This window comes from Podarcis vaucheri (assembly GCF_965113315.1).
Source record: "Podarcis vaucheri genome assembly, chromosome: 5".
NCBI lineage: Eukaryota > Metazoa > Chordata > Lepidosauria > Squamata > Lacertidae > Podarcis > Podarcis vaucheri.
The window spans coordinates 66,710,436-66,966,853 of record NC_138763.1 but is presented as its reverse complement, the minus strand read 5'-3'; the positions used below and the strand labels follow the sequence as shown (position 1 = coordinate 66,966,853).

Below are 256,418 nucleotides of genomic sequence, written 5' to 3'. Positions count from 1 at the left end.
TGAAGCATCTGTAACCCAAGGTATGACTGTAAGTGGATAGTAAAGAGAACCTACACAAACGACGCTGACGCAAAACCCCACACATACACTAAGTAGAATAGAACCATTGCCACCCGACCCCATCCCCACTCACCATGCCCCCCTCCACCTCTTTCCCCCCTTTCTTCCTAATGTAACACTAATGTCTCGAGAAATGAAACTGATCTGTAGAAAATGTAACTTGAAAAAAGAGACATTGCACATACTTTTGTAAACCAAGAAATCTTTAATAAAAATATGCTGTTGTTTTAAAAAAAACCTTTAAAAAGACCCTCAGTATGTGGGGAAGGTGATTTATTACATGTGTAACAGCTACATATGATAGCTTTCAGGTCAGACTTGAACCAGCCGCATTGTGAAACTTCTCCCATTTGAAGTACTGCATGCATATGTGGCAAAGAAACGAAATGTAGTCAGTTCTGAAAGATGTTCCATGACAAATGAGTATATGCTTGGATCTGTGGTTTTTTCAGCATATAAATGTGACTGTCTTTTTTCTCTTCCCTCATGGTCTGTAGTGAAATTTCCAAGGAATCTTTAAAACGGATCCTCTTGGAACTTGAATGCCATTTTACTTGGAGGTTGCTGAAAGAAGACATTGATCTTGACGAATTAGAGGAAAGAATAATTGAACAGATCAAGTTTTTACTGTCCAAAGTCAGAAATTATAACCTACTGGCCTATGTGAAGTACTTGAATGGCAAGGAGGAAGAGGCTCTGGAAAATCTGCAGAAGGCTGAAGAGAGTATAAAAACAGAGTACCCAGAAGAAGTCAAAAAGGCAAGCCTTATTACATGGGGCAACTTTGCCTGGGTGTATTACCGCATGGACAAACTTGCAGAAGTACAAAGCTACATAAACAAGGTGGAAACAACCTGCAAGGAACATGGAAGTGCATCTCCCTATAGAATGAAAATCCCACATATCGATGGTGAAAAGGGATGGGCACTCCTAAAATTTGGGGGAAAGTATCATGAAAAAGCCAAGGAGAGCTTTTTAAAGGCACTAGGAAAAGAACCTGAAAACCCAGAATATAATGCTGGCTATGCAATCACAGTATACCGCCTGGAAGATTATTATGGGAAAAAATCTGCTGCAGAAGGGTCATCTCTGGAACCCTTGAAGAAGGCAGCAAAACTGAATCCCGATAATGCCTTTCTCCTGCCTATCCTTGCACTGAAGCTGCAGGAAACTAATAAAGTGGAAGAAGGAAAAGAACTCATTGAAGAAGCGCTAGGCAAATTCCCTGGCATCCCTTATGTGCTGAGGTACGCTGCCATCTTTTACAGGAAAAAAGGTGATGTGGAAAGATCCCTGGAGCTTTTGAAGGAGGCGTTGAGCTTGACACCAAACTCAGGCTTCCTACATCACCAGATGGGGCTTTGCTACAGAGCACAGTATTTTAAAATCAAATTATCAAAAGACCCATATAAAGACAGAAGAAAGATGGCAGAACTGATCAGACTGTGTATCTTTCATTTCAAAGAAGTGGTGGAGCACAAAACCAAATTCGTCTATGCTCACTTGGATCTTGCAAACATGTATGCAGAAGGGAAAGAGCTCCATAAAGCGGAAGAGACGTTTCAGGAAGTGTTTGCAATGAGGAAACTTACTTGTGAAGAGAAACAGCAGCTCCACTTCAATTATGGGCGCTTTCTGGAATACCATAAGAAATCAGAATTGGAGGCTGTTGAACATTATCTGGCCGTGCTGAAGATTGAAAATGAATCATTTGAGAGAAATAAATGCAAATATAACCTGAAGAAGTTAATAGAAAGAAGAACCAAGATAGATCCGGCAGATGCTAAGAGTTTTGGCATCCGTGGATTCATTCACCAGCTTGATGGAGAAAAGCAGCGGGCAATTGAGTGCTATGAACGAGCCTTGAAATTGGATCCTGATAATGAAGAATATTTCAGTGCCCTTTTGGACTTAAGACTTTCCTTACAAAACTAACATGCATGCAATTGTATGTTCTTCACTTTTCCCTATCAGTTAATGTAAGGTAATGTAAAAAACAACACTAGTCACAAACTTCTTGTTTGGCAGTAGCTCCTTATGAGTTTTCTTTTAAGTAATTCAGCTGAGGAAGATAGCTTTCTAATAGTACGGCATTTTGCAAGTTTTAATGTTGTTGCTGTGACTACCATACATTGCCATACACATATATGCCTTAAGAGATCGTTGCATCAGATTTTTTTATTTGGAAATGTACAGGCCTATTTAGAAATGGGATATGTGGAAATTAGTATCTGGGGATCAATGATTGTATCTTAACTATACCAATTTAAGTGCATTGACTTTGCTTCAAACAGATTTGCAGAGCTCAAATTAATTCAAAGAAAGTGACTGGATTATATTTGGCAGCAGCATGCAATAATAACCATTTGTCATTCTAATCTGTGGATCTTAGAATCATATAATTCTAGAGTTGGAATGGACTCCAAGGGACATCTAGTCCAACCCCCTGCAATGGAGGAATGTCAATTAAAGCATCCATGGCAGATGGCCATCCAGCCTCTGCACAAAAACCTCCAATGAAGGAGAGTCCACTCATTTTTAAATAAGTGCTTAATTATCAGGAATTCAGTGTTGCTTATATTTAATAGCATATTTGAATTGCTGTTGTGAACTGCAACAATTAAAGGTATTAAACTAGTCACTGTCTGAGAAATCTTTGTGCAGGTAATTTCAGACCTATACTTAACAGCTAATATAAATGCGGTGTTTGTAACTATGTTGAGGTCCTTTTTTCAAATGGTTCACTTCTCAAGATTTCCTATCAACATATATGCTTGATCTTCTCGTGATGCCGCCGTAAGGTTTTTAAAGAAACACCGGGTTTACCAAAAGCCTGCCGATATTTTCCTGGAATGTGTGGGTAGTGCTGTTTTGGCATATAAGCCAAACATTCCACATCGTAAATAATCAGATTCCTAGCTCTGCTTCCACAGTTAGCCTGCCCAGGAAAATTAAGATGGGGAAGTGCCAGTGCTATTTCAAGCCCTATAAGAAACCCACAGATCAGTATACTATGCTTCATTTCTCTTCCAGCCATCCAGAAAAAATCTACCTCATGGGCAGCTGGTAAGGTTAAAAAGGAATGCTATTGAAGAAAATGATTATAGAAGAGCAGCAGGGCAACTAAATAAAGCCCTAACCAATAGTTAGTAACACTGTGCAGGAAGCGCTTAGACGCGCAAATGGTTTAGACCGGAATGATCTGCTTAAACCACGACTTAACTGTAGCAACACATATCAAACACACCTTACCATGGCATTGGACTATACACCCCTTGCCAGCTACATAAGAAAGATTATAAATAAACACTGGCATATAATCGAGGATATCCCCGGCTGCAAAGATCCTCCCCTTTTGGGTTTAAGGTAGAAAGGATCCCTACACAATCAATTTAGTCAGAGCTGACTGCCTCAAATTACCAACCACCACCACTAGGGGTTACTATAGGTGTGGGCATTGTAGCGTGCCCGTACAGTCCGCAAGTGAAAGAAATTAAGAGCGCACACATGCGCTTTGCATTTACAATTAATTCAACAATCACTTGTACAGTGGTACCTCTGGTTGTGAACGGGATCCATTCCGGAGGCCCGTTCGCAACATGAAAAGAGCGCAACCTGCAGTGGCGTGTCTGTGCATGCACAGGTTGCGATTCGCCGCTTCTGCGCATGATGTCATTTTGTGCTTCTGCGCATGCACGAGCGGCGAAACTCAGAAGTAACCCTTTCCGGTACTTCCGGGTCGCTGTCGGATGTAACCTGAAAGAACGTAACATGAAGTGGGCGTAACATGAGGTATGACTGTAACTCCAAAAATGTCCTCTATTGTATTTGTTGCCCATGTGACAAATTATACATAGGAAATATGACACGTTCCCCTTAAATTACGCATAGATGAGCATAGATCAAGAATCCGTAACAAGGTAGTCAAGACTCCTTTAACGCAGCACTATCTTGAAATGAAACATAGTGATATGGACTTACTGTTCTTTGGCATCTGACAATTCGTTCCTGGGAAATATAGTAAACAGGACATTAAAAAAAACACTAAAACAACAAGAAGCACGTTTAATATTTTTATTTAAAACATTACAGCTGGTAGGATTAAATTCCAAATTTGATCTTTCAGTTTTTATTTAATTACAGCAATGGGCACTGAGATGTTTATCTGTATGGGATGTAAGTATTGATACTATCATTTCCATCCTCTCCTCAATTTCTTCTCCATGTTAATGTAAAATACCTGCTAAAAAGCCCACAATGAGAGTATAAACACACACAAATACACACACACACACACACACATCAATAAGGTTAATTAAATATGAGAAACCACACTTTGCAATGTGGACACAGTGTGAGTATCGTAGTTTCGGTTTAGGTAGGGATATAGCCTCCTTGGTTTTATATATATATATATATATACACACACACACACACACATTCAACTGGGCTAGGGTTTCTTCAAGCAGTCATTCCAGAAGGCTATGTCCCGTATCTTCTGGTGTGGAGAATACACTTTGGGGGCTGGGGGAGCAGTTGCTTTCCTGTCTAGATACTTCCAAAAACTTACCTGCACCATGTATAACTCCTTTGAAAAGTAGACAGCTCCTCCAGAGTCACCAGCACAGGGCTCATAGACTTGTTGTTTTCAAAACCTATTCTAGGGGTAATATCATACAGGCATCCCCACACTTGGGCATGATTGACTCACACGTGACCGTGTGAGTCACGCAACCCCGGGAAATAATTAAATTATTTAATTCATACTTGGAAATGGAGAGAGCTGGAGAGTCCTTGTGGCTTGTGAGGGCACCCTTCCCCAGAACCCAAAGAGCGATTTCTGCGAGGGCAGAGAAGAGACTGGAGACATAGCGGGACTTTGTTAGGCTACTCAGCCTCCCAGCCTAACAGCTGGTGTGCACAGTAGCCGCCGCCACCACTACTTTTCCAGCCTCCTGCCAATCCCAGAGCTTCAATTCCAGTCGAAGTTGCATTTTTAGTACAATATTTTTGATCTGGATTGGAGAGAGAGTGGCAGAGAGGGCATTTAAAGGGTGTTTAGAGGGTGCGCCCAATTTACGTGACTGTCACATGTGCACGGGGCACCAGAACATTGCCTCCACGTAAGCAGAGAGTGGCCAGTATTGCTTCTCTGAATGTCAACTCTAGTAAGCCTCCTTTCCATTTGGTGTAGAAGCTTCTCAGTTTCAGCCCTTAAAGAGCAGCTTTCTGCTTGATTGAAGAGCCGCTGAACATGGTATTCTTTGAACGGTTCCTTTTATATTCCTGGCCATGCCACTGAGGGAGCGCCTTTGGGTCAACTGATTCATTTCGCAGAAGGCCGCCTTTCTGCTTCCAGCTTGGCCCAGGAAAAGTGAATTGGCACATGCAATGTTTTTAGTGTTGGCTAACCGTCTGGGGCCCCTTCATGGATCACTGCCTTGTCGTGGCGAATAATAATAATAATATAATAATATTTTTTTTATTATTTTTACCCCGCCCTCCCCAGCCAGAACCGGGCTCAGGGCAGCTAACACCAATAAAATTGCAATAAAACATAAAAGAAAGAGAAAAAACAGTTAATAAAAATATGGGTTAAAATGCAATTTAAAATGCAGCCTCATTTTAGTAGTAGCCCATAAATCAAAACCATATGGGGAGGGAAACATAAGGATCAGACTGTGTCCAAACCAAAGGCCAGGCAGAACAGCTCCATCTTGCAGGCCCTGCAAAAAGATGTCAAATCCCACAGGGCCCTGGTCTCTTGTGACAGAGCGTTCCACCAAGTTGGGGCCAGTACTGAAAAGGCCCTGGCCCAAGTTGAGCCCAATCTAACCACCTTGCTGCTCAGGACCTCCACAGTGTTGTTATCTGTGGACCTTAAGGTCCTCCATGGGGCATACCAGGAGAGGCGGTCCTGTAGGTATGAGGGTCCTAGGGGCTTGAAGAACTCCAAAAAGCTATGAGCTATGCCATGCAGGGCCACCCAAGACAGACAGGTCATAGCCGAGAGTTTAGACCAGGCTTCCTCAACCTCGGCCCTCCAGATGATTTTGACCTACAACTCCCATGATCCCTAGCTAGCAGGACCAATGGTCAGGGATGATGGGAATCGTAGTCTTAAAACATCTGGAGGTCCAAGGTTGAGGAAGCCTGATTTAGACTAAATGTGATCCACTTGGAGAAGGAACTGGCAAACCACTCCAGTATTTTGCCAAGAAAACACCATGGACAAAAAGGAGAAGCTTTGAGAAGAAAGTGAGAGTTTCCAAGGCATGCTCTGGTTCATGGGGTCACAGAGAGTCAAACACAACTAAGACGACTAAACAACAACAAAACTGTCTGGCGAGGTGTTTAGATTTCACAGAATTGTAGACCAAGATGTCATTTACTCAACAAGACCTAAGCCTGGTCTGAAACCATAACAAATTTCTATGGTTTAGGTCTATGGTTTCCTGCTTGGCAGGGGGTTGGACTCGATGGCCCTTGTGGTCTCTTCCAACTCTATGATTCTAGGTCTCATTAGTCTCAGTGTTTCCCTTGTAGAATTCAGCAGGAAGAGGAGGACAAAACAATCACTAGTTTGCTCTTCCTGACCCCTATTCCTCTGGCCCCTATTGATGTTGGTTCTCCCTATCTTCTGCCCTATGAACCCTAATAAGCACCAGCTGCCACTGTATACAAACACACTTATTATTACTGTACCTGATTTTCTATATCATGGAAAGAAATACCTTGGCAGTTTGCTAGGATATTTTAAGCACACCAGTTGTTTGATTTTATACCAATGTTATATATCTGATGTTAGCTGCCCTGAGCCCAGTTTCAGCCAGGGAGGATGAGATACAAATAAATAATGCTGATGCTGATTAAGTGATATGATAGAGAACCAACACCTTCACCTATTCTCATGCAAGAGGAAATGCTGAGCTTGTTTGTGATACTCGAAGTGTTACCATATCTACAACATCTGAAGGATCCTCCCTACCACATTAAAAGGTGATAAACATATGTTCTCCAAATTGCCACATAGTAATGTTATTTTTGTAGAACCACAGAGCAATATATATATGGAACGAGGAAGCTTTAAGTACTTGCTGATCCAATAACCTAATACCATGTGAAAAGTATGTCATCTTCCAAGTAAGCAAACAGAAATTGAAACCCTGGCCAGTTCCCTCCCTATCTTCTTCTTCTTTGATATGTTTAAGGATGATGCTGCATATCCTCTTTCTCAACATGGTGGTGCAAAAACATGTATTCATTCTGGGATGTTCCAAGGCAGTGCAAGCATGCATAGGGCTAAGAAGAGGTGTGTGTTTTTGCCACCACTATGTTTACATTTTAAAAGGCATGGATATTAGTAGAAAGTACCTGGTGTTATGTGGGAATTATAAGAAGCAAAAAAATAATACTGAGATTTGTAAATGCATAATGCAATCTGCTAGTCTCTGCTGGCAAAATAAGGCATGGCAGGCAGAGATCTATTTCTGAAGTTTGCCCAGACTGGACTGTTTGCAGAGTGTTATATGCAATGCCTATTCCTTTAGTTATGGAATATGACAGTGTCATGCAGTGGTTAGGTGCACAGTGGATCACACCTGGCAATAACACATGCACCTCCTACTGCAATATCCTGCCCCACTCACACCCAGAAACACCCATGCCCACACCATCCCACACTGATCTCCTCTACTAACACAATATGGCCCAGACTGAAATCTCCCCACATCCCAGTTTAAGCAGCCAAGGTCTCACAGGGTAGAACAATAAGTATCCCGAAATGGTAGGTATTCCTAAATGAATGGATATGGGAAAATAAAATGTAATAATTCAACTTAATGCAGTTAGAGATGCAATAAGCAGGAACTCAGCCGGAACTCACTGGGACTCAGTTCCAGCACCTCTCAGGTGGGTACCATTGCCATTGTAAGATAACAAGGGAGGCATTCATGGTGAGCTTTACCTGGTGTAAGATCAACGCTGGTGCCTTTTTTGTTTGTTTTGGAAGGAAGTATTTCAGTCAAGGTGCACGGATGCAAAAAGGATTAATAAAGAACTGTGATCTTTTTACAATAAATGAGCATGAAGGTTTAATCCAGTTAGGAACACATCTTTTGTAATTTGATTTCTTACCTATTAAAAGTTGCCCAACAAAAAATCAAAAACGCAGTGATAAATTCAGGGCACTTCCAAAATTCCAAAATGAATTAATTAACCAATCAAAACTCCCCAAAGGGTTTGTTGAAAAGACAAAAAAATGATGCCGGCAAAAGAATATAAACAGGTGAGCTGGCACAGAGCACTGCTGCATGGATATGGCATCGGCAGAACTACAATTATGGGGGCAGGGAGACTCACTGAAATGTTGGTATATATTTTACAGTATGTCCCATCCTAGTTGCAAAACTCAGCACAGTGGTACCTCGGGTTAAGAACTTAATTCGTTCTGGAGGTCCGTTCTTAACCTGAAACTTCTTAACCTGAGGTACAACTTTAGCTAATGGGGCCTCCCACTGCTGCTGTGCCGCCACTGCATGGTTTCTGTTCTCATCCTGAAGTACTATTTCTGGGTTAGCGGAGTCTGTAACCAGAAGCGTATGTAACCTGAAGCGTCTGTAACCCGAGGTACCACTGTATAACAATGCTGGGAACACAATACTGGAAGTAATATAGGAGCCAATAGTTAGTTACTTAGTTCGTTCGTTTGTTCGTTCGTTAGTTTAGTTAATAAAGGGCAGCAATACAGTGGTGCCTCGCAAGACGAAATTAATTCGTTCTGTGAGTTTTGTCGTCTTGCGATTCTTTTCGTCTTGCGAAGCACGGTGTCGGGAAAGTTTTGGAAAAAAAGTCTTCAAAAACCTCAAAAAAGCTACCACACTGCGTTCTATGAGTTGCTCCTCGAAGTCAAGTCGCAACTCTATTAACGGTGTTAAGAAAAAGGAAACAAACTTGCAAGACATTTCCGTCTTGCGAAGCAAGCTCATAGGGAAAATCGTCTTGCGAAGCAGCTCAAAAAACAAAAAAACCCTTTCGTCTAGCGAGTTTTTTGTCTTGCAAGGCATTCGTCTTGCCAGGTACCACTGTAATAGTAATCAAGGGCAAAGCAATTTGTCTCTTTACTGTATATATAGGAGTTAGAATTCAGCAATTCTATTTGAGTTCGTAAACCCAAGATGACTCCACACAGTTTGAATTAAACCTTTAAAGTGGTTTAGATGCTGGTCCTCAACAGAGGCTCAAGGGAATATCTTGACGTTAGTGTAGCTGAAAATAAGCAAACAAGAGAACAGATGAAAGTTAGGAAATGCACTTGGTTAAGATGGTGCTTAAACACTACCAGCCTCTACCACTTGGTGGCTCCTGTTTTTCTTTAAAGCTTTATATTAGTAAAGGCATTACTTTTCATTACCACAGTTTAGCCACTCCTAAATTAATATAATTTTCTAATTACAATTATTTCAGAAACACTTTCCTGCATAGGGCTGCACTCATAACAGCTCATGATAAGGCAGCAACCACAAACCATAGCAGCAAAACAATATAACACAAACCAGCAATAAAATCGTTGTTACAAAAGCATCTCCCTCTCTCTGCCGAGTGATAGCAAAATTCCAGGGGCATTCCAGACACTCAGCCAGGGTTTGTGTCCCTTTGAAGAATTAAGACACAGCGAGACTGTCGAAGCCAGGACTGTTGGGAGTCATTCTGCAAAGAAACAGTAAAGATGTTTGTACCTTTAAGAACAGCTTTGGGCAGATTGGGTACAGCTGGTCATGACTACAAAAGGAGGAAAGGCTGCAGTTTGAATTTGCCTGAAGGAAAAACACCCACAAGCTTTGCTGTTTGTTGTTTTGTAATAAAACCTTTATTTGATTTGGTTTTACACTGGTCTCGTGGTGTCATAGCTTCTGTCATCTGCCACCAGAGGGGGAAAAACCCTCTAACAAGGACTGTCTTAAGCATATCAGGCACTATAGTGCAAAGAGCCGTCCGGCGCCACCACCCTCCCATTTCCCACAGTTTTCAACCTTTTTTAAGGGGGGGGCAACCCCAAAGTTGTTGACCTTTTTTAGGAAAGGTTCCCCAGAGTTGTTGGCCTTTTTTTTTTTTTTTTTTTTTAGGGAGCTAACACCACACTTACACATTATCTCTAACAACCCCTTAGAACAAATGTAAAGAAAATGAAATAAAATGAAAAGGGCAGAAGAAAAATCTATTGAAGTCCTCAATTCCAAAGCAAGACTCATTCAAGATTCAGCAGTTCTTCTAATTCAGCCTCATGATTCAAATCACCACATATCAAAAAGTTAAAGCAACCACCAGTTTGTTGTTCTTTAAATAAATTAATAAAGACACAATGAAGTTCCAGGCCAATTTGTGTTTAAGTACAAAGCTGACTTTTTCAAATATTGGGGGGGGGGGATGTAAAGCAGTGACATCCTGAACCTAAAAAGGACCCAAAACTTGGGTCACAAAGGCTGCAGCCCTAACAGCACTTACCGGAAAGTAAGCTCTGCTGAATCTAATAGGACCTTACTTCTGAGTAGACAGTAGGACTGCAGCAAGAAACACAGTTGGGAATTAGGGCTTTCTGTTTTAAGTCTCAACCAGAGGAAAATGTAATATTGGAGAATAGATTGGGGGGGAGGGGCTGACAAGAGACCAAAAACCACATCTAGCAAGACAAGGCACACTTTCTGGGGAGCAAGTCTCTCACACAGTTGCTTGGGGCGAGGACTGCAGAGGGACCATAGTTTTGTTGTGCGTGTGTGTTGTTCAGAAAAACATAGAATTGGAAGGGACCCTGCAGGTCATCTAGCCCAACTCCCTGCAATGCTTTTTAGCTTTCATTGATCTCAAAAACCTTCAGTGTCTTTTTGGTTTTTTTTTAGTTGGATAGGCAATTAACAGGCTTGTTTCACAAATAAGGGAGAAGGTAGGTTGCTGGCTTGATTTGGTTTGCCTTTGTTCTAGTTTTTAGCATGTGCATAGTACCGTAGTTTCAGACTGTGAGCCGCCCTGATATCTATGGGTGGAGGACAGTACTAGTAGTAGTAGTAATAATAATAATGATGGTGATAGTAATAAAATAAAAATATAATATAAAATAATAAAAATGGTGAAGGAGCGTCTCCACCCCCATCGTTCTACCCGGACACTGAGGTCCAGCACCGAGGGCCTTCTGGCAGTTCCCTCACTGTGAGAAGCCAAGTTACAGGGAACCAGGCAGAGGGCCTTCTTGGTAGTGGCGCCTTCCCTGTGGAACACCCTCCCACAAGATGTCAAAGAGAACAACAACTACCAGGCTTTTAGAAGACATCTGAAGGCAGCCCTGTTTCGGGAAGCTTTTAATGTTTGATGTATTATAGTATTTTAATATTCTTTTGGAAGCCGCCCAGAGTGGCTGGGGAAGCCCAGCCAGATGGGCGGGGTATAAATAAATTATTATTATTATTATTATTATTATTATTATTATTATTATTATTATTATATTTTTCACAGGGCTTGGAGTGAGTGGGTGATGGCCAGCTGCTGGAATGAATGGGGTAGGTACTAAATGGCCTGGCTTGCTTTACAACCCCTAGGGACCTTCTTGGTGGGTTGGGGGGGCGGAGGAGAAAGAGGAGAAGGAGAAGAAGGAGAAGAAGAAGAAGAAGGAGAAGAAGAAGGAGGAGGAGAAGAAGAAGAAGAAGAAGAAGAAGAAGAAGAAGAACAACAACAACAACAACAACAACAACAACAACAACAACAACAACGGGAGGAGGCGTCCCTTCCCCGGGATAGAGTTGCCCATAACATTAAACACAGGGCACAATTCCAGGGAGAGAAAGAAACCAGGGCAGCAGCTGCTGCTACTAATGGTTCAGGCTAGATGTAGCTGAACAGGATGGGCAAGGGGACCCTGCAATCAGGGCTGCAAACCCAGTGTGGTGGCTCCGAGGCAGGATACAGGAGGAAGAAACAGAGCAAGTTGGGGGGGGTGTCGCCTCCTGCCAGCCATATGGTTGGCAAGGCGCAGCTGGCTGGCGTGCAGGGGAACGGGAGGCCGCCAGCAAAGCCACGCAGCTTCCCCACTTGCTGGGGCGCCCCTGAGAGGCCGGCGCCCTGGCGCAACACTCCAGTAACCCCAATGGGAAAGACGCCTCTGGTCGTAGCTTTAAGAAATAGGGTTTATTCGCCTATTTAGACCTTCAGTCTGCATGGAGGGAGTCCAGATCTTACAGCATGGTCCTTTCAAGAGCTGCTTATCCCCCACAGCAATGCAGCCTTGGAGTCCAAGGCATCTCTCCCAACCTGCCTTCAGCCAGCCTGCCCAAGATGGGTCCCAGTCTTTTTTCACTTTCTCCTTCTTTCTTCCCAGCACACCTTGCTAAAAGATTCCCTTTTTCTGTCACCTGATACCCAGTTACCCTAGCAATCCTTCCTGTCAACTGGCTTCTGTACTGTATCTAGCACACCTGACTCCTATCTCTGTTCAGGACTAGCACATGCTCCTGTTCCTCACTCTCCATTGTTTCCAAGCTCTTCTCTTCTTCTTCTGGGGTGTGTCTTGTTTGCCACCCCCCCCCACACACACACACCAAACCTGGGTCCATGCCATCTTCATCTGCCCCCACCTTGGAAGCCTCTTGGAGTGGCAGTCTTCACCACTCCGCCCCATCTGATCAGTCCCTGACAGGCTATAACTCTTGTCCTTCAAGTCTAGTTTTTTTTTTCTGGGGAGAGGGTTTTGAGGGCTAGTTACACTAGTGGTAGTTTTGGGATAGAGGAGTATTCTTTCATATGAGCCTTACCCTGTGCCCTAGTGGTAAAGCCCAGGTTTCCCATTTTAGAGACGCCTACTCAGTTGGGAAGCTAATGAGTCACTTGCTGGGAGGGTCAGAGTCCTCATAATAGCTACTTACATAGGTATATTTAAGACACAAAAGCAAGAGGCAGCTTACTGTGAGCACCCATCTCGTGGGATCATGCAGTAAGTGAGTATGCTGCATTCCAGTCTCTTCCTTTTAAGATTAAACTAGGTCAACCATATCAACCATAATCTTTTATGGGGGAGGAAAAAGAGGAGCAAGAGGATGGCCAAACAAATATTAGAAACTCAGATCACTAGCTTGCCACTTGCTGTGCTTGAGTAGGAAGAGAAGGGAAGGAGTGTGAGGCAACTTTCTTGAGAGTGGTTTTGTCTTGATGCTTCACAGCGATGTTTGGAAGATGTATAGATTAGATGTATGTTGTGACATAGATGTGTCCTGTGACTTTCAGAATTCCTTTGTTTCTCCATGAGCACCATGTTAGCCCTGTTTTGTTTTGTTGTTTTGATGTTGTGAGCTTTGAGTGAAGAACTTTCCCTCCTCTCCAGCAGAGTTACCTTCCACTGTAAGCTGAGCCCTGTGGGGGGCAGGAATATGTACTACACAGGTCTTGTAAGAGATCCAGCAGAGCTCCTATCCGATATCGCAGGTGCCTTATTTCCGTATTTACTCATTGATTGATTGTCTCCTGCGCAAATAGATAATAATCATGTTTACAGTCCTGTGCATTTCTTTGGAAGTAAATTTTATTGCAATCTGAGGGACTGAAAGTCCCTAGGACTGACCTGCTCAAGTGTGTCCCTTTTATTGTCAAAATCAATGCTGTTGTCATGTACAGTCCCCTCCGAGGGTGGCGACAAGGGAGAGGGGCTTTTCAGTTGTGGCTTCCTGTCCAAAACTATCCTTTTTAGCACCAGGTAAATATTTATCTTCTCCCCTTCCCTCCTCAGGCTTTCACTGGATTGAAAGTGATGCTCTTGTGTTGTTAGTGCACCGTCAAAGCTTTCTGCAGCTGTTATGGGGGGTTGTTTTTATTCTGCTTTATGGTGTAATTAATTATGCTTTTAATAGTGTTTTAAGTCGCTGGAAGACTGTGGGGTAAAAAGTGGTCACGAACCCCTGTTAGGGTGGAACTAGATTGTGAACTTTAAACAACAGCTTTGCTGTGCATGCCCAGGTTAATCAGGCCTGAGACACAGAGCGCAGGATCCTTTCTTTGCAAATGGGAAATGCAAGGATATTGGGATAAACAATCTGTAATAGGTATGAGTTACTCGTGCATAAGCTGGTGCCTTTCTCGGTTAATTTGCCTTGTTAAACCTTTCTGACTGCACAGCCCCTTCTCATCATGGCTGTCTCAGTCACTGGCAGAATCCGTCAGTGGGCGTTTCTTGAACCTCTTCCAACATAAAAGTTGTTTGACACCCAGTCTCCTCCTCCTCTCACTGCGCGGGAGTCTTCTGCGCAGGGAAGGCATGGGTAGCGGAGGACCTGGGCTCTCCTGACTGATGTCCTGTGAAGAGTCCTGGAGCCCTCTCTCCAATTCCCCCGTCTGCCCCCCTTTATCCCTGGTGTTGCGCTGATTGGCTTCCCCCTCTACTGAGCTGTTTCTCCCCCTGCTGCTGGGTCCTTCGCCAGCATCATCTGAGAGCCTCCCCTTCGCCTCTCCCTCCGATGTCAGTTCCCTGACATCCACCTCCCCCCCCAGGACCCCCTCCACCCCTGGACCAACCTGTGGAATCAACTTTGTCCTCTTCGTCGGCCGACGAGGCGGGGAACCCCCGGAAGGAACTGTCACCATCTTCTGTGGATTCGAAACCCGCTTCCCACCCGCTCTTATATCTGCCAACTGGGTGGTCCTCCCCGTCTGATTTTTCTTATTCGGAAAAAACCTCTCCCTCCTCATCGGAGTCAGAAAATCCCTCAAACCCCTCTTCATCGTCTGTGGGTCCAAATTGCTCCTCCCAGAACCTCTCTAGGGGTTTGGGTTTGTCCGGGAACCGGCGGTGGAATACCTCCACCAGATAGCTGTCATTGAAGGCTTCTGTGGGAACCCACGTGTTTTCGGACCCGGGTTCCCCCTCCCAAGCTACCAAATACTCCACCTGGCGCCCTCGCCACCTTGAGTCCAGTATTTCCGTGGCCCTGTGATGGTGTTCCCTTTCTTCTACCTGCGGGTGTGTGGTGGCTTCTCCCTCTTGCCCCTGGAATCTCCGCCCCTCCCTATGCGGTGAGAGCAGGGACCTGTGGAAAACCGGGTGTATCTTCATGCTATCTGGCAACCTGAGCTTAAATGCCACGGGATTTACTTGCTGTGTTACCTCAAAAGGTCCCAGCCGTCTGGGCTGCAACTTCTTGCACCCCCCTTTGAAAAGTAGTCCTTGGGTGGACAACCACACCGGGTCCCCCACCCGTATGGTTTCCCCTTCCTTGCGGTGCTTGTCTGCATGCCTCTTGTAAGTTTCCTTGGACCGCTCCAAGTTCATCTTAAGTTGCTGGTGCAGGGCCTCCATTTCTTTCACAAACTGCTCTGCTGCGGGTACGCTCCAGTTTTCCTCCCCACTCCCCGGGAAGGCCCTGGGATGACACCCATGGTTAGCCATGAATGGGCTCATTCCCGTGGACACGTGTTCCGCGTTATTGTACGCGAATTCAGCCAGCGCTAGTTTCTCTACCCAATCGTTCTGCCTCTCGCTGACGTAGCAGCGTAGGTATTGCTGGAGTATACTGTTCGCTCTTTCTGCTTGCCCGTTGGTCTCCGGGTGTCTCGCCGTCGAGAAACCCACTTCGACCTGCAGCAAGCTCATGAGCTTCCTCCAGAACCGGGGAGTAAATTGTTTTCCGCGGTCAGAGAGAACCCTCAAGGGGGCGCCATGCAGCCTGAAGATGTGCTCCACAAACAACCGGGCTGTTTCCTCTGCCGTTACAGCATGCGAGCAAGCTATAAAGTGGCACATTTTTGTCAGTAGGTCGACCACTACCATGACTGCTGTCTTTCCCTGTGACTTGGGCAAATCTGTCATGAAATCAATGGACACCACCTCCCAGGGTTTTCCCGGTGTGGGTAAGGGTTCCAGTAATCCTGCGGGGGCAGCCCTCTCCCCTTTTGCCCTTTGGCAGCGGTCGCACCCCCGTACATATTCCTGTACATCCTCCCTCACCCTGGGCCACCAGAACTGCCTGGTGACCAGCATCATGGTTTTGTGCTGTCCAAAGTGCCCCGCTGTGGGGTTGTCGTGGAGTTGTTTGAGTACCTTTCCCTTTAGGTTCTCCCCCGGTACGTACAGCGCTCCCCTATAGTACAGTACCCCTTCCTTCTCTTCAAACCCTTCTTGGGTCCCTCTTCCCTCTCGGAGCTCCCGGATTTTAGTTTGTGCGAACCCATCGTTTCTGGTCAGCCCAGCTAGTTCTCGTTTCCCACACACCCATCGGTCCTCAGGGATCATGTGTCGTTTCTCCGGCGGCCCCTCTCCTTCCAAATACTCCGGTTTACACGAGAGAGCATCTGCTCTTACGTTTTCCTCTCCGGGCACGTATCAGATTTAAAAGAAAAACTTGGAGAACTCCTGTGCCCATCGAATCTGTCTCTGGTTGAGTACTCGTGCGGTCCTCCAGTACTCCAAGTTCTTGTGATCTGTGCAAACCTGGATCTGTTGTTGCGCCCCTATCAGCAGATGACGCCAGCGACGAAAGGCCACGTAGATCGCCAGCAGTTCGCGGTCATACACGGTATAGTTTTGCTCCGACTTGCTCAGTTTTCTTGAGAAAAAGGCGCACGGTTTCCATTCCTTCTCGCTCCTCCCTGGCTGCAAAAGGACCGCCCCAATGGCTCTGTTGGACGCGTCAGTCTCTAGCCTCATGGGTTTCTCCAGATTTACGTGCAGGAGTTGCTCTTCCGATGCGAACGCCTTCTTCAGTCTTTCAAAGGATTGCTGGGCCTCTTCTGTCCACACAAACTTCTTTTTGCTACTGAGACAATCCGTGATGGGCGCTGTCAAGTGGGCGAAGTTCTTGATGAACTTCCTGTAGAAGTTGCTGAACCCTAGGAACCTCTGCACGTCCTTCCGTGTTTTGGGAGCCTTCCACTCCAGCACTGCCTGCACCTTGCTTGGGTCCATCGCTAGGCCCTTGTCAGACAACTTGTACCCCAGAAACTCGACTTCTCTGGCGTGAAACTGACATTTTTCCAGCTTGACCCACAACTGGTGCTTCTGCAGCCTTTGTAACACTTCCCTGACGTCTCTAACATGTTGCTCCTCGTTGTCCGAATAAATTAAGACGTCGTTCAAGAAGGCTACGCAGTTCTTGTACAGCAGAGACCCCAACACGTGGTGCATGAAAGCTTGAAAACAGGTGGAGCCTGACTGTAATCCAAAAGGCATAACTAGGTACTCAAAGGCCCCTAGGGGTGTGAACATTGTGGTCTTCCATTCATCCCCCTACCTCATCCTGATCAAATTGTATGCCCCCCTCAGGTCCAGCTTGGTAAAAAATTTCCCTTTCCTCACTCGCGTTAAAATGTCGTCAATCCTGGGCATTGGGAAGGTCACGGGTTCCGACACCAAATTGACGGCCCTATAGTCCACAACGAGCCTGGGTTTATTAGTGTTCTTTTTATCCACAAAGAACACCGGACTGCCCCCCACCGCTTTTGATTCTCTTATGAAGCCTCTTTTCAGGTTCTTGTCAATAAATTCCTGCAACTCCTTCATCTCCCTGTCCGACATGGCATACAGCTTACCCACTGGCAGCTGAGCCCCCGGGAGCAAGTTGATCTGGCAGTCAAAGGGCCTATGGGGTGGCAGTCTATCTGCTTCCTTCTCGCTGAAGACCTCCCGCAGATGTGCATATTGCGGCGGCACCTCTCCCTTCCGCTCCACAGCCATCCCAGCCACTCTGGCCATGCTCATCCTTGGGGTTTCTCCTCCTAGACAGTGTTCTAGGCAGTAAGCTGACCCAAAGGTGACTGTCCTCTGATGCAACGCCACCACTGGATCATGTTGTGCCAGCCAGCTCATCCCTAATATTATTGGGGGCCCTGCTAGTGAGGCGACGTGAAAGGCGATGGTCTCCGAGTGCCTGGACACCCTCATTCTCATTGGTGGGGTTTGGTGTGTCACTTCCCCTCCTAGAAGCTCCCTGCCATCAATGGTGGTTACTTGCAAGGGGAAATCCAAAGGTAGTAAGTGGAGTTGGTGCTCTAACGCAAAGTCTTTGCTGATAAAATTACAGGAGCTGCCTGAATCCAGCATCCCTTTCACCTTGACTGGGTGCCCGTTCAGGAGTTCTAGCACCACTTCGATGGCTATTGCTGCCTTTGGGGGGGGTCTGGTTGGGGCACTTTTACTGGTTGCTGGCCTGGCTGCTGTGCCCCTTGAGTGGCAGCCAAACGTTCCCGTTTCCCTGTTCCTTTACCACCTCCTCCTCAGCCCCTGCGGTTACCACCATTCCTTGCCAGGCCTTTCTTTGAGGGCAGGCTCTGGCAAAATGTCCTGGCCGCTGGCAAAGGAAACACTTCTTGGTGGTTTTCCAATCCTTTCCCTCCTTTTTGCGCCCTTCGCTGGCGTTTGAAACTTCCCGCGCGCGTGCCCCATATATTTCCATTGGCTCCGCTGGCGGGGAAGGCTGCTTTGGTATCTCAGGAATGCGGTAGTCATGGCAACGTTGCTCTCTCCCTTCCCCCCTGTCCTGGGCCCGCGCTTCCTGCTGTACGCCAATCACAAGCACAGCCTTGGTCAGCTGATCCATCCCCTGTGGGCGGGGTGTGCGGGAAAGCTCATCCTTCACCGTAGGGGATAACCCCTCCTCAAATAACATTTGTATGGGTTCAGAGTCCAGTTGCCACCCGAGGCGGTGAACTATCATGGCAAAGCACGAACAGTAGTCTCTAACTGACTGGTTCCCCTGTTTACAGTTCATCAGTTCACGCTTTGTCACACTTTGTTGTACATCACTGGAAAACATTGCGTCCATCGCCTGAAAGAATTTCCTCAGGTCCTGCATGGCAGCATTCTGCGTCGCCATAAGGGGCCTGATCCATTCCCTGGCCCCATCTTGCAGGTGGCCCACGACATATGCCACCCTCGCCCCCTCGTCTGCAAAATCGTCATCCTGCAGTTTCAAGGCGTACTCTATTTCCGTTCGGAACGCACTATATTCCTGCGGGTTCCCTCCAAATTTGTGCACCAGTCCGGGTACCTTCCTTGCTATGGGGGTGGGCCTGACCTGTGCATCTTGAGACCAACTTTCGTCCAGCCGTGCCGTCAGGATGGCTACATGCTGCTCCAACTCTCGGTTCCTCTCCACCAGAGTTTGCCCTCCAGCTGCTCCCTCCTGGGCATTCGCTCCTCTGGTCTTGCTCATGATGCTACCTGCCTGCTGCTGCGCACAAGCAACTTTCAGGGACTGACGGATTGCTGTAATAGGTATGAGTTACTCGTGCGTAAGCTGGTGCCTTTCTCGGTTAATTTGCCTTGTTAAACCTTTCTGACTGCACAGCCCCTTCTCATGGTGGCTGCCTCAGTCACTGGCAGAAACCGTCAGTGGGCGTTTCTTGAACCTCTTCCAACATAAAAGTTGTTTGACACCCAGTCTCCTCCTCCTCTCACTGCGTGGGAGCCTCCTGCGCAGGGAGGGCATGGGCAGCGGAGGACCTGGGCTCTCCTCACTGATGTCCAGTGAAGAGTCCTGGAGCCCTCTCTCCAATTCCCCCGTCTGCCCCCCTTTATCCCTGGTGTTGCGCTGATTGGCTTCCCCCTCTACTGAGCTGTTTCTCCCCCTGCTGCTGGGTCCTTCGCCAGCATCATCTGGGAGCCTCCCCTTCGCCTCTCCCTCCGATGTCAGTTCCCTGACACAATCTGAGCAAAAATTATTGTTCGCAGTTTTATTTGCTAAATGTTACAGCAAGGGTTGGACGCGGGTGGCGCTGTGGGCTAAAGCCTCAGCGCCTAGGGCTTGCCGATCGAAAGGTCGGCGGTTCGAATCCCCGCGGCGGGGTGCGCTCCCGCTGCTCGGTCCCAGCGCCTGCCCACCTAGCAGTTCGAAAGCACCCCCGGGGGCAAGTAGATAAATAGGTACCGCTTACCAGCGGGAAGGTAAACGGCGTTCCGTGTGCAGCTCTGGCTCGCCAGAGCAGCGTTGTCACGCTGGCCACGTGACCCGGAAGTGTCTTCGGACAGCCCTGGCCCCCGGCCAATAGATGTGAGATGGGCGCACAAACCCCAGAGTCTGTCAAGACTGGCCCGTTCGGGCAAGGGTACCTTTACAGCAAGGGTATTTTCTCCCTAGTGAAGAATAACCCTGGAAATGATGAATCAAAACTGAAGTGAAGGAATTATCTGATCTCGGTAGACAAACCCTTAATTCAGACACACCAAGGGTGGGGGATATGCACACACACACACACACACACACACACACACACACATACATAGACACACACTCAGGACCCGGGCTATGGATCCTGTAACAAGCAGAAGTAGAGGGGAAAGTGAATGGTGGTGACACATTTCTCTATATTAAGACTTCTCTGAATTGTAATCCTTTTTGTGAATTGCAATACCCGCCCCCCATTTATCTCCTCGGTCTTCTCAGTTCCATAGTCTAAGTTCTAAGCCTTTCTCACCCCAAATTGGCTTCTCTGCCTCGACTTCTCTGCCAAAATTGCAATTCTTCCGCAATTTTTCTTTCTTCCGCAATCTACTGCAATCTTTTGTCCGCAATTGCCTTCTCTGAGCTGGCTCTGAGATAGAAATGTCTTTGTGCACACCAGGGATGGTGAAGCCCTGTCTTACCCAATAGGATCCAGAAATCCAGTTGTGGAAACAACCTTCCTCTTTGCCAAGATCCAGGATTGAGTTGTCTCAATATTGTCCTCTTCACATGAACAGGAGCATCCTTTATTTGATTCGGACCAAAGATTGTAACATAAAGTAGGAAAAGTTCAAATTGCTCACATTGGTCATCTGCCAGACCAAACTTGCTTCTTTGATTTCTAGGCGTCCTGTAAGCAAAAACCACTCACAAACAAACATACTGAAAAATATAACAGTTCTGTTCTGATTGCTATCCATATCTTATCAAAGTTGATACATTCTGTTCTGCAAAGCTCACAAGTTTTCAATCCAGTTAAAAATAGTTTTCTTATCTTTTAAAAGGATAGAATAAAATAATAGAATAAAGATGTCCAAGACATGTTTTTTAAAGCTTTGTATATGAATACAGTGGTACCTCGATTTACAAACTTAATCTGTTCCCGAAGTCCGTTCTTAAACCAAATCCGTTCTTAAACCAAGGTCTCTTTCCCTAATGAGGCCTCCCACCACCAGTGCCCTTCCACCATTAGACTTCCATTTGTAGACCGAGGTAAAGTTCGCAAACCGAAACACTACTTCTGGTTTTGTGGAGTTCGTAAACCGAATCATGCGTAAACAGGACAGTTCGTAAACCGAGGTACCACTGTATATCACAAGTTTAATTGTCCCAAATAATATTAAATTACTAGGTTACCAAATCTTCTTCTTCTTCTTTGGTGATTGCTCGTAGCCAGGTAAGATTGTCTTCCATGAACACGGTTTTAACAGTGAGTCTGTAAGTGACTGTGGAGGCCAATTCTGGATCTGCATGTGCTTCGACAGTGCGGACGTAGGTTTCCGGGTGGGAGCTGATCATGGCAAAGGTTTGCCAAACATGCCTTCCTCTTAGCACGTTTTCCCCTTTCATCCTGAGTTCTTAAATCATCTTAAAGTCCATGGTAAAGTCTATTCTCTAATTGGAACACTCGCAGGCCAGTGTTTCCCAGTTGTCGGTGTTTATACTACATTTTTAAAAGTATTTTTTTAGTTCTATAGTATGTAATTTGTTTTTAGTATAATTTATAACTTTAACATGGATAAGTTGAAAAGGAACTTTTAAAAAACAGTAGTGGATATCACCTTTTTTCTGCTGTAATCTCCCCATTCTTATTCCATCTGCTCAATCCAACACAAAATTCTAGTTCAGAAATTATGCCCAAATTATTGTAAAATATTAGTCACAGTCCAGGAAGGCTCCACTCCAATGGCATGAGTATCACAACGACCAGTAGATTTTTATCTGCTGCAGCCTTCATCTGCCTTCACAGCCATTGTAACATACTGCTTGTTATCATCTGCCTGTTCTGCCATTGAGGACTTCTTGGAGCATTCATTGTCTAACTGCTCCCCTCTGACCTTACTGCCTTGGGTGACTCTGCTGGGAGTACCAGACTCCCGATGGCTTCACTCACACGGGTCATAGGAATGTGCAAACCCACTCACCACTCCAGTGAGTGAGACTAGGTTGCAAAAAGCACAAGTTGGGCAAGGTGCTTGTGCCAATTAGGGTTTCCAAATGTTGAACGATACGAGATGCTTTTTAATCATGACAAAGCGACCAACAAGTCTAATAACAATAACAATTAAAAAAATTATACCTGCCCATGATAGCCTTATCCTCCATGAATTTCTTTCATCCCTTTGTGAAGCTATGTAAATTAGTGACCATCACTACATATATTCTAGCAGTGAATTTCACAATTTAACGATTCACTGTTTGTGTGCCACTGTATACGGAATACAGATGAAAAAGAAAATACTCTTCCTTCAACATTTCAGAAAGGCATTGATGTTGAGCTTTTGATAATATGGAAGGCATATTAAAATGAAATTGATCAAGCAACTAAAAGACCTGTAATTTATCAAACATTAATTACAGGGTAGAAAGTTCTGCATTTCATCTCTGTGTGTCATCAAATTACAGACAAAAAGCTGACTATGCAAGCTTTACCTCCCCCATTGCACTCTTGTGCAGTTTTACACAGGACTGAAACATTTATAAGTCATAGTGAAATGAAGTCCGAGATAAAAGTTCAGCTGGATAACTTTTATCTCTTTGCAAGGTTCTGAATCACCTTCTCAAGATGATTGACTTTCTCCTCTAGATGATCTGTCTTTAACAGTGCAGATAAAGTTTACAACCTCTTGACCTGTTTCCATGCAAGATGAGACCCAAGCTGAAAAACCCTTAAAAATCAGCATTGTTTAATTTATTTATTTTTAAATCATTTTAAAGTATTATGAGATGATCTAAGGCAGTGGTTCCCAATTAGTTAAGTACTGCAGACCCTCTGTTTTTTTTTAAAAGCCAGGCCATGGACTCCCTACTTTTGAAAATTTTGATATCCCTATGGTTGTTTTTGTTATGCGAATGGTGCCAAGCAGTGCTATTTTTCTAGAGAAAGAGGTGCCAGAACTTGCAATGAATGCTTCATGGCAGTGGCACCCAGCTGAGAGGTGCCAGAACTGAGTTCCAGTGAGTTCCAGCTGGAAAAAAAAGCCCTAATGCCGCATGCCTCATGGCTGAGTTATGAAGATCCACTGGGGTCCATGAACCAATAGTTGGGAACCACTGATCCAAGGGATCTGTTTTAAGCTACTTGGAGCAGCTAGATAGTGTCATATGCATTGAATATACATCTGAAAATCTCCCCAGATGATTTCCCCAGAAGCTACATGTTGCAACATACAGTTCCTTCCTGAGAAAAGATATGTACCATGTACCTCCATATGGGACGCGGGTGGCGCTGTGGGTTAAACCACAGAGCCTAGGACTTGCTGACTGAAAGGTCGGCGGTTTGAATCCCCGCAGCGGGGTGAGCTCCCGTCGTTCGGTCCCAGCTCCTGCCCACCTAGCAGTTCGAAAGCACCCCTAAGTGCAAGTAGATAAATAGGGATCGCTTTCTAGCAGGAAGGTAAACGGTGTTTCCATGTGCGGCGCTGGTGCTGGCTCGCCAGATGCAGCTTCGTCATGCTGGCCACGTGACACTGAAGTGTCTTCGGACAGAGCCGGCTCCCGGCCTCTTGAGCAAGATGAGCGCGCTACCCTAGAGTCGGTCACGACTGGCCCTGACGGACAGGGGTACCTTTACCTTTACCTCCATATACCAATGAGGGTGGCCATCTTCCCCCCCCCAATATAATTTGTACAGTATATTGCTACCACAAAAATTAGATGGAAAAAATATGGCTGCCCCCATCCATACACAGGAGCTGCTATCTTCCCTGCCCCAACAGAGTTCCCCAGAAAGGAACTTCACATAATGATGTATGACTGCTTCCTGGAGCATGTTCAAAGTCAATTCTAGACCCATGAGATGCTTCCTAGCTTCTCTTAACCAGTGCTTTTTGTCTGGGGGGACGCAGGGGTACGCATACCCCTAAACCTTTTGCGAATCTAAGTTTGGCCTCACTGAGGGGCAGTATTTCAATATGAGTAGGAAAATGAGAGTACCCCTAAACATTTTTTTAAAGAGAAAAAGCACTGCTCTTAACTGCAAAATGAATGAGGGCCCTTATTTGGCTTCTGAGCAACATTCCTTCTTTTGCGGGCAAAGGTGAGTCTGGGCAGTGGCAGAAGTGAATGGATCACTTCTTGTGACTCTTACCTACATTCCAGTCAGGCAAAAGCCAGAGGTCTCTATATACACAATTCTATCCATCTTCTGCCGAGGTTAACAGGATGCATTACTCCTGGGGCCAAAAAGAGAGGCCTGGGTGACTATATTTGGCCTCTGAACCTGGGGTTCCCCATCCCTGCTCTAAAAGAAGAGAAAGACAGCCCTTGAACCGCCTCATAAACTGCAAGTAGTTGGGCAGTGTGCAGACTCATGCCCACACCATGCATTTAAAGCACATTTAAAGTTAATGACTTCCTGCAAAGAATCCCAAGAACTGTGGTTTGTTAAGGGTAGCTGGGAATGGTAGCTTTGAAGAAACTGAAGGTACTTTCTACCACCTTTGGTGGACGTGCCCGAAGATTAAGGCTTTCTGGGAAATGATATACAGTGGTGCCCCGCAAGACGAACGCCTCGCAAGACGGAAAACCCGCTAGACGAAAGGGTTTTCCGTTTTGCAGACGCTTCGCAAAACGAATTTCCCTATGGGGTTGCTTCGCAAGACGAAAAAATCTTGCGCGTCCCCGCGGGTTTTTTTCGCTCCCCTCCTTTTCCTAAGCCGCCTATCAGCTGTTCTGCTGAAAAACCCGCTTAACAGCTGATCACGGAAAGCCGCTAGACCGCTGTAGCGCTAATCAATGGGCTTGCTTCGCAAGACGAAAAAACCGCTAGACGACAAGAATCACGGAACGGATTCTTTTCGTCTTGCGAGGCACCACTGTACAATGAAATGAAAAAGGTACTAAAATGTACTTTCCCTAAGAAACCAGAGGCCTTTCTCTTGGGCATTAGTAACCAATTGGTGTCGAAGAAAGATAGAACTTTTTTTATGTACGCTACTACAGCAGCAAGAATACTTATCGCAAAGCATTGGAAGACCCAAGATCTACCCACTCTGGAAGAATGGCAGATGAAGGTGATAGACTATATGACATTGGCTGAAATGACCGACAGAATCCGTGAACAGGGGAAAGAGACGGCGGATGAAGATTGGAAGAAATTTAAAATTTATCTCAATAAATATTATAAAATTAATGAATGCTAAAATGTTGAGGTTCTTAGCAAGAAAAGGAGATTACAGCGACAAAAGATTAAGTAAAAGAAAAGAACAAATAAGGAACAAATATGACAAAATTTTGGAAACTGGGATGTAGAAAGGGGAGGTTTGGGGGAGTCAGAGAAGTGAGGTTTATGAAAAAAGGAGATGAAATTATACATGTTTGTTTTGTCTTTTTATTTGTTTGTATTGTTTATAAAAATTTTGTAAAATCAATAAAAAAAAATATTTTTTTAAAAAAGGGAATGGTAGCTTTGTGGCAGTTACACACTGCAGTTCCCAGGATTCTTCGGGGGAAAGCCTTGCACTTTTAATATATGGCGTGGATGTGACCAAAGATACATGGACACATATCTACTTCCAATCCGAGCACTGGTTCAGGAGCAGGGTGTATTAAATTGCCTCAAAATAAAGAGTGAATCAAGTTATCCTCATTCCTCTCACACTTTCTTTCGCTCCTTCCTCCCGGCCCAACATGCTGTTGCAGAAGGGACCTCTAGCCAGAGGTCTTAACTGATGGTTTTCAGATGGCTTTCTGGCCTCCCCCACTCCATCCATTTCAGATCTCCCTCTTCCTCTCCCACAGGGCTCCCTCAATGCAGCTTAATTTAGGCAGAGCAACCTGGGGCAGTGTCGGATTTACATATAAGCTAAACAAGCTATAGCTTGGGGGCCCACTCTCTTGGGGGCCCCCAAAAAATAAAAAGGGGGAAAAACTGGATGTACATTTCCAAAATAAAAAATAAAAAATAAATATAATAAAACCTACGTACAGCAACAGTGTTTTGTGTTGTGTAGGCTCCTATGATGTAAGTAATGGGCCCCGCTGCTAGCCTGCTCCCTAAAATATCACTGGTTTGCTCATTTCTATATATAGGGTGCCTACATCCTGCATGGACTGGTTGCATGACACCATGTAGAATGCAGCTGCAGACTGCAGTGTAGCACAGTTGAATGTAGGTCAAGCTGTTGTATCTGTTATATAATATTAAAGAGAGCTTGTAGACTGATGATCAGGCAGCATAGACTAAGGGTATGAGTCTTATGCCTACTGATTGATTTCATGTAATACATGATTTATTTATAATTATTTTACTATTAATATACTTCTTCTTAATTGTATTTCAGTTCAACAATTACTTTGATAAAATACATATTCTGTTATGTGCAAATGGCTTTAGATACCGATTAGGTCCATAAATTACCATATAGCATATGTTCAACACAAAAAACAGTGACAATGTGTTGTTGACAAAGGACAGCTTACCTTCAGTAGCTTAGGGCCTCATCAAACCTTCAGTAGCTTAGGGCCTCATCAAACCTAAATCCGGCCCTGCCCTTGGGTCACATTTCCACTCCCCTGTCCCAAAGCAAAGCTAATGATATAAAAAGGCTTGCTGAAACGAAGCTAATAATACAAAGACAGAGCCAGCGATCAGGCTGTGACCAGTAGCATAAAGGTTATTACTTAAGTAATGTGTATAGTTGCAAAGCAGTTCAGATTAAGACCTTAATGAACATAGTTTACCCTTAGAGATAGCAACGAGGCTGCTTAGCCTAATCTTATCTTTGCAATGATTTGTCCTTGGATCTTCTTTATAATTAACAAAGTGGCTGCTTGATGCAATATTCCAAACCTGTTTTCATTTGTGAGAAGGCTATAAACCATATGCATATCAGTCTCCTCCCGATTAGTTCTGCCTCCATTACCTGTGAAGTCTGTGAGATCAACTCCCCTTGTGGGCTTTCTATAGTTTCCCCACTTTGGCCTGGTCATTTCTTCTTGACTTTTCTTGTCCACAACTTCCCTGCATTTCTCCCCCCAGTCACTAGCACCTGCCTTTACCCCCTTCTTACATTCTCATACACTGCCTTAATGCTGCCACTTTAATCCACAACAAGGAAAAAGTTGTCTCTGGCTATTGGACATTTTAAGAAGCTGGGGCCAGGTGTAAGAAGCAAAGGTAGTGAAAAATCAGTGACCTGATAAAAATCAGTGCTGTGCCTGATTTGCTTTTGAAAAGGCCAAAGAATAATCTGTATCTGTTGATCGCTGAACTTCGCAACCTAAATGCAATAAATGCCAGAAAGTTCAAGGGCTAGATGAAAGCTGATCATGTGTTAGCGATCTCTTGCTTTTAGCTAATGCAGTGCACCTTATCAAGGAAACAGCGCCAAATATGTCATTTTTGATAGCTGGCCATATATATATAAATATGCGAGCATTGACATAATGTGCATGGTGGCGAGGTCCATAAGTAACTTGCACATACATTTCATACCCTTACAAAAGTCTCACAAAGTTGTCATTTTGTTTTAATATGTTTCTTTCACAGCTTGAGAAATTTTGAGGTGTCTGTAAAGGTGTGATCAGAAAAGAAGATCCAAAGGCTGCACTGTTTAGCAAGGAAGATCCAAATTTCCAGAATAATTCGTCTTTGATTTCAGTCAACTATTTACAATAAGGTAAGGATGTTTTGTTGTTGTTTTTTCAGTTTGAGAGAACTAGCTGTTTATTCAGGTTCTGTACACACAACGTAGGAAATAGCCAAAGTTGTGAAGTGATACATCATTCGGGATTTTTACTACTTCTATTTTACCAGTTTACCTCTACTTCTCTTTTTATAGGTGTTCTTTTCAGAATGAAAAAGCCTAAGACAACTCTCTCACGGCTGGCAATTGTCATCACTGTCTTTCTGGTGCTGGTGATAGCGGTTCTTGTGACACTGTTCGTTGTCCACTATTTCTTCAGTGAGAAAAATGGTAACAACAATTACTTAATGTCTTGTAATATCTATATTGTGGTACCTAAGAGATTTGCTGGTGAATGGCAGCATTCTGAAGAAAGATTCTGAGCAACATTGTGTGTACAAAGTTGCCTTAATCCATTCCGACAATCATTAACACTCTCTTCTAGTATTTTCTGTTCCATTGCAAATTGATTTATTTTGCACAAGCTTTTCTTCTACTTTGTGGTGTGCTGATATGGAAATAGAACTACTTTTATGTATTGTAGCACATAGCAGATGTGCAGCGGCTGATATTTATCCATCAGTTACCTTCCTTGTGTAAGGTAAAGGTAAAGGGACCCCTGACTATTAGGTCCAGTCATGGCCGACTCTGGGGTTGCGGGTCATGTGTATTCTCCCTCAAAGTTAAAGATTTTCCAGAAGTGTTGCTCTGTTAATATTTTGTAGCAAAAACAATGAAGGTCTTGTGGCCCCTTAAAGAAAAATTAATGAAATCTCTAATAATGTTCCAGATTGTGTGACAGCCTGTAAGCGTGAAAGTTTCCTTCAGATGTTTGCACTGTACGGAAAAAGACTGTTTGGCAAATACCCCATTGTGGCGATCACACAGGGTCCCTGGACGTTTGGTGGTCTATTGATCCCTGTGCCACCACTGTGATTGCTTTCCCGCTGACACCAACCTGGTTCTCTCGGGTACACACAGAGTCCAGACCGTTGTTAACATTAAATCAAATAAGCAAGTTTATTTTATAAGCCTTAACAAGTTTATGGTTTCAGATAATTTTTCTTGTCAGTTTCTTAATCTTAGTTTCTATACCGGCCTATGCCTTTCCTAATAACTGCTAACTGATTATCCCAACTGTCTATCTGATTCCTCCTATCAGTTTCTCTCACTCTCTCACAACACAACTCGACCAACCCACAGACTTATCCTCCCTCTTCCTTCTCCAACTCCCAGTTCTCAACTCCTCCTCTTGGGTTCCCACTGGCCAATCACTTCACACTCATTTAACCCTTTCCTTGTGACCCACCTAGGAGGGCAAATGCCACACCCATTCATGTGCTCTCCTTAGCCATGAGTAGAATGCCTCAATCAGGTAATATCCTTAAGTCTGGTCACAGTCAAGGAGTTATCCCAATGTGAACAGGGAACAATAGTAGCATTTTACAGTTGCCATTGCACCAAATAATACAGTCTGGGTTTGATCTGTTTTACCCTGATGTTCAGTTTTAATATGTTATACAGTGGTACCTCCGGATGTGAACGGGATCCATTCTGGAGCCCCGTTCGCATCCTGAACAGAACGTAAGACACGACAGTGTGTCTGCGCGTGCGCGGGTCGCGTTTTGCTGCCTCCACGCATGCGTGTGGCTTCATTTTGACCGTCTCTGTTACTTCCGGGTCGCCACAGAGCGCAACCCGAAAGCACTCAACCTGAAGCGTATTTATCCCGAGGTATGACTGTATATTGTTACTATATTTTTCTTGTGCTAATTATGAACATTTCTATTTTAATGTTTGTGTAACTAATTTTTACACTTGAGAAGGACTTACTGTAGCTCAGACTTGGTTGTAAACTGCTGCTTTAGCATCGAGAAGTATCTTAATTAATGAATTACTTCCATATAATGAGCTGCTTTGGAAGGGCCTTTCTGCCCTGAAAGGTGGTATCAGAATACCAAAATAAATAACTCATATCAGCCTGAAGGCAATGTGCCCCCCCAATAGCTGGGGGTGCCCAGATTACATTATATTCAGAAAACATTTTCACCTCATCTGGTGAGGTGAATTAAAGCAAAAGCAGCCACATACGTCTAACAGTTGACAATGGTAGTCCTTCCGACAGAAAAGTAGAACAAATATTCCTTCATATTTAGACCTTGTTTTCAACAAACTGGTAAATCCTGTCTGGACTGCACCTGTATCAGAGGTGCAAGATCACATGACTGAACATTCCACTGCATCAAACCAAACGAAAACGTCCCTCCACATAGAAAAAAAGGTGTCAGTGAGAAGGGTTCTAGCCTAGTTCAGATACAGGCATACTTCTTTTTATTGTATTTCACTTCAGATACTGCTCCTTATGAGGATGCAGGTGTAGCTGCAGGCAGCCCAGCTGCTTCTGGGACAAGGAAGCCCCACCCCTCCCCACTGCTGCTGCTGCTGCTGTCCTCTTCTGGCAGAGGAAGTGGAGCTGACTAGGGCTGGAGACAGGGCTTTCCCTCCCACCCCTGACATCAGTGGATGCTGGCTGAATCGATTGCAGTACAGTCTAAACATAACTTTTATATGCACTGGGAACCCCCCCCCCCCAAATTGTGTGACTCGCTTTATTGCAATATTCGCTTTATTGCAGTGGTCTGGAACTGAACCTGTACTTTCTCCAAGGTGTGCCTTAAAGGGAAGTCTTCTTTCTGCACTTAACTGTTAGTCTCTTTCTGCACAAAACTGCTCCATTTTGGGGAAGCCTTGCACCTCTTTTCTCTTGCTTTCTGAGAAGTCTTGCTCGTAGGTTTTTCCCTGCTTTGCACACACTGTACGAACCTGCTCTTCACGCCTAGCTGACCACATCCACAGAACTTGATTATTACATTGTCTCATGCTATGATCAATCATTAATAACAGACATCCCAAGCTCATGGAAAACAAACTGTACCTGCTCTCCATGCCTAGCTGACCGCATCTACAGAACTTGATCGTTATATTGTTTGTGCCATATTAATCTCTAGTTACAATTCAATTAGGAGGCTTCATGCCTGTCTAGTTCTAGCTCCGATTCCCAGCCTTTACTCCATCAATGATAAATGATCACATGTAATCCCCACCTTTCACATGTAATTCCCACCTTAGTACTTATGTTAACCAATTACAAGTTTCTGTGTGTATGTATCAACCAATGAGCCACAGGCCCACCTGTGGCAATGCTTGCAATATTCAATAAAATAGGCTCTCAGGGCCTGCCCTGACAGAGGCCTAGCTACACCTGCCTCTCTCGTCTCCCATGATTTTTCATTCCTACAGTGCCTGTATCTTTTTAAGTGGCAAGTGGCATCTGTCTTGTCCTGGGCCCCTGCATTGGAAGAAGTCTCCTGTTCTTTTCTGTTTCTAATTGCAGTATTATTCTCATACCTTCTCTAGCTGGCTACATGATTGGTGTTGGTCGAGCTGACTGTACCGGCCCTGTAGCAGAGATACCTTTTGTAAGTACCCAATCTGAGTTTTCTTTCTTCTTTTCACTGAAAGCACAAGCCCATTTCCACCCCCTTTCAGCTTTTTCCTTCTTCTTTTTTTGACACTCTACAAGGCCTTTATATAATAAATCCAGAAATGCCTTCTGGAATGGTTTTCCCCAAATGAGGCTGCCCAGGACCTGAGGCCATCTTTGGAGATTCTTTTATATGTGTTCCCTCTGGCATTAGCCCAGAGGAGGACTCAGAGAAGGCAGGCCTTTTCAGTAGTAATGCCCTGTCACTGGATTTTGTTTTTATTTTTTTGTAAGTTGCATCAAGACTTTTGTGGGAAGCAACTTATAATTTGAAATAACGATGACAGTAATGGGGTTTGTTTGCATCAGATTCCCATATACTTGTAGGAGTGAAATGTCTACGTTCCTCATCCAGGGGAGGGCGGGATACAAATAAAAAATATTATTATTATTATTAAAAGCATTATAATGATAATGATAATGATAATGATAATGATAATGATAAGAAGTATGTGTCAGGCTTCAGGGAATCGGCTTCCTCCCCCGTGGCCACAAATGAGCAGATCAAACGAAAGATAATTCTTACCAATTAGTTTCTTTAATAAACACAGTGAAGGATGGCGGTGCTCCCAATTAAGGTCTCTTCCTCCTCTGTCCCTATTAATCTACGTCACTCCTACATCTTGTAATCTGAACTTGGAGACGCTGTGTTTTCAGTTCTCACACTTTCTGAGCTTTCTGGGACTTTGGGGAAGAGGGGTGGATACTCTCCAGAGACTGTGAATCTGTTAACTCTCTCTCTCCTAGTGTTTCTTCTGTTAGCTGTTCCCCATCCAGTATTTCCCAGCTTCTGCCTTCTGAACTATGCCCCTCTGCAAACCACTGTTCCAAATCTATACTGTTTTCCTGCTCCTGAGAAGATTCAGGATCAGGAAGGGGAAGAGGAGGAGGAGGAGGGGGGGTGGCTCCCACCATTCTTCCTCAGTGCAGCCCTCCTCATCATGGTCCCTGACAGTATGTTACTATATGTATATGCACTATGAAAGAAACTGCTATGTTTCCTTTATTAACACGCTTTGCTTCAGAAGCCAGGGCAGGAGAAATGAGAAGAGCCTTCCCCAATGCGTCTCAAGGCATTACAAGTACACAAAAGCATTATGCACTCTTGCTCCAGAGTAAGCTCTGTTTAATTAAGGATGCTGGAGCAATTCATTTGTTGCAAATTCCTGAATGAAGTGACCTGAATGAAGTGACCTGAACTCTTAGCTATGCACTGGGTTTCACGCTTCTGCAAATGTTGCAGTGCAGTTCTTAGCATGCTGAAATATATCAAAATAAACATTTAAATTATATTTTGATAGAAAATATGATGTTGAAAAAGACTTTTTGTGGGGGTGGGGGGTGGGGTTAAAACAAACCCATAGCTCAGTGCCATAATGGAAAAGAAAGGAATTATGGGTAAATACAGTACAAAAGCGACATGGCCTGGATGCAGGGAGACTTGCTTCTGAATAAATTGAATGCAGGGAGACTTGCTTCTGAATAAATAAGTATGGGATTGCACATTGTGTGTGGCTAAGGAGATGTTGTGTCCCCCTGTAGATGGGCTATGTGAATCCAGATCAGCTTGGTGCTGGCCTGATCTCACGACTGTACTGTAGAGCATTCATCATAGCAGAGCCCGATGACTGGAGCAAACGAGTGTTGTATGTTACTGCTGAGATAGGAATGATGTCTCAAAGGCTTAGGCTGGAGGTAAGTGTGGGGCAGGGGTGAGATAGAGAGTAGCTCTTTTCTTTTTTTCTTTTAGGTTTTTATATCATCCAAAAATCATTGGCCTCAAATAATTGTCTCTCTCCCCTACTCCCTTATATATGGAATTGTGATGGGCATAAATATATGGTGTGTGTGTGTGCAGCACAACAATCGATTTGAACAATGTATGGTGTCTTAACCACCACAATCCCTGAGATGTCTATATATATTGTAGGTGCAAATATAACAGCTCATGCAAGCCAAGAGCTGAGAGATCTACAATGATCTTACATCCACTATAAAATATCCTAAATCAAAAGTATATTTGTGAAGTAAGAAAAAAAGAGAAAATGTGATGAGTGAGGAAGAAAATGCAACAGAAAATCATGACCTTATATAAAGAAAGGCATATATTTGGATTCACGCCTTGTCTATTGTCACAGAGTGTTTGAATGTTTGTGAAGGTATATATATTCATAACTCATAATATATAATATGATTCCAGCTCTTTTAATACAATATGTTTTACTCATCTATTTCAAGATTTCCATTTTATTCCAGTGTGTTTTGCTCAGCAGAAGAAACCCAGGTAGTCTTTCCATTTCTAGCTGTGCCTTCTGTTCCTGGAGTGCCTTTAACAACCTCTTGAAATGACTATTCTGAGGTTAATTTTGCTGAACAAGCTGAGGAAGTAGAATCTTGCCACAAAAAACCCATTCCATTGTAAATGTTTTAGCCTTTAGGATGCCACTGGATGAGGTTTGTGGAGTATTATTTTCCAACTTGCCAGGAATGGTACCTCAGTGGTAGAGCACATCCTTTGTAAGTCAAAGTTATAAGGTTCCATACCAGGTACATCATCTTCTTCTTTTCTTTTCTTTTCAACTAATCTAATAAACATACCAAATCAGAAAATGCAGTAATTGCACCATTGCTGTCCTTAGGTAATGAAACAGTTGAAGGAAAGATATGGCGATCTCTACCAGCATGACAACGTAATACTGTCTGCAGTTCATACCCATTCAGGGCCTGCAGGGTATTTTCAATACACTCTCTTCATGATAGCAGGGAAGGGGCTTATAAAGCCATCCTTGAATGCCATTGTCAATGGGATCCTAGAGGTAAGAACCACACCAGCCTCTCACTTTTAGTGCTTGACAAGTCTACTGCAGCATGCTGTAGGGAAATATTTATGGAGTTGGTGATAGTCTACGAAAAGGTTAAGATGAACTGGGAGACTTATTTTGAGAGCTAATAAAACTATCAAGCAGTTCCTTAATCTTCTATATACATTCATTGGCTAATTAAAAGAGATTATCAGACCAGTACAAATCTAAAGCACAATCGTACCTTAGATCCCAAACGCCTTGCGAGTCAAACGTTTTGGCTCCCAAACGCCGCAAACCCTGAAGTGAGTGTTCTGGTTTACAAACGTTCTTTGGAACCCGAATGTCTGACAGGGCTTCAGCGGCTTCCGATTGGCTGCAGGAGCATCAGAAGCTGTGCTTTGGTTTCTGAACGTTTTGGAAGTTGAACATTTAAGCAATGCATGTACTGCTACTTGTCTGTTTGTTGTGAAATGTGCAACTTGATTAGCATCCCTACTCATGCTCAACTGGAAGTAAGCGCATTGAACTCAGTGAGCTTTACTTCCACTGTCCATGTAAGCATGTGCAGAACTACAGTGTAGATTCCTAGCCTAGAAACTGCTGCCATTGGATGCGAATTCATGACTGCATCTGAGCTAGTGTTGCATAAACATGTTAAGTAGTCTGATGTGCATCATTGTCCATGTTCTCATGCTGCTGCCAGCAGTTGGCTGTGTTAATGTCCTGGTCCACTAGTCCAAAGGTGAGCTTGTGGGAGTAAGTGGGTACAGGGAGACCAAATAAGGATGTCAAAAACGCCCGAGTGTTAAGTTCTACTGCTTTATTAAAGAAGGGTATGGACTTACAGCAAATCAGCCTGCCGGGTGTCCCAGCCCTTTACAGACATAGGATGGACACCACAGCAAGGAGCTGGCTTCTCATAATATACATTATGCACAAAACAACATACATCAGTTTACCTAGAACCTCCCAGCACACCGGGCTGGTGAGGCCAGGGGTGTATGAAGGGGGGAAGGGCGTGGGCTGTCCCAGGCACCGCCCAGGGGGGTGACAAGATGGCCCGCTGCCTCCCCCCAGTTGTAGAGCAGCGGAGGGCGCGCCTGCATCACCGGGCGGTTTGCCCCCGCCCCTTGGCATTCCGACCCAGGTGTCAGAAAGGGTTCCTCCGCCACTGGGTGAGGCCCAGTGTCCAAAGTGTCTCCTGTCTCTGGGCCTACAGCCCAGCATCCCAAGGTCCACAGATAAGCACAGCATCAAAGTGAGCCAATGAGCATAAATTAAAGCAAGTGAATACATAGATATATATGAGCTTGCTCCCATAACAACTCCCAGTTAGTTTTGGTAGTCCACTTAGTTATCTGGACTACCAATAAGGTGTTTGCGGATCTTCCAGAACCATAGGAGTCAACTTCTAGGGGCCAAGGTCCCTTTGGCCTCCCCAATAAAATATTTGAGGAACGGGGCGGGGCAATGTTAATGGGCATAGCCATTCAAATGGTGTATGTGTGTGCCCCATCATGTGATTTATTGTGTGGGGCAGGACTTACCTTGGCCCACCCAATATTTCATTCAAGTTGGCACCCCTGTACAGAACAGTCTCACCTTTGGCTCGACAGTCTGTTACTGCAAAAGCAGGGATGGTACCTTTCATCGGCTAGAGTCCACTTCATCAGATGCATGAAGTATTATCATCATTTGTCACATATACATAGTATATGGTTACTGACGGAAAAGGGGGGAATGTAAAAAGGGGGGCTCTGAAATATCACTATGGGCCAAACAGTTATAAAATACGAAAAGGACAGTCTGTGATAATGTGAGAAATTATCAGTGTGACTGCAGTCTGAAATTGTTGAATTAGAACTTCTCAGCATGTTTGATTCTGTTTCTTTAGGCTTCAGTTGAGACAATGGTCTCCTGCTATGCTACAAGTCTAAATTAATCCAGCAAAGCTCAGAATGGTTGTGCCATTCACATTTACTGCAACTGAGGAATGATCACTCTGTTTATCTTTAGCTTTAAATGGAATTAACATAAAACTGCTTTTTGCACCTCAAAGCTATTTGGCCCCACTGTTTACAGTTTTCCTTGCCAGCTGAATGAAGACAAACCTCCGTGTATTCAGTGAAGTGAACTCTAGTCCATATGCCACAATAAATTTGTTAGTTCTTTAAGATACCACAGGGATCTTTGTTGATTCCCCCCCACCCAACCTTCTCATGTTAACATCTTGTTTGTGCTGTGATGGTTTTCCTATTTTCTAATCAACAGAGTGTTGATATGGCTCATCAAAATATGACAAAAGGACACGTTTTTATCAATAAAGGCTTGATAGAGAACTCTCAAATCAACAGAAGTCCCTTTTCTTATCTTCATAATCCCGAGTCTGAAAAGCTCAGGTAAAGTTTGGGAAGGAAACAGAATTGAGATACTAATATGTTTGTAGGGTTCTGTACTGAGCCATCACTTATTTCTTGTTTCATGAAAGAATATGAACTGAATTTTGTCATGTCTGTGATGGTTATGGCTAAAAAACCCCAGCTTAAATGTAGTGATCGTTTTCCACATTTCTCTCGCCGGTCAATTAGTCTTCCACATGTGTTTCCCTCAGCAAGTGGGTGGGGAATTAATCAGGGTCAGCTGATTAATTTCGATTGCTGCAGGGGGTGGAGATTGTAATTTTCATCTCACTTGTCTCATCAGCAGACACGACCCATTGAGTCCCTATCACTGGCTTGCCAGAGTAATCTTGTGCCCTCCTCCACCACCACTGCAACTTCCATACCTCCTTCTCTTCTCATCTCACCTGGCTTTTTAACTGTAGTTAAATGCTAGTGGTGGGAGCAATGGCACTGCCATTGCTTCCCCTGCCTTGCTGAGGAGTCCTTCTTCAGAGCAAGGCTTTCTGGGCAAGGTAGCTTTGGAGAGTGAGCATACTCCCATGGTTTGGCCAAAGCAACTGGAATTTATTCTTACAGTGGTAACTCAGGTTAAGAACTTAATTCATTCTGGAGGTCTGTTCTTAGCCTGAAACTGTTCTTAGCCTGAAGCACCACTTTAGCTAATGGGGCCTCCCGCTGCTGCTGCGCCACCGCCACAAGATTTCTGTTCTCATCCTGAAGTAAAGTTCTTAACCCGAGGTACTATTTCTGGGTTAGCGGAGTCTGTAACCTGAAGCGTTTGTAACTTGAAGCGTCTGTAACCCAAGGTACCACTGTATTAGATTTTTTTGAAGGTTTGCATTACTAAGTAACTTAGTAATTGAAAAGAGACTCTCTAGTAACTTAGACATTTAAAAGACACTCTCTAGCCATGACAGCACATGAACTTTGGGCCACTGAGTCTAGCATGCCTCAGTCTGAGGAAGGAACTTTTATTTTTAACTCCAGAAGAACAACATCCACATACAGCATACACAGAACTAGATATTTAGCATTTTCTTCACTGCAAAAATTATATATATTACTTGAGGTATGCAGCTCTTCTCCAAGATCTTTGCATAAGGTGTGGGAATGTTAGCCCTGGTGACATGCACAACAGGTGCGTCAAGGTGGGTGGAAGCAGGACCTTGCATAATCCTGGCACAAATTTCAGCTCCTACCCCAAACTGGGGCCAGCCACCTTCTGCTGTGACAAGATTATTCGTCTTCATAACACTGGATTCAATAGCTTCAATATCCATTGGCCTAATGGTGCAGAGGTTTATCACATCACCGCCGTAGCTGTTACCACTTTAACAGTGGCAAAGCAGAAGCTGGAGGGGCAGGACAAAGAAGACTGGGCTCGCAGCAATGAGGGAGCAAAATGGCAGAAAGGAGATGGGGTGGAAGAGCCAGAATAATGTGCCAGCTCAGTTGTCCATCAGCTGTTCTGGAAAGGACTCGATTTAGGTTTGATGGGGCCCTAAGCCACTGAAGGTAATGGAGCCCTTTATATGTCCAGCTGTCCTTTGTCAACAACACATTGTCACTGTTTTTTGTGTTGAACATATGCTATATGGTAATTTATAGACCTAATAGGTATCTAAAGCCATTTGCACATAACAAAATGTGTATTTTAGTATTAGGTAACAGGTACAACTGTTTGACCTACATTCAACTGTGCTGCACTGCAGTCTGCAGCTGCATGTTGCCATGAGCCAGTCCATGCAGAATGTAGGCACCCTATATATAGAAATGACCAAACCAGTAATATATTAGGGAGCAGGCTAGCAGCGGGGCCCATTACTTACATCATAGGAGCCTACACAACACAAAACACTCTTGCTGTATGTAGGTTTTATTTTATTTCTTTTTTATCTTATATTTTGGAAATGTACATCCAGGTGTTTTTTCCTTTAATTTTTTTGGGGGCCTAAGCTATAGCTTGTTTAGCTATACGTAACTCTGGCACTGGTTCTGGAGGGAAGACAGAGGTCTGGATCCAATTATACAAACTCTCTCCTCTGATCTGTTTATTAGCAGCATATGTACCACTTTACAGGACATGAATAAATGGTTTTCATAGTTCTAAAAAGTGGGGGCAGGGGGAAGCAATGGCCTGTTATGAAAGATGTGGTCTTAGCAAACAAGAGCAATAAGCAATATCATACTTAGATGGGAATCAAAGATAAGCTACGTAGCACTTTGGTCAGGAGACTAATGACAGTAAATAGTGCTGCGTATACAGTAGAAGATCAAGCTGGTCTGCACTTTGGACAAGGAACAAGGTGAACTTATTCTAGGATGCCAACTAAGAAGGAGGAGGAGTTTGGATTTGATATCCCGCTTTATCACTACCCTAAGGAGTCTGAAAGTGGCTAACAGTCTCCTTTCCCTTCCTCCCCCACAACACTCTCTGAGGTGAGTGGGGCTGAGAGACTTCAGAGAAGTGTGACTAGCCCAAGGTCACCCAGCAGCTGCACATGGAGGAGCCGGGAAGCGAACCTGGTTCATCAGATTATGAGTCCACTGCTGTTAACCACTACACCACACTGGCTCTCCAGAAATAAGGCTCTAACCAAACAGGAAATCTTAACCTTGTGAAAATTCCTTATCTACTTTTTCAGATGAATGTCTAAAAAATGCAAGTTCACTTTTTGATATGACAGAAATGACTGCCAAAATAAGAGGGGCAGCACCTGCCATCCCAGCTTATTATAGCGTTGAATATGACATGCTGTGTGTGCCAAGAAGATCCATTTTTATCCCAAGACTATTCATGTACTTTATGTATGCATGTGAAACTATGGGAATTGCTTAGAAATGAAATGGTCTCTGTTAACCATAACCTGACCTTACCAAAAAAACCAACAACAGGCATTAACAATGTGTATCAAACCTTTGTTTGTGAATCATCACATAGACAGACTAAGTGAGATTATCGTCCTGTAGTATTTTGATGTTCTTTAATATATGAAATAAGAACGATTTATCTGAAGGAGCGTCTCCACCTCCATCGTTCTACCCAGAAACTGAGGTCCAACACCGATGGCCTTCTGGCAGTTTCCTCACTGTGAGAAGCCAAGTTACAGGAAAGCAGGCGGAGGGCCTTTTTGGTAGTGGCACCCCCCCCCGGTGGAATGCCCTCCCACCAGATGTCAAAGAGAAAAATAACTACCAAACTTTTAGAAGACATCTGAAGGCAGCCCTGTTTAGGGAAGCTTTTAACGTTTAATAGGTTATTGTATTTTAGTGTTTTGTTGGAAGCCGCCCAGAGTGGGTGGGGAAACCAGCCAGATGGGCGAGGTATAAATAATAAATTATTATTATTATAGTGATCCTGTACATGTGTGCCAAGTGCTCCATTTATAACATATGCATCTCTTCCTGGTGCTGTTGCCACTGTTCATTCACATGCCTCTGCCTCTGTGCCCACTGTGAATGAACTCCCTGAGGGAAAGGCATGCAGCCTTCGACTGACAGCTCCCTTAGAGACGGCAGGTGAACAGGCAACAACAGCAGGAAGGAGAAATGTCAGGGACAGCAGGCTCCAGGGGGTGGTAGTTAGCATGTTACTGGAACATGGGTTCTGGCATGGATGATGCATATTTCTGGTGCCAGCCCTGTGCACTACAGCACAGTAGTGCTCTGGACAGTGGTGCAATCAGGGCAGAACTTTGGGGCAGAGGTCCACAGCCTCACTCAGCAGAAGAACTCCTTCAAAGCGAGACTGGTTAATCACTTTCCCCCTTAAAGATGGCACCTTCGTAAGACTATTCAGTCCAGAGTCTAAAATTACATTACAGCACCATTGGTTCTTGCAGATTTCCCATTAATTTAGAGAGAGAGAGAGAGAGAGAGAGCAGGAGAATTTCATTTCCCCAATTGTGACTTGCATCTGTTTCCAAGTCTGCATTGTGAAGAGTACAGTGGTACCTCTGGTTGCGAATGGGATCCGTTCCGGAGGCCCATTCACAACATGAAAAGAACGCAACCCGCAGCGGTGTGTCTGCACATGCACAGGTTGCGATTTGCCTCTTCTACACATGCACGTGATGTCATTTTTCCTCTCTGTGCATGCGCGAGTGGCGAAACCAGGAAGTAACCCTTTCCAGGTCGCTGCAGGACATATCCTGAAAGAATGTAACATGAAGCGGACGTAACACGAGGCACGACTGTATCTCTTTTCCTCACGTTATCCAGGTATTCATCAAATACAGACCAAGAAATGGTGGTGCTGAAGATGGTTGCTGACAGCGGCGAAGACATTGGACTGTTTATGTAAGAATTATGAATGTTCCATTTAAAAAAATCAAGGGGAGGTAAATACTATATCAGAATGATTTTTTTTCAGTCACTTTAATTTTTTAAAAGATTAGGATGATCTGGCAGGTGGGTGTGGTGGAACAGAGAGAAAAGAGAGACCACACAATGGAAATTTAAAGAAAGTTAGCAGAGAGGGGAGTTTAAAGAGACCTGTGATATTGAGTGGAATCCAGCTGGTGACCCTCACACTCACAGGAGGGCTTTTGATCCAGTGGATGTCTCTATTAATAAAGAGAGGAGGCAATCAGTTATGAGTTGCCGGTCTCTGCAGCCACAGCAGGCGCTGTGATTCTCCAGTGGTTTGACTTCACCCCTGGAGGTGCACTCCGTTGTCTCTTGAGATGGATGCCAACAACAGCCCCTTAGTATTTCCTAGGAAACAGAGCTCCAGAGCAGCACAAGAACAGGAAGGTGCTGGGCGTGGGTGGGCACTGCAGGGGACATGGAGAATTGGCAAGAGTCATCTTTTGATAGAAGCACCCACTTGATCAAATAGGTTCTGTGAGCACAAGGGCAACCATTTCAAATAGATAAAGAGAAAAATCAAGCTGTAGGCTTAGATGGAAAAGGGATGTTAAGAGAGACTGGGTTAAAAAGGAAATACAGATTTTGAGTCTCTTGAACTAAACATTCGGGGAAATATTCTGACAGCAAGAGCGGTTCAGCAGTGGAACAGACTCCCACAAGAGGTGGTGGACTCTCCTTCCTTGGAAGTTTTTAAACAGAAGTTGGGTCTGTCATGGATGCTTTAGCTGAGATTCCTACATTGCAGGGGGTTGGACTAGGTGACCTTTGGGGTCCCTTCCAACTCTAAGATTCTATGAATTAATAAAAATGTGAAGTAGCCCTTGGTCTATACATGTGGCAGAATGAGGTGACTTTTGAATGCTTCCTGCTTCGTGTAATATATATATATTATACATATACATATACATATACATATATATATATATATATATATATATATATATATATATATATATGCAGGTTTTGGTGTCTTCGGGTGTCTTCCCGTGTAAGAGTCGGGGTGTCTGTGCGACGTTTCGACGAGGTCTCACTCGTCATCTTCAGGCTGGAGCTTTCGGCTTCTTGTTACTGGAATATATATTTGCTTTCGTAGATTTTCACGGGTACAGGAATGCAGGTTTTGGTGTCTTCGGGTGTCTTCCCGTGTAAGAGTCGGGGTGTCTGTGCGACGTTTCGACGAGGTCTCACTCGTCATCTTCAGGCTGGTGCTTTCGGCTTCTTGTTACTGGAACAGAGCAGAGTCTGGTGTTTGAGTTCCTATAAATACTGTTGAGGGGTGTGGTGTATAGCCTCCAACGTTCTGGGCAGAGAGGAAGTTCTTAGATTAGTGTGCCTTTTCTTCTTTTGTTCCTTAATTACTTGAGGGATATCTTGGGTGATTTCATGAGTGATATTCTGAATACCACTGGGTGGGTCATTAAGTGTAGATTAGTTGCTAAAGCTTTCGTGTCTTGACCTCTTGAGCTTGTGAAGAGTTTTTCTGAGAAGATGGCTGTGCTGCATTTAGTTGTGCTCTGGCTTGGCTTCGTGTATAGGGGCGAGCTGTGGTTTTGTGCCTTGTGCCAGCCAGATCTGTGTAGGGATTGCAGGGGGGTGCAGCATCCGGAGGTGCCACTATAGTTTGGCTACTGGATGGAGTCTGTAATATGTCTGTGGAGAGGGTCTGGGTTTGGGTCTGGTGTGGTTGATTGGTGACGGCGTTCTGTGTGCCTCTGGTTCTGGTGTCGGTTTTTGTGGGGAGGGCTAATTTCCAGATGTCTGGCAGGCGGGACGTGTCGTCACGCTTGTTCATGTTGTGAGGGTGTTTCTCTATCTCGATGGCTTCCATGATTATTCTCTTGTGGTGATGTTCCATGTTAAAGAGCAATTTGGAATCTGCAAAATTAATTTCGTGTCCTGTTTCTTTCATGTGTTGGAAAAGAGAGGAAGTTTTTTCTTCTTTTTTGACGGCATTCTTGTGTTCTGCGATACGTGCATTTATTCGTCTGTTTGTTTGTCCAATGTACGTGGCTGGGCAGACTTTGCAGGGTATTTCATAGACCCCTTGGTTTTCCAGCTGGATTTTGTCTTTTGGGTTTCTGAGGATATTGGCTATTTTTTGGTTGGTGCAGAAGGCTGTTTTGATATTGTGTTTATGGAGGATTTTGCTGATTTTGTTTGTAGTGCCCTTGATATAAGGAAGGAGGGCCATGCCATTGTTTTCTTCTGTGTCTTGGTTTTTGGGGGGTGTTTCTTTTTGGATTAGCTTCGTAACCCTGTTTTTCTGGTATCCATTGGCGATTAACACATTTGAGAGATTCTGTAACTCAGTTGTCAAGTGGTCTTTGTCAGCCAGGCGTTTGGTTCTGGAGATGAGAGTCTTGGCTACGGAGTTTATTTGTGCAGGGTGGTGGTGTGATTGTGCATGTAAGTAGCGGTTGGTGTGTGTTTTTTTCCGGTAGATAGTGTGTCCTAGGGAGCCATCAGGTTTTTTGTAGATTAGGACGTCAAGAAAGGGGAGTTGGTTGTTGTCTTCTATTTCCATAGTGAATTGTATTTTGGGGTGTAGGCTGTTGAGATGTGTGAGGAAGCTATCTAGTTTTTCTTTCCCGTGTGGCCAAATTACAAAGGTGTCGTCAACATATCTGAGCCAAAGTTTGGGTTTGTGTTCTGACTTGTCTAAAGCATTGGTTTCAAAGTGTTCCATGTACAAATTTGCGATGACCGGTGAGAGGGGTGATCCCATAGGTGCTCCTTCTATCTGTTTGTATCTTTGTCCATTGTGGATGAAGTACGTGTTGGTTAGGCAGTGGTTGGTCAGGTCCAGGATGTATTTGGGGGGGTTGTATTTGTTTTGAATGGCTGTCAAGGCTTCATTAATGGGCACTTGAGTGAAGAGAGATACAACATCGAAGCTCACAAGTAGGTCATCGGGATGTAGGTATTGCTTCTTTATTGTTTCTATGAACTGGAAGGAGTTAGTAACGTGTGAAGCGATGGATTCTGCATAGGGCTGAAGTTGCTTAGCGAGAAATTTAGCGAGATTTTGTAGAGGTGAGCCTATGGAGCTGACTATTGGTCTGAGTGGTGTTCCTTCTTTGTGTATCTTGGGGAGACCGTAGAGTTTGGGGCATCTGGATGATTTTTCTCTGGGGATGATTCTTAGCTGGATTTCTTCACTGATAGGAGAGGCTTTTATTTTGGATTTGGTGGTTTTTTCCAGATAGGTGGTGGGATCTGTTTTTATAGGTTGGTAGGTAGGGTCTTGGAGTAGATTTGATAGTTTTGCTTGGTAGTCCGATGTGTTCATCACAACAGTGGCGTTGCCTTTGTCTGCTGGGAGAATGATTATGTTGTTGTCTTTCCTCAGGTTGGTGAGTGCTTTCTGTTCTTCTTTGTGTAAATTGCTTCTGGGTGGTTTGCTGGAGCAGAGGATGTTGGTGACTTCAAGTCTGATTTTATTGGCTTCATCTGGGTCGATTTTGGTCAGGCTAGCTTCGACTCCGCATATGATGTTTTCCGTGGGGATGCGTCTCGGGGCGACTGCAAAGTTGAAACCTTTGGAGAGTACTTTGGTTTCAGTTGGGGTGAGGATCCTGTCTGATATGTTATGTACTGTTTGTTTCATGGGTTGTTGTGGAGGGTGGCTGGGCTTCTGGCGTTTCTCTAGTTTGTAGAGTTTGTTGGTGTGTCTGTCTGTCTTATGTGAGGTCTCAGTTTCAGCTCTCCAGACGGCTAGTTGTTTGCATTTGTCCCAGAGTGCAGGGTGGATTTTGTTACATAGTTTGAGGTGAAGAGTGAGCAGATCTTTGTTGGTTTGGTTTAGTAGGTATCTTTTCTTATGTATTTCGTTTCTGATTAGGGATAGTTCAGTTCGTTTCAGGATCCTTTCGGTAGCTGGGGTTTTAGAGTGGAATTTAAGTTGGAAGCATGTGGGAGTTAAGTTGTTGTCTCGGCAGTTGCGTAGGAACAGGAGATCACATAAGATGGTGGCTCTTCGGATTTCTAGTTTCTCGTAGGTTCTTGTCAGCTGGAAGGTTTCCTCCCCGTAGAGGTGAGATATTTGCTTTCGTAGATTTTCACGGGTACAGGAATGCAGGTTTTGGTGTCTTCGGGTGTCTTCCCGTGTAAGAGTCGGGGTGTCTGTGCGACGTTTCGACGAGGTCTCACTCGTCATCTTCAGGCTGGTGCTTTCGGCTTCTTGTTACTGGAACAGAGCAGAGTCTGGTGTTTGAGTTCCTATAAATACTGTTGAGGGGTGTGGTGTATAGCCTCCAACGTTCTGGGCAGAGAGGAAGTTCCTAGATTAGTGTGCCTTTTCTTCTTTTGTTCCTTAATTACTTGAGGGATATCTTGGGTGATTTCATGAGTGATATTCTGAATACCACTGGGTGGGTCATTAAGTGTAGATTAGTTGCTAAAGCTTTCGTGTCTTGACCTCTTGAGCTTGTGAAGAGTTTTTCTGAGAAGATGGCTGTGCTGCATTCAGTTGTGCTCTGGCTTGGCTTCGTGTATAGGGGCGAGCTGTGGTTTTGTGCCTTGTGCCAGCCAGATCTGTGTAGGGATTGCAGGGGGGTGCAGCATCCGGAGGTGCCACTATAGTTTGGCTACTGGATGGAGTCTGTAATATGTCTGTGGAGAGGGTCTGGGTTTGGGTCTGGTGTGGTTGATTGGTGACGGCGTTCTGTGTGCCTCTGGTTCTGGTGTCGGTTTTTGTGGGGAGGGCTAATTTCCAGATGTCTGGCAGGCGGGACGTGTCGTCACGCTTGTTCATGTTGTGAGGGTGTTTCTCTATCTCGATGGCTTCCATGATTATTCTCTTGTGGTGATGTTCCATGTTAAAGAGCAATTTGGAATCTGCAAAATTAATTTCGTGTCCTGTTTCTTTCATGTGTTGGAAAAGAGAGGAAGTTTTTTCTTCTTTTTTGACGGCATTCTTGTGTTCTGCGATACGTGCATTTATTCGTCTGTTTGTTTGTCCAATGTACGTGGCTGGGCAGACTTTGCAGGGTATTTCATAGACCCCTTGGTTTTCCAGCTGGATTTTGTCTTTTGGGTTTCTGAGGATATTGGCTATTTTTTGGTTGGTGCAGAAGGCTGTTTTGATATTGTGTTTATGGAGGATTTTGCTAATTTTGTCTGTAGTGCCCTTGATATAAGGAAGGAGGGCCATACCATTGTTTTCTTCTGTGTCTTGGTTTTTGGGGGGTGTTTCTTTTTGGATTAGCTTCGTAACCCTGTTTTTCTGGTATCCATTGGCGATTAACACATTTGAGAGATTCTGTAACTCAGTTGTCAAGTGGTCTTTGTCAGCCAGGCGTTTGGTTCTGGAGATGAGAGTCTTGGCTACGGAGTTTATTTGTGCAGGGTGGTGGTGTGATTGTGCATGTAAGTAGCGGTTGGTGTGTGTTTTTTTCCGGTAGATAGTGTGTCCTAGGGAGCCATCAGGTTTTTTGTAGATTAGGACGTCAAGAAAGGGGAGTTGGTTGTTGTCTTCTATTTCCATAGTGAATTGTATTTTGGGGTGTAGGCTGTTGAGATGTGTGAGGAAGCTATCTAGTTTTTCTTTCCCGTGTGGCCAAATTACAAAGGTGTCGTCAACATATCTGAGCCAAAGTTTGGGTTTGTGTTCTGACTTGTCTAAAGCATTGGTTTCAAAGTGTTCCATGTACAAATTTGCGATGACCGGTGAGAGGGGTGATCCCATAGGTGCTCCTTCTATCTGTTTGTATCTTTGTCCATTGTGGATGAAGTACGTGTTGGTTAGGCAGTGGTTGGTCAGGTCCAGGATGTATTTGGGGGGGTTGTATTTGTTTTGAATGGCTGTCAAGGCTTCATTAATGGGCACTTGAGTGAAGAGAGATACAACATCGAAGCTCACAAGTAGGTCATCGGGATGTAGGTATTGCTTCTTTATTGTTTCTATGAACTGGAAGGAGTTAGTAACGTGTGAAGTGATGGATTCTGCATAGGGCTGAAGTTGCTTAGCGAGAAATTTAGCGAGATTTTGTAGAGGTGAGCCTATGGAGCTGACTATTGGTCTGAGTGGTGTTCCTTCTTTGTGTATCTTGGGGAGACCGTAGAGTTTGGGGCATCTGGATGATTTTTCTCTGGGGATGATTCTTAGCTGGATTTCTTCACTGATAGGAGAGGCTTTTATTTTGGATTTGGTGGTTTTTTCCAGATAGGTGGTGGGATCTGTTTTTATAGGTTGGTAGGTAGGGTCTTGGAGTAGATTTGATAGTTTTGCTTGGTAGTCCGATGTGTTCATCACAACAGTGGCGTTGCCTTTGTCTGCTGGGAGAATGATTATGTTGTTGTCTTTCCTCAGGTTGGTGAGTGCTTTCTGTTCTTCTTTGTGTAAATTGCTTCTGGGTGGTTTGCTGGAGCAGAGGATGTTGGTGACTTCAAGTCTGATTTTATTGGCTTCATCTGGGTCGATTTTGGTCAGGCTAGCTTCGACTCCGCATATGATGTTTTCCGTGGGGATGCGTCTCGGGGCGACTGCAAAGTTGAAACCTTTGGAGAGTACTTTGGTTTCAGTTGGGGTGAGGATCCTGTCTGATATGTTATGTACTGTTTGTTTCATGGGTTGTTGTGGAGGGTGGCTGGGCTTCTGGCGTTTCTCTAGTTTGTAGAGTTTGTTGGTGTGTCTGTCTGTCTTATGTGAGGTCTCAGTTTCAGCTCTCCAGACGGCTAGTTGTTTGCATTTGTCCCAGAGTGCAGGGTGGATTTTGTTACATAGTTTGAGGTGAAGAGTGAGCAGATCTTTGTTGGTTTGGTTTAGTAGGTATCTTTTCTTATGTATTTCGTTTCTGATTAGGGATAGTTCAGTTCGTTTCAGGATCCTTTCGGTAGCTGGGGTTTTAGAGTGGAATTTAAGTTGGAAGCATGTGGGAGTTAAGTTGTTGTCTCGGCAGTTGCGTAGGAACAGGAGATCACATAAGATGGTGGCTCTTCGGATTTCTAGTTTCTCGTAGGTTCTTGTCAGCTGGAAGGTTTCCTCCCCGTAGAGGTGAGATATTTGCTTTCGTAGATTTTCACGGGTACAGGAATGCAGGTTTTGGTGTCTTCGGGTGTCTTCCCGTGTAAGAGTCGGGGTGTCTGTGCGACGTTTCGACGAGGTCTCACTCATGAAATCACCCAAGATATCCCTCAAGTAATTAAGGAACAAAAGAAGAAAAGGCACACTAATCTAGGAACTTCCTCTCTGCCCAGAACGTTGGAGGCTATACACCACACCCCTCAACAGTATTTATAGGAACTCAAACACCAGACTCTGCTCTGTTCCAGTAACAAGAAGCCGAAAGCACCAGCCTGAAGATGATGAGTGAGACCTCGTCGAAACGTCGCACAGACACCCCGACTCTTACACGGGAAGACACCCGAAGACACCAAAACCTGCATTCCTGTACCCGTGAAAATCTACGAAAGCAAATATCTCACCTCTACGGGGAGGAAACCTTCCAGCTGACAAGAACCTACGAGAAACTAGAAATCCGAAGAGCCACCATCTTATGTGATCTCCTGTTCCTACGCAACTGCCGAGACAACAACTTAACTCCCACATGCTTCCAACTTAAATTCCACTCTAAAACCCCAGCTACCGAAAGGATCCTGAAACGAACTGAACTATCCCTAATCAGAAACGAAATACATAAGAAAAGATACCTACTAAACCAAACCAACAAAGATCTGCTCACTCTTCACCTCAAACTATGTAACAAAATCCACCCTGCACTCTGGGACAAATGCAAACAACTAGCCGTCTGGAGAGCTGAAACTGAGACCTCACATAAGACAGACAGACACACCAACAAACTCTACAAACTAGAGAAACGCCAGAAGCCCAGCCACCCTCCACAACAACCCATGAAACAAACAGTACATAACATATCAAACAGGATCCTCACCCCAACTGAAACCAAAGTACTCTCCAAAGGTTTCAACTTTGCAGTCGCCCCGAGACGCATCCCCACGGAAAACATCATATGCGGAGTCGAAGCTAGCCTGACCAAAATCGACCCAGATGAAGCCAATAAAATCAGACTTGAAGTCACCAACATCCTCTGCTCCAGCAAACCACCCAGAAGCAATTTACACAAAGAAGAACAGAAAGCACTCACCAACCTGAGGAAAGACAACAACATAATCATTCTCCCAGCAGACAAAGGCAACGCCACTGTTGTGATGAACACATCGGACTACCAAGCAAAACTATCAAATCTACTCCAAGACCCTACCTACCAACCTATAAAAACAGATCCCACCACCTATCTGGAAAAAACCACCAAATCCAAAATAAAAGCCTCTCCTATCAGTGAAGAAATCCAGCTAAGAATCATCCCCAGAGAAAAATCATCCAGATGCCCCAAACTCTACGGTCTCCCCAAGATACACAAAGAAGGAACACCACTCAGACCAATAGTCAGCTCCATAGGCTCACCTCTACAAAATCTCGCTAAATTTCTCGCTAAGCAACTTCAGCCCTATGCAGAATCCATCGCTTCACACGTTACTAACTCCTTCCAGTTCATAGAAACAATAAAGAAGCAATACCTACATCCCGATGACCTACTTGTGAGCTTCGATGTTGTATCTCTCTTCACTCAAGTGCCCATTAATGAAGCCTTGACAGCCATTCAAAACAAATACAACCCCCCCCCCAAATACATCCTGGACCTGACCAACCACTGCCTAACCAACACGTACTTCATCCACAATGGACAAAGATACAAACAGATAGAAGGAGCACCTATGGGATCACCCCTCTCACCGGTCATCGCAAATTTGTACATGGAACACTTTGAAACCAATGCTTTAGACAAGTCAGAACACAAACCCAAACTTTGGCTCAGATATGTTGACGACACCTTTGTAATTTGGCCACACGGGAAAGAAAAACTAGATAGCTTCCTCACACATCTCAACAGCCTACACCCCAAAATACAATTCACTATGGAAATAGAAGACAACAACCAACTCCCCTTTCTTGACGTCCTAATCTACAAAAAACCTGATGGCTCCCTAGGACACACTATCTACCGGAAAAAAACACACACCAACCGCTACTTACATGCACAATCACACCACCACCCTGCACAAATAAACTCCGTAGCCAAGACTCTCATCTCCAGAACCAAACGCCTGGCTGACAAAGACCACTTGACAACTGAGTTACAGAATCTCTCAAATGTGTTAATCGCCAATGGATACCAGAAAAACAGGGTTACGAAGCTAATCCAAAAAGAAACACCCCCCAAAAACCAAGACACAGAAGAAAACAATGGCATGGCCCTCCTTCCTTATATCAAGGGCACTACAAACAAAATCAGCATAATCCTCCATAAACACAATATCAAAACAGCCTTCTGCACCAACCAAAAAATAGCCAATATCCTCAGAAACCCAAAAGACAAAATCCAGCTGGAAAACCAAGGGGTCTATGAAATACCCTGCAAAGTCTGCCCAGCCACGTACATTGGACAAACAAACAGACGAATAAATGCACGTATCGCAGAACACAAGAATGCCGTCAAAAAAGAAGAAAAAACTTCCTCTCTTTTCCAACACATGAAAGAAACAGGACACGAAATTAATTTTGCAGATTCCAAATTGCTCTTTAACATGGAACATCACCACAAGAGAATAATCATGGAAGCCATCGAGATAGAGAAACACCCTCACAACATGAACAAGCGTGACGACACGTCCCGCCTGCCAGACATCTGGAAATTAGCCCTCCCCACAAAAACCGACACCAGAACCAGAGGCACACAGAACGCCGTCACCAATCAACCACACCAGACCCAAACCCAGACCCTCTCCACAGACATATTACAGACTCCATCCAGTAGCCAAACTATAGTGGCACCTCCGGATGCTGCACCCCCCTGCAATCCCTACACAGATCTGGCTGGCACAAGGCACAAAACCACAGCTCGCCCCTATACACGAAGCCAAGCCAGAGCACAACTAAATGCAGCACAGCCATCTTCTCAGAAAAACTCTTCACAAGCTCAAGAGGTCAAGACACGAAAGCTTTAGCAACTAATCTACACTTAATGACCCACCCAGTGGTATTCAGAATATCACTCATGAAATCACCCAAGATATCCCTCAAGTAATTAAGGAACAAAAGAAGAAAAGGCACACTAATCTAGGAACTTCCTCTCTGCCCAGAACGTTGGAGGCTATACACCACACCCCTCAACAGTATTTATAGGAACTCAAACACCAGACTCTGCTCTGTTCCAGTAACAAGAAGCCGAAAGCACCAGCCTGAAGATGACGAGTGAGACCTCGTCGAAACGTCGCACAGACACCCCGACTCTTACACGGGAAGACACCCGAAGACACCAAAACCTGCATATATATATATATATATATATATATATATATATATATATATATACACACACACACACACACATACATATATATGTGTGTGTGTGTGTGTGTGTGTGTGTGTGTGTGTGTGTGTATCTTTTATGTGATATACACAAATTATCTAAAAAGGCTGCATTAGTGAATATTTTTAAATTTTTTAAAAAATAATTTTTATTAAGTTCCATTTAACAAACCAATCATATCACATTAATTATGCCAAATTATACCAATACATATCATAAAGTCCAAATATTTTGCCAAATTATAATTTTTTGTTGGGGGTTCCCATGCTTCGAGTTCAGTAAGGGTCCAATCATCTCATATTTCTGCTGCTTTTAGTATTCACCCGTCCGATCTTTCAATCTTCTTGTTGTTATCCTTTTTCTTCTTAATAGCCTCTGAGTTATTTCCACAGGTGAGTTAAAGTAAGCAATATTATACTTCTGTGTGAACTTTGTAAGGCTCTCCCTTTTTTAAAAAGCTGGTAAGCCTTTTGTTTGCAATAAATCTTCACACGCTGATCCAAAAGTCCTCCTCGGGCGGCAAACACCATTTTTCTCAGTTCCGATGAAATACAATCTAGACCTTTGCTCATTAATTTTCCCACACAGGTTGCACCATAAATTAGTCTTTCCAGAGAAGATTTGCCAAGTCGAACTTAGAATACAAACATGATAACAGAGTAATGGCTCGCCTCCCCCTTTGACTATTAATCTCGCAACATAGTCTGTCTCATAATGGCGGATCCCGATTAAAAACTGCATCACAAGAGAGCCTTTTATTTTCTTTCCAGATATTTAAAAAAACAAAGGCTTTAGTTGATATTTTTATTTTCACACAGTTTATTTTCCAATCTCACTTGCTATAGGTTGTATGACGGTTCTTCGGGGGGGGGAGTTGTTAGGTAATATCATAATAAAAAAAGAAAAAGTCCCCCCCCCTTTCCGTTCCGTTTCAACATACTGGCATAGATGTTATTCTTTAATGTTATCTCCATTCCATCACTCTTAACTTCTCAGTGGCAGGCTTAATTAGCAGCTAACATGCCCTTTTTTCGCTCGAAGCATGTGCAATAATTCTTATTTCCAATTTTTCATCTTAAGAAATGCAACTAGAGTCACTCTCAGAGACAGCGTCCGGGAGATCCGAACTCACTCACTCCTTCTTTTGCACTCGGGGGTGATTTATGGGCAACCACGGACGAGGCTGCATCTTCCCTTCCACCGGGAAGAATTTGGGAGGCTTATTTACTCCCATCTCAGCCCCTTAATTACCTCGTGTGAGCTGGCGAGATGGTATTGTCGGCCATCTTCCAAGGCACCCCTAGCGCCCCCCCCCCCCCCGATTATTTTTCAAATTTTTAAAATTCTTATTAATTTTTCTTAGGTGGTTTCCAATTCACCCTGTCAGTATGAACAACACCAACCGTCTTACATGTAGTGACAACGTTGGTTATGCAGTTCATCTCCTTGAAGAAGAGAAAAACGTAGGATATTTTCAAGGAAAGGTAGGAACCGTTTACTGTGCTCCCAAAATAAATTAGGATTTTACCAATGCAATACCTTATCAAGACTTTCCAATGTTCAGGCTACTGTGATCAGTCAGCATCACTGGTTTATCAGCCAGTGATATCTTCTTTCTTCTTTGGCGATCACTTATAGCTGAGTAAGATTGTCTCCCATGATCACGATCTTAACAGTGAGTCTGTAAGTGACTGTGGAGGCCAATTTTGGATCCACATGTCCTTCTACAGTGAGGACATAGGTTTCCAGGTGGGAGCTGATCATGGTGAGGGTTTGCCAAATGTGACTTCCTCTTAGCACGTTTCTCCCTTTCATCCTGAGTTCGATCATCTTAAAGTCCATAACACCTTTGATAGAGGCTGTTCTCCAACTGGAACTCTCATAGACTGTTTCCCAATTGTCAGTTTTCATACTACTTTTGTTTTGTTTTTTAAGTATTTTTTTAGTTCTATAGTGTATAATTTATTTTTAGTATTTTATTTTTAATCTTAGCATGGAGAAGTTGAAAAGGAACTTTTAAAAAACAGTAGTGGATATCACCTTTTTCCAGCTGTAATCTCCCCTTTCTAATTCCACCTGCTCAATCCAGCACAGAATTCTAGTTCAGAAATTATGCCCAAATTCTTGTAAAATATTAGTCACAATCCAGCCAGTTTTAGATACCGCTTCTCTATATGGAAGGCAGGAAATTATTCACTCTCTAGCTGAAACCAATATGATGTACCAGCACTTAATTGGATGATGCCCTTAATTTTTACCTCCATGTTTTACAGTGGCTTTCAATAATTGTATACTTGGCAATAATTGGCAACCAGCAACAAGGTCTGGGTAACCATTATTATCTTCTTCAGTGGGGTTGTTCCGCAACAGATCACCACACCTTTACAACATCTGTATTACCGACTCTCAAACTTTGGGGTTGTTGAAATATATACAACAAAAAAGTAACCAACTGGAGTCATGTGACTCAAATTGGGTCTACTAGACCCACAATTTTTAAGCAGTGTGGACTAAAGTCGCTTCTGGAGTCCCTCAAGGATTAGAGGCCTTGAAGCTTAAGGTTCATTAGTTTCCCAGTAGATCTGCCCTGATTGGCTTGCTCCAGCAGGCTGTTGTTGTGTTATGTTATATATTGCAAAGATACTACAGTCTCTAGTGGCCTTCCTTTGAAGGAAAGCAAACCTGAAGTACACACTGCAAACCCTGTAACTTCTCAGTGCTTGGAGATTAGGGTGCTCATAAAAAAGAGCACAATCTGCTAAAAAGGGGGTCTAATGGGAAAGGCAGGTGGAGCTCCATAGCAGCTCCTCAGCACCAGTGGCGTAGCGTGGGTTGTCAGCACCCGGGGCAAGGCAAGTAATTTGCGCCCCCTAAACCGTGGATTTGCGCCCCCTAACCCTAACCCCCAGATGTTGCGCCCGGTGCGGCCGGGCCCCCCTGCACCCCCCCATGCTACGCCACTGCTCAGCACAGCGGAAAAGGACAGTCATACCACTTTCACACAACAGCATAAGAAGCCCGACTCCCCCTCCTGCCACATAGTTTCTCACCTTGTAAGGGAAATATCTACCTATACAGGTGCTCAGTGTATAAACATTACATCACACAAAGTTGAGGGGCATGAAATGAAGGGAAACAACAAAGATAGCAGAGATGTTGGGCTCCACTGTGATAAGGGACCATTTACTTCCATTATATCATGCCACATATGACTTAACTGAGGTGGATGGGAGAATCTAGGTGATGCATGCTATCTAGTGAGCATTAACTGGTTTCACATTCTTGCATCTACAAACATTTTCCCGTGAGGCACAAAAATGAATATGTGGCAGACGTTTTGCAGCAATATTTTGGATGGCATCACCAATGAGACCATTCCTCCCCTTGCAGGGGCCGTATGTAGCAGGTTTTGCATCATCTAACCTGGGAGATGTGTCTCCGAACACAAAAGGTCCACATTGCATTAACACGGGAGAGTCGTGTGAGAACTTCAACAATTACTGCCCAGGAGGTGGGGTAGGTATCATTTTATCTTGATTTATTTAACAAGGTTTAAATATTGCCTAATCAACAAAAACCTTTGAGTGGCTCACATAGCACAGGATAAAGTGCTCCTTAAAACCAATTGCTAAAATCAATCTATGTCTAGATTGGCTTTGTCTCCTCTCCAGTTTCAATTATAGGGTTCCCAGTGCTTCCCTCACACCCTGTAAAACCAATCTCAATAAGCAGGTTTAGCAAAACCACAACTCCTACATACTCAGCCATCTATAAATGTCTCGGTCTTTCTGTTTCAGCATACTTTGTACATAAATTATCCCAAGAGGTGTTTCAGATACTCATTAAATACAAAATTACACTACTGCTGCCCAAGTTAAATGCCACTGGCTAATTACATCTTTACCCACAGAAAGAGTTTAGAATTGTTTAGAAATGGTGCTTCATTCAGCACCATTCTAGCTGACATAATGAATTAGGCCAGTAGCAATCCTGATGGCACAACCAAATGGCTTGAGCTCAGCCTGCGAATTTGGCCAGAACCTAGGTGAAATGCAGCCAACGTTTATAGCAACCAATTTCATGAACTTGGGGAGTCATCCTGAGCATCTCTCAAACCAGGACAATGATCCACAATAACCCAGTCTTCTGTAGCTGCTGTTGAGGTTTTTGTTACAGTTCAGTTTAAAGGCATGGTGTGCGGCTGATGCAAATGCTATTTCCCCGTTCCCATTCAGTGCCAATCCTCCTTCTGTTATTTGCATGTGCCTTTCCTCGAAACTCACAATGAGATGCCAGACTGGCAAACAAGGAAAGGGACATATGAGATCAAATAGTGGGTTTGATCTCATTTTGGGGTGGGGGTGGGGGGTTGCAAAGACGACAAATGAAATCCATTCCACAGTAGTGGAGAAACAGCATCCTCCCTGGCGCCCCCAGAGTGGCCTGTGGCAGTGTTAGAATTCTATTCAGGACATCTTTCTATCTTCCCTACAAGATGAGTGAAAGGGAAATATTTATTTATTTACCATAAATAAATATGTGCGGTGCTTTACAGAGCACCAGAGGCCACGTTCCTGCCTCAGGGTGCTTACAATCCAAAAATCAACTGAGAGAAAATCAACAAGAGGAAGGGACTCTGGTTAAGATGGCGTCAGGTCAGAAAGCTGGCTCCGGAGCTCTGCTGATCACATGATTTTAATTGAGTTTTAATTGGTTTTAACTTGTGCCAAATCAATGGTTTTATCAACAAGAGGAAGGCGAGGAGAGGCAGAGAGTTACTAGAGAAGCAACTGGTGTGTTTGTCTCAATTGTGTGCACCTAGAGTAGAGCATAGGAACTGAGCTGCAGGAGCAAAGATCACAGGGAGGGATGTACTATTGGGATAAGAGATAAGTGGGGAGACAATTCCTTCTGATCACACTGGGGAGAAAAGAGATAAGCCTCCCCTCTTTCTGATAAGGAACCCTCCCCTTCAATGCCTGAATTTAAACAAGGAAAACTACATGCACAGGTGCCTGTTCTGTATCTAGCAAGCATTCATATATTTTCCTAGCTATGTAGGAGTCCCATAATAGCGGAGTAATATAAATAAGTTTTCTGACAGTGCAGGTTCATGGAATTACGATGGAAATACATATAAGAGCTGCCCTCTTTGATAAAACTGCTACAACGGTTTTTGCCTCTGTATACTATAGTATAAAACTATATACTAACAGTTTGTGCCTTTCCCCTTTTATTTTTCCTTTCCAATGGTAGGCCACAAAGTGCATAGCTTCAGGTCCTGGCAAAGATATGTTTGAGAGCGCCAAAATAATTGGCAGAAACATCTACTTGAAAGCGAAGGTAAGCTTCGATGGGTTGAAATTCTAGGATGCCTTTGTGTTTTAAAAACAAGCATTCTTCTGACAATTAAGTTTTCATCTGTAAGTCTTTGAAAATGCCTTTGACCATTTCTTCCAGCTGGAAATAGGTAGGTAAAGGTAAAGGACCCCTGGACGGTTAGGTCCAGTCAAAGGCAGCTATGGGGTGTGGCACCCATCTCGCTTCAGAGTTCTTTTTCCAGTCCATTCCAAGGACATAGGGAGAGTCACAATACATTCTTATCTTACTTCATATTGATAGGCACCTTATCTGACAGGTAAGGCTGATGGTATGTAACTAGTTCAAACCCAGGAAGCGCTACTGAATAGTGATGACTGAATAGTTTGCTGTGAATTTCTTCCTCTGAAATATTGTTGGTAATACCAGCCTGACTCCTATTCAATAGAGTACGAATAAATATCACTATTGTGCACAAAACTAGCTGTGCCATAAACAGTTCCTACCATTCTAGTAGGGGGTGGTGGTGTGTTGTTTTGTTGTTGTTTTTTTAAAAAAGGCAAATATCCATGACCTATTAAGACTCAGTTCAGATACCCAGGAAGGATATAGATCATTCTTGTCCTCAGAAGAAGCAGTTCTATTCCATAGAGTAGTTGATCGTTGTTCTGGCTTTCTTCTCTTCCAGTATTACCCCCTCCTAACTAGCAGAGAAGATTAAATCGGCTGCATGAGAGAGAACAATAGAACAGAAAAAGGACCGCCAGTAATGACAATTCACCCAAGGCTAATATAGCGTGCAGAGATGACTCTTGGGAGTGGGGCAGAGATGATGGCATCCTTCTGTACACGATAGCACTGCACTTGTCGGGACAGTGCTGGGTTGCAGTGAAATCAGCAAATGTCTGGGGCAGGTGCAGTGTTCCCAAAAGTGCACCCACTGCTGCCACCCCAGAGCTCACCCAACCTTGCCCCATCCCAAGTGCCCTGTCACTGCCTCTGGAAGGGCACCACTGCCTCCACTTCTCACCCCCTCAGGTACCAACTCTGTTGACATGGCTGAGACTCACTCCATCTCAGGAGCAAATAGCAAAGCAAGGAGGGGGAGGCTATGCGATAGGACCTCCAGCCTTCCTATGTGTAGGGAAAGTTGGTGGGACAGAGCCTCTGGAAATATAAGCATGCAGATTAGGGTGGGTTTTCCCATGACTGCCATTTGTATTTCAGGAACTGTCTATGAAGGCCTCCGAAGAGATAAGTGGCCCCATCAGATCGAGTCACGAGTGGGTGGACATGGCTAACTTCACTGTGCAGCTCAATGCTACTCACTCGGTAAAGTATCAGCAGCCACCTTGGAAGTCTGTTGCTAGATAGAAAGTCGGCAAATAAACAACAATACAGAGGCACTTACAAAGCGCATCTTAACTTTTTCATTATGCTTTTCTCAAGGGAAAAACATGTAAACCTGCTATGGGGTACAGCTTTGCTGCTGGTACTGTAGATGGACCAGGCATCCTGAATTTCACTCAAGGCAAGTGGAGATAAACCTTACAGTTGACTTGCAACTTGCACACTTTTAACTTGCGCGATTACAGCTTTGCATGCCTGGCATGTTGAGTTCCGGAGAGAGGGATGATCACACATGGTAAGTTCAGGCTATGCACTATTTTTCCCTTTGTGTACAGTCCCTGGAAACTAATACCCACGCAAGTTGTAAGTTGTTTGTATATGTTTGCTAATTATTGGGGGGCCACTAGGGGGCGCATTGGAAGATGGCCGACAATACCATCTCTCCGACCCACACGGGGTAATTATGAGGCTGTTATGGGAGTAGGCAGCCTCCCTTGTTGCCCCAAGGAAATGGGGAACACTGCCCTTGCTTGCTGTGCCCATAAATCACCCCCTAATTCGAAAGAAAGGGGTGAGGGCCCTAGGCAGAATGCCCCTGTGTGGACATCGGCTCTCCTGGACGCTGTCTCTGATCGTGCACTAGTTGCAGCAATTTGGAATAATTAATTACAAAAGAAGCAAATGCACATATTTCAAGTGAAGAAGGGGAGTGAAATCTGCTGATTTAAGTGACCTCTACGAAAGAAGACGACGGGCTGGAGAAACAGGAATATTTTACGATGAAGATACACTAAAGGCGGGGTATGTTGACAATGGGGCTGAATGGGGGGAAACCTTTTTACTTTCCTTCTATGTGATTTACAAGAACCCCTCCTCATTAGAATCGTCGGTTGAACTGACCCAAGCAGGATGATTAAGGTCTGTGTGGAGATAAACTATAATGGTATGGGGTTTCTTGTGCGTAAGTTGTCGCCTCTCCTGGCTATGTTGCCTTGTTAAACCTTTCTGCCTGGACAACCCTTCAATTCGTGGCTGCCTCAGTCACTAGCAGAATCCATCAGTGGGCGTTTCTTAAACCTTTTCCAACATAAAAGTTGTTTGACACCCAGTCTCCTCCTACTTTCTCTGCGCGGAAGTCTTCTGCGCAGGGAGGGCGTGGGTAGCGGAGGACCCGTGCTCTCCCGCTGGTGTCCGGTGAAGAGTCTGGGAGCCTTCTCGAAGATTCCCCCATCTGCCCCTCCTTATTCCTGGTGTTGCACTGAATTGCTTCCCCATCTGCTGAGCTGCCTCTCTCCCTGCTGGGTCCTTCTCCAGCATCATTAGAGAGCCTTCCCTCCACCTCTAGCTCCGATGTCAGTTCCCTGACATAAACTTTAACCAAAAGTATGCTTTATGGATACCGAGAAGCAATAAGAGCTTTTGGGAATGGCGCAGCAATTAATTCGGAGTCGCCATCTTGCCAAAGGATTTACAGCCGGGAGGAAGAATGGATTTGTTTTCAGACTGCATTCCTAGTGAATCTCCTCAGAGGTTTTGAGAAAGGAGGCAGATTGGTGAAGATTAATGACGCTAAGACTGTTTTGATGTATAGAAATGATGTTATGTGGAAAACGTCTGGATATGGCTACTGGATAAATAAATAAAAATATCCATGCAGGATTACAAACTGTTCTAACCAGCTTGCGGATACCATCAGAGGTCACAAAGAGAAAGGAAAAATATATGAAAATAACAACAAGATATGTGGAAAAATAATAAGAAAGGACTGGATAGTACTGTGAACATCATAAGGTTAGATTTGTGGACATTAAAACAGCAGTAAGAAGCAAGAAGTTGATTGGATCCCTTCGGAACTTGAAATATGGGTACCCCCAACAAAAATTTAAAATTCGGCTCTGTAATTTGGAATTTATGTAATTTGGTTTGATTTGATGTGATTGGTCGGTTAATACAAAATTATTCTTTAAAAAAATGTTTGCTAATTATTGTTATTGATTGTATAACATTTTGTGATCAGTATGGACCTTGAAATCAGCTAGTGTTGATTTGGAAGGGTCGGATATCTTCTAATCTGATCTGATTTCACCACTGGCCTAAAATTCACCCCTCAGGTGGCCCACCCCAAGATGGCTCCTAACTTCAGGTGTCCCTCTCTTGTGCACACCAGCTAGGCCTTAAACACCCTTAGTTTGATTTTACCCAAATGATTAAAAAGGTAATGGACCCCTGACAGTTAAGTCCAGTCACAGATGACTCTGGGGTTGCGGTGCTCATCTCGCTTTACAGGCCGAGGGAGTTTGTCCTCAGACAGTTTTTCCGGGTCATGTGGCCAGCATGACTAAGCTGTTTCTGGCAAAACCAGAGCAGCACATGGAAACACCATTTCCGCCAGAGCTGTACCTATTTATCTACTTGCATTTTTTGGCATGCTTTCGAAACTTCTAGGTTGGCAGGAGCTGGGACCAAGCAACAGGAGCTCACCCTATCGTGGGGATTCAAACGGCGACCTTCTGATCGGCAAGCCCAAGAGGCTCAGTGGTTTAGACCACAGCACCACCCGTGTCCCTACCCAAATGATTAATCAATATCAAAAAGTTGAATTGGCCTTCCTTAGCTTTAACTCCCTCTGTTGTGAACAATAAGAGATTTTGTGGGAGTTCATTCCCTGTATGTATGTTTATTGTATGTAAAGGCTGTTACCTTCTTAAACGATAGGCTCATGAGAGTGTACAGCCAATCCTCACACATGATTTGCATCCTCAGACCCTTATGTAGACTACTGTGAGATAAGCCATGTTGTGGACAGCAGTTCCCACTGCTGCAGGCAATGTTTGTTAGTCAGCTTAGCTCAAAGGGTTATGAAATCGCACAGCCTTCTGCAGTGAAAATCATGACCACTATTAAAAGTAGGGCAGCGGCCATTAAAATGTGGTAAGGAATCTTTCTTTGATCTCTCATTTCTACATAAATGTTTTTCTCTATATTAATGTTCAGTCGGTTGATTAATTATCTCAAACTCTTTAAATGATGGGTAGCTGTAATTAGCAGCTTTTTATAGGTTGGGGACGTGGGTGGCGCTGTGGGTTAAACCACAGAGCCTAGGACTTGCCAATCAGAAGGTTGGCGGTTCAAATCCCCGTGACGGGGTGAGCTCCTGTTGCTCGGTCCCTGCTCCTGCCAACCTAGCAGTTTGAAAGCATGTCAAAGTGCAAGTAGATAAATAGGTACCATTCCAGCGGGAAGGTAAATGGCGTTTCCGTGTGCTGCTCTGGTTCGCCAGAAGCGGCTTAGTCATGCTGGCCATATGACCCGGAAGCTGTATGCCGGCTCCCTCGGCCAATAAAGCAAGATGAGCGCCACAACCCCAGAGTCGGCCACGACTGGACCTAATGGTCAGGGGTCCCTTTACCTTTACCTTAAGTCATACTTGACAGCAATATGAATTAGTGATAATGTTTTGGGAGGAGCCTAAGCTATTTGTTTTTTTCAAGGTAATGGAATCGAAACTACATATCCATCAGGCTTCTTTTGAAAATACTGTGCGTGTATTTTTTAAATGCACATAATAGGTTTTTATATTAGAACTAAAGCTAGGCATTCATTCTCAACATATATATTATTTCAAAAATAAGTAAAATATTAACAGGTTACCTGCTGAAGAAAAATGTGTTCAGCAGCAGCATGAGACTAACATTTAATGAGCTTTTTATAACAAAATAGCATGAGCTTCCATGAGTAACAACATGAGAACATGGCAAGAACCCTCTGGCCCATTTAGTCCAAGACTGGTCTCACAGTGACCAGCCTTATACCCTTAGCTACCTACTTTTTGAGATGCTCGGTTGGAACCAGTGGAAAGGAAGGTGGAAATGTCAGGCAAAAACCAATCAACAGAAAACACTCTAATGCTCTTAAAATAGTATGGAAATAGTATGGCTCATGCAGAATATAATGTTCAAAGCAACATCCTCTCTCTTTAGCTCCAGCTTTTTGCCTTCAAAAATCTAATAAACACCTCTTAAGCTATCTTACATATTTGTTGGCAGGCACAACAGAAGGCAATTCATTGTGGGATGCACTTCGTGACGCATTACTTGTTGAGCCATCCAATGAAACGAAAGAATGCCACAGTCCGAAGCCCATCCTGCTTCCTACAGGAGAGGTATGAAACATGAGAATTTGCTGCCAGGAGTGAATCCATTTCAGCTCAGACTTGAGTAATCTAATTGATGTGGACCTAGATAGTCAACATAATGCTGTGCACACCAGTCTTCTCGGAGCAAAAAGGCACTTTCCCAGGCTGGTTTTCCTGGAAGAGGCTGATTGCCATTGTGCAATATTTGAGTTTATTTACAAATAAAATAGGTGGAGCATAGATGGAGGCGCATCTCCTCATACCTCCATTCACTTTTCTCTGATCAGTCACTAGTCCCCACAATTTTGGTGAGGATGAGGATGGGCTGTTTCAGAGGACTCAGCTATATTGGTAAAGAAAAAGTGATTGATATGCATTATATATGCGATATAACATTGTGCCACCAGATAGCACTATGAAGCCCTGTTTTTCTCTACACATTTTCCCTGTTTAAATTTAGAATGCTTTTAACTGAAACGCTTCTTTGATGTGTCTAGATTCAGCCAGAATGGCATCTTTCAGAATAAAAGCTAACATGAGATTCTCATTTACTTCCTGAATTTCTTAAGCTTTCAAAACCTTACCCATGGCACCCACATGTGATTGATGTTCAAATAGCAACCATTGGATCTGTGGCAATAGTGGCTCTTCCAGGAGAGTTTACGTATGTATTCACATTCTATGTTGATAGTAAAGTGCATTCATTAATGTGTGTTAAGGACCTTCACAGTGCGTTCAAAAGCAGGATAAATAGTTGAAGGGAAAGAGATAGTTCTGAAAGACCTGCAGCTGTGCATTTGGAAATGGAATGAAAAACAGCTGGGAAAGTGGAAAGGTCAAACAGACAATATGAGTGGCATATTAGTTCTGTCTTAAAGTACTGCAAACTTAAAAGGAGAAGGTCCAATGCTTTTTAAAAAAAAATAATAAAAAAGGTGCCAGTATTCACCATGAAGTTGTCCATTAAGTGCCACACTTTCAACATTTGCAAAAAAAAAAAAAAAAAAGGTGGGGGAAAGGTGGAGCTGGTACTAAGTAATAATAATAATTTATTATTTATACCCCGTCCATCCAGCTGGGTTTCCCCAGCCACTCTGGGCGGCTTCCAAAAGAATATTAAAATACAATAGTCCATTAATCATTAAAAGCTTCCCTAAACAGGGCTGTCTTCAGATGTCTTCTAAAAGTCTGGTAGTTGTTGTTCTCTTTGACATCTGGTGGGAGGGTGTTCCACAGGGCAGGTGCCACTACCGAGAAGGCCCTCTGCCTGGTTCCCTGTAACTTGGCTTCTTGGAACGAGGGAACTGCCAGAAGGCCCTCGGCGTTGGATTTCAGTGTCCGGGTAGAACGATGGGGGTGGAGACACTCCTTCAGGTATACTGGACCAAGGCCGTTTACCCTTGAATACTCCCAGAAAAAATAGCACTGGAAAAGATCCATTCCCGTTTGACTTTGTACACATTAGCATAGTAACTATGTTATATTTAATACACAGTGGACACAACTGAGCAAAAGGTAAGTCATGATTAAGGTTGCAATTCTGTGCCCAATTACCTGCAGTAATATAGGGCTGCAGTATCAGTCGTATTTAAAGCAATGGGACTTAATCTAGTCACTAGCTTGTTCTCTAAGTTTCAGCTTAACTTAAAGAGTAGCTCTGATCTAGATCTACAAGTCCTTTTCTATTCCCTTGTGCAATGTCAGAGATGCCAGTAATTGTTTTTGCCCTTCTCCTAAATCCCCTACAGATTTTGGAAGTACAAATCCCATCAATTCCAGTCAGCATGACCATGGAAGGGATAGCCCATAACATCTAGAGGGCACCAAATGGGGGGATGCTTAATAGTAGTAGTAGTAGTAGTAGTAGTAGTAGTAGTAATATCTGCGTTACATCCATAGATATCAGGGTGGTTCACAACATAAAAAATTGGTTCTGTACCAATCACCTACAAACCTTCAAGGTGCTTTGATAGTCTTGAAACCTGATTTACTTACAGCTCAGTGGAAGGGTATGGACACTAATGTATCTGTTTTCATGTTTCTCAGGACAATGGCTGGTAGAAGGGTGCGTGAAGCTGTTAAAAGTGTAAGTTCACAACTTTAAAAGTATATGGGATTGCCCATAAGACAATTCTCCCACTCTTGATTTATTCATTTCCCCTTTGAATCAATAAGGTAAAGGTAAAGGGACCCCTGACCATCAGGTCCAGTCGTGGCCAACTCTGGGGTTGCAGTGCTCATCTCACTTTACTGGCCGAGGGAGCCGGCGTACAGCTTCCGGGTCATGTGGCCAGCATGACTAAGCCGCTTCTGGCTGAATCAATAGACTATTATAAAAAGCTAGCTTGGGCAATAGTTTCTTTCTACTAGTCCCATCCCGTCCTGCTCACATGCCACTGCCACAGTCTTGCTAAACTGAGGAGGATTTAACACCCCCCCTACTTATCAGCTGATGAGCGGAGGGTCAAATTCTGCTGCTTTGGCTATGTACACTACAGGCCCATGCAGCTAATGCATGATTCAATCCCAAGGTCATTAGTTCTGAATAGTAATTAGTTCTTCTGCTTCATGCCGATTGACTCATTTGTGCACCTGTTTCTTAGGAATTTGAGAGTCAAGGGAAACCAGGAATGAACATTATACTTTCGGGACTGTGTAATATTTATACCCACTATATAACTACTTACGAAGAATACCAGGTAAATAAACTGGCACCACCCTCGTACAAAATTTCTTTTTCTTTCATATCTGACCATCTTTCATTACAGCTGCAAACTCATTAACACCCACACCAGCAAATGAATGACTCAAAATTACCTCCAGAAAAATTGTGGATAGATTGGAAGCCCCATGTGCATATAAAGGCACTTTTCCAAGGTGCCTGTCATCTAGTAATTTAGCAGGAGCATGAAACAACAATAAACCCCAGAGGGCCTGCTCCCTGTTTTTCTGTCGATGCCACTACACCTCATCACACTCCCACAGGGAGTGGAGGCTATTGTTCCTTGTCCTTGCGCACAGAAGCCAGATCAGAGCGGCCGGTCCTCCTTCACCACCTGAGGAAGATGGCACCCTGCCTCTGCCTAGTTTACAGGGGTCACATGGCAACTTTGGCACGTCTCCAGAAGAAGCCACCACCACCACCACACAAAAGCAGCAGGGGCAGGCAGGGCACTTTGGCAAGTTCTGAGGCCCTTGATGGCAGCCCAGAACTCAGGTGTTTTCCTATGTCACTTCACAGGTTCAACGATACGAAGGAGCATCCACCATTTTTGGACCACACACCCTTTCTGCTTACATCCAGTCATTCCGTGCTCTGGCCAGGGCTATTGCTAAGGTAATTGCTGAGCTGTACAGATGGGACTCTCTATATTTAATTGAAACAGAAGTGCGGTCTTTTCTTTTGTCTTCTTCAAGGGCTATTTCGTAATGCAGCTTGGACGCTCAGTATTTAGGACCGGCTCTACCATTAGGTAGATGGTGGCAGCGCTAAGCTCTTGCCTCTTCCCTTTTCCATGCCTGTACAGTGGTACCTCGGGTTAGGAACTTAATTCATTCTGGAGGTCCGTTCTTAACCTGAAACTGTTCTTAACCTGAAGCACCACTTTAACTAATGCGGCCTCTTGCTGCCACTGCGCCGCCAGAGCACGATTTCTGTTCTCATCCTGGGGCAAAGTTCTTAACCGGAGGTACTATTTCTGGATTAGCAGAGTCTGTAACCTGAAGCATCTGTAACCTAAAGTGTATGTAACCCGAGGTACCACTGTACATCATTAAGACGCAACAGACCATTGCCATTTCAAAGCAAATTTAACTCATTTCAGGATACTGTTCCGGACTTGCCCAAACTCCCAGAACCAGTCATTTTTAACATAAGCCTGAACTTGTTGCTTCCTGTTCTTGATGCAAAACCACTTGGTAGCAAATTTGGGGACATCGTACAAGATGCACGGTCAAAGTACAGGGTGGTATGTATACCATTTTAAAAAAAATAAAATACTACGGTGTTCTTCTTTGTACCATTTTGAACATGGAAATTATGCAGTTTCTTAACTTACATCAAATATACTAATTAAGGATATGCATTTGGGAAATAGAATTAGAAGTTAGAATGGTAGTAGCCCCATTAATATTCATCTTGGATTAAATAGATATGAACCAAAAGAACTCCAAATGAGATAACCCCAAACGCTTTTTTCATTAATTATTTTCAGGCTTCTTTTTCCACACACACCCTTTCCAGATTTATTTAGCTCTACACACACACACACACACACACACACACACACTATTCCAACACACACATGATGAAAGCCGGGGCAACTGAAGGGGTGCCCCCCCCGATGCTTTTATATCGGAAGTGGACTTTTTTGCCCTACTGTGCAGATTGGTGCAAAGTTAGCTTCTGAAATGCAATCTGAATTAACGAAATACAAATGAAAAACATACGAAATAAATTACGAAAATAATGTTTAATCCCCCCCAAAAGGTAAAAATATAGCCACTACCCTCCATTCCTCTGAGTTCTTCATTGAACCAAAACAGCACCGTTTGTGCAGCAGAGAAATAACCCCACCCTCTTTTCAAAGCCACTGTACAATACAGCACATTCCTTTATGTCTATTTAATGGCTCCTACTATTAGGAGCTGAACAAACACCACCCTAGTGCTCAGAGGGAAGGAGTGATAATCACATGACCTCCTTGCGCAGGAGCAGTGTTGTGTGCTGTGCACACACAACATAGCGTTCGTTTCCTCAAGAACAATTCTCTCTCTCTCACACCTCAGGGCGAAGTTGTCGATGTCCATTTTGTTGGTGCAAATCCAAGGAATTCTGCAGCAAATATGGTAAGAAACTTCAGGGACAGGTTTTTCCTGGGTTTGTTGGTGGTTTCCAGTCACACACCCACACCCACGTTTATGTGCAGAGATTGGAGGTGTGAGAAATATGGGAGCATAAGGGATACTGAGAGGAAACAAAGGAGAGGAAGGAATAGCACTGGGAGCTTTAAAAAGCACATTGTTTGAAAAAACCATTTATGCCAACGCGCCTCTGCAGAGGCAAGTCTCATCTCATGCTTCTCGTGATAATCTCTGGGTCACTGTTCTGTAAACTTTTTTTTCCAGACCAGTTTCACATTTCTCATAGTAGAGAAATTTGACAATGCTTCCAGAAGTTGGCAAGTAGTGCATGATGATGCCTCATGGGACACCAGGTGAGCCAATTAAAAAATAATAATACAGAGAACTGGCAGGAGTTACACTTTCCTCAAACTGCTGTGGGCCAACCTTTTCACAATCCTAAAAGCATTGCTTGCAGGTTGCAGCAATCCTCTTTTTTAAAATGCAAATAGCATCTTTAAGAGGGAGACAATCAGGAAGGGGACAATTGTAGGCAGGGAGATTTAACCCTTATGCTTCTCTGCCAAAGTACTGACGAAAATTCCTTGGTACAAGATGCAAGTTCTTCTTGGTTCCAGTGAGAGCTTCTATTCCATTCCAAACAGCAATTTACAGAGCAGTGGTTTTTACTGGGACAACCTGGGAGGGAAATTTTCTTTTGAAGCTTCCCCATGTGTCATGTAGCTTGTTCTTGTCCTCCAAAAACAATGACATGCACCTCTGCTTCCAGATTTGTGGAATGCACTCCCCAGGGAGGCTTACTTGGTGCAATCTTTTATCAATTCGGGGGTCACCAGGCAACTGCATTCCTTTTTGTGCAAAATTATCACTGATGCAGCCTGTTTCATACAGTAGAAATGGGAAGTATAAATGTGAAAATACAAAGTCGATATACAAAGCTTATATATAGGTATATTATGTTAACCTTCAGCAATTATGGCTTTAAATGTCTCGACATCTAATTTGAAATTTGTTGCTTGTAATATCAGGGCCCTTGCTCATCCCAGTTGGGCATAGGAAGCAGACACCATGAAATGCAAACTGTGACATTTCAAATAGCTATCTGGACATCCCATAGTCATTAGCTTGCCTACGTTCCAATAAAAAACTACTACCGGTAATTGCTTGCTTGCAATCTCATTTCCCAATCCTTTCCTGAAGACAAGGGACTGGGAAGCACACAACAGGGATCCATCGTGTCCCTTTCTCCCATAGAATCATTGAACTGTAGGGCTGGAAGGGGCCATAAGGCTCATCTTGTCCAATTCCCTGCAGTGCAGGAATATTTTGCCCAATGAAATGTACTTTTCCGGTAACTGTTGCTTGTGTATTCTCTGACTTGGCTTAATCCATCACCCTCGCTCTCCCAACCAGGTTCATCTGGCAAAAAGGCAACTGGGGACGAAGCACATCTCAATTACAGTGGCACATTCAAAACAATACTGAACCAGGAACTTACAGACTACAATACTTTGGTCACAGCAAAGAATTGCTGGGCTCAATTCGGGCATTTAATGGCTCATCTTCCACATTTGAAGTTTCAAACTGAAATCTGCAATTGTAAAATTGGTAGCTAGAAGCTGGAATGTTTATCATAAGGGTGATGTAAATAAACGGGAGGCTTTTGCGTAGCAATAGTGGCCATCTCCATCCTTAGCCTCCCAATAGGATTGACTTCTGGTATGCATTCTGTGACCGTGTTCATAGTACTCACAATTTGTTTACAGTCCTCTGCTGTGCAATAGAAAATGAGATGTCAGGCGCAACAGAGATTATAGGTTGGTTGTGCAGAGGAGTACATTTAAAGGGAGTAAATTTAAAGACAGACACAGCCGGAATATTTGTACCAGCCTTCAAGCATTTCAAATGAAACACTGTTGTTTCTGGTGTCTCATTCTAGTCTGTAGCTCGTTGTACTTATTCTTTAATAACTATTATTTAATAGCATTTTCATAGATCACAGAACTGTAAAGTTGGAAGGGACCCTGAGTCCAACCCCCTGCAATGCAGGTATCTTAGGCCCAACATGGGGCTCAAACTCACAACCCTGAGATCAAGAGTCTCATGTTCTGCCAACTAAGCTGAAATGCAAATTTATAAGTCTATTCTGTGGAAGAGTGTTCACTGCAGGTGTTCAAAGATTTGTAACACGGGTGCTAAAACATTGCCCCAAAGTTGTGCTGAGCTAAATGGGCTACTGTGAAAACCTACTCATTCTCTCCGGACAGAGAAATATGTCTGTACTAATGCAGCTCTGGCCAACTGGATACCCTCCAATTCCCATCCACCCCAGCCAACACAAGCTGTCAAGGCCTAGTGGGAGTTGTTACCTATTAACACCCGGAGGAAGCTGTGTTGGCTACCTAGGAGGGCCTTAGGAAAGCATCCTGTGAAAAGTTGTAGGGAGGAAACAATGAGCTGTATCCTTGTTGCAGCACCAGATGTCTACCTGCCAGTCCTGGCAGTACAGGACTGTGTGTCATGTGAGATTTGAACATCTTTGTGAAAGGAAGAGCAGTTGATAACTTCGCTGTGGCTGGGGCATGCATACTGCATGGCCTGCAGGCACTAACTCCCCTGAGTTACTCATGAACACAATTGAATTCAGTAGAATATTTAGCCAAATGTAGCTTTGGGGAAGTGTGTGTTCAGTCTTTGATCACTGGTTTGGTTTGGAAATTTTCATACTGATTAACCTTTTGAAACTGATGAAAGCAAGCTGTTAATTTAATATTAAATTGCCTAGCTATTTATGCAACAGACTCACCAGACTCTGATTTACAGTGGAAGGATTAGCTCAGAGAGTCATCGCTTTTTCGCAGCTAGCAGTGGAATGTCCAAGTGACAACAGACATGTTCAAAGATCAATAGTGAGTTCCTTATATAATTGGGGTGATGACTCCCAAAGTTTCTTTCGAGAATATGTTCGCTTTACATGTTTAACGGGTGAATCCCCTCTGCAAGCAGTCAGTTTAGACTTGTCTGGTCCCCATCACCAGTCCCCAAAGCCTGCTGGCTAAGGAGGGAGGGAAAAGAAAGAAGGTTGGAAGAAGAAGAGGAGGAGGAAGAAGAGACAGTCCCACCCACTTAATTCTCTGGCCCTGCACACCACCAGCATGTGTCACTTCATGGATTACCCTTGAGTGACCAAAAAAGTTTCCTCATGGTTTGCTTTAAAAAGAACCTTGAAGAGGTCTAGTAGCCATTTGTAAGATCAACCATTATTGGAATGTCTCTCCTGCATGTAGGTAATCATGTAGTAGAATTCTTATTTTTGGCCAATAGAACAGGCAAGGCCCAAAACACACCAACCGTGAACAATGCAAAACCATTTGCCACCTACGTGGGAAGTTATATATATAAAACCGCTTCAGTACAGGTGTGCAGATTCCAGCCATGCCATAAAACAGGTTACTTGAAGTGACCACAACTGCAGAGAGAGAGCTGCCTCACACAAACAGATTGCACCCAAATAACTGCATCATGAACAAGCAAATGTGGCTAGCTACACCTAAAAACAGAGTCACTGCAATGGTTTATAATTGTTGTGCTATGAAGCAGGAGATGTGGCTGAAACGCAGAGAAATGCCTTCCATTTGTGCTGCATAATTCTGCTTAGTATATGCATTTTGTCAAGCAGTTTTCTTCTGACAGAAAGCATCTTTGTTGGGCAGGGACTGGATTTCACTAATATATGCATTCCATGTGCACTTTTCAATCACATGTACTGTACACATTCTCGGTTGGAGAAATACAAGGCAAAAGATGCAAATTTTTAAGGAGCGCTGTGCTTCAGCTCACGTATTGTTCAGGAAGTGTAAACTGGGTCTGTTCACTATCAAGCTCATCAGAACCCAGAGAATGTTCATTATTTAAAAAAGGTAAAGGTAAAGGACCCCAGGACAGTTAATTCCAGTCAAAGGCAACTATGGGATGCAGTGCTCATCTCGCTTTCAGGTTGAGGGAGCCAGCGTTTGTCCATAGACAGCTACCATGACTAAACCGCTTCTGGCGCAATGGAACACCGTGATGGAAGCCAGAACTCATGGAAACAGTACAGCGGTACCTATTTATCTACTTGCACTGGCATGCTTTCAGACTGCTAGGTTGGCGTGAGCTGGGACAGAGCAACAGGAGCTCACTCCATCACGGGGATTCGAACCCCTGACCTTCTGATCGGCAAGCCCAAGAGGCTCGGTGGTTTAGACCACAGTGCCACCTGCATTATTAACACCGGATGCATTCACTGAAGGAATGAAGAATTCATCTGCAAATGCAAACTGAACTCATTTCTCCCCCATCTCTAGCATGCACTCATCAACAATGAACGTTCTCTGGGTTTTAACATGTGTGCAACTGAACAGAACAAGCACACAAAGAATTTCAAAGCTAAAATTAACTGCCTTTTAGGAAATCAAAAAGGCTTTAAAATATAGGAACAAACCTTAGTTAAATTTAACGAAGGCCCCTTTCATTGTATTATGCTTCCCAAACAAGAGGGCGAAGCTTACCATAGACAACTGCACTTAAGTGGCAACATCACAAGCAAGAACCCACATGGTTGGATGCATGTACTCAATAAACTTGAGTGTGTTTACTTTGCACATCAATACTGCAAAAGCGCAGTATTGCTCAGTAGAAAGCTGCCTCCATACCTGCAATGTCGGAACAACAACTTGTGATACTAGAGCCAGCTTCGCTATGAGTTTTTTCAAATGGAAATTCGTTCCTTCCATTCGTTCCCTCTGATTACTACAAATTGTTTTCAGGTGTTTTAAAGAAGAAACCTGTGAGAATCGCCAGCCTTCCAAAAGCCACATCCCAGTTGTTTATCAAATCCAGGAACATCATAAAGCAGATTTTGTGACCTTTTGAAATGAAGTTAACCACAGTATAAAGCAGCAGTTCTGCAGCTGAGTTCCTTTGCAGAAGTCAATAGGCATCTGTTGATTTTCAGAGTTAATCAAAGAACACATTTAACCTTTTTTCATCCCTGCTTATTCCAGGCAAGAGCAGCCACGTGCAAAATTAAAAGGCTTTTTACTGCGTCAACACTGTTTTACACACAGTTTTATCATCTATTTGAATGTCTAGTTTGCCTTCTTTGTGCATACAGGGCCACCCTCAACCTCCCCGGCACTGCGTTAGAAACTATCTTAACTACATCCTCAGAGAAGAACTTCCTCCTTCTCTGCTACCCTCATTAGGGCACAGGCTTTTTACCTGCTGAAAGGACAGAAAACAAAAGTCCCATTCCTTCTCTCCTTTCTTCCAGTGGGGAGGAACATCTTCAAATAGTGTAGCAAGACTTAACAAAAATCTATCTTAGCAAAAGGTTATTGGGTACGCTAAGGAGAGGGGGAGGGCCCTTTCAAGCACGTTGTCATCTTTTGCTATAACTCTTTGCCTCACTGGCCAGCAGCTCCACACCTCTGGGATCTAATTCTCTAGTTACAGAATAGACAATGGCTCCATTTGTCCAGCTTGGTTGCTTGGCCCCAGGCCTCAAGGGAGTCCGTTTCGCCTTCTTGGCTAGTCTTGCGCAACACAGTAGCATCGAGCTGAATATCATGGAAAACCCACACAGCAGAAACGAGGCCATGTAGTTGCCAGTTGTGTCCACAAGCCAACCTGTAGGGAAAGATACAACATTGCCGCCATTATTATTATTATTATTATTATTATTATTATTATTATTATTATTATTTCAATTTATATACCACCCTTTATCAAATGATTCCAGGGCAGTGTACAATATTAAGAATGCATTAAAAGGTAAAGATAAAGGGACCCCTGACCATTAGGTCTAGTCGTAACCGACTCAGGGGTTGCGGTGCTCATCTCGCTTTATTGGCCGAGGGAGCCGGCGTACAGCTTTTGGATCATGTGGCCAGCATGACTAAGCCACTTCTGGTGAACCAGAGCAGCGCACCCCGTCATGGGGATTCGAACCGCCGACCTTCTGATCGGCAAGTCCTAGGCTCTGTGGTTTAATCCACAGCACCACCCGCGTCCCTATGCATTAGGGAGCACCTAACCCTTATGGCTGCAAAGGTCACCCTTGAAAATGTGTTGATGATACCTGGTGAAATCTTGAAAGCCAGAGGGCATGCTGAGCAATATGACAGGCAGGGCTTCCATGCTCTACATTGCTAGGTGCAATGCAACTAGAAGCAGCAGAAGGTATTATCATCAACAACCTCTGTATCCCATGGTCGTCTGCATGGATGTGGGTTACCCCGCTTTGTCCTCACAACAATCCCATGAGGAGGGGTCTGGCTGAGAGCAACTGAGTCCCAGTCCCCCAATGAGCTTCACAGCTGAGTAAGAGTTTAAACCCAGACCTGCCAGACTGTTTGGTCTGCATAGCTCACATAAGGCAAATGGTTCCAATTTCTTCGGCAGATAATTTGAGTTGCCTTGACGCAGACATTTGGTGGCAGTGGCAAGCGCTACTTCTAAATAGCAGCTCAAGAGTATCCACAGGCGGCCTTTGCATTAGAGCGGTTAAGGAAAACAAGGTGTGATTTTGCACTGGAAGTTCACAGTGAGAGGATGAAGAAAAATACCCAGAAGACAATGAAGAAATCTGTTCAGATCTGTCACATATTACTGGCTTTATAGCAACAATGCAGTATGGTGTCTGCTGTTCTTTTCGTTTCCTCTTAACTGGACCTCTCTAGGGTCCTCTTTCTTGCATTTGCCTTGCATACAGAAGGAATGTATTGCCCTCTGGTGTTCAGTTTAGTGCAAGAGGAATCCAAGCAGCAATTGGAAAGAAAAGGAAGGAGCCGGTAAAGCCATGTACTTGAGATTCATACATAACCAGGGAAGCCGATTCACATACAAAACTGACCTGCAACAGGTGGGCTGATTAGGTAGGGTATTGCGTGAAGGAAGTACACCACCCCAAGGGCGGATGACAAGGAAGCCGTGCCCACCACGTCCGCGGTCACCACTGGGAGAAGCGTGATGTAGGCTCCATCGAAATACCCGAAGGTGAAGGAGAAAGGCACAAGGAGCGGAAAGCTCTGGAGCACCGGAAGGAAAAGGCAGCACAGGCCATCCATCCCCACCGCAAAGAAGTAGCAAACATAACGATACTTCTTCAAACACCTGCAAGGCAGTAGGCAAGAGAGTCAGTTGCAATGAAGTCATATTCATTTCATCTGATATCTGTGATCTTCACTGTAGCTGGGGTCTGTCTGTCTATCTATCTATCTATCTATCTATCTATCTATCTATCTATCTGCAACTCCATGGGCTGATCCTCATGTTTTCTGCCTGGACATGCTCTGTTGCATTTGTTGGATTTTTGTCTCCTTTGGTTGTGGACTCTAGCCTGTAATAAACAGGTAAAGGGCCCCTGGACAGTTAAGTCCAGTCAAAGGCGACTATGGGGTTGTGGCACTCATCTCACTTTCAGGCCAAGGGAGCCAGCATTTGTCCACAGACAGTTTTCCAGGTCATGTGGCCAGCAGGACTAAACCGCTACTGGCACACAGAGGACTGTGACGAGTGCCAGAGGACACTGAAACCTTCCTGCTGCACCAGTACCTATTTATCTACTTGCACTGGCATGCTTTCAAACTGCTAGGTTGGCAGGAGCTGGGACAGAGCAACGAGAGCTCACCTCATTGTGGGGATTCGAACCACCGACCTTCCAATCAGCAAGCCCAAGAGCCTCAGTGGTTTAGACCACAGCGCCACCCTTGTCCCAACTAGCCTGTAATATTTAGCAGGGACACGCAGTCCGAGATGTACTGAATAAAATGGATACCACAATAAAATTGTTAATGCTGAAGGGGGGAGGAAGGAAAGATGCACTCTTCTTAACGTGGAAAATAATCCGTGGAGCGTGCAATGGAGCTCGTTATTCCACATCACCTAGCTTTCTATGTCATCACTCTTGGCCATTACCGTCTATCTGTCAGCCATCCAAAAGTGATGTTGCCGATGATGTCAACGACCCCAAGGATGGACATGAGGAAGGCCGCCTGCTGATGACTCATCCCGACCCTTAAGGCATAAGGCACCAGGTAAACAAAGAGGGGGCTGCAGCCGTAAGCCATGAACAAGATGGACACCGCGAGCACCACAAAGTCCGGCATCAGCAGAAAGTGGTACTCCTGCCACGAGCATTGGCACAGGTATTTGTGGGACCAGACTTTGATCAGAGGGGAGCAGACCGACCACTGCGTCAAGTCCTGCTTCTGTGCTTCCGGCCCAAATTCCTGCTCCGGGAAGTCGGGCACGCTCTTGCGGTCCTCTTTGCCCGCAACCGGTCTCATCAAGGCACCGCAGACGCAGAGGTTTAAAACGAAACCTCCCAGGATGAGCAAGGCTCCCCGCCAGGAAAACTGTTCAATTAGGAGCTGGACCACCGGGGCCAGGATGAAGGTGCCAATGCCGCTGCCCGACATGGCCATCCCATAAGCCAGGGCTTTCCTCTTGCTGAAATAGTTGCCCACCATGGCTATGGCTGGTGAATAAGAAAGTGCAAATCCCAGGCCTGGAAGAAGAATATCACAAACACAAGCAAAACACGATTTGTTAGCATTGCAGATGCCATCACTGTTTCTCTTCTCTGTTAACCATTCAAAAGGCCAATGAGATCAGCATAAAGGAAATAGCCCTCCTTCCATAGTTTGCTCTCAGATTTTTGCTATGTTCAAAAGGCACACTGAACTGAGGGCTCACCATCATATCTTGCAGCAGTGAGTTCCATAGATGGTTCTCATAGTAATTGTCATTCAGGAAGCTGCCAAGGCATGAAGGAAATCTGCTAGTACAAAGTGCTGGTTATTTGGGGGCAATAGCTGAGCTGAAGGCTGATACTGAAGCACTCGCACAATATGTGCTATAATAGGGACCTTTTTTTTCTTAGCAAACAAGCTATTGGCAGCATTTGAGTACAGCATTTCTACAAAATTGTTATTAAACTGCAGGAGTCTGTGCTCTAAGCTCCCATCACCGTGGCTATAATGCGAGTTTTAACAAGTCAGCAATTTCTGTGTAAACATTTCCATTCCTCATTTTTGAAGAAAACGAACTAGCAGAACATTGCAGGTTATTTCACACACACACACACACACACACGGCTGAATTCGCTGGGAATGATCCCAAGCAATGTAACCAGCTGAAAATGCTGGTTTCACATTTAATTTTAGTGAATTAACCATAGAAGGTTAACTGGTGTGCTTACTTCACACTGTCACAATGTGTGGCCTTTAACTGGGGGGATCATGTAATCACTTGAAATCTGATGAACTTTCAAAATCCAGAGTTTGAGAATTTTCAGCTGCAGACTTGAGAATCTTAGTGGGAAATTTGACCAGAACTTCAAAAGGTGTCATTGGTGAGCCTCACATTGCAACACCAACATTTGAACAGCCATAGGCACACAATTATTCCACCAAAACAACAAACCTGCATTTCTGAATTTCAAAATTAAGATCCCATTGTGATTTTCAACATTTGAATTTGAGAATCCAAGTCAGAATTATTATTATTTTTCAAAAGTAACCTTGGCTTTGTTCTGATTGTTTCCTTCATATTCCTGATTTTGTTGACCAGGTTCCCTCCTTTTCCCCTCTCCACATCTCACCATAGTTATGGTTCTCACTGTATGGCTTTGTTCAAGTCACTGTCTCCTTACCTAAGTTCCCACTCTGTAAAATGGAATTATGGTGTCCTAATTCAAATATGTAGTTGGGAAACTGACAGCTGGTCATACGTAAAAGCATAAGATATTCTGATCCATTAACAGGTATGTCCAATAATGGAGGAGGAGGGGAGAATTTCCACACACACCCCACACCCCATCTCCCCTCCTCTCTGCAGCCTTCAGTGTTCCTCCACAAATATGCTCTGAGGGGTCCCTCAACCCTCCAGGACAGATTTTCAGGGACTACCAGGGCCTGCAGGTGGAGAGAGAATCAGCCAACATCTCCTCTTGTCCTCCATTAGTGGATGCCCCTGGTGAAGCAACAGCACTAGGATGACCAGCTGGATTTTGGGCAGCGGCTGCAGCCCTAAACACACACAACACACAAACAAGTCAAATTAGTCTCCTGAGCAACATGCATGGAGCTCTGCTGCAAGGTTGCAGTCCTCTAGATGCCTATCTGGGGTTAAGTCTCAATGAATTAAGCAACAGAGCCTATTTCCCAGAAAAATGCACAGAACTGGGCTCTCAGAGGAGGTTCCTGAAGCATGGAGAATAATAGTATTGATGCTACAATAATAACAGCAATAGTAATAGTAGTAGTAGTAGTAGTAGTAGTAGTAGTAGTAATAGTATGATACCTGTAAGAATTCCTAAGGAAAGGTAAAGATGCTCTAGGCTTGTGGCAAAGGAGCTCAGGATAAGTCCAGCAGATGCAAGAAGTCCTCCCAGAATGATGCCCACTTGGCAGGAGAGGTGATTGCTGATGAAACTCCCCAGTGGAGCTTAAAATGAAAATGAAGGCAGTCAATGGGGTGCATCTCCATTTGAACACACGTACTTTCACATGGACCAGCATGCACATTGGGGATAGATTTCTGTGTACTAAAAAGGGATACACACATATCTGTGATGCTCCCAAATCAAACAGAGAGAAAGGACGCCATGGGTTGTGCACCCTACTCTCCATAAAGCTTTCAACCATGGCTGTTTCACCTCAAAAAAAAAATCAAGAACAGTGGGGAGGGGGATAAAAGAAAATATTGGCATCCACTCTAGAGCCCAGGTGATTTGTACATTTAAATTAATAACACACTCCCTAAGTTATGTTGAAATGTTATCCTCCGATGAGGAAAAAATAGGTTCTATGCCCCATAATGACTCTGTGCATCTCATAAATGAAATGTGGATAGAGATTATCTCATAAGGGAATTCTCAGTGAGTGATGGTTTGCAGATGGGGAAGCAATAGACATACGGGTCAAAGGAGCCCATGTCATCCCCTTCCCAGGTGACACTTGACAATAGATGTGAGTTGGGATGAGCAGATTGGCCTGTTTCTACTCTGTCTCAGTTCTAAACATACCCATTCATAAATCTGTTCTGTCTTTTTTCCATGCTGGTCTGTGAATTTTTTTAAACGTACAAAAGTTCACACTGGGTGGCGTTTGACTAAATGTTATTCAGAGTAGGCTCACTGAAGTGAATGGGCTTAACTCATTTCAGTAGGTCTGCTCTGAATAAAACTTACCGTAAGTCAAATACCACCGTTTTTTAAAAGGTCTTTCATGGAAAGAAGTGCCAATTCCCTTCTGCTTGTGCAAATATGGCTTTGGAGGCCAAGAAGTGAATTGTACCCTGTGAGTTTTGCATTTCAGCTTGTGTAATTATAGTCACACCTCGTCTTACATTTGCTTCAAGTTGCGGCTTTTCAGGTTACAAACGCGGCCAACCTGGAAGTGTTTACTTCTGGGTTCGCCGCACACACAGAAGCAATCTGTGTGCTTCATGCATGTGCAGAAGCGCTCTATTGTGGTTTGCACACGCGCAGTAGCGGCACTCTACTTACGGACCTTTTGGGGTGCGAACGGCACCCTGAAACAGATCACATTTGTAAGTAGAAGTACCACTGTAGTCCAAAACAAAGTGATGGGAGTGCATCCTAAAAGTTTCTCCAATCAGTACCTGCCTTAAACTTTGATTCCCTGATTACTAAAATGCATATTGTGTATTTTAAACCATAACAGGAAAGCAGTGCACTATAAATGAAATGAAACAACTGGAAACCAGAGAGATTGTGTGGAATTGCTTCTTCTGATCATCAGGCAGGTCTAAACCAGAAACTCTGCTCATTTAGTTCTGGTTTTTTATGACTATGTATCAAACTGTTACTAAAAGGAGACGTGCAGCACAATCTTATGCATATTTGCCCAGAAGGAAGTCCTACTTGAATGAGACTTTTAGGCATAGGACTGCAGCCTAAAAGTACTTCACCCATACACACAATTGATCCAAATACTCACCACAAAACATTGTAGCACAGTCTACTATGGAATGGATCCAAGCTGTACGGGCATAATCTTGAACAAAGTAAGTCTGGAACTCCACAAAAAAAATTGAGATGCACCTGGAAAACACACACACACATTTAATTCAACATGTTAAGCTACTGCAGTTAAGAATAAATGGAAACTAACTTAAGATGTATGGTGGATTCCAAGTGAAAGGCAGAGAGTTGATTCAACATGGTTCCTTGTGCTTTTTGAGCTAGGGATGTCAAAGCAAGGGAAAGGGGCATGGAAATTGCCATAATTCATGTGTTCACCCGAGGGCAGGAATGGAAATAATAGAAACAAATATGAGCACTATTAGCTATCTATATCTATCTATCTATCTATCTATCTATCTATCTATCTATCTATCATTTATCTATCATTTATCTAAAGTTAAGTAACATTCATGGACCTTTAGCCAACAGAATACTCCCCACTGCTCAACCAAAAACCCCCAAATTGAGGCACAGAGGGATTGTGTGTGTGTGTGTGTGTGTGTGTGTGTGTGTGTGTGTGTGTGTTTTATTAAATTTCCTGTTTTATAATTTCAGATAAACATTTTACATACTTAAGATATCACCGACTTCCCTTCTTCTCTTTTCATGGTTCATTTTACATATCTTATATCCCTGCATATTTTACAAAAACTATACCAGTCGGTTTTCCATTATTACATCCATCAAAACCTATTTACACCATTGAATTTATCTTAATACTGCCAGCATTTTCACATGTACACAATTATTTTCCATATATTCAATAAACCTTTTCCAATCTTCTTTAACTGTATGTTCTTCTTGTTCTCTTATTCTATATGCTAAGTCTGCAAGCTGTGCATATTCTGTCAACTTAAATTGTCAATTTTCTTTGGTTGGGACCTTGCTCGTTTTCCATTTTTGGGCTAACAAAGCATGGGCCGCAGTTGGTGCATACATAAACCACCTTTTCTTACACGTAGGAATTTCAGTCTGAATTATCCCCAACAGAAAGGACTCTGGGGTTTTTTTTGGGGGGGGGGGTAATTTTAAACATTTTTTTCAATTCATTATCAATCATTTCCCAATACTATTTTACCCTTTTCCATGCCCCGGCACAGAGGGATTTTCAAGGGGGTAGGGGAGGTGAGAGTTGGGGCCCCGGTGTGCTGCCAACAACAGCTTCTTTGGTTTGAAAATATGCCCCCAGGTCCCAAAAGTTTGGTAACTCCTGAAAATCAAGCAGCCCTACCATTAGCAAAGCAAGGAAACCTGAAAATTTTATAGATTTCTTTTTTGGGGGTGGAGGAGATTAGTATTAAAGAATGGCAAATTGTCCATTTCTCCTCACCAGTGTGTGGACTTCATTTAGTTTTTACTTAGAGGGCACCAAGGAGCCTTGGAATGTCTTTGGGCTCGAGGCCCAGTTTGTTATTTCAGGGAGACTTATTTTTAATAGAGTAAAAAGAGCCCTGCTGGATCAGGTCCATGGCCCATTTACTCCAGCATCCTGTTCTCACAGCGGCCAGCCAGATGCCTCTGGGAAACCCACCAGCAGAACTTGAGCCCGACAACACTCTCCTCACTTGTGTTTCCCAGCAGCTGGCACTCAGAGGCCTACTGCGTCCGACTGTGGAGGGAGAATATGGGCCTTGTGGCCAATGGACATTGACTATTTAGCCATGGATTTTACCCTGTTGTGAGGGTTACTGGGCCCCTTCTTTCAAATAAGCCCTCTGATGGCAAAGAGAAATGAGAAAGATGGCTTCTGTAAGAAACAGGAGGATGACGGTGGCTGATCGTCTTTTGTGTAGTCTCAGACTAAAGCTCCTATCTCAGGTATGCACAGAGCAGGTGCATTGTTCCGAACAACACAGATCTACTGAGTGGTGTTCTTATGAAGGAATACGAAATGGAGCTTGAAGCTTATAATGTTTATGTCCGATTATTGTGATCTATACATCAGTTTTCACTGTTCTGTGCAAGACACACACTCACCCAAGAGGTGTGGATTAAAAAGGCTTTTCTCCGTTTTAGATAAGACATTCCCCTTGCTTCACACAAGATAAACAAGCTTCCTCCTGGGAAAACTGCAAACATGACAGAAAACTGCCCTTCCGAGGGGCCCGTGTGTTCACAACTGATGATTAATGGCAGTGTTTGTTTCAAGCTCATCATGATACAGCATTAACTGAAACACGTTCACCTCTGAAAAACAACTCAGAGCTGTCTTTCCGTGCCATCTGATTTGGCTGGAACACCGAGGCCCATTTTAATGTGCTTCCCAGTTATGTCATCTGTCGCACTTGGTCTAGCTGCAGGATATTCTTCCTAGTCCACGCTCTGAGGCTTCAGTCTCTTTCCTCTAGACAAGTTAGCAGACACAGCCTGCAGTGCTAAATATTTGGCTGGACGTTTCTGCCCTTCTTGGGTTGGTTGGAACAAAATTCCATGTATAATTCTATTTCTTAAAGTTTTATCACCAGGAAGAAAATGGAACTGAAGCCACATTTGCAAACCAACAGAGAAAGGCTTGCCTATATCTCCTCCACACCTCGGGGCCAAATGCATTTTAATTTGTGGAATGCACTCTTGAACAGTCCTTGCACAATTTGTGAAAAGCAGCTCTGAATCAGTGTTGTAGTCTGCATGATATGTGTTATGTGGTTGAAGAGCAACACCTGGAGGAATAATTTTGTCTCCATACTCCAATGCGTATTATGCAAACGCTGAACGCTGGCCAATTTTTTCTTCTTCTATTTTCTGTTTTGAAGGAAGGCAGTATCAGATATTTTCTGAATATCTAAGATGCTTGAAGAGTATATATAGAGAAGGGGCCTTCTTGGGTCACTCACCCGTCTCATTGAGGGTAGTTGTGGAAAGGGATTGCACAACCAATGTCTGAGACATGAGTCATGTCAGGCAAGTCCTCAAAAAACAGGGCAGAACCAAGAAACCTGCTGTCTCTCTCTGTCTCTCACGTTGCCCACCGAGACAAAACAGCACACAGCCCATCAGGCATGTGCAGCAGTCCCATTGGATGGGGGTCTTTTTTATTGAACAAAGATAATTATTAAACAAACTTAATAATTACTTTTTGAAGAAGTGTAAATCATATTACAAAGCGTCTTGGTAGCGACTCTGACAAGGGGGCAGTGCTAAGAAGAGGTTGTCCTCACCTTGGTTCTTTTATTTGCCATCCTCTTGCATAATTTTCAGAAAGGTTGTGAACTGAGGCCAGTCCTGTCACTAAGCAGAGTAAGCCTCAGACAGCAAGATTAGGATGTGATGAAAGAGCAGCGAGTTGTATCAGCCGCTTAACCTGTTATTGTATAGAAAAGACCCTTGTGGCCTCGGGTGCTAAGACTAATTTTAGTTACTTAAAGTACTGTTATCGGCCACCCCAACCTCTGCTGAGCAGTGCAAGATACAAGGGGTCTTGGCACCCAACCAGGGCTTATGTTTCTTTTGGGCACAATGGAGGCTGTAGGGTCTTTATGAAATATGGTTTGTTATTTACACCTGAGTCTGGATAGAGAGAGGGTTCTGAGCATCACATCTCAAGAGGGATTTGCTTGCTACAGCGGCACAGCACTGGATTTAAAGGCAACCAAAACACCATTCCTGTGTCTCCTCCATACAGCTTGTCCATCCCTCGGCCCACATGGCCTCTAGCCCCACTCTTTTTCTTCCCCAAAACCCTTGCTAAAAATGCAAGCCAAGTTTCGTTTTTAAAAAAGGACATTTTCCCCTGTGGTGACATCACGCCCACTGTTACCCTGGCAACCTCATTTGCTGAATCTGATTGGTCATCAGCACCTTTGTATTCCTTAACGAGTCCCCACCCTAGGCTATGCCCAGGTCTGGAAAAGGAGCTTATTCTGCAGTTTTACTAAATCCAATGCCAAAAACAGTACTTTTAGGTTGCCTTGTAAAGGTCAAACACCACCACCACCGCAAAGGCAGATTACAAAAGAAAATGCAATGCAGTACAATTGCAATTAAAACCTCACATATATTAATAAAAGCAAGAAATGCATACATAAATTATCCAAGCAAAACTGCTACAGGAAAATAATCTCAGAAGGAAACAAAGGCAGGTATCCAGGGCTCTCCTGGATATGTGTGACCAGGGGGTTTGAGGAATCCCAGCAGGAAATGTCTTCTAGAAATGTGCTCTTGTGCTCTCCACCCTCTCAGTGGCAGGCATGTGAGGGCCTCTGTTGCAGATCTTAACATATGGACAGGCTGCAAAGGCAGTCCTCGAAGTAACTCAGATCCGAAACATTTAAGGCTCCAAAGCTGTGGTGCCTAACCCTGACTCCCAATGGTTTGATCTGCTCCCTGCCCTCCACAAATTCTTCTGTCCTGCTCAAAGCAGATTCCCAGGAGCCCACCAATTTTGAAGGTGGCAGCAAAATGAAAAAAAAGTTGGCAGAGAAGCTTCAGCCCCATGCCCTGATGGGGATGCAAACAGCTCCCTGTTAAATAAATGCAACCACCTCATTTTGAATTGGTCTTAGCAATGCACTGGCAATCAGCACAAGTGCCTCGTGAACCAATTGTCAGGCTCCTAACAGGACACAGCCAGCTGCATTCTGTACCAATTGAAGTCATCTGGTTGGCCATACCAAGAAGAGAACATTGAGAACTGGGCTGATCCAGCAGGGATCTTCTTATGTTCTTGGCACGTTGAAGCACGTTGCAGAAATCCAGCCCGCATATCACTAACACTTGGATAACTGAGGCAAGGTCAGACCAGTTGGCATACCAGTCTAAATTGGTTAAAAAAACACACTCCTGGCTGCTATCACCACTCGAGCTTCCCCAGTTGGCATGGAGAACTCCAGAATTCCACTCTTTGTCCTCCAGGGGAAGTACATGTCCAAACAGCACTGGTTGCAAGCCTCCATCCACTCACTTTATCTGGATGGAACCCATGTTGTCTGGATTCAGTATCAGCTTGATGGCCCTCATCCACTCTATGGGTTGACTAACTCAAAGCCAACAAGTTCAGTAGGTGTACTCAAGAGTATGACACAGCCGGCTACAACCCTACATGTCTTTGTGGCTCTTCAGAGGTAGGTACCATCATGCATCGCGGGTGGCGCTGTGGGTAAAAGCCTCAGCGCCTAGGGCTTGCCGATCGTAAGGTCGGCGGTTCGAATCCCCGCGGCGGGGTGCGCTCCCGCTGCTCGGTCCCAGCGCCTGCCAACCTAGCAGTTCGAAAGCACCTCCGGGTGCAAGTAGATAAATAGGTACCGCTTACCAGCGGGAAGGTAAACGGCGTTCCGTGTGCTGCGCTGGCTCGCCAGATGCAGCTTTGTCACGCTGGCCACGTGACCCGGAAGTGTCTCCGGACAGCGCTGGCCCCCGGCCTCTTGAGTGAGATGGGCGCACAAACCCCAGAGTCTGTCAAGACTGGCCCGTTCGGGCAGGGGTACCTTTACCTTTACCTTTACCATCATGCATCAGGTGAAACTGGTGAGGATGCAGAGGGATGTCACATCCATAGTTCAATGCACTCCCCTCAGGTGATCCACCTGGGTTTTTCTCAATGTATGTGACACACTTTTAATGCTGCCTTAGCAAAGCAATCCTGCTGTTATTAGACTTAGAATCAGAGAGTTGGGAGGGACCTTGAGGATCATCTAGTCCAATCTCACGCAATGCAGGACTATGACCTTGGTTTTATCAGCACCATGCTCTAACCAGCTGAGCTATCCAGTGGACTGCTGTAATCATTCTGCAGATAACACGGCTAAGAAGTGTCCAGATAAATTAATTAATGTCCTCCATTCCTGGACCATTTCCCATCGCTTTCAAGCAGGGGATAACAACAACAAAAGCTGGGTGAAGAATCACACCCATAAACGCCCTTACCTTGTTACAGCTCTCGTGCAGATAGTAACAAGGAAGCAGCCGATCACAATCATCCACCCCCAGCCACCATCGGGAGGGGAGGCACTTAAACCTTTCCTTGGTGCAGCCATGGCTGGGATAGGGAGTCTTCCTTTCTGTCCAGAGTCACTCTGCAAGACCTGCCAGTTGACAGGCAAGGCATGCATGGAATGTTACCTGGCACATGGGTTATTTGACATCTGAAACAAGAAAACAAAAAAGAAACAATAGGGAACAGATCAAAGCAAACCACACATGGCTCTGTCAAAGGCCACTATCAAATAGTTCAATGGAGAGGCAAGCTTTATTGTTTAAACTTAAGCTTTTTATTTTTAACTCCCAACAACCGTAGGAGTAAATTCTATGCATTGTTGGCAGCAGCTGACTATGGGCCATATTCGCCACTTTAATCCAGAGTCACTCCCTTGATCTCACTTCATGTTCTGCCTCACCCATAACAGATGGAATCTCTGTATCTGACAGAAAATCTATCATCAGAATACTTTTAAATCATAGCACATTAACATTCAAAATGCATTTGAATGGACTGAATCCTGAACTGCAATGTCCTGTTGTTTTACTTCGATACTTGGGAGCTGGTGAGGTGAGGTGGCTTAGAGTCCAATCCACAAACCAATATTTACTCAGATGTTCCATTAACATCACTAATTCCTAAGTAACCATGCACAGGATCACAGCCTTAGATGCATGATAGAACATCTGTGTTCATGTAAGAAGGAGGAGGAGGAGGAGGCGGCCTCACAGGCTAATCTTCCAGAAGTGCAGAGTAATGACTCTTAAAAGGTATGCATGCAACTTTCATGGCTGAGACAACAGCATTTCGCCCCAGTAGTGGGGGGGGGGGAGCAGTTAACGTCTTTCTAAAGTTGGGAAGGGTAGAATGTCAAAGGCATAACTAACATCAAGCAGCCCAACTGTCAAAAGTGCCTTTGAAGATCATCACCCTTATAGCTTTGCTTGAATAAGGAACTGGATCGACAAGCTGGAATTTAAAGCCAGACCAAAGACGGGCACTACTAAATCCCAAAGATAGCCAGCCAGTTTCAAATGCAGTCTCTGCAGAATATGTTTTCTTTTCCTAGACCCATTCCCTATTTGTTAGTTTTAAAAGCTTTTTTTACTACAGTACTTTTTAGGTTAAGTTGCCCCTCAGAGGAGTTTTACAACTATGTTCAAATAAATCCATGAAATCCAAAGGAGAAGCCAGTAAAAGAAATAAAATATCCAGTTTGGTTCCAGTCATATGCAAGCCAGCATACCAACAGAATAACCCAAGGATCTCTAAAGAATGTGATGTTGTTCATAGTTCAAATGGGTTTATCATGGTTTTATTATTGTTGCGATTAGTTGTGCTGTAAATCGCCATTAGGTGAATAGTGGTAGGCAAATTTACCGAACGAAAGTGAATAAAACACCTTATACCTTCATCTAAAAACCCACACAACCTCTTTCATTGGACCTGTCAGTTGCCTGTCTGTACTCCTGTCAGGGCCCAATTTTAGAGTCTTATTGGACAGGGGTAGGATGCTGTGCTGAAAGGATTCCCAGTTCTCAGAATTCTCAGTTCCCAAAATCCTCTGGGGAAAACCTTAACAATTAAATGGATATAAAATCCGCCTCATAGATATGAATGGATTTTCTAACTGTGGTGTTGTATAGTTCTCAGAATTCTCTGGAGAAAGTCTTAACAATTACACTGACAGGAAAAACCTCCTCATATTTATGAACCGTTATTAGTTCATAGTATGGATATGCCCCCTTGTTCATCTGAGAACAAGGGAAATGGCTTCCAGGTCAGAGAGCCTAAATTATCTGGAGAAACCCTGGAGCTAAGACACTACCACACTTTCCACTACCTTACTCAAGCAAAAGCACTTCATTTGGACCCTCAACATTAACATTCTGTTGCTCTGTTGAAAAGGATGTTTCTTCCCCTGCTGAATGAAGAATTCTTTTTTAAAAATAATAATAATAAAACAAATAAGCAAAGCTGTCTAGTATGCGATATAGTTTTCCTTGGAGGGAGACCTAAAATAGCCCAGCTGCAGCCTAATCCTTTAGTGGTTGAACACACAATATTCCTGCTGACAAGAATCACAGGCAGTCCCTTGAAACCTTATCCAATGCCATTTCTAGGAGGGAACTGAGTCCATTTCAAGATAAACAACGATAAGCAGCTTGGAAGAAGCTTTTAGTTCCATTTCAGCTTTATTAGCACTGATCTTGAGGCCAACTCTAATGTTATGGCCCCACATCATAACTACCAATAAAGTACCAGGAATGTGCCCAGGACTCGCTTGCGCAATAGTCCCTACCTTGACAGAACTCTGGTGTGGTGCCAGCCAGGCCAGGACTTTGGGGCAGAGGGCCAAGGTCCCATTCAGTGGAATGAGCTGTTCATAACAGGCAGCAGTTCTGCACATTTCCCTATACCTCTATATCTGTCCTGGGTAGAAGAGTATTCATGTCTTCTATCCAGTTGTCAAGGGTCTCCGTTCTTTATTTTTAAAACTGTGATCATTAAAGCTGCCTCATATCCTCTGCTGCGCATGAAGTGCCCTGCTTGAACATACACACCAACTCCAAGCGGGATGTGGTTCTCAGATCAACAGGAGATCTGGCAGGAAAGTGCTTCCTAAGAATCTCAGGATTTTGCATATTAACTTTTATGCACAACTTGTTTTAAACATTTATATTCCATTTCCCCCAAACGTTTCTATAAAAGCTGCTCCTTTATAGCCGTGCACATGACTTGCATGCAACCACACCAAAAATGGAAGAGACGTTCGGAAGAAGGGTGGTGGGATGAAAAGGAGGGCAGGACTCCTGGCACCTTTAACAGCTGTAGAAAAGCAGGATTGCAGCAGGTATAGCAGCCCTGCTCCCCCTTCCACTCTACTCAAACTGTTTTAAGTGCCAAGCAAAAAATCAGTCTGCTTCCAGAAAGAGGTATATTATGTATCGGTGCTCCACATGCATCCAAGATTATTTCCAGTGTCCTTATGACATAGGTAAAGGTAAAGGGACCCCTGACCATTAGGTCCAGTCACGGATGACTCTGGGGTTGTGGTGCTCATCTCACTTTATTGGCTGAGGGAGCCGGCGTACAGTTTCTGGGTCATGTGGCCAGCATGACTAAGTCGCTTCTGACGAACCAGAGCAGCGCACAGAAACGCCATTTACCTTCCCGCTGGAGCGGTACCTATTTATCTACTTGCACTTTGACATGCTTTCAAACTGCTAGGTTGGCAGGAGCAGGGACCGAGCATCGGGAGCTCACCCCGTCATGGGGATTCGAACCGCCGACCTTCTGATCGGTGAGTCCTAGGCTCTGTGGTTTAACCAACAGCACCACCCGCGTCCTTCCTTATGACAAAGTGAACATTAAAATGTCAGTACCTAGCTTTCCCCAATCTAATCCAGATTTACCCTACCTGAAGGAAATAAAGTGAGTTTTTTTAAAAAACACCTGTTGCCATAACAACCCATTATCATGTTTCTGGAAGTACCCTAAAAGCCATCACAATCCCCACCCCCCACCCCGATAATGGTGTGCTGCCTTTAACTCATGCCTGAAAGAAATGCAACAGGTACAGTTTCCCCCTACGCCACGCTACTTGCTTGTCAGACAGAATGATCCCCTCCTCCTCTCTTCCAAGTGCTGTTTTGGGGGCTCTCCCAGCTCTCCGATGAGGATTTGGGGAAGATGCAGGGGAGGGAGCCCCACTGAACGAGCGGAAGCCATTGCACTGGTTTCTGTTAGTGTGCCAGCTAAATTTAAACCAGTCCTAAGGGTTGTCTTCAACCAAGTCTTACTCAAAGTAGACCCACTGAAGTTTATTGACTAACTTCGGTTCATTAATTTTAGTGGGTCTATGCTGAATAGCCCTTAGTTCAAGACAACCCCAAGAGACTTCGTCTGGAAAACAAAGGTGTCAAATCTAAATGTGACCTTAAACCTAGAGCTTCCGTAAAAGGCAGCTCCTGTTTCTACCTGTTCGTGCAGTGAACAACACAGGATAATATCACCAAGGCAACAATAAACATCCATAAAAATGGCAACGGTAGTTTCTTTCCCAAAAAGATTTTATCTTTTTTTAAAAAAATGTTTTATTGTGTTTTTATATATGTTGGAAGCTGCCCAGAGTGGCTGGAGCAAGCCAGTCAGATGGGTAGGGTAAAGGTAAATGGTCAGGGGTGACCATTAGGTCCAGTCATGACCGACTCTACGGCGCTCATTTCGCTTTATTGGCCGAGGGAGCAGGCGTACAGCTTCTGGGTCATGTGGCCAGCATGACTAAGCCGCTTCTGGCGAACCAGAGCAGCGCACGGAAACGCCGTTTACCTTCCAGCCGGAGTGGTACCTATTTATCTACTTGCACTTTAATGTGCTTCTGAACTGCTAGGTTGGCAGGAGCAGGGACCGAGCAACGGGAGCTCACCCCGTCGCGGGGATTCGAACCGCCGACCTTCTGATCGGCAAGTCCTAGGCTCTGTGGTTTAACCCACAGCGCCACCCACGTCCCCTAAGATTTTATCTTAAACAACAGCAAACACAGTACATAAAGAGTGCACTTGTAATATATCAGTGGTTCAGGTTTAACAAACTGAAGAACATCATCCTCTTTCTATGCTCCTCCCGATGGAAACATGCAGAAGGGGACAGATGTACCCCTGCTTTAAGTCGTTTACATACTGTCTTCTCTTGTATATTATTTACTAGAAAGCTTGATGACTAAGCTTTTTAGTGACAAAATGTCGGATTACCAGAATGACATCCGAGCACTGAACCACTGGTATATCACAAGTGGACTCTTTATTACAGCATTTGCAATTGTTCAAGATAAAATCTGTTCTGGAAAGAGAAGAAATGAGCACTGAACCGCTGATATATCACTAGTGAACTCTTTATTGACCGTGTTTGCTATTGTTTAGGATAAAACCTATTTGGGAAAGAAACTGCCTTAGCCATTTTTATGGACGTTTATTGTTTGTTTGCAGATAGTTGCCTTGGTGATACTATCGTGAGTTGATTGCAGTAGTCATTGTTCATTTTTTAATTGTTATTCTCCTGCAGTGGGCAGCTGAATGAAAGAGCGGTGTGTGCTAGGCTGCAGTCAGTTCATGCAGGGAGATGGTGAGGTCGCTTTAAGAGCTGCATGGAAAAGGACATCTCAGTGGGTGTGAAGCGTCATGCAGGGCGAGAAGCTGTACCTGCTGAAATGCACTCTTCTGCATTGCTTTAAGTAGGGTATTCGTAGAAGAGAGCTTACAATCCCAGTTACCTTACGGGCATATTGAAAGGATAGCAAATGAGTCTGGATCCTGCAACTGGCCTCTCTAGCCCACTAAGGGACTTCAGGGGGAAAGGTCACTGCCACACCATACATTTAAAGCACATGGCCTCCCCTCTGGGAACTGTAGTTTACTCCTCACTTAGCTACAAATCCTGGCACCCCAAACTGCAGTTCCCAGAATCCTTTTTTTTGGGGGGGGTCATATGCTTTAAGTGTATGGTATAGATGTGACTTTCTACTGCTGGACTTTTTCAGACCAGGAAGCAGAGGCAGCTGTGAAGCCTGCAGTCAGAGCAGTGAAGGAATGTTCAATGGGAATAAAGAAAACACACCATCCATGGCCGCTGTGCAATGTTAAATTAGGCTCAATCCTGCACCCCACGAAATGATAAAGAAATTCTAAACCCTGAGAATAAGGAGGAAAATTGAAGATTTTTATTTTATTTTATTTTATTTGCAGGGGAAGGAAACATGGAGGACAGGTTTTGGCACAGAACTAATAGAAATATCCTGTTGAGGCTCTTTTTTTAAGGGCCATTTGGAAATACCATTGTATTCATCTTAGTGCAATGAGACACACCTTCCTAATCTGTAGATCAAATGTTGGGGAAACTAATCTCTGCATTTCCTCAAGGCAAAAACATCACCAGCATCACCGTGGGCAACAGACTTTGAAGAGGAAGCATAGCAGCAAGTCAATAAAATGGAAGGTGTTTTTCCTAGGTGGTATCTCTGTGTTTCTGTTGCTTCGGGGGGGGGGGGTTCCCAGAAGTGAATAAGTGATAGGGAAACTTGATGAAAACTGGACAGCTGTTAAAAGCTCAGCAGCCCCATGAAGGACGGGAACGGTGAAGCTAAATGGAAATCCGATACATCAGAGTGAGGATACTTAATCTGCCTCAACTCTAGAACTCGTGAGTAGTCGCCATCTAAAAACACCTACTATGAGAAGCTGTACATGTAACAGAAGCTAAAAGCGGAATAAGTACAAGCTCTCATTCACGTCAACATGAAGTCAGAAACAGCATCCACTTGGTTGGATAACTGCAAAACAGTATGGGATTAAGTATTAAGGGCTAGACATGATACAATGGCAGCACTTCAGCCACATTGGGAGCTGTAGGGGCACAGGATGGAGCCTGAACAATTAGAAGGAAAGGAGGCAACCAGAAAACCAATGGAATTTCTGACATTTTATTTTAGGCAGTAGACCCCACACAACATCACAAGGTTGTGTGTCGGTGTTGTTTCTAAATGACACCTCAGTTTCAAACATAAAACTTAGAAGGCTGATGATCAAGAAACAGAAACCCAATGGCACACCCCATGCTTAATCACCCCATGCTTTGGACTTGGGCTACATTTCCCATCAAGATCTCTTTCCCAGACCATTACACCTGTTCCCTTGTTAAATACAGGGTTGCCATGTGAAACCGTCCTGCCTCTTTAAAAGCTGCAAATCATGATGTCGCTGTAATCTTTCTCACTTTGTTTTCCCTGCAGTCCTACCACCCACCTTTTCTCCAACCACACCTTGTTCCTCCAGTTATTTAATTACCGTATTTTTAATCCCATAGGACGCTCCGTCCCATAGGATGCACCTAGTTTTTTGGGCGCCCCTCGCGCTGGGCTTCAGCAAAAGCCTGCATTCGCCCCATGGGATGCACCCAGATTTCCCCTTCATTTTTGGAGGGGAAAAAGTGCGTCCTATAGGGCGAAAAATACGGTAATACCTATGTAATATGTATATAGCCCAGAAATCCTGAACTGCACACAAACCCTGTTAGAAAGTGTAAACTGGGTACATGATCTTGAGGGAAAACACTTACTGAAACCAACCAACCAACCAACAATTTCCATTAGTCGGCATCAGAATTAAGTTCCAACCCTTTGTGGATTCCAGGGGAAGAATTTCTAGGTCAGAGAGCAGGTCCTGGAGGCAAGCTGGAGCTTCAGTATTCCTAACTTTAAAAAGAAACTTGAGCAATGACCTATTTAATGAGCACTTCTGGTTCCTCAACTATATCTCTTGGTATTTTCCATCCCTAATTAGTGCTCTCTCATTTTTACATGGATGTAAGTGAGGTCTTCCTTGCTATCAGGGTGGAAATCAAACAAGGCTAGGATCAATTGTTTCCTAGTCTTGAGCATGAAAAGATACCCAACCAGACCCAATGGCTTTTTTTTAATCGAGCATGTATTCTGATAATGGACAAAATCCATTACTAGTACTATAATATTAATCTTTCTCAATGGCCATTACTTCCACTTATTGCAGGTTTGCTTGGTGTGCTATGCTTCTGAAAATTATGATGCCTATCATTGTATATCATCAAGCCTCATTGTATTGATTCCAGCCTCTCTCAACTACCACCACTGTTGACCATCAGGGGATTTATGGAAGCAATAAAAGAATATATCCAAAAGTAGGGGATGTCCATAGCTCAACCACAAGAATCAAGCGAGATTTCTTTAGATGTATGGGCTTTTTAAAAGGGGGGCTTTAACATGGCAGTTATTGATGAACATGTTGCAACAATGAGGCTCGATGCTGCAGTGCAGCCAACAATGCAAACACAAATCACAAATCTGACAGAATCTACATTAACCAAGTTATTAGAAACTCCTTGCTTTAAGAGCTCATTGAGTCTGTGGGAAATGGGTGTGTTTCAGTACACGCTGGAGTTTCCACAAAATTTCACCTAGAGTAAAATCAGAGGTGAATTTGGAAAGGCCTTGATCAACTAAACTGATCTGTAGGGACTACGAGAGAAGTTGTTGCTGTTACTAACGTTTTATGAGTGGTAAATAAGAAAATGAGGGTGGGGTGTGGATACACTCACACAAGAGATCACACATGCCTCATTTATTTTCACTTCCAAAAATCAAGATCTGTTGTATGCCACCGTAGCCCCCTTGCCTCATATGGCACTGTATCGGCAGCACCAAATACTCTCCAATTCCCAAAACCGACTGAAAAATTTATTCAATGCTCCTGAATAAACCAAGTTGCCTAGAAGCCATAGGTTGATTGAGCAGCTTTGAAGCAGCAATCCTCCCCACCCCCGTGTGAATTCTGAGGTGGTACAGTCCTAACAAGGAACAGCGTAGCTCAAAGGTGAGAACAGATTCCTGAGAGATGTTTGTTGACCTCATGTCACCCTGGCTGAACCGCCTCCAAATCTCCTTTGCCAATCCCGCTTCAACACCTGAAGTTGAGGCAGTCACAGAGGATAAAGAACATATTGCTTCTGTTTCAGTGCTGCGGCTGCTACAGCTGCTTCTGCTGCTATCAGTGCCAATGTTATTTCATATCTATTAGCAGGCAACTGTGTATCAAGAACACACATGGCCTGTGAGTTTATCCTCTAAACCAGGTGGGACTAGGATTTTAAAAGAGACCAAAAGTTTTTTAGCCAGCAGAGAGGTTCAGAAATGAATGAACGCATGAAATTGTATTGTGACCCAAATACAGAAATGTATAAACAGTAGAGACTAAAATAATATGGGATGTGCACTGGTGGGAAGCGACCCATTGTGACCACCCCCAAACCTTTTGCACATAGAGAAACATTATAGCATCATGAGCACAAATCATCATGAATGCTCAATAGAAAGAATATCTAGCTGGGCCCATAGCTAATTTAAGCTGCAACACATTATTTTTTTAGATTTCTAAATAATGTAAACAGTTTGGAATGGCAACATTAGTTGCTGTGGATTTTTAAGGAATAAAGGCAATATGTGGGGCTACCTCTGAAGACGGTTCAGAAACCTCAACTGGTGCAGAATTTGGTGGCCAGGTTTCTCATTGGGGCAAGATGGTTTGAATATATTACATTGCCCCTAGCCCAACTGCACAGGCTGCCAATTACTTTCCAGGCCCAATTCAAAGTGCTGGTTTTGACCTATAAAGCCTTAAATGGCCCAGGACCACAAGGTCCACCTCCCTCCATATGAACCAACCTGAATGTTGTGATCATCATCTGAGGCCCTTCTTTGTAGGCCCCTTTTACAAGAGGTCTGGAGGCTGGCAACACAAGAAGGGGCCTTTTCTGTGCCAGGGAAGCTGACCTGGCACCTTCATTATACAGTGGTACTTTCTTGGGCTCCATGATCACTGCAGATGGTGACAGCAGCCACAAAATTAAAAGACGCCTGCTCCTCGGGAGGAAGGCGATTGCTAACCTAGACAGCGTCTTAAAAAGCAGAGACATCAACCTTGCCAACAAAGGTCCGTATAGTAAAAGCTATGGTTTTCCCAGTAGTGATGTATGGAAGCGAGAGCTGGACCATAAAGAAGGCTGATTGCCGAAGAATTGATGCTTTTGAATTATGGTGCTGGAGGAGACTCTTGAGAGTCCCATGGACTGCAAGAAGATCAAACACATCCATTCTTAAGGAAATCAGCCCTGAGTGCTCACTGGAAGGACAGATCGTGAAGTTGAGGCTCCAATACTTTGGCCACCTCATGAGAAGAGAAGACTCCCTGGAAAAGACCCTGATGTTGGGAAAGATGGAGGGCACAAGGAGAAGGGGACGACAGAGGACGAGATGGTTGGATAGTGTTCTCAAAGCTACCAGCATGAGTTTGACTAAACTGCGGGAGGCAGTGGAAGACAGAAGTGCCTGGCGTGCTCTGGTCCATGGGGTCACGAAGAGTCGGACACGACTAAACAACAACAACAACCTCAGGTTACATACGCTTCAGGTTACAGACTCCGCTAGCCCAGAAATATTGCTTCAGGTTAAGAACTTTGCTTCAGAATGAGAACAGAAATCATGCTCCAGCGGTGCACCAGCAGTGGGAGGCCCCATTAGCTAAAGTGGTGCTTCAGGTTAAGAACAGTTTCAGGTTAAGAACGGACCTCCAGAACGAATTAAGTACTTAACCTGAGGTACCACTGTATACTGGTATATTTAGGTGCCAGGCAGAAATGTTTCTCTTCAACCAGGCTTTGGGCTGATTAACATTCCAAGGCCTTTTAAATGTGTTAGCGGAGTAAACGATTTTGCTTCCGTTTTTGTTTTCTTATCTATTTTGCGTTATGTATTTTGCGTTCTTATTTCGTATTTTTGAGTTGTGAACCACCCTGCGATTTATTATAATAAATAACAGTAATAGCAATAATAATGTAAACCCCGTGTGTATCTGAATCCGTAACGCTTTGCTTACCTTGTAGATTTGGGAGCTGCCGGGATATGTACTTGTCAGCAGATCAGAGCAAAGAGATGGAAGGACATATCTGTAAGTACATAAACATAAGGTGGTTCTTAAAAAAAAAAAAAAGAGGGATTTATATAAAGATCATTGTGCATCGCAACATGAGAAGCTGGGCGTGTCCACACTTTTACATCCATATCTTACATCAGGGAGTTCAAGAGGAATGGCAGAGGAGTTGAAGCTAAAATGGGAGATGATCCATGTAACATCAGGGAATTGGCTCCACATTCAAAAATGGTCCACAGAGGGTAGGATAATTCTGGATCTGGCTCGCAAGGTGAAAAAAATTCCCTATCCCTATTTTATAGTGCGGTCACTCCAAAACACATCTCACCCCCAATTTTTGTTAATCGGTAGCCTATTGTGTTACGTTGAAGTCTAGATTTGGCATGTGTTCCAAAAATAAAGGCACAGTCAAGATGAGTGCTACCACTAGGCAGCATGAGGTAGTTCAACTCAGGTGGAAAATCTCGGAATTGTCTTAGAGTACATGACTTCTGCTTTCATCTTAAGTCTAGAATAGAATCGTTGGGCTAAAAGCAACACCACAAGCAAAGTATCAACTGGATAAAATGAAATGAAACAATGAAAGAGAAGAAAATAATAATAAATAATAATATTAATAATATCTTTATTATTAAAGAAGTGGAGGTCAAGGGAAAGCACTTTTCCTTACCTATATGGATGTTAGGAAACTTTGAACTGGTCACACAACTAATGCTCTGGTCTTTCAAAGAGAGAGACTCACATTCCATAAGTTTAAAGGTAACTGGTGTGGCCAGGCAAGTCAGCAAATTCTCTGTGCTCAATGAGCAATTTGGAGTTGCTGAATAACTCGCATTCCCAAATGTCTATTTTTCTGTATTACACACTTTTCTCAAAAGCTTTATTTTGAACTCCCACAGTAGAACAAAAGAAAAAGACCATGTTGTTATCTGAGTAACCAGCCAGCAGTAACTTCATGAACAGGGAATGGTTATTGGGGGGGGGAGGGTGTCCTACAGATTTGCACAGTTGCACTCCTGACTGTAACTGATATGGACAAAGGTTTTCAGGAGCTGCCATTCTCTTCCATTTGGTTGTTGGCTCTTTCCCCTGCCCAAGAGTGTTACATTTAGAAAAAGAACCCCAGTCCATTTTGCCATGTTACTTAAGTGTGTTCATATTTCAATAACTTGTTTTTAAAATAATCAAAAGAAAAAACAAAAACAACCCAATAACACACACCCCGATAGCATTGGCTGTCAATCATTCAAAGGCTTAGTTAAAGAGGAACATTCTTGCCCTCACGCCTTTTAGGACAAATAGTGATTTTTAAAGAACAACTGCTTACCCCTTCTGAACAGAAATGTTGCACTTAATTAACGAAATGACTGGTTATACTATACCACAAGATCCGAAGGTAGTTCTGTTATGCTATCTTCAGGATTTGATCAATGGTATTTTCCTGAAGTACAGTGGTACCACGGTTTAAGAACAGTCCTGTTTAAGAATGATTTGGTTTACGAACTTCGCAAAACCAGAAGCAGTGTCCCAGTTTGCAAACTTTACCTCAGTCTAAGAACAGAATCCAAACAGTGGAAGGGCACCAGCGGTGGGAGGCCTCATTAGGGAAAGTGCACCTCGGTTTAAGAACGGTCTCGGTTTAAGAACGGACTTCCAGAACGGATTAAGTTCGTAAACCGGCCGCCTTCATCTGCCCCAGCTGCAATCCAACATGTCTCCTCCGCATCGGACTCTACAGTCAGAGCAGGCACTGTCCAACAGCTTGACCTCATCCTCAATGGCACACTCCTCCATTGTCTCCTGAGACAGACGGATGCCAACAAAAACTCAGGCGAACACTTCATGCGTCTGATGAAGTGAATTGTAGTCCATGGAAGCTTATGCTTTAAGAAATGTGTTAGTCCTTAAGGTGTCGCAAAACTCATTCTTTTTTGCAGCAAGAGACTAGCACAGCAGTTGTCTTGGTAGCCAAGTGGCATGGGAGAATATGGAATATCACATTCTTACTAAATTAACATGCTATAGAAGTGGGAGACTGACAAATGAACATCAGAAAAATAGGCTTATCCAAATATGTTATTTGCAATGGTTTGCATATACTGTTTTAGAATAATCAACTATCTACTTAGTTTCCCTCTCTTATAAACATGTCTCTCTCCCACGCCATCATTTCCAAGGTCCTTATGTACACCAGATTGTTAGTTGTTATTATTATCTCTATGAATATCTGCATAGGTATGTTTCATATAGGTGTCATCATTTTAATTTTTGTAGCAATATATGAATGTATGATTGGACCCTTAAGTATAATACATGTGTTTTTTAAAATAAATAAATAAATAAATAAAGGAGGTAGTGAAGTTGCTGCTACTCTTGAGTAATTCAAACAGGGGTGGGGAACTGAGTCTGGCCAGTGAGCCAAATCCTAATCTCCACATATACCCAGGGGGCAAGTTTGACAGGTGGGCGAGACCACCCACCTGTCAATCACCTGACATCATCATGACATTGGGACGCAACATCGCCTTTGAAGTACATTTCTAAGTGGTTTCCGTGGAAAATGGAAACAGAAAGCCGTCTGCTCTCTTTCCAACAGCTGTGCCAGAGGAGAGGAGAGGAGAACATGAGCTAGATGCTTGCTGCTGATTGGAACAGTCTGTTCTACATTCTTAATGTATGCAGTGCCTGCCTGAGTAGACATGGATGTAAGAATGCTCTTGTTCCCATTAAAGGTCATATGGGGCGAGGGATAGGAGAAGAGGCCACGTGAGATCAAGGCGTACCCTTGCATCTCTGCCATGTGTGTAACCAACACACCCTTGTGCGAACCTCCCAAAGAAAATGGAACACATCTGTGCCAGCTTTTCATTAATACTTGCCTTGTTTTTTGCTTCGTTTGGAAAGGATTAATCAACGATGGGATCATTGCCCCTGCAGAATTCTGGCTGTGTGCAATGACAGATCAGTTGTTTAAAGCAAAGAAAAAGAAAATAAAAGGGATCAAGGACTATGCGAATAAAAGAAAGATCAGGCGGGCTACCTCTGGTTAAGCTCTTCTCAGGGTCCTCCCTTGGAAACAATGCATTTAAGAGACCCAACAGCTGCAGATAGGTGACAATAGATAGGATTAACTGGAACTGTTGCTATACCCATTTCATGTCTGAGCTGCATTTTCTTGTGTGGCGGTTTGGTTCAGACATGAAGGTGCCATTGCTTATGGAGCCAAGACAGCCCCACCCACACCCAAGACAAAAGTAGCAGCAGGCTTGGGGAAGCCACAATGTTTGCAGAAGTTCAGGTTTATTCTGGGGCAGTGGCAAGCATTATCAGAAGACAAGCATTACTCAGTTCCATTCCAATCTGGTTCAGACCTGGCCACAAGACTGAGATGTCAGGGGCAGGGGAGTGTGACCTCGCTTTTACTTCATGATCTCTCATTGGCTTTCAATATCATTGGCTATGATATCCTCCCAGACTGACTCCAGGGAATGGGAATTGGGGGCATAGTTTTACAGCAACCATGTGCTTCATGTAACCATTTAGTCTGTCTTAGTCATGCAGTTGTGCAAAGGGTTGTTTTTACGTAGGCTCCTCAAGTAGTGTGTGCTGAGGTTGCAAGTTTTTTGTTTTGCTTTTTGAGATTGTTTACTCCTACACTTGTGCAGCTATTATAATTACACTATATGTATATTAATGTTTTATGTTTAACAAACTGTGGGGTCAATAAGACACATTCCATTTTGGACATTGATGAATGTTACATAGTGGGATATTGTTGACTCCCATGACTTATGTATCACTATATTGTTTTACTGCAAAATGAACGTTATCAATAAAAGCATAGTTTTCTGTTTGTAAATGAGGTCACCCTCAGTACCTTCCACTAAGTATTTTATCTTTATAGCTTTCTTGGGTACCCAAAAACAAAACAATAAGTGTCAATGTTTCTATCAACAAAGGGTTAAATAGAAGATCACTTTGTTCACATTAATCCTTGTATGATTTATTTATTTTTAAGTATGATGAGAAAAGTAAACAATAATCTAATGGTTTCCTGAGCAATTATTGTTACTGAAAAGTTAAGCCACCGAACTAGAGGATAAAAATAATAACCAAGTGATCTACTTGATTTTCCATAGCAATAATGTATCAGCCAGCTTTAAAGTCATTATCCTAAAGGTCTGTCCCCTTTCAACTAAACCACCAAAGAGATAACTTTCTCGTGGGAAACACTTCGCCTTGGATATATATTATTTCCTTTCTTTCCTTTTGGCAGAAAATAAGAGGTTAAAGTTTAATTTTTAAAAAATGAAAACAAGAAAAAGATCGGGGGTGGTGGTGTCTGTATCATAACTTCCTTTTAAAATCAAATCCATTCATTATGGAGTTTTTTCCCCAGAATACACCACAAACAAAAGAAATGTTATTTCCTTAAAGATTACCACCCACGCCATTAGCTTCTCACAAAAATGCTAAATAATCAAGCTTAGTGAGAATGATTACAATCTTCTACTATAACATGAAATAAGATACAAAATATGAAAGCGAAGAAATGATTGAGTCCAATTCACTCCCAGTGGAGACCAGACAGGGCACTCGGTGAAGACCATTTTTCCCACAGTAATTTTAAGTAAGCTTAAGATTTTATAGCTAATTTTAAATGGTTTATATCCTTTATATCTCTTTTGTGACCACTTAGAAATGATGGTGTTAATATACAGCAATATACGGCAAATGGCAGAAATCAATCAAATCAATAAAATGATCAATAAAGTACTGAACTTTATGCTTTGATCCGATCCTTCCTCCAAGGAACTCAATGAACGGATGCACCAAATGCAGAGGAAACCTCTTTTCCCACCCTGATGCCTTCCAATATTATGACCTGGTCTGCATGGTGAAGTGAGCCAATTTGTGTGTGAATTTGCGGGTTCCCAGATAGGAGCTCACAGTACTTTGCTCCTTTCCTGCCCCTCTTGGCTGCTGAATTAAGCTAAGCCAAGATTTGTTCTTGTGTGTCATCCACACCAGGACTCACAATTAACTTTCTCCTCCTCGCTATCAGCTAAGGTCAAGAACAAACCTTGGCTGAAGCTTGTGGTTAGCAAGAAGAGAGCCTAATCATGAGCCCCAGTGCAGATGTTGAGTTGATGGCTTCGGTATGGAGGGTGCTAATTGGTTCCAACCAAACCTGTGGTTTTGAATCTGCAAAAAGGGGGTCTGTACAAGACGGAACTTGCTGTACTGGCGAAAGAAACCAATCTTTTCATAAGATAATGGCCTTAGCCAGCCAAGCTAAGTATCCCCATTTGCATGACTAAACAGACGGCCATGTTATCATGGAGACAATGGAGGGATGGTGTTATACAGGAGGGGGCAAACATTTTCCCTACCCCCTCACCTGGCTGGAGGTGACATCATATTGTAAGGAGGAGAACAGCAAAGGCTGGTTGGCATGTTTAATGTTGACTGGAAGCTGGAAAGACAGGGAGGCTTCTTGCTCTTTGCTGAATCCAAAGCTATGGCATTGGGGACCCCTCACCCCACCCCTAGAACCCTAACAGGGAAGCAAGATCTGTTGGAGCATTGATGTAATAATCCATTCCATCCTATGCTCAGGTTGTATATATGTGTAAATACAACCATGTATCCTAAAGACACTACAATCTCCATCGACCTGCATTCCAAGGAAACCAAACCATGAATGAGCTCCTGGAACCCCTGGAATCTCTCGCCGCTCAAAGATTGGGGCATGCACAGTAATACGCATAGATGCAAATGTAGCCTGACTGCAAACACTGACTGCCAGAGGATTTTCTGGGCTCAGAACGCTATATGTGGTCTGGGCCCTCTACCCCACCTGCAGCCTGTACTGCTGTGTATGTCATAGTAATACTAAAACAAATGTCTCTGGCCTGATTAAGATGGTGCACAGCTAGAGTTTCACTTCCTGTGAAGTGAAATAAATAAAAAGTGAGAAGGATGCCCCTGCTGGTCTCCACATTTTAGGCCCCAGAAGCTGCAACCGTATACATGCTTACTTGGGAATAGGGAGGGTAGATCAAGCATCAAATTGGCCCACAGTCCACTTTTCTCTAGTTTGGCTTGTAGTGTCTTTCTGTGAATTTCTCTAATACTGGGCTTTTTTCCTTTTCCAAGTTTTTGAATTCAACAGCCTTTGTTCCCATAGGGCAAGCATAGGCAAACTCAGCCCTCCAGATGTTTTGGGACTACAGCTCCCATCATCCCTGACCACTGGTCCTGTTAGCTAGGGATCATGGGAGCTATAGTCCCAAAACATCTATGCCTGCCATAGGATTTGGTCAGCTACCATCTTTGATCTTAACTGTGTATTCAATTTAACTTATTTTATTCACTGTTGAGATGGTTATATTAGCCATTAACCACTGTTAACGTATATTGGCTTATTGTTAATCTTTCTCTCACTTTTTGGCCCTGTGACGCAAGCAGAAAGCACAGTCACTGTCTTTCATCTAAATGTGAGTCTATGTTATTTATTAATGTAGCGAAAAATGAGCTTTACTTGTACAGTGGTAACTCTGGTTACGAACTTAATTCATTCCGGAGGTCTGTTCTTAACCTGAGGTACCACTTTAGCTAATGGGGCCTCTCACTGCCGCTGGCGCACAATTTCTGTTCTCATCCTGGGGCAAAGTTCTTAATCCGAGGTACTACTTCTGGGTTAGCAGAGTGTGTAACCAGAAGTGTCTGTAACCTGAAGCGTCTATAACCGAGGTGTTTGTAACCCAAGGTACCACTGTATTTTGTGAATGTTAAAATGTGAGCTGGATGCATATATTTTTCTAATAACATTGTGACAAATTTATAACATTGTAATAAACAGTTTATTTTTCCATCATGCTGTTTATGCTTATTAATTTTCATTATTAATCCATGCAAAAATACCCAATACTGTATTGTGGATTGTTGTTTTTTGTTGTTGTTTTTTCTGGACAGAGCATGTGGGTTGGGGGAGGGGGGGAACCATAAACATCCAGTGCCCTGAAATCTGTCCAAAAATCAAAAGCAACAATCAATGAAATGGGCAGTCATTTACTTGACAATGTAAATTGTGTAGATGGCAAGAAAAAAGTCACCAAGAAGAGTAACTCCAGGCAGGGGGTGAAGGTGCATCATCCCCTCAACCTCACTTCCAACAGACAGTAACCCTGAAGCAAGATGCATAATTCAATTAGCAAGGTAAAGGGACAGTGCTGTGGTCCAAACCACTGAGCCTCTTGGGCTTGCCGATCAGAAGGTCGGTGGTTCAAATCCCTGCGACAGAGTGAGCTCCCATTGCTCTCTCCCAACTCCTGCCAGCATAGCAGTTCAAAAGCACAGCAGTGCAAGTACATATATAGGTACCGCTGTGGCGGGAAGGTAAATGGCTTTTCCGTGCACTCTGGTTTCCGTCACAGTGTTCCATTGCGCCAGAAGCGGTTTAATAATACTGGCCACATGACCCGGAAAACTGTCTGCAGACAAACACCAGCTCCCTCGGCCTGAAAGCGCCGCAACCCCATAGTCGCCTTTGACTGGACTTAACCATCCAGGGGTCCTTTACCTTTACCTTACTTCAATTAGCAATTACCAGCTCAATGAGATTTCAGCCAATTCTAAAAGTGTAATAAAAAATTGTAAACAATAACATTACTTATGAAGAGCTAAAGAGAACTGAAGCAAACTGGCACAGCTAATGTGTCTACCAAGTATCGCTGGGAGTCCCACTGAACTCAGTGGAGCTTATTTCCGGGTAGACAAAAGCAACCCAAAATGCTTATTTTCCAGCCGCTCCGGATATTTGCATCATGCGCCATAGGATTACAAAATGTTATCTAAGGACACAACATCTCCTTCTCCAGGAAACAATCCCTTGCTGAGATGTGCAGCAACGGCGCCGCTGTACAACTTTGTTGTTTTGCCAATTTTACATCTCAGCCACAGGTCACTTTGCAAAATGCAGACCAAAGTCAAGCCATTTTATTGTCCCTTCCTCACAAATGCTGTTTTGATTGCAGGATCGCTACTACCAGTACTGCTACATTTTTTGGTAGAGGATATGCCTTTGCTGTGTAGTGACACAAACAGTATGTTTTTCCAACTGTTACAAAAATTCTAAGGTTTCAAATATAAAATAAATGTTTGTAGGTGCACAAGGTAAATACACACATATAAGTATATAAACCACAAGTCTGAAAGAGTACAGAGAGCAACCCTGAAGCCATCTTCCTTTAATGACCCCCCCCCCTTATTTCCTGTGCAGAAGGAAATATATTGGAGAAACCTTTTCCAATCATTCTTTTCACTTACAAATCCAGTCTTAAGGGTATATTTTGTGTATGAATAGGGTATGTCTGTGACCTGGCCAGGTAATGCAATCAGTGACCATTATCAGGTATCTTGTCAGACAGGAGACAAGCCACACTCTCTTCTGTTATAGACCGCCTCTTTCTGTGACACGTATATTATGCCTTTTCGGTGGTCTTTGGCTAAGGAGTTGGGCAATTTCAAAATGTCATTCTGGCACACCTTTGCTCTGGATCCTCACCTCCTTGCAAGGGGTGGTGGGACTCTCTTGCAACATAAAAATAAAGATCTTCCTTGCTTTCACTCAATTTTCTCTGATCGACCTAGGGGGAAACTGAATCCTTTGATGGAGAGTTGGGCTGTAAAAGCCAACCCTAATTTTTTTCTAGAACACTATTATTGTTCTGGGCAACCCGTATCTAGGAAGCAATGTTATACTTCCAAGACTTTCTTTGATTTATTTGTATTTATTTTTTTCCAGACTTATATTCTGTTATAGCAGACTGGCTCATGTCGAGTTGGCCAACATGAAAACATTCCTTTCTCCAAAAATGTATTAATAGTAGGAGCACTAATAGCAGAAGCGGTTATTTTTATGCTATCTTTATAGATAAAAGTAAGGTAGGAGGAAATGACAGCCCACCAACCTGGTCAAGTTCACAACCTAAATTCAGTAGAAAGGGAAACAGATGGAAAGGAAGCCAGAGAACCAGGAACATATAGCTCCATTTCAAATGAGGACTGAGGTGTAAAGGGTTAAGGAAGGAGGGGAGTGGGGGGGGCCCTGAACGGGCCAAGGAAAAGCACAGGCATGTGGAAAGTCAAGTTGTAAGGAAGCACAAAATGCAGGCCTATAGAACACGTTTGCTGCTTACTTGACACGGAAACCAAGGTGGAAGCCTGAACTCAACCATTTCTATGCTTTTTTGTTCAGCGTGACTTCCTCCGTGTAAAGCACTTCAACTCTTTTCTTAAAGCAAACTTTTTTGAATACAGAATCAAACATACCGTAATGTTAGTAAGCACACTTAATACACACCGGGGGCGGGGGGGGGAGAAACATTTGAGCAAAAACAGAGAGAAAGAGAGAGAGTTGAGGAAACAAATAACGCTGCTCCCTAATCTGTTTTCAGAAACGAAGCAAGACGGGAGGTTTGAAAACTCAGCAGTAAAGCAAAGAGTGAGGCAAAACAGCTTAAGGCTTAGGCTGTTGACTTTGCTCTATTATTTATTTAATAACAAAAGAAAATAACTCTTTGGATCTTTTCCATTGTCTCATGACTGCAGCAATGCACAATCAATTTTTAAAAAAGAAGTATGAAGCCTGCTTTTTCCTTAATTTTCCCACACACTCCATGTCAACGTTGCAAAATATGCAGCTAAAACAAGGAGTTTCCCAGGACATCTCCATACCATACATTTAAAGCACATCCAACTCACTTTTAAAGCCCAGGACTCCCCCCCCCCAAAAAAAAAAATATGGGAACCCTAGTTTGTAAAGAATGTTATGAGGGGAAACTACAATTCCATAGATTTATCCCAATCACTTTTAAAAACAGATTTGCCACATTTATCACATGTACAAATGAAAAAGGGCTTTTGCATTTGTTGCTTCATGAAGTACCAAAGCAGGCAAATGTATAGTTAAGTGACATACTTTACTATAGCAAAAATAACAGAGTCACGTGGCTAACGCATTCATGAAAGTCCACCATATATATTTTTCTTACGGCAAAAGCTTTTGTGAACTACACTCCACTTCATTAGGCGCATGAGACGCTATTCTGAGTTGAAAGTGTGCATGTATTTCATTCCTAAACATGGCCATTCACACACACAATAAGTTGTGTTGATAACACAGGCATCTTCACACTGGCAAGTCAGTTAACCCATGTCATGTGATTTGTGTTTTTTTAAAAGAAATCCACTGTGACAATGCAACCCACAAATGACAGAACAGAACCTCTTGATGAATTGCAATTCTGGGGTTTTACATTGAAGTCCCCATTTGAAGTTCCTTTGGTCCAGAACAGTCCCCTTAAGATCAATTACAAACCATGGCTTAGTGTGAGCGAGCCGGCTCCTATAGAGCAGATTATAGCTACTTTGCTCAACCTTGGTTATTTTGCTTCTGCACTGCGTTGAGCCAAGTCATGGATTGGCATAACCTGGACTTGTGATACAGCACTGTCCAGTCAAACCACAAACCAGTCCTACCGTGGTTTACAGCTTGAGATTTGTCCAGGAGAGTCAACCATAACCCTGGTTTCCAGTGGTTGCGGATGCTTCTTGAGACTGGGAGGGTAGATGGCAGGGAGACGAGCAGTAAGCAGAGCCACAGCAAAAGACAGGAGCAGCCAGGCAATTCCAGGTTTGCTCCCATCCTCCTTCCCCGCAAAGTTCTACAAGAATGAGGAGGAAGAAGCTGGCAAGCAATGCCACTCCTTGGGCTGGTTGTATGTAACGAGACAGCAGGCAGGCAGGCAGGGGAGGGGAGGCTGAGGTTGGGGGGGCAACGCATGCTTCCAATGGCACACTAAGCCAAACCATGGCTTAGCTCAGAGGGAAGAGAAATTGGCCACTGTGTTCTCTCTGGGAATCTGCACATACAAATATTTCTGGAGAAATGCTGTGCGGTGGGGCTTTGAAATAAACTGTAGCAATGAAAACGGATTTTACGAAGACTGGTGCTACCTGTAATCAAGGCATAACTTTTAGAGCACGCCTTAATCCTGCCGCGTTTCATTAAGTTTTCCTGTTGTCCTAGTAATTTGCCGGCATTGAAGGAAACGTTCCTTCATCAGCTCTGCAGGGAACAGGCATGGAAAGCTGTGAGCAGAAGTTGGCCACTCCAGTCTGCTTGTTAATACAATCAAATCACTGTACTCAAAAGCCTCCATGCAAAACTCACTCGAACCAGTTCCTCCTGAGCAATGAATTCATCACTAGGCGGCTTTTGTTGTTGTTTTTTAAGGTAGTAAGTGCAATCTGGCGGCATCATTGAGAGAAAAGAGAGCTAGTCTAGAGGGCTCCATAAATAAATCCTGACGCAGGACCAAACTAATGGCAGCATAAAATAAGCATGTTTCTCCAAGGTTGAAAGCCTTAAGAAGTTTCTGCAGACTTCCATCTATGCCCAAATTTCATCGTAAATAAGTAAATTGTTGCCGATAAGGCTTGGATCCTAAAAAAATAATAAGGGAAGGAAGTTCATGGAAGGAAAGTTTTGCATCCCATAAACCCCTGCAGTGGTTTACTGGGGGGTCTACTGGAAATTGGCCCAAATACTTACCTAAAGAAAAATTGCTTTCCCGCGGACCATGAGCAGAAGAAATCTGTATTCAATGAGCCATAGCTCAGTTGCAGAGCATCAAATTTAATCTGCTTTGAATGCAGTGGTTAAATTGCTAGTATCTCCAGGTACGTCTGGAAACACAATCCCTCCCTGTCTGAAACCCTGCCAGTCAGTGCAGACAATACTAAGCTAGACTGACCAATGGCCTGACTTGGTGTAAGGTGGCTTCCTAAGTTCATTTGAAGAAAAAGAATTATCGGTGCATTTGCACAAATTCATCCATATCCAGTGGTGGCACTCTCGCCAACACACAACGAAAAGAGTGGGAGGAAGGGAATGAGACCAAGTATAGGACGATTGCTGTGCACGCACACACACACACCCTGCCCAAGACCCACAACATAGATGACAAATTCCATCACATCCATACCACCCACCCACCCTGCCTATGGGTGCAGCCAGTGGGATTCAGGGGGCGCAGCTGCCCACCCAACCAAATAAATAAATAAATAAAAATGCATAACTAACTGACCAATTATGCCACAGATAATGAAGTTCGGGCCCCCTAGCATAAAGTCTGCCCCCCCCCGAATAAAACCTGGCTAGACCCCTGACTCTGCCCATAATTTATCTTCAGATTTCCTGGGAAAGCTTATGACAATTCACACAAATAATGCAATAAAATCCATAAAGATGTCAATCCTGAACCTTTAAAATCAAGCATCCACCCAAGAAAACTACTGTGGTTAATTCCCTTTCCACCCTTTCCAGAGATGAGTTTTTCTACTGCAGGGCAGCTTTTATATGACCCTTCTCCCTGAAAGCACTAATACTAGCAATATGTGACAAGAGAATACAGGTTAGAAAGGGAGATGCATTACTTGATCCTTTTCATTGGTAGTTGAATCTGGGTCCTCATCCATGCAGAGCATGTGCTCTAACACTGAATCATGGCCCACTTCTCAAGATGAACCTCCCCAGACACAAAGGGGGCCCAACCAGCAGAAGAGAAAATATTGATGTATATGCATCTTTTAATGTAGGGACAAGGAAAGTTGCGCCAACCTTCTACCCCAGCCTTTGCCATACAGATGTTTTAGACTACAACTTCCATCAGTCCCAACCAGCTGCACTGCACTACCTGGGGCTGCTGGGAGTTGTATTTCAAAACATCCAGAGAGCCCCAGGTGGGCAAAAGTCGTTCTGCACAACTCTGCAGAGATGCAAAAGCCTTTGCATCTGATTACCTACAACCTAGTCTGGCATGCTGGGTGGGGGGGGTGCTTGCTTCAGATCTGGGTGGAAGAGCATTTGGATAACCCATTCTCAGCCTATTTCCCCACTGCACTGCATCCCTTCCTCTCCTGCTGCTTCCTGCTTTTGAAGTTTGCTCTGGCAAAAGGAATGATTTGAAGGGGAGGGAGAGGGGCGGCCAGTGGGGGGGCATTAGCAAGGCACACATTCTTGCTTGTAAACAAGCAATGCTTCCAATTGCCATACTTACTAGTTCTAGCTTGTTTCAGTCTGTCGGGTGCACTGAGATCAATGGGGCTTACACCCAAGAGAGCAGGCAAAGGATATGAAGGCATACCAGTACTAGGCAGCTGGGAAAATATACATCCTTTTAAAATTATGTGCCTGAGTAGAACAGCTGGTTGCCTACATTGACTAGGGTCATTAATTTGCATCTTAGAGACCTCGTTCCAGGGCAGTAGAGTAGGAGATGTTGAAGATGCTGCACTGTTGCCTTTGTCTGCTCTCTTTCCTCACCTGCTTTAGCATGCAAAATGCCTAGTTTTAGCCCCCCAGGAGGAGGCAGGGACCAAAGGAGGTGCAGCAGCTGTCTCAGATACAAGTTCTCCAGTGAGACCTGGCAACCCACTGAACTGGTAAATATGTTGACAGATCTTCCCTATAATCCTTTGCTCAAAATTCACATGGACCGAATGTTCTTTCCACAAATTGAAAGAATGGGAAATGTCCAGTTTTCCCTTTAAAAACACACACTAAAACCCTGAATTTGTGTTTTATAGGGGTATGGCAAGTGTGTTGATAACTATCTAAGTCCTCTGGGGACTTATCTGGGGAGCCTCACTGAACACAGTGGGACTTACTTCTGAGTAAGCCAGTATAGGATTGCACTGCACAATAGGCAATGTAGCTTTAGCACTCCGCCTATGGGTCTAAAAGCACACCACCACATTCTTGTGTTCTCTGTTAATTAATCTAAACAGACAGCCACTCCCAGTTCCATCTTCCATGTCACTAATGCATATTAGAATCCTCAGTTTATTGGGCAACTGGGAAGCCAGAATCAGGGACTCCCTGTTCCCAGATACTCCCTGTTCCAAGATTAATCAGCAGGAGGTGCAATTATGTGATCCTATATATGTGGTGCACACCCTGTATTGTAGTTAAGAACCAGATAGAAATTCTGGCCTCATAAAAGCTTATCAGATGCACTGCGCATCATGCAACACCAAAAACACCTGCTCTTCTATTCTTCTTATAAATTATTTGGAATAATTAACCTCTCTAGATTCATATTCCTAATTACGTCGGGGATGCAAAACTCTACTACAGTGTTTCCCAAACTTGGGTCTCCAGTTGGTTTTGGATCACAATTCCAATCATCTTGCTAGCTCAGGATGATGGGAGTTGTAGTCCAAAAACAGTTTGAGGACCACGTTTGGGAAACACTGCTGTACCCACAATGTGATGGCCTGGGATTCGGACTCGGAGGCTGAACCTGAGGAATCCCAGCCTGCACAGGAGTCCCCACCTCCAGGACCAGCTGAGCCGGGGCTGGGGCATGAGCCTGAAGGGTCCTCACCTGTGCTGGATCCTCAGGTGCAGGCACCAGCTGAGTCTGCTCTGGCTCCTGAGGTGATGGAGGACCCCTTGCCTGCAGGTGCTCCACTCTCAGCCCCGTCAGGAGAGGCTGAGGTTGCCTCTGGTTCCGGTAACCCTCCAGCCTCTCCTGAGCTGCAGAGGCTCAGGGCAGAGAGGGGGAGGGAACTAAGTTCCCACAGGAGGAATGCTCGCCTCCAGGCCAGGAGAGGCAAGTCACCTGTGGACCGGGGCCGCCCTATGCCTCTGGGCAGATAAAAGCCAGCCAGCCCCAGTCCCAGGTTGCGGGAGCAACATTGTTGGTAATCTGTTCCTGCCTGTACCCTGTCCTGTCGGATCTCCTGACCTCGCCCGACTCCCTGCTTTGGACCCAGCTTCAACTTTGATGAACGGCCTCATTACTGCACCCTTGACCTCGGACTGGACTCGGACCACGCCTCATGGAAACCCACGGGACCAGCACACACACAAGCTCTTAGGGGTGATGGTTGGAAGTAACTCTTTTTACAATTAAGTTTATGGCAGGACATCCTCCAGATGTTGCTGGACTATAACTCCCATCAGTACTCATTAGCATGATGGGAGTTGTCTATGATGGCTTCTGCTGGTTTGTGGGATGAGAAAAGGCATGTTTGGGCTAAAATTTGGGGAGCCGAAGGATTTGTGGGTATAGCTTGACCAAGCCAAGCTGCCGCTTCCTTCCGCTTCAGCCCACGCTGAGAGTCACAATTCACTTTCTTACCACTTTTGAGCTTCCTAAGAACACCTTTGCTCCACAACTCTCTCTAGAATCCTGGATAGCAATTATTTTTTAACAGTGGGAGAGTGGAAGAGAGTCTATACTTTGCCTTGAGTAAAAGCTGAAGAGCCAGCAAGCATCATATGCTCCTCCACCCGCTGACTCATTCTGGTAAAAACTGGGCGAAACACAAGCAAAGATCTCTTTAATCCTTTCCTCCCCAGTTCATCCATGGTGCCTCCATTGTGAGACACAGGCAAAGAGGCTAAAGAAAAATCTGCCCCACCAATGCGAACGGGAGAAAATAATTCTGTTCTTATTCATTCCTTACTTGCCAAGACCAAGGGGTGGGTGGCTGGGTGGGTGCGCTTTGACTCTCCAGATGTTGCTGAACTATAACTCCCAGCAGCCCCAGCAAGCACAACCAGAGATAAGGATGTTTGTAGTTCAGCAACATCTGGAGGGCCAAAGGTTCCCCACACTTGGCTTAGGTCTTGGCTCACACATAGAAGCATCAGCAGCTGAGAGTGCAGATAGTAAGGGCAGGCTCCTTGGGCCTGGAGGTCATGCGAAAGATGGTCGGGTGCAAGCAAACAAATAAAACCAGACTCCTGCATCTTTGATAGTTGCATAGAAAGGGGGATTTCAGCAGGTATAGCTTGCCTGACCAGCGACATGTGCTGAAATTTCCTCTTCCACACAAATGTTAAAAGTACAGGAGCCTGGTACACTTTTTTTCTCTGACCATCTTAGTGGGGGGGGTACACCGAGTGAGCAGTTCATTTTCAATAGCCTGCCTCTCCTCTCTAGGTCAGGTGTGTGGCTGACCTCCAGCTATTGTTGGACTCCAACTCCTATAAGCCCCAGGCACCATGGCCAAGGGTAAGGTTACCAGATTTTTTTCAATGAATCCGGGGACACTTTTCAACTTCAGTTGAAGGGGGTGGATTTTGTCAGGGGACTGTCCCCAGGAAACGGGGACATCTGGTAACCTTAACCAAAGGTCCAACAACAATGGGAGGGTCACACATCTCCCACCTCCTGCTCCAGCCTAATCTCCACTTCCAACCAGCCACCTTTTCTCCTTCAACCTACTTCCCTTACACTTATTTATTTTAAGCATTTTTCACTCTGTTCTTCAAGCAAAAAAAGCCTGCAAGAGCAACTTACATACATAACAGCAAGGATAACAAGACGGTCCTTGCCTGCAGGCTTCCCATCTAAAGTACACAACACAAAAGGGAAAAAACAAAAAGAGATAGGAAGGGAGAAAGAAAACAAGCAAAACTCAGGATGCTGCCTGACTATCACCTGTTTCATGGGAGAGGGATGCTAGGACATGGTAAAACTTGAAAGGAATCAGAACAAACACTCAACCAAGACCTGACATAATCTAACCTCGGGCAACCTTTGTGCAATGAAGTCCGGAGGAGTGCTCAATAAGCTAGTCACCTGGAGCAGTCCTCAGGCACCGGTTCTTAAGTTAGGCAGCAGGAGGGCCAACTTGAATAAAATATAGGGGGAGTGCATGTCAGATAGACCCTGCCCCACATAATCGAACACATGACACGGTGCATACCATTTGAATGGCAATGCCCATCAACTTGGGGAGTCCTAGCCCCCTCAATTTTTGGGGGGGGCAAATGGACCTCGGCCTCCAGGAGTCAGCTCCTATGTTAGGCAGTAAGTTCTTATATGAACGAACAGCTGGATAATTCGAGCAAAGACTTCCCACTCTTAAAAAAAGGATGCTTAAGTTATATATCACCACTATTGCTCCCTGTCCTGCCATTCCACCCCTCATGAACACAAAACAGGTGTGTGCCTTTCCTTCCTGGGAAACCCAGCCAGATGGGCAGGGTATAAATAATAAGTTATTACTATTATTATTATTACAATGTTGCTTGCTGAAAGGCTGCACCGGTTGAATTTCCGCCTGGCGTGTGCAGCTGTGCTTTAAAGCCACAGCAGTGCTACTGCACACCTGGGTAAGGTAGCTCAGCTGGTTAGAGCATGGTGTTGGTCATAGCACCAAGGCTGAAGGTTCAATCCATCTAAGGGGTGGGAGGCAGCTGCAGAGTCCAGGGGGCTGGACTAGATGATCCTCAAAGTCCCTCTTCCGAACTCTACAGTTCTAGGATTCTATGGCAAGCAACCCTTTAGGCAACATGCATATACATATATACACGCGCACGCCCCACACACCCACGCTCACCTGCGGTCGCCTTGTAGCCGCGCGGGCACGCGCGCTCTCCCTCCGCCGCCGCCGCCGTGGCTCCTCTGGGCGGCCGGGCTGCGTGCGGGTCTGTGCGGGGGACGAGGGCGGGGAGAAAGGGTCGCCTAGCGCACGAGAGGCGGCTCCTCCTCGGAGCCTGCAGCTCCGGCTGCTGCCCCCGGCTCGTCTGTGCAGCGGAATCAAGGGCGGCGGGGAAGTCAGCCCTCTCTGCCCAGGCCTGGCCCCCTCCGGGAATCGGATTACAGGGCCGGCCTCCCTCCCCGGGATTTATTTGGGGCCCTCGGCACCACCGCGGAGATTTAGCCGGAGAGCAGCCGGGGGCGGGAGCAAGCGGCTGCTTAATCCAGGCCGGAGGGGAGCGGGGCCGAGCTGGAGGCAGAGGAGGGAGGAGGCTTCCCGCAGAGCCCCGCCGAAGCATGTCTACTCGGGAGTAAGTGGCGCGGAGGACAGGGAGATGCCCAGGCAGGGAGACAGAGCTAAGCCGGCAGCCGCCGCCGCCGCGCCCACAGCCCAGCGTGTCTCGTCTCGCCGCGTCTTCCCGCCCCAGAAAAGGTTTTGCTTCTGCTGCTGCTGCTGCTGTTTGGCCACGTTGGTGCCCAAGAGAAAAAGCCCTCGCTTGCTGCTCTGTTGTATCTGCTCAGCGGCAGAAGGCGGGGTGGATGCCAGGGCTCCGTCCTGGAAAGGAAAGGTCTGGCTAAAGGCCACAGTGCCTCTGATCATGGGCAAAGAGCCTTTCCCTCACCGCAGTCGGCTACGCCGGAGCCGCGACACATCCTTTCAAAGTGGTTCGCGGAGAAGCTGCTCGGGGCTCTTTTGCCCTTCCTCGTGGGAAAAGCAACAAGCGAGAGAACAGTGTTAAGAATGGACTTTTCACAAATATTGCTCCGAAATTCTCACCGGTCCTGTTCAGATTTTACACGTGGTGGCGATAGTCTGCCTTTCTTCCAAGAAGCTCAAAGTACTATCAGCCTACATTTTTCTCTCTCTAACCCCCACCCACCCCCGCCGGCTTTTATCCTCACAATAAGTCTGTGGTGTAGGCTAGCCTGAAATTAATTCTGGGAACTGTAGTTCACCCCTCTCGGGAGCTACAATTCCCAGAATCCTAACAAACTGCGGTTCCCAGGATTCTTTTTAGGGTGGTGGGAGGCAAGGGCTTTACATACATGGTGCTTGTGGCAGCCCCTGTGAGTTTCATGGGTGGGGGGGGGGTGGCAGCTTGAACCTGCGTCTCACACGCTCAACTAACCATTGCCCCACCCTAGCTTAAAAGATGCCTCTCCTGCCAATGCCATTCAGCAGGCCGGAGAATGTGCTTGCTGTAAGTTGTGTTCACAAGGACAGGGAAATGCTGTAAGGTGCCAATCTGCCTGGCCTGCTGCCCTGTCCAAGCCTCTGAGTAACAGACCATTCCACTCCTTTAATGGTGTTTATGTTTTATTGTTATACACTACCCTGATGTTTTGATACAGCCATATGCATATATATATAGTGTATACAAATAAATAAATGTCATATAATTTAACAGTATTGTAAAGCCAACATATTCAAGGTAGGGAACCTTTTTCATACTCAGGCCTTATTCTCATCTGCGCAACCTTCCTGGGCGAGTGGCATATGCCAGTGGTGGGTGGGGGCAGAGGTAAAAGTGTGTGAAACAATGGGTTTGATTATATATATATATATTTGGCCTGCGTGCAGTAGACTTGGTTCTATCCACACTCACAAACCTTCTCTATTCAGACAACCAAGAGCCATTATGAGTTCAAGAACGCATTCCAGACAAACAAAAAAGTCAGTGAGGTTCTATAAAGCAGGTCTGGCAAGGGGGTGAACGGCCTGGGGAGAGGGCCACAATCCCGTGTTTCCCGCCCTTTTTTGTGCCCTCTTCCATGTTGTCCATGGGGGCGGGTTACACCTTCCATCTAGTTATACTGCACTACTGGCCTGGGGCATTTAGAACCACAAGACAGAACAATGCCTGTCAAAAAGGGCATAGCTTCCAGCTAATCTTGTTGGAAAGGAAGCATTGCAATTGCCAAGTGCATTCTATCAACTGTGGCATCTTGGAATTTGCATTTAGTAACTAGTTTCTTGGCAGTTGGTACTAGGGGACATGAAGAATCTTGTCTCTCTTCATGTGAACAAATGAGAACCCCTTTCTGCACCTGGGTATATAAGACCTACAAATGAGCATAAACTGCCCATGCTGGATTACTGTGTAGACTGTCTAAATCAGTTTGCCAGACAGCAAACAACCAGGTGCCCTGGGCAGTTTACATCCCAGCTGTGAATTTGAGGGACTGTTGTCTCCAGCACTGTGGGTTTGGCAATAAAGTGGTACCTCAGGTTACATACGTTTCAGCTTACATACACTTCAGGTTACAGGCTCCGCTACCCAGAAATAGTGCTTCAGGTTAAGAACTTTGCTTCAGGATGATAATAGAAATCGTGCTCCAGCGGCGCGGCGGCAGCAGGAGGCCCCATTAGCTAAAGTGGCGCTTCAGGTTAAGAACAGTTTCAGGTTAAGAACGGACCTCCGGAACGAATTAAGTACTTAACCTGTGGTACCACTGTATACTACTGCTGTAAATGGAGGTTTCCTCTAGCTGTCATAATAGCCATTGATTCCATTCCATCTAAACTTCTTTAAAAGCTACATATAAAAACACAAAAAACTGGTTGGGTAAACAATATACAGTACTAGAATAATAAGTAAAAAAAAAAAATCTTTTTAAATTTAAGGAACAAGAGAGGGAGATGACATGCAAGAATCTACATTCATTCAGAAAACTTTATCCCATTCTTTAGCCAAAAAGGCTCTCTAGAATGGCTTATTGTTCATTTTAGAGATATTTATATATTTTTATATAACAACCAGAGTCCTTGCTTTCAGACATGACAGAAAAGGAACAACGGATGGGGAGGGAAGAGGGCAACTGGCAAATTCTGCACCAAATCCTTGATGTTACAAGGTTCTTGTCCTGATCCACCGGCCCAAAGCAGGGCTTGTAGGAGTGGCTTGGTGTAGACACACTGAAGAAAGATGTCAAAAAACAACAGAGTGATCAGTTCCAGTGCTTTATTTTAAGAAGGAAACATAGGCTGCACAGCCAGCAGAGCCCCACTGCCTTTGCATATGCAGGACGGACACTGCAACAGTGAGAGGCCGTCATGACTAGTCTGCACCCAAGCAAACATTTTATACATTCTTTATACCCAAAGCAGCATGCATCACTTTGGCCAGAACTTCCCATCACTTCACCTGACCGGATGAGAGCATAGGTGGCAAATACCCAAGTCTTACAGGCAGTTCCCCTTTCTGGGCTCAGAGCCCAGCACCCCAAGCCCATTGATAAGGATAACATCAAAGCAAGGCAATCAGTTTATATCACAGCAAGTGAATATAAACATATATGAGTTCATTGTTACAGCATCTACCAATTAATTGTGGGGTTATCTTGACTATGAAGATGGTGTTTGCAGAGCTTCCAGAACAGTTTTTGTAACAGGGGATTGCTGGGGTGTTTTGCCTTGACAAGTACCTGGGAAACAGCCTGGTGTAGCCAGCCTTCTTGGAAGTTGCTGCAACTGAGCCATACCTTGTTGACCTTAAAGGATGAGGACTTGGCGCTCTGAGTCCTTGCCGGAATCCGACACCACCTTGTTGGTTCTGCAGTGCCAACACCCGCAAAGGTGCTCTTCCTTACAGAACACTTGGTTCTAAAATCTTCCGGGGGGGGGGGGGGGGCCTGGCCCAGCCAGCTGAGACTAACAGTGAGTTGTTTCCCCCCGCTACCTCTACCTCCTGCTGCTGTGTCTCTTCTGCCATGAATGTCTTCTCTATGGGCACTTTCAAAGAGCAACCTCTCCATTCTGTATCATGTAGTCCACCACACATGGGAAGGGCCATGGCTCAGTGGTACAGCATCTGCTCTGCATGCGTAAAGTCCCCTAGCATCTGTCCTGTTGGGTCAAGTCAAAGGCCTATCTGGTCCAGCATCTGGTTCTCACAGTGGCTAGCCAGCTGGCCTATGGGAAGCCTGCAAGCAGGACCCAAGTACAACGGCACCTTCCTCGCTTGTGATTCCCAGCAACTGATAGAGGCAAAGCACTGGCATTATGGCCATAGTGGTGGCATCTAAGCTGGTAGCTATCACTACACCAGGTATGGCTGGGAGAGACCCCTCCCTGGAATCCTGGAGGTCTGCTCCTAAGTCAGTGTAGATTACTGTGCTAGATCAATAACCTGACTCTGGATAAGGCAGCTTCATATGTACCACCCTATTCTCTGCTTCTGTGCAGATCTGAGAGCGCAGAAAGACCCATTTCCTGACAGCTATCTGATACGCTCCAAAGTGAACTGAATCTATTGCAGAGTGTGGATGGTGCCCTATATTTGACCTCACATCTGCAAGAGCTGCATACAGAGACCAGGGTGGAAGGCCATGAAGTATGCTAGAAGAAGAGATCTTCTCTTGCATGATGTTTTCTGTATTTAGTAAAGGCATCCATACAGTGCCAATGGAGCCACCACACCTTTTCCTCTAAGCCACAAGAGGTTGAGGACGGTCTTTGCTGGAGCATCACTGCCACCTCTGACAACCCCATAAACACAGCTAGTTGCTGGCCAGGACCAGCCTGAAAGCCTTTGAAGAAATGGATGCTTGTGAGTCTGCAGCCCCACTACCGCATGGGATATATCCCACCCTTTCAGTTGCAGCGCTCATGTGGGTGTTACTGGAACTCGCCAATAAGAATTATGATAGAAATGACAGCTCCCAATTGGGATGGCTCAAGGGATTTTTTTTTGGGGGGGAGGGACTTTGGCTAGATATCCTCCATAAGCTTCCCACAGCAAGTCTTGCTCTTCACCAACACTATCACCAGCTGCTGCTTTTCCTTATCACGGCTATCACCTGCTTGCATGCCAGGCAGACTGATCCTTTGCCTGCTGCTGCACCATTGCCTAGGCAGAAATGAGAGAGATGCAGGAAACCAAGCAGGTTGCAATGGGGAGCAGGAGGGGCAGGTCCAGGGGGACTCTTCCAAGTGGGCCCTTGACTGATGCCCCATCATGCTGACCCACCATGCAGTCATAATAATCATAAAATAAAATTAATAGTAATAATAACCACCAAAATAAGTGACATCTGATTCTCCTATGTTAACCAGGGGAGATGAAGGCTGGCTAGCTGGTTGGCCATCCATTATAAACCCTTTAACACAACGGCAGGTGTGAAGTTAATTACTTGGGGGAAGTAACTTGTTAGCTCAGATTAACATGTGCCAAAGCAAACACCCACACAGATATGCTAGCACCGATTTGTGTTGCCTGTCACATGCTCATCAAAGGGAGTTACCAGGAAATATTTCAAAGAACACAAGGAAGGTAAGTAGGAGGTTGTTTACTTAAATGTTTGATCTCCATTGCAGGATGCTTTCAGTTAAAAAAAAAATGGCACTATATAACCTTTAGGCACCTGCCTGGTTATTCAAGGAAGTCCGTAGCTGAGAAAATGGATTTTCTGATGGTCCTAGTCCCGCGCCCTCTTGTTTTTTGGTCTTCTGGAATGCTGCTTTTGTTCCTTGCTGGAATTTTAAGCTCCTTGGGTTGTGTTTTATTATGATTGTGGTTTAAGGAATTTTGTGGGGGGTTTTATATCATAATATGTTTTGATGATGTAAATCATCTTCAGTTCTCCCCTCTGTCCTTTTTATGTTACGTTTGTTTTTGTTTGTTTTTTTAAAATCTTATTTCTACATGTTAATATTTATTATTACCATTATCATTGACAAGAGATTTCTACCATGCTCCTTCAACTCTAAAAGGGTTCAAGTTAGAAAAAGTTTTGCAAATCAAAAGAAAACTGGTTCTCCCTCCCTTGTAACAACATTTTTTTATATTCAATGTGGCTAATGTCACAGTTTGACTTCACCCCAGAGGTACATTCCATTGTCTTCTCAAGACAGAGGGATGCCAGCAGCATGTCACAAGTATAACCCGCCCTTCATCGTAAGATGTTCTCAGGGCGGGTCACACTATATACCAATGCATAAAACCACATATAAAAACAAAACATGCTTAAAAACGCAATATACTGTTCAATGAAGACCCACTTCTGTTTCACAATTCAGCAGACAGACCCATTGTTATTCAAAAAGCCTGGAAGAAATTTTTCAAACTTTCGGTGTCTTGATTAAATACTTTTTGGCCTGATGACAGACCTAGCAGATAGCATCCACTCCTTGTTAACCGTACCAGATTAATTTGGCGCTTTATTTTCTTTCATAATGCAATTGCGGTAGTCACGTAATCTGGGAAACCGGGTTCGAGTCTCCGCTCCTCCACATGCAGCTGCTGGGTGACCTTGGGCCAGTCACACTTCTGTGAAGTCTCTCAGCCCCACTCACCTCACAGAGTGTTTGTTGTGGGGGAGGAAGGGAAAGGAGAATGTTAGCCGCTTTGAGACTCCTGAAGGGGAGTGAAAGGCGGGATATCAAATCCAAACTCTTCTTCTTCAATGACACTTTAAAAGTGGGAGAAAGTAATTACGCAGGATCTTAGGGGAAAGGTAAAGGTACCCCTGCCCGTACGGGCCAGTCATGTCCGACTCTAGGATTGTGTGCTCATCTCACTTAAGAGGCCGGGGGCCAGTGCTGTCCGGAGACACCTCTGGGTCACGTGGCCAGCGTGACGAAGCTGCTCTGGCGAGCCAGCACCAGCACAGCACACGGAAACGCCGTTTACCTTCCCACTATAAAGCGGTACCTATTTATCTACTTGCACTTAAGGGTGCTTTCAAACTGCTAGGTGGGCAGGAGCTGGGACCGAAAGACGGGAGCTCACCCTGCAGCAGGGATTCGAACCGCCGACCATGCGATCGGCAAGTCCTAGGCACTGAGGTTTTACCCACAGCACCACCCGCATCCCTCAATTCATTATACCATCACAAGGGACTACTAATAAGGCTTGGACATATCAGAGATAGTATGCACTACTTTTGACCTGTTGGATCCTGTGCCAAGAGGGCTCTCAGTTGGTGGGTTCCTTAATGGATCTAGGACCCAACAACTGCCCCATCTTACCAGTGCATGGTGCCCGCTCTGGTTCAGCAGAGACATAACGTACATTGCATCCTCCATGTAGCGTATAATTGCACAACTCTATTTGGGGAGTAAAGCTCCTAGCATGGCAGCTGCTATTCACACTGATCTCTAGATCTCTTGGCCATGTGCAACAAATAGTGCATGCAGAAGTCTGCACCATACGGATGTTGCTGAAGATTCTCAGCACCTTGCCAAAGTCACATGCCTGTCACAGCATTTTGCCTGGGCCAAGTGGGTCAGCAGCTTGCAAGCTATAGCTGTCTCAACTGGCACTACTGGTTGCAAGCCAATCAGCAGCAGGTGCAGTGTATGTGTGTGTATATATAGACTGGATGAGTTTTTACTTCAGCTAACATTCACACAACTACGTATGTTCCATGCGTGCATGGATTTACTCAAGCCACATATTCGACATGTCTAAAAAGTGACCACCACATTCGTAGGTCTATTGGCCTCTTCACTCATTCAGCTGTACATGTGTCACTCAGTATATCAAAGAGGCTAATGGCAGGGTGGGCTTCTATTCATGGTCTCAAAAGAAACAAGTCATTGGTACACATGTTTAGGAATCACTAGTTTAAATCAAAGATATGGCTTGTGGGCAATATCTAGTTCCCTAAAGCCTGGGGGTTTATGGACAGTCTTCTTAGGAGCTACAACATTTCCCTGTAGAGCACACAAATGAAAAGTGTGATTGTACACACACAACACTAAGCTAAGTTATAACTGTGTCTGTGTGAGCTAAAAGACCACTTCTGAGGTTTCCCTTGGCCCATGAAACAAGAACACTTCTCTGTGGTAGCACTCTGTTCACTTGGGTGTTTCAAAACCAGAGAGCAAGTTTTAATTAAAAGAGAAAACCCAGAAGCATCTCACCACAACGTGATTCACAGAGGCAGCACTGAAAAGGCCATACAGCAAGTGGACTCCTAAACAATAAGAACCAAATCCTATACAGTCCTTCAAACACCATCAGCATGGGAAAAAAAATATTTTGCTATAGTGAAATAACAATCTGTTCAACACTGGCATTAATTGTTTCGAAAACACAGCACACAATAGCAGGGATAGGTATACAAGTGACAGATAAATAATTTAACGAATGTTAGCTCTTGTCTCTGATTCAAATCTTTCTGACATATTTCATGTAGCTATTGCTTTCCCTTACCTGGCACACCCAAAAACATTCTAAAAGCGGCATTCCTTTGCAATTACTTTGACATGTTGCTCTCCGCAGAATTGCTCTTGCATGCACCAACAGCACATAAGGTGTCCAGTTAAGATATTTCCCAGTGAAATCTGGACATACAAAAACATGTCTGATTTATTGCACCTGAAGGGTTTCAAACAAAGTCGGCCAGAGACTAGCTGTGTAAGCCTCATTGAAAGGAATGGTGATTATGCCTCAAAACCAACTAACAGAATTTAGCATTTATGTAGCACCCCTCCATACAATCACTCCAGAAAATCCTTCAGTTTTCAAAAACGGATTGGCATTATTATCCCCATGTTACAGATGAAGGGCTGACACAGAACTGATTCACACAAATATTTCTATCATCTGAGTGCCTTAAACAGTGGGGGTGACTTACATGTGTGAACAGACTATTACAGTTAACTATGTAAGGAAAGCCTGCTGGATCAGGCCAACCAGGTGCCTGTGAGAAGCAGGATCCGAGCGCATGAGCACTTTCTCTCCTCCTGTGGTTTCCAGCAACTGGTATTAAGTAACCTTCTTGCCTCAGACTATGGAACAGAGCATAGTCACCATGGCTTAGTGGCCATTGATAGCCTTATCCCCCACAAATTTGTCTTTTAAAGCCATCCAGTCTGGTGGCCATCACTGCCTCCTGTGGGAGCAAGCTCCAGTTGGACTGTGTGCTGCCGTTATGCTGCAGCCCGGTTTTCTCACCACTTCATATACAATGCTCTTCAGGGCTGGGAAAGACTCTTGACTGAACGTCCAGCGAAGAGCCACTACAAGGAGACATTTGACCTCCGAGTCTGGGGGTACAGTAGAGACACAATTCTCATTCTCTGGCCCTTTATAGACACAACACATTCTGTATTTTTTTTAATCTGCCTTTGAATCTGAGAATAAGCTTGTATTATTATTTTTTAGAAAATAAAAACAAACTGCAGGTTCTGTCAGAAAGCATTTTGGCAGTTCTTATAAATCACAAAATCCCAGTGTTTGAAAACCTCAAACTCCCGTCCAACAATGCCCTCTACTGGAAGAATTAAAGCATGCAAGAAAGAGATCTGGCTAACAAGACAGTGGTACCTGAGGTTACAGACGCTTCAGGTTACAGACTCCGCTAACCCAGAAATAGTACCTCAAGTTAAGAACTTTGCTTCTTGATAAGAACAGAAATCGTGTGGCGGCAGCAGGAGACCCCATTAGCTAAAGTGGTGCTTCAGGTTAAGAACAGTTTCAGGTTAAGGGCGGATCTCCGGAACAAATTAAGTTCTTAACCTGAGGTACCACTGTACTGCATTTGAAGAGGCTTCCATGAGAGAACACAAGAGGCATTTTCAGACTGGGGGTGGGTGTCACCAAAAGACAAGAGTAAATTACTTTCTCTGCATCGCCTAAACTTCCTGCTGCTTTTTGCATTGTTCTGTCAGGGTTTGCCGGACATATATACTCAGCTCCAGAGTTGCTTGGTAGACAACATGTAAAGTACTGTATCTAAATTCATATATTTGTTGAGCCTCTAAATGCCTCCCTCACCCTGAAAAGAGTATTCGATGCTGCTGCTCATCCTGTCCATATACCTATTGTAATGTATGTAGGTGTTCCTAAATGCTACTTTATAACTCCGCCCACAAATGTTAAATCCAGTATTTTAGGTATAATGGCAGGGATTTAGGTGTGGAACTGGATTGTCCACCTTTGGGTGTTGTGTTCAGCTGGCTTTCTTTTTCCCCCTTCTGCATTTTTTTAAACAATCCAACAAATAAGCACCTGTAATGAAAACCTAAAAAGAAAAGCAGGACTGTAAAGCTCTTAAATGAAAAGGAGGCCACGGATGCATTCAAAGCCATCACAACAGTAATGGATTATTTTTATTTCAGCCAGGTAAGTGAACAGTTAGCGTTAATTTATTAAAGGTTTCAAGGTAAAGAAATCAAATACTGTATTCCAAACAAATAATTCAAATTTATTAGAGAAAACGTTTGCTCCTTAAAGCTAATGCTGTCATCTCCCGCCACCACGTGACGGACATTTTACATTTTGCAAAAACAGAACCATCTTTCCAATGTTAATCAACAAGGTAGAAAGGAACTTAGGAAATTAATCTGTTCTTTGCTAGGTCCATAATTTTTGTAGTTGATCAGCCAGGGCATGTAGTTAATTTACTCAAACATTTTAAATTTGAACATTTTATACCACTACATCATTTGTTCCTTGTGGTAAATATCAATAAGAACTTCTAAGAAATAGTATACATTAATACTCAACATGTGGTCTGACACATTTGACATTTTTAAAAGTGTCAGATATATGGCATGGTATTCATCTTGTAACAGCTGAAGAACTTTTCAGCATACTAAAAATGTATTTTAAGTAAGGCCCAGTTCTCAAACAGCAGAGGTGGTGGTTAAACTTGCTGGATTGTACCATTTTCAGATTTCAGGTGGGGGTTCACAGGATTGAATGCTTCTCCATAAGAAAAAAGAAGAAAAATACATCTGCATGTAGAATGCTGGCATGAGAGGGGAAGAGATATGTTTTCTTTGCATGCAGGTGCATTCAGGTATGTAAGAATACAGGTCTACCACGTCATCTGCAGACTGAGAACTAGCCCTCCCCCTGACCATGGCCCAATAATCTTTTTTTTTCCCAGCTCAGCGTACCACAAATAAGGATTTCCGGTGCTACAAGGAATAGATAACTCATTGTGTGCGAGTTTCTGAAAGGAAAGGTTGAAGTCTTCTTCCTATTTTCGGTGGATTTGATGACAACATGGACAGTCAAAGTTTGGGGAAGATGGAAACACAGTTTAATAATAATAATAAAAATGAAGGCAACAAGATTTATTACTTTACTGCTCACACTATATACTAGTTTTGCGGTTTCACCTGAAACCAACAGCAATCATGAAACGTCATGAAAGATTTAATAAAAAAAATCTCCTAGAGCAATTACTAAAAGAATAATTATATCACACTAGGTCAGTAAACCCCAGAAGAAAAATAATAAAATAAAACCAGTGTCGTCACATATCTTAGGTCCATTTCCCACACATATCCACTTTTTAGATGCGATCCATAAAAATCTGCCATGTTTGGCAACATTGCACAATTTTTTTTTGTCTTAAAAAAAATGTTTTATACAGTTAAAAATGCCTCTTTTTTCTTTTAGATTCCTGGTACGAATTCTGAAGCTAATGTCCAACCCTAAAGTTAAAAGATCAGCTAAAAGGAGTTTAAATTATTATTTACAAATCCAGCAGGTAAGAGTGTCCATCATGGCTTCTTTCCGTCCTCCTAGCAGCTGTCCGTCTTGTAGCAGCTTCTGCAGGCATTTGGGCTCCTGGAGGCTTCATCATTGATCATCTGTCATTTTAAGCAATTCCAGAAGGGCCCCAACAGCACCGAAATAACCCTTCAAAGTTATTGAAAGGAGAGGAAGGCGTTAGTACGTAATGTTATTTGAGCTCAAACCACTTGTCACAGAGTCAATGAGTTCAGCACAACATAAAGCAAGTGCTCTCTCTCTCTCTCTTTAAACAAAGGTGCAAGTCTGAAAACATCTGAAACATCAGACAAGCAGGTACTGCAAAACAAAATACAGTGCTGTTTGAGAGCAAAGGAAGGAATCCATACCAGCCAGGGCCAATTCTACTGGAAATTCAAGTGAATGCTGGGAGCAGCAAGCAAGCATATTGTCTATTCAGTAGAGCTGTTCTCAGAAGTTCTGAACGCTTAAAAGTAGTTGGGCCCAGTAAAAGATGACATAAATATTCCACATTTTGTACAAATACACTGGGCGTGAGGCTTTTACACAAAAGCCAGAACTGATTTTGTTTGCATGCATATGTCAATGGATGTCATTTGGAACTTCTTCCAGTGGAAGAAATGTTTGGACCCTTGGAAGAGAGCCATCGTAACATAAACAGGTAATTTCCTTGCCTGTATTTTACTTGCACTGAGCTGTAAGTAAGGCACTGGGTTGCTGTACAAGTCCCTACACCTGAGGACGTGGATAGAGACTTCTATAAGTGTGCTATAAGAGTCACAAGGACATCTAAGCTTGCCAGTATGGTGTGGTATGGAAACAGGCCCTAAGGGAGATTTCACAGTTTCTTATAGCTTTATCATTCTACTCTCAATTGGTTAAATGGGGGGGGGGGACATGGCTCAGCTTCTTATTCATTACAGGTGCCATTTGGAAACTACTTTAACACAGCGTGAGAACCGTAACTATGTGCTGAATTGTTTGCACTATTTCACCATGTGAGTAAAGCAGTTTTCTCCACAATGTTGGAAAGAGCCAGAAAGGGTTATGTGGAGAGAAAGGAGCTGTTACATCCAAATGGTTCACCCAGTGAAGACAGCACCCCCTCTGAATGAATTAAAACAGCCTTCAAGTGGCACTCTTTCCTAGAGTGTGTGCATGTCAACACACACACATACTCACACAAAGAGAGAGAGAGAGAGCGCTGTGTTTACATGTCATGCTAAACCATAATTTAGCACAAAACCAAAGAGCAGGAATGAGCTTCAGCAAGCATTAGGCTTGCCCTTTCCTCTCCCACCTGTCTAGGAGGCATTTAGACGCTGTCTGCTTGGTTGTTAAGGTTAACCACCGTCTCAACTGTTAGTTTAAACAAGCCCACTTCTGTAACTATGGTATGAAGTTGACTTATTTGAAAATAACAATAGCTAATAGCAACCGCAGGGTTTGTCTGGATGACGTGACAAATCACATGCAGCGAAAGTAAAAGCCGTAGCTCCTGATACCAAAGTAACCCAAGCTGGGTTGTTTAAACTAACTACAGTGGTACCTTGGTTCTCAAACTTAATCTGTTCTGGGAGTCCATTTGACTTCGAAATGTTCAAAAACCAAGGCTGATTGGTGCAGCTGCCCCGGAAACAATAGCCGACAGCTGCACCGGACATTTGGCTTCCAAAAAGTTTGAAAACCAGAACACTCACTTCCAGGTTTTCAGTTTTTGGGAACCACGGCATTTGAGAACCAAGGTACCACTGTACTGCAAAGATTAATCACAGTCCTGGGTACTACAGCAAACTGTGGTTAATATAAACCTACTCAGATTATTGGAATAATCACTTACATGTTTCTCAAGTTTAAGAGGAATACATCATGAATACACAAAAGATTGTGGATTGTTGTTCTGATGAAGAAGTACCCCTGATGCAGGCCATGTAATTCTATTCAGAGCCAGTTTTTTTATTTGTCTTTTCTGTTTTTGTTTTATTTCACATTTTAAATTATAGCTGGTTGAATTGTTTTATTCCTCGTAATTTCATTGTAGTGTTCATGTGAAAGCACATTTGCAATTTTAAATTTATTTGAAATTCATTTTTGGACAAAGGGTGGATTATAGATTTTGCAATAAAGAAATGAAAGCCTGTCCGGAAGAGATGGGAGGAGGAAGCATGCAAGCCCAAAACTCCATGAAACTTGTACATGTCCTGGAAAATGATAGCATTGTGCAACATGCAAATGTAGCCAGAAGCTCCCTGGATCTATCACTACCAAGCACCTATGTTCATGAAAACTAACTACAAATACTCCTATTCGACTCTATAACACAAAATATTTTATTTTTGCATTCCATTGCTTCAATACTAATTAAGAAGCCTATTCAACTTCTACAGTTCACAGTCTTTCCCCACCCCAGCACAGTTTTGTTAAGACCCATCAATTATCCCAATTAAAAATGTTTCTTTCCCATCGTCATTGGATGGCTGCACATAAACTACAATGGCAGATATCACCTCTATATTTGAATGGGTCTTTCTATTTACATTTCGGGAACTGGAGAAAATCCAATCATAACTCAAACCATGACTTCACTAGCAGATCAACCAAGTTACATATATACACATATTTCTTTTGAACAGTCTTTACCTCGTGTTCCAAAAAGAGAGCTTTGAGTTGTCCCTTTGACCAGTAGTCCATGGCATATGCAAGTACCTTCATAGCGACCATGTTGATTCTCAGGAAGTTTCCAACAAACACCACCCTCTCAATGTTCTGCAAAATTTAAGCAAAAATTAGGAAAATATATACATTCAACAGGGTGTCATGTTTAGCTTAAAACTTATGGAATTCACAGCTATGATATTCATTCTGTGTTCATCAGATGTCTCCTAACAGTAAAGCATCAGAAAGACAATCAAACTAGATTACCTTATTTAAATGAGATTGTACACCAGTGGAACATTTCTCCTTAAACTAGAACACCATTTTTGAGGTCAATGTTATAAAGTTTCTGTACAGTCAAACCTTGGCTCCCGAATGGCTCCATTTTCGAATGAACGGGGTTTGACTGCAGTACTATTAAGACCATCAGAGTTGTTTGACAGCAGGATGGACCCCCCTAGGGAGGTTGTGCACGATTTTCACTTAGCAACTTCCTTTTTTAAGTAAAGCAGCCCCCACGATAACACAACCTACCAGATGTCCTCCAGATAGCCACCAAAAAACTGTACTAGCCCATCTTCTCTCCCACCCATACATATTGTGATACGTATTCTGTGATAGATGAACAAACTAAGGAAGAGAACAGCAAGGGAGAGACACTCTAGGCTCCAATCCTATACACACATCCATCAGTATTTAGCGTGACTGTTCTGCTTTGGAAAGAACAGGACAGCAAAAATTGTTCATGTTCACACTACTTAGGGCGGTCAAAGTGTTATCCAAATAGTGCAGTTTCAGTCCCAAACTGACAGTCCAATTAATACCCTTGGGGGCTTGGGTGACTAAATAAGCACCAGCCTCTTCTTATGAATCACTGCAAGTTATTTTTTGCTTGGAAATCTTTCAGGTGTTAATGTGATAAGGACTGGTGTTAATCAAGCACATCTGAAGTCTGCCTCCCCTGACAACTCAGTGCTTTCCCGACATTCCAATCAGTAAAATCAGAAAATACTTAGTTTGGCATTTGTATGGTGCTTTTTTGAACTTCTCTTTGAAACCTCCACAGAGCATTTTTATCTTTACGAGTACCCTGTGAAGTGGGCTGGTGCTGCTTCCATCCCCAAATCTGAAGCTAAGTGATGGCCATTTAGGGCCCCCCATCTTGATTTGAGTGAAACCTTTCCTGGGACACAGTCCATGCCCTTTACTACTTAAGCTTCTAGAAATGCTTTTTAAAACAAACAAACAAAAATCCTAAATGTTTATAGAAACATGGAGGCTTCATTTTTAAGATGACTTAGGGATTCTATAACACAATGTATTTAGCTAGCTGTCTTACCATGTAAAAATGTACATGGCTCAACCATGGTCTTAAGAAAAAATGGGGAGCTTAGGGAGGAAAGAACAATTTGCTACTTGCCTTCCACCTAACAGAGGCACAGAAGTTTGGCTTTGTATTAGGCAAGCTTCCCATGTTCAAATCTCTATTAAGGTAGCAATAATGGTTTGGAAGAACATACGAAATGAGCCATAGATTGACGAACTCCAGACCTTTGCAAAAATGTTGCTGGGTTCAGACCACTGGGATGCAGGTGCAAGCACAGAACCCTAAAATCCATTTTTTTCTCTGTCAAATATAATTCATTAACTCATTCCTTTATTTGTATGCTGCTTTTCCGCACACATATCATGCTCAAAGTGGCTTACAACAAAGCAACAGGGATGCATTTCAAACAATCACCACAAAAACTGTTTCATAATAACATAGCAAAACAATAACATAGCAACAATGTCATAACATAGCAAAATAATAGCAATTTCATAGTAACAGTTTATCTGAATCTGTGCAATCCCATCTATTCATACTCGTATCGTATCACAAGTTCCTTCGTGATATTCATGCTTTCACAACCAAATCACCATCATCCTCTTTCAAAAACAAGTATGCCAGTCTACAAGTGGCGATCAGTCTCTTCATTTTAAATGTACCCTGTGTTGCTCACTGCAGCTAACTCTCTATGCTTTGATAGCCCTGTACAATGCTGCTTGAACTCCATGCCACAAGGCAACACTGTAAAGAAGCTGAAAGCAAAGAGAAAGACTACTTGTTTCCCCGAGAAGCTTCTAACAATACTTCGATACGAAAGGTTTATCATCATTCAGGACGTTCTCAGTCGCCAACACTGAAGCAATTAACAAATGGATTTGTATGTACTGGATTTGCTGGGTTTGTTATATATTAGACTTCTGCAACTCCACCAAATGCCCCAAAGTTATGGCAGACATGTGGCTGTTGCCAAAACAGTGAACCTGTGTCTTTTCCTTCTCTCTCTCTCTCCCTTACTGCAGAAAACGAAGCTACAGGGCACCAGGCAGAGGGCCTTCTTAGTAGTGGCACCCACCCTGTGACCGTCAAGGAGATAAGTAACTATACAACCTTCAGAAGATACCTGAAGGCAGCCCTGTACTGAGAAGTTTTATTGTTTAATGTTTTATTATGTTTTTGTATATGCTGGAAGCAGCCCAGAGTGGCTGGGGCAACCCAGTCAGATGGGGGGGGGTATAGATAATAAAATTATTTTATTATTATTATTATTATTATTATTATTATTATTAGCAACGGAGTATTCCATTGTTGTGAGTTTACCTGCCTCAACAAGTGACACAGCCAATTAAATGAACAGGAAGTAAAATATGGAGCTTACATAAAATGTTAACTATAGATAGATAAGACTGTCCCTGCCCGCAGACTCATAAGTCTAGTAGAAACAACACAAAGGGGGGGGGAATGGGTAGAGAACAAGAAAGTAAACACTGGAGCAGCTGCTGCTTCAATGGCTGAAGGATGCCCTTGGCAAGAGGTACTGGCTTCACAACTACAGGTGTTGACTTGCCAAAAGCCACCACTGAGCGTCACTGCTGAACAGTGATGCTCTTCCTAGCTCTGCACTGCACTGGCGCCAACTTGCAGGTGTCAAGTTAACAAATGCACACCTTCAAAGGTGCCATGCCGTAGTCAACACCACTATCAAACCAGGTTCCATCAGGCATATGAATATGACTGGAAGCTCTTGTGGGTTGACCTTAAAAAGAATGCAGAGATGTTTCTGGACGCTACAGGGTTCTCCAGACGGTAGCCCAAAAGAAATTAAAAAAAATCCAGAATGCTGGACTGAATGACAACCAATTTGACAGCAAGCATTCAGGAAGAATTTCACACAAAGGACCTATCAGAGTACAAAGTAGTATTCACTACCAGCCTCATTCACCACCACATCAGTTCACATGGTTACACTGTTAATATTGGTGGTCTAAAAGGACAAAGCTGAGAAGCAGGCTTTGCCAGAGGTGGGATTCCATTGCTGGTGCTCAACTATACGAATTCGCCAGGAGACGTCAAGCACTGTTGTATGAATGAAGAGGCACTGTGATTCTGTTCGTTTTAGCCATTGAAAAGAAAACTCTGTGGATCGTTCTGTCAAAGCTTCACATGAGAGCATGGTGTGCACTGTAAAAAAAATGTCCTTCGGTATTTAACTAATGCAAAACCAGAGATCAAAGTAAGGCAGTAGCACAACAGCAGCTTTCAAAAGCTTGCCAATCAGCATGTTCTTACCTCATTCAGAGCACACATCCGAGCGATGGAGCCGATGTTATTGGTGATGGTCACTAAGGTCGCTCTTGCTAGGTCCTCTTTACTGATGGAATCTCGCTTTTCTTTGCTCATCATGTTGCCGAAGCTGCGTGACAATACTAGAGGATATGATCTTTCTTACATTTTTCAGAAAGGCCAAGGTTTCTAAAAAATACGTTTTTCAGTAGTTTGCCCGGGACAAACAGGCGTCACCATTGCAGGATGCAAGACACGCACACAGACACAGAGGACGTCAACTAACTTTTGTGAGCTAGCACCACCCTCTTACAAAATTGCTGCATTTCATATTGAAAGCTTTTACCATTTTTTTAAACATTGTGGATACTTAGTAGTAAGTAAATAGTAAGTAAATAGTAGTAAGTAAATAATATAGTCTTGCAACGTCTGCGGGCCAACTTTGACAGGTAAGCAGACAAGTTTACATCACATGGCTGGCATGGGTTGTCCTGCTCACCTGACAACATCACTTGTGCAGCACTTCCCAATTGCCTGACAGTCAGCGGGTTGTCAGGTACTTGGGAACCATGGTGCAAGGGCCTCTGACAGCCCTACACTCAGCAAACGGCTGACATAGGTGCTTTCTGCAGGTATCAGTGCGCGAGCGCATTTCACATGGAGAACTCAAGTCATGCAGCCAATTCAGTAGGGCTGAACTCCTCGCCTCTCAGCTGACAGACGGTAAGTGCAACCCTGTTTTCTGCAGTGATCCACTGCATGATCAATTTCCCCATGAGGAACACAGTCAAGCAGCCAATCCAACCGCCTCTCTACCTGCGCCACACCTGTCATCACACATGGGGGCAGGTGGAAGTTTGCCACCCCTGCTTTAAAGGCTATTAACTTTGGTATGAAATACACAGAGAAGCTGTTGGATATTACGGAAGTAAAAAATTCCTTTCAAGGCAAGATTAATGTACAAGCAACGCATCCTGAAAGCAAAGCAATATGATACAAGTAAGCTGAAATTAATCAAACTAGGGTCCTAAGCAGTACACATAATTAATTATACCCACATAAGTATTACACATGGAGGCCCAGCTATAATTTTAAATACAAACACAGGCAACCAAACTTTATTTTCAGGAAGACTGTTTTGGGAGGGTCCAATTTGATGCAGAACGCATGCAAAACCTTTTCCACAAAACCTCTTATCCACTCCAAATTAACCCCCAGTGATCTGCCCCTCCCCCCACCCTCGTGGTATTTCAAATGTGCAGGAAAAAAGCTTACCAGGGACAATTTGGAAGAGAAAAGCAACAGGTAAGGAAAACACACACACTTCTTTCTACTCCTAAAACACACACACTTCTTTCTACTCCTAACTGTCCCTCCTGAAGCAGTTTTTCCTGAAGAACAAAATAGCTACCTACTCGGGTTTGGCTGCATGCAACATGTTGTTAGGCTCTCAGTATCTAAATCCAGATTTCCCCAACTTGGCTCTCCAGCTGTTTTTGGACTACAACTCCCATTATCCCTAGCTAGCAGAACCAGTGGTCAGGGATGATGGGAGTTGCAGTCCAAAAACAGCTGGAGAGCCAAGTTGGGGAAACCCTGATCTAAGTAATCTCCCATCATCTGCAATAACTCATTTATATGTGACCCAGTTGATATTTACCTTGATGCTACGGCAGATCCCTGAAGACCAAACCGTTCATAGTCTCCTCCATAAATATCCTTCACCAGCTTATCAACATTGGTGCTGTCCCCTTTAGCTGCCATTTCCAGAGCTTCTTCAAAAGTCTCACAGCCAGTCAGCAAACAACACAGGCCCAGGAATGTACCACCACCGAGACTAGGAGGAAGAGAAGACTCATTTCAGCCAACTTGCAGATTTTTCCTGTTTTGTTTTATGCTGCTTTTGCTGTATATGCGTTATTTGTTTATTGTTGCCAGTCACTCTGGGTTACTTTTGTTTGGGTTTTTCCAAAGCAACTAACAAGTTTAACAAATAATAATTGTTAGTAACAACCGTCTGGATTCCTAAATAGCCTGTTCTCTGGGCAAGCTTCAAATTCCTTCCTTCAATAAAGCCCCTCAAACTGAAACTTTGCTATGATGCACTGGTTAAAGGGTGGTGGAGGAACTGGATCTTGATAGCTTAAGGTATGGTGCATCTGGTTGTAATCTGAAGACTGTGGTCTGTTCAAATGTAATCAGATATGGCTCCCCTGGTCAGAGCAGGAGTAACAAGCCATAAAGCCTTGGTTTGTCACTATGTCGAAATCTGGGATTGTGTCTCCCACCTGCCCCCCAAAAAACATGATCAGAAAGCCAACAAGAAGTCATAGCTTCATGTTGGCAAGCAACAGTGATTTAAAGAGAAACCACAATGAGAAGCTGTGTTTCACAGCTTATTGCTGGTACCAGGGGAGGAGCGAGGCAGGAAGGATCAAGTAGTTGACACCAGCATCCTGTTCAAATCCTGATAAGCCACTGACCATGCCTTATCGTTCTGTGTGAATCAATCTATTGTCAGACTTGCAGGGAGGAAGATAGGAGCAGTACCTGATTTCTAGAAGAAAATGCCTGTGTAGACACCCTGTGTGAGGATAATACTTATCAAGAATCTGATTTTCAAGCTAAGCTAAAGGAGTAAGTTGTTGATATCACATCTGCAAAAAGTTGCAGATCTCTTAAGAACATTCTGCTCAAACATGTTGGCTAATAGTCCTGTGGAATTAAGTGGGGAAGTCTGCTTTTGTCTCAGATCCATACAGTGTGGTTCAGTAGCTCTAAGGAAGAAGGTGGGTTCAAATCGCAGGCTGCGCCATGGTGTCTCTTAGCTCTGAAGCCTCAGCTCAGGGGCATTTTATTTATTTTTCTGCCTCACATATGCTTGAGGAGGTTTAGATAGCATTAACCTGACTTCAGGAGGCCCTCTGTAAAAATAATAAAACAATTCAGAACCTCCAATCTAGACAGGTTGGTATTTTCTTTTAGCAAGAGCTGTTTCCTGCAGATAGTATATTCACCTGGTCCCCGTAACTCTCTTATAGTTGTCCTTGGAATACACAGCTAAGATGCTGACCCCGGAGCCTATGTTAACCAGCAACATAGGAAAAGGATTATCAAGGCAGTAAGGCTTTTTCTGACACCGTTCGGGATCTGCGGGGTTTTCAAAATAATAGCACTCTGGGTGGCCGTTGAAACCGACAGAATCCACATAGAGCAGACCCTGGATCAAGCAGTCCAACTCATCTAGCTTATGAAGCTGGAGGTCAGCAATCTGGAAGAGAAGTTAATAAATGAACACTCGTTGATACAGTGTTAAGAAACCTAATGGAAGAGTCAAAAGGCCCTGCTGAAGTACTTTGTACTGTTTGAGTTGCACAACAGGTCATTAAGAAGTATTTGCACAGGAAGTTCATAATCAAGCAAGCAGGTTGGCCATCAGCATGAAAACAAGCACATCACAAGGTCAAGCCATGTTGTGCATTTCGAGGTTTGGGGGTTGTTGTTTTTCGCTCCTTGAAGACACTGCGATACAGACCATAGTTGCTGGGTTTTTTAAAGGAAATCTTAAGTGGTTTCGAAAGAAGGATCTACCCATCCCACTTTCACCTGAAATCAAATAGGTTTTTAATATTGTCCCCAAAGCCTACACAACCTGTTTCCCAAGAGATGAGTCAAACAAAACGCTTTTGTAACTTATGAGAAGCAATATTGCCCTCAAACATTTTCATTTCCCATAACAATGTATGTTGCCAGCTTTAAAGTGCAATTATAAAGCCAGAATCCAGCTATGCAGCAAAGTCCAGCCTAACAGCAACTTTAAAACAAACGTGACCTTTCACATTTGAGGGACAGGCAACATGGCCTTTGTCCACTGCCTCACAGAAAAAAAGGCCTTCTCTCTAGTGCAGAGGTTTTCGAACCGTGTGCCATATAGCTGCCAGCTCTATAGGCAAACGGTGACATAACTGGGTTTCTGAGGCTCGCAGCATGTTTCCCCACAGAGGAACTGCAGAAAGAATGCAGTTGGTCAAGGAAGCCGTAGGCTCAAAAAGGTTGAAAACCTCTGCTCTAGTGTGAATACGAACAGCCTGGGGATATGCTCTCCCCCTTGCACACCTCTGGTGCTGATCCCCACTTACTTTACTCAGGTACCAAATCTGCAGCCGTGAGATGCACACAGTGAAGAGCAAATACTCCACTGAATTACACACCCTGGGTTTGAGCTCCCTGGCCAACGGTTGCCAATCCCTCAGGTTGAACAAAATTTGTGCAGTTGAATATAAAACACCACACAAAAGTCGAGCCTAATTAAAAATCCACCTTTGCACTGAAGTTCCCATTAGTCATTATAGTTGTGGGTGGTAGGGAAAGAGGACTAGTTTTTACCATGAAAACAAAAACACACACACACATACCAAGAACTGGTCTGTTTTCTTAGTCAACCCTCTACAATCACACAGGCAATATAATTGAGTTTTGCATAATGAATGAAGGGTGTATAACTGAAACTGTAGTCCATCACAGGACTGGAAATATCAGCTGCTTCTGTTACAGTGTTGAAACAGCTCTGTTACCATCCCTTCCCTGGAGGGATCCATTCGTTAGTGAAACGTACAATCTGAAACCCATAGCTGTGGAGCATCAGTTGTTTGCGTATAATGCATGCTCTGAAAATTGTGTTGGGTGGGGGTTTTAACTGACATTTCAAAAGTCGGCAGAGAATAATCGTTTCCACCTCTCTTCTAGAATTAAGGTGCCATAAGGTGAAAAACAAAAGAACGTGTGTGCATGTGTTACATAATCCTCAGCAGCATGCTCACCCACAGAAAGCAATACAGAAAGAGTATCATCTTACTTACCTTGCCTCACCCATTGCCTCAGGACAGCAGCAAACACCGTAAACATTCTGAGAATTGTAAGTTGACACAGACCTGCCTGAATTCTTAGTGGAATCTGTTCAGGGGTTGTGTGATTTTGAAAAACAAATGCTTCTCTTGTACTTTTAAATAAGAAAAGCTGGCCAAGGAAGTACCATATTTTTCGCTCTATAAGACACACTTTTTCCCCTCCAAAAATTAAGGGGAAATGTGTGTGCGTCCTATGGAGCGAATGCAGGCTCCTTGGCTTCAGCAATAGCAACACGAAGCCTCCGAAGCGCAGAGGGAGCGCTCCCTCCGCGCTCCGGAGGCTTCGCGTTGCTTTCGCTGAAGCCTGGAGAGCGAGAGGGGTCGGTGCACACGGACCCCTCTCGCTCTCCAGGCTTCAGGGATAGCCGCCTGAAGCCTTTGGAGCACAGCGGGAACTCGCACTGCGCTCCAAAGGCTTTGGGTTCCTTTTGCTGAAGCCGGGAGAGCAATACTCTCCTGGCTTCAGCAGAGAGGGAGAGCTACGCAGCGCCCCTTCAGCAAAGTGGGAGGAGAAGTGGAAGGGGCTCCGTTTCTCCTGCCACTTCGCTGAAGCGGCGCTGAGCAGAGAGAGGGAGATTTTTTTTTTCTTGTTCTCCCCCTCTAAAACAGGGTGCGTCCTATGGTCGGGTGTGTCCTATAGAGCGAAAAATACGGTAATTACTGTGCCTATGGGAGCAGCTGGTATCACTCAAAAGAAAAATTACATTGGGGGTTTGGGCATCTTTTTAGAGGACTTCCTGACTTCAGGCAAAGTTTTGGAAGCAGCCAGAAAAGAAAGTTCTGCAAAATTTATGGATCTGCAACTCCTGCTAATCTTCAGAAAACACCAGAGCTCCCAGTACAAGATCTCCATACAGCTATTTAAATCAGAAACTTTTTTTAAAAAGTTAACCTGCAGTCCAGCATTGTTTTCTTTCTTTTAAATTAAGTGCCATGCCTATAGTTCTACAACTACGGCTCATCTGAGCAGGCAGCCATGTTTGGAGGAAAGGAAAAAAGTAGCACCATCAGTTATGTATGGTTTCTTGAAGTGATTCAGAAAACCAGTTCACTGAGCTCTCTATTAACCACTCATTCAAGCGGCCAGTTTTCCTTAAAAAGCATGGGTGTGTAATGCTATAATTCAGTGGTAACCTATCGGTCCTGCCCTCACATCTTTTACATACATACAGCAACCACATATTGAGGAATACCTGCAAAATGCATTCAGTTACTCCCCATAATCTGATTGTGTACAAAGCTGCAGATAGAAGCACACTATAGCCATTTCCCCGATCATGAGGCAGCTGCACAACCTCCATGCCCACAAAAACACCAACAAGGAACGGTCAACCTGACCCCAATGGATATAAAATTTACGGCATGTAATGCCTTAAGAGAGAATATTATGAAAATGATTTACAGGTGGTACATGACCCCAGTCAAGCTAGCAAAAATCTACCATTTGCCTGATAATAAGTGTTGGAAATGTAAAGAAACTGAAAGTACTTTTTATCACCTTTGGTGGACGTGCCCAAAGATTAAGGCTTTCTGGGAAATGATATATAATGAAATGAAAAAGGTACTTAAATGTACTTTTCCCAAGAAACCAGAAGCCTTTCTCTTGGGCATTGTCGGCCAATTGGTGCCAAAGAAAGACAGGACTTTTTTTATGTATGCTACTACAGCAGCAAGAATTATCATCGCAAAGTATTGGAAGACACAGGATCTACCCACTCTGGAAGAATGGCAGATGAAAGTGATAGACTATATGGGACTGGCTGAAATGACTGGCAGAATCCGAGACCAGGGGAAAGAGACGGCGGAAGAAGATTGGAAGAAATTCAAAATTTATCTTAAGAAATATTGTAAAATTAATGAGTGCTAAAATGTTGAGGTTATAGAAAAAAGGGGACTACAGCTGTAAAAGATTAAGTAAAAGAAAAGAACAAGGGAAAATTAGATAAAATCAAGGGGGAGGATTTGCTGAAACAAATTTGGAAATTGGGATGCAGAAAGGGGAGGTACGGGGAAGTCGGTGAAGTAAGGTTTAAGAAAAAAGGATTTGAAATTATACATGTTTGTTTATGTGTTTGTTTGTTTGTATTGTGTATTGTTTGTGTTTATATAAATTGTGAAAAACCAATAAAAAATTTATATTAAAAAAAAACCTGACCCCAATGGAACACCAATGCCTGCTAACAAAAAAACAGGAACTTGCTTTGTTGATAGACTCTGACTACAATACACAGTGCGAGGCTGTGTGGCATGCTGAGTCGAAGCTGTGCTTTCCTGCATTTAGCCTTAATACTGATAAAAATAATAAATATAAGGAGAAAATTCTGAGCGTGATGTATGTGTTAACACGGCATAACAAATATTGCCACCCCTGTGCCTCCTTTCTCTCCCCCCCCCCAGACACCGACAGGAGTTAGCACTTGTAGTTAACTACTCTCCTCAGTTAGCACTTATTGAAGCTTAAAGGCAGGTTTGCTGGCTTGGAGTGACAAAAATAAACAATGACGTCCTAAGGTCTGACTGACACAAACACACCCCCTGTATTTGATCTGGCAGCACCAGGAAAGGGGTAGGAAAGAGCTCCTTAAACCAAGACATTGTGCAAACAAAACATACCGTTCGAAAGTCTTCTTCAAACTTGTAAGCTCCGCCTCCCGTGGCACAAAGCGTGGTGTGCAAGCTTGAGAAGTTCTTTTCACTACCCATCTGTATGAACCTGTGCATAGCACAGCTTGGAAAACGGATGAAATGAAGGTTCCCTTTCCGCCCACACATAGTCAAGTTTTTCAGTTCGAGGTGGACATCTCGAATCCCAGTTTTACCGTAGGCTGTATTGGAAGTCAAGTACTTCCTGATGCTTTTCAGGTTTTCCACCTCCTCCTGTTCCTCCTCAGCGGTAATGTCCTTTGGTTCAAAGTAGACCAGTTTCACAAGCGTCCCACCAATATCCATGCCAAACCAGGGGAACGCTGGAGAAGGGGTAGGAATAGAAGGGAGACAAAAAGAAGAATTAATGTGAGCATTCTTAAAGTATTTCTAAAGGTGGGACTTTAAGGGTAACAAGGCCATTAAGCTTAGAAACGTGGCGCTGATTGGAAGTGATATTCATGCCCATGTATCTGAAAGCTTTTGTTTGTGTGTTTTAAGTGACGTTTCAGGTGGCCTAGGATGCCATTACAGAAGGGGTGGGAGCAAAGGGATTCCAGCAGGGATAGAGTCCCACGGAAAGTTTAAAGGTCCTCTCTTGGATATAATTCGATAATAAGCAGCAAAGCACAAATCATATTTTGGTTACTTATTTAGTACCTCTTCAAAGCAACCGTATCAAGACAGTTAAAATCATACTTCTCTCTCTCTCTGAGCCTGACATGCATATTTAGCATGCAAAATCACTGAATTGTTTATTACAATGGTAGTTCAGAATTTAGAACCAGTAAGCTCGGTCACAAATATGCATTCTCCTAACCCCTGAACCTCAACCCCCAGTTGGCTGCAAAAACAACCACCACCACCACTTTTCCAAGAGTTGTATCAGCAAGTTCTGAATATTTCCACCCATTGTTTATTTTCCTCTATCATCTCTGCCCAGTTTCATTAAAATTTAGACTGTAAGCAACTTAGGACAAAGACTTGTCCCTTTTTAATTAATGTTATCCTGTTGTGCCAGGCACATTCACAGTACTAAGCATACAGGTATTTCCTGACATAGATGGAAAACAGAGCAGTGAAAAGCAATCACCTCCCAACCCTATTTCCCATAGCAACTTCTGTCTTAATGATAACCTGCACAGGTTTCCACAATGCTGGGGCTGATGGAGGCAAAGCAGCAGGAATACTTTGTGCTCGGAAGAAAGAGCAAGCAGATATCTATGTTCTAGGATGCAGCCCACTCTCTATTCTACTTTTAAAAAGCAGCACTGCCAACACCACCCTCACTGCCCATGGAATTGTTTACCCATGCCTATTATTAAGCCTTACGTTCAAACTCAAAGGAACAGCACACAAATGTAGAATTACGTATTTCTTATTACAAACACCTCCTCAAATCTGGATCTACGCACAGCAGGTATACAGTATGTTATTATGGTTGATTCTTAGAATTACTGAATAGAATGAGCCAGGATAAAAAGGGAAGGGAAGAACACTTCCTGGCCAATCGCTTTCCCTGTCTCCCTCCTTTGGGGAAACAACGCTCCCAAAATAGTTCCTCTGGTTCTATTTTTGGAACTGACACAAGCGCTACAGGGGGTGTTAGGAACATGCCTGCCCCAACCAGTTGCTCCAAACTGAACAAGGAAACAGACGGAAAACAGCCTCCCGTCAAAGAATAAGATGCCACCAGAAACATATGGGCTGTTTACATAATTTATCATAAGCTACATTTATTTATTTGCTACTGGAAAACATTTAAACAGAAAGTCAATTTGAACAATCCATTTTCTGTGTTGAAGCTGCCCCCAAACCACCACAAGCCCATGTTCACGCTCCACACATCAATTATAGCATAAAGGACTACAATCCTGGGAGTACATCCTACTGAATTCAGTGGGATTTACACTGAAGAAGTGTTTGAAGCTCCCATTGTTCTAGGCGCACTTTGCAAAAGGGAATTTCTTTAGCACGGTCAGCTTCTGAGTTCTGGGCACAGTACTGCGCCCTAAGATTTCAGTTTAAAACTGCAGTGGAAGGAAATGAGGACCTTTTCTGCCTCCCCACTTCCAGCCACTCTCTGAAGACTGGAGAAGAGACGCTCTTACGAGTATCAAGGGGGTGGGGTCAGGGGAAGGACTACTAGACCATGTAAAAAATGAACATAATAATTTAGCTGCAGTTCATTCATTTTCAACTTTGTATTCTTGTTAGAAGAAAAGTGTGCCTAGACACTGTTACACCCATAACTATGCTTAAGGTGCCGTTTAGATCCTAGCTTTCATATCTCAGTTTCTAACACTGCTTTGAAGTACACATGCCTAGGATTCTATTTCAATGGGATTGACTACTGAGTAGGCAGAAGGCCACTCATCTATAGGCTGCACGCAGCATTGCAATGTCATTGTATATTCTGGGAGAGAACTATACTGACATGCAGATACTACAGGCACCAGATTTGGGGGGGGGGGGCATTAAGAGCCCTTTAAGTGATACTGCTGCTGCAAAGCATGGACTACTGACACAGGGATGTGCTTTCCATGTGACATACAAGGCTACATTTAACTCAGTCTGGAATAGCAAAGCAGTTGGGGCAACAAGATATTCTTAACTTTCTCTTGTGAGTGAAAAATGCAACTATTCTGCACAAATTTGAAGAAAAGAGCAGAATGTTGTCCCTTCTTCCAGTGACTGGGGTTTTTTTTTGGGGGGGGGCAGGAGTGGACTAACATTCTCAAGTTTAATTTTTAGCTAGCCATTGTGGAGGGCTTAAGAACCAACAGCACTCTCTCTGAAACCTCCAAATGGGCAGCCTAAAAAACCTAAATATATTCGGTTTACACAATTAATTACAAATCAAAGGATGAAGAAATCTCAAAGAGAAACAAACCCAGCCGGTGCTGTAGCCAAGGTATTTCTATTCCCCACCATCTCCCATTCCTATACTTTTTCTGGGCATGTCACCCACTCTTGGATAAATCTAACCTGTTGTGTAGATAAAAAGAGATAAAGATGTACCGGAATCAACCTTGCAGTCTTGAGCTAAGGCAGATAAAAGAAATCCAAATACAATTAACAGAGATACCTCGACATTTCCCCAAACCCTTCATTAAAAGAATTATTTTCATCTGTATTTCCATTGTGTTGCTAGGACAAGGCTGACCACAGAAAGAGGCATAGTCAATTTTATAATAGTGGGAAGGGTGCTTTAAATTCCTAGAAGGCTCCCTCAGATTCTAAATGCCTACTGGTGAGCAGGCAAAACACTAACCATGCTACAAATAGTTGCTGTCATAATATTCAAACGGTGGGTGTTGTTCAGTCCAATCAGCTTCTGGAGTCTGCACAGCTTCTGTTTTTGGGTTTTCATTCTGTGTTTCTGGCAATTTAGAGGAGAAGCCTAATGTTTAAGCTCTTACTGATAGTACCCTTATGACTGAAAGGTAGTGTTAGTATAGTATACATGTTAACCCAAAAACCTGATCCTATGAGTACTCAGAAGCAAGTCCCACTGAATTTAATGGGGCTTCGTCTTACGTAAGCATGCAGAGGATTGCAAGTTAATGGTTCCCCACAGCCTTTTATGAAACCTTACATTTATTGTTATCATAATTGTTATTATGAGTTTTCCCTTCTTGTTTGTAATGTTGCCCTGAGGATTTAAGGTCTTTCATTCATATTCCCAGAGCATCTCAAGGTCCATTTTATAGAAGTTTTAATTTCTAGCCCTTAAGAGATAAAGAACATTATGTACCTAAGAGGAAAACTTCAAATAGTGCTCTTCTACACCCACAAACACACACAGTTCACAAAAAGCTTTTGTTGCTTCCAAACCTGTTTCACTTCACAGTTAAAAAAGCTAAACACCTCATCCTTTTGCATGTCTAATTTTCTTACCTTACAGCAGTAGTTTTCAACCACTGTACCGTGGCAACCTGGGGTGCCTGCTTGCACAGCTGTTTATTGCAGCAGCCCTGGCTATAAGCTCCGCAGGCGAATGGTGCCTTTGGGAGGAACCTCTTCTTTGGGGTGGGGGCAGCTCAGAGACCAGAGACAGAAGCTGCCCAGAGGACTCCCAAGGAGAGAGAAGAGGAGACTGAGGGAACCCTTCACAAGGTAGGGTGTTTGAAAAAGGGTGAGAGGCTGCCAGCTCTGCAGGCAAGGGGTGACATAACAGGGCTCCTAAGCCCCACGGGGGTGCTGCAAAAAGACTGTAGTTGGCCAAGGAAGCCATGGATTCAAAAAGGTTGAAAACCTCTGCCATACAGATTTCCTTTTCAATTCTACTAGTGTAATACACAAAAGAATCTGTCAACTAATGGGAGGTTTCTGCAAAGCCTTCTCTCCCGTTGCAACACAAAATCATAGTTACACCCTCACCAGATGGATTTGTCAACCTAAGATGACAAACTTGCATGACAGAGAAGCCATGCTGGCAGAAATGTTCTCTTATTTACCGGGTAATATATCCCAAAATTTAATTACAGTGGTACCTCGCAAGACGAATGCCTCGCAAGACGAAAAACGCGCAAGACAAAAGAGTTTTCCATTTTTTGAGTCATTCCGTAAGACGAATTTCCCTATGGGCTTGCTTCGCAAGACGAAACGTCTTGCGAGTTTGTTTCCTTTTTCTTAAAGCCGCTAAGCCGTTAATAGCCGCTAAGCCGTTAATAGCCGCTAAGCCGTTAATAGCCGCTAAGCTGCTAATAGCCGTGCTTCGCAAGACGAAAAAACCGCAAGAGGAAGACTCGCGGAACGGATTAATTTCATCTTGCGAGGCACCACTGTATTGGACTTCAAATACCATAAAGAAAATTTGCCATCATAGTGATCCCATTTCCAAGTAATCAGCTTCTGACTGGCATTTCTACAAACAAGCAAAAACAGGAGCCAGATTATTTCACACTCTAAATATTGATCCCCGTAATTTTTAAAAAAATGACGATGGCTTCAGCTGTACCACATAAAGGCTGAAGATTAAGCCATATTTGTGTTGAACAGAATCTGCGCTATGATCTCTTAACACACACATCAAGGTGTGTTTGTTTAGTAGCTTCCAACGACAGGTTGTTCATAATGCTAGGAATACACATACTTGACTTTCCATTATTGCCTACCCCCTGATAACACCAGATTTCCTCTACCCAAAGCCGGTGCACAACTCATATCCGCTCACAAAGGATGTGTACTACGGACCAGCGAAAGAATGAAAGAATGATGCCTCATAGCTTGACCTGGCTGCAGCAACAAGTAATATTTGAAGTTCTACACCATTTACACAAAACTAACTCCCTGCTCTCTCACACACTAAAATGTACTCTGTTGTTAAAGTTGTTGTATCTGGGGGGAAAGCACCCCAGCACAGTGCATGCCAAAGTCTGCCCAATAGGAGACTAATCTATAAACCACCAGGGAATACTGTTAGTATATGTTTCTGCAGTTACCTGGTGCAACATCAAAGATCTTACTTTTAAAGACACCCTTGTATTTAAGTACTAGCCTGGTACCCATCGGCAACCAAGGACTGGAAGCAGGCAGGTGAATGAAATTATACCCAAACCCAGGCAAGTGACATCTCCACACACAGGATAGAAGCAGAATGAGCTGCCCTCTCTCCAGCACCCACCATACAAATACATTTTTTCAGTCAGTCCCCAACAGGCTGGTAACTTCTTTGGGGGCGGGGGAGTTGTTACTTACAATGTCATTTTCATAAAACTCCAGAAGGCTTGCGGCCAGCGCCAACAGGATAATATTTTAGATTATCTAGATTAAACGCTGCAAAAGCTCACATTGTATTGCACTATGGTGCACTGAAGCTCATAACACTAATCCCATTACAGACTTACACAAATCCTGGTTTTTAAGCAACCAAGAACTCTAATTACAGGTAAATTCACACTCGCTCTATCGACTTAATTATTTGTGGATGGCAAATTAAAGGAACTTGCCCATTTGCACCACAGCGAAAGAGTTCCTCTGGCAACAGGTGTTCACCAAAATGAAAATGCAGAGCCAGCATAAGTTAGTCTCATCTACTGATGAGAAAGCTTAAAGCTATACTTGAATCTATACAAATCCATGGCCACCATTGATTGGAAGGCCTGTCCTTACCACCTGGAGCCTGGCACAGTCTACACCTGCACTTCAGTGCTACTCCACCATTCCTGTACGGTGAACTTTAAATTCAGGGAAATTTCAAAACACAGCTTCTGTTTACTAAGACACGCAAGAGGGGAGGAAAGTGAACAGTGTAAATAAATGACATCCAGTTGTGCCAATGCAAACTTTGCCTCAAGCTACAGCCTGTGCAGACACAGTAGGCGCGCTCTCCCTCTCTGGATCATAGCTTATGACTACAATGACCTGACCTCATGCATAAGCTGCGCAAATGGAACATGTCTGAACACAGGAAGATGCCTTATTTGAGTCAGACCATTGATCCATGCAGCTCAGTATTGTCTACACTGACAGGCAGTGACTCTCCAGGGTTTCTGGCAGGGGACCCTTCTTGGAGATGCCACGAGCTGCCCACCTGCGCCATTTCAGTGTCTTGCACTTCCTCTTCCCTTTGCAAAAGAGGAAGAGGGATTGTCCCATTGTTGGGAAGTACATACATCTTGCTATAAACAGAAACGCAAGTGTATTTTGACCTGGGTTTCCACTCTTCTCAATTTTTAAGAGCAAGCAAAGAGATCCTAAGAGTTTACTCAGTCTGTTCTTGACAGGGGCTTGTTTTATGTTCTGTGTAAAGAGTAGCTGCCTCTTCTCTTCCATTTGGGGGCAGACAAACAGAGAAAAGGATTTCGACTTCCCTCTTTCACCACCTATCACCTAAAGCACATTTCAGTTTGCTTGCCGGTGTCAGCACAAACAACTTGCAGGCCCCCGGTGTTAGGAGTCGTATTAATTCCTACACTACTAGCAAGTCATTAATCCAACACAAAGGAATTTGAACTGCAGAGAGGAAATCATATGACTGACCTATCAAGGGCATGCAAGCTTTAAAATCCACATGAGGGCAGCAGAGAAATTATAGTACACAAACAAGACACTGGCCAGTGGTATTGCAGTTATGTTAATTGCTTGTTGGCATCCATCTGTCTTGGAGGTGATGGAGGAGTGCGCCTTCGGGGGTGAAGTCAAACTGTTGGAGGGTTGCAGCGCCTGACGTGCTATGTATTCCCATGTGCCATGTGTATATATCCATTGCCACACTGGATTAGCTCATCCTGACCTACTCTCCAAGCAAGGCCTTTGGGGCACACATTGAAGAAGACAGGCCAAAAGCTTTCTGAAAGACAATTCTATTTCTTCCAGCAACAGTTTTGTTGGGAACAGAGTACATAGATCTGTTTGGGTTTAACGTCTTCTCTCATATACATAATAGACATTAAACTGATAAAACCCATTCTGATTCCAGACATTCTGGCTTACTATTATTATTTTATCCCATTTATATTTCTACTGTCCTCCCATCTCGCAGGAAATCAGGGGAGCAACAATCATAAACATAGGCTAGGCTGAGTTTTGTGGCCAAATGGAAACTGAACCCCAGGCCAATACTATATGCTTACTGTACCACACTGGTTAATATTTATTTCATTACAATAATTGTAACATAACAAGTCACAGGTTTCAGCTTGTGGATAGCACCTGAATATCCTAAGATTATTAGTTTTCTTGGGTTTGGGATTGTTGTTGGTTGTTTTTTGTTTTTTTAAGAGCATCTATCCTTTAGGATTGAAAATAAGATTTAAAAGATGCCTTTAATGCTGTGAAATTCCCACGGCCTTGGAGAAGTTACACCCCACCCTGCACCCTTGGCAACTTCTCACTGAAATGTCACACACCCATTATTAACAAATCCAATTAAAATGTTAGCACTATACAACTGTCTTTTAAATGAAATCACTGAATATTTTATATTATCTAAAATTATCTTACCAACATTATTCATTGCATTGTTTGGGATTGCTTCTTTTTACTTCTCATCTGTTCAGAAGAACTTGTTAGCAATTCCTTTGCCTAATCTCATTACTTTAACAAAATCCTGAGAGATGGGAGGTGTCCACTACTGTTGTTATTTCATGTTGTACCAGGTTATAGGAACTTGCATTGGCACAACCCAGTTCTAAGTATCCGCCTGCCTTTTTAAAAAACTACAACTCCCATCAGCCTCAGCTGACATGCCAGTGCTTTCTGGAGCAGGTGGGAGTTGTAGTCCAAAATATCTAATGGGGGGATGGGGAACTGGCTCCAACTGGTAGTCTGGATCCTAACCTCCTCCATCTCGGACAGGTGGACAGGGCTTGGTTGAAATGGCCAAATGGGCACCCCTAAATAGATCTGCAGGCCAGAGTTCCCTCCCCGATTGGGAAAAGCTTTTATAAAACTGTGGAATGTTGAAAGAGGAGGACGAGGATATAAAAGGGTCCAAAAACCAAATCCTATGTGAGGAACAACAGTAGGAGCTGGATATGTTTAACCTGTTAGACAATGGAAAACAGCTGCCAGGTAGAAGGGGGAACTTGTTCTGTGCTGCACCAGAAGGCAAGACTAGAACTAACAGGTGGGAAATTATTAAGGAGGCAGCAGAGTTAGGAAAAACTTCTGACTGCTAAGGGTTGATCCACAATGAAACAGGATACCTCAGGAGGCGATTGTCATCATGAAGAGGGTGGCTGGATGACGAGAGTAAGTGGAAGGAGCCAGGAGAGGCTGAACAAGGGGAAATCCTAGTGGGGTGGGAGGGGGTGATAACTTGGTGCCATTATAGGATTCTGACCCAGGGGAAGGTCCCAGAGGATTGGGAAATCTGGATTCAGAGGAAGGGCCCTGTCAGAAGAGCAGCCTGCCTCCATGGCATCGAAAACCCCAAGTGATACATCACCAGCTGCGGCGGTGGCTCCAGTGCCTGGGTTCAAGCCCAACTATGAGTAGGCTAGATCAACACAACCTCCATCTCCCAAGGACGCAGAGGCGCCTGAGTGAGCAGGCCATGCTAGCCCAGCCTCTATGGAGGAGTTCCTGTTTGCTTGCCCAGCCCTGAGGCTCAGGACATCAAGCATGTGAATAAGCTGTGCACACCTTGCTCTTCAAAAGGAAGAGTGCAGGGGCCAAGCCAAGTATCGGATAAACATCTTAGGTAAGCCTACACATGTATTTTACGACTCTGTCATGTTTTACCTGCTTGTAACCTGTAGACACACGTTGGGATGCTACACCGACTTCATCAATAAAAGTTTCAAAACCTCCAGTTGTGAGGGTTTAAGGTCTGAGGGGAAGAGCAAGGGCAGTGATGGGCTCTCATTTTACAAGAGGTATTTAGCAGAGACACAATGGGATAACATAGTTGCATCCTCCATTACACATCCTGAATTAAGGCAGGGGTTGGATTAGACCAGGCATGGCCAAACATGGCCCTCCAGATGTTTTTGGGACTACAATTCCCATCATCCCTGACCACTGGTCCTGTCAGCTAGGGATGACGGGAGTTGCAGTCCCAAAACATCTGGCAGGCCAAGTTTGACCATGCCTGGATTAGACAATCTCAAAGTTCTCTTCCAACTCTGGGCACTCTTAACCATTCAAAGAAAAAGCATGAGACTGTGGCTTAGTTCTCGAAGTCATATACTTCTGGGGGTGGGGGCATGCATGATGGTATGCCCATGGGGGGAATCCTACATAAAAAAGGAATTTCCCCCCCCCCCACAAGCTTAGGCTCGGTTAGAAGGCCTTCTCTTGACATCTAGCTTCCTATGTGCAGGGAAGTTCTTTTTTCTGGACAATTCAATCATGTGAGCCCCACGTGCTATTTTGAAGTGGTACAGCTCAGGCCCATGTTTGCCACCTCAATGAGAAGGAGGTCTAAAGCAAACAGGAGGTATCTAAAAGATTACAAGGATCACTTAACTTGATGGCTGCTAACAGCTGGACAATCTAGGGGAAAGTTCATTTGTGGATACTGTGAGAGTACCTTTAACACAGTTCCCGGGTGCACTTTAAACTGGGCTAATTGTCCAGAATTGGGAAGGGGGGGAAACAGTCGAGCTGTGTGTGCTATCTAGATTTAGAGTAGGGAATTCTAATCTACTTTACTGATTGAGGGTATAGAGCAAGAAATGGGTAGTTCTGCAATTATCTAGATGGCCTACAAGGGTGAGATCTTTATGTACGAAGTTCATGACTTTTTCTCCCTTGCTGGAAAACCCTGTGCATAGCAACAAGGTTATCGCCCCAGAAAATGCATGCTTACATATTCATTCATATATTATTATTTTTTAGAACTTTACATGCAGACATGAATCAAACAACGAAGCAAAGGTTGCTGCACATCACACAATACTTTAATGTTCAGACTGCACACAGTAAGATCACACCAGGTCATTTGTTATTTCAACACATTGCAAGTCATCTACCATGCAGTCAAGAAGTGTAGGAAGTCAGAAGTAGAAGACTGCACCTCTCACCCTATTCCTGCGACTGCAATCTGTTTTAAGCTGTTTTTAATATTATAGTTTTAAATTGCTGTAACTTGCTCTGGGGTCTTATGGTGAAAGGCAGGTAAGAAATGGGGTAATAATAATAACAATAAGTACATGGTTGTGAGGGATGACACTGCTTCCCCCTCCAGTCCTGATGTAATCACTTGCCTAACAAGTACATAGGACACACCTAACCTCAAGGTGGGTAATAAATAATAACAGTCACCACCAATAAGGTAGTTCTCTTGATTTCTTCAGTTTTGGTGACTTGCAGCAGAACACAAGAACTCTGCTGAACACCATTGGGTTTGCGTTTTCATGAGCACAATTCAAAGTGTTGGTGCTGACCTTTAAAGCCCTAAATGGCCTCGGTCCAGTATATCTGAAGGAGCGTCTCCACCCCTATCGTTCTACCTGGACACTGAGGTCCAGCGCCAAGGGCCTTCTGGTGGTTCCCTCACTGCGAGAAGCCAGGTTACAGGGAACCAGGCAGAGGGCCTTCTTGGTAGTGGCACCTGCCCTGTGGAACGCCCTCCCACCAGATGTCAAAGAGAACAACTACCATACTTTTAGAAGACATCTGAAGGCAGCCATGTTTGGAGAAGCTTTTAATGTTTGATGCATTAATGTATTTTGTTGGAAGCCGCCCAGAGTGGCTGGGGAAGCCCAGCCAGATGGGTGGGGTATAAATAATAAATTATGATGATGATGATGATTACGATGATGTTTAATCTGTCCTGCATCACTCATATATATACAGATGCATCATTCATACATATACACATGATGCAGGTTAGAATCAAGCCTAGACTGCTTCACTGATACAAAAAACACCTAACACTGTCCAGTTTAGGGTTGTTAAAGTGCTTTCTAGAATGAGGAATTATTTGATTGGATTTATGGTATCACAGGATTGAAGCATTGGAAGGGACCCCAAGGGTCATCTAGTCCAACCCTCTGCAATGTGATCAGGGTTCTGAGGGCTTGGGCTAGGCGACAAAATGCCATTTCCCTCCCCACCCCCCATTCTCCGTCCCATCAGTGGTTTTAGTCAAGCCTCTAGAAAAAGATAGTTTCAAAGTTGAAGGGAAGCCTATGGACTGGATTGAATATTTAAGAGAATCATTAATATCAAAATAAAATATAAGAGTGAGGGCAGTCTTCTGGGTGTGCAGGACCCAGGCTATTTAGGGTTTTACAAATGATTGCCAGCATACTGAAATATGTTCAAAGCACTGGAAAGTCTTACAGTCAACTCTGCTCTCCACAGAGATGCAGAATTTCTGAGCATTTTATAGGTAATAACACCATTATCACCACCACCACCAATGAAAAACCCTCTTGGTTGGGGTGTTTTGGGGTTTTTTTTTGGGTTTTTTGTGAGGAGAGCACAGAGAATGGAAATACGTGCAGTATTTATTTGACTAGCACTACTCAACTAAATTATAATCCTGGGGCATGAAAGGGAACATTCAAAAGCATTAACTCTTGAATCCTCAGATAAGGCTACTTCATTTGCATCGGTTTGCAGCCAGTTTCTGTACAGGCTTTTTTTTTTAAAAAAAAGAGTTTGTTTTGGTAGCCAAGGTACACAAAGCATGAAAAGCAGTTGCATACTGCCACTCCGGAAAAAGTGCTTTCTGGCAGACAGACAGAAATATAGACTCAGGGACAATTCTATACACAAACAGATATCGCCTATTCGTATGCATAAAGAGCTGGTCAGCCCTGCCCTGATTCAAAGCACTGGACTCAAATCTGCATCTCTTTATATTCCCCACCTTTCAAGGTACTTTGTGCAATGCCCTCTGGAACATGCAAGCTGGAAGAGCTCAGCTGTACCAGGGAACGTCTGATTAAAAAAAAACTTTTGAGAAGTTATAGTTTTGAGAAGAAAGCAAAACGAACTACAACGGTACCACCTGCCACAGCTACTATTGGATAACTCTTTCTCTTGTTTTTCCCTCTGCCCAAGGAGGTGGCTATGACCAGTCTCTGCAAGGAAGCTAGGCAGCTCAGAGTTCTTTCTCCAGAACTGGGATGCATGCCTGACCCCATGGCATGCACTGAAGAACTGTGAGCACTCTCTAAGAAGCCGCTGCACAAGGGAACCCTGAACCACAAGTAGGTTGAACAAAATAAACACTTTAAACCAGGGTAGTCAACCTTTTTATACCTACCGCCCACTAATGCGTCTTTCTTGATGGTAAAAATTTCCTTACCACCCACCAGTGCTCGATGGAAGAATTCAGCTTGTGCCATAGAACCCCTACCACCCACCTAGAATCCTACCACTAGTGGGCGGTAGGGACCAGGTTGACAACCCCTGCTCTAAACAGATGCAACCCATAGACATCACCTGGCTACCCAGCGTGAGATCAGCACAATTTCCATCTTGAGACCAGTAATGAAGGTTCCATCACAATGCAATGGAATATATCTGTTGAATCCAAATAGAGTTTCAACATAACGCAACATGAGGTCCATTTATTTCTTTCTCCACAGGTCTGGGTTTCCATGCTGCTTGCTACCAAAAAAAGGAGAGATCTCAGCTAGAGTACATTTAATGCCTATATAGCTCTGAAATTATAACTGGACTGATTTATTTATTTTTTTGACACTGAAAAAATAATAATGTTTTGTGCCATGCAAGAAATTAGTGGTCGGAGGCATGTGTTACCAAGACCTTTCCATTAGCAAGTTCCCTTCCCACAAAACCGCTGATGCAATTTTCATTGCACCCTTTAACATACATAGCTAACAAGCACCTTTGCAGGCCAATGTTGAATAATCACATTAAACCAGTAAGACCGGGTTTTTCATTGTTATGTTCTACTCAGATCTGTTCTGTGCCAGCTCTCTATTTTAGTTCATTAATGAGGGCCGGGGAGAATCACCCAGAGCTTTTTTTCCAAGCTGGCCCAAATGTATCTCAGTGTAAAAATTCTGTACTGTCGTTTTACATTATTTCTGCCCATTCTCTTCAGAAAAAAAGTATTAAAATAATATGTTATTGTATCTTTAAGGTCTGTGTAAAACAACAGAAGTTGCAACCTGCTTTGCAAAGAATTTTTAAAAAACAAACAAACTTTGCATTTGAGTATAAACTGGAACTAACATTATCAGCACAAATGTACTGGCCTAATATTTATTTATTTCATTTATTAAATTTGTCAGTAGCTTTATCTTGCCCAGGACAATATATCCCACATATATACATTAAAATCAGAAGGAAAGAGAAATAAAAACATCCCGCTTTGCATTTGTTGAAGATGAAATGCAACACTGTCTTTGACTATTTTTCTTAAACACAATGTTTAAACATGACATTAACAACAACTTAACAAAAGGGAATTAGAAAGTTTCCTTTCACCTTTGCTTACTCAAGCCTTGTTTGAAGATTACATGTACAATCTACAGAAATCAAATGACCAAATGCACAGTGCAAAACTTTTTTTTAGTTTTGCTTGATATATAGAAAGACATGTACACCTTCAGGGTGCTATCTGACTAACTCATACTCAAGGTAAACCCACTGGAATCAATGGATTGAAGTTAACAATGACTAATATAAGCATATTTATTTTAATAGATCTACTCTGAGCATGACTTTAGCCAGATGCAACCCATAGTAAACAAAATTGGGAGGGGGAGGATGTAGTAGGCCAGCTCTGTAAACCTGCAGACAGACAGTATTCCAGATACTAGGGCATATTTTTCCTATTTTTTAAATTACTGTAGGAAATGAAATAGGAAAAAATGGCACTGACACAGACCCATCAACTCCAGAGGGGTAAAAAGAGTCAATTGGCACTTGAGTGACTCCATGTAGTCTTACTAACTTACCTGCATCAGAATGAACAGTATCTTTGGAAATTTTGCCTTTTTTAAGATGAGTATGTTCCACCTTAAAAGGAAGGGATGCTTAGGCTTAACCACCACAGTAGGGCTGTGTATTATTTACAGAAGATATTCATCCAAAGCAGCTCATGAAATTCTGATACAATAGTCAGTGGCAAAACACTCATCTTTAGAAGAGATGCAATTTCTGTATTTGTGCTGTCAGCCATAATAAATAAATCCATGTGTGAAACAGGATTTAAACCTCAGATCCAGTGAATATGTGATTCCCATGTGCTCAGGTTTACTTTATCATTTCTATCTCTTACCCAACTATAGAACTGATCTCTCATGCTAGCCTGCTCTCTCTTATCATGCATCGATGATGCTACATAATGAGATAACAATAAACTCTCGCGTATTTGTTTTCAATTGGAGTATAAGTGCACATTTTCTGGCTCAGCAAGTTATCCAGAGAGGTGCTTGGCTTTCCTTAAAACAAACAAACAAAAAAGCAGAAGAATGACAAGTCTACATTGCAGCTCAATGCTGTTAATCCTAAACATACCAACCAGCAAGTCCCACTCAAAACAATGGGCCTGGCTTCCATGTAAACAAAATTAGGAACAGGCAATTAATCTCACCATTTCAGTCACTTCCAAGGCCCCCTGTAGGGGCAAAATATGCTGTGATTTTCTATTTATTCTTGATTATTCACTTTTTTTGGGGGGGAATCACACACATACATGAGCCCCAAGATGCATGCAGATCAGGTGAATCTCACAGAGCTCAGATTTCTGCATTATAGATAAAAAAGGAAACAAATTGCATAGAACCACAGGGGTGAAAAAAAGCCAACTGATTATCAACTAAAACCCACTCATCCAAAACAGTCTCACCTACTGGAATTTAACTCTGCCACCTAATCAAAACCTTCCTCTTTTCTTAAAATGCTTTCCCTAAATTTAATGGAAGGCAGAGAGAGAATGAAGTTCAACTGTCAATGCCATTTACTTACAATGCCTCTCATCAATTATAAGCTTCATTTTGAGCTGCTAAAAGGCACAGAGAGCCGGCTTCCAGGAGGCTGACAATCCAAGCCTGCGCGTCTTTTACACCCCCAACAATCGGCATCCGCTTTAGCAAGGTCACATTTATGCAGGCTGTAAATTGAGAAATCTCTCATTTTAGCGACTTGCACTCAGCGGTGTAGAAACAGAGGCAAGCCCACTCCCTCCCGGCCTCCTCATTGGTCGGCCGCGGGACCGGCCTACGTGGTATCAGTGGGTGTGATCGCCGGGAGTGCGGCCCTATTGGTCGGAGCGAAACGGTACTTAATGAACTGATTGTTGTGCGCTCGAGCAGGAGGCTGCCGCACGCCGCTGGCGGAGCGCGCGCGCAGGAGGAGCTCTTTGGAGAGAGAAAACCAAACAATGAGAAGGAACGATTGGGTCCTTTCAGGCAGAAAAAGGCATAACGAGCCCGCTAGTAGGGCAAATCAGCCTTTCTGATCTTACCTCCTTCCTGCCTTAAAATACTGTATGTATGTATGGGTGTGTGTGTATACATACACACACAGTGTGTGTGTGTGTGTGTGTGTGTGTGTGTGTATGCATATATATATATATATATATATATATATATATATATATATATATGCATATATATGTGCATGCATATGAGATTATTATCTGCAGCCAGCTAAGCAATCAAATCGTTGCTCTTCAAGCCTTGGATTTCGTCACGGGCAATCACATTTGACAGCACACACGTGAGCAAGCCAGCAGCCAAGAAGCGCCCTCGCCTCATTCACAAGGCAGCCCCCCCCCGCCCCGCCCCGCGGTGGCCGAATGGTGGTGACTCAGGGCTGCTTGCCACACGACTGAAACAGCCTGGCCTGCGCTGCATCACGCGATGCAGTGGGCTCATGCGCGCCTGCCTAGAGATGCACAGATGCATGCGCGCGTGCATACTTGCAAGGCGAACCGCGCTGCCCCCCCCCCAGCCCGAGGCGGGCCCTTCTCCGCATTCCTCACTTACGTGGCCTGTTTTTCTTGCCCGAGTCCATCCTCCGGCGCGTCCGGCATTTCTTCGTCGGCGAGCCCTGGCCGGGCACCGGCGGGTCCTGTCGGAAGAGCAGCGAGCGCGCGGGAGCCTCCCCATTGCTGGGCAGCCCGTGGAAGCCGTTGTGCAGCAGCCCATTATGCAGCGAGCAGGTGGGGGTGGGGGCCGACGCGGCCGCCGAGGAAACGCCGGCTTGGCTTCGCAGCCGCTCCCCCATGGCGGCGACGACGACGGTGGGGAGGGAGGAGGCGGCCCCTCGCCCGCTCCCTCTTTGTCCTCCTCTCCCCTGCAGCGCGCGAGGCAGGGAGGAGACTCTCAGCGCCCGCCGCCTTCGCTCATGCCTCCCCACAGCGGCTCCCCGGCGCCCGGAATGCGCCGCCCTCCCCGGCGCAGGCGCCCTGCCCTCCGCAGGCGAGAGGGAGGACTGACGAGAAGGGGCGGAGGCAGCCGCAGAGTTCCCGGCTCCTTCCAGAGCTGGAGCGGCGGCGGTGTCGTCCTGAGGAGGCACCTTCTCCCTCTCGCGCGCGGCTTTTGCCTGTGCATGAGGCGGGACTGCGCCTATTCCAGCGCGAGCGCGCTCCCCCTCCTCCTCCGCGCGCGCACTTCGTGTCTCACATAAGGGACTCCTTAGCTCGCCCTCGCGTGGAAGACAGAACGTGGTGAAAGAACCCTCCGCGACCTTTTGTTCCCAGGACGCCTCGCGTCTTCTTGACAGCTCTCGCCTTTCCTGCTGAAGAGCTGAAGGCGCAGCTCCTGGCTTCCCCCTCACAACGACCCTGTGAAGCAGGCTGAGCTGGAGGGATGGAGATGGTTGCTGAGCCCTGGTCGGCAGCTAGGGAGCCACAATTTCCTCAAAGCCCCCCCCCCCAAAAAAAAAAAACCACTCACACGCTGAAAAGTTGCAGGCCATTTGAGGGGAAAGGACAAACCTGGTAAAAGGGGAGCGAAAAGTCCTTGCTGGGCATTGCTTGCACTGTTGGACTAGGACTGAGGAAACCCCCGATTCAAATAAGTTTCCACTCAGCCGTCTCTCTCAGCAGGGGCAGAATCGCTATACAAGCGTGCTTACTGACTCCCTCGAGCTGTTTGAAAGGCATGGTTTCGTTTTGATTTTTTTGTTCTTAACTAAAAATAATATATCCTTCCTACTCATCAACCTGTCCCTACTTGCAGAAAATGCCATTTCCACTTGATGGGTGTCAAAAATTCTCTCTTGCCCAAGAGACCTCCCATTCCCAGCCTTGTTTGTTGACAGTACAGTGGTACCTCGGGTTACATACGCTTCAGGTTACAGATGTTTCAGGTTACACACTCCACTAAGCCAGAAATAGTGCTTCAGGTTAAGAACTTCGCTTCAGGATAAGAACAGAAATAAACCGTGCTCCGGCGGCGGCGGCAGGAGGCCCCATTAGCTAAAGTGGTGCTTCAGGTTAAGAACAGTTTCAGGTTAAGAACGGACCTCCGGAACGAATTAAGTACTTAACCCGAGGTACCACTGTATCTGTTTGGTATCTTTATCCACAGTCCTGAAGTTTTACTTGGTGCAGGTTTTATCACCCTCATCTCTTGGTCTCTTTCATGTCCTTTTCCTGCCACTGTGGATTGTGTTTATTTCATAAAATGTAAAGACCATTTGGTTGTAAATACCTCAAAACAGTTTACAAAGAGAATAAATGGATGCACCTAAAGGGAAAAGGGTTCAGATGGGGACATCTTCCTTGTTTTATATTGGTGTGTGCTTGACACAGTTGTAATTTGCAAATTGTATTTCCCCATAATGATTGATTTTTATCCCTTTCACCAATCCTGTGAAGTAATATGCTGTCATTAGGGCTACTTCATACTTTACAAAATCCCTTGTGTGCAATAACAATTTGCGACTTATGCTTGAACTGTCACGCAATGATTGCACAATCAAGTTTTTCTGCAGTATGTTCTCACAATGTGGACACTGATAAGCTATAGTCAGTTGCAGGTTTCAGTGTTTGTACAAGTCACTGTACATGTTACACCTTATTTCCTATGCAGAGTTTTGTAGGAAAATCACAGATGGAGAATCAAGGCCAATAAATACAATTGAATCCTGTGCACATTTATTCAGAAGTATGTCCCAATTAATTCAACAGGACTTATTCCCCAATAAGGATGTTTAGAATTGGAGCCATTGTGATTCACCCACCTGAATTTGTGGCTAAGGCAGGATTTACATCCTTGTATGCTCCTGTTGCTCGGTCCCAGCTCCTGCCCACCTAGCAGTTTGAAAGCATGTCAAAGTGCAAGTACAAATAGGTACAGCTCCGGCGGGAAGGTAAACGGCGTTTCCGTGTGCTGCTCTGGTTTGCCAGAAGTCATGCTGGCCACATGACCCGGAAGCTGTCTGCGGTCAAACACCGGCTCCCTCTGCCTATAGAGTGAGATGAGCGCCGCAACCCCAAAGTTGTCCACGACTGGACCTAATGGTCAGGGTACCTTTACCTTTACCTTTATGCTTTTTGTAATGCTTAATGTGAGGATTAAACCCTAGACCCTTTGTTATTGTTTCAGTGCCAAAGCTTAACCCTGGAGAGTGAAGTGATAACTCAGTATTTTTCCCTCACCTCTGAATAAGCATAATCAGTTCTTTCACTGTAGATTTGAGCGAAGAGCTCAAAGGACAAAGGGCATGATTTCTAGTGCCTCTCTTTTTAGATATTACGAAATCCTGTCTATGCACAATCAACTTCCATAGGTGGCTCCCACTGCACGTGAGCCAACTTAGGGATCACACAGTTCTGCCCCTGAGCCAAGGCCAATATTGCAAATACATGATCACATCATGGCACACTTTCTGCGTAATACAACATGGAGTCACATCTCCCATTACTTTTTCCACAGAATCCTTTTCTAATGTGGGTGCATTTTTAAAATGTGCAAATTGTATTTTAAGTAGTGTGAATCATGAATAAAGGACACAATCACACCGTTCTTCACACATCTTATTTTGCAAACTCCTGTGAGTCAAATATAAACATACTTTTCAGTTCTATGTCAGTATGGCAACAACTACCACCAAATTTCTATATTCAGAGCCACTAACATGGATCAAATTCATTCTTCACTGATAAAGGTGCATGCCAAAGATGGGAAAATACATCTTTTTAACCACTCTAATTTTGAGTACAATAAATATGATGATAAAATGTATTATAGATAGTGGGTAACAAATCCAAGATAAGTGAACTTCCACCATTGTTACACAGTTAACTGACAATTCCTTCGTGTTATAAGAAAAAACTGCTCTTTTCCCTTATGGGGTACCCAAGAGCCCATATAGAGTCTCCTCTTTTTAGGTTCTCTAATGGAAGGAGAAAATAACAGAGGCCAACCAGAGAATATTGAGAAGCAAGGCAGCTAGTAAGCCTGATCTTTATTAAAGCTGTTGCAACAGGGTGCTCTCCCCCCCCACACACAGGAGGGGGGAGGGACCCAGAACAAAGATGTGACCACCATTATATAGACTTTTTAAATTGCCCGCCCTCAAACTCCAGACCACCCCCACAAACATCATACATACATCACAGAAGGGGTGTATCCCAGAAGGGGCGGACTACAACAGAAATCAGTGCGTTATTTTTAACATGTCTGCCAGGTTACCTGTTAACGGTCACTTGACTGGATTACAGTGGCACCTCAGGTTACAGACACTTCAGGTTATAGATGCTTCAGGTTATAGATTCCGCTAACCCAGAAATAATACCTCAGATTAAGAACTTTGCTTCAGGACGAGAACAGAAATCGCGCAACGGCGACAACAGCGGGAGGCCCCATTAGCTAAAATGGTACCTCAGGTTAAGAACAGACCTCTAGAACGAATTAAGTTCTTAACCAGAGGTACCATTGTACCTGGGGAGCCTGGCCATTCTTTCATTATGATAACTACTGGGCTCACACCCTATTCATATCTTAAACGTGCCCTTAACACAGGATTTGTGAGCAAAGACAGTGGGGAGATTTCCCATTTCCTTCAACCTTGCAGAGAAATATTTGAGGTCATTTTGGGAGAGAGAAAATGGTTTCAGGAGTTTTCTGTGGGTTTCAGACATGTAGTTTACACATTTGTATGTGTTTAATTGGTACATTTATGAACATCTAATATATATATGACCTTAAAATTCTTACAACACTTTGTTAGGTTTATTGCTAGTTAATAACTAATAATATATAGTAGGTTGGTCAGAGCTAATTAGGTGATAGGGATCTCTATGCTTTTGGCCAGGATGACACCTCTCCTGCTGAGGGATGACCCAGATATAAGAAGATTGTATGCGTGTGTGTGTGGAAATGCATTTTGCTCTTTTGGAAGGGGCAGAAGAAATGGAGGCAGATAACTCTGAACTCATGAGGCAGTGCCTGATCTTTTTCTGATTATCTGATGTAGAGTAGCAGATATGCTGCCTTATAGTAGGGCTGCTTTGCCTCTGCTTCTGTTCTACTTATATATAAACAGTCATTTTTCTAGAAAAAGAGGTGCCGGAGCACACCATGAACTTCTTCCTTGTTCTCTTAGAATGGCAATGGTCAGTGGTGTGCAGTGAAATTTTCCATAGGAGAACAGCATGATGTCTTGATGTCCTGCACCCAAGCATAGCGCCTCCCTCCATAAGCCAGGCAGAAGCTTCCTGGGCTTTGGGAAGGAGATGCCAAGGCTCTGACAAGATACTGGAGCCCTTCTGCCTCCTTCGCAAAGCTTTGGGAAGGTGGCAGGAGAGTTCCTGGACCCATTGGAGCATTGCACCTCCCTCCCTAAGCCGAGCAGAAACTTCCCAGGTTTGGGAAGGAAGAGCCAAAGGAACATTTAGGGGACTAGCTTAGTCCCTCTAGTCCAGAGGTTGGCAACCTTAATCAGAAGATGGGTTGACATGAGCATGGGCGCACGCACTCTCTTCCGAGTCAGAGGAGTGCCTGTGCGCATTCACACATGCTATTTTCGGCGCTCCTCCAACCCACGCGCTATTTCCGGCACACATCTGGGTCGGAGGAGTGCCCATGCGCAAGTGCCATCAACCCGGAAGTCGGTCCTGATGCCGCACCACGCCGCACCAGGAATAGCAGGCGGCAGAGGTCACCATGGGCTGGTTAGACAAGCCTCTTGGGCCACTACCGGCCCCTGGGCCTTAGGTTGCCGACCCCTGCTCTAGTCTGCTGACCGCATGCCACAGGAAATGGTGCCCCCCACCCCGAGAGGTGCTGGAACTGAGCTCCGGCTGAAAAAAAGCCCCTGTAAATAAAACAAATATTATAAAGGTACTGTAAGTCTGATGCAGTGTTCTCTTATCCAAAGAATGCTAAACCTGTACCAGCTCCCCTATAACTTATCACTGTTTGCAGCTGTGGAAAGTGCACTGCATTATATGCAACACAACCCTAATAATATTTTCTTATGTTCCTACTTGGAAGTAAGCCTGCTGAGTTCAATAAGACTTTATCCCTCCTTAACATGCCTATGATTGCAGGCTAAATCACCGAATGAAGTGTGAAGTGGGTCTTTTCACACCTGATATACATGGTGTGGGTGTTTATGTGGTCTTTATATAGAAGCCATATTATCTAAATGACAGTCATCAAAGCAATCTGCTTATAAAAAAATAAAATCTACTTCTCTCTTCATTGGTGTAACTGTATGTAAATAGTACTCCTCTTTATCCAAACAAGCCTGGTTTTATCCAAACAAATCTGAAGGGTTGTAGATCTCTCTTACACCATGCAGATGAACAAAATGTTGTAGAGTTCGCTACCGTGTTGACATGAATGCATCAGTCAGTGTAATATCTAGCACAGTATGAATACAAATACGTTTGAAGATTTGATTCCCGGCATTTAATGTGAAAACTGTATTTTTCAGTATTTAAATGGCTATACTTCTTTCCTCCGACGCGGGTGGCGCTGTGGGCTAAAGCCTCAGCGCCTAGGGCTTGCCGATCGAAAGGTCGGCAGTTCGAATCCCCGCGGCGGGGTGCGCTCCCGCTGCTCGGTCCCAGCGCCTGCCAACCTAGCAGTTCGAAAGCACCCCCGGGGGCAAGTAGATAAATAGGTACCGCTTACCAGCGGGAAGGTAAACGGCGTTCCGTGTGCGGCTCTGGCTCGCCAGAGCAGCGTTGTCACGCTGGCCACGTGACCCGGAAGTGTCTCCGGACAGCGCTGGCCCCCGGCCAATAAATGTGAGATGGGCGCACAAACCCCAGAGTCTGTCAAGACTGGCCCGTAAGGGCAGGGGTACCTTTACCTTTACCTTACTTCTTTCCTGCTATTAGAAGGGGCTGTGCTTTCCCATACAGATGCACACCTGCTTACCTTCAACTCTGCAGCAGGGCATTTACTTGGCTCCTACTGTGAACTTTATGTCTGTGTTTCTCATCTACATGGGTAATTTGGGAACAGATAAATAGGAATGGTACTAATGTGTGTAAGTCAGCTTCCATCACTCAGATCTAAAGCCATGTGTGTACTTGTCACTTTCCTGGGCTTTCATAACACTGCATAGTACTGTTACAGTAAGTCAGCGTATACACATTCTGTGCAGCTCACACTTCAGCAGATAAAACATTTGCTACTTCCATGTGTTGCCTTGCACATGTGATTATGGGATGCCATGGCATGTCCTTTGTACTCCATGTTTTCTTATGTTCTGCTTCTGCAAATGTGCCTATATTACCTTTACACCTGTGAATGTTGTTTGAGCACAAAATAGGAGTTTGCACCAGTGTTATATCATTTCTGTTTCTGTATTTAAGCAGTTCAAGGGGACCTTTGTCACATGTGACTCGATGCCTTTTCAGTTTCTTAGCTTCCAATACAAGTTTTTTTCTCCAACCTGGTATGTTAAATACACACATTAAATGGATTTGGGGTTGGGGTGGTAGACTGGATGACCCCCAGTTTCCCTTCCAAATCAGTAATTCAGACTGTTAAGACTGGAGACTGGAGAAGTATCTGCTGAAGTGGTCAAGCCTGTTAAGACAACTTACTTTAATAGCTTTGGGGCCTGCCTCTTAAGACTTGACAAAGAAATTTCGATTGCCAGGATGACCCAGTGGTATGTTACCATGGGAACTAAACAGTTACAAGTCAATTGTTTTTCGATACAGGACCTGTTAAGGAGCACTGGCAGATCAAGCACAGATTGCAGTTTGAGGAGAGACAGACCACTGGCCTTGGGCTCTGAAAAGCAATCAGCATCTTAGAGTCCTGGCTAAGATAATCTGAGAAAAGGAGATCTGGGCAGCATTGGGAGTGTTAAAAGCTGTGTTTCCACCTTTGCTCAATTGGTGTATTTGGAAATAAATATGAATATTTCACAATACCATAAGCCTCCTGTGACCTCCTTTCTAAGGGAAGCCAAGCCTGGGAAAGCACTGCTCCCCTAGAGCTTTTCCCTTTTGATGAGGGGGAATCTTGGTGATCAAAGATGAGAGAAGAGGAATTCTGCTCACTCAATGTGGGGTATCATCCTACATGTCAAGATTCACAGACCCTGATCAGTAAGCCACAAATTAATTTGCATATTGCATCTTTGTTCCATTGCTATACAGTAAGCCCACAACTTGAATGCATTGAACTTGTGCACATTCAGCTTTACACACATAATAATAATAATAATAATAATAATAATAATAATAATAATAATAATAAATAATAGTTTAAATGGGGCAGGCATCCAGGAAACCCCACCACTGAACTAAATGTGTTTTGACCATACACAATTCTGGCTTTGGGTGTGATCTCTGGAATGCAACCCCTGTGTAAGCTGCAGAGTTAAAGTAAGGTATACTAAGATTTTCCTGGCACATTATATGAGGCCATTGACCATGCTTGCTGGGGCTGATGGGAGTTGTAGTATAGCAACATCTGGAGGAACAAATGTTCTCCACCCTTGCCTTATACTTTAACAACTTTACTTGAGATGGCACGCATAGCTCAGTTGGTAGAGCATGAGACTCTTAATCTCAGGATCCATTAAGCAAAATATTACTGTATTTTCAGGAAAAGTTAGACAACATTACTCCCATGGTCCCTTCTAACTCCACAATTCCACGATACTTCTGACTTTAACACTGCAAGCTGATATATGTCGACACAAAAATAAGCTACATTGACTTAGGTGGGAGTTAACTCCTGGTATTGGCATCTGTCTTTCTTGGGAGACAATGGAGGAGTGCACCTTTAGGGTGGAGTTAAACTGTTGGCAGGTTACAACGCCTACTGTGGCTGTAGAGACTAATATGGGAGAGACATGTTTTCTTGCGGATAGGGCAGATGAAGGTGTCTGGCTGTGCTGCTGCAGATCATAGCTGTCAACCTTCCCTTTTTTTGTGGGAAATTCCCTTATTCCAGCACCGTTTCCCGCTGCTATCCTGGATTGTTAGATATCCCGTAGACTGTCCCTGGGACAGGTGAGGCTGCTGATCCCTTATTTTTGAGGCTGCTGATCCCTTATTTTCAAATCTGAAAGTTGACAGCTATGCTGCAGGTGCACCATAGCATTTCTTCTCCCTGCACTCCTCCCAGGGGTCATTCCTAGGTAAGTGAGTATAGGATTGCAGCCTAAGAATCTGAAGTCTTTGTTTTGCCATCTTTGAATTTGAAGTTTCGGTTTAAAACACGGTTACATACAGTGGTACCTCAGTTTAAGAACAGCCCTGTTTATGAACTATTCAGTTTACTAACTCTGCAAAACCGGAAGTAGTGGTCCGGTTTGGTAACTTTACCTTGGTCTAAAAACGGAAGCCGAATGGTGGAAGGGCACTGACGACAGGAGGCCACATTAGGGAAAGTGCGCCTCAGTTTAAGAACGGTTTCGGTTTAAGAACAGACTTCCGGAATGGATTAAGTTTGTAAACTGAGGTACCACTGTACTGTACTTCCCTTACTGAAATCACACTAATAATGAGAGTTAAAACAATGCAGCAGATGCCTGAGTCGTTTTATACCCTGCATCTCAATAATGGTAATTAGGCACCAAGTTCCCAAAGATATTGCACGAGGCTAACTTCTCTTGCATTGTTTGGGGCTTACAGACCTCTGGCTGCAGGCTAGGTCAAAACAAGTGTAACAGGTGCAACATATACTTGCAACACCCAGGAACCAAAAATATTTCCCCAGAGCATTTCATGTGAGTTATTCTTATGCAATGCCAGCTCGAGAGAGTGAATCGTGTTCTGGAAAGCAATTTTAATAAGTAGCATTCATGCGCCTTCTCAAATGACAGAGAAAGCACTGTGTAGGGCAGATAATTACAAAAGAACTTGCTACAGTTACTAGCAAATCTATGCTCCAAGAATTACCATTCCTTTCTGTTTTACTCTCTCTAAATTACTGCAGTCTTACAATGCTACTTATACATTTCTGTTCGATAGATTATGCTATGCCTTAGCGGGACAACACTTCTTGCCATTTCTGCTCACTGAGTTATATATATTCAACCTTTTATAGCCTGTTTTTCTTTCTTTCTAAGGAACGAACATACTGACTGATCTCTGCTGCTACACTTCCAAGGCAGAGATCATGCCTTCCTGTCTGACTCTCAGACCTTGTGCACCTGGTAGATGAAGTTCCACCCGGCACTGACAGCAAGCTAGTAGTTTGCAGAAGGATGCATCATTCAGTTTAGGAATTTTAAAATGCCACTGTAGTTTTATTTTTGGCCTTTTATAGGGACCCATCTGCCATTTTATTTATTCTGCCTGAAAAGCAAGTTAAAGAAAAACATAACATTAATTTTGTTTCATAGATTATACTATGCCTCAGTGGGACAACACTTCTTGCCATTTCAGCTCACTGAGTTATTCAGCCTTCTATAGCCTGTTCTTCCTCTCTTTCTAAGGAATGAACAAACCTTTTTGGGGGGATCTCAAAGAAAAACACATCTACAGTGGTACCTCAGGTTACATACACTTCAGGTTACATAGGCTTCAGGTTACAGACTCCGCTAACCCAGAAATAGTACCTTGGGTTAAGAACTTTGCTTAAGAACAGCTTCAGGTTAAGAATGGACCTCCGGAACAAATTAAGTACTTAACCCGAGGTACCACTGTACAACTAAATTCTATTTAAATTTACAATATATTGTTTCCTAAAATACTGAAACATTGATTTTACAGCTTTCAGTTTTTTAAAAAACACAACATTATAAAATAAAGCTGAAAGTCCATTCTACATCAAGATCTATATTTGAAATAAGGGTTTTCCTCCTAATACTTCAGAAGATTGCCATTTTTTACTTGTAAGGTAATAAAAGCTTTCTGGGAGATGATATATAATGAAATGTAAAAATAGTTTTAAAAAAAAACCTTTGTTAAAAAACCAGAAGCTTTTTTTAAAAATTAGTAATTACAGGTACCAACATACCAAAGGAGCAGAAAATACTTTTTATGTATGGAACAACTGCCACCCAGATGTTATTAGCCCAGAGTTGGAAAGAAGACAAAGTCCCTACCAGAGAAGAATGGCAAACCAAGCTGATGGACTATGCCGAGATGGCAAAGCTGACTGGAAAACTCAGAAACCAAGAGGATAAAATATTTATAAAAGAATGGGAGGAAAATATAAGTTACTGTACTGTAAGCAGATGGAAACAAGAGCAGGATTTTGACTCACTTGTAGTGATAACCCCCTACTATGAACAATATGGTTTGATAAAGAAATTGGAGTACGGATGAATATGCAGTTGTAGATGTTTAAAATAAGACTCCATGGAGGGGAGAATCTTCTTATACAGATTCTAGTTTTTACTAGTTTGTGCTTATTTGTACTTTGTATTTCTAAAACCAATAAAAAAGTTTTATTAAAAAATTGCCATTTTTTGGTCTTTCTGAACATTCACGGGTAGTGCAATGTAATTTGGCTTTTAAATCGCCAAAGATCCCAGTTGGACTGTTCTGAAAATGCCTACTGTTTGCAGTCCTTGATTTTCAGGAGTAAAGAGGATCTTCTTCTGCGTCATCACTTGTTTGACTTTTAGGCTGCCAACTCCACAGGATGATGAAGAAACTTCTTGTAATGAGAAATACCCCATTTACGTCAGCAGTTGTCTTCTCATTGCATCAGTTGCTTCCATGGTGAGCAATGTTGCACATCCCCTGTGCTGTTGAACATCTACATCTACTCACAGTCAACACTGCTGCTTGCAATATCTGGATTTATTCCATCCAAATATGTAAGTCAGCATCTAAGCAGCCATTTGTCAATAGGGGTGGGCTGGTAATTAAATCCACCTGGTTACACTCACTCCATGAATGAAATATGGCCATGGCTGTAAGCTCCCCATCAGCACAGAAGGGCGGTAGTCAACTAAATACTTGTGCCAGCGCAAGGATTAGCACCAGTGCCACAGGATTTGCCCCCTCTCCTCCCACACTTGGTTTGACAGCTTCCATGCTTTCCTAACTAGGTGAGGATAAGGTTCTTTTTCCAGGGAGGAACTTTTATTCATGTATAGAATTTATATCCTGCTCATCACAAGTGATCTTGGGGCAGTTTACAAGAATTTAAATTACAATAACTAGTAAAGACAATAGTTAAGATGCGAGGAGAAATAATGGTCACCAATCTACATTTAAATATTACCAGCAGCATGGCCATGCTGCCCTTGCACATCAGGTATTCCGCTGACACCAAATGACAAAGCAGCTGCCGATGAAGCTCAGGAGGAAGAACCATTTGTAACTTCTGTCAGTGAGGACACTGCCAGAAGAGGCTCCCCAGCTGATATCAAGGCTTGGACAGAGCTATATGGGATAAAGGCATCCTACATACACTAGCATCGTAAGTCATTTAGGGCTTCCTAAACTTTGATTTAGGCCCAGTGACCAACAGGCAGCAAGTGCAGGTCTTTTGAGAGCCAGTATTATTTGATCTCTCATAGATATGCCCATCAAGAGTCTGGCTGCTGCATTTTTCACCAGCTGCAGTTGCTTAAGGACAGAAGTGAGTTGGACTAATCTAGTCAGGAGGTTACTACTGCACAGATCACTGTGGCCAAATATCTCTGTTCAGGAACAGCTGAAACTGAAAAGATCACGGTCCCAATTTGCATTATCACTAGCAACAGCCACCTCAATGTAATATTCAGGGTGGCGGGGTAAACAAAATCAACATCAGCCAGCTTTAGAGTTGCTTCTTCTTAATTAATTCCCTGACAATATGAGTCAGCCAGTCACCACCTCTAATTTTATAGTAACTGTGATGAAGCTGACCTATATTCATCATGGCTTCTAAGGTTTGGTCAAGTTGGTGATACTGGCCTCCATTTTAACAATGCCCAAATTATTTTTATTTTAGACTGTTGTTACCAGAAACAAATAATAGTCCAAAATGTTTATAGCATGAACACATCTAAACAGTAGAGCTATATATTACAATGCATGATAATACCAAATCCTAGGTACCGGTGAGAAGGATTCCTATTATTACCTCACCCTAGGGTTAGAGATTGAATCTTGGATAGTTTAGGGCCCCAAATGGGGAAGTTGAGGGAAGTTGGTGGTATTTATAGGAGACGCTCGTGCTTATAGTATTTCCTTCCTCCTTTTCTTTTTTGAGGGGGTGAGACAGATGATGTATTCTTGTTCAATCTGCTAGTTGAAGAAAGTAGCTTCACTAACCCTCAGGGTAGAATCATGGCATGGGGGAAATAGCTAACTGAATATGTAGTGTCAACAAAGAAACCAGCAATGGTTCTAGATTGAGTAACATTAATGAGATCTTTTATTAGGGTTCCTCCCACACTGAAAAAAAAAATGCTGCATAATGACCTTTAATCACTCAACCTTATAGGATGGTGTAAAGCTTCAGTCCTACACCCACTTACCTGGGAACAAGTTCTACTGAACTCCCTGGGTGTGACTTCTCAAAAAGATGTGTATAAAACCCAGCAAAACATATTAGCAAATGTGATTAATTGGTGATACTCGGGGTCAATTCCTTTTAATAATAGATTACATAGGGGACATCCACATGTCCTGTCAATTTTACATAGATGTACATCACCTTTGCAAACAGAAGGAATGTTGTATCAGTGCTATTTTACTGATGATTTGTAATTGTTTTATTGATGATTTGTTAATTATTCTACACGATTTATGTTGTAACATTCTATTATGTTATTGTTATTTATTGTTTGTAAGCCACTTTGTGACTCCACCCATTCTGGGGTTTTGTTTAACTATAAAAGATAAAAATGTTACTTTAAGGCAAAATAACTACTGAAGGAAGTTTGCTTAAATGAGCATCAATAGCTTTTGTTGGCTGGTGGCCATTAGGCTCACGTCAGTACCATTTGATAAGATCCTAAATAAATTACCCTAATCTGTAAAGCCCCCTTCATGGATCACTGCCTTGCCGTGGCGAAGGGGCTTGAAGAACTCAGAGAAGCTATGAACTACGCCGAGCAGGGCACCCAAGATGAACAGGTCATAGTGGAGAGTTTTGACCAAACGTGATCCACCTGGAGTAGGAATCGGCAAGCCACTCCAGTATCCCTGCCAAGAAAACTCCATGGACAAAGACAACAGGCATATAAAAGTTATGACACTGGAAGATGAGCCCCTCAGGTCGGAAGGTGTCCAACATGCTACTGGGGAAGAGCGGAGGACAAGTACAAGTAGATCCAGAGCTGATGAAGCGGCTGGGCCAAAGCCGAAAGGACGCTCAGTTGTGGATATGCATGGAAGCGAAAGGAAAGTCCAATGCTGTAAAGAAAAATATTGCATAGGAACCTGGAATGTAAGAACCATGAACCTGGGTAAGTTGGATGTGGTCAAAAATGAGATGGCAAGAATAAATATTGACATCCTGGGCATCAGTGAGCTAAAATGGACGGGAATGGGCGAATTCAGTTCGGATGACTATCATATCTACTACTGTGGGCAAGAAACCCGTAAGAGAAATGGAGTGGCCCTCATAGTCAACAAAAGAGTGGCGAAAGCTGTACTGGGATGCAGTCTCAAAAATGATAGAATGATCTCGATACGAATCCAAGGCAGACCTTTTAACATCACAGTAATCCAAGTTTATGCACCAACTACTGGTGCTGAAGAAACTGAAATTGACCAGTTCTATGAAGACTTACAAAACCTTATCGAAGTGACACCAAAGAAGGATGTTCTGCTCATTATAGGGGATTGGAATGCTAAAGTAGGGAATCAAGAGATAAAAGGAACAACTGGCAAGTTTGGCCTTGGAGATCAAAACGAAGCAGGGCAAAGGCTAATAGAGTTCTGTCAAGAGAACAAGCTGGTCATCACAAACACGCTTTTCCAACAACACAAGAGACGACTCTACACATGGACATCCCCAGATGGGCAACATCGAAATCAGATTGATTATATTCTCTGCAGCCAAAGATGGAGAAGCTCTATACAGTCAGCAAAAACAAAACCTGGAGCTGACTGTGGCTCAGATCATCAGCTCCTTATAGCAAAATTCAAGCTTAAACTGAAGAAAGTAGGAAAAACCACTGGACAGGTAAGATACAATCTAAACCAAATCCCTTATGAATACACAGTGGAAGTGAGGAACAGGTTTAAGGATTTAGATTTGCTGGACAGAGTGCCTGAAGAACTATGGATGGAGGCTCGCAACATTATACAGGAGGCAGCAACTAAAACCATCCCAATGAAAAAGAAATGCAAGAAAGCAAAGTGGCTGTCCAACGAGGCCTTACAAATAGCGGGGGAGAGAAGGCAAGCAAAATGCGAGGGAGATAGTGAAAGATACAGGAAATTGAATGCAGATTTCCAAAGAACAGCAAGGAGAGACAAGAAGGCCTTCTTAAACGAGCAATGCAAAGAAATAGAGGAAAGCAACAGAACGGGAAGAACCAGAGATCTGTTCAAGAAAATCGGAAATATGAAAGGAACATTTCGTACAAAGATTACCATAATAAAGGACAAAAGTGGTAAAGATCTAACTGAAGCAGAAGACATCAAGAAGAGGTGGCAAGAATACACAGAGGAATTATACCAGAAAGATATGGATGTCTCGTACACCCCAGGTAGTGTGGTTGCTGACCTTGAGCCAGACATCCTGGAGAGTGAAGTCAAATGGGCCTTAGAAAGCACTGCAAATAACAAGGCCAGTGGAAGTGATGGTATTCCAGCTGAACTGTTTAAAATTTTAAAAGATGATGCTGTTAAGGTGCTACACTCAATATGCCAGCAAGTTTGGAAAACTCAGCAGTGGCCAGAGGATTGGAGAAGATCAGTCTACATTCCAATCCCAAAGAAAGGCAGTGCCAAAGAATGCTCCAACTACCGCACAATTTCACTCATTTCACATGCTAGCAAGGTTATGCTTAAAATTCTACAAGGAAGGCTCAAGCAGTATGTGGACCGAGAACTCCCAGAAGTGCAAGCTGGATTTAGAAGAGGCAGAGGAACCAGAGACCAAATTGCAAACATGCGCTGGATTATGGAGAAAGCCAGAGAGTTCCAGAAAGACATCTACTTCTGCTTCATTGACTATGCAAAAGCCTTTGACTGTGTTGACCACAGCAAACTATGGCAAGTTCTTAAAGAAATGGGAGTGCCTGATCACCTCATCCGTCTCCTGCGAAATCTCTATGTGGGACAAGAAGCTACAGTTAGAACTGGATATGGAACAACTGATTGGTTCCAAATTGGGAAAGGAGTACGGCAAGGCTGTATATTGTCTCCCTGCTTATTTAACTTATATGCAGAATTCATCATGCGAAAGGCTGGGCTGGATGAATCCCAAGCCGGAATTAAGATTGCCGGAAGAAATATCAACAACCTCAGATATGCAGATGACACAACCTTGATGGCAGAAAGTGAAGAGGAATTAAAGAACCTTTTAATGAGGGTGAAAGAGGAGAGCGCAAAATATGGTCTGAAGCTCAACATCAAAAAAACGAAGATCATGGCCACTGGGCCCATCACCTCCTGGCAAATAGATGGGGAAGAAATGGAGGCAGTGAGAGATTTTACTTTCTTGGGCTCCATGATCAGTGCAGATGGTGACAGCAGTCACGAAATTAAAAGACGCCTGCTCCTTGGGAGAAAGGCGATGGCAAACCTAGACAACATCTTAAAAAGCAGAGACATCACCTTGCCAACAAAGGTCCGTATAGTAAAAGCCATGGTTTTCCCAGTAGTGATGTATGGAAGTGAGAGCTGGACCATAAAGAAGGCTGATCGCCGAAGAATTGATGCTTTTGAATTATGGTGCTGGAGGAGACTCTTGAGAGTCCCATGGACTGCAAGAAGATCAAACCTCTCCATTCTGAAGGAAATCAGCCCTGAGTGCTCACTGGAAGGACAGATCGTGAAGCTGAGGCTCCAATACTTTGGCCACCTCATGAGAAGAGAGGACTCCCTGGAAAAGACCCTGATGTTGGGAAAGATGGAGGGCACAAGGAGAAGGGGACGACAGAGAATGAGATGGTTGGATGGTGTTCTTGAAGCTACTAGCATGAGTTTGATCAAACTGCGGGAGGCAGTGGAGGACAGAAGTGCCTGGCGTGCTCTGGTCCATGGAGTCACGAAGAGTCGGACACGACTAAACGACTAAACAACAACAATCTGTAAAGCAACATTAGTTTCCCCCCAAAAGCAATCAGCATGTAGCTGTTGTGCACCCAAAGTTGCAGCTTCCTAACTGGTTGCAAAACTCTTATTTTGTATCCTTAGCTAACTAGATTACAGCTGCTAAACTATTACTTCACAGAGCCTAGCTCCATTTTTGCAAGTTATAAGCCACATTGGTTAATCTTTTCACACCCATAATCCTTAGTAATGTTATAGAAACTAAGGGGGTTTACTTCTGCTGCCCAAATCCATGATTAGTCAGAGATGAATGGAGGCAGGATGCAGTGAAAAGCAAGGCAGGTCCTTATTTTTCTGTTGCAACAGTGTTCCCTCCCCTCTTTGAAGGAGGTAACAGAGACCCAGAACAATGATGTGCAAGCTCCTATAGAAAGACTTTGAAAATTGCTACCCTGTTGACATTGTAACGTAAGAGGGTACAATTTTAACTATTTGCACGAATGTGTGAGTTATTTCAGGCTCAAAGAGACCTTAAACCTGTACAAAAAGGTGACAAAAAAAATTATTTCAAAATTAACTTATTTTATAACTACACAAAACATCCTCCTTATTTTCAAAACATAACAAGTACATAGTTAGCCCATTCTACAACAAAAGTATGATACATGTGTTAGTTGTGGTTCGTGCGCTACGGTTTATGGAACCCATCAGGAATAAAATGACAAAAAATCACTTTGAGTGGTTGGTGACCCTTTTCTGTGGCACTTAATACATACCTTATTTTGAAAGGGACCACAATTAGCTTTGATACCAAAATAAACCCAATCAGTTGAAAAATAAGCAAAACAGGTTGTTTTTTCTAAACTGATGCAGAAATTGCATTAGCCTAAATCACGTGAAAATAGAAATTTAAAAAAAAATCTCCTGTGGCCAATTTTGTACCAAAACAACTTTACAAATTAATTTGAGGTTATCTCATAAGTATCTACACATAATTTTTTTTTGAAGAAAATCTGAATCTTGAGAGCACAGTCGAGTATTAAAATCATTTGGCGTGGAATGACCCAATTAATAAGATTTTGGAATAAATAAATAAATAAAGCAAATAATAAATTTATCTAAATTATATAATTTGGTATTTGAACGATTGGTATTAATTGTAGTATAAATTGGTATTGTTATAATGAGGCTATTATTGGATTGTAATTCAAAACTTTTTTTTTTTAAAGGAACTTGCCAGACTGGATTTGCAGGGAACATTTGGAAGTGAAAAGACAATTGGAAAGTTTCCCCCATCCTCCTACTGCAGAGAAATATTTGAGGTCCTTTAGGGAGTCAAAATGGCTTCAGGATTGCTCTCCTGTACTATTTTAGACATGTGGTTTATAAACTTCTGTATGTGTTTACATTGTGCATTTATGAACATTTATTCTATATTTGAGACTTTAGAATTATTATAACAGTAAAGCTACTTAAAATTATTAAGGTAAAGGTAAAGGGACCCCTGACCATTAGGTCCAGTCATGGCCGACTCTGGGGTTGCGGCGCTCATCTCACTTTATTGGCCGAGGGAGCCGGCGTACAGCTTCTGGGTCATGTGGCCAGCATGACTAAGCCGCTTCTGGCGAACCAGAGCAGCGCACGGAAACGCCGTTTACCTTCCCGCCGGAGCGGTAGCTATTTATCTACTTTCACTTTGACGTGCTTTCGAAATGCTAGGTTGGCAGGAGCAGGGACCGAGCAACGGGAGCTCATCCCGTCGCGGGGATTCGAACTGCCAACCTTCTGATCGGCAAGTCCTAGGCTCTGTGGTTTAACCCACAGCACCACCTGCGTCCCTTTTAAAATTATTACCATCAGCAAATATCCCAGTAATCTTTAAAGCCACAAATGGAAAAGAGTATAGTGCATGATACGTTCAATGATCTGTTGTTACTCTAAAAGAAAATACGCAAGTGAAAATTGTTAAGTGGCATGGAAATGAGTCCTTAATTTAATGCTTGTTATTGTACTGCTCTTCTGTAATAGGAGAACCTTCAGATCAACCAACCAGAATGTTTAAATTCTGCTTTTCTCGCCCCTACCCTGCCCCCCCCATTAAAAAATACAATTCCAAGAGTAGTAAGTTAATAGGCAGGTCAAAGATCCTAGGGGAGAGAAGCAAAAAACACACCAGGGCATGTTCGAGCTGGATTGTTTCCATGTTCTATTTACAAGCAAAATAGCTATCTTTCTACTGGAAAAGGTGGGGGGGGGGGTTCACAGGAAGGAAACAAAGTTGGAAGGGGGGCACAGTCTGGAAAAGGTTGAGAAGCACTGTCTTAAACTGTCCCTGTCCCTAACCCCTTCCCAAAATTGCATACCATTAATTAACTAATCACTTACAGCCTGAATCAAAGTTGCCCTCTCTCGGCTCAACTAAGTGTTCAGAACGAAACTCTGAAGCCTTCTAACTTGACTCGTGTCAGGCATCTTAACAAATAATGACCATCCGAGCAGCAAAATGATAATAACAATAATAGTAATTTATTATTCATATCCCGCCCAGATGGCTGGGTTTCCCCAACAGAGTATTAAAAACACGATAAAATATCAAACATTAAAAACTTCCCTAAACAGGGCTGCCTTCAGAAATCGTCAGATAGTTGTTTATTTCCTTGACATCTGATGGGAGGGCGTTCCACAGGGCGGGCGCCGCTACCGAGGAGGCCCTCTGCCGTTCAGACATGCAGCAGGAGGCCTCCGTACAGTGGTACCTCGGGTTACATACGCTTCAGGTTAGACTCCGCTAACCCAGAAATAGTGCTTCAGGTTAAGAACTTTGCTTCAGGATGAGAACAGAAATCATGCTCCGGGGGCGCGGCGGCAGCACATTAGCTAAAGTGGTGCTTCAGGTTAAGAACAGTTTCAGGTTAAGAACGGACCTCCGGAACGAATTAAGTACTTAACCTGAGGTACTACTGTCTTCGGGACTACAAATACTCCACGTATTTGGGCAGCGGTTTCGTGGTCCAGGAAACACCAGGAGGGTAACCAGCTTGGCAGAGGCATTTCTCCGCTTCCCTTTATTTATATCGGACTTGAGAGAGCACGGAGCCTAAGAACGAGGCCGGGCCCCAAACCCTGGTTCCAAACGAAGCCCTGCCTGCTGACCCGAGCTAAGCCAGCCGCTGTTCCCACGTGCGCGTTCGCACCCCACCACTTTCCGCGTCTCCTGCCTTCCGAGACACACGCAGGCGAAGCTGCCACCCCTACCGTCAACAATCCTTCCGTAGTTCCCGGATGGACGCGGAGCCTCTTGGGATTCGTAGTCTTTCGCCGCGCCCAAGGGCTCCTATATAGAGAAGCGGCCGGAAGCTGCCGGGCCTCCGCGACTACATTTCCCAGCGTGCTCGACGACGCGGGCGGTTGGCTCCCATGAGCCTCGGCGGCGAGGTTTGAAAAAGAGCGCAGGTGAGCTTCTTTCGCTGGGGCGGCGAGGCCGTTGCCACTTTTGGGGGGCGGTTGTGCGCTTAACGGGGCGAGAAGGGCTGCCGTTGGCTGGGCCGCCGTCCATGGGATAGGATTGATTTCTTCTGTTTCGTGGGGAGAGACCCAGCCGGTTCTCGCACCCGATTGTATGTCGTTTTAAAAGTAAGTAGATAAATGGTGGCCCTTTTTTTGCCCCTTTCGGTCTGCATTCGGGTCCGGGATCCGAGCGGAATGGCTTACTTTAGTGTCAAGCCCAAAGCTGAGCTGGTAGCAGGCCTGTAGTTGCAGGGCATCGTTGCATTATATCTTACGTTTTTGAAATAACGCACCTGCGCTTTGGATCCGAATCTTGGTAGTGCAAAAAAAGAAAAAAAAAACATGCCAGACCTTACTAGAGATGAAATTTTGAAGCCATGGGGGAGAAAAACAGCTTTCATTTTCCTGAAGCAGATTCACAGCAAGTTGGGGAGGAAAACAAACCTACAGTGCCGTGTTGTTGTTTTTTAAAGCACTCCTTACATATCCAAAGCCATTTGAGGAATAGAATGGTCGTGCCTGGCTTATTAAAAGTACAGTCTATTCAGGCGATAGTGGCTGTGCATCTGACCCACAGAAGCCCCTGCTAACATGCTAAATCTGTATTTTCACTCTAAGTCTGTAGGTCACTTTAAATACATGTAAATCGGAGGTATGGCATAGGATGCGCTCAGTGTTTTGCTACAGCTGCACATTTGTGGAATATCAGCATCGTTGCTGGGCCATCTTACCTGAAACTTGACCATGTTTCTTCTTATCAAGGCTTTTGGTCCTTAATTTGTAGTGTTTTAAATACTTGTTGCCTCTTTTCAGAGGTTGGGATGTGTTAAGCCTGCCTTTTATATTACGGGTGTGTTTTTTGGTTTTTAATTTGTTTTGGTTTCATAGTACTTTTTTTTGGGACGCGGGTGGCGCTGTGGGTAAAACCTCAGCACCTAGGACTTGCCGATCGCATGGTCGGCGGTTCGAATCCCCGCGGCGGGGTGCGCTCCTGTCGTTCAGTCCCAGCGCCTGCCAACCTAGCAGTTCGAAAGCACCCCCGGGTGCAAGTAGATAAATAGGGACCGCTTACCAGCGGGAAGGTAAATGGCGTTCCGTGTGCTGCGCTGGCTCGCCAGATGCAGCTTGTCACACTGGCCACGTGATCCGGAAGTGTCTGCGGACAGCACTGGCTCCCAGCCTATAGAGAGAGATGAGCGCACAACCCTAGAGTCTGGCAAGACTGGCCCGAACGGGCAGGGGTACCTTTACCTTTACATAGTACTTTTTAACTTTGCACTCTTTTGTAAGTTAATTTGGGTTACTTTTTGTGTAAAAACAACAACAACAACAACTAAGTGCTATTAATGCTACTTCGCATCCTTGCAAAGCTTCCAATGAAGTTTCCAAAGAAGACACTCAAAGGACTATGGCACTAAAATGGCCTTCTCAATATGGTGTCCACTGTCCACCAGATGTTTGGATTACAAGTCCTGACAACCTTGGGAATAGCCAGCACTTCAAGTAGTTGTACTCCAAAACATCTGATAGGCACCAGGTTGATGATCACTGCATTAAACTGTACTGTAGCTGTGCCCATTTTTTCACTCTCCTCTCCTTTTCTGCAAGGAAAGTTCAGACAAACAGGACAAGGCAACTCTAAAATCTGAGTAATACTTACAGTCTGACATATGAGTTCACATGATGAAGAAATTTGTGTAGAGGTCCAAATTTCATGTTATTGGATGTTCCATTCAAGCAACTCTCTCTCTCCCCCCCCCCCGCTTTGTCTTCTTTAATAGGATGGAGTCTAATTTGGATAAGCCATCAATGCTTAGACCATCCTTTATTTCTGCTGTTGAATTGTCCCCAAGAATTATCCCTGTGGATGTTAGTGACATTAGGAAGAATCTCTATAGTGATTTATCATCAATCTCTGATATAAGCCAGGTAAGGGAATTGGACGACTCCAAGTGATAATGACAATGTCTGTTGTACTGTACTTGTGAAAGTGATCCACGCGGAAATGGCTGAGATGGATGTGATGTCTTGGAATACTCAGTTGCTCGTGGAATTAAACAGTTTGTAGTCCAGCTTCTGTGTGGGAAGTTGTTCCCCATGTGGAATAATTTAGCTGTGTATAGTCTATTGAGATTAAAGGCTCATAAAACCAAGAACCTTGAGTATATGGCAATATTGTTGGACAGCACTGTGGTTTTACTCTTTCCCTCTGTAGAGAGAGAGCTTGGAATCCAGAGAACGCATTCATGTTTGCCTGCGCATTAGACCGTTGATGCAGTCAGAAAAGGAAGGTGATTCTCAGGTGTGATTTAAAAATAAATTCTAAAAGCAAAATTTGTTTAAGAATGCCATCTGCTGAACTAAAAATATCTATTATCTATCTCCCCTTTCTTACAGAATTGTATTTCTGTTCTTGACGCATCAAGTGTTATATTAAAAGCTCCCAAGTCTTCCAAGGTATTCCGGCTTAGTGAAAAAAACTTGCAGCAATTGGTGCAGAAATTTACTTTTTCACAGGTAAATAAAGTGTAAAGGGCTATTGGCGACTCATAACCCTTAGTATGGAAACTTTGCACATAATAATGCTTGAATACTTCTCACTGATTTGAAAAGCTTAAGAAAATATAGTCTTGAAAGAAATTGTCTGGAATTTCAGTATGGAAAGCCATAAAATATCTTCTTATTAACTTTTTAGGTATTTGGACCTGAAACAACCCAGGAAGAACTCTTTGAAGGGACTGTGAAGCAGCCAGTGCAAGACTTCCTGAAGGGACACAGTCGCCTTGTATTTACCTATGGTGTTACAAATGCTGGGAAAACATATACATACAAAGGTACTACTGAGCATCCATGTTTCTCTGGACAAAATGTTAACTTGAGTTCCGTGTTACTTGTGTATGCTCTGTGTCATCAAACTGTGTGCTACAGTTATTTCAACTCTCTGAACTACTTATTTTTATTTGGAATATGTGTATAATATGTTTTAAAAAATGCATTTTGAATTGGAACATAGGAAACTGGTTTTGTAACCCCGTATAGTAGTAGTAATAATAATAATTTATTATTTATACCCCACCCATCTGGCTGGGTTTCCCCAGCCACTCTGGGCTGCTTCCAACATAATATTAAAAATACAATAAAACATCAAACATTAAAAACTTCCCTAAAAAAGGATGCCTTCAGATGTCTTCTAAATGTCAGACATCTAGGTACTCTAAAGCAGGGGTCAGCAACCTTTTTCAGCTGTGGGCTGGTCCACCGTCCCTCAGACCATGTGGTGGGCCAGACTATATTTTGGGGGGAAAAGGAACGAATTCCTACGCCCCACAAATAACCCAGAGATGCATTTCAAATAAAAGCACACATTCTACTCATGTAAAAACACACTGATTCACAGACCGTCCGCAGGCCGGATTGAGAAGGTGATTGGGCCGCATCCGGCCCACAAGCCTTAGGTTGCCTACTCTTGCTTTAAAGGGTTGGTCCGATCCCTGCCCCCTGAAATATGAGTGAATGGAATAGATCTAAGTATGAACAGCACAAATGGATTTCTAGTTGACCGCCTATATGGGTTTTCCAGGGGTGGGGGAGGGATTACTACATTCAATTCACTTGATCTGTTTTAGCATTTCTGTTTTAGTAAAGAAAACTGAAAACGCATACTGTGATCATTTTATGCTCTGTATAAATATTTCAAACTTTTCCAATAGCCAAAAGTATTTGACATGAAATACTTGACTTTGGTGAGTAGGGGTAAAGCTTATTCAGTGTGGTTTAAATGTTGCTTTCCAAAATGGGGGTTGAATATATTTTTACTGGAATGCTGATCCAATCACCTTGTGCTTACTCCAAAGGTAGCTCTAATTCCACATGTATACAGTTCATGTTGCCTCCTTGCCCCCTTTTCCTGATTCTGCTCCAAAAGCGTGTTCAAAGTTCTGTCAAATCGTCCTTATGACAGGTACTAATGAAGATGGTGGCATTCTCCCAAGGGCACTGGAGATGTTGTTTAAGCGCATCCAAGGCAAACTGTATTCAGAGATGGATCTCAAACCCCATCGTTGCCGAGAACACAGAAGGCTGACTAAAGAAGAAATCAGAGAAGAAATGTCTGTCAAATGCTCACTTCTCCGTCTTATAAAAGAGGTGTGTCAATTTAGAATGCAATCCTGAATACTTACTAGGGATTTAAGCCCCACTAAATCAGTTGGACAGATTTAGAATTATGATAAGTTTTAATAACAACCATTTGTAAAGAAACTGAAAATGGTTGTGTATGTGTGTGTTTTTGTATGTATGTATACATATACACATATTACCAAAATTTCACTATGCTCTGACCAGAGTTTTCTATGTTGGTGTGATGGTTTTTTTGGCTGTGGGAATTCTTACCTATTTGGCAGAGACTCATTGAGATTAATGGACCACTTGGCCATGTCCATTCATTTGGTGAGTCAACTCTGAGTAGGATTCACATTGGCTGCAACCCGTATGCTTGCTGTGATTGTCCAAAATGCCAGAGAATCTGCTGTGCTTCTGCCTTTACCTTTTCTGCAGTTTGATGTATCTTCATACATTTCTGTTCAGTTTTGTAGAATCTCAGTTCAAGAATAAAAGGTGATTTGACCATGTTAAATACATAAAGAGAAAAAAAAAATCCCTGCCTTTCAGTGAAAAATCATATCCGAGGTGCCATAATAAATAGTCTATATTGCAACAAAGTAGATTGTCAATGTGATACCAGTAGTAGAAAGTGGCATAATAAAAACCACATGGGCACCACATATTATTTAATAATCAAAGCTGTTTGTACAGAATATAAAGGGCAAGCAGGTGTGTCCATTGAATTTTGCAGAGGCGGAAGCAGGAGCTGGCCTCATCCTGACATTGCTATGCTAGTTGTACATGCATGGGCACTTCCCTTTGAAGGTTTCTTCGCCATGATTAGGACCCCATTGACACGATTTACTTAATGAAACCCATCGGCAGAATCTTAGCGCAGTGGGGCTCCCATCGCCTTCTCATCCCCCCCCATGGCCACTTGAAATTGCCTTATGGGGGTTGGGAGAATCCTGGTACAGTGCTTGGTGGGAGGAGAGATTGTTCTGCCTGTCAAGCTGGGATGCTTGCACATTTGAGACATTTCTAATAGTGTCATTTTGAATTCCAGCCTAAGTGCGTACCACTCTTTGACACTAACTGGGGGGGTCGGGGAATTGCCAGGGGAATCCTACCAGCGGGGGTGGGGGGAGGAAGAAAGAGCTTATTGTTGGAGATGGGATTGTAGCACAGCCCCACAACATTTTTTTTTTAACACAACAGGCCTCAAATTTGTTCGTGCTACACATAATTATTTATTGATAAAATTATGTTGGAACTTGGAAAACGAAAAGAAATGACTCCTACCATTACGTGATTTATATAATAAAAAGTGGCTACTTTATAATATGATCATGGGGCACCCAGAAAACAATGCAGCTGCATAAGAACATCAATCATTCACAAAATATAAATGAGCCTCTTACATATATACAAACTCAATGAGAGGTGTGAGCTTGCTTTTGACAGGAAATCTCATTTATATTAGGTCTAGTTTGAGGCAAACAAACTCTCATCTCATCAATGCAAATAAGTCTTTCTCTTTTCTGATCTTCCATATTTGTCAGAGTTGAAAATGCCTGTTCACAATATTATGTCATGGAGAACTGCAGAAGAGTAGCCAATGCTATTCTCCAGCACTCTGTTCGAATGGTGATTCTGGATCACAGCTAGCATTGTCCTCAATATCACTTGATGCTCTCGTTTTGAAAATATATTTATCCATATTCTACACATAGATAGATGGGCACTATACTACACTCAAATGATTAAATGTTTCTTTGGGTGTCCTTGAATCTTCCCACATTTGCCACCCTCTCCTGCCACACCCTTTGAAAACTACTGCCATAGGCCATGTTGTCTGGGGCTGATTGGACCTGGCGGCCAACAACTTATGGAGGGCACCATGTTGAGTTCCAGCTAATGTAACATTGCTTCGTTACAGAGGTCCATCCCTGTTCTGTCCATGCTTCCTTCCTATGCCATTGTTCAAACTTTTTTTTTTTAAAAAAATATTGCCTGACCAGCATGCAACTGTTATCAAAAAACAGGAACAAAGGAAGCTGCCTTATATCATTGGTCTAGCTAGCTCAGTATTGTCTACACTGACTGGCAGCAGCTCTCCAGGGGTCCAGGCAGAGGAAATCCCCATCCCTGCTGGCGACTGAACCTGCATTTGCAAAGCCGATGCTGTCCCACTGAGCCATCGTGCCTTCTCAAGTGCTAAGTATGCTCTGGCACAAATACTGTCTAGTTATGGAAATTGTGGCATGAGTTGGAATCTGCTTCATCAGGTGCATGAGAGGAGGAAGAAAACTTGGTGATCCAAAGGCAAAAAATACAAGAAATAGCTGTAGGTGTTTTCCATTGCTATGCAGAGCATAAACTCAGCAGCCTCATGTTTGAACTTTCCTGGAGGAGTTGTGGAATTGTGGTATTTCCATGGAGATTGAAATGTTCTTCCACTGACTTCTGAATTGTTAACATATCCAGATTACTTTGTGAGCTACACAAAGTGGGTTCTGGCCCATGAATGCTTATTCCTTTGGCCCTTAAAGTGCCATACAATGCTGCTGTTGCAGCAGCAGCAGCAGCAGCAGCAGACTCGTATAGGTATGCCTGGTAAGGCTTGCTCTGGTTACCATACAAATGGCAATTTCATTGCAATGATCCATTAGCACATCCTAATTTTCCAGTCCTGCCATAGAAAATACGATAGAACATCTAGGATAACCCATATTTTGTTTCTGTCTTAATTTTCAGGTTGATTATCCAAGTGTCGTTAATGGGAATCGCAGTGGAATTGCTGATAATTCTGATGGTAAGTTACGTATCCGAAAGCCAAAATTAGGCTCCAAAAATTCAGCGTGCACTATTGCCGTAGTAAGTAATGCTGAAATGAGACTTCCCCTTATACTTTGAAAAGCTGTCATTTTCCAACCTTGGATCTTGTGCTGCAAACAACAATGCTGTCTGAACAATGTTCAGTGCTATTGAAGCAGCCTGTTTTAAATCACATCGAGATGGACTCACTTCAGCAGAATGTTAATGCCACTCCATTGTTCCGACAGAGTTGGATGAACTAGCGAAAGAAGCTGAACAATCTAATGTGGATGAAGGGAGAGGTGCAAAATTCTCCATCTGGGTTTCGTTCTGTGAAATTTATAATGAGTGCATTTACGACCTGCTGCTCCCAGTGTCCAATGATAGAAGAAGGAAGGTGTTGCGTCTGTCACAGGATGTAAAAGGCTGTTCATATGTTAAAGGTAACAAATATCTTAAATCTTTGGTAACCAGTTTCAGTAGCCTTAAGGTGTCCTGCTTATTCAGTGCCCAGGCTGTGTGCAAACTAGCTTTTAATTCAGTGTAATGCTCCTAACTCACATTCTTATTTCCCTTAATTTCTTGCTTTAATTCTTGTTCAGTGGTGAATAATGAACCATTTCTATTTCTTGAAGATCTACAATGGATTCAGGTTTCAAATTTCAAAGAAGCTTTTAAGCTCATGCAACTAGGCCTGAAACATCAGAGTTTTGCTTCCACAAAACTGAATGCCAATTCCAGTAGAAGGTAAGAGGCCGATAGTAAAATCAGGATATGTTCAATGTGTAGTAGCATAATGGTTCACTTTCAGCTTTTACTTGCAAGTTTATGCAACACAGACTTGTTAAAGTAATGCCCAGTACCTAAGGATCCCTACACCGTTCTTGCTCAGATGTGTTTCTTGAAACAATCACCCACATGTATCTTGTATCTTGTGCTGAACTTTGGGGCTTTTAATTATGTGAAGTTTTCTGTGATTTAATAAATAGTAATGGGTAGGTGATTCCTTGGAGATCCAGTGTGATTTTTAATGTTAAGTACAGTAAGCACACAACACAGGGCTTGCGTTCCGGGCGATAATGCGTAAAGCCAAAATTGCATATGGTCAACACACATTGGGTGCAACGGTGGGTGGGATTGCCAAAGTCTTTTTTCCAAGACACCTACTCCCTTTAAAAAAAAATTGGCCAAGTGCATAAAGTTAAATGTGTACAATGTGTGTAAGTTGCAGAGAATAGGGCAGTGAAGAGGCCTGCAATATTCTAAAATCCTTATCTGGGATGTTAAAAGAAGTTAATATGCATGTTTATGTATCTTCCAAATGGTATAAATATATCTTAAAATCTATCACTATATACTAGAATGGAAGAAGTGCCTCGAGGTTAGGAGCTATTAAGATTTTCAAAATGGCAGAAGGCTGCAACGTGTTCACTGATGTTTAAAGATAGCATTGCTGGCAGCAACGTCTGTGTATTTTTGATCTTTCAGCCACAGTATATTCACTGTGAAAATGCTAAAAATTGATCCTGAAGCAACTCGTGTGATGCAAGTCAATGAGTAAGTTTTGTATTTCATGTGTTCTTACCGATTAAAATTGTAAGACCAGGCAACCTAAATTTCCCACTCCTTTTCTTTATCTCCAGATTATTCCTCTGCGACCTCGCTGGCTCAGAGCGTTGTACACGAACCCACAACGAAGGAGAGAGGTTGAAAGAGAGTGGGAATATTAACACTTCCTTGCTCATTCTAGGCAAATGCATCAGTGCCCTGAAGATGAGCCAGCAATCAAAGTAGGTTCTGGGAAAGCGTTTCGCTTCATGTTAAGGGATGGGGGCGGGGGCTTCTAGCAGCTCTCTGTAAAGAGAAGGAAAACACCTTTTGAATGAGAGAAGTATGCATATTCCTCATGCAGATCTCTGCTACCTTTCATATAACATAGGTGTTTAAGAGAGACCTAGACTGCTTAACAGCCTGTCCTTAACCCCCCCCCCACCTGACATGATCCCTACAGGATGTGAATCCTAACAAGCGGGAAATGGTGTAAAAGGAGGCAGAGTGCTTTAAAGAGCCAGAAATTGCCTTATCTTTCCAAATGTCACATTTAAGCCTTTAACCAGTCCTTAAATAGGAGTAAGAGATCCTTCCATTTTTAGGGCAAGCACATCCTTTTGCTAGTCCGGTGAAGCATGATACATGACCAGTTCTCAATTGGCAGTGCAGTTTCCAAGCTAAAATAATAGATGATGATGATGATTTTTCAAAACTGAACTAAAACATGCAAGTGACAGGACCATAATGCGGTTATAATATATTTAAAAAGCTTTCCCCTGCCAAAAGTGCTGTTACCCAAGTTTGCTTGATCAAAGAAGCAAGCCAAAAACCTCCCTGACTGTACAACACTTACTTTAAAAATAGATGCTCAAACCAAGCTTGCTTGTTTCCCAGTGAACACCTGCAGTGTTTTGAAAGGACAGTTGATGTTCATAAGCGTGAGAGGTACCCAGTAAGATGCTGAATCTGTGTGCAGCTGCCCCATGTGGTGAACCACTGCAGGTAGCAGCCTTCACTGCAAAGAACCCACTCTTCTGCTCTGGAAGGAGTATTCAATGGCTTTCTGTTCTGGCTGAACCTTCCTTGAGCAACATACTCTGCCTGAGCTCTGGCGTACTCACAGATTGTTGGTTTCTGTTTGGTTCTGGCCTACCCTTTGGTCTTAACTTGTTATTTGGTCCCAGCTACTGACTTTCTCCTATGGCTTCCAGTTTGGGGCTTCCTTCAGGCTGCTGCCCACAACCCATCCTCAATGACAATAATCCTTTACCCCCTTGTCTTTTGGATCTCTGTAGAAACTTTTTAAAAACAAACAAACAAACAAACAAACAAACAAACAAACAAACAAACTGGGAAGCATGTGGTGAAGAAGCAACAGGCCTGAATGGACCTAAAGCCTTTCAGGCTATGCCTGTTTAAAATGAAGCTTGGCCCCATACCCTAGAAAATCTGCTTGAAAACACTCTTCGAAAATGTGAACTGCAGCTGTCTTGTTGGTTTCATTTTCAGGCTGCAGCAGCACATCCCCTTTCGGGAAAGCAAGCTGACTCACTTCTTTCAAGGCTTCTTCAGTGGTAAGGGGAAGGTGTGCATGATAGTGAACGTCAGCCAGAGCGCCTCTGCGTATGATGAAACCCTCAACGTGCTCAGGTTTTCAGCAATTGCTCAGAAAGTAAGTGTTCACATTTGTATGAAACTGGAAGTAGATTATTGGAGTCACCATGCAGTTAGAGACATACAAAAGGCTATGGGTCAGCTAGCTGGCTTCTGCCCTTAGAGCTCTTTTGAAGGGCAGGTGAATGTTTCAGATGTCAGAGCTTGGTAGGACTTACTTGCAAACAAGGAAGTACAGGAATGTAGTCCTAGTACTGGAATATTAATGGTCCATTCAAACAAGATTGTTACCTGTCCTAGCTGAAATTCTTAACTACTTTTGGACCATCTTACACTTTATGATCCCTGAGAAAAGTGTGTGTGTGTGTGTGTGTGTAGGAATTTAAATGCCACACATTTGCTTTCTTACCAATACCTGAAAGAGAATGGAAAGGGGAAAATGTGGTTAATTATGGGACTAATCTACAAGAGTGACAGTAACATCTGGGGGGAGAAAAATGAATCTCAAGTTTTCAAGAACTGATATACGAAGAAGCATCCTTGGCAGCAGCTGCTTATACAAATTAACTTGTGTTTCCTATTCTGTAAGCAGATCATTAAGTGGTATCTTAAATCAAGTACACATCTTCTCTAAAATTTGAAGGCCTTACACAAATATTACCAACCAAGGAAACTTTAAATGTAAACAACCAAACTTCCTCCCCCTTCCAAATCACTGTAACACCTATTCTGAAGTGTCAACTCGCCTTCCTTATAATCTCAATTACTGCAAATAACTCTTGTGATATTCATATAAAACAAATCCTTCTGCACTTATGTGGCACATCCACAACCTGTATGCTTTCTTCAAAGTTTATAAATGGTATCCATGTCTGGTGATTGTGTTGACTCCTGAAGCTTTTAGTTGATAGGCAGAAGCTCATCTATGTACCTTTAAGGTGCCACATATATGAATGATGCTAAACAACAGAGCTAATGATCTGCCAATCTATAGCGGGATAGGAGGGAAATGCAGCCCACCTAGCCTCTGCATCTGGCCCTCAGGCCTCTCCCCAGGCCACGTGCTTCTCCATTATCCTCCAGTGCCTTTCACCTAGAGTGTGTTACTGGAACTGTGATCATGTCTCTTTCCTGCCTGGATGGAGAGGGTCACCGGGTTATAAAATGCAGTGCTCCCATCTGCATTGTAAAATGAGACCTAGCATCTTGACATTAATGACCTAGAGGGGCAGTGGACTGTCTTGTTGGGGGTCTTCAGAATGAGGCCAGACAGCTGTTATTTGGGGTGTTCATTCAGTGTGTTGAGCTAGCTGGATGGCCTTCAAGGAGGTGTTTGGCTACCTGAATGGCATGGAAGATCCACTCCACCACCTCTGCTTCTGTGTCATAATAAAGAAGCTATATGGCATAGGTTTGTGCTGGAAGAAAGCATGGATTCTGGAAATCCTTAAAACGAGCAGGGTTTTGTTTTTGTTTGTTTTGGCAGGAAGCTTTAATAGCAGCTAAAACCACCGTCACAAACTGGCTTTCATATGTTTTTTGCTTCCTTCCTAAATAGGTCATGGTCTTAGATTCCAATGATTCTCCCCCAGAAGAGTCATTTGAGCAGATGGCTGTCAAAGCTGAATCTGAAATGAACACTGAAGAAGATGTGCGTTTACCCGTTAAAAGAGCAACTGTACTCTGGGAGAGGACTTTGGAGGATGTGATGGAAGATGAAGAGGAGGGGGAGGGGGAAGAGCTAGAAGAAGATGGCAGTGGGATGTATGAGGTAAACTCTGTGGCAGAAACCAGACTTGACAGAGAGGCTGAGCCGGAAGAAATGCCAGACCAAGTGGGAGATGAAGACAGTGACATTGTCATTGAAAAAGAAAAGTACCAGGTATGCCCTCGTGACAGGAATAGCTATGTGGATCTGTTGCAGCAAAAAGGAGGAATTCTTGAAAATAAGAGCCACTGTGTTAATTTGGGGCATTTACAGTCCGCTTCTCTAAGGTGTTTCATACTTCAGTCTGTTTACATTTTTTAAAATGAACATAGCAGCCAGTTTGAAAACAATAAAGATGCACTGAAAAATGTCTGCTGGATAGGGCTGCCCACCTGTCAGGTGATCTGATGTCACGATGATACCCTTTTTGCCTGCTTGGTTTGAAATCAGTTGTGGGTGAAGGCATAGCTTGCAAAGTTTCGGTAGTCAGACTGTCAGTTCCTGCAAAGTGCTTTGTAAGGGGCTTTGCAGGGTGGCTATTATGAAGCCCTGTGCAAAGGGCTGTGCAGGCATGATAGGTGGGACCTGCAGATGCCCTTTGGACTGAGCCAGGCCTGTCCCACACTTAAGGTTCTATTTGAGATTGGGTGTAGGGCAGGGCACAGTGGCTTGGCTGATATACCCTAGTGAGCCAAATGGGGTGGTTCTCCACCGTTGCCAAAGGTAATGCTTGGGATTTGGTGGCCTCTCAAACTTGGTAATTTGATTCTAGGACTTCCTGCCTTTCTATAAACCATTTTAGGTTTTCCACGTCTCCCTAGGGATTCACTAGAATGCATTTTTACGTCCGCCTTTCTTGTGACTCACAACGTGAGAGGCCACAGGCTTTGGGGCTCCCCGTAAATAAAATGACGATGCGCCACGACAATGAATCCCTAAACATGCCTTCCACATGCTGACTCTGCTCCCGGTGCTCCTGTTTAGAGGCTGCTTGCTATAATAGAAGATCTGAAAAACAAGCTGATTGCCGAAAAGAAGGACAAGCTGCTCATGGAGCTGAAGATCCGTGAAGAGGTCACGCAGGAATGTGCTCAGTATTTTGCAGAAAAGGACAGCCATTTCAAGTAAGTTTCCTGATCTTATATTTCCGGAGGGCTTGCCAGCATTGTTTAATGTTCGGGATTGGCATGCATCCACATACAGCCCAATCCAGCAGCCAGCTGGCTATGAACTGTGCGCTGAGACCCAAGGGAACAAGGCACACTTAATGTGTGTGGCTTCTTTATGTGCAAACACGTCAGCTTTCAAGGTTCCTGGTTGAAAACACCCCCATGTGCATCTTGCTCCACTGTGGTGGAATGCAGAGCTCATAAAGCTTAAGGCCCTCTTGGGCAGCAGACTTGGGTTCTTCTACTCCCAGCCCTTCCATTCCCTGAGGACACACAAAAGGTAATAGCTGCACTGAGGTATCTTCTTGTTGCTCTTATTCAGGATTCACCATAAGCCACATTTCTCTCCCTGCTTTCCATTCCCAGATGTGTTTTGGCTACAGATATTTTAAAGCAGCTCCCATTTACAAGTCGTTTTCTTTATGTCCTCTACCATTCTTTTGACACGGGTGGCGTTGTGGGTTAAACCTCAGCGCCTAGGACTTGCTGATTGCATGGTCGGCGGTTCGAATCCCCGCGGCGGGGTGCGCTCCCGCTGCTCGGTCCCAGCGCCTGCCAACCTAGCAGTTCGAAAGCACCCCCGGGTGCAAGTAGATAAATAGGGACCGCTTACTAGTGGGAAGGTAGACGGCGTTTCCGTGTGCGGCTCTGGCTCGCCAGAGCAGCTTCGTCACGCTGGCCACGTGACCCGGAAGTGTCTGCGGACAGCGCTGGCTCCCGGCCTCTAGAGTGAGATGAGTGCACAACCCTAGAGTCTGTCAAGACTGGCCCGTATGGGCAGGGGTACCTTTACCTTTACCTACCATTCTTTTGTCTTAAGACCTGCACCCAGCAGTTGGTGCTTCCCAGGAGCCCAGGGGCTTACCATCATTGCTCTTCCTGACATTTTGCCTTTTGCTGCTGCTGCTGTCATCCTCCTCTGGAGTGTAGGAGGTTTGTCTTTGGGAGAACCATTTGACATGTATTTCATTTCCGTCACTGGTTAAACTTAGGACAGTTGTTGGCCTTACGCAAGAAATCATGGAGGACAACTGCGAGGAGCGCATGCAGATTTACAAGGACTTGGTGAAGGAATGCATCCCACTGCCAAATAGCAGAGAAGACGCAGAAGAGACTCAAAAGGTACAGCGTAATAAGACTGGGAATGCCAGTAACCTTATTCTCCCTCGAACCTCTTAAGAGATGAATTTTTAAAGTTTAGCTCTCAAACTCACTGGGGTCCTAATGTAAAAATGGCACCAAACCAATGTGGTTGTAGGGCTCTTGCTGTTCCAACAAAGTCAGACTGTATAGTTCTGCTACCTGAGAGACACTTGAGATGCTCGCAAGTTTGAGACTACAGGGATGTTTCCAAAGGTAAAGCCCCTTTTCTGCCTGAAATATAAACCTTTCAACAGATAGGTTAGCTAAGTCTAACCGCTGGGTACCCTGATTTTGAATGCATTGAGGAAGAACAAGAACGTGCAGCCATACAGAAGGACCACATCTCAATTGTAGAACTTGGATTCAGTAGAGAACTTAAATGCTCTTTTTGCACAGGGTTTCTTTGGCAGGGAAAGAGCTTTTGAGCTCTCAGACTTGCTTACCCTGGGCTTTGGAGAACTTGGACCAGCCTTGCAAGATCTCATAAGAGCCTCCCAGAACCTAGCAGGCAATGGAAAGAGCTTAGAAACTCTCTGCACTGCTTGGGATGGTAAAACCTGTTTAGTGCACTATCTCTAGAAGGTGAGATCGCTCACGCGGGGGCAGTTCCAAGGGGGTGGTTTGAGTATATGCGTTGTTACATATACCCACCACCCCCTGAACAAAGCCCTTGTGTAAGATGCAAGTTACCTGTACTAGGTGGTGGACTGACTCTTGAAGATGCCATATACAATGCTGCTTTAACGTGAGGGTCAGTCCTCATCATGCCAAATTAGCTGGGGTATATGTGCAGCGTTGGCTGGTCTACCAGACTTCATGAAGGACCCTCCATTCTTGGCTCTCTCCCCATCTCCCTTCAGAGGACTTTTCCAGTGGTCCTCTGGTGTGATATTGCCTCCTGGTGGCCAGTGAAGCTCCTGTATGAGCAAGGAATGTATTAATCTTTATTTGCGTCAGCCATCGGCCAGAGCAACAAAAGAACAATGTGATATAGTCAATTATATAAAACGCACTTTAGGGTCCTGAATCAACAGTCAAATAGTGGACCTTATTCTGATTGCCCCGGCTAAAAACCTTGCAACCTTTGTTGTCATCTGCTCATCTTGATCTGCCAAGAGAAAAGACACTATGGCAGTGGTTGGGCGACCCGGAATGGATTATAAAAGAGGGGTGATAAGCCTGTATGAGCAAACTTTCATTGTTCCCCTTTATTTTTGTGTGTTTCTTTCAATAAGGGAGCGGAAGCTAGAGAATCGGGAAATCCAGCTGATTTTTCCTGCGTGGTCGAGTCACTGCAAGAAAACGTCTCTGATATTAAGCAGCAGGCCCAAATAGCGTATGGGATGCTTAGTGCCTTAGAAGCGCCCCAAACAACCATTGAGCGTCTTGAAAATCAGCTGGCAGAGGTAACAGCTGCATTATCTCAAGCCGGGGAAGAGCTCTTGGCCAGGAAAGAAGGTAGGTATAATGGAGAAACTTAATAAAAGTATTGACTAGGATCTAAAGAAACAAACAGCCAGTTCCATGCACCAAACAGACCTTGTCTTTCTTGGCTAGCAGTCTTTTGTTGCCACAGTAAACTTACATGGAAAAGCAATTTGGCATGTGGCATTGAGACGGGGAAGGGCTCTGTTCTTAAAGGGAAATAAGTCCAAAAGCCCAGTAGCCTTTTACTTAATATATTGTGTCTACTGATACTTTAAAGTATCAAACTTTGCAGTATCAAATACAGAATGTGGTTAGAACGTCTAACGCATCTCCCCAGCAAATTTGAGCATTTCTTTCCATGACATGTATTTAATGTTAACTTTTAATTACTCTCTTACAGAGCTGACAAAGCAGGAGAATCAACTGAGTGAATCTGCTAAAGTGGTTCAAGATGCTACTCAGGTAAGTGTGTTTAGATTTCTTTAATATCTGCCTTTGCAATAGGAGTCTCCAACTTTTCTGGACATTCTGGTTTTGAGTTTTGGGTACCAGTCACAAAATGGCTGTCAGGGCGCATAGCATAGCACAAAAGGACTGTTATGAGGGGAAGCATGGTATAACACAAAACTAGTGATACTATAGTTAGAGCGGTACCTCGGGATGTGAACAGGATCCATTCCGGAGCCCCGTTCACATCCTGAACATAATGTAAGACACGACCGCGTGTGCACGGGTTGCGTTTCGCTGCTTCCGCGCATGCGTGTGGCGTCATTTTGACCGTCTGCGCATGCGCGAGCGGCAAAACCCAGAAGTAACGCGCTCCGTGACTTCTGGGTCGCCACGGAGCACAACCCGAATGCGCTCAACCTGAAGCGTACTTATCCTGAGGTATGACTGTATTGCTGATCCCCCCCTCCCCCCGTGAGAACCTCATGCCATGGAAAGTCAGCTATGTCTGTTGGTCCTCATTGTAGAAATTCAGCTGTTAAATGTACAATAAGCCTTTTTCTTCCAATGCCAGAAGGGAGGAGCTCTAAACCCATAGCTTATAAAGCTGTGAAAAATCACCTGGACCTGGCCTACAATTTGCCTCACTGCATGCTGAGTTTCCAAATGGCCACATATTGCAGTGCATTGTCGCGTCTAATCCTAAACTTATTTACCTTCTCCTTAAGAAAATGGCTCTTCAGAACAAGCGCATACAAGAGCTAAGTGAAATTGTGGAGCAAAAGGATGATGAAATAGCAAGGCTGAAAGTTCTGATTAATCAACTGGAGGCGATCATAAAAGAGTCTGTGAGTGTTTAATTTTCCACTTGTTAATCTTAAAAGTAGCAGTTGCATGTTGACATAGTGGTGCCAAATTAAAATGCTGTCCCAGAGCAAAACTGGGCTCGAAAAGCCACATGCTTAGTACAGTTCCCCCAAGGGGGACTTTTAAGAGCTTTATTTTTTGAACAGCAAGCCTCACAAAAACACTATGAAAATGGAAACTTTCAGAAAAGGTGTTTTGTGATAAGACATGAGTGCCTGCTGTTCAAAGAAAGTTAAACACACGCTGCATGCATAAGCCTTTGGGTGTGTTTAAAATATGGCTCCTGGATTCCTGACTTAAAACTTGTTACTTGTATTTTATGTTACCATACAAGCATAATAGGATTTGTCTTGCTGCCTTTGGACAGAGCAAATGCATTTTTGTTCCCAGGGCCTGGTCTGAAAGCACATGATGTAGCAGCAGCCTTTTAGAAGCTAGGCAGGTCTGGTTCTTGAGAACACCATCTATAATGTCTTGAAAAGAAAGCTTGGCTATAAATGCAGTCAAATTTTCCTTAGAAAAGCACCAACTTTAGATTTCAAGAGGGGCAGAGGATGAGCTACCTTAAGGCAGATTTTAAAATGGCAGCAATGTGCAAGGAAGAATGGTCAGACTTTGGAGGGTGGAATGGGGAAGATGGTAGTAAGAGTGAACAGCAGTGGGGTAAAATACAAAGGGGGGGGAGGAATGTATATTTCTTTTTTGCAAGGGGCTTCACTGTGTGTCAATCACAGCAGTTTTAATCAAAATTGAAGAAATCCCAAATTCTCAAGAGGAATAATGTCTTCTGTCTAATGTAATCTTCCACAAAGTGAGGCATTCCCAGTTTCATTGGGCTCCCACTTCCCATCAACCTGCATTTATGGCCAACGACTAAATCTGATGGGAGTTGTCATTCAGCAACATCTGGAAGGCCGAAGGTTCCCACCTCCTCTCTTAAGGCAATGTGAGAGCTGCTGAGGGAGTGGAAGACAACAGTGGTCTCTAGCCACTGACTCATTGGTTATTCAAGCACCAGACCAATGAAATTGAAATGGCTATACAGTGGCACCTCGGTTTTCAAACGTAATCCATTCCAGAAGCCCATTCGACTTCTGAAAAGTTCGAAAACCGAAATTCAATAGCCAACAGCTAGGATTTAGGCTCTTGCACTCTGCGGAAGCCGCCTTTCCTGTTTGACTTCCGAGGTGCGTTCAAAACCCAAAGCAGTTCTGGGTTTTCGGTGTTCAAAAACTGAAACGTTCGACTTCCGAGATGTTCAAAAACCAAGGTACCACTCTACTAAATTGCCTTTCCTTTTTATATTAATGCAGGAGAGCACAATAGCCAGTATTAAACGACAAATGGCGCAGGAAAATGCTACCAGAGAAAGCTGCTCCTGTTCTCGTCAGCCTGTGGAGAACTGTGTGGGTGGCAGAAGAAAACGTTGCTTAGAAGATACAGAGGAGGTGGAAGGTCCACCTGCGAAGCAAGGTATCATTTCCTGTTCTGCAGATGCAGAGGCTCCTGAGGTCAAAAGCTAACTGCTTGTTAGAATGAGAACAAAAGAGCCCCAGCATAAAGGAAGGGTTGCGAAGAAAGCTGACTGTCAAATCAAACCATGCATCTTGCCTGAACTCTTTGTTGCTTATTGTTTTGTTTTATACAAGTCTGAAATAAAAGTGCCTTAATTACAAACTTCCTTTTTCATGTTGTGTCTATTCCTCATAGAGTAGGTGTAAGTTATCCTTCCACTGTATGAGCTATCCTTTGCTTAGTGAATCTTCTTGTTCAGTTGCTGTGTGCATGTAACTTGATTTTTCTATGTGTTCTAGTCAAAAGAATTGTCCAAAATATCTGTGTAGGTCCAGTGCAAGCGTGATGCTTAAGCATCACAATGCTTAAACAATGCTTAAGCATCAGGCGTCTTCTGCAGGTTCCCACCTCTCTTCCATGCTCTTCCTTCCTTTTCAGCTTTTGCATGGTGCACAGCACTGTTATATCCACAATGAGGTTAAACAGGCCATTGTTAGCATTATTTGCCAGGTATTTGAGACAACAAAACAACAACACCACAAACTGGCTTATAAGTATAAAACCAAATTTACTAGAATAATAGCTAGAATAGAGATAGACTTGTAACCATTCAAATAACAAACATACTAAGGTGCCATGTGCAAAACAAAGCCTGCAGATACTGTAAACCTGGAGTAGATAAATGTACAACTGTATCTTAACTAGTTACATGTGCAGTAAACGTTATACAGACAGGATAAATGAACCACTCAACAAGTAGCGTGAGTCCAATCACAGAACGGCAGCCCCGTGCTGCCACAACGGCAAGGGTAGCACACTGGAGAATATGAAAAAGTTTTTCAAAGCTGTGTTTCAAAGATTGAACTGGATGAGATGTTCTCCAATGGGTTTTGAGTTAGAAACACAAAGCCATATGCATGGATCAGTCACGGGAAGGCAAATCAAAGCCACTACCCTGGTGAGAATAACACAAGTGGGCAAAAGGAGGCTTGTGCCTGTGAATACTTTCTTTATCCTGAGCAAACCGTTTTGTATGATTGGCTTTTTGGACTGATGAAGCGTGTAGCGAAACCTGTAATATATCTGGAGAACAGGTCTCCTTTTGCCCACTTGAGTTATTCTCTGAGTTATTCGTTGCCTTTTTAAAGCACGAAAGTGGTTCTTGTAATGTGAAGATGGTACTTCCTGGTAAAACATCTCAAAGCAGGATTACTCAGTATGGCAAGACCAGAAACAAAGGTAGCCAATAAATGACTGTAACTTAAAGGATAGTATTTAACTCCATTTACAGTAACTGTTAAAGTAAGCTTCCTAAGTCCTTGCCCAATGATGATGCTCATATCTTTTTAGGTGTTGTAGTTGCCCAATCTTATCCCAAGATCTGAACTTTAGAATGGAGTAGAAATTAAAAAGATGGTCTCCAGCTGTGTGAAAGCACATCCATTTCTGAGTGAACTTGTACTATCCAACAATCTTTTTATTGGCCGCAGATCTTCTGGGAAATATTTGCTTGGTATTGGCTTACTGTTGGATAGAAGTAACCATCTTTTTAAAAATTTTGTAGGGTCAGTTATCAACCAGTCTAAAGATGCCACAGAGACAAAGAACACCAAAGAAATGCAAGAAATGAAGGAAAAGGGAGCAATGATGGCATTGCAAGAAACCAATCGAATGTTAGAAATGCAGTTGGCTACGCTCAGGAAGGAGATGGAAAATCAGAAAAATGAGAGTGAGGGCTTTTCTAGAAAGATAGCCAGCTTGTGTCAGGAACGGTTTTCTTCAGAAGAAAGGGCTTCTATCTTAAGCGGGGAACTCCAACAGCAGCTGGCTAATTGTGAGAAGATAATGGCTGAAAAAGTTGTGCTGAAAGACGAAAATAAGGGTCAAGAAGAGAAAATTCAGGCTCTCCTTCAAGAACTAGAGGCTGTCAGCCAAAATATTGCACAGAAAAAATCCAAGGTAAAAGAGGTTGAGGTAAAACTAGGCGAGCTAAGCAAGCTAGACCCACAGTGCCCCACTGTGGATATTGACTTGGCAAATCAATCGGAGAAGGCAGAGATTGCCAAAGGAGAGCCTGAGGAAACTCCTGCAACTGCTGTTCGAAAGAGCTCCTTTCATTGCAGCATTGAAATCATCTGGGAAATAAGCAAGCAGATCATTCACGCTTCCGCTCAAAAGAGCGCCCGTATTGAAGACCTCCTCCAGCAAGTTGAGCAGTTGCAGAGGCGGGCCTCGGATGCTGAGGATCAGGCATCTCGCCCAAAGTTAGAGCTGAGCGAAATGACCAGCCAAAGGGATGTATCCTTGCAGGAAAAGGAATGCCTCCTGAATCAGTTAAGGGACCTGCAACAGGAAAACCTGTGTTGCGCTGAAAAATACAGGGAAGAGCAAAACAGAGCCCTTGGCTATTTAGAGACGGTTAAAAAAACGGATGGCCTGTTGGAAGAGTGTAGGGCGAAAGAGGCTGGCATAGCATCTCTGGAGCAAGCACTGAAAGAAAAAGAATCTGTAGTTTTAGCCATGGAAAGAGAGGTGAAAGACATGCAGGAGAAACTCAACCTTTCAGAATCCGAAATGCAGAGGTTAAGTGACCAGGAATCTCAACTGAAGGCAGAAGTTCTAGAGTTGAGGAATAATTTGAGAACCGCTGAAAAGAATAATGAAGAATCGAAGCAAGCAATGGAACGGTAAGAAACTATTTTATCTTCCTAAAATGCAGGCATGAGCATAAAAGGATGTTACTTCTTGTATTGCTATGTTTATAGTTCTTTTTCCCAGGAGTGGCTTACATTGTGGTGGTCTCCTATCCTGACATTGCTTGGGGTCAGGTCCCCATTCTACCCTTTTAGCTTCAGTAGTTGAATTGTATTATGTAACAGAGTTCTTGATTGGCCCTTATGGTTTTACAGTGGTGCCTCGCAAGACGAAATTAATCCGTTCTGCGAGTCTCTTCGTCTAGCGGTTTTTTCGTCTTGCAAAGCAACTCTATTAGCGGATTAGCGCTATTAGCGGTTTAGCAGCTATTAAAGGCTTAGAGGCTATTAAAGGCTTAGCAGATTAGCGGCTAAAAGGCTATTAGCGGCTTAGCGGCTTAGAAAAAGGGGGGGAGCGAAAAAAAATCGGAACACTCGCAAGACGTTTTCGTCTTGCAAAGCAAGCCCATAGGGAAAATCGTCTTGCGAAGCAGCTCAAAATCGGAAAACCCTTTCGTCTAGCGGGTTTTCCGTCTTGCGAGGCATTCGTCTTGCGGGGCACCACTGTATTGCAAATTGGTGTTGTTGTGTGCCGTCTCTTTTTCTGTGAAGAGACAGCAGTGAAAAAAATACAATGAAAACTTACGTGTCTTCAGACTGTTCTGAGCCATTTTTTTCAAGTTATGAGCTTTACCTTTGCAAGCTTTTCTAAAATAGTGTAGATTAAATCGAGGAGTGTGTAATAAAGGCATGACGAAGGCTTCAGACTTGTGCAGTTTCTCTGGGAGTAAGCCCCACTAATCAAGAATGGGATTTGCTTTGGAATAAGCAAGGCTGGGATTAGGCGGCACATTTTTTAAAAAAGGCTTTGAAAATAGGTTCATTGGATTTGAACACTGTTGAGTAACTGATGTCCCTGATGGGTAAAGGGGCACATGGCACAGGCAGTTAGTGACTTGTGTTGGCACCTCCTCCAACCTGGGGAATTGTGGTTGTCATATCAGCCAGGTTGTCCTATTGCCTACCTGGGTACTCAGGGCAACATCAGGGCAGATTTGAGAGTCAGCAAGGGGGAGTTGCTGTGGTCTATAGAAATCCCCCCTCCTCTCTGTCCAGTGGGTGGGTGGGTTTAGAGTGTGTGTTTCTGGCGCTGGGCAATTGGGACAGATTAGGGGTTCTGCTGGTTTACTGCTTGCCTCGTTTCCCAGCAGTCTCCCTGCTTGAGCTGGCTTTAGAGGCCATGTTAAGGACTCCCAGACTTCTGGTATTGGGGGATTTCAACATCCAAGCCAAGGCGACTGACTCTGGGGGGGATCAGGACTTCATGGCTGCCATAATGACTGTGGGGTTCTCCTAACATGCTGCCAGCCCAATGCACATGGCAAGCCACACTCTGGCCCTTGTTTTCTCAACTGGGCAGGAACCCCCATCGTTCTGCTCAGACACTGAAGTCCAGTGCCGAGGGCCTTCTGGCGGTTCCCTCACTGTGAGAAGCGAAGTTACAGGGAACCAGGCAGAGGGCCTTCTTGGTAGTGGCACCCACTCTGTGGAACGCCCTCCCACCAGATGTCAAAGAAATTAACAACTATCTGACGTTTAGAAGACATATGAAGGCAGCCCTGTTTAGGGAAGTTTTTAATGACTGGTGTTTTAATATATTTTTAATCTTTTATTAGAAGCAGCCCAGAGTGGCTGGGGAAACCTAGCCAAATGGGCGGGGTATAAATAATAAATTATTATTATTACTATTAAAAGGGTGACGTAAAAGTGGGGGATATTGACATCAGATCACTTTCTGTTGAGATACAGGCTTTTAGCACCTTTCCCCTCTCTGTAGAGGCAAAGGACCCGTTAGGGAGGTTGCTCTCAGAGGCTGATGGATCCAATGGGTTTTCAGACAGATCTGAGGGATTTTCTGGCTGATACGACTGGTGCTCCTGTCGAAGGCTTGGTCAACCTTTGGAGCATCCTCCAAGGCAACTGACAGATCACGATGGTTTTACTATTCATTGCCGAAATGTTCTTGCTGATGAAATTTTGCTGCTGCTTTATTGTGTCTGTCTTTATAGGTTGTTGTATGCCTTTTATAGTAATGTATTCATTTCCCCCCAATTTTGTCTTAACGTTATGCTTCCAACTTTATGTTATGCAATTTTATTTTATGTTATTTTATTCTCTTAAAAAAAAATTGTAAGCTGCTTGGAGAGTCATGTGGCAAGCGACTAATAAATTAAATCATTAATAATAATGTTATAATATTTCTACCAGGCTTGCTGAACCTGGTTGGAAAGTACTAACAGTGGTGGCAATAGCTGAGGCTTGGCTCATGCAAGCAGATGAATTCCACTGAGGCTTTAGTAGGGCATTTTCTGGGTGAGAAGTGCATATTGAACCGAAGAATCTGCAGTTAATAAAAGCTCCCGGAAACCCTCATTCTCTTCTGCTTCTTGACTTCCTAGAATTAGGCCCCAAGGCTTAAAGAAAAGAATTCTCAAATAATCCTCCCCCCTGCTGCTTTTACTTTCCAGGTTGACTAAGGAGCTCTCTGAGAGCACGACTTTTTCCTCCTGTCTACAAACAGAAATTCAACAGAAAAACGAAGAATATGCTGAACTGAAAGAGAAACTGGCTGATGCCAAAAAGCAAATCGAGCAAGTTCAGAGACAGGTTTGTAGGAGGAGCAGTCAGGAAAAAGCAATTTCTTTAATTTATATAATTCTTTAATATATATCACTAGATATCATTATTGTACCGCTGGAATTAGACCACTTGCTCTTTATGTGAACTGCTTTGAGCACAGATGTGTGTATATGGGAAATGCAATCTAGAAATGAATTTGACCATGAGGAAATATCTCCTCCTGACAAACTTTCCCAGTCAGCTGGGGAGTGCAAGAGGTTGTGGAGTTTGGCACCATCCAGTGCTGGCTGCTGGTCTGGTAGCTAAGAGAAAATTGGGTGCTCCTACCCCTACTGGACACCATTAATCTTACAGTATGCTTTGCTGGTTCACTTTTTTTCTGCCCTGCTCCTCGTGCTCCCAGTTGCAACGAAAGTGGGCAACTTTGAACCATGCAGTTGCTTGTGGCTTATCAGTGCAGAAACAATAACACAGCATCAAACACCTAGAGACCTGAATCTCCTTGCAGGTGGGGGACATGCGTACTGAAGAGAAGCTACTACGGAATAAAGTCAGTGAACTTGAAAAGGCCAAAAACCAGTTATCTGAAGAGCTGGTCATCAAGCAGCGAACTATCCAGGAATTTAAGAAGGTACTTGTTGTTGTTGTTATTATAATAAAAATCATGTCTGCTTTTGTGCAATACTGTGAGAACTCCCTGCATAACAAATACAGAAGTGTTGGAGTATAGGGATTAAGCATATGACTAGGCTGTCCTGGACCCTGGCTGGTTGTGGCTGATGGGAGTTCTAGTCCAGCAGCTTAAGGCTACGTTCTGCTTCTTCCGTTGGACACAGAATACCTGCTGTCGGGAATCTCAACTGGGGAGGGTGCTGTCACATGCATGTCCTGCCTTCAGACTTCCCATAGGCATCTGATTGGCCACTTGTGAGAACAGGAAGCTGGATTAGATAGACCTTTGGTCTGACCCAGTAGAATTCTTAGCATTGGTTACTCCTTAGACATAGCACTATCACCGTCTGTTCCCTATTACAGATGGGATAATACAGGTATTTTGCACTGGCCCCGTGACGATATCAGAGGTTAATGAAGCACAATGAACACTTTTTAAAATGCAGAGTGAAAGTGTCAAGAAGCGTTTACACAAAACAGATCTCAAATAAGATCAGGAATAGGTCAAGAACCTTCGTGTGCCTATGTCCGTATATGTTGTTCTCTATGCTGCACGGGTGCCGGCTTTTTTTCAGTCTTACAATGAATTTCCCACTGTGTTTTGCACCTCTCTTCTGCATCACTATAATCCAGTAGCCTTCAGACCCGGGACCCATCTTTTTAACCCAAACCTGCATTGATAGACCTGTTTAATTTCTCCCAATATATTTCTTTGCTGGTGGTACTGCTGTTTCGACCTATCTTGGATCGGGGATGATCTAGTTGTATTTCCCAACCCATCAGTTGAAGACCAATGCATCAATCTACCTTCCAGGTCTGCTGGCTTTGCCATAGGTGAAGCCAGAGTTTCACAGTTGAGCTCAGTTTTAGAGTTACTGCTACTGAAAAGTTAGGCTGGATCTTGCCCTTCATCAGCATTAAGTTGGTTCAAAGGAAAACTGTTCAGTAGAGTTTATTTTTTAGATTGTTATTGTGTAACAAGGCTTTAAATTTATGGACAGCTATTGATATTGACGTAGTTTTCATTTTTGCACATATGCGTCTCCCCCCCCCCCCCCCGTGTCCAAATTAGGAAGAGCTGAATAAGAAACTTGAAGAAGCTTTGCAGCAGTATCAGAAAGCATGCAAGGGTATGTAATGAACAGAGTTTGTATATTTTACAGAGAAGTATGCCCTAATTTTGGTTTATGCAAGTTGCTTATTGTGTTCACGGTGTTGAATATTTTTGTTCTGGACTATTATTTTAGTAGTCAAACCTTGCTATTTTTAAATATTGAGTTTGGCTGCAGCTCTAAACAAGTACAGTGGTACCTTGGTTCTCAAACTTAATCTGCCCCAGAAGTCAGTTCCAAAACCAAAGCATTCCAAAACCAAGGCGCGCTTTCCCATAGAAAGTAATGCAAAATGGATTAATCCGTTCCAGACTTTTAAAAACGACCCCTAAGGCAGCAATTTAACTTGAATTTTACTATCTAACGAGAAATGAAAACAGTAAACAATGTACTGCAGTCACACAATCAGTAGCTGAACTGGGTTCCACATGGTCACAAAAATAAAACAAACGAGCCACAATGATGCAAAATAATAGCAAAAACAGACACACCTCAGCATAACACTCAAATCAGAAGCGTAACACTCAAAACGGATCATGTTCGGCTTCTGAAAAAAGTTTGCAAAAGTTTGCAGTGTTTGGGTTCCAAGTTGTTTGAGTACCAAGGTGTTTGAGAACCAAGGTACCACTGTATGTCAGTATTTGTTAATATTTTTATAGATCTATGTTCCAAAGAGAAAATCATTGAAGATATGAAACTGACTTTGGAGGAGCAAGAACAGACTCAGTCAGAACAGGACCAACAACTTGAAGCCAGGTTTGAAGAGAATAATAAACTCATGGCAGGTAAGTTATGAGGGCAGGACAAGCTCCTTTACCCCCTTTTTTGAGCCCAACCTTCCCCCACCCCTTTGGTACGTATGTGTACCTCTTAAAATATATATTCTTTATAGTTAAAATTTTGTCAACGCTTCTGTTGAATTTGAGAGGCATAGCCTTGTTAGTCCCTTATAGCAGCTTGAAGACTAAGAAGTTTTGCTATGGCATAATAAATGTTCATGAACTAGAGCAGGGCTAGGGACGATATGATGCAACCTGGCTTGTGATGGGCAATTTTGGAGGATACAGACCTTCTAAATAAATAATATTAAATAATGTTAAATTGGTACTGGGTGGTGGTAGGGAAGAGAAGGAAGTGGAGTAGTTGAATATCATGCAGTGCAAAAAGTACAGTCTCTGACAGTACATTTCAAGCTGAAATAGCTGAAATCCAAGGACATATGAGCAACTTTTAATCAAAGAGAAATGCCAGAATCCACAGTTGGGAAATACTCTTATTTGGTCCAGCCAAAATGCCACAGAAGCAAGTTCAAGTTCTCCAGAACTCTTCACTGGGCAAGATGTTAAACAAATTGGGATCGGGGTGAGAAATGAAGGAGAAAGTCCAAAAAAATCCCTCCGACAATGCAGTTTATGCAGCCTCTTGCATTGTTATAAATGCATCTACCCCTGTAGATCTGGAAGCATGGAGGAAAAGGTACCGTGACCTAGAGGAGCAAATGAGGAGTCCAGCACAACAGAAGGTTAACACAGAATGTGAAAAAAGCACAGAGTTGCTCCATGAAGAACTAAAAAAGCTGCAAGAGAAGCTGAAGGTAATGTTTGGGTTGCTGTCATGGTTTAAAGGTTCTACATGACTTTGTTGCAAACCACTTGGAAGACCTCGTTGCCATCTGTCCTGCCTGTTGTCAGAAGAATATTAATAAACTGCTACTGGATAATCTTGGCAGAATTTCCTGAGGGTAGAAGGGGCAGGTAAGCCTGAGCTTCTAAGACCCATGTGTCTGGAACACCATTATCCAGCTGGTTTAATGATTTTCCACTTGGTGTGAGTCTGTCTGACTCAAGTTCACCTTAGTGAAACTGGTTGTTTTCCCCATCATGAAGGAGTAGTGTTACCTATGTAAACTACCCAAATGCCTGGGCAACTTGCACCTTTGACTGAACCAAAAGTATCTAGGAATGTGCATTTGCCTGGCCTGCTAATACTGGCAGGAGCAAGTTCCTGCTGGCTCCAGTAGCTTAGAGCTACAAGTGGACTCTTCTTAGGCCTTCACTGGCCTCTTTATTTCTTCAGCTGCTGTAATTTCCTTGCCTGAACCTGGAGCCTTCTGAGGTGGAGTAGGCAAGTGGAAAAAGGATTGTTGCATTCATACTGCTGATAATCCTAAAGCTTACTCAGTTCTTCATTTCATACTTGGTAACAATGCTTGGTGTCCCATTACAACATGCACAAAAACTTATTAAGGATAAATAATTGGAATAAGGGGCATAAAGAACAAGGCAAATCAAAGAAACACTGATATTTTAAACAATTATTAAAGGTCAGGTTATTATTCATCCCAGGTCATATATTTGATAGGAACTTGTACCAGGATCACAGATAATTTATGAGGGGTGTATTCTTTGTTAAAGATATGCCAGCTGCACTGATGTGCATAGAAACCTATTTTTTTCTTCGCTTCTCACTTCCCTTTGTGGGCCCCTAGCCTCATGCTGTGGTCCCCTACTTATGCATTTCATTGAGTTTCATTGCACAGCTTAAAGTTCTTGCACCAGGGGAACTGCTTAGTTGGGTACCGCCCATAGCTACCATGACAACATTATTTGGGTGGAATCTGCCTTTCCCGAGAGTTGTTCATGTGGCTATGTACAATTTCCCAGACTCTGATGAAATGGAAGCTTCAACTTTCTCCCCTTTGCATGCCAAAAAGAGAGTGGGCAATAGAAGAGTATGCAAACAGAAGGCTTGCCAATGTGGTATTCACATAATGCTAAACCATGGTTTGGCACTGCCTCTGAATGCAGCATAGCTTTGGAACTACTGTACAAATAACTCAGCAAGGGGGCTTCGTGTTGGTAGATTGACACTTTTTTCTGTAGAAAAGAATAACATGTTCTTTCCAAACTGTGTGACAGCTAAAATTTTAACATTTTGACAGGAATATGAAGAACAACAGAAAACGGATCGCAAAAAGTGGCTGGGAGAAAAAATGGCTCTCATAACTCAGGCAAAAGAAGCAGAGACTCACCGTAACAGAGAGATGAGAAGATTTGTTGTAGACAGGGAACATCATGTGAAGCAGATGGAAGAAGCAGTGAGTAACCATGAGTTCCTAATGCGGCAGGTGTATACAGGAGGGGTGTGCTAAGAAGTAAGTTCTGCTGTGTTCAGTGGGATTTACTTTCAGGTTACTGGGTGTAGGATTGCAGTCTTAACCCTTCAAAAGATCAGCAGCCTTTTCCATAGAATTGTAGAGTTGGAAGGGACCCTGAGGATCATCTAGTCCAACCCCCTGCAAGGCAGGAATCTTTTACCTCCCGTGGGGCTTGAACCCACAATCCTGATATTAAGACCCTCATGTTCCACCAGCTGAGCTATTTTGTACTGTTCCTACTCATAGCTCATAACGTAAAATACTATACCCCACTACCTTCTCTCCAGATTCAACATTTTTAATTAAATCACTTTTATTGATCATTTTCATATCCTGCCTTTTCTTCAAGCAACTCAGGGGGGTGACAGAGGTGCTGCATTTTATCCTTGTGACAATCCTGCAAGGCAAATTAAGTAGAGAGATGGTCACTGGCCCCAAATTACCCTTTCACTTCTGGTCCCACTCCAACCCTGTGTCCGTACTGGAATAGTATAATTGCATTTTATTTTAGGCCGCCCTTGAAACTTTAATTTGTTCAAACCGAGGCATCACAGCCATTAGCCAGTGCTGATCACTCAGGCTGTATACTTGTGTCAAGAGAATTTCCCTGGCTACTGGTCAATACTTTGAATTTGAACTTTAGACCTTCAATCGGACTGGAGTCTCTTAGAATTCATCCTTCCATTCAGTCCCCTTGCCATGATCTGCAGATAGCGCCTTGTTCTAGGCTAGTCTTCCCCAACGTGATGCTCTCCAGATATTCTGGAATGCAGCTCCTTATCCCTGACCTTCAGACATGCTGCCTGGGGACTGTTGGGAAGGTATCAGCTGGAAGTCTGCACTGTGCCAATAATGTTCTCCTTTGGGGAACAAAATCCTGTACCTTCAAAGAATTGAAGGAGCCCAAAAATGTAATCCCAAATGTTGCAGATAAATGGGAATGAATTTACCAAAGTGGTGGGGAAACTTTTTGGATCAGATCAGTATCTTCCCCACCCTGCAGGTCAGCTTTTACAGGTCATAATGATGTCAAGTGATTGATAAGTGGGTGTTCCTGCCCACCTATCAAAGTTGGCCTGTGAAGGTGGAGATAGAACTTTCTGTGCATTAACTGATGCACAGGGAATTAAATCCAGCTTTCTGCAGAGATCACCTGTTTGAGTAGCCAATCCAGCCACATCTGTCATGTATGCAGCAGGTAGGAGTGGTTTGGGGAAAATGACCTGGGAGTCCAAATGGGAAGGCCTGGCAGGCATAATTTGGCCCATGAGCCAGAGGTTCTCCACCCCAATCTGCTACTTCTCTACCAAACAACACAAACTAGTTTACAACTAGTGTAACTTATAAAAATACAAAAGCTTCCCTGTATTAAAAAACAACAGCAACCCCGAAACATGTCCACAAAAAGTCATGCAGCTGGGACATTTTCTCCCTAAAGGGTTTTTACTGTGATTTTCAATTCCTTGCCTATAGGAAAAACTTGTGACTGAGAAAGATAATGATCTCCAAAAATGGCGGGCAGAGAGAGATCAGCTGGTGGCAGCTCTGGAAGTTCAGCTTAGCTCTCTACTTTCAAGTAATGCACAAAAAGACCAAGAAATAAAAGAACTGAAGGAAACTGTACTGAAAACTTCTGGCAAGGTCTGTGCAATGCCCTCTCCTTTTTTCGCATCTGCCTTTTTGTATTGATGTGTCTCTCGCACACGTATTCTGCTTTTTGTGAAATGTAGTGGAAGTATGCTTAACGGTCTTAATGACATTTCCCCCACTGGAACTTGTTTGATATTTACAAGTCCACTGCTTGGCCTACTGGGTGTTTGATGACTGTTAGCTGAATGAGTGAACTGACTCCATGAAACACATACTGTATCTAGGATGATCTGAAAGTTCTATTGGTGTGGCATTCGGTCTGTGATGGACCATTCACGCACAAAGTGATCACTTAATGTTGACCACCAAAAAAACCCGGAGCATGTGGGGTGCAAACTTCTGAATTAGAAGTTGCTGGGGAAGAACAACAGTTTTTGCCATTGGTGGCCTCACAGATCACATCTGGCAGGCTACACGGCGAAACTTTGTTAAGCACCCTTGCTGATCCGCGTTGGAACAGGAACTACAGCATTTCTTGTAGTTCCAGATTCTTCAAGAATCTAGCTTGTGTTTTTGTAGCTGCTGAATCATGATGGGCATCTTTTTGTACTATGTGCAATACAAGCTGGCTTTTTAATCATCAGGGATTTCTTTTGACAGATTCAGTGTGACAGATATGATTTGCACGTGTATTTTCTGAAATATTTTGGACTCCTTTTTTTAAACAAACAGAACCATGCACTGAAACATCCACATCGAACGTATGTTGCAGTTGGATTAGCTTGTTTTTATATAAAAGAGTGGAATCTAATGTAGTGCACTTTAACCTGTGCTTGACCATTCATTTCTTGATAACACACAGTGCTTTTCTTTTCTTTTTGTCTTTTAAAAGGATTGCAAAATTACAGCTAAAGAATCTAGAGACGACGTTACAAATAATGTAAGACGAGTTAGTTCTGAGAAATCTACAACTATGTCACCCATTCCAAAAAAAGAAGCAGAAAACAAGATGGACAACCTCTGTGACTATAAACTGGTAATTTAATGTTTTTAGCATCTTACAATGGAATCCTATATGTTACCACTGTTCTCAATGGGACTTACACCTAGATAAGTGAGGAATGCAGACAAAGTCTCTTACTGTTAGGTCAGGTGCCATTTTTCCTGCAATTACTACTCATACTTAAAATTAGTAAATTTCAATACTTGTTAATAGGGGTGTTTGTGAATAAAATGTATATTATTTTGAATTTTATATTGATGATGATTATTGTTACATATAGGGATATTCACCTTCATTGTTTATATTCCTGGATTCTGACTGTCTCAACTAGAAACTGGGCACGTTGTGTTGCTGGTTCCATACCAGCAGAGATTCAGCAGGCCTCCCTCACTTTTGACTTTCAGGCACCTCTTGAAGACATCATCATCATCATTATCATCATCATCATAAGTTAACAAGTCCACTGTTCAAAACATTTTGATTAGCCAGGCATTTTTCTGTTTTTCATGGTTTGGATATTTTATTGTGTAGTGTATTTCTTATACACTACCCTGATGTCTTATGAGTAGCAAAATATAAATAGTTATATAAATGGGCATTTGTGGCTTTTCAGCAGCAAACAAGCTCTACAGAAGGAGGGCATTTCATAAGACAGGCGCTGTTTTGTTAGATAACTGGTTCTGCATCTTTTATTTTCTTTTCCATGCATATTCTGGTATGCCTCCATCCTCCAATTTCTCCTTTTCCCTCGGGGCTCATGTGGAACTTGCCCTGGCACCTGTCACTCTGAATGTTACCCATGTGGTTTTCATCCGCTCTTCTTTCCATTTTACGCTGCTTTACTCCAACCGTAGGACCAGTCAGACACCATCCTGGATTCTTGTGAAGTATCTTCAGAGAGCAGCCAAGCCAGTCGATTTCCGAAACCTGAAATGGAGATTCAGTTCACACCTCTGCAGCCCAATAAGATGGAAGTGAAGCACCAGGGGAGTTCTGCCACAGTGACCATAAAAGTCCCCAAGGCAAGGAAAAGGAAGAGTAGTGCCATGGATGAGGTATTTAGTCATGAGATTGTTTAACGTTGTTCAGGGTGCGTGCACATACACAGTAAATACAGTTGTACCTTGGAAGTCAAACAGAATCTGTTCAACTTCTGAAACATTCAGAAACCAAGGCGCGGCTTCCGATTGGCTTCCGATTGCACAGGCGCACCGGAAACAGTAGTGGAAGCTGCGCTGGGCATTCGGCTGCCAAAAAAAACAACGATTGAAAACCGGAATACTCACTTCTGGTTTTCGATCGTTTGGGAACCGGAACGTACAACTTCCAAGGTCAAGGTACGACTGTAGTACTTAAAATATTGATTAGAAAATTTCCCAAAAGTTTCAGTCCTAAACACATCTTAAAAACTCACAAACCCATTTGATGAAGTGGGCATGAAACCTTTATGTCACAATACATCTGTTAATCTTTAAGGTGCCGCAAGAAGCTTTGTTGTGCTTTAATTATATCATATTTTAGTTGCCCCTCTGGACTGTTCACAGCCGGAAAAAATAAATTCCGTCTTCTAGTCAGTTGCTGTCATCTAAGCAAAGGCGGCTCAAGCCAATGCATAGAGGACATCTCTGTATTTCCCAGGCGGATGAGGTCACAGCCCAGGGAATTTGAATTTTACTTTTAGATTGGCTTTCTAGCTGAATGCAGCCTGTACTCTGATTATTGGCAGCCTTCCAATCAGTATGTCATTGACAGTGGTAGAACTGCGTCAGGTTGTGCCCATAAAATATCTGGCCTTCCCTTCCACATAAGAGTCCCACCAATTCATAATTAATTTTCACACTAATGGTAGCTTTCTGCTAAGGAGAGCAGTGTGTGGTCATTTTGGATCACTATCTGTGGCAGATACTTTTGGATACTTTTAACATCTGTGTTAAAACTTCAAAAGAGTGCTGCAGAAGGGACCACATGAATTCATGAATACTTGGAGGAGGTGAGTTCACTGGAAAAATAACTGGTCTCAACTATTTTTCTTCAAGACAAATACATTCTCAAGATGCTGGAAAAGCAGAGTTAGGAATAAATGCACTTCTGATGGTCTCAGTCAGGTACTGGATCTCTTTGAGCTCTATGCTCTAGATGTATGTGTAGATGACAGCAGTATTAGTTCTTCATATTTCATGTGTTGCGTCATAACACTTCAATGAAACTAAACCATAGCTAAATTCAGCTTCCAGAGCCCATCTCTCATCAACCACCTATTACCTATTGCGGATAATCTGCTATGCTAGTATACTTGTCACTCAGAACAGGAGATGTACAACAACTAAAATCAGCCTGCCAGTAACTTGTGTCAATTAATTCTAAGAGGCACTTGGGCTACAGTCTTAAGCATCTGTACCTGAAAGTAAATTCTACTAAAATGGGTTGGATTTCCTGCATCAAATGGTTTTGGTGTGTGTTTGTTTTATATTGCAAGTTATGAGAAACTTGCTCAGGAACTGGGATTATAAAGCTGGCCTTTATTGGTGACAGCACTTTAAAATTCAAAAACTTTAAAAAAATGAATGGGCTGTTTTTCTTTAATTGAGTGGTGGCGATGGAGTCCTGAACTCGATCATCTTCCCATTTAGACACGCAAGCTCCCGCTATATATTCTTTAGTGGACTTTAGTGGTTTATCAAATAGTGTTTGCTACCTCACCCTTGGTTTAGCCTGAACCTACAGGGTGTCGACATCTTGACAGAAACCTGCAAAAAGGTCCCGACTATTCCACCAACCTGAATCATGCTAGCTATTCATTACAACATAAGCAAACATTCCCATCTTATTGGCCTATATGCTGGCTGTCAATGCTAGATGTTGCCATACTGACTTCTGTAGCTATTAAAAAGTTGCCCTTTCACTTCGCTTCATTATATTTCTTTGCATAATTAACACACAGAAGAAATTAGGTGAAACTGGATTAAAACAGCGGTTTCAGTCTTTCCATTTCATTTCAGAGCATGCTTCTTGTTTAAGTAATGTTGTATAACAAGTTCGTGAATTTCTGAGCATTGCTTTTAGGTAGATTTCTAACAATAGTTTTCTTTTTCCTTTGAGAAGCAATAGTTTTCTTTTAACTTAAACGGCCCTTCTTAGAAATAGTACTTGGGCGCTGAGCATGCTGCTTTGTTTTTAAGGACTTCCTGAAGAGTGAAAATGAGAAGAATGCTCCATCCCCAGCTAGTACCTGGTCCGGTTCATTATCCAGAGAAAAGAAAAAGGTGTGTGTTTGCGTACATGTACGTATGTGTGGGAAGGATTGTATCCAATGACTTTAATGATGCTGTTGTCCACTTTAATATGAAATCACCATTTTGACTAGCAGATGCTCCCCAATGCTTTGGGCTGTTACAGGTCATACCCACTTTGCGTGGAGGTTCTGTTTCTGGCCCCTGCACGCATTGGTGAAGTAAGCCCATTCTACCCTCTTTCAGGTCCAAAAGGACCCACGTCAATTGGACGTGTGCAAAATGGTCATCACCTGCACAGTCATACCTTGGAAGTTGAACAGAATCCAGTCTGGAAGTCTGGTCAACTTCCGAAATGTTCGGAAACCAAAGCGCAGCTTTGGAAGCTCCTGCAGCCAATCGGAAGCCATGGAAGCCCTGTTGGATGTTTGACTTCCAAAAGAACATTACAAAAATTGGAACACTCCTGGTTTTTGATCATTCGGGAGCTGGAACATATGGGAGCTGAGGTACGACTGTACTCAGAACACTCGTAAAGTGTTTTGGAAATCCCATTGGGGCATACCAGCACTCCAGAAACCATTAGTGTAATCCCCCCGCTGGCCTCTGGAGGGTAGTTAAGCTCTACCTTAAAATCCTGTGCAAATAATTTTTATAATAAAGGCCTCAGCTTTATTAGTTGTATTACACTGTAGCAGGATCCTGCCCCTCCCTCCAGAAGATCAGCTGCTTGCTTGCCCACAGACAGTTGGTTATATGATGGCAAAAGTCTTTCAGACTGCGCTAGATCTCAAGCCTGCCATCCTAAGTGTCGTGATGTTTTGTGTCCCTCCAGACTGCTCCTGACGGCTCTCCTAGAAAGGATTATCCCTTAAGAAGCAAACAACTTGCATCGGCTATAAGGTCACCTGGGAATGTGGGTGGGGCACTACAGAAAGTTGGCAATTTCTTTCAGAGTTCTACAAACCTACAGTCCAAAGGTAAACAGCAAACCAGAGATTAATTTATTTCATCTCCTAAAGGTTTTCTGTAACTCCTACTCTAAAGGAGACAGCTTATGTTGAATCACATGCGGGAAGAACTGAGTTTTCATGTCTGGGGGATCGGTCTTCCATTTCCCCTGTTTGCAGTTTTTTTCTGGGAGGCACACTTAGAGCTGTAATAACACTCTTGTAGTCTGATCCTCTTGCAGAGCAAGGACTTGGAGGTGGCTTCAGCCCCTTTGCTGCAGCATTGTCAAACATTGGTTTGGGTGTGAGACTAGGACTGGGGAGACCTGGGTGTGGATCTCCAATCAGCGATGAAGCTTGCAGGTGACCTTAGAGCAGTTGGTGTCATGGATGCAGAGGAGTGCTGGGAGGCACCAGCTGGAGAACCCCAAGGGGAAGAAGGCTCAGAGCCAGGGGCGTGGTGGTGGGACGATGATGAGCAGTCAGAGGGAGAAGAGAGGGGACTGGAAGAGGCAAGAGAGTTTAGTGAGCAGGAAGAGGCTGTGGCAGAGGGCAGTCCAGACTCAGAGGTAGGAGATGAGGGGGGCCAGAAGACAGAGATAAGGCAGGCTGCTGAAGAATCTAGGGAAGCCCCCACTCCTGCTGCAACTAGCTCCTCTCTCCCCTGGTCTCTCAGAACATGCAGAGAAATGAATGAGAGGCAAGTTGACAAAGCCTTAGGGTGCTGGGGGAATGAACTGGGGGGGGGCGACACTCAGTGGTGGGAAGGTGAGGACTTTCACTCCTCGCAACTGTCTCATTGGGGCAAGACCTATTGGGAAGGGTTGATAGGATCACTAAGCCTGCACTGTTTTGGTTTCTTTGAATAAAGAGTTAACTTCACTGATGGCAGTGATTTTTATTGCTGACCGACACTTGACTCCTGACAATTGCTTTCACTCAGCCTGACCTTCCTCAGGGCTGTTGTCAGGTTAAAAGGGGAGAGGGGGGAAGAACCACATATCCTACCTTGAGCTCCTTGGAGGAAAGGTAGGCTATACACTGTGCCCATTTTTGCTACATGCATTCCAGTTGTCTTGGTCCTGGCTTGTGAAACCGGACATCAGGAGAGTATCTTTTTGATGAAGGTTTCAGTGTGGTGGCTTAGGTAAAAGAACAGCACAAGCAATAAGATGTGCTTGCCTTATATTTACTTATTTGCATTATACTTATTTCAAATGGTTCCTATTACATTTTTTAAAAAATTGCTACCTTTATTTGCTGTTCATTTGATATATGGTCTGCTGCTGTGGATGCAATCCTGTGGGGAAGGGATGCACCTGTGCAGTTTTGCACATAACAGAAGGGTAAAATGTTGCGAAATGCCTCTTCCAGCCAAGAAGCTGATGGCAACGATGAAATCTCCCAGATCTACGGAGCAGGAGTCCGTTAAAGAAAATGATAGCAAGCCAAAGCGAGCAAGGCGCAAGCTGTACACAATGGATATTTCTTCCCCTATGGAGTTCTCTGGACAAGTGGTAAGCGGTATCGTGAAAAAAGTTTTTTTAAGGAAGCTGCCCTTGGGGGACAACTCATCTGATAAATTAATTTATTACCTCTCCTTCAGTCCAAGATCCTGGAGTGGGGTTGTATCATAACAATTTAAAAGACAACATTAAAAAATTGTTTAAAACAAATTGCAATCGCAGGGATAGAGTGGGTCCTAGACAGTTACATCTCATGCCAAAGGCCAGGGTAAAGTTTGTGTCTTCAGCATACAGTGAAAACTACTATTGAAGGTACAAGATGCATGAGCTCCACAGCTTAGGGGCTGCCACAGAGAATGGGATACCTCCAAGCACCTGAGAGCGTAGAACAGCCAACAGGGCCGCCTTCGTTCATCTTAACACCCATGGCGTGCTGTAAGGAGGAAGTCTTTCAGCTAGTTGGGTCCAAGTCATTTAGGGCCAACTAATGTGAGCATACCTTGAATCAGCCCTGGAAATGAGCTGGCAGCCAACTGGACACTATTATATAGCACAGATAGACGAAAGGGATTTAGGCTGTGTTTAACCCTCTTTCCCTATGCTTCCTGCTATTGGAATCTGCATTAAACAAATATGCTAGCTTAATCTACTGGAAGTATGGCGGAACAAACATTTCATTTTATGCCAGAGGCTCTCTTCTCCCGCCACCAAGCCGTGATTTTACGCATATCTGCTAAGGTCCGCTGGGACTTAATCCGAAGTAAACACACATAGAATTGTAGTAAGGACTTGCTACCAAGGGCAAACCTGTTTCAGCTAGGGTTTCCAGGAGGGCTTCTGATTCCCATGTGGTCGACAATGGCAACAACTGAGAGGTGTCTTCCTCTCTAAATTAGCCTATTGAAACAAAGTGGATTTTGGGGCAAGGGGCAGGAGTGGATTTTGTTGTGAAAGGGTTATGAGCCCAGTTCTGATTCTGAACACGATTCCTGGGATTAGGATGTGCTCATAGGTACCCTGTTTCTTGGTGCACATCCTCTTTCCTGAGCTGCTATTTTGTACCTGTCTCTGATTGGTTAACTTCAGGGCTTGTAGAACCCTGAGGTGTGCCAACGCCTGATCTGAGTAGTTCATCATGAGTTCAGATTCCTTGTCAGCCCACATGGGACAGAGTGTAAGATGTTCATTTCTACATGACTTAGTCAACTAACTTCTGGGAGGGGTTCAAGAAGCTTTATCATGAGCATAGGGGTGCAATTACTGAGACAGCAAAGCCATTTGTCCCTGAGAGTAAGCTGTCCAGGCACACAGGGCCCTCAATCATGGAAAACACTCTGAAGTCTAGAGATTCCTGGCCACTGATCTCACACTTCTATACCGTTCCAAAAAAGTTCTTAGAAAAGTTTCACTTAGTTTGGTCCAGTAGTTATTCACTTGATCTGTTAACAGCAGTTCCTTAAATTCCTTTTCAGATCGTAATGGATCAAAAGGAAAGCGATCACGAAATCATCAAGCGACGGCTCCGGACAAAAAAACCACATTGATTTTAGTGTGGGTTATGTGTTGTTGTGTTGTTTTTTTTAAAAAACAGGGAATCATGTACATAACATAATCCTCAGCAGCTGAATTTCGGAGCACAGCTCTTCTAAAGTGGAAAGTGGGTGTAGATTGGAAATAGTATAGCATCTGTACTATTAGTTATATGTACAACTTTGTGCATCCCACTAGTGTTTTGAAATTCCTGTATAGGCTTTGTTGCAGCTGGGAGGATTAAAATAATTGACATCGTTTTGATGTGTGTGTTTGTGTATGTCTTTGTTTCCATCTATTCTCTCCAGAGACAATAATCCACAGCAGTTGTTCTGATCCACAGACCCAAACAAGGGTCTGTGTGAGTGGTTTGATGCAGGGATACCAAAGTAGATTGTCAAAAATGCCGGAATGGCCAGCTCTAATGCTCTGTTAAAGAAGAGTGAAAACTTACAGCACAACCTGCAGAGCCTCACTGCCTTTACAGACATGGGATGGACACCACAGCACTGAGAGGTTGTGATGACTTTTCCACCAAGCGCTAATATGTTAACCATTGCTTATATCGAAGACAGCATACATCAGTTTGGCCAGAACCTCCACCTGACCCATGAGGGCATAAGTGGCAACTATCCAAGGCTTACTGATATCTCCTGTCTCTGGGCCCAGAGCCCAGCATCCCAGGGCCCACATAAAAGTGAGCCAATTAGCATATATCAAAGCAAGTGACTATAATCATATATGCGCTCACTCTTGTAAAAGCTACCAATTAATTGTAGGGTTATCTCGACTACCAAGATGGTGTTTGCAGAGCTTCCATAACATCTTCAACACAGTGTTGAGTGCATTCTGTGAGTCTGTACTTGTACCAGGTCAAATTAGAAATTTGGCATGGGGCTGACAATTTCAGAATCTTTGCTTTCATTGCATATTTCTTTTTAATCATCATCATCATCATCATCACTTATATCCGCCTATCCGACAGGGTTGCCCCAGCCACTCTAAAATCTTCCCTACCCAGGGCTGCATTCAGATGTCTTCTAAAAGTTGTATAGTTACGTATCTCCTTGGCATCTGATGGAATGGCTTTCCACAGGGCGAGTGCCACTGCTGATAAGGCCCTCTGCCTGTAACCTCACTTCTCGCAGGGAGGGAACCTCCAGAAGGCCCTCAGAGCTGGACCTCAGTGTCTGGGCTGAACGATGGGGGTGGAGATGCTCCTTCAGGTATACTGGGCTGAGGCCATTTAGGGCTTTAAAGGTCAGCACCAAGACTTTGAATTGTGCTTGGAAACATACTGGGAGCCAGCAACCTGAGTTTATAGACTGGGGAGGGGAATCTTAATTTCAGGCAGTCTTTGGCATTATTTGGTCTCCCAACACTGCAGTCAACTCCTCCTCTCCAGACCACTCCTCTCTGAATTGCTCTGTACATGTGCAAGAGGAATGAGTGGCTCAGAGAGAAAACTCTATTTTGATGCGGGTGCGGTTCATGTTCCACCCACAATTCGCTGCAGCCTTCAAATCTCAACAGCCCCTTCATAAGAAAAAAAGTCTCCACTCCTCTATTAAAGCTATGAAGGCTGTTTAAAACTTGCCAGCAGCGCCCACTTGGGGGTGGGAGGGTTGTGAAGCTGAGCTGTACTTCAAGTATTATTTGCTTCTGGTAGTGGCACTCATAAGAAACTTCCACCTGAGCTCACCTTGTGTGTGTGGGATCACCTTTATGAGCTCCAAGAAGTGGCTGCCCCCACTAAGTTGCTACAAATATATTAAGACAGCCTCTGTATTCCATATTTATCACTCCAGATAGGTTGGCTCCCCACCCCCCCACCCCCAATCATTTTGTTTCAATGACAGCAGAGGCGAACACTTTAAAAAACTGCCTTCTTTTCTGTGAAATAATGGAATTTAAGTGAAACTCCATTAAGAGAGAGAGCTCTTCAGCTTGGTTAGGGCTGTTTTGATGTACCCAGTTCTAAATGCATTGGTTTCGCACTGAGATAATTTCTGTTTTTAAAAGAAAAACAAATTAACAAGTGTTCTTGGGCTAAATCCGAACAGTATATACTTACTTTAATGACTGTGCTAATGCACATTTGTGCAACTGGCAGGGAGCGAAATTAAGCACTTCAAAAAGTCTCACCACATTAATTCTTCACTTCCCTCAGCCAACACAAAATGTGTGCTCTTCTTTATCTTCTAGTGTCCAAGCAATTTATGGAAGTATTGAGGACTGAGCCCCCCATTAATTCTGTGTGGTAGCTCTGTGCGGGTCGCCTTCTGGCAATGTTTGTCCTCCCAATGTTGCAGTTTGAGTGTGAATTTGTTAAATTTGACAAAACCAATGAGCAAGAAAACTGGCCTTTTCATTGCTCCTCATCATGCTTCAAATAGGTTGTCAGCCTTAGTTCAAAAAGCTGTGTAGGTGTGTGTGTTCAGTTAATATATTTGTTCTTAAACAAATTTAATATGAAATTCTAAATTAAAAAAGGACTTTGGAAAGAAGTGGTTTAATGATGTCAAAGGATTGCAGTAAGTTGGCAGCGCACCCAGCAATGTCTTATGCTATAGAACAGGGATGGGAAACCTTTTTCACCCTGGCATGTGTTTCCTTCTGGACAGCATTCTGAGGACCACATGCCATTGGTAGGCATAGCAGTGAAAGCAAAATTTATGTTTGCATAGCTGAGCTGGCTATATTCTACACCCCTGCCTCCTGTATCCTGCATTTAGGCAAGCAAGATGCTTTATTAGAGTTCAAGGACAGATTCACACCAGGCAAAAGTACTTGAGGGAGAAAACGGGGCCAGTAATTCTGTGTGGCCAGACGGAGAGTTCCATGGGTCACAGAGAGACCTAGAGGGCTTGCTGTTCCCATCCCCTGCTATACACACACACACAGCTGGTTTCTCCCCGAGCTCAAGATATTTGAAGACGATTGAATATTACTTTATTTTATATAATTCGCTCCATTTTAAAGTTATGTTTTAGTATGACTTTCTTCTATTGGATCTGATCATCATAAGGTGTGTGTTGTATATTTTGTTGCTATAAATAAACCACCTTGTGTATAGTAATGCAGAAAGGCTGTACACAAATTAAAAGTGAAGTGAAATGAAATGAAAAATAGGCTTGGTAAGAAGATGTTTATCTGGGCAAAATGCAGCGTGCTTGCTTCTACAAACAACTTGTAGGTCAAATGATGTATGTCTGTACACAAACTTAGTCAAAACTCCACACATCTAACCAGGATCCGCTAGATGGCGCTTCAGCACTTAAAAACAAAAATCACATTTAAAGAAAATCTGGTCTCAAACGACTTATTTCCCCTGAGCCACAGAAATAAAAGGGAAGTAAATAACTTTTTAAAAAATCTAAACAAAGGCATTAAATAACAAGGTCTACGGGTCACTATTGAGGACTAGTCTAATTTGCGCAGCTTCTAGTCTTTGTTAGAATAAGGCAGGAAGTAATAAATTGCACATGGCACGGCCTAACGTGCGGCATGTCAAGCTGCTACAAATAATAGATTATTTGTTCTATAGGCGGGAAAGGTTTTTTGGCACAAAAACTTCCAACCAGTGGCTAGACGGCAGGCCTTGCCTTCCAAACTATTTTCATTGCTTTTAAGTAATCCCTTTTAAAAAGAATTTGTTTAATAGCCAATCACTCCTATTTATTTTAATGCTGGTATGATTACTATTATTTTATTTATTTGTCACTGAAATTATGTCGCGCCCTTCCTCCTCAAGGTGCCCAACTCTAGAAGAGCTGCGAAAGCAAAAATATCTAACTTGGGTGGTGCTTCTTAAAACCAACCCAAGCGCAAATATATTGGTATAGTCATTTCTGCAGCATCTGTCACACAAGAAAAGGTAGAAGAAACAAACTTCGTTAGTAGCTACAGAAGCCGCTTTTAGGCATCCTTGTTCAGGCTGCTTTCCAAAACTGGATAGGTCTGCCCTCTGTTGGAGAAGTCCTGGAGTAAGAGGCAGATCATGTGAGATCAGAAGGGCTTTAGCTCATTGGTAGAACATCGGCATTACACCCAGAAGGTCCATAATTGAAACACAGCATCACCTAGAAACATCTCTGATGAAAATAAGGATATCCCATTCCATAATGATAATTTTACTATTTATACCCCACACACCTTACTGGGTTACCCCAGCCACTCTGGGTGGCTTCCAACATACATAATTAAACATTAAACATTAAAAAAGCCACTTCACTTTGCAGGATTGTCTTCAGACGGCTCAGGGGTTGCATAGCTCCAGTGGCGTAGCGTGGGGGGTGCAGGGGGGGCCAGCCGCACCGGGTGCAACATGGGGGGGCGCGCTCGCACTCTTAGCTCTCTTCCCCTACCCGGCTCACTCTCTCTCACTGCAGTGCTGGCTGTGTGAATCCGATCCGATCCGCTGGGTCGCCGCCCACTGTGGAGGGGTGTGTGTGTGTGTGCCAGGCGTGCGGTGGGGAGAGAGAGCGAGGGACTATCTGGGGGAGGGACAGTGCAGCAGCCGCCCAGCGCAGCGCTGAGCGCGGGAGAGAACCACACCAGACCAGACCAGGCAGCAGCAGCGGCGGCGGCAGGTTAGGGGTTAGGGGGCGCAAATTACTTGGCTTGCCCCGGGTGCTGACAACCCACGCTATGCCACTGCATAGCTCCATACCCTCCAACATTTCTGCAACGAAAATCGGATCATCCTAAGGAAAAGTGGGATGTTCTGAGATCAAATCAGAAACCAGGACCTCTAAATCAGGGGCATCCCTGGAAAATAGGGACACTTGGAGGGTCAGTGTAGATATTACTGAACCAGAAGGGTCCAGTGGTCTTGATGCACATAGAGACCTATAAGCTCAGCTAACTAGCCAGGCTAGAGGCCTTGTGTCTATTGTTTCTTTGTAGTGCCTTATATTGTGCTAGGAGCAGCTTTACTCCCAAGGTTGTAAACACATTCCTAAGTGTCTACATTTGACAATGAGATGTGCTGTGCTCACATGTGCTAACCCTCTCAGGTAGAAAAGAATGCAAAGAGACCATGTGCAGCAGGGGCTGCTTAGTGAGGGAGTCCTTTGTTTCCTTGCCTAATGAATAGGTAATGAAGGAAAGACCATACATGGTATAATTAGTATTGGGTTGGAACTTTAGATTGGAGGAAGTTTATGTATATGTGTTGCTTTAATAGACAACAGCTATGTATATTAAGCAGGCCCCACCCTTTTGGGCTGGCTCAGCTTTTGGAGAGTGACCCCACTGAGCCATTATTGCTAGCAATAAACACCCTTTGTTTTCTCACCGCCATGTGGAGATTTCGTTCAGCCTCAAACGTTAATTTTGCTACAGTCTGACTCTGTATTAGACATCTTCTTGTGTTCCTCTGGCAAAGCTGCAGGATGTTTTCTCAAGAATTCATCTACAGTTGCAAATTTCTGCTATACTTCTTTGTGCTTTATCCTTCTGTGTACTTTGCACACATTTCCTGGTGGAAATGATTATATAAAAAATGAGGTTGAATATGGCTGCATCATTCCCTATCCACGTATACACACTTTGCTTCAAAGGGTTTTATTGGCCCACGCTTTGAAATGATTGTTACTACTGCTCTGTGGCTTTTACAATTATGCTTCCCCACCCTGCTGTGCTCTGTTGATCTGCTGCAGCCATTAATCTGGTGCTGGATTTGATTTGTGTTTTTATGTTGTCTGTTTTGAAATTCTGGATTGTATGTGCATTTAGCTGAAAGGTGGGCTATAGAAGCTGTTTTTTAAAAAATAAAAATAAATGCCCAGATTACAGGTTGCCCTCTATGTAACTGGGACCGTATACGGTCAGGAAAAATGCGCAGAGCAAAGAAAATGTGAGATCTGTGCGTGGCGGCAGCAGGAGGACAGGCGGATGACGATATGTGTTATAGCTTTGGTTGGTTTCGCTACTAACAACAAACTCTAATTTACTGGGAACTCCAGGCCAGGGCACCAGGACAAGAAATTGTGCAAGCTTGGGGTGGCTCCATGATTGGTGGTACTCCCATCATTATGGAGCTCCCTCTTGATGGAGCTTCACCATGTTCCCTCTCTTTTGAGGCTTGTGATGGAAGGTCTAGACCCGCTTTCCCCAACTTGGTGCCCATCAAGTGTTTTGGACCAAGTTCCCATCAGTCCCACCCAGAACATCACAACAACCCTGTGAGATGGACCTGAGAGAATAATTGACCTAAGCTTGCCCAGGGAACATAACCACTCTGCAAGGATTTGAACACAGGTCTTCCCACTGCAAGTCCAACATGCTGTCTACTCCATAGCACTGGTTCTCAAGAAGCATGAAGGTGGATGCCATAAGACTAGACCTTTTTTGCCTTCCATCTGTCCAGAAATATTTTGAGCCAACAATAACATTTCTACAATGTGTGTGTGCATCATGTGTAATATGTAATTTTAATAGTTGACCTTATCTTTCAGAAAGCTCTCTATCCTACTCCAACGCGCCCCCTCTGATCCATCCCCGTGGACATTATGTTCAAATCTCCTTCTGCCCTTAATCAAATATTTAAATCTCTTTAAAAATACCACGCTGTCATCTTGTTAATGTTAGCTGTGATAAGGGGAATGAGGATTTTGGCACAGCACAGCAGTATGTGTCACTCAAGAGGGTAACGAAATGGAAAAAAAGACCTCCTTAATGGAGCTGAGATGGAAGAGGAATTGAATGGCCAAGTGTTGAGTGTTTGCTACAGACCTGCCATTTCCTGTCATTTCCGATTCTGTTTACAGAATTCAAGCACCGAGTGGCTCTGGATGGACAGGACTGTTCTAGAGAACCTAGCTTTAAAAATTGTGTGTGTGTGTGTGGCATTTAAACATATTATCTCTGATCCATTGAAGGAAGAATGAGCAAAACAAAGAATTCCAAAATGCCCAGGTATGTGTGTGACACAAGAGCTTGTATATTGCAGTGATGCCAGGTGTGTACTGTGTTCCTGACTACTTTTCAGGCAGTCATTTGTTTCATATGAGGAACTGTGAGGGGTGATGCCCTCAAATTGGTGGAGTGAGGGTCATCTATGGGTAGGGGAGGCACATTGTTGTTTCTCTTGACATGGAGAGTTACAAACTGTTGCCAGAATGTCACACTGACTGGCCCCACATGACAGCCACATTACAGGTGCATTCCTCCCCCCCCCCCCCGCTTAGAGGTTATTTTCAGAAGTCTCTGTATGTTCTTCAGCTCTCTTAAGTGCTCTACAAGTATAAAGATCAACTGCACAAATATTAAAATAAAAACATTCATAATAATAACACACACAAAAAATCAAATTAAAACTCAAAGCAACCATAATTAAAATACCCCACCCCCCAAAAATCCAATTATCCAATTGAAACAATACAAACATTAAAACAAGAGACCCAGGTTGAGGAATTGGGGAATTGCCTGTGTGAACAGATGCATCTTCAAATGCCGGTGGAATGCCAATACAGATGGGCAGTGGAGTTTGGTGCATTAGGACCAATGGAGTGCTGCCATGCCAATCTGAGTCTGCCCCTAGTTCAGCCCCTACCAGTCTGCCTTCTTGCCGGAATCCTCCTTCGTCTTAGTGTTGCCTTTGTAGAACTCATCAGGGGGGAGGATGGAAGTAAAACCAGGGTGGATTGGCTCCACCTGTAATTGGCTCTAGCTCCACCTACTGTTTGTCTCAGTGGGCACCTGGCGCTACAGAAAATGACAATTCTCTTGCAGCTAATCATGCAAAAAAGGGGGGAGCAGGGAAGCAAGCTCTCCTCAGCTCTTCTAGCTGAAGCTAGGTGGGATTCTGTGAGGCAGGAAACAACCAACAGCCTTCTGGGATCTAAAGTATCCTGGATCCAAGCTTTTCAGGGCCTTGTATATTAATTTGAGGATGAGGCATATACCCTCTGTGGGGACTTGCACACAGAAAAAGACTGCAGAGACATGTTTTAAGGCAACGCAGATTTCAGCATGAGCAGCCTTAGTTTCAACCCTTAACTTTCAGATTTTGGAGGCAGAGCAAATTTGGGAGAGCCAAACCGAAAGCACAAAGCAGACACACACAAACTGTTTCTGACCATTAAGCCAGTGTGAAAAGTTGATCTATATAAGACAACTGCCTCTTGTGGTGGTGGTGGGGAGAATTATTTTAAACATCTCTTTTTTACATAGTAAGTGTCTCAAGTATTGATGTAAAACAGTGAGAAGAGTTTGGTGAATGATCTTACAATGTTCAGTTGCTGTAAACTCAGGGGGAAATGCCATCTTGAAATGTTTTGGTGTGCATTCTTAAGCTTGACTCACGAGCTGTGCTTTTACATTTCAAAACACTGCCTGAAGGATGTATCACTCTTTTGACTTTCGAAAATGGCTTCTTAAGAAGAAGTGGTGCCTGGATATAAAGGAACGCAACTGGCAAAGCATTTTGTGCACAAGATGGGGTTTTTTTACAGAAGAATGAGTTGTTGCAAGTATCAGAGTTGCCATCTTTCCTATGTCTCTTGCTTCATCTATTGTAAAACATGTGTCTGCAGTCTTTTTCTGTGTGCAAGTCCCCACAGAGGATATATGCCTCATCCCCAAATTAATATACAAGGCCCTGAAAAGCTTGGATCCAGGAAACTTTAGATCCCAGAGCTCAGGAGGTCTTGAAAGTCAATCACTGATGTCACACAGAGGAAGGCTGTTGGCTGTTCCTGCCTCACAGAATCCCACTTAGCTTCAGCTAGAAGGAAGGCATTTAGTGTTGCTTGTCCATACTCTTCACTAATATACGCATTTGAGGAGCATGGGGTGTTAGGGGAGGGGGTAGTACCTCTGGTGAGAGCCATGTTGTGCTCCTTCTGGGGTTGTTTGTCTACCTTTGGTCTCCATCCTGCACTCAGTTCTCACCTGTGGCTCCTAGAAGCTACCAGCTAAACCAGGTGAGCTTAGCTGATGGGTCCCAAACCCTGGGTGAGTTAGGAATTTCCCCTGCATGCGAAGACAGGCTCTGGCAGATTGACCAGACAAGACAAATAATGGGTCCAATGGTCAAGAAGGTGATTTCTGCAAGTGCTGTAGAGAGAAGTAAGGGGTAGTTGGGGAAGGTAGGCAGTCTAGGAGAAGGAAAATTCTGATCCTAACCTCTGCTGCCTTGTAGGATATATTTGGGAGGAGAAAAGGCTAAAGTGTAAACCCTACACAAATCTGGCGAGGAGTGCCTCAGATGGTTGGATAGTGACTTATACACTTCCTTCCAGCAACTCCTGCAGCCAAGCTGGTGCTAAAACGTATTGCTCTGCTTTCCTTTGGACAACATCAGCGAGGCCAAAAGGAGGGTCCTCTCATCTGGGCAGTCAAGGACCTCCATACACACTTCCCAGGCTTGCACCCCGGAGAGGTCACTTTGGTGTTGCAAACACAACGGTTTGATTTCACCCCTGGAGATGCACTCCATTGTCTCTCAAGATGACAACAACAACATCATATGCATTTATATGCACACTTTAGTACATGCAGAGCACACGACTCAGATAAGTGTGAATCTTGAAGGATAGTTATGTTTTAGTCCACCTCTTGTTTTGGAGATCACAGATAAGTTCAGCTTGAAATGTGAACTGGGTTGAATTCTCCCCTGTCGCTCGGTGTGAGGCACAGGCAGAGGGGACCAAATGAAGTCATCCTGCAGTGGCGGGAAAGGGAAGTGGCTTTTCTCCATTGCTAGCAAATGAAACTGAACTGATTTAAGGTTCCGGTAACAAGGTTTCTGCTGCTAGAGCTCTCTGGAGTGGGATTGTTTCTCAGTGCTGAAGGAGAGAAAATGACTAAGTGGGTGTTTGAAAGAGCAACGGCAAAACAGCTTGACAGATTTTTAAGTAAAGACAAAACTTTTGTGGTAATTGCATTTATGGGATGAATGTCCCTTGTTGTTGCAATAGTGATGCCTCACAGCAGCAATCAAGGAAGAAATGCCCTCTGCAATCAATACAGATGTTGTTTGAGACTCATTTCTTTCTTGGTAATTTCCTGAGAGCCAAGGTGTTGATTCTCTCCCCACCATTTTGATCATGCAAACGTCTCTCTCTTTAACCTCCTGGCTACATTTCTACATGTGGTACTAAAATGCATCACTCGTCGTTTTCAGATCTATTTGGTTTTTTAAAAAATGGTAAATAGCTGATGGGGGAAGCTCCTAATCAAGACTGCAACCATGCTGGGAGAAGGCTTAACCCTTTCTTTCGTTATTGTGGGCCTGATGAAAAAACCCTCTCCCCACCCGCAGTGGAAGCTACAAATAACACCGGGGGGGGGGATAGTTGCACTGTGCTTGAGGGTGGGGAGAGGAGGAGAAGAGGTCTCACTCATAAATGATTGTGCAGAGTAGGAACTGTGACCCACCAGATGGGACTCCAACTCCCATCAGCCACCCCAACCAATCATGATTGATGTTGGGAGTTGTAGTCTAGCAGTATAGGGAAGGCCACAGGTTCCCCACCCCTGATGTAAAGTTACCACTTGGCAAAACAAACACTTGCACTCTTCTTCAGAAGCAGCAAGGCACAAAATTTCCCCCTCCATTTTTAAAAAATGGACACAACCAATAAAGTCTGTAGTGACATTCTTAGCGCCCTCTGTTCCTGTGAATAATGGCTATAAAGCAATCATAAAATGAAAGTTCTCACGCTTTGGGGAAAGTTGGAGGTAAGGTAACCTGCAAGACTAAAAGATGAATGTAGAGAGCAGAAGAGCCCGCAAAGGTTACGAAATCCGTAAAAAAAATAAGCCTGCAGAAGCCCATGGCTTCAACGTGCTTTAAGCATAAAGGTAAAGGTAAAGGTACCCCTGCCCAAACGGGCCAGTCTTGACAGACTCTGGGGTTTGTGCGCCCATCTCACATCTATTGGCCGGGGGCCAGCGCTGTCCGAAGACACTTCCGGGTCACGTGGCCAGCGTGACAACGCTGCTCTGGCGAGCCAGAGCCGCACACGGAACGCCGTTTACCTTCCCGCTGGTAAGCGGTACCTATTTATCTACTTGCCCCCGGGGGTGCTTTCGAACTGCTAGGTGGGCAGGCGCTGGGACCGAGCAGCGGGAGCGCACCCCGCCGCGGGGATTCGAACCGCCGACCTTTCGATCGGCAAGCCCTAGGCGCTGAGGCTTTAGCCCACAGCGCCACCCGCGTCCCTGCTTTAAGCATACCTCTATTGAATTGCTGCAGTGCACTTCAGATTGAAATGTCTTTTTATGAGTGAAAGGGAAATTGGTTCTTCAAGGAATCTTTCTGGCAGCAGGTATTTTTTCCCCAGACACTGGTTAGGATCTAGACTGTATTAGCTGAACCTAGGCCCCATTGATTTTCAGTGCGAAAAGTTTATCACAACAACTACATTAATTTGCTCTTATTTCAGTGGGGACTACTTCCAACCCATAGTTGTGCCCAACAAAGAAAGCTGAATAGGAAACACCACCTTTTAAAGAAGAAGCATTTCCTGGTAAAAATGTCTGAGGTTAGTTGGGCTGCTTGTGAGCAATATCCTCTTGTGCATTTCTGATCAGATGTAAAAAGAAATATGAGTTGCACAAGTTGCCCTGTTGATTCTTGCCAATTGCCCCCTGCTTCCAGCGTTCCTGTCCATGGAGAGACATCTCCTTAGCAAATGTGATTCATTGACTGCTCTGCCAGGGTCCTTGCCAGCATTTCTGCTTTTGTCTCATTAGTCCTCCCTTGCCCATAGCTCAGTCTCATAACTAAGAATCACAGCACTGTGAGGGATCCCTCAGATGGCCAATCCCCTGATTGACAACAATATAAAGTTACAATCTGCAGCCTATTAGGCATTGTTGAAACAGTTTATTTACAGTATAACTATTACATGTGGCCACCCTGTTCTGGCATGTTTTGACATTAATCTACCAAATCCATATGGAAGTTTGCATTTTTAATATGCATTTTTAAAGCTCTATCTATCTATCTATCATCTATCTATCTATCTATCTATCTATCTATCTATCTATCTATCTATCATCTATCTATCATCTATCTATCTATCTATCTATCTATCTATCTATCTATCTATCATCTATCTATCTATCTATCTATCATCTATCTATCTATCTATCATCTATCTATCTATCTATCTATCATCTATCATCTATCATCTATCTATCATCTATCTATCATCTATCTATCTATCTATCTATCTATCTATCATCTATCTATCTATCTATCTATCATCTATCATCTATCATCTATCTATCATTTATCATCTATCTATCATCTATCTATCTATCACCATCTCTCTCTCTCTCTCTCATCTATCTATAATATCTATCTATCATCTATCTATCTATCTATCTATCATCTATCTATCTATCTATCTATCTATCTATCATCTATCTATCTATCTATCTATCTATCTATCTATCTATCATCTATCTATCTATCATCTATCATCATCTATCTATCTATCTATCTATCATCTATCTATCTATCTATCTATCTATCTATCATCTATCTATCTATCTATCTATCATCTATCTATCTATCATCTATCATCATCTATCTATCTATCATCTATCTATCTATCTATCTATCTATCTATCTATCTATCTATCTATCTATCTATCATCTATCTATCTATCATCTATCTATCTATCTATCTATCTATCTATCTATCTATCTATCATCTATCATCTATTTTATGGGAAGTATAAAAGCTTATACTTAGGGGATAGCTTAGGTTTCACTCTGTGCCTTAGTCCGTGCAAATCTGGTAAGTTCATATAAAAACCCACCTATGGTAGCAAAATAGGGATCAATGTTGTTTAGTATGTGATGGGGAAGTTAGACTAAAAGTTCTCTACCACATTCTAAACAACAGCGATCCCTATTTTTCTACCATATATGGCGGTCAGTGCTCCCCCCCCCTAGAAAAACACGTGCTGGAACTCACCATGAAGTTGTTACAGTAAGTGTCACACTTTTAAACACTTTTTAACAACGAAAAAGAGGTACCAGTACTGCATACCCTTGAGCACCCCCTGAAAAAGAGCACTGATGATGAGGATGCCCTTCATCCAAGGATCACAGCGTAGTTTACAATATAAAAACACAAAACCCCATCACATAGTAATAAACAAAAACAATACCCCCCCAATGCATACTTTGGGTTGGTTGTGATTCTTTTGCACAATGTGAAAGCAGAACCAGCACTGGTTAAAACTGAACCTTCAGCTTTTTAAAAAAAAACACTTGTCTGCTTTTCTATTTCATCACCATCAAACATGTGCATAAGTAGCATGCAGTAGTCAAGGTCCTCTAAAGCAGGGGGAGCCAACGTTGTGCCATCTAAATATTCTAGTCTACAACTAGGGATGACCGAATATTTCCATTTTGGCTTCTCTCATTTATTTTTATTTCCCCCCATTCTTAATTTCCATTGTCCACTTTCCCCATCAGTCTGTGATTTTTTTATTATTTAAAGTCCTCACAAAAATTAATCAGCATTCATCAGGATTTTCCTCCCAAAATATATGTTTGTATGAAATTTTGCCTAATGTACACACTTCTGCAGAATAATATTCTCATATAATGCATTTTTGTAGGCAATTTTCATGAACATTTGCACTTGTACATACACTTTCCCACAGTATATGAATTTTGACATGCATTCGTTGGCTGGAGAACTGCATTGCAAAATTCAGAGAAGTGTGAATTTTGAAGGATGGCTCTTTTCCAGTTCTTGAATTGTTCTGGAAACAGTGAAATGGGTATGTCATACTTAAATGCAAACGGAAAAGAATTTCTTCCTTATCCCTAACTACAACTTTCAGTTGCCCCAGCCAGGTGTACTCAATTGTTAGGATGATGGGAGTTATAGTCAACAATGTCTGGAGAGTGCCACCATGGCTACTCGTCTTCTAAAGACTGGTGGCCTGAGATTTCATTTAAATGCATCTTTACTGTGCAATGTGGGTAGGCAACCTTGCTTATTGAATGCACACATTGAAAGCTAGAATAACCCGCGTATGAAGGCTGGGATGCCAGTCACAGATGCCCGAGGCTGCTGAACACAGCTTGAAGCACCCCCCCAACTCTTCACACCACACATATAAAAAAGAAAAAGTGAAAATAAACAGCCCTGCTTCTCTGTGTTTACTTTCTTCATAAATGTCTCAAATTATGAGAAAGAAGAGGAAGAAGCATCACAACATTTTGATTATGCATAATAAATAGCATAGCAGCTTTTGCAGTGTTTGATCTCAGTAACAATAGTAATAGTACTTAGCTCTTGTACAGTAGTCAAAGGCAACATATGTCACCACAGTAATGATCCGCAATCCAAACAAAAAGAAATCAGACAAGGAGAGGAATAGCACAAGAGGTATGTGTGTCCTGTAAGGTGCTGGCAGGGCAGCTATTTAGGCATGGCAAGGTGCAGATGTGCCTCCTCTCCAGGTTTCAGGTCACCTATGCTTATTCTTAGCGGAACACGGGTGGCACTGTGGGTTAAACCACTGTGCAGCTTGGGCTTGCCGATCGAAAGGTCGGCGGTTCGAATCCCTGTGACAGGGTGAGTTCCCATTGTTCGGTCCCTGCTCCTGCAAACCTAGCAGTTCGAAAGCACCCCAAAAGTGCAAATAGATAAATAGATACTGCTCCGGCGGGAAGGTAAATGGTGTTTCCGTGTGCTGCTCTGGTTTTGCCAGAAGCGGCTTAGTCATGCTGGCCACATGACCCGGAAAAACTGTTTGTGGAAGTGGATAAACGCCGGCTCCCTCGGCCTGTAAAGCGAGATGAGTGCAGCAACCCCAGAGTTGTTCGTAACTGGACTTGCGTATTTGCAAATGTGCCTAGTGATTTGCTTTATTTGAACTCTGTTACAGGTGCATGAAAAAAACAACTGCCCTCAAGACACATTAACACCCACTCTGGAGTTTCTTATGACTACATTGATGAACAGTCTTCCTAGTGCAGAAATTCAACTGAAATAAGTTCCAAAGACTTGATATATATCAGATACAGCCAGACATATACCTATAACTTCTCCATAACCTTTGGTAGTCTTCCTGCTAAAGAATTAAGGCCCGGTGGGCAGAGTCTCTCAGAGGTGTGTATTCTCCAGAAATCCCAAAGTTTAATTTTAGTGTCAGGATGCTAATACACAACATAGCAAGCCTGTGCCACACAGTTTAGAATAGCCCCTGATACAAAAGGCACAGAGGCACGCTGAGAAATTGTTCAGCCCATTGAACATTATGTACTTGGATGGCGACATGGGTGGAAACATGAGCATTTCAGAGAGGATGTGAATGGTTACTGCAGAATCATTATCAGTTTCTTGTGATACAATTTGTTAATGCCTCACAATTAGTCTCTCGGACCCCGTGAATCGCAGCTCACTGCAGTGAAGCATAAAGCAGCTGACATTCCTTCATTTGGAGAAGAGAGCTGATGTTGATGGAGACTGCATTTTTCGACAGAAGTCAGAGCGAGTTAGTAAATTGAATTGGAATAAATTGTGTGTGTGTGTGTGTGTGTGTGTGTGTGTGTGTGTGATAAACAGAATATGGGCCCTGCTGTTTTAATGAGGTTTGTCTGCCAAATTTCCTAAAGTCACATTGGCTGGAACCATTAACTCACCCTAGGATGAATTTGCCTTTGCTCAGCACAGTGAGAAGAGAAATCATATCCTACGGATTCAAAGGCATTACAATCGCACAGCAAAGCGTCCCCACTTGCAAACTGCTTAAGCAAAACAAAGAGCTGGTCCTGGTCCCAGTCAAGAGAACCACACAATACTTATTTATATTTCACCAGAGCAAGGCTGGCAACCCTCTACAACTCCCAGCAAGTTGAGCTATGGGATACCACTGGCACAAAGCCTACTGCAAGCGTGTATGCCACACCAATACCCACACCAATTTAAAACAACTGTGCCCTGATTTACCCAATCTTGGTGTCCTCTCTCATCCTGCTCCTCCCAGTCCTGTTCCATTCCTAGCTGTGGACATAAAGGGTCAAAGTTCTACCAATGGAGGGCAATAACCATTTTTGCTATAATAAACAAAGCCATAGCAAACTCCTTAACTGAAGTGTTATCCAACCAAGAGGGAGACTACTGGGGCATAAAGGTCTATAATGAATAGAGCTTGCATCATTCTGTTGATTGTTTTCAGTCAGAAGGTCTTGACTGCCAGACAAATTAAACCCACATGAGAGAAATTTGCAGTCTTTGTAGATTCCCTTCCAGCAATGCTCACTCTTTCATGATTTTGCTGTATATTTTTGTTGTGGTTCTATTAGGTTAGTGAATGGTTTTTAATATGAGGAATTGTTCTTTTTCTGATTTTATGTTAGGCTTTATTCTCTTGCAATTTTGTACGTTGCATGGAGACTCCTAAGGTGGCAAACAACTAATAAATTGAATAATAATAATGATTCATTGCTAAAATCTTCATTACATTGAAGAACTGATACTGTAAGAAGTTCTGCCTTTAAATTTACACAGGGAGAAACCCTTATAGGGCTGCTCCAAATTCTTTTCCTGAACTTTTCCAAAATGAATAGAACCGAATCTCATTTTGTTGAAATACGCTGGGTCTCCACATTTTCTCTCACTTGGGCATTAGTGCAACATTCAGGATGGTGGGCTGCTCTGTTGAATTTTTGTCCAGAATATGGTAATCCCCAGTTCTTTACTTAAGCAGATGAAAAATGAAGGCGGAGTACCAGCAGCCAGGCGTTTGGTCCCCAGAAAGATGAGAAAAGAATCTCTCTTTTAAGCACAATGCTGCTTTTGCATAAGAAATAGAGGGATGGGGAAAATGAAATTTCTCCTGCTTCCGACAACATCTGCTTCCAGCACTCAAGAGTTTTCTGTTTGCTCCTGAATTAAAAATTCAGGCAACTGAATCAAAGGCAGAATCCAATAGTTATTATGGAGAAAGGAGTTTCTCTGCCCATATTTTACTCATAACACTGTTGTGGTGAGAGGGGGTGCTTGCAAGGGTACTTTGGTAGCTGGGAGAGAGCATGCTCAATCCTTGACCCCACCCACTGGCTCTCCCCAGCACCTAGACTTCTCTACTGCTGTTTCATTGATTTCTCCCGAAGATGGACTCTGTAGCCAAAAATAAGCTCAGCTGTGGGGGAAATGCCTGGGGTGGTTATTAAGGGAATTATTGGTTGTGCATCCCTCCTAGTCCCATCCATTGATCCTCCTCTGTATGTGTCCCCAACTTCCCCATTCTCCTTCCTTTGTTAAAAGTAAAATAAAATAAATCCAACGGCTTGAGGACACATGTCAAGATGACAACTAGCTCTGTCCTCAGCTATCCATTCTTGTGCAACAGATTTTCTTCATAGAAGTATATTAAAAAAGTTCCACCTGGGATCGGCGGCAAACGATGGGCATTATGGAGAAGCAGAATATACACATTGTTCATTGGAATAAATGTGCCAGCAGCTGCTTTCAGCTCGGCACAAAAGAGCCCTCTGCTTTTTGCTGAGCGCCAGTTCACAAGAGCAGCAGGACACATGTCCCCTGCGCCGAGAGGGGAGGGAACATATCAATATTTCCTTTCACTCAGGCCAAGTCTGCTCTAGTGCAATGTGTGCTTTCCTTCTCGGCGCTTATTCTGGAGACAGAACCGTGGTGCCTTTGGAGACACAGGTCACTGAATCAAATTAACCTCTTTCTGAGCACAATTTAAACAGGCAAAATTTTAACTCAAACTAAGAAAAGTTTCTTTGAAGAAAACCAGACAACTTTGGGGGGGGGCAGTTCAAGGAAGGATCATAGTTTGGTGGGGCAGAGCTTGATTTGCATGTGGAAGGTTGCAGGTTCAATCCTTGGCATGTCCAGGAGAAATGCTGGGAAGCTGCTGTCAGTCAGTACAAGCCATACTCACCACAGGTCTGATTCAGTATAAGGCGACTTTCTATGTAAGCATGTATAGCATTCCGATTCTGTTGTCTTCCATGAGTATTTTCTTCCCAATCATGCTTATTGTGCCACAGTAGTCACACTTCACCCCCAGCATGAATTTCTACTTGAGAGACAAAAAACACACCCGTTTCCCGCTACAAAAAGAAACCCTCACACTCAGAGAGAAACTTGGCACAATTCAACTAGAGTTAGACACTCTTAATTCTCATTCATTTGAAGCAGAGATGGGGAATCTCTGGTTCTTCTCCACCAATAATAATAATAATAATAATAATAATAATAATAATATATTTATTGTCATTGCCCCCTCTCGGGGACAACAAAATTCTATCAGCTGCAGCCAACATAGTCAACGGAAAGGTCCAACCCCAACCCCAGAAAGCCACAGGTTCACCACCTCTGGTTTAAAGTGCTTACACCTCTCCAGTGGAAGTCAGTGCAACTTTGTAAACGAGGGAATATCTCCTGTCTCCCCAAGTGAAGGCCAGCTGCAGCTGAGGCTGGAGTATGGGATTTGGAGGGAAATTTTAGTAGAAGCTCCTAAGCAAATTTCTCCGTAATAAACTCCACTTGTCGATCGGGCTGAATGTGTGTTTGGTGATCATATTTGGGAAGACCCCAGAGGGAACAAGGGTGAGAAGAAAGAGAAAAGACCAAAGGAAAGGCTGAACAATCAGAAGAGTGGAATAAACTAGACAATGAGCCAGTCCGGTACTGTATATCTCTTTCAATATCATTGAGGAACCTTCTGAGCTTTCAGGAAATTGAGCAGCAGAAAAAGTAAATAGTCCGTCTTTGAACTCACTGAAGTCCTACTGATTTCTTTCAGTCCTGAATGGCTGCGGGGGGTGAGGTGGGGAAGGAATACTGTAAGATCAGTATATCAAGGAACATTTGAAGCTTAACAGACTGGGACTGATTGGATAATAAAGAGCCTGAGGCAACAGAGTTTTAAAGATGTGAAGCATTTGAATTCAAAAGAAGCAAGACAATAGAAAGGGATGGTAAAGAATTAGCTATGGAGACTCTATAAATTATTCTGGAAGTCTCTCAAGTACTGTGAAAATGAGTTAAAATAAATAAAAAAAACCTTTTTAGATGTAACAATTGTTTGGTTCCATTTAAAGTGATTATATGGGGCACAAATAAACTTTATTCAGAAATTTTATTTTGCAGGCCTGATCAGCAATTGTTATTTGCAACATATACACAAATTCATTCTACAGAAACAGAGGGGATAAGAATTGAGATTTTGTGAGATGTATTTGAAACGTTGCATAAGCAGTTATGTGCATGAGAGATATTTAGCAGATTGCAAGCAGTCTGTACATAGAGAACATGGCAACAAATTAGAGAGTGACCCAAGCCCCTGATCTGCTGCGCTGGAGGAGATTTGGATAGAGTAGAGAAGCCCCTCTGTTCAGCTCTTTCTGACCCAAGCAGCCTCCACTAGTCAGGGAGCTCTGCTGTCTCTGGGGAGCCTCAAGGGTGCACTGCACCTGCTCAAATATTGGGTGGAAGCTACCACCCAGCAGAAACCTCAAAAACGGGGTGTTTCAGCTGAGCCTAGCACTGGATGCACAGGATCCAACCTGGGAACAGGTGCAGCAAAGCAGCATTTCTTCTACCCTGGGCTGTGGGAGCATTGAAGTTGTGGATGCAGTGCTTAAGGAATCTGAAAACTACTGTCGCAAATTCTGTACATCTGAATTTCTGGACAAACTGCCGCCTGAGGCAGTTGCCTCCCATTGCCTCATGAGTGGGCCGGCCCTGGCACCTGCATCCACTAGCTTGGACCCAGGACTCAGCCTTGAAACATCAAGGGCTTCCAGTCCATCATGCACAGGGCGAATGATAGGCACTCCCACCCTGACTCAGAGAGGTCTTATGCCCACCATTATTGTGGGCTCTCGCTGCATTTTGGAAGTTGCTAAGGGGAAATTTATATAAGTACAAAAGAACTGGCTAAGATGAAAACCATGTTATATTGCTCAATGGAGCAGTTATAATTGCCTGTGTATCGCCACCCCCTTGCAGTCACTTATACCTCAGAGGACCGGGGATGAAAACGAGAGGAAATGTAACACAAATGTTCCCTGTCACTTGATATCCACTGAACTGTGCTGGGAGCCCTGACTTTCAAGGCCTTCAGTATCAGTCTGAATGTGACCTTTGCCTGATCCCAATTTAAAACTGGCAATTTTTCGATAGGGAGCAGCCCTACCCTGGCAAGGCCATCGATTAGATGAGCCATCAAAACTTTTCTCATTTTCATGAAATATTGACTATAAGATATCTTGACTGACCTGAGCCTCCGCTGCTGCTCTCAAACAGAAGGTCTTCGGATGCTTTATGATTCTTCCTTAGAAAATTGGATTGTAATGCAAAACGAGAGCTGTTAAATGGTCCACAAATCCTTTTGTGGGTAGGAGGACGGTATTTTAATTGTACTAATAGCTTTAATAAAAAGAGTGTGCTCTTTTGTGGGGTTTGAAATTGTGTATGTAACCAATTCATAGAAGGAAAAACTGAACGGGGGAAAAGAGGCCTATGCTTTAAGATAGTAGCAATTGTCTGCCAGATTAAAATGCTTTTTGAGATTCTTAAGAAAATAACACCAGGGTTTTATTCCCCTCCATGACCCATGTACACAGTAACCGGTGTGTGTGTGTGTGTGTAAGGGTGGAAGGAAAGACTTAATTTTGCTGTAAATCTAAAGCGTGGCACACCAACTCTTTAGGAAAATACTATATAAATAAACCTTTCATTAAAAAAATTCCCCTCTCTGAATACACTGCATACAATAAATAAATGATATCTACTTACATCACAGTAGATACTGTGTCCTGTGTTAAGAAGAAGGTAAACCTTTTCAGTGTTTCAGCTCCCTTTTGCAACTTTCTTTTAGCCCTAAAAGTAACCACTTGATGTATTGCAATACATCTTAGTGCCATATAATGAATTACCGTATTTTTCTGTGTATAAGATGATGCTTTTTGCTAAAAAAAAATTAGGCAAAAATTGTGTAGTCTTATACACAGATAGTGAATGCAAAGGGGGGACATGCGATGAATGGCAGCAGCAAGCAGGAGATTGACAGCAGTGATTGGGCAGGTGATTGGTGGCTGTGGCAAGGCCTGCTGGCAATTGGCTGTGGCTGCAGCAATTGGGCAAGCAATTGGGAGCTGCGGCGAGGTGTACGATCGGCAGTGGCTGTGGCAAGCGATCGGCAGTGGCGGGCAGGCAGGTGAGTGACTGGCAGAAGTGACCTCCCCCACCCCCCAAAAAAGCTAAACTTCTTAATTTTGGGTTTAAAAAAATAGGGGGTGTCTTATTCATGGGGGTGTCTTATATACAAAAAAAGAGAGGTATAATATGTCTTCTTGCGTGACATTGTGTGAGTCAGATTATGAGCAAAAAACACATAGCACAAATTCTGCACATCAAACCGGTGAAATGAATTCCAGTTACTGAATTGTGACCCCTGCACATACAGGCGCTGTGTAGCTTTTCTTTTCTTTTGGAATCATCTCTCCTGCTTTTCATGCTGCGATAACCTCTGCTAAATCAAAATGAAAGCTTTCCCCAGCGTCCCGCCTCCTCTCTCCAGAGGAGGAGCTGCATCACTCATGCATTGCTAATGACCTTCAAATATACCCCCTACTGTGCTCTGTCCTATCATGCCATTAAGTAGCATAATTGACAAAAGAGTTGAAATATTCTCCCCCCCCGCCCTGGTGATTGCAGCTATTAATACTTTTTAATAGTTTTAAGGAGAAAGGGAAAACAGATCCTTCTGGGTAAAAAACAACAACAGCAACCACATTTTGATGCAACATGCACCACAGACTTTCCTAGATAGTGAACAGTACAAAAAACTTACATGGAAGCACTGAACCCTTTTGGAAGCCCAAGCGGCTCCTTGTTGTGCAAACAGAGAGTTGGGGAACCCCGGCTTCAAACAAAGCCTCAACCGTGACCTTGCTAAATGTCCTTAAGGACTCAAAAACATGAGAAGCAATTGATTTGTTTTACATAAGGCTGTAGAGTCAACCTTAACACTTTTGGAGTGTTCACAGCACTTCACATATATTCTTTCAGGAAACCTTACAAAGGGTTATCCCCTTGTGTTGCAGCTGGGAGGATACTAAGGCTGAGAGATAACAGTCTAAGGCAGGGATCAGCAAACTTTTTCAGCAGGGGGCAAGTCCACTATCCCACAGACCTGGGGGGGGCAGACTATATTTTTTTGGGGGGAAAGGAATGATTTTTGCCTGCTCGCAAAGAGGCCTGAAGATGCTTCGCTTTACCTGTCCCAGTTGTCGCCCCAATAGCCGCAGTTGGGCTTCTCCAGCCAGCCAGGCACCATGGTGGGGTAGGAGGCTGTGTTGGCCGGCGAAGACAGAAGCAGCAGCCCAAGCAGAGGAGCCATGGACGGAGGTAGGGGAACCAGAGCGTCGCTGGAGCTTTTACCCACCACCTGCTGCTGCTGCTTCCTGAGAGGTGCTGTGGAGAAGAAGACAGCTGCCTGCCAACCCGCAAGCGGCAGCCACGGCCACTGTAACAACCTGCCCGAACACCATGGGAGGAATGAAGGAGGGAGGCAGGCAGATGGTGACAAAGAAAGCATGTGAGAAAGCAGCTTGGAAAAGGGGCGCAAAGAAGGAAGGAAGGACGGACTGAGGGAGAGGGAGGAGGAGCAGGAGGAAAACGCAGCAGCAGCCAGCTGAGGTGGGCAGGCGGGCAAGCTGATTCCTGCTGTTGACAGTGCCTGGTGTGGGACAAGATTGCTCCGTCCCTGAGGAGAAAAGCTCCGCCGTGTGAGAGAGAGGGAAAGAACAGGCGTGCTGGCGACCCACACACTGGCAATCCATGCGGTGATTCCTGGACTGTCTGCGGGCCAGATCTAGGCGGTGATTGGGCCTGATCCAGCCCGCAGGCCTTAGTTTGCTTACCCATGGTCTAAGGCCACACCTGGAGGTCATAGCCTGGGGAGCAGAAGGGCTGCTGCTTGTGAAAGCCAGGGAAGAAGATGAGGGGGGGAGCACCAATTTTTGCTGTGCCAGTTTTTGCTGGCTGATGTGGTGGAGAGTCCTGGATCAGGCTGATGGCCCATAGCTGGCCCAGCTTAGAACCCAGTGTGTCCTTCACAGGACCAGCTTCACTCTATCTCACACCAGAAACTTCCCATTAATGGGATTCTCTCCAGCTGCCGCTGGCAAGGGTACCACCAGTGTTACCTTCTGCCCATCTGCATTTTTGCCTGGTGGCAGAGGTCCTTGCCAGCAGAGGCAGGCAGAGGGCTGCTGCGGCAGCCAAATTGCCACCAGTATGCTGGAATGGGGGGTTGGATTCCTTTGTTTGGCATAGTTCAATTCTGCAGTTTTCTAGCTCACCACTCATAATATTGGCTGCTATGCTAAAATCTCCTGATTAATTTGTATGGGGAACTAGTGGAAATTCTGCGAAACAGCAACACAAACTAACTTGTAGTTAAGGGTGCAATGTTTTGTTGCAGGCCTCACTTTTTTAGCCTATTGTCATTTTCAGGAATCACTACATTGCAAATCCACAATCCCCTGTTACTATCTAGTGCATGTTGTCCATTTTCTTAAGGCATGTACGAGAGAAAGACTTTTCAGTGTTGGCTCCTCAATGCTTGACTGTTGGCTCTCTCTGCCTTGCACCTAAAGTGATATATTTTCAGCATCAGGCAAAGAAAAAGAATTTTTTGTTCACTTTACCCTGACCTTTTGACACCTTTTAATATTGTGTATCCCCAGTGAGATTATTGCAGCAATTTTTAATGGGGTATTTTGGGGATTGATGTTGTCTTTTATCTAATTTGATATTTTACTGTATAATTTGATTTGTCTTTTAATTTGTGTTGGCTACATTATTATATGCCACCTAGAGTCTATTACTCATCACGATAAATAATAAACAAATATGTGCATTGGAGTTTATAGGTAGATTGACAAGAACATTAAAAATAATGAAATTTGTTGAGGAATTGAAAATTAAGGAAACACTTCCTAGCATCTTGCTTTTTTTCTGTCTCAAAATCCCCCTGCCAGGCCTATGCATTAAAAAACAATCCAGATCGACAGCAGCATTTTCAAGGACACAATCAGCCTCCTTTCTTTCATCTTTGGGCTTGTTATATTCACCAATGAACTCTAGCCAAACGTATAAACTGGGATGTAGGTAATGGAAGGGAGCTGCTTGCAGTCTCAAGTAAAGCTTGCAATCTTGTGCACCTGAGCTCAGAAGAAAATCCCCCTGAAAGCAGTGGGACTTTGAGGCATGATCAGTAAACATGAATAGGTTCTCGCTGACATTATGGGCATCGAACTTTCAGTGAGTGATGAGGGGATCGGTCTAATTCTCAGTCCTTTTTACTTTCACATATGTTTACCTAGAAGTCTGCTCTATTCCATTTCTGTATTAATCTGCATTAAAAAAAACAACAACTCTCAAAAATTGCATTTAAATCCATATTTCTAAAACACTTTCCCCCTCACAAAAAACAGCTTTCCATGCATATTTGCATTGTTCTGAGTTCAGAACTGCATCGGCAGGAGCGTAGGAAGGAGGGTGTGGGCGGTGCGGCTCATCCTGGGTGTCATCCTTGGGGTGTCTGTGACAAAATGGCTCACTGCGGGGGATGGCACTTACCATGGGGCCTGGCTTGCAGCGCACCCAAGCCACATGTCTCTACTGAAACGGCAGCATGGGGCTTGTGTCCACCAGGCAGACTCCATGGGCAGATCGCTGTGCCACCCACCTGGGCGGATCGCCACAGCACCCTGTGTGCAGATCGCCCTGCCCCCCCCCGCTCCGGGTGCCGGAGCAGCTAGCTATGCCCCTGTGCATCAGAACATTGGGGGAGACTGGAAATTGATGAATAGCTTACATTCCGATCCATGCGTGTTAGCCTGGGAAGTGCAGATCATCTTGGTTCTTCTCAGAATTCATAGAATCATAGAATCATAGAGTTGGAATAGACCACAAGGGCCATCGAGTCCAATCCCCTGCCAAGCAGGAAACACCATCAGAGCACTCCTGACATATGGTTGTCAAGCCTCTTCTTAAAGACCTCCAAAGTAGGAGACTCCACCACACTCCTTGGCAGCAAATTCCACTGTCGAACAGCTCTTACTGTCAGGAAGTTCTTCCTAATGTTTAGGTGGAATCTTCTTTCTTGTAGTTTGGATCCATTGCTCCATGTCCGCTTCTCTGGAGCAGCAGAAAACAACTTTTCTCCCTCCTCTATATGACATCCTTTTATATATTTGAACATGGCTATCATATCACCCCTTAACCTCCTCTTCTCCAGGCTAAACATGCCCAGCTCCCTTAGCCATTCCTCATAAGGCATCATTTCCAGACCTTTGACCATTTTGGTTGCCCTCCTCTGCACACGTTCCAGTTTGTCAGTGTCCTTCTTGAACTGTGGTGCCCAGAACTTGGACACAGTACTCCAGGTGAGGTCTGACCAGAGCAGAATACAGTGGCACTATTACTTCCCTTGATCTAGATACTATACTCCTATTGATGCAGCCCAGAATTGCATTGGCTTTTTTAGCTGCCACGTCACACTGTTGGCTCATGTCAAGTTTGTGGTCAACCAACTCCCAGATCCTTTTCACATGTACTGCTCTCAAGCCAGGTGTCACCCATCTTGTATTTGTGCCTCTCGTTTTTTTTGCCCAAGTGCAATACTTTACATTTCTCCCTGTTAAAGTTCATCTTGTTTGTTTTGGCCCAGTTCTCTAATCTGTCAAGGTCGTTTTGAAGTGTGATCCTGTCCTCTGGGGTGTTAGCCACCCCTCCCAGTTTGGTGTCATCTGCAAATTTGATCAGGATGCCCTTGAGTCCATCATCCAAGTCATTGATAAAGATGTTGAATAAGACAGGGCCCAAGACAGAACCCTGTGGCACCCCACTAGTCACTCTTCTCCAGGATGAAGAGGAACCATTGATGAGCACCCTTCGGGTTCGGTCAGTCAGCCAGTTACGAATCCACTGAGTGGTAGCATAGTCAAGACCGCATTTTACCAGCTTCTTTACAAGAATATCATGGGGCACCTTGTCGAATGCCTTGCTGAAATCAAGGTAGGCTACATCCACTGCGTTCCCTTCATCTACCAGGCTTGTAATTCTGTCAAAAAACGAGATCAGGTTAGCTTGACATGACTTATTTTTCAGAAATCCATGCTGACTATTGGTGATCACAGCATTCCTTTCTAGGTGCTCACAGACTGTTTGCTTAATGATCTGCTCCAGAATCTTCCCTGGTATTGATGTCAGACTGACTGGGCGATAATTATTTGTGTCCTCTCTTTCCCCCTTTTTGAAAATAGGGACAACATTTGCCCTCCTCCAGTCTGCCGGGACTTCGCCTGTTCTCCAGGAATTCTCAAAGATGACTGCCAGTGGTTCTGAGATCACATCTGCCAGTTCTTTTAATACTCTTGGATGCAGTTCATCTGGCCCTGGAGACTTGAATACATCTAAACTAGCCAAGTATTCTTGTACTATCTCCTTAGTTATTCTGGGCTGTGTTTCCTCTGCTGAATCATTTGCTCCAAATTCTTCAGGTCGGGCATTGTTTTCTTTATCGGAGAAGACTGAGGCAAAGAAGGCATTGAGGAGTTCAGCCCTTTCTGTGTCCCCTGTTTGCATTTCACCATCTTCTCCTCTGAGTGACCCCACTGTTTCTTTGTTCTTCCTTTTGCTACGGACATACCCATAAAAGCCTTTTTTGTTGCTTTTAACCTCTCTAGCAAGCCTGAGTTCATTTTGTGCTTTAGCTTTTCTGACTTTGTGTCTACATGTGCTGGCTATTTGTTTGAATTCCTCTTTGGTGGTTTCCCCCCCTTTCCATTTTTTGTACACATCCTTTTTTAATCTTAACTCAGTTAAAAGTTCTTTAGATAGCCACCCTGGCTTCTTTAGGCACCTTCCATGTTTCTGTCTCATTGGTATTGCCTGAAGTTGTGCTTTTACTATCTCCCTCTTAACAAACTCCCAGCCATCATGAACTCCCTTTCCTTTTAGTATTACTGTCCATGGGATCTCACCCAGCACTTCCCTAAGTTTTATGAAGTCGGCTTTCTTAAAGTCAAGAAATTGAGTCCTAGTATGCTTGGCTGCTCCTTTCCGCTGTATAGTAAACTTCAGAAGAGCATGATCACTCGCGCCTAATGATCCTTCCACTTCTACCCCACTAACCAGGTCATCAACATTGGTTAGGACCAGATCTAAAATGGCTGTTCCTCTTGTTGCTTCTCCCACTTTCTGGACAATGAAGTTGTCTGCAAGGCCAGTGAGGAATCTGTTTGACCTTATGCTCTTGGCTGAGTTTGACATCCAACAAATATCCGGGTAATTGAAGTCCCCCATTACTACTAACTCCCTTCCTTTTGCATGCTTGGCCATCTGTTCCAGGAAGCCATCATCTATGTCCTCCGTTTGGCTTGGGGATCTATAGTAAACTCCCACAATGAGGTCTCTGTTATTCTTCTCTCCCTTAATTTTGACCCAAATGCTCTCACTTTGGCTTTGAGGTTCTAAATCTTGGATCTCTTCACAGGTATACACATCCCTGACATATAACGCCACTCCTCCTTTCTTGTCTGGTCTGTTTCTCTGAAATAGATTGTATCCCTCCATTATTACATTCCAATCGTGGGACTTATCCCACCAGGTTTCAGTGATGCCTATTATGTCATATTTAGTTTGCTGTACCAAGAGCTCAAGCTCATCTTGTTTATTTCCCATGCTTTGCGCATTAGTGTACAGACATTGAAGTCCATTAATCATTCCCCCGTGTCTCTTATTTAAGGATTTTTTCCTCCCACCACTAGGTCTGCGTGCTGTTTGCTCCATTTGGTCTATGACATTTGGATGATCATCTTCATCAATTGATAGACTCCTACCTTCAGGAGCACTGTCTCCCTCCCCCACATTAGTTAGTTTAAAGCCCTCCTGATGAGGTTTCTGAGATTTTTGGCAAAAACATTCCTCCCAACCGTTGTGAGGTGCAGCCCATCGCTTGCCAGAAGTCCATCTTCAAGAAACTGCAGTCCGTGATCTAAGAATCCAAATCATTCCTGTTTACACCATTTGCAAAGCCAGCTGTTCACTTCCACTATTTTTCCCTCTCTCCCTGGGCCACGTCGTTCAACTGGGAGGACAGATGAGATGACAATTTGTGCATTTAATTGCTTCAATTTCTGGCCCAGAGCCTCGTAGTCTCTTTTGATCTTCTGGAGGCTATTGCTTGCTGTGTCATTGGTTCCCACATGAACCAAGAGGAAGGGGTATTTGTCAGTGGGTTTTATGATTCCTTGCAGTCGTTCAGTTACATCTTGGATCTTAGCCCCGGGGAGACAGCACACCTCCCGAGACATCTTGTCAGGCCCACAGATCACTGCTTCTGTTCCCTTCAGTAGGGAATCCCCTATCACCACTACACACCTCCTCTTAGGTTTGGTTGGGGTTCTTCCGTGAGCTGTTCGTTCCAAGGTCACCTGCACATTCCCTGAGGACTGACTTTGCTGCTTGTCTTCATATACCTGATCGACTGTAATGAGGGAGAGATCCTCAAATGGAGTCTGTTCTTCGTCTTCCAGCCTAGGGGAGAGGACTTCAAAGTGATTGTGTATTTCTAAACAATCATAGCGAACCCTGGGCCTCCTACTTCTTTGAGTCACGTTTCTCCATATATCTGGCACCTGTGTTGGTGAACTAGCCTCCTTCTCAGGGGTGTCCCCTGTCTCCTCCTTGGTGGTGACGGTGTTCTCTGTTGCTTCCAAGATGAGCTCCAGCTTTCTAATTCTTTGGAGCGTAGCTACATGTTCCTCCAGTTGCTGGACTTTGCCTTCTAAGAGGGCAATCAACATACAATTGCTGCAGGTTAAAGCTGCCTGCAACCTTTGGCAAGATGGCAAACATTGCGCAGGAACCGCAGGAAGATTGAATTCATCCAGCCTAAAAAAACAAATGTACCTCTGGGACCAAGAGGCAGGGAGCATTAGATGGGGCAAATGCTAGTGAAGAAAAAGAGGAAGAAGAGTTTGGATTTGATATCCCCCTTTATCACTACCCTAAGGAGTCTCAAAGCGGCTAACAATCTCCTTTTCCCTTCCTCTCCCACAACAAACACTCTGTGAGGTGAGTGAGGCTGAGAGACTTCAAGAAGTGTGACTAGCCCAAGGTCACCCAGCAGCTGCATGTGGAGGAGCAGGGAATCAAACCCGGTTCACCAGACTACGAGTCCACCACTCTTAACCACTACACCAGAAACCCCTGGCTTGCCACTGCTTCTCCACTCAAAACAGCAGTGTGTGTTTTGAGCAGTGTTTTTATAGTTGTTTTGATTTTGTGTGGAGTGCCCTACCTGGGTGGATGGAGCAGCCAAGTAATTTCGTTGTCCCCGAGAGGGGGCAATGACAATAAAGATATTATTATTACTATTATTATTATTATTATTATTATTATTATTATTATTATTATTATTATTTTCTATTTATTTTATTTTTAAAAAAACCTTAAGGCATTGATATACACACTTGTGGAGAATTCCCAGCTTGCTCCTTGGTATGTAACCTGAATATACCCATTTTGCACAGAAATACAAATTCATGCTGATCAGGTTCCACTCCAGGGTTATTGTATCAATGCAAGAGTACACACACACACACACACACACACACACACCACACTTTAAGTGCACTTGAATGGCTGTTCTTCATTATTTATTTCTGTGAACAGAGTTATGATTCATGGTTTGACAGATTTAACAAATACACTCATCTCTGGTCATAAATTGGGGAACTAAGCAGCACAGTTATACTCAGCAGTATATTATAAAATCATGCTGAGCACTTACGTTGTGCAGATCTTGTTGATCTCTACCATTATGAAATGTTTTTTGGAGGGGGTTGGGTATTTGATTGTTCCCCTATTTTTTTTAAAAAAGCTAGATGCAAAACGTGGATGCTAAGGACAAGAGAATGTTTCACAAAGAAAATCTCTAACACGGGGATTCATATCCTGACCCGTGGTGTAATTGTTGATTATCTCTGAACTTTATTGCCAACAAGCTTGGCTCTAGGTCAGGCATAGGCAAACTCGGCCCTCCAGATGTTTTGGGACTACAACCCCCATCATCCCTAGCTAACAGGACCAGTGGTCAGGGATGATGGGAGTTGTAGTTCCAAAAACATCTGGAGGGCCGAGTTTGCCTATGCCTGCTCTAGGTTTTGAAGGGCCCTGGGCAGGATCCCCACTACCACATGGGTCCCACAGTGACCCCCTTAATTGGACCTCCCAGCCTCTCCCTCATGCTTGCAAGTGGACTTACCTAGTGACCCTGCAATGGGCTGGAAGCCAAAAAACCTGAGCTAGCGGCCACCAGATTTGATCTTCCACAACTTTTTGTAGATAAAATTTGGCTGTCACCAAGCCCTGATCAGAGCCTAGGAGTGGCTTGGCCCATTAAATCATCTCCACTACTGGGAAAGTCTAAGGCTGGTGGCTGCCCAGGTAGTGGCAGGAGCTGTGGGAGCACAGCCAAGACACCCGCCCTGGTGGACACTGACAAATGCCCCACTCTGCTGAGAGCTGACAATATGCTGATTGCCAGAACTGGTGAGCAGGAAAAATGGTGGCAACCAGAAAGCCCACGGCTAGGGCCAATACTGACCTCAGAGCAAGACGAGAAGTCCTAGGTGATAAATACATGGGGGAGGCATGCTAACACCCACAGTTCATCATACTACCCATTTTCAGAAGACAAGAGGAAAGCCAGATACACCTTTTCAAAAACAATGTTTATTTTCTCTCGCTCTTAATGGTCCAGCCATAAGGGCCCCTCCAGATGTTCTTTAGATTGCACATTCCTGATGAGTTGTGCTCATGATGCTCTTGGGGCAGTCATACATGATTCCAGTTTCAATACACTTTGCACCTGCAAGCATTTTAGGGTAGTCATAATGCTTCATTTCCAATCAATGCATATCTTGTAACAGTAAGTTTTGACTTGATGAAAACAGAAACGAGACAGGGAATTGAGTGTTCCCTTATTTGTCTTGTGGCTGGAACAGAAATCCATGCAGTGAATATGATCTGTATTTGCTGCTGTTGATTCAGTCTGCAAACGATACACAATTGATTACATCCTCCCCATATGCATTGAAGTTCCTTTGCACTGAAATGGGTGGGGTGGAATAACATAATGATAATGCATTTTACATAAGTTGCGTAAGTTGCGTATGTAATTTAATCACAGCAGAAAACAAGACAAAGAATGTTGGGGGTGAAAGACGAACTGCAGTGGAAAGGAAACAGCGCTGCATGCAACAAATTCAGGGTGGAACAGAAAACGATGCCTTCTTAAACCCCTAGATAGGAGCAAGAAGAGCAGAAGCTGATGGGGATATTTTTAAAAATGCAATCACACTGCATCTCCTTTCTTGTCTTAGTTGTTTTTCACAAATGATCCCACTCATAGCTTAGGTCAATAGGGGTGGAAGGCGCTCCTTTAGAAGCTTCTGCTGACTTCTTGGCCATATCTCCATTAGAAGCTAAACACTACAGGAACTCTGCAGCAGTGAGAGAAATCTGCCTTCAGGCATGCATTTCAAAGCACATAGGAAGACTCCAGCTACAGGCTGGGCTATTTGTAAGAGTGGCTAGCAGAACAGAAGGAGTGTGCATCTTGGCATCCTTTTTTCATTTACTCAGCATAAGTCTAGGCAGTTTAATTAGGCTCCTAAGGCTGGCAGCCAGGACAAATAGCAGCCAGGGCACTCCAGTTACTGCTGCCTCCCACTCTGCCTAGGGAGTGTTTGTTTCTTCAGGAGGCAGGAAGCAGCTAAGGAGAAATGCACCCACACAGAGACCTTGTCTGCAGATCAAAAGAGCCAATGCAATTATTTCTTTCTCCCTTCCAAAGAGGTGCAAACTTTAGCAGCTAAAGAATTTGGAACCCCACACCAGACTATGATCTGTGACTTAGAGAACAAAATTAAGTCCCTGAATATCAGAATTGTTGCTGTTGTTTACTTATGAATTAAACTTTTAGACCATCCTGCAGGATTTCAGGGCAGTGTGCAAATAAGACCTCTTCTTCACAGGCCAGAAGTGTTTTTCACAGCACTGGATTCTCCATTTGCAAAGAAGAACTCTGACATTCAGAAATTAGAGCTTTGTTGTTGTTGTTTTTTGAAGCAGGGATGGTGGGATGTAGAGTTCTCCATTTGCAAGGTCTGCCCTCCTTTGGAAAGAAAGAAATCTGTTCATTATTCATAAGTGGCTATTTTATTTTGCTCTATGCTTTGCAACGACAGCTCATATGTAAATCATTTATATGTGACCTGCTTTTATTTTCTTGCAGTGGAATGAAGTGCCAACCAGCTCTAAGAAACAACTTCACTCACTGCAAAGAGATACATGCTCCAGCCTACCTCTGCCCTCACACAATGATAAACAGTAGTAAAACACATTACCCACCAACTCCTGAAAATAAAATGTTTTTCCTTTCAACAGAGTACAGATTTAGAGGAATGTTTTTAACTGCCAATGAAATACAGGAAAAAAATAACTTGAAGCATTCCCCCCCACCGCCTCAAGTGTACCAGTCCCTATTTGAATGTTTTAAGATTTATAAGGTTAACCATATTCCCCCAGCATTCTACAGCATCCCTGGCTGCCCATGCCTTCTGATCTAAAAACACACACACAAAAAAAAACCAAGGGAGGAGCTACCTCATCATAACTTCCCTTGGACTTTAATTGAAGCAGAGGCACCCAGGGAGGCTGCAGAGTGCAGACCATTGGTGAGATAATTTGTGTAATGAAAGAGAGGGCATTCACAAAAACCTATTGGCCACTGCTTGGTAAGGAAAATGTGGCACAAACCATGAAGTCAGCTCATGAGAATTTCACCATTTCCCCCCTTTCCTCTTTGATAATTTCTTTTCTTATTATTTGATGGACAATAGTGTGTGTGGCAAGGGGAAATGCTAAGCTGGCCAAATGGACACTGATGGTGAGGTCTGTCCTTTGTAGGACTCTTTTTCAGTACTATGATTTCGGTAGACATGCTATTTAGCATGTCATGTTCAGGTGTGAGCCTGCACTTTGGGTGAGGGAGTCCTGTTATTGGACATGAGCTTGACTTCTAATGCAAAAAGGTTTGCCTTCCTTCTAAACCCTACTGCAGTCCTGCAGACCTAGCTGAGCTGCAATTCACCCCAGCTTCCCTTTAACAACCAACAAACCAGAAGGTACCACATCTGTAAACTTCCCTTCCCTTGCAATACAACAAAAGCAATGCCACATAGAGTCACAGTTGGGGAAAAGAGTCAGAACAAGACTCATACTTCAAGGTTGTTCCTCTAGTGTTTTGTTTTGTTTTTAACTCTTAGATGTTTTTTCAATAAAGAGTCAGTGTGATACAATCATACCTCGGGTTACAGACACTTCAGGTTGCGTTTTTTTCGGGTTAACGGTAGCGCCAAAACCTGGAAGTACTGGAATGGGTTACTTCTGGGTTTTGGCAGTCATGCATACGCAGAAGCGCTAAATTGCAACCTGTGTGTGTGCAGACATGGTGCTGTGGGTTGCGAACGCTGTGGGTTGCGAATATGCCTTCTGCACGGATCACATTCGCAACCCAAGCGTCCACTGGATAGTGATTAGAATGTCAGGGTAGGACTGGGGAGAGTGGAGTTCAAAAGTTTAAAGAGGATAAATTAATACATTCACTTTATATCAAGAGGTCAAAAATGGAACATTAAAGAGCACACAGATGTCGCAAAGCTACACATGGCTACTAAGTTTAACTTGGTTCAATGCGAGTTATTTCCAGACAAATGAGCATAAGATTGCAGCCTTTGTCTCCTTTATCTTATGGATTGGTTTATCTTCCTCTATGAATCATATAAAGTTCATTGCTGACATTATTATATGGCATGGCCTTAACCGCAGTAGAACTGTATGCCCTTTTATTCTTATAAATTGAAGATTGACGGCATACATTCTATATTTGATTTATCTATATTTGAGTTTACTTTGGGAGGAGGAGGAGGAAATGAATTCAACCAAGTCAAGTTATTTTCAGGATTGCAAATGGAAATAGGTTTTTTTTTTTAAAAAAAAATCATGCGTGCATAAGCTGCATTGAATAATATGGGAATCTATCTGGTGTTGTGGTTAGCATGTCAGATTAATGTCAGGATGGTCCAGGTTCAAATCCATAGCTGAGCATGAAAAGCACTAGTGGATAGATTGCTGTCTCTCAACATAACCTACTTGTTGTGAAAAAAATGGAAGAACCATGTGTTTTGCTTTGAAGATAGAAAAGCTAAATACGTAGGGAAAAAAGAGTTCCCAAGGAGACATATACAAGCTAAATGAAAGTCCTGTAACAATTATGGTTAATCTGAACATCAAGGTCAATACCGATGAATCCTTAAGGTAGAAGGTTGTAGGAACAGCCATATATCAACGACTTGTATAAAAACGTTAAAGACTTAGCCAACCAAAAAAATATAATCAATGTTCTTCAGTGAATCTTTCAAACATCATACACATTTCAGCTTCCTGATAGCTATCAGCAAAAGTTGTATCTTGAGACATTGCTGAGCATATCATTTGAAGTCATAGGAGTTCCCATATTTTCCCGTCTATAAGACGAGGTTTTTTTACCCCATTTTTAAGGTCTAAAAATGTGGGTTGTCTTATCCACGGAACATAGCAATTAAATATATAAATAAATAGGGAACTTGCTGTAGCAGTCGCAGCTCCTGGCAGTGGTGAGCCGCGGGGCCTCCGTAGTTGACTTGCTTCCTCCTGCTCTGCCTGCCCTATAGTGGGGAGGGAGGTTGTAGGCAGTCCATTTTTGCTGTGCGGTGTCTCCGCGTGGCTCCATTTGTGCATGGGCAGCGCAACGTTACACAGGAGGAGCACGGCGATTTAGGTAATATCCCCACCTGTGCTTTTAATATCAGCGAAACATCGTGCCTTGCGCTCCTCCTGTGTAACGTTGTGCCGCCTGCACATAAATGGAGCTGCGCAAAGACGCCACGCAGAAAGAACAAATCTCTCCCCTCTGCGCCTTTCATGTGATATTCGCTGATGTTAAAGGCACAGAGGGAGGGATATTACTTCACTCGCCGCGCTCCTCCTGTGTAACGTTGCGCCACCCAAGCACAAATGGAGCAGTGCGAAGACACCACACGGCAATAATGGACTGCCTACAGCCTCCCTCCCAGCTGTAGGGTGGGCAGAGTGGGAAGAGACAAGCAGAATACTGTACGGAGGCTCCGCAGGAAAGGCGAAAAGTGCTAAAAGTAATTGGAAAACAAAGCTTCACCACTCTTCCCCCCCCCAAGCTCAACTCTGGCCCCTCCAAAAGCTCAGTGATTGCCAGAAAGGGAACATCTGATAGGCGGCCTGTTAGACTTGTGGGGCTGTTAGCCTCTGGGCTATCCTCCCCCCCCCCCAATTTCAACAATTCAGGGCAATTTCCCCCCATTTTCTTAATTTGGGGTCCCCCAAAATAGGGGGCATCCTATACATGGGGGCGTCCAATACATGGAAAAATACGGTATATGTTTAAATTATTGTACCTGGGTTTTGTTTTGTTTTTCATTTTTGGCATTTAGAAGTCATGCATAAAGAAGTTCTGCACATGAATATATGCCATTGAGGAAGGCTGACTTTTATTGACTGGGCTGCATTTTTCCGCAATAAAACGGCTAGCACATTTGCAAAACTAATCCGGGTCTGGGATGCTTTCAAACCGGCTGGCACACCATGTGTTGAGATTCTTATATTGGAGGCAGTTGGACTGGATGACCCTCGGGGTATCTTCCAACTCTATGATTCTATGTTTTTATGCATATTGTTGATGTGTGGCTATTATAACAACCCTATAGCTCATGGGTTCAGCCACCTGAAGTTTTTGAACTGCACAGGTTCTGCACAAGGCCGTACTTTTGAAGGTTTTCGAATTCTGTATCCTTGTTTTTAACTTCTGTATTTATGGTAAGGTCAGATTCTATTCTTATCACACGAGGAATCTTTAGCCACCTAAGTGGGTACAAAAGCTACTTATCCTTCTCCCCCACCCTGTACGAGCTAATAATAACAGCTGGGAGGCATTTGGATCATGGCAACAGTGTGGGAGGAAGGAATTAAATAAAATCCCTTCCCATAACACTTGAACAAATTAGCATCCCCACGCAAGTGCTTTTGAAGCGAACCCTCGAGTAATAATTTTGAAAACCTGTGGGAGATCCCAGTTGCAGATCTCACATATCTTATATCTAGTTGAGCTGGGTATACATTTTCGTGACTGTGTTCCTAGAAGCTGTCTAGTGAAACAGCTGTAGCTAGAGAAGTGTGGGGAGCCTTCCATATCCCTCTGCCTGGCTCCTGGGAATCTTTCTAGACCAAATTTCCTATTGGCCAAGCTCTAAATCATCCTTGACTTTCGGGCCTGGGTGGAATGTGTTCCTGGACAGTAATGATGCCTGTTGTTTGCCTGGACAGTGGACAGAGAGATGCATGTGACTTTTGTGTGTCTGGAATGGCATCTATTATACAAATGCAAATGTTCCCTCTGCGACTCTGCTCCTTTCTGGCTCTGGCTCCCAACTAGGGATGATGGAGAAATTTGATTCAGTTCACATATAAAGGTGAACTTACCTAACTTGAACTTTCCAAAACAATACAGTCATACCTTGGGTTAAAGACGCTTTGGGTTGCCTGATGAGTTACTTATGGGTTTCGGCACTTGCGCATGCACAGAAATGCTATATTGCGCTTTGCGCATGCGCAGAATCGCAGAATCACAACCCACACATGCGCAGATGTGCGCTGCAGGTTGCGAACACTGCGGGTTGTGAATGTGCTTCCTGCACGGATCACATTCACAACACGAGCGTCCACTATACAAAGAATGAAACACAGTGATCCGTCAAAAATTTACACTTCTCTGAATTTTCTTTAAAGCGTGAGGAAGATTCTCCACATATTGGGGCAATTTCTAATACGGTACATACAAATATCATGTTGTTCCACAGGGCCGAACTACACATGGTTCTCAGTCTATACCTCTTTTTACCCTCTTTGGAAGAACACAGCCTTAGATGGGGGTTTTTTGGCTCCGCAAGGGAAAAGATGCAGATGTTTGTACCTTCATAACTGAGAGGGAGCGATTCATTGCAGGAAAATGGCGAAAGTGAAAAGGACAAAGAATTTCCTGCCCCTTCTCCTCCCTCCCACTGCTCTTTCACTTCAGTTTGCAGCTTTGGTGGCTGTCTATTGTAAAAGAAAATCCACAGAACTGAGAGAGAGAAACACCCCCCCACACACATGATTGAGCATCATGTGTACTTTGGCCCATGGTGCCACCTCATTTGCGGCACTCACTCAGCATTCATATCTTTAATGGCTTTCTTTTTCCCCCTAAGTGCATTTTCCTGTTGTTAGTTCTTAAAGAAACAGGTGTTTGTGAAGGAAACTGATGTGCAATTTGTGCCTTTCAGAGACAATTTGTTCTGCTGCTGTACTCATCATTCCAAATACAGAGCAGGGTCACTCTCTTGCGCTTGGGGCGGGGGTGGAACCAACATGTACCCTGAGCAAACAATGGATGAAAACGTAAGATCAAAATGGATATACTCAGGGAGATACAAGCAGCTCACAGAGACCCCCCTCCTCCACTCGGTTATCTCCCTTCTCTTTTTGCCTTCTCAACCTCACAAACGTTTCGTAAAAGAGCGAGGCTTTTTCCACGAGCCCCTTGAGACCTCATTCTGTTTGGATAATTCTTCTGTTTTCTCCGGGATGCTGATCAACAATATATTAAAACTCTGGTGATTCATCCTCTGAGCCAAAATGACGGCAGAAATAATTCATCAGATTGAAACGTCCAAGCTTCTCTGGCATTGTATTCCTTATTAAAACAAGCTCTGAAATTAGTTATATTTCTCCCTCGTGGGTCAAGCTACATGTGACTGTTGGATTTTGGAATCAAATGTGCAGGGTTATTTTAAAAAAATAATAATAATGCAAATTGCAACAGCTGCTGTGGGTATGCATGCATGCCAATGGGAGACTTCCTCCTACAAGAAATCCTTCAGAAGATGGGTTTCTTCAGGACTAGATCCATTTTGGGTGACTTTTTTTGCTGCTATCCGGTGCTCAGTAAATTGTACTCTCCCCCACCCCTTTTTAATAATTCAAGTATTGTTATTTTTATTCTTATTTGTATTCCACCCTTCATCCGTTGATCTCAGGGTAGTTCAGAACATAAAATCATAACATACGATACACAAATACACAATAAAAATAAGAGCAAAAAAAAACCAATCATCCCCCTCCCATAACACATTTAAAAGGGCATCGGTTGTCAATAAGCCAAAGGTCTGGTTGAAGAGGAAAGTATTTGTCTGGCGCCTAAAGGTGTCTAATGAAGGCGCAGGCCAAAGCTCCTTGGGGAGAGCATTCACAAATGGGTAGACACTGCACCCTCCAGACTTCGAATAGAGGAGGCACACAAAGAAGGGGCTCGGATGATCAGATAATCGAAGGGTCCAGGTACGTCATATTGAACAAAGTACATCAAACAAAGACTTGTCCCGTGACCAATTGGAATGACTCCTTCACTTCAGCTTGATGATAAGAGCGACATCTTTCTATGGAACACAACAACAAATAAACTACAGAGAGGCTGTTAAAAGTTCCAAGGGAACTGTGGGGAAAACAACATAACTTCAGGCAGGTGCTAAATTTGTTAAAGGAAACCGAGCCAGCTACATAGCTCAGCTGTACATTATTTTTATTTATTTATACAGTGCCCGTTTGTGCACTTAAGGTTTTAAAACCTGGCTTCTTGCTGCACAGAGCTGTAGAGTTTAAATATGAAACATAAACACCAGCAAGGGCAAGTGGAATAGAATGAACCAGTTGAACTGTCGTGCTTGCACAGGTGCCTACATTTATTCTTGCTGAACTTTTTGCTTTTAGCCCTTTGTTTTTAAGACCAGCTTGCAAAGTTGCCTCATCTTTGTAACTTCTCATATTGCAGCCTTACTAAGCCATGGCAGGAAAGGGACAGATCAGTAAATCCAGCCAGCTGGCCACCAAATCCCTAAGTCGTTAGCCAACATGGTGCCCTCTAGATGTTGAGGAATGCAATGCCCATCAGCACAAGCCTACATGGCCAAGAGCTAGGAATGATGGGAGTTGTAGTCCAAAACATCTGCAGGGTACTATGTTAACTATCCCTGCCCTATATATAGCACAGAGGTTGAGATTTAGGGTGCCTCCAGACTGTTAGTATTTTGGGGTGGCATTCCATCACAAGCCAGGAAATTTAGATTGCATAATTAGAGTTGACTTGGAGATCATGTGCAACAAATTCCCTTTCCCTCCAAATGGGCAAATTGCTTTGCAAAAATGTGTTTATTGGGGGAAATTGCATGCAAACATACATACATCAGGATGAATTTCCACTAAAATGTTGATGAATATTCATGAGGACTTGTTTTTAAAAAATGGCAAATCGATGTAGGAATGAGGAGAGCCAAACTAAAGACTGGAAAAATAAGAAGCCAAGAAAAAATGGCATTGGTATATTTGCCCATCCCTTCACAATAGCATTCAATGAGCCCTCTCTCACACACACACCAATGGCAACATTTCCAGAATCTGAGATTACACCACTAGAATCCCTTTGTGAGACTGGGGGGGGGGGCGGGGCGGAGGGGCACTCAAATTATCTCAAAGCTTGTAGAGATGCAGAAACGTTTGATGCTTCTTAGGTCATATGAGAAGCAGTGATAGCAACAAAGCCAGACAGCAGCTATAAAAACAACTATAACAACTGAGGACCGAATATGAATAATAGCAGGCAGCGTTCTGGGGATGACAGCAGCTTAAACGTCAGTACAAAGTGATGAAATGCAATGAGGCTGTAAGAACTGCCGTCTGATAAAAATATAAAAAGGGATTTAATGCAATCTGACTAAATTGTCTGCACATGTGAAGGACATTAATGCCATAAGAGGTTGAAGGCTGCAGTCTTACATGCATCAACTAATGCTAAGCTTCGCTGAAAGCCCTGGGAGCTATTTGAGGAGAACTGAGTTGCCAGATTCCAAAGGAAGACACTGATGGGCTGGTTCACACACGCATTGATGATTTCAATTCCATGGATTGACTTACATGTGTGAATGAGCCACCCAGAGTCACTTAGGGCCAGGACATAAGGGTAAGGGCTGTAGCTCAGTAGCAGAGCATCCCAGGCATCGATCCTAGATATAGGAGCCAACTCCTAGGGGTTGAAGGGTCTTCATCCCAATAAGACATCTGAGGGAGCCGGGGCCCCCTAAGTTGATGGGCATTGCCATTCAAATGGTGTGCGTGCACCGTGTCATGTGATCAGTTATGTGGGACAGAGCTTATCTGCCCCCCCTATTTTATTCAAGTTGGCACCCTTGGCCTAAACATCTCCAGGCAGGACTGGGGATGTCCCATCTCAGAAACCCTGCAGAGATGCTGCCAGTTGACATTGACAGAGCTAGGCTAGTGATGTTTGGTCATCACTGAGCGCCCATCTATGACTCATGTGGGCATATATATATATATGCACAAGGTCAAGATTGCTAGATGCCAGCTTGCTTTCCTGGGAAGTGCCAGAGTGTGCCTTACAGTTGTTTAGTTAGTTTTTGCGTGAACACCTGTCTTGTGTTTTGTTCACCTTACCACCGGAAGTGGTAGCTGTGATATAGTTGCTGACCAGTGTATGGGACCACACAATTACCTCTGCCTGCTTCAAGTTATAAGGATGAACCATTCTAAGAGTGATTTAATATGCACCAATAGGTTTCTTGCTAAAGTACAGTAAAGTGGATATAATTAGAGCAATGTTATAAATATTTAAGGTAGTGCAAGTACAATGAAAGTGATTATCCTGGATTTATGGAATGCACAGTAATCACCCAGCTGTCTAGTGAAACAGGCTTTTTGATGGACCTTCTGACAGGGAAGCTTCTATAATTTCTATCATTTTTGGTACTGAACAGATTGGTCTTTGATTGGCTCAGTGCACCGGGGCTGTTGAGAACTCCTGTTTTAAAGCTTGCAACAAAACATCTCATCGTGTTTCATCTTTGAATGGGTATTTTCTTTAACAAGTATTTCCACTTGGGGCTGAAAGTATCGGTAGAGGCCCCTTTGAAAACTCATTTTGAGTGCCTTGGAGTTCCCTAGACGTACTTCAGTAATAAGAAACTATGAAAACAGAATATCTTGGCCATTTGGTTCTTTAACTGCAATCCAACCTTGCGGTATACACCCTCTGCTTCCACTTGCGGGTGCCACTGCTGCTAAGTCCTCCACCCTGCCCAGCTGGTTCTTCTACCTACCACCAGTGGTTCTTCTGCTGGTGTCATCCTGTGGAAGGACCTGAAATGGGTGTCCAATGAGAGGAATCCAAAGAGCTGCAGATTCCTGAGAGTCCTGATCCTTGGGCCCCCCAGCTGGGTCTCTCTGGAACTGGCACAGTAACCCTCTTCTACCCTGGTTGATGTAGGTCAACAGAGCTTCAGAAGTTGCTTTGCTCTACTGTGCTGCTCCTTGTCTGGAGGTTAGGATTCCTCTCTAATCTGGGGCTTAGTTGAGTCCCTCTGTGGACAGGGGGCATTACTTCTAAGTAAACACACACTGCAAAACGTCTCACTGCAAGCTGTGCTTGCTCTCTTTCTCAGCCTCTCAGATCTGTCAATCCTTCAGCGAGTAGGATCTGCTAATAATTGTTCATTTATGTCTCCAAGAGTTGTCATAAAATATTTTTACACTCCCCGATCCATCACTCTTTCTGTTCATTCTTAACAGGGCCTAAAAATAGAGAGGAGAGCTATTTATTGAGAAGAAATAAAACAAATGGATGGAAATAGTTTCATTCTCCCTTGGCACTCAAAATTCCCACGGCTCTTCAAATCTCACCCCAGTCTTCATCACTCTCTTGGCTGCTTGTGGAGTGTTGGCAGTGTGGGAACTTTGACAACGAAGCTCCTTGCTGCATTGCTTGAGTCATGTGAGATGTGCTGAGACCAATGGGAATTGCCCATGGCACAGCTCTACATCATGCCAGCATTACCCTTCGGGCAAATTGGAGAATCATTGCTGGGGTATGTGGGAAACATAGGAACAAAGGCAAGGAACCATTAGAAGAGCATCATAGCAGTAGAACATTTCCTTTTATGTAAAACCTCAAGTTCAATCTCATAGGTGAGTGCAGCGCATTAAAAAAGCAACCAGGGAATTTTATATTTTTATTTATTAAAGAAAAGGCAAACTTTCACTGAATACTCAGTCATAAAGGACATTGTTTTCATTCATCAAACAAACTATAACTTAACTAAACTTTTTTTTTAACTAACAACTAAATTTTCCTGGAAAAAAAATACAAAATTTGAAAATGATACACGAGATACCAGATTTTGATGATAACAAGGCATATGCAAAGATACAGTCAGTTTTCATGATCTTTAACTTGATAAATGGACCAAAACAGATTAAGGTTTCTTAACTTTCCTGCCTTAGAGAATGAGAGTCACCCTGTTCTTGTGATTGCCTCACTGTAAAGTGAAGGGCGGGTAATATAAAATAAATTAATTATTGTATACAGATCATCCACTAAATGATGGCATTTCACCCTTGTATTATGTATCTTTGCCAATTAGGTTTGGTAAGGATTAAGGGGGAAAACAGCATGAAAATATCTATGATAAATAGATTTGCTAATTTGAGTTTTACAGCTAATTTAGCAATTTATTCCTAAGAAATATTGTAATCATCCAACCTGAATCAGATACATTATCCTCTTATTCCGCTAGGAATAAATTAATTCACCATACTTAGTTAAATAAGTTATTTTATTAAGAGGAAGGAATTAATATTTAGAGCCTTTTTTCCAGTATAGAGAGCCAACTAATCTAAATATTTCAGCTCAGGAAATCTACAAAATCTACCATGAGATTAAATAGGACTAATTTAAAGCCATGGGGAACTTCTTTCATATCCTTTTTACCATAGAGTCCCTCATGATCAACTGCCTAGAGATTACATTTCAGAGGTGGGTGGAGCTAGAGTGCTTCTGGATCTCCTGCTGTCACTTGAAGCTCAGGTGTCCAGGGCAGCACAGAGTGCCTTCCATCAGATTTTGCTGGTGGCCCAGTTGTGCCCCTATCT

The 256,418-nt window shown here is 43.6% G+C and overlaps 5 protein-coding genes and 1 long non-coding RNA gene across 14 annotated transcripts in view; 3 read left to right on the top strand and 3 right to left on the bottom strand.

The window, feature by feature from the left end:
- The window catches only part of LOC309533458 (interferon-induced protein with tetratricopeptide repeats 5-like), a 3,661-nt gene extending 963 nt beyond the window's left edge, over positions 1–2,698 (top strand). Inside the window, exon 2 of the mRNA XM_082224788.1 lies at positions 558–2,698. Within this exon, the coding sequence (XP_082080914.1) occupies positions 558–1,995 (1,438 nt within the window). The 3' untranslated portion in view covers positions 1,996–2,698. The remainder of the gene's footprint in view (positions 1–557) is intronic.
- Positions 2,699–12,937: 10,239 nt separating this feature from the next.
- Positions 12,938–71,053, top strand: ASAH2 (N-acylsphingosine amidohydrolase 2). Of its 5 annotated transcripts, none has more exons than XM_082222056.1 (23): positions 12,938–13,040; positions 13,427–13,524; positions 27,739–27,868; positions 28,031–28,165; positions 31,292–31,353; positions 32,961–33,113; positions 34,058–34,234; positions 36,494–36,621; positions 40,846–40,923; positions 52,750–52,870; positions 54,777–54,902; positions 56,643–56,729; positions 57,933–58,037; positions 58,155–58,236; positions 62,102–62,217; positions 62,760–62,854; positions 64,237–64,276; positions 64,794–64,889; positions 65,432–65,527; positions 66,015–66,158; positions 66,979–67,038; positions 67,318–67,406; positions 68,467–71,053. In XM_082222056.1, exons 4-23 carry the CDS (start codon positions 28,045–28,047, stop codon positions 68,639–68,641), a joined length of 2,151 nt encoding a protein of 716 aa, XP_082078182.1. In that variant the 5' UTR covers positions 12,938–13,040; positions 13,427–13,524; positions 27,739–27,868; positions 28,031–28,044; the 3' UTR covers positions 68,642–71,053. The 5 variants fall into 5 exon arrangements, with proteins under 5 accessions (XP_082078182.1, XP_082078180.1, XP_082078184.1 ...); XM_082222054.1 differs by having other exon boundaries at positions 12,960–13,040; positions 13,424–13,524; XM_082222057.1 differs by having other exon boundaries at positions 13,023–13,044; positions 13,424–13,524.
- Positions 71,054–72,115: 1,062 nt separating this feature from the next.
- SLC16A12 (solute carrier family 16 member 12) lies at positions 72,116–113,172 on the bottom strand. 3 transcript variants are annotated; one of them, XM_082222095.1, is made up of 8 exons: positions 112,943–113,172; positions 95,462–95,531; positions 84,950–85,167; positions 79,062–79,165; positions 77,401–77,544; positions 75,013–75,604; positions 73,949–74,208; positions 72,116–72,723 (listed from the first exon to the last, which is right to left on the bottom strand). In XM_082222095.1, the coding sequence occupies exons 3-8, from the start codon at positions 85,132–85,134 to the stop codon at positions 72,476–72,478; spliced, it is 1,533 nt and encodes a 510-aa protein (XP_082078221.1). In that variant the 5' UTR covers positions 85,135–85,167; positions 95,462–95,531; positions 112,943–113,172; the 3' UTR covers positions 72,116–72,475. The 3 variants fall into 3 exon arrangements, with proteins under 3 accessions (XP_082078221.1, XP_082078222.1, XP_082078223.1); XM_082222096.1 differs by lacking the exon at positions 95,462–95,531; XM_082222097.1 differs by lacking the exons at positions 95,462–95,531; positions 112,943–113,172 and adding an exon at positions 90,203–90,316.
- Positions 113,173–116,507: 3,335 nt separating this feature from the next.
- Positions 116,508–117,238, bottom strand: LOC309532202. Its single transcript, XR_014219645.1, has 2 exons — positions 117,124–117,238; positions 116,508–116,734 (listed from the first exon to the last, which is right to left on the bottom strand). It is a non-coding gene; the product is annotated as an uncharacterized lncRNA (long non-coding RNA).
- A 5,868-nt stretch (positions 117,239–123,106) lies between these two features.
- On the bottom strand, positions 123,107–154,996 carry PANK1 (pantothenate kinase 1). 3 transcript variants are annotated; one of them, XM_082222118.1, is made up of 7 exons: positions 154,724–154,980; positions 138,324–138,676; positions 133,821–134,074; positions 132,464–132,640; positions 130,810–130,933; positions 127,179–127,304; positions 123,107–124,685 (listed from the first exon to the last, which is right to left on the bottom strand). In XM_082222118.1, exons 1-7 carry the CDS (start codon positions 154,962–154,964, stop codon positions 124,626–124,628), a joined length of 1,335 nt encoding a protein of 444 aa, XP_082078244.1. In that variant the 5' UTR covers positions 154,965–154,980; the 3' UTR covers positions 123,107–124,625. The 3 variants fall into 3 exon arrangements, 2 of the variants coding, with proteins under 2 accessions (XP_082078244.1, XP_082078245.1); XM_082222119.1 differs by lacking the exon at positions 154,724–154,980 and adding an exon at positions 153,702–153,860; XR_014219602.1 differs by lacking the exon at positions 123,107–124,685 and having other exon boundaries at positions 130,810–130,946; positions 154,724–154,996.
- A 19,748-nt stretch (positions 154,997–174,744) lies between these two features.
- On the top strand, positions 174,745–213,462 carry KIF20B (kinesin family member 20B). The gene is made up of 33 exons (XM_082221999.1): positions 174,745–174,918; positions 176,574–176,721; positions 177,008–177,094; positions 177,190–177,309; positions 177,488–177,626; positions 178,754–178,938; positions 181,654–181,711; positions 181,962–182,156; positions 182,349–182,460; positions 183,202–183,270; positions 183,357–183,503; positions 184,774–184,936; positions 186,437–186,760; positions 187,571–187,710; positions 188,748–188,877; positions 190,134–190,356; positions 190,727–190,788; positions 191,502–191,621; positions 192,954–193,113; positions 194,720–195,842; positions 198,377–198,515; positions 198,997–199,119; positions 200,233–200,290; positions 200,932–201,057; positions 201,727–201,866; positions 203,214–203,369; positions 204,903–205,070; positions 205,912–206,055; positions 206,877–207,077; positions 209,202–209,285; positions 210,088–210,232; positions 211,577–211,719; positions 213,141–213,462. Exons 2-33 carry the CDS (start codon positions 176,575–176,577, stop codon positions 213,210–213,212), a joined length of 5,403 nt encoding a protein of 1,800 aa, XP_082078125.1. The 5' UTR covers positions 174,745–174,918; position 176,574; the 3' UTR covers positions 213,213–213,462.
- Positions 213,463–256,418: the final 42,956 nt, after the last annotated feature.

Excerpts from the sequence above, each read along its gene's own strand:
- ASAH2 (XM_082222056.1), top strand. The coding sequence starts at position 28,045 with ATGAAAAAGCCTAAGACAACTCTCTCACGGCTGGCAATTGTCATCACT. Across the intron at positions 64,890-65,431 it reads CTACTTACGAAGAATACCAG|GTTCAACGATACGAAGGAGC; the intron begins GTAAATAAACTG and ends GTCACTTCACAG. Across the intron at positions 67,039-67,317 it reads GGAATTCTGCAGCAAATATG|ACCAGTTTCACATTTCTCAT; the intron begins GTAAGAAACTTC and ends TTTTTTTTCCAG.
- SLC16A12 (XM_082222095.1), bottom strand. The coding sequence starts at position 85,134 with ATGCATGCCTTGCCTGTCAACTGGCAGGTCTTGCAGAGTGACTCTGGA. Across the intron at positions 74,209-75,012 it reads GGATGGCTGACAGATAGACG|GTGTTTGAAGAAGTATCGTT; the intron begins GTAATGGCCAAG and ends ACTGCCTTGCAG. Across the intron at positions 72,724-73,948 it reads AATCAGCCCACCTGTTGCAG|GTTGGCTTGTGGACACAACT; the intron begins GTCAGTTTTGTA and ends CTTTCCCTACAG.
- PANK1 (XM_082222118.1), bottom strand. The coding sequence starts at position 154,964 with ATGGGGGAGCGGCTGCGAAGCCAAGCCGGCGTTTCCTCGGCGGCCGCG. Across the intron at positions 132,641-133,820 it reads AAGAGAGTTACGGGGACCAG|TCTCGGTGGTGGTACATTCC; the intron begins GTGAATATACTA and ends TCTTCCTCCTAG. Across the intron at positions 130,934-132,463 it reads GGATCTGCCGTAGCATCAAG|CTTCGGCAACATGATGAGCA; the intron begins GTAAATATCAAC and ends ATTGTCACGCAG.
- KIF20B (XM_082221999.1), top strand. The coding sequence starts at position 176,575 with ATGGAGTCTAATTTGGATAAGCCATCAATGCTTAGACCATCCTTTATT. Across the intron at positions 178,939-181,653 it reads TTCTCCGTCTTATAAAAGAG|GTTGATTATCCAAGTGTCGT; the intron begins GTGTGTCAATTT and ends CTTAATTTTCAG. Across the intron at positions 187,711-188,747 it reads GAAAAGGACAGCCATTTCAA|GACAGTTGTTGGCCTTACGC; the intron begins GTAAGTTTCCTG and ends GGTTAAACTTAG.